Source organism: Capricornis sumatraensis, chromosome 17 (genome assembly GCF_032405125.1).
Source record: "Capricornis sumatraensis isolate serow.1 chromosome 17, serow.2, whole genome shotgun sequence".
In the NCBI taxonomy this organism is placed as follows: Eukaryota; Metazoa; Chordata; class Mammalia; order Artiodactyla; family Bovidae; genus Capricornis; species Capricornis sumatraensis.
In genome coordinates, this window is record NC_091085.1 from 8,013,742 (window position 1) to 8,302,099 (window position 288,358).

The 288,358-nt window shown below is 38.7% G+C and overlaps 1 protein-coding gene and 1 pseudogene across 1 annotated transcript; both read left to right on the plus strand.

Moving 5' to 3' along the window:
• The first annotated feature begins 3,099 nt into the window (after nt 1–3,099).
• CPE (carboxypeptidase E) lies at nt 3,100–153,723 on the plus strand. The gene is made up of 9 exons (XM_068990156.1): nt 3,100–3,403; nt 106,439–106,635; nt 108,306–108,473; nt 120,448–120,565; nt 123,629–123,811; nt 135,949–136,088; nt 146,268–146,367; nt 151,420–151,538; nt 153,625–153,723. The coding sequence occupies exons 1-9, from the start codon at nt 3,100–3,102 to the stop codon at nt 153,721–153,723; spliced, it is 1,428 nt and encodes a 475-aa protein (XP_068846257.1).
• Nucleotides 153,724–175,277: 21,554 nt separating this feature from the next.
• LOC138094033 (zinc finger FYVE domain-containing protein 1-like) lies at nt 175,278–177,597 on the plus strand (annotated as a pseudogene).
• The last annotated feature ends 110,761 nt before the right edge of the window (nt 177,598–288,358 follow it).

Genomic DNA, 288,358 nt, shown 5'->3' on the forward strand with positions numbered 1-288,358 from the left:
GAGACATCATTTTGTCAACAAAGGTCTGTCTAGTCAAGGCTATGGTTTTTCCAGTGGCCATGTATGGATGTGAGAGTTGGACTGTGAAGAAAGCTGAGCACCGAAGAATTGATGCTTTTGAACTGTGGTGTTGGAGGAGACTCTTGAGAGTCCCTTGGACTGCAAGGAGATCCAACCAATCCATTCTGAAGGAGATCAACCCTGGGATTTCTTTGGAAGGAATGATGCTAAAGCTGAAGCTCCAGTACTTTGGCCACCTCATGAGAAGAGTTGACTCATTGGAAAAGACTTTGATGCTGGGAGGGATTGGGGGCAAGAGGAGAAGGGGATGACAGAGGATGAGATGGTTGGATGGCATTGATGACTCGATGGACGTGAGTCTGAGTGAACTCCGGGAGTTGGTGATGGACAGGGAGGCCTGGCGTGCTGCAGTTCATGGGGTCACAAAGAGTTAGACATGACTGAATGACTGAACTGAACTGAATACAAGGTTTGGGATATAGGAAGAGACAGTTTCTGGGTTTGAAAATAATAGAAGTGATACAGGAAGTGAAGCTTCAGGGGGCTTAAATATGCTCATATAGATGTTCAGAAGTGACACAACAAACAGATCTCTTTCTTCCTTGTGTGTGTGTGCATATATATGAATACTTTAAAATGTGCCTTCACACTAGATTTACCTATGAATGCACAAGGTCAAACATATTAAATGTTTAGCATGCAAGATTTTCTATCTAGCAATCAGGATGGGTATATAACCTTTTACATAATTGCCTATGAAACTACAAAAAATAATTACACTCCAGTGAAGCTGACCTACACCTAAAATTGCCCAGAAATTCAAAAACAAAGTTTTAATTCCTGTGAATTGATTTATTGGTTTATGTGGTGTGCCTCCGTGTTCTGGTGAACAGGAACTTTTCTCAAAAAGAAAACTTCCAGAGTTGCAGTATTTGAGATTTTTGAAGCATGTTCATCAATTAAACATCAAAATAAAAAATACCTGGGTTCTTATTAAAACCTGGAACCTTGTTAATTCCTGAATCCCATCTCTGTATTGGTGGGTGTTTAGGAATCTGCGCATTTTACAAATTCTCTAGATGACCCTGCTGCACTTGAATGAATGAAAATATTTCATTTTAATAGATAAAGAAAACAAACTTCTCAGGTTCTTCCAAAAGATCCCTTTCAAGTGCTGGCAGGATCTCACCTGTTTACAAAAAAGCAAAACACAAAACAAAACAAAACAAAAACAAAAACACCATAAAACTGAAATTTGGGAGAAAATAGAAAACACACCCTTTGTTTGAAGAGAAACAAGGGCAACACAGGACTTCACCAAACCATATGCTGTTTACATGTGTTGTCACTAGTATATGACCCATCTTGCCACAGATTAGTGTGGTTACCATAAATTGCTAACCTGAAAATCTTAACCTTCCACTGCTGAAGTGATTGGTTTTAGCTACACTGTTTTCTTTTTCTAGGTTTACAACGTTGTTCTTTTGGGCATGATTTTAGAAATCTAATTATAACTCTGGTTGCAAACTTTTGAACCATGTAATCAAACTGAGATTGGTCACTGAGAAAAATACAGGGTTCTTAGCTTTGCCTAAATTGACAAGGTACATGGCCAGGTCCAAATTCAACTGAGTGGCATGTCTTTACAGTGGCAGTTCATCCCAAAAAATTCAAAAAAGATCCATGCTGCTTTCAGAAAGTTTTGAAACCAGCACCATTTTTTCTTTTTTTTAATGAATCCATTCCCAGGAGAGAGTTTTTATTCAGTGCACTGCACTGTTAGGGGGAAAAGGAATGAGTTAAAACAAACAAATGTCTAACATAAAAAATTACCCAAATGATGTGTATTTTTCCTGCTTGGTTGAAATACCCAGTGGATTACTTACTTAATTTGTGTTATTATTGAATCCAAAAGGCAACCTCTTCAGAATAACATTTGCTCTACTACAAATTCTGTGTAAAGGCTGGGTATCTAAAGCTATAAATGATTTTATATTTTTGCAATAATTATGGGAGGGGAATGGAGATAGTATCTTTCATGATCAGAGTTTTCTTTCTGTAACAGTTCTGATCTTTAACTTTTTTCTTGGAAGAAGATTCTCTAGCCCCAGTCAAGCCTTCAGATGACTGCAGTCCTGGCAGCATCTTAGTTACAACCAGGTAAGAGACTGAGCCTGAACCTCCCGGAAAAGCGGTTTTGGAAAGATTTAACCTTAATACCCAACTAAATCCCTTGACCAGCGCTTGAGCTGTACTCTGCTTTCTCCATAGGAATTACAGAAGGGGGTTGGCACAGGCACTGGAAGATGACATTGTCTTACTCTTTTCCTTCCCCTCGGGAAGAACCCAGGTATGTGCATAAATACAATTAAAGACACTATCTGCAAATCGATAGAACGCATTTTCAGTTTCTTAAACCTCTAAATCCAAGTGCCCAGTGTTCTGTTTTTCAGACAGACCATGCAATCAATTAACAGCCAACTGGTGGGTTTGTGTTTGAACTATCAATACAATTATTAAAGACACATCACGGGCAGAAGGCAAGTGACTGCCTTTGGGTTTCTTTCTCTTTTTTTTCTGGACTATTATCTAGTCTAGGGAGCATCAAGATGAAAACCTGGTCCTCTTGGAACAGCAGGCACGTTTAAAAGACTAACAATCTCAGAGTGTTTTCCCCCACCCCCCAACAGGCACTGTCACAGGTCTCTCAATGATGACAGCAAAGTGCCCACATCCGACCTTAGCTGTCATCTCACCTGGGTCCTAGCGGCGCCATTTGATTCTGACGTGGCTCCAAGTCCGCAAATAGCATAGCGCCCCCCGGTTAGCCGCGAATCCGGCTGGCGGCGCCGCCCTCCCTGCCCCGCCCGTGCGCCTCGCCGGGCTCCGCGCCGCCTCCCTTGCGTCCCACACTCGGCGGCGGTGCGTCCTGCGCTCCTCTCCCGCTTCGCGGTCCCTGCTTAGATCTTCGCTGCCCTCCCCGCTCCAGGCCGCCGGGAGGCGAGTCGAGGGGACCCACAGGCCGTGCACCCCGAGGTTCCGGGCCCAGAGGAGGCCGCACAGAGGACGCGGGACGCGATGGCCCGGAGAGGGGGCTGCGCGCTGCTGGCGCTGTGCGGCTCGCTGGCCGCCTGTGCCTGGCTCCTGGGCGCCGAGGCCCAGGGGGCTGGGGGCCCTGTGGCGGGCGCGAGGCGGCGCCGGCGGCCGCAGGAGGACGGCATCTCCTTTGAGTACCACCGCTACCCAGAGCTTCGTGAGGCGCTCGTGTCCGTGTGGCTGCAGTGCGCCGCGGTCAGCAGGATCTACACGGTGGGGCGCAGCTTCGAGGGCCGCGAGCTGCTGGTGCTCGAGCTGTCCGACAGCCCCGGCGTCCACGAGCCGGGTAAGGGAGCCGCGCTGGGTGGCCCGGCGGTGGGAGAGGGCGAGAGGCACCCGGGGTGGAAAGTGTACGTGGGGGGAGGGCTGGGGCTGGGATTTGCCAAGCCCTGTCGGCTGGCTGTCCTCCCCAGCCTTGCACACCCCTCCCCCTGGGTAAGCCCAGGCCGGAGGGGCTGCCGCTGATGGAGGTGGGAGCGCAGCAAGCAAATCTGCGCCCCCGCAAACCCGCTGTCACCCCCCCACTTCGCTGTACCTAAGACCGTAGGGAATAACTGCGAGGCCTCAGGAAGGAGGTCGTCCTTCCTTGCAAGCTGGAGTAGAACGATAAGGTGCAGAAGGCAGGGTCTGAGGAAATGAGGAAAAGGCATTTATCATTTGTTTCCTAATTTCCAGAGGACCAAATTTATTGGCCTTGGAGGCTCTACGTGTCCATCTCTACCTGTATGTGCGTATTAGGTAACGCGCACTGCTGGGATGTTAAGGATCTTGGTAACGCTGGCGGGCAGAGGGTGATAAAGCCGCTAATGGCAGGCATTCCGATCTCAAAACTGCACACAGTCTTTCTGAGGAAAAAGGAATATTCTTTTTTTTTTTTTTTTTTTCCTGTTCTAGCCCTTGGAGATGAGTAGTTTGCGATCAGGATTTTATTACAACGGATGTTTCCATATGACCATCTTATTCATCTTCCTCTTGAGTGTGTTAGGGCACGTTTTAATTTATGTTAAATGTTACGCAATTGGTATTAATAAAGAGATATCTTGAAAAATGTTTTTGGTTCTTCTTTTTCTTTGCTCTTTGAAAATAACAAGTTTTAAGGCCTGGTCTTCTGACTATAAAGGTTAATCTGGGCTAATTGCATCAGCATGGTATGCTTTTTTTTCTTTTTTAATGACAAAGAAAGCAAGAAAACAGGTAAAAACTCTCAAATGTAGGGCCAGAATAGTTTTATAATGATATTTAAGAACCAAATTGAGATGGGATTAAAATATGTGATCCATGGAGACACTTTGATCTTCAAGTGGAAGGAGTATGGTCTGATCAATAGTAAATTTTTAGTAAAATGGGAAACATTTCTTACCTTCAAATAATGTAAATGGAAAGGTTTGTATAATTTTGCCATCAAAACCCTAAAACTAGATCCTGGAAAACATTTTCAGTAATGCTGTCTGATGCTAGGAACGATTGAAGGTGGGAGAAGAAGGGGAGGACAGAGGATGAGACGGTTGGATGGCATCACTGATGCGATGGACATGAGTTTGAGTAGGTTTCAGGAGTTGGTGATGGACAGGGAGGCCTGGCATGCTGCAGTCCATGGGGTCGCAAAGAGTCGGACACGACTGAGTGACTTAACTGAACTGAATGCTCTCTAGCAGGATTCAGCATGTAGAATCGGAAATTTAGAAAGTTAGTTTCATATTTGTATCTGAAGATAAAGAAAAATTTTATATGTGAAAACTCATCTTCAGTTATTTTAGATAACTGAAGTCAAGACATCTTAGGTTTAAGGACAATCTAAATATTTGTGATTCTCCTGCCTATTTAATTGGAACCTTTAGTTATTCTATCATAGATTGCTCCTCAGATTTTGTTGTTTCTTCAAAGAGATCATATGAAAGCAAATGTTAACTATTTGTTGTCTTCAAGTTTAGAAACAAATTTGTAAAGTGATATTACTGTTAAAATGTGATATGCTTTTGAAAATGAAAACCATAATTCTTTTGCTTAAATATCTGAAATGTATAGTCTGTCAAGATCTGCAGGTCCCTTTCTCCAGCTCTAGGCTCCTTGGGGTAGAGCTGTGTCTCCAGCACCCAGGGGAGGTCTGGCACACAGCAGGCACTCAGGTCACATTAGGGAAAAAGATGAGTCAGTCATTTGCTGAATAGCACAATGCCTTCTATGTTTTGTTCCTTTTAAACACAAAATACAGCAACTTAACTCATTTTAAGAAGGCAAAGAAAGAAATATTTACATTACCTGCTTTACTGCTTGTTAAATGAAGGAAACTAAGTTCATGGTATTACTTAATAAATAGAATACAAAATGTCTACCAACTGTATTTTTAAAGGTTGCAATAAACTGTTATGTGCCAGCATGAAAAACACGGGGTGATTTCCCCCGCTACCATCTTTTTTTTTTTTAATTTTTATTTTTACTTTATTTTACTTTACAATACTGTATTGGTTTCGCCATACATTGACATGAATCCACCACGGGTGTACATGCGATCCCAAACATGAACCCCCCTCCCACCTCCCTCCCCACAACATCCCTCTGGGTCATCCCTTCTACCATCTTTTAAGAAGAGATGAACAGGTTGGAAATCTTCAGGGAACTAATTAAAAAAAAAAATCAACTGAGTAAATTTTAAAGATCGTATTGACTATTTGGTTATTCACGGATTGAACATCATTCAATCTAGCAGATAGAAAGATGCTCCTAAGATTTGTACAAAATGAAAGGCTTATAGGTAGATGGGAGCTGGAACAAGGAAGTTACACTAGGCAAAAAATGGATTGCTTATTGCAAAGTTACTCCCTTTTACAGGACGTTGTACTGATCACAGGATTCCTAATTGATTGGGTTAAGATTTCATTTCTGAAAGAGGCAAAACTGTAATTTAGTCTTGGTTTGGTTTTGTGAGGCTTTAGCATGAGCAACTCCATGTGGCGCCTATTGTCTTTTCTTAAAAAATTATTTATATATTTGGCTGCATCTGGTCTTAGTTGGTCAGGTGTGAGTTTTCGCTTTGGCACACGGACTTTCCAGTTGTCGTGTGTGGGCTCCAGTAGCTGCAGCATGCAAGTTCTTTAGTTGAGGCACGTGAGCTCAGTTGCCCCATGGCATGGGGGATTTTAGTTTCCCGACAAGGGTTTCACCCATGTCCCCTGCATTGCAAGGCAAATTCTTAAAAACTGGGCCACCAGGAAAGCCCTGTCTTTTTTTGTTTGTTTTCAATTATTTAATTGGAGGATAATTACTTTACAATATCATGATAGTTTTTGCCATGCATCAACATAAATTGGCCACAGGTGTACATGTGTCCCCCTATCCTGAGTTCCCCACCCATTTCCCTCCCCACCATGCCCCCTACCACTCTGGGTTGTCCTAGAGCACTGGCTTTGGGTGCGGAGATCTGATCAGTATATGAGCTTAATAGCACTTGTGGGAATTAACTTTTAGGAAGTTTTGAATGAAGGGATGTAGTCACCATTCTTAAACGGCCTTCATATTCCTTTTTAGATTAAAATATTTTAAGGAATGAAAAGGAATTTTCATACTTATTTTGAGATAGAAATGGGTTAATTCAGTGTGTTTTGAACACCATACACTAAGTGAGCAAACTTACATGGGTTGTATAGTAATACACAGGATGGTCCTCGCCCTGTGGGAGATTGAGAGTTGGGAGGTTGCAGGACAGTTTAAAGGTCGTCAGCGCTGCAAGAAGGGAGTGGGAGGCCCAGAGAAAGGAGACTATGGACATTAGGTCAGGGGCATTTGGTTATTGAAGAATGGATGATGAGAAGGCAGGGATATAGTGATTACTGAAATTTACCAATTCCAATGTACCTCAACTCTTTTCATATTATAAGTGTTTTGGGGAGAGATGAAATAATGTTTCTGATGAAGCTACCCAGAAATAATGTTTATCTTAACAAATTTGTTTACTTGACTTAAACATTGATGAAGTTGCCCATATTCATTTTATCTTCCAAAATGAGCAAGGTGTCACATGTCTTCTTAATCTAAATTATTTTTCTGAACTTTAAAAAATTGTAGATCATGACTAAATATTTAGTATCATCATAGAAAAACTCTCCCCAAACAAGACAACATCAAGCCTTTCTTTGTGGTAGAAGTTGACGTGGTTAGATTTGCAGTTATGGACAAAAGGTGTTCCTTGATCCCACCACCTCCCTTCCTAAGTGGAAAAAAATGATCATCAGACTTGTTTGGCACCAGACCATGGGCTGAATTTGAACTGATCTCCTGAAAATGATCTATTCTCTCAGGTATTCTGCATTGGAATTCATCAAAAGGGAAAGAAAATTCTGTTTGGAACTGGTGAGGGAGAAATATCAACACCTATTCTGACCAACTGGATGCTGGATCTCAGTTATCGTTTTCGTTACTTTGGAGGACTGAACAAATCTGCTGGAGGAGGGTGATGGGTCTAGCCATTCTCAGAAGACCTGTGCATGGTCTTGGCCCCAGTCTCATCTCCTCACACATCGTGAATCTGGACTCCAGATCTAGGACTGGGATAGAGGCTCAGCTAAGATTTAGACTCTGCACTCAAATGTGTTCCCTTGAGATATTCATGCCAAACCTGTTCTTGTTTCCCATTTTTCCTTCTGTTTGCTTATATTTTATACATTTAAAATATTTCTCCATATAGGGGTTCATATGCTTGAACCCAAACATATGCTTTCCTAGGCATATATATTCATCATTGCAGTACTTATAAAAGAAACCATTATCAATTTATGTCTAAGCAATGGAATCTGTTTTCCCAGACTACTCCTCTCGGGGCTAAACATGAGTTAAGATTAGTTTGTTTAAAGGTCTTAATTCTTTTACATGTAGTTTAAAATTGCTCTTGGGGAGTAAATCTGATTTATAGCTAAAATGTTATCTTGGAAATGTTCTTTAGGGCATAGACTTTCCCCTCTCAAAGTCTGGAATGATTATTTTGGACTTGTTCCTCCCCAAATCTGTTCAGATTTAAAGTGTATGAATGCCAGTGTGCATTTGCCAAATATTGTGATGGAATATTAAATGCTGGCCAAATTTCTATACAACTCAAAAAAAAAAAAAAAGAAGTGGGGATTTTGGTTATTTTGTATGGCCTCTTTTAATACTAGATTAGTGTGAATTAGTGGGAAATGCTTACAGCTGAGTAACACCTTACAACTAGTGAATATTGATGTTAGATTCTGGAGAGGGATCTAAATGTACTACATGTGGCCAAGAGTTATTTTTAAGACCCAAGTGAGTCAATGTAGCTCTTGTTGGAAATAATGTATTTGATTGATTTGTGATTGGCTAAAGGAAGAGAGGAAATTGAGCTGGCCCCTAACCTTGTATCAGATAAAATAAGTGTCTTTCTGTGAAACTGATTTGAGAGGCAGCAAAGGAATCATCTGCCAGCATCTCCCTCATTGTGTAGCACAGAGGATATTCCAATACTCACCTTTATAGTTCTTTAGAAAAGCTATCTTTGACAAATACAAAACAGCTCCAGAAGAAGAAGTGACACATGACAGGCTTTTCCCAAAGTGTACCTAATGGAATATTAGTTAGCTTGGTTTGAAAAGGATTAGGTAAACAAAGATAAATAGGTTTGGGTGTGGCAAGACTTGAAATATGATAATGTGTGTTTCAAACCTCCAGCTGTATACCCTACAGTATTTTCACCATGGAACTTCTTTTTGTCCCCAAGGAGCTTATCTTGTACCTGGTATTTCACTAGTTTGAAAAGTGTAGCACTCAGTAAGTCAGTCAGTTCAGTCACTCAGTCGTGTCTGACTCTTTGTGACCCCATGAACTGCAGCACGCCAGGCCTCCCCATCCTGGAGTCCACCCAAACTCATGTCCATTGAGTCAGTGATGCCATCCAACCATCTCACCCTCTGTCATTTCCTTCTCCTCCTGCCTTCAATCTTTCCCAACATCAGGGTCTTTTTAAGTGAGTCAGCTCTTCACATCAGGTGGCCAAAATATTGGAGTTACAGCTTCAACATCAGTCCTTTCAGTGAACACCCAGGACTGATTTCCTTTATGATGGACTGGTTGGATCTCCTTGCAGTCCTTATTATTATTCATTTTTGTATTTTGAGGGATTTATTTGGTAATTCTTCAGCAGAGACACTCAAATAAGGAGTTCCTTAGGGATGTGGAGCATATGTTTTCCAATTTTTTTTTTTTTTTTTGCCCATAAATAGCTAACTTAATGACATATAATCTCTTAAGATGTGCTTATTGAATTGAGAACGTGATTTTGAGGACAGATACTTTTTACTGGAAAGATTAAAGTGACAAATGCATTCCAATTCTTTTATTGTTAAGTAGCTTCATGCCTTTAAATTCTGTTTACCTCCTTTTCTTGTCAATAAAATCGTTGTTGTTTATTTGCTAAGTCATGTCTGACTCTTTTGCGATTCCGTGGACTGTAGCCTGCTAGGCTCCCTCTGTCCATGGGATTTCCCAGACAAGAATACTGACATGGGTTGCCATAGAAATACTTTAAGAACTCAAACCTCACAGGGCTGCTGTGAGACCAGAGTAATATAGAAAATAATTTAACGAATTTGCTTTCATGTAGTTATTAAGAACATGGGCTAATTTGTTAAAATGTGTCTTCATGATTGCAAATTGGTCTAGCCTTTGTTCATTGGCTTTCCCCATTGGAAAGGGGCCTCCTTGGCTTGTCATCACAGGAGCCCTTGGATGTTACAGTGGAAGCCCATCTGCATAAGCCCAGCAGGAGACTGAGGGACTTCTTCCCGTTATCTGGGTATCCTTGTTAACAAGTGTTTGTCTTCTCCCAATTTTTAAAATGTAGGCCATTCCTTCTTTGCTTCAGTTTGGCATCTTATTTTGCTTCATTAAGTAGAAACAGTGAAAGTGTTCATCATTATTTGAGAACGTCTTTAGGACTGTATCTTCAGGTAGCTAAATAAACCTAGGGCAACTCGAGGATTTACTTTGGCAAACTAAATTATTTTTCTGAAGAATTTATAATGAAAATGCTCAGGTCCTGATTGCTTTATTCCTTTACTGACTCAGTATAAGTGGAAGATCTTCGAATCCTTTCTCACCCCTGCCTAATTTTCTTACCCGCAACGGGGTCTTTTCTTTGTGTTTCCACAATTCTTTGAAGAGCGATAGCATAAAGATTTGGGGCTTCCCTGGTGGCTCAGTGGTAAAGAATCTGCGTACAATGCAGGAGAACCAGGTTTGATCCATGGCTCAGGAAGATCCCCTGAAGGAGGGCCTGGAAACCCACTCCAGTATTCCTGCCTGGAGAAGCCCATGGACAGAGGAGCCTGGCAGGCTACAGTCCATGTGGCTATAGGTTGCACAGAGTTAGACACGACTGAAGCAACTAAGCATGTTACTTATGAGAATTGCTGCTAATCCTTTGCTCTCTGAATGTTTCTGTTTCTTTTGAAATTCAGGGTGAAGTTTTCCTAGGCCTTCTAGCAGCCAGTTCTTTCTAATACAATATGGCCTTGAAGAAGGGACTGTTTGTGTTGTCAGTGTCTCTTAAGAAGTCAAATGATTTATCTTCGACTTTGTTCACAGTTAGTAAATTTGAGGGTAGCTTTTGTACAGAGTTACAGAGTTGATTCTTAAACAAAACAAAAATAAGTAACTTAATTATGATAGTAAACCCTGAAACAATTTTCTACTACCAGTAAATATTTTGTTTTTTAAATAGAGATCTATTTACCTATGAAATCACTCTGACATCATAGTTCAATAATAATAATGCTGCTGATATTAAAGGTACTTGATTTCAAATAGAAATTTTAATATTTAAAAAGTGGATACAGATTACTTATTTTTTAAATAGGACTTCTATGGATTCTAAAAAAATTCCCTTGCCGTGGTGATTCATATCAAGGTAATTAGGAAAGGCAACAATTATCTCATATATTTGCACATGCAGGCAGCTACTCAAATGTTTAAGTCCTACATGTGATGCTGCCAGAGTGAACTTGCCTGACTTCCCTTCCTCTATAGCCTAAAGTATCGAAAAAAAAAACAAGCCAGAAAATTTCCCTTCATTGCCATGCTGTAATTTTTGTCCCCAAAGAAATGTCTTGTTTCTAGTGCTCAGTTCAGCAAATTGAACAAATCATAAGCTTTGACCATGAGTTCAGAGTAGGATAACTTGAATATACAGGTTGAACCATCACCTCCCTGATCAGTGTCCTAAATACTTCGTATGTTTTCCTTCCTGGCCAAGGGGTAATTTTTAAAACAACCTTTTCTCATAACCATTATAAAAATTTCTATGTAGCATTCTAAGCTGGAATCAACTTTGCAAGATGAAAAGAAACTATAGGCTTTTGTTAATATAGCTTGTACTGTCAATTTAATTTCAGGAATAGTTACTGAATATTCATGATGTACATGCTATTTTCCTTTATCTGCCAGTCACCCTTTCAGGCAGTTCCTTAGTGTACTGAAATGTGTATTTGGGTATTGGTCTTGGATTCACTCTTTCACGAATGTTGAGCTTAATGGACATGTTGTATAGCAGGTGGATGGACTCCCCAGGTGACGGTAGTGGTAAAGAACCCGCCTGCCAATGCAGGAGACGTAAGAGACATGGGTTCAAGCCCTGGGTGGGGAAAATGCCCCCTGGGGGAGGGCATGGCCTGGAGAATCCCATGGATTGAGGAGCCTGGTGGGCTATAGTCCAGAGGGTCGCAAATAATTGGAAACGATTGAAGCGACTTAGTATGCACAGTCAGTCAGTCAGTCAGTCAGTTCACTCGCTCAGTCATGTCTGACTCTTTGTGACCCCATGAATTGCAGCACGCCAGGCCTCCCTGTCCATCACCAACTCCTGGAGTTCACTCAGACTCATGTCCATCGAGTCAGTGATGCCATCCAGCCATCTCATCCTCTGTCGTCCCCTTCTCCTCCTGCCCCCAATCCCTCCCAGCATCAGGGTCTTTTCCAATGAGTCAACTCTTCGCATGAGGTGGCCAAAGTACTGGAGTTTCAGCTTTAGCATCATTCCTTCCAAAGAAATCCCAGGGCTGATCTCCTTCAGAATGGACTGGTTGGATCTCCTTGCAGTCCAAGGGACTCTCAAAAGTCTTCTCCAACACCACAATTCAAAAGCATCAATTCTTTGGCACTCAGCCTTCTTCACAGTCCAACTCTCACATCCATACATGACCACTGGAAAAGCGATAGCCTTGACTAGATGGACCTTTGTTGGCAAAGTAATGTCTCTGCTTTTGAATATACTATCTAGGTTGGTCATAACTTTTCTTCCAAAGAGTAAGCGTCTTTTAATTTCATGGCTGCAGTCACCATCTGCAGTGATTTTGGAGCCCCCCAAAATAAAGTCTGACACTGTTTCCACTGTTTCCCCATCTATTTCCCATGAATTGATGGGACCAGATGCTGCTATGATCTTCATTTTCTGAATGTTGAGCTTTAAGCCAACTTTTCCACTCTCCACTTTCACTTTCATCAAGAGGCTTTTTAGTTCCTCTTCACTTTCTGCCATAAGGGTGGTGTCCTCTGCATATCTGAGGTTATTGATATTTCTCCCAGCAATCTTGATTCCAGCTTGTGCTTCTTCCAGCGCAGTGTTTCTCATGGTGTACTCTGCATATAAGTTAAATAAGCAGGGTGACAATATACAGCCTTGATGTACTCCTTTTCCTATTTGGAACCAGTCTGTTGTTCCATGTCCAGTTCTAACTGTTGCTTCCTGACCTGCATACAGACTCCTCAAGAGGCAGGTCAGGTGGTCTGGTATTCCCATCTCTCTCAGAATTTTCCACAGTTTATTGTGATCCACACAGTCAAAGGCCTTGGCATGTCAATAAAGCAGAAATCAATGTTTTTCTGGAAGTCTCTTGCTTTTTCCATGATCCAGCAGATGTTGGCAATTTGATCTCTGGTTCCTCTGCCTTTTCTAAAACCAGCTTGAACATCCGGAAATTCATGGCTGACGTATTGCTGAAGCCTGGCTTGGAGAATTTTGAGCATTACTTTACTAGCGTGTGAGATGAGTGCAATTGTGTGGTAGTTTGAGCATTCTTTGGCATTGCCTGTCTTTGGGATTGGAATGAAAACTGACCTTTTCCAGTCCTGTGGCCACTGCTGAGTTTTCCACATTTGCTGGCATGTTGAGTACAGCACTTTCACAGCATCATCTTTCAGGATTTGAAATAGCTCAACTGAAATTCCATCACCTCCACTAGCTTTGTTCGTAGTGATGCTTTCTAAGGCCCACTTGACTTCACATTCCAGGATGTCTGGCTCTAGATTAGTGATCACATCATCGTGATTATCCGGATTGTGAAGATCTTTTTTGTACAGTTCTTCTGTGTATTCTCGCCACCTCTTCTTAATATCTTCTGCTTCTGTTAGGTCCAGACCATTTCTGTCCTTTATTGAGCCCATCTTTGCATGAAATGTTCCCTTGGTATCTCTAATTTTCTTGAAGAGATCTCTAGTCTTTCCCATTCTGTTGTTTTCCTCTATTTCTTTGCATTGATTGCTGAGGAAGGCTTTCTTATCTGTTCTTGCTATTCTTTGGAACTCTGCATTCAGATGCTTATATCTTTCCTTTTCTCCTTTGCTTTTCACTTCTATTCTTTCCACAGCTATTTTTAAGGCCTCCCCAGACAGATATTTTGCTTTTTTTGCATTTCTTTTCCATGGGGATGGTCTTGATCCCTGTCTCCTGTACAATGTCACATGTATATAACTAGTGGACACATCCCTTGATTCTGCAAAATGTATTCTGCACATAGATTCAAGGGCCAAATAATTCCTTATACTATTCTTAATGTAGTGGATATAAAGACAGTATCTGCAAGTGAAACTACTGGAAATCTTAGACACTTACAAAATAAAATGGTTTTTTCCCTTTTGTGTTAGGTGTGGCACTGGACATCTGCTTTTAAAGTATGATAGTTCTATTGAAATAGCTCCATTTGTCTCAAGTTGTGATGTTGTTCAGCACAATTTTAAAAATTTTATTAGAGAAAACCAGTCTTATTCACTGTGGATCTCAGTATATTATGTTAGGCCATATTCTGCACATAATCAGTATCATGAAAATTAAGTTAACCTACTTTGGGAAATAGCACTAACTCTACAAAATCAGCAGGACCTATATAATGAAATATATAGAGACAATTCTGCTTGTTAAATATATTCTCTCAAGAGTCAAATTCAGTTTTTGGAAGATGCTAATACAATGCAAAATATGGATATTTCTCATGTAACTATTTTATAGATGTATAGTGACTAATCGGAGAAGGCAATGGCACCCCACTCCAGTACTCTTGCCTGGAAAATCCCATGGACAGAGGACCCCATGGATGGGGTCGCGAAGAGTCAGACACAACTGAACGACTTCACTTTCACTTTTCACTTTCATGGACTGGAACAGGAAATGGCAACCCACTCCAGTGTTCTTGCTTGGAGAACCCCAGGGATGGGGGAGCCTGGTGGGCTGCCGTCTACGGGGTTGCACGGGGTTGCACAGAGTCGGACACAACTGAAGCGACTTAGCAGCAGAATCAGCAGCAGTGACTGATGCTTTATTGACACGTAGACTAAAATATCATATAGACATGTAGGTTTTGTCTAAGTCCTGATGATGGCGGGATAATCATGAGTGTGGCAGTCATTTTGCATTATTTTAAATTTCACTTGCATCTATAGAATGCCTTCATTTTAATTGTTTTTACTTTATCTGTAGCTTTTATCAGAAATTAAAGAATTTTCTCTTTTATCTAAGTGGCTTATATGAAAAATCATTTCTCAAAATTTTTTTTTCGAAAATTTTCTTGGGCTATTATTTTTCTCTTTAAATATGGTCATATATTCCACCAGGATTTTAAATATTTGGCCACATTGTCTGTCCTTTCATGAGGATTCTGTCTAAGTACCCTCTGAGATGAGTTTGGAGACCATAATAGATGGATGTAGCCTTTCCTGTTCTACTCCTCACCCTCTGCTTCCTCCTCTTCTGTGGGTATTAGAATAAGAAAGGGTCATCATCTGGATGTCATCTGAGAGGCTTCCTCTGATAAATGTGGGGCTTCCTTGGTGGCACAGATGGTAAAGAACCTGCCTGCAAATGTGGGAGACCTGGGTTTGATCCCTGGGTCAGGATCCTTCTGGGGGAGGGCCTGAAAACCCACTCCAGTGTTCTTGCCTGGAGAGTCTCAGGGACAGAGGGGCCTGACGGGCTGCAGTCCACAGGGTCACACAGTTGGACACAACTGAAGCGACCTAGCATGCACAAACCCACATTGTCCTGGCTCATTTACTTCATGGCTCCCCATAAATAGTCTCTAGTTTGGTCTTAAATAAACAGCTTTGTCATACCTATCACAAGTGAGGAATTAGATAATATTTATCTTTATGGGGACTTAAAGAGCCATGCCTGTGGGGCAACCCAAGACGGGTGGGTCGTGGTGGAGATGTCTGACAGAATGTGGTCCAGTGGAGAAGGGAATGGCAAGCCACTTCAGTATTCTTGCCTTGAGAACCCCATGAACACTAGGAAAAGGCAAAATGATAGGATACCGAAAGAGGAACTCCACAGGTCATTACGTGCCCAATATGCTACTGGAGATCAGTGGAGAAATAACTCTAGAAAGAATGAAGGGATAGATCCAAAGCAAAAACAATACCTAGTTGCAGATGTGACTGGTGATAGAAGCAAGATCCGATGCTGTAAAGAGCAATATTGCATAGGAACCTGGAATGTCAAGTCCATGAATCAAGGCAAATTGGAAGTGGTCAAACAAGAGATGGCAAGGGTGAACGTCGACATTGTAGGAATCACTGAACTAAAATGGACTGGAATGGGTGAATTTAACTCAGATGACGATTATATCTACCACTGCAGGCAGGAATCCCCCAGAAGAAATGGAGTAGCCATCATGGTCAACAAAAGAGTCCGAAATGCAGCACTTGGATGCAATCTCAGAAATGACAGAATGATCTCTGTTCGTCTCCAAGGCAAACCATTCAATATCACAGTTATCCAAGTCTATGCCCCAACGAGTAATGCTGAAGAAGGTGAAGTTGAACGGTTTTATGAAGACCTACAAGACCTTTTAGAACTAACACTCAAAAAAGATGTCCTTTTCATTATAGGGGACTGGAATGCAAAAGTAGGAAGTCAAGAAACACCTGGAGTAACAGGCAAATTTGGCCTTGGAATGCAGAATGAAGCAGGGCAAAGACTAATAGAGTTTTGCCAAGAAAATGCACTGGTCATAGCAAACACTCTCTTCCAACAACGCAAGAGAAGACTACACATGGACAGCACCAGCTGGTCAACACCGGAAGCAGATTGATTATATTATTTGCAGCCAAAGATGGAGAAGCCCTATACAGTCAACAAAAACAAGACCAGGAGCTGACTGTGGCTCAGATCATGAACTCCTTATTACCAAATTCAGACTCAAATTGAAGAAAATAGGGAAAACCTCTAGACCATTCAGGTATGACCTAAATCAAATCCCTTATGATTACACAGTGGAAGTGAGAAATAGATTTAAGGGCCTAGATCTGATAGATAGAGTGCCTGATGAACTATGGAATGAGGCTCGTGACATTGTACAGGAGACAGGGATCAAGACCATCCCCATGGAAAAGAAATGCAAAAAAGCACAATGGCTGTTTGGGGAGGCCTTACAAATAGCTGTGAAAAGAAGAGAGGTGAAAAGCAAAGGAGAAAAACAAAGATATAAGCATCTGAATGCAGAGTTCTAAAGAATAGCAAGAACAGATAAGAAAGCCTTCTTCAGCGATCAATGCAAAGAAATAGAGGAAAACAACAGAATGGGAAAGACTAGAGATCTCTTCAAGAAAATTAGAGATACCAAGGGAACATTTCATGCAAAGATGGGCTTGATAAAGGATAGAAATGGTCTGGACCTAACAGAAGCAGAAGATATTAAGAAGAGGTGGCATGAATACACAGAAGAACTGTACAAAATGATCTTCACGACCCAGATAATCACGATGATGTGATCACTAATCTAGAGCCAGACATCCTGGAATGTGAAGTCAAGTGGGCCTTAGAAAGCATCACTACGAACAAAGCTAGTGGAGGTGATGGAATTCCAGCTGAGCTATTTCAAATCCTGAAAGATGATGCTGTGAAAGTGCTGTACTCAACATGCCAGCAAATGTGGAAAACTCAGCAGTGGCCACAGGACTGGAAAAGGTCAGTTTTCATTCCAATCCCAAAGACAGGCAATGCCAAAGAATGCTCAAACTACCACACAATTGCACTCATCTCACACACTAGTAAAGTAATGCTCAAAATTCTCCAAGCCAGGCTTCAGCAATACGTCAGCCATGAATTTCCGGATGTTCAAGCTGGTTTTAGAAAAGGCAGAGGAACCAGAGATCAAATTGCCAACATCTGCTGGATCATGGAAAAAGCAAGAGACTTCCAGAAAAACATTGATTTCTGCTTTATTGACTATGCCAAGGCCTTTGACTGTGTGGATCACAATAAACTGTGGAAAATTCTGAGAGAGATGGGAATACCAGACCACCTGACCTGCCTCTTGAGGAGTCTGTATGCAGGTCAGGAAGCAACAGTTAGAACTGGACATGGAACAACAGACTGGTTCCAAATAGGAAAAGGAGTACGTCAAGGCTGTATATTGTCACCCTACTTATTTAACTTATATGCAGAGTACATCATGAGAAACGCTGGACTGGAAGAAACACAAGCTGGAATCAAGATTGCTGGGAGAAATATCAATAACCTCAGATATGCAGAGGACACCACCCTTGTGGCAGAAAATGAAGAGGAACTAAAAAGCCTCTTGATTAAAGTGAAAGTGGAGAGCGAAAAAATTGGCTTAAAGCTCAACATTCAGAAAACGAGGATCATGGCATCCGGTCCCATTACTTCATGGGAAATAGATGGGGAAACAGTGGAAACAATGTCAGACTTTATCTTTCTAGGCTCCAAAATCACTGCAGATGGTGACTGCAACCATGAAATTAAAAGACGCTTACTCCTTGGAAGAAAACTTATGACCAACCTAGATAGTATATTCAAAAGCAGAGATATTACTTTGCCAACTAAGGTCTATCTAGTCAAGGCTATGGTTTTTCCCGTGGTCATGTATGGATGTGAGAGTTGGATTGTGAAGAAGGCTGAGTGCCGAAGAATTGATGCTTTTGAACTGTGGTGTTGGAGAAGACTCTTGAGAGTCCCTTGGACTGCAAGGAGATCCATCCAGTCCATTCTGAAGATCAATCCTGGGATTTCTTTGGAAGGAATTATGCTAAAGCTGAAGCTCCAGTACTTTGGCCACCTCATGTGAAGTGTTGACTCATTGGAAAAACCCTGATGCTGGGAGGGATTGGGGGCAGGCAGAGAAGGGGATGACCAAGGAAGAGATGGCTGGATGGCATCATGGACTCGATGGACGTGAGTCGAGTGAACTCAGGGAGATGGTGATGGAAAGGGAGGCCTGGCGTGCTGCAATTCATGGGGTCGCAAAGAGTCAGACACGACTGAGCGACTGACCTGAACTGAACTGAACTGAAAGATCCAAGGATGGTTTGCCTGTTGTTGAAAAGAGGTATTTAAGAGAAAAATTAGAAATGTGGACTGTCTTGTTTTTAGAGACCTTGTCACAATGATCTTAATTCCCTGTTAAAAGGCACATAAATTGCTGTTACTTTTGAAAAATGTTAGTGAATATATTAAGAGCAGTTACACTGTAAAAAAGACAGGTAACTTCAGGTGTTCAGTTTTTAAGGAAGTTATTTTAAACAGCTGTAGAAGGAACAGTTTGAATCTTAAAATATTGCACATTTTGTTAAGTCCGTGCAGTCATCCTTCAGTATCCATGGGGAATTGGTTCATATGTGTATTTTACACATTCTCACGTACTTTTCAAACCCACCTTAGTGCCTAATTTGTCATTCTTCACTGTTACCTGTGGACGACCTGGAGAAATCTCATTGACAGAATTAATTTCACTCTGGTGTCTACATGAGGTGCTGTATATTGAGGACAGCTCTAGGTCTTGAACTAATGATAAAAGCCATGAAATATATGATAAATGTCTTTAATATTTCTGAGACATCTTTTACATTATTTCTAGATCTTTTGGTGTGCTTTTCATAGTTGATTCAAATGGCTGGATGGCACCTTGTATTATTCTAACAAATATTTTCCCTTCTCTTTGGACTCTGTTTTAGTTTGCAAAAAGTATATTTTTAAAAATGACACATAACTTTCAGGAACATCAAGCATTTTTCCTGAATAGTTTTAAAACTTGTATTGTTGCTGTTGTTTTTCTAACATTGAGGCTGAATCACTGGCTGCAGTAGTTCTATGCCATGTTTGCACAAGGAGAGGGAATGAATGAAAACGTGTTTCTGAAATGAATCTAAAGAGGGTGAGGCTGAATGGTATTTCCCCAAAAATTTATAGAATAAAGATGATGTGTTTATAGCTTCTGTAAAGACAGTAGCATAAGTAAAACATTCATACCCTTACCAGCATTTTGAAGAGGCCAAAAAGGCTTTCTTTTGTAGCTAGTTCATACCAGACTTTCCATGATGTCCTGTTTCCAGAACAAGGTAGTAACACTTTAGTATTTTTATATCATATTAACCTTGCAGGTATCAGTTCAGTTCAGTTCAGTCACTCAGTCATGTCCGACTCTTTGTGACCCCATGAATCGCAGCATGCCAGGCCTCCCTGTCCATCACCAACTCCCGGAGTTCACTCAGACTCACGTCCATCAAGTCAGTGATGCCATCCAGCCATCTCATCCTCTGTCATCCCCTTTTCCTCTTGCCCTCAATCCCTCCCAGCATCAGAGTCTTTTCTAATGAGTCAACTCTTCGCATGAGGTGGCCAAAGTATTGGAGTTTCAGCTTTAACATCAGTCCTTCCAATGAACACCCAGGCCTGATCTCCTTTAGAATGGACTGGTTGGATCTCCTTGTGGTCCACAGGACTCTCAAGAGTCTTCTCCAACACTACAATTCAAAAGCATCAATTCTTCGGCGTTCAGCTTTCTTCACAGTCCAACTCTCACATCCATACATGACCACTGGAAAAACCATAGCCTTGACTAGATGGACATTTGTTGGCAAAGTAATGTCTCTCTGCTTTTGAATATGCTATCTAGTTTGTTCATAACTTTTCTTCCAAGGAGTAAGCGTCTTTTAATTTCATGGCTGCAGTCACCATCTGCAGTGATTTTGGAACCCCCTCAAAATAAAGTCTGACACTGTTTCCACTGTTTCCCCATCTATTTCCCATGAAGTGATGGGACCAGATGCCATGATCTTAGTTTTCTTAATGTTGCAGGTATAAATCACCCTAATTGTACAAATTACCAAGAAAACTGAAGACATTCATTCACTAGACATTTGGAAATACCAGATAGAAATGCTTTTAAACCATCTCACACTTAAAACTCAAACTCTTGAATAGCACAGGGCAGAATGAAGCGCATCTTTCATTACTGTGTGTGCTATTATATTTGTATCTGTAATGTACTTCACAAGAATAGCCAAGTGCCTGCTGTTTTAGTGACATTCTGAACATTGAAGAGATGCTTACAAAAGGAACAGCACATAGCAGTTTTTAACAGGGTACTTAATATGAAGGTATAATTCAATTTCTATGGGAAAGTTGACAGATCATCAAAGGAAGGGGTTCAGAAGGAGGTGGGGATTTGAGCAGGTCTTAAAGGATGAACCACATCTCGAAAGAAGATTAGAGGACTTCATTCTGTGCCAGTATAAGATCATTGATGCATCTTTTGTCTCTTTCTCCACTATCCCAATGATGGTGTCATAGCTATATTCAGTTAGCATTGTGACATATAATTATATTCCATTAATGTGAAATAATGACACATTCCATTAACTTGAAATTTCCTCCTTGTTAGAGATAACATAGTTTTGGGGATGTTGTCCTTTAGAGTTGATTTCTCTCATCATGAGGGTAAAACTATTTGAGATGGAGGTTATGATATATATATGCTTTTGAACTATGGTGTTAGAGAAGACTCTTGAGAGTCCTTTGGACAGATACGTATATATCTTTTTGCCTTTTTATACAGTTCATGGGGTTCTCATGGCAAGTATACTAGAGTGGTTTGTCATTCCCTTCTCCAGTGGATCACATTTTGTCTGAACTATGTCTTATCTGTCTTGGGGAGCCCTGCATGGCATGGCTCACAGCTTCATTGAGTTATGTAACCCTTCACCATGACAAGGCAGTGATTCATGAAAGGGATAAGGGTGAAAGAGGAGAGTGAAACAGTTGGCTTGAAACTCAATATTTAAAAAAACTAAAATCATGGCATCTGGTCCCATTCAGTTCAGTTCAGTTCAGTTGCTCAGTCGCGTCCGACTCTTTGCAACCCCATGAATCACAGCACGCCAGGCCTCCCTGTCCATCACCAACTCCTGGAGTTCACTCAGACTCATGTCCATCGAGTCGGTGATGCCATCCAGCCATCTCATGCTCTGTCGTCCCCTTCTCCTCCTGCCTCCAATCCCTCCCAGCATCAGAGTCTTTTCCAATGAGTCAGCTCTTCGCATGAGGTAGCCAAAGTATTGGAGTTTCAGCTTTAGCATCAGTCCTTCCAGTGAACACCCATGGCAAATAGAAGGGGATAAGGTGGAAACAGTGATGGATTTCCTCTTCTTGAACTCTAAAATCACTACAGATGTTGACTGCAGCCATGAAATTAGAAGATGATTCCTTCTTGGAAAGAAAGCTATGACAAACCTAGACAGTGTATTAAAAAGCAAAGACATCACTTTGCCAAGAAAGGTCATATAGTCAAGGCTATGGTCTTTCTAGTAGTCACGTATGCATGTGAGAGCTAGACCATAAGGAAGGCAGAGCACTGACGAATTGATGCTTTGAACTGTGGTGTTGGAGAAGACTCTTAAGAGTACCTTGGACAGCAAGGAGATCAAGCCAGTCAGTTTTAGAGGAAATCAACCCTGAATACTTGTTGGAACAACTGATGACTGAAGCTTTGCCCACCTGATGTGAAGAGCCAGCTCATTGAAAAAGACTCTAATTCTGGGAAAGATTGAAGGCAGAAGGAGAAGAGGGTAACAGAGGATGAGGTGGTTGGATGACATCACTGATTCAATAGACATGATCTTGGGCAAACTCCAGGAGATGGTGAGGGACAGGGATCCCTTGAAGTCCAAGGGGTCGCAAAGAGTCAGACATGACTTGGTGACTGAACAACAACAACAGATATGTATATATATATGTATAATGATATGGTTATCATGTAAGTGTAATTATATTAAGCATATGATATGTATTACATTGTAGTAGGTAATGATTCCTTTCGCCTCAAGGTAGAGAAAAAATTCCTTTCCCCTCAGGGTTAGTTGCTCAGTTATGTCTGCCTCTTTGCAACCCCACAGACTGTAGCCTGCCAGGCCCCCCTGTCCATGGGATTCTCTAGGCAAGAATACTAGAGAGGGTTGCCATTTCCAGGGGATCTTCCCAACCCAGGGATCAAACCTGGGTCTCCTGCATTGCAGGCAGATTCCTTACCATCTGAGCCACCAGGGAAGCCCCTCAAGGTATCTATTATTTTCCCTCAAGGTAGCTATTACTGAACACTCTCTTAAAGGCACAGAGTAAAAAGATGTCAAGTAATTTTGGTTTTATTAGGCCAGTTTCCAGCAGGTACATACAACCCATTTATGCATTTCACAAACTATTTAACAACAAAATAAGAACCACAACAAGAAAAATGCTATAGTCTGAGTTATTGAAGGAAGATGCAACTCAGTTTTTCTTCATGTACTGCAGCCCCTCTAGAACATTCATCTAGCTACTCTTTTCTAACACTTAAATATGATTGTGTAGTTTGTTGAATGCTTTTGGGGAGAAAATTTCACTATTAAGATTTATTATTTACAATTTATAATTATACATTTTTGATTAGGTTAAATTTATTTTGAATTACTCCTTATGTTAATCCCAATCTTCATTAATGTTACGTAGAATTGTGAAACACTGAATTATAGGTTTTTCCCTTAGCTGAAAGGAATACTCTTATTTTAAAAATGAATAAATTGTTTCAGAGAGATTTTTAAACAATGTGCTCAAGCTTATTATATAGCCTTGAAAGCTAGAACCCATTTCCTGATATAGGAGGTTGGGCATTATTGTCAAAATATTCCCCACAGCAATGTATACAGATGGGGGCTAAATATAACTATTTATTCTGTGGCCAATAAGGGTCATGAATTATTATTATTATTTTTAAATATAAATTTATTTATTTTAATTGGAGGTTAATTACTTTACAATATTGTATTGGTTTTGCCATACATCAACATGAATCCACCACAGGTATACACGTGTTCCCCATCCTGAACCCCCCTCCCTCCTCCCTCCCTGTACCATCCCTCTGGGTCGTCTCAGTGCAGCAGCCCCAAGCATCCAGTATCATGCATCAAACCTGTACTGGTGATTAATTTCATATATGGTATTACACATGTTTCAATGCCAAGAGTCATGAATTATTTATGTGGACTGCAGCCTGTGCTGATGTGTACAGTAATATAACAGTGTATTTTCAATTCTTTAGTGCAGTTTCCTGATCTATAATCTGTAAATGGGTCTGTGTTTCCAGGTAGAATAATAGGACATGGGTGGTGGGAAAGTATGTTGAGAGGCAAGAAATCCAGAAAGGATTGAGGTTAAATCACTTTGGCATACTGTATACTGTCGCCCTGCTTATTTAACTTATATGCAGAGTACATCATGAGAAATGCTGGACTGGAAGAAGCACAAGCTGGAATCAAGATTGCTGGGAGAAATATCAATAACCTCAGATATGCAGATGACACCACCCTCATGGCAGAAAGTAAAGAGGAACTAAAAAGCCTCTTGATGAAAGTGAAAGAAGAGAGTTAAAAAGTTGGCTTAAAGCTCAACATTCAGAAAATGGGAGAAGGCAATGGCACCCCACTCGAGTACTCTTGCCTGGAAAATCCCATGGATGGAGGAGCTTGGTGGGCTGCAGTCCATGGGGTCGCTAGGAGTCGGACACGACTGAGTGACTTTACTTTCACTTTTCACTTTCATGCATTGGAGAAGGAAATGACAACTCACTCCAGTGTTCTTGCCTGGAGGATCCCGGGGACGAGGGAGCCTGGTTGGCTGCCGTCTATGGGGTCGCACAGAGTCGGACACGACTGAAGTGACTTAGCAGCAGCAGCAGCAGCAGCAGCAGCAGCAGCAGCAGCAGCAGCAGCAGCATTCAGAAAATGAAGATCATGGCATTGGGTCCCATCACTTCATGGGAAATAGGTGGGGAAACAGTGGAAACAGTGTCGGACTTTATTTTTTGGGGCTCCAAAATCACTGCAGATGGTGATTGTAGTCATGAAATTAAAAGACACTTACTCCTTGGAAGAAAAGTTATGACCAACCTAGATAGCATATTGAAAAGCAGAGGCATTACTTTGCCAACAAATGTCCGTCTAGTCAAGGCTATGGTTTTTCCAGTGGTCATGTATGGATGTGAGAGTTGAACTGTGAAGAAAGCTGAGTGCCAAAGAATTGATGCTTTTAAATTGTGGCATTGGAGAAGACTCTTGAGAGTTCCTTTATTTCCAGTATTTCAATTTGCCCTGCCTTCTCTTTCCCCCATGGTGCGTATAAGTCTATCCCCTATGTCTGCATCTCCAGTATAATTTTTATAGATTTCATATATATGCGTTAATATGGACTGCAAGGAGATCCAACCAGTCCATCCTAAAGATCAGTCCTGGGTGTTCATTGGAAGGACCGATGCTAAAGCTAAACTCCAATACTTTGGCTACCTCATGTGAAGAGTTGACTCATTGGAAAAGACCCTGATACTGGGAGGGATTGGGGGCAGGAGGAGAAGGGGACACAGAGGATGAGATGGCTGGATGGCATCATTGACTCGATGGATATGAATTTGAGTAAACTCCAGGAGTCGGTGATAGACAGGGAGGCCTGGTGTGCTGCGATTCATGGGGTCGCAAAGAGTCGGACATGACTGAGTGACTAAACTGAACTGAACTCATGATATTTATTTTTCTCTTTTGGACTTACTTCACTCTGTATGACAGACTCTAGGTTCATCCACATCACTACAAATAACCCAATTTTGTTCCTTTTATGGCTGAGTAATAGTCTATTGTATATTTGTACCACATCTTCTTTATTCATTCATCTGTTGATGGACGATTAAGTTGCTTCCATGTCCTGGCTGTTGTAAATAGTGCTGCAGTAAATATTCAGGTACATATGTCTTTTTGCATTGTGCTTTTCTCAGAGTATATGCCCAGTAGTGGGATTTCTGGGTCATATGGTAGTTTTATTTATAGTTTTTTTAAGGAACATCTATTCTGTTCATACTGATTGCATCAATTTACATTCCCACCAACAGTGCAAGAGGGTTTTCTTTTCTTTTTGGCATTAGATAGCTATTGGGAAACTGTTGTATAGCACAGGGATGTAAGCTCAGTTCTCTGTGATGACCTAGATGGGTTGGATGGGGAAGGGTGGAAGGGAGGCCTAACAGAAAGGGGATTTATGTATACATATAGATGATTCACATTGTTGTACAGCAGAAACTAACACAACATTGTAAAGCAATTATACTCCAATTAAAAATAAAAAGAACTTCATATCCATATTTGTGAATCTTTTATAACACATTACAATGGTGTAAGAATTATTGATATTATGTTGCATATCTAATAAATAGCCTATAGTAAAAGAATAAATATATATAAGAACTATGCTTGGAGTAAAGTGCATCCTTAAATTATTATTCAGGGAATAGTGGAATTCATTGTTGCAGGAATTTAAGAATATAAAATATAGTTGAAATTTTTTGTTTTGTTTCTTACCATTTGAGAAACTCTACCAAGATGAGTAGATGATAAAAATTCTGTTGGTAATTTGTAATCAGGACATGGACAAACAAAAATCATGCCTATATCTTCAGGCTGATGTTTGTATGAGAGGTTGTATTTTCATGAGCAGGAAGGGGGCTAATAACACAGTGAAATGACAAGGTAGTTTCAGTTAATTTGGGGTAAATAACTTACCTTTTGATGACCATGTTATTTCAGGTGAAATTGTTTGGTCTGAATGATGCAGTTAATTACTTAAATCTTCTTTTGGTCTGTGTACAGTCATAGCTGTTGGGCATTAGGAGAGTGGGAGCCCAGAGCCTAATCAGGTGCAAGGGCAGGAAGAAGGCTGGGGAGCGAGAGTTCTGTGTGTAGTAGGGGTCAGTAAGTAATGCTGGGATCCTTTGGGCAGTTTTATTAGCAGCCATTTCTTTTTGTCAGACTAATAAACAATGACTTATTACCATCATTTCCAAGTCCTTTTATGTAAATAGATTAGAATAAAGAGAAGACTGTGAATCAGCTTTTGGTTTTTTCTTGCTTTCTGTTAAGTATATATTCAGTTTAGAAGCTAAATAGACACTTAGGATACACCTTGAAATTATAAATGCTGTGCATTCTATGTAGTTCAAAGGTATTAGCTATTGTTTCCCATGTAGGGAATTGTACAGGACTCTTGGGAAATGTTAATTCTAGAAGGTGCTAATCCATTAGGTGCAGGACCCATGGGTGCCTGGAGTACTTCAGAAGCAGGATGTGATGACCCAGTCATGCATGCATGGGCCAGAGGGCCTGGCTAATTCTGAGATGTGGAATTCTGGCCTTCTCTTAAGTATGATAAATAAAAAATTATATTGACCTCTATCCAGTCAGTTGTTCTAAGACCATTGCAACGTTTTTCTCCCCACAAAAAGGAGGCACCTCAAAGATGTTCCATTGACTTTGCTCTTTTCTCCTCCCTTCAAAGGGAAAGTGTGCGTGTGTGTGTGCATGTGTGTGCACATACATATGTGCTCTTATGCAGAAATTTCAAATACAACAGGTTTCATGAAAAAAACTTTTCAGACCATCAGCTGTATTTTTTTGCATGGTGAGGTTTTTGTTTCCTGGGATGAGTTCCTGAAGTCATCTTTAATTAGGGGGAGGTGACAGAGGTGATGTAGGAGCTATCAGTGTCACAACCATGGTTTGTGGCCTGGTGTCAGTCTGTCTGTTGTAACTCCTACAACTTGGCTTTGAGGTATCTCCTAGGAAGTGAGCCATCAAATACAGGAAATCTCAGATAGGAAGTTAAGATAGTAAAAGATGGCTAAAAAGATTAAGACAGACTGAAATATGAGGCAAACATAGAAAAAAAATTAGGAAACAGTAGAAGTAAGAAAAAAAATCAAATTTAAAGATGAAATAGAAAGATTAAACAGAAAATTTAAATGTTGCAAAATGTACAATTGAATATACTTTTCCCCCCTCATAGTTAAGTAATGCTCAGTACATATCAAGTACTATTTAAAAGCTTAACTCATCTAATCCTCAACCCCTGTGGAGTTGGTACTATTATTATCCCTATTCTATAAATTAGGAAGCTAAAGCACAGAGAGATAAGTGATTTATTCCCTTACCTGAGAGATCACAGGCTTATAAGTGGCAAAACAAGATATGAAAAATATATTTATATATAACTACATTGTTAGCTAAATATAAAAATAAGTACATTAGACACCATTTGCTTCTTCCCCTTTCCTTCTTCTGAATTATCTCCTTTCTTCTCGCCTTTCTTTCATTTTGGAGAATTCTTCTTACCATGTGATTTGAGTGGGAGTTGCTGCCATGTTCTAAGATACTCTGTGTCCTTGCTTCCAAAATAAGGCTCCTCTCCACCTCATCATCATATCTTGATTCTACAATATATTTCCAAACATTATTTCAGATTCTCTGCATTTTCATGAGGTAAAATAAGATCATTTTCCTTGGGCAAATTATCATTTCAACTTAAATATGAAGCTGTTTTAAAAATAAGATTTAATTGTTACTTTGAATGTTCATGTTAGTTATCTTAAGTAATAATAAGAATATCATTCTGGTCTTACCACATTATTTATTTCTTTGCTTATTCTCTTTAATCAGATATAATAGACTGATAAGAGTATGTACCAGTGAAAATTTTCTAAGGCAGTAACATTTGTCATTATATTTACAACTATTAGCCTGCAAGTATGTGCACATAAATATATATAAACAAAAACACCTTTAAATGGGATGTGTTTATCTAGGAAGTCAATAAAGTTAGAAACTGAGTGTAAATAAATATTTTTAAGTGAAAGGGCAAATGAGTAGGTCTGATTTGAGATGAGTGAGAAAATCTAGGCAGTTCTTTTAGCTGAAGTATGATCATCATAAGCTTGAAGGATACTGAAATTTTAAGATGGGTGGCCCTTTAAACTTAAAAATCCAGAAGTGGAGGAAGTATTCCACTACAACACTAACCTTTTTGTTACCCATCAATCAAACCGAAGTTCTTGAAAGACTAGTCTTCATCACACTTTCCTTCTGAACGTACAACAGTGTGGCTTGCACTGCTTCTCTCTATTGAAACTGTTTGCATGAAGGGGACTGGTGACCCCTTAACAGGGTGTCCTTATGTCCTGGCTTGCACGGGACAGTATTCCTGAGGTATTTGCTACTGGAGCTCTCTTTCACTTTCAAAACTGTCCAGGTTTGGATGACAAGTTTTGAGTCACCCTAGGTCTTAACTAAAAATTTCAGTGAGCAGTTTTCATTTTTTATCTTACTTGACCTTATTTAATTTTTTTGCTTTATGAGTTGATCATGATCTTTTACTGTGACTTGAAATTTCTTTTCTTTGATTTGTGCTGAGTAACTCTCCTGGTTCTCCTCATATATTCTCAGTCACTTCCCAGGTCCCCCTTTCTTCTCTTCAGCCTTCAAGTGGTAGCATTGCTCAGAGTTCTGTTCTTGTTTTTCCCTTCTTTCTATTATACACTTTCTCTGTGGATATGCTCATTCTTAGAGATAGGTACAGCTAACCTAAGCCAATGACTGCAAAATATTGATCTGACTTCTCTTCTTAAAATTTAAGAATTTATATATTCATCTGCCTAGTGGACACTTTCACTGTAAGTGAAATTCAACACATGGTAGAGAATTTGAGTGTTGGAGTAAGGGAGACATAGGTTGCCAGCTGTCCCATTTAATAGTTTAGAAACCTTGCTGAAGATATTTAAACTCTATGTGACTCAGTGTTCATTCTGTAAAACCAACAAACCTCTCAAGCATGATTTATGTGGGGAGAGAATGAGATAGCACATGTAATATACTAATAATGGCTCATGGCACATGATAATCTTTAATAAGTAATAGGAATCACTATTATTCCTCAAACCTTATTCTCCTCCCATATTTCCCATCTTGATGAGATGCAGAACACCTGCCTAAGTGGAGGCAGGTTCATGTTCAGGGGAACCCAGAGCTGAGCAGAGAACCTTAGAGATGATGGTGGGTAACAGGGGCATCTGTAAGCTTTTTAAGTATAAGCGTGACTCTATGAATAGTGTTGTTTCAGTAAAATTCATTATTTTATTATCAAGCCAGATGTATTAAAAATGAAGGCAGGGAAAATAGCCAAGAAGCCATTGAAATAACAGTGGCATAATTTGATGAGGACTTAGAAGAGGGTGGTGACAGTGGGATAAAGAGGAAAAGATAGGTAGGGCGAGGTGGTAAATCTGTAGATTGTTTTTCATATCTGTTCTTCAGAAGACTATACCTTCATTTTCATTGATAAGATATATTTATTAAAGATTTAGTAAAACTTTATCATGACTATTTTGAGCCATTCTGTATGTGAGAAAGGAGAATGTATAATAATAATGGAAAACATCTTCAGCTTGATTCACCCACTGTTTGCTGCTGCTGCTGCTAAGTCGCTTCAGTTGTGTCCGACTCTGTGCAACCCCATAGACGGCAGCCCACCAGGCTCCCCCGTCCCTGGGATTCTCCAGGCAAGAATACTGGACTGGGTTGCCATTTCCTTCTCCAATGCATGAAAGTGAAAAGTGAAAGTGAAGTCGCTCAGTCGTGTCCGACCCTTTGTGACCAAATGGACTGCAGCCTTCCAGGCTCCTCCGTCCATGGGATTTTCCAGGCAAGAGTACTGGAGTGGGTTGCCATTGCCTTCTCCCACCCACTGTTTACTTAGATATTAATTTACCTCTTCAGATTTTGCATGATTTTTGTAAATGACTGGCCCCAGTTGTGATGCCTTTATTATTCTCATAGTTATGGAGACTTTTGGAAAAGGAAATGGCAACCCACTGCAGTATTCTTGCCTGGAGAATCCCATGAACAGAGGAGCCTGGAGGGCTACATTCCGTGGGGTCGCCAAGAGTCAGACACGACTGAGTGACTAAGCACAGCACATGGAAACTTCTCCTAATACATAATTCACTGTCGAAGGATGTTTGTCCCTCAGGTGATTCTAGCTTGTTATACGATACCACATGGAGTAAGATACAGACTTTCAAAAATATATCACAAAAAGATTTATTTCCACTGAAGAGAAAAGATTTGATATGGAAATATAATAAATTTGGCAAGTTGAAAATGGAAAGGGGAAAACTATCTATGTCTTTAAATACTTGTAAATTTTCAGAATAATTTATACTTTGAACTATGGAATGTAAATTGCAAGACTTCCTCCTTTTTTCAAAATTGGAACAAATATTGGGAAATAGTTGGTCTTGAAGTGTAGACACACCAAATTTGAGCTCAGATTTTAAATGTGAGTTGTTAAAGCTCAGATATTAAATTTTTTAAAAGTCCAGCACGGGGAAAGAACTAAAAATTAACGGCAATTATGAAGAGCTCTTAGATGGCCACTTGATTCTTTTCTAGCTCTGTATAACCACCTAGAAAATGTATTAAAAGGAAAAAAGCTGAAAGGCTTATGATGTATGTATATCACCAAAGGAAACCATCACCACCTACCATTATAGCAAATATTCAAGTGAGCTAAGCTTGAAAAGAAGGTAATATGAAAAATTTAAGACAAAAGAAACTTCAAACTTGAGACCATTGAAACACATGTTCCAGAAGACAGCTTATTAGAACTGCATTAAGTAAAAGCTAATGTTTGTATACTGGTGAGGAGGCAGTGTGGAGTGGTATGAAAAATGTTAGAGAAGTTTATTTTTGTAAAAAGCACAAGTTGAAATAGACAATCACTAGGGCTCCAGCTCTGAAATGTTGTCATTATTATTAATGTGACAATGATTTAATTTTTGAAAATTTAAATTGCATATATACCACAGGGATGTATTTTCTGACTTGCTAATGACATAAAAAGATAAAGTCAATGGCCCCTTGAGCTCACATTTTTAACCTTGTTTACATCTTTTTAAAAATTTCCTTTGATACACTGTAATTAAGAAGAATATAATTGAACTGACATCACAGATTTTGTCCCTGAGATTTCAGTCATACTGTTCTCAAGCTTTATGCTAAAACTTGCTTCTTTTATTTTAATGGCTGAAGCCTTACTGTTATTATTATTTTTACTATAGTATACTTATTACAGTAAGTTTTGTTTATTGAGAAAGATATCACACACCAAACAATTCACACAGTGTATTCACAGTTCTGTGCAGCCATCACCACAGGCAATTTTAGAGCATTTTTATTTCCCTAATGAGGAACCCTGTACCCATTAGCAATCATTCTCCATTTCCTCATTTCCTGTAGCCCTTGGTAATCACTAATCTACTTTTTGTCTCTATGGATTTGCCTTTTCTAAGTATTTCATATATATAGAATCATACAATGTGTGGTCTTTTGTTAATCGGCTTCTTTCATTTAGCATAATATTTTTAAGATTCATCCATGTTGTAGCATGTATTAGTACCTAATTCATTTTTACTGCCAAATAATATTTATCTATGAATATTCCACAGTTTAGCCATTCACCAGCTGATAGACATTTGGATTGCTTTCTACTTTTTGATGATATGAACAATGCTGCTATGAACATTCATGTACAAGTTTTTGTGGGGACATATGTTGTCATTTTTTAAGATACAGTCCTAGCAATGAAATTGCTGGGTCATATTGTAACTTTTAGTTTAACATGTTTAGGAAATGCCTGACTGTTTTCTAAAGTGGCTGCACCATTTTACATTCCTCCCATCAATACATGAAGGTTCTGATTTTCCTATATCAATACCTGGTTATTTTATGTCATTTTGACATAGTCATTCTACTAGGTGTGAAGTAGTATCTCATTGTTACTTGATTTGCATTTCTCTAACAATTAATGATGCTAAGCATCTTTTCATGTGCCTTTTATATGTCTCTTTTTTTCCCTTCATGGATCACAGCCTTGTTGTGGCGAAGGGGCTTGAGCAACTCAATAAAGCTTTGAGCCATGCCAAGCAGGGGCACCCAAATAGGTCTTAGTGAAGAGTTATGACAAAATGTGATCCACTAGACATAGAAATGGCAACCCACTCCAGTATTCTTGCCTAGAGAACCTCGTACAGTATGAAAAGGCATAAGATTCAACACCAGATGATGAGCCCTGCCCAGGTTGGAAGGCGCACAGTATGCTTCTGGGGAAGTGCATGTGCATGCTGTTGCTTCAGTCATGTCTGACTCTGTGAGACGCTATGGACTGTAGCCCACCAGACTCCTCTGTCCATGGAATTTCCCAGGCAAGAATCCTGTAATGGGTTGCCATTTCCTGCTCCAGGGTTTATTTACTATAAAGTTGGACGCAAAGTTTGGGGTTTTCATAACATTTTATGGAAACTCAAATGAACTTTTGGGCCAACCAGTATATTTCCAGGAAGTGACACATGCTGTTCACAAAATGACCTGAACTAGCTGAGAACTTCATCCCTCACTGCCATGGCATCACTTTTCCCAGGAGCTAACTGCATCACATTTAGTACCTCTTTCATACTGTACAGCAGTTTGTAAAAAGTGAGAAAGCCTTACTCTTTTTTTTTCTCAGGAACCTGTCAGGATGCATTAATGACTATCTCCCTCACTGTGATCCTTACCTGAGCACATCTGATTGGCAGGAGAGGATAGCACTTGGCTGAGTCTTCCTAGAGACTGCCATGCAAACCAGCTTCCATTCCACCGTTGAAAGCAACTCTTAATTCACACTTTCATCTTTGCTTCATTCAAATACTGGGAATATTAAAGATGGGAGTAGACTTACTGGAGAGTATATTTCAGGGCAAGCCTTCTGCTGAGTTAATGCTACCTGCTAAAAGGATTCTTATGCTCAAATGAGGGAGCTTCTTATCGCAAAATTCAACCTTAAAGTGAAGAAAGTAGGGAAAACAACTAGACCTTTCAGGTTTAACCTAAATCAAATCTCTTATGATTATACAGTGGAGGTGATGACTAGATTCATGAGATTAGATTTGGTAGAGAGAGTGCCTGAAGAACTATGGACAGAGGTCTAAAACATTATTTAGGAGGCAGTGACCATCCCAAAGAAAAAGAAATGAAAGAAGGCAAAGTGGTTGTCTGAGGAAGTTTTACAAAGAGCTGAGGAAAGAAGAGTGAAAGGCAAGAGAGAAAGGGAAAGATATACTCAACTGAATCAGAGTTTTAGAGAACAGCAAGGAGAGATAAGAAAGCCTTAAATGAACAATGTAAAGAAACAGAGAAAAACAATAGAATGGGAAAGATGAGAGATCTCTTCAAGAAAATTGGAGATATCAAGGGAACATTTCATGCAAGGATGGGCATGATAAAGGACAGAAATGGTAAGGACCTAACAGATATAGAAGAGATTAAGAAGAAGTGGCAAGAATACACAGAAAAACTATACAAAAAAGTATTAATGACCTGGATAACTACGATGGTGTGGTCACAAACCTAGAGCTGGACATCCTGGAGTATGAAGTCAAGTGAGCCTTAGGAAGCATTACTACGAACAAAGCTAGTGAAGGTGGTGGAATTCCAGTTAAACTATTTAAAATCTTAAAAGATGATGCTGTTAACAAGCTGGAGTCAGTATGTCAGCAAATTTGTGGCCACTCAGCAGTGGTCACAGGACTAGAAACAGTCAGTTTGCATTCCAATCCCAAAGAAAGGCAATACCAAAGAAGGTTCAAATTACCATACAATTGTGGTCATTTCACACGCTAGCAAGATAAGATTCAAAATCCTTCAAGCTAGGCTTTAACAGTATGTGAAATGTGAACTTCCAGATATGCAAGCTGGATTTAAATTGTCAATATTCATTGGATTATGTAGAAATCAAGGAAGTTCCAGGAAAAGATCTACTTCTGCTTCACTATCTATGCTAAAGCCTTCGACGGTGTGGATCACAACAAATTGTGGAAAATTCTGGAATATCAGATGGCCTTACCTGTCTCCTGAGAAACCTATGAGGGGCAAGAAGCAACAGTTAGAATGAGACAGGAATTGGTTCAACATTGGGAAAGGAATATGACAAGGGTATATATTGTCACCCTGCTTATTTAACATATGCAGAGTACACCATGTGAAGGCTGGATGAGTCACAATCTGGAATCAAGATTGCCAGATATTTCAAGATTATTGAAATATCAATAATCTCAGATATGCAGATGATACTGCTTTAATGGCAGGAAGTGAAGAGGAACTGTGCTTACCTGATGGGTCATCGGTAAAGAATCTGCTTGCCGTGCAGGAGATGCAGGAAACTTGAGTTCGATTCCTGGGTCGGGAAGATCCCCTGGAGCAGTGCATGGCAATTCACTCCAGTATTCTTCCCTAGAGAATCCCATGAACAGAAAAGCCTGGCGAGCTGCAGTCCATGGGGTCGCAGAGAGTCAGACATGACTGAAGATACTGAGCATGACTGAGCATGCACACATGTGCAAAAAGGAACTAAAGAGCCTCTTGATGAGAGTGAAAAGGCTGAGTTGAAATTCAACATTATGAAAACTAGGATCATGACATTTGTTCCATCACGTCATGGCAAAAAGAAGAGGGAGTAGTAGAAGCAATGACAGATTTTTTTTCATGGGCTCCAGATTTTATTTTATAAACCACTGCACATGGTAAGTGCAGCCGTGAAATTAAGAGACACTTGCTCCTTGGAAGGAAAGCTATGACAAATCTAGATGGTTTGTCTAGGTTTACTAATTAATGTATTAATAATTATTAATAAAAAGCAGAGACATCACTTTGCTGACAAAGATCTGTATAGTCAAAGCTTTGGTTTTTCCAGTAGTCATGAACTGATGTGAAAGTTGGACCATAAAGAAGACTGAGTGCTGAAGAATTGGTACTTTTGAATTGTGGTGCTGGAGAAGACTCTTGAGTGGTCCTTAGATTGCAAGGAGATCAAACCAGTCAATCCTAAGGGAAATCAAGCCTGAATATTCATTGGAAGGACTGATGCTGAAGCTGAAGTTCCAGTACTTTGGCCACCTGATGGGAAGAGCTGACTCATTGGAAAAGACCCTGATGCTGGGAGAGATTGAGGACAGGAGAAGGGGAGGGGGGAACAGACGATGAGATGCTTGGATGGCATCACCGACTTCCCTGGTAGCTCAGACAGTAAAGCGTCTGCCTACAGTGTGGGAGACCCCGGTTCAATTCCTGGGTCGGGAACATCTCCTAGAGAAGGAAATGGCAACCTACTCCTGTGTTCTTGCCTGGAAAATCCCATGGACGGAGGAGCCTGGTAAGCTACAGTCCATGCCATCGCAAAGAGTTGGACACGACTGAGCAACTTCACTTCACTTCGCTGACTCAATGGACATGAGTTTGAGCAAACTCGGGGAGATAGTGAAGGACAAGAAAGCCTGGCATGCTGCAGTCCATGGAGTCAGAAAGAGTTGGACGTGATTTAGTGACTGAACAACGACAACATGGTGTTAGAAAGTGTTCTTATTTCATTCTTTCACACGTAGCTGTCCGGTTTTCTCAGCACCACTTATATTCAGGCAAGCATACTGCAGTGGGTAGCTGTTTCCTTCTCCAGGCGATCTTCCCAACCCTAGGATTGAACCTGGGTCTCCTGCATTGCAGGCTGATTCTTTACTGTCTGAGCCTCCAGGGAAGCCCACTTATTGAAGAGACTCTTTCTCCATTGTATTTTCTTGCCTCCTTGACTCTGCAATTCAATTCTTGGGCACATAATCAGAGATAACTGTAATTAAAAAATATACATGCACCCCAGTGTTAACTGCAACACTGAATGGATAAAAGGATGTGGTGTACAAATACAAGGAAGTATTACTCAGCCATAAAAACAATCAAATAATACCATTTACAGCAACACTGATGGACCTACAGATTATAATAATAAGTGAAGTAAGTTAGGGAAAGACATATCATATGATATGGCCTATATGTGGACTCTAGAAATAATACTGATGAAATTATTTACAAAATAGAAATAGACTCAAGTACATAGAAAACAAACTTATGGTTACATAGGAGTAGGATAAATTAGGAGTTTGGGATTAAAATATACATATGGCAACCCACTCCAGTACCCTGGAAAGTTGCATGGACAGAGGAGCCTGGTGGGCTACAGTCCATGGGGTTGCAAAGAGCAACTGAGTGACTTCACTTCACTGCTATAAATAAAATAGATAACTAAGGAAGTCTACTAAATATCTTATAATAATCTACAATGGCAGAGTATTAAAAAAATATATATATATACGTATGTATAACTGAATCACTTTACTGTACACCTGAAATGGATGCAGCATTGTAAATCAACTATATAGCAATAAATTAAAAAAAAAAAAGTAAAAAAGAAACCTACCTCAAGTCTTTGCTTCCAACTGCTGAAGTCACAGAGCAGAAATGTATTTTCTTACATTTGTTTTGTCACAACTTTTCCTACAGCAGCTGAGCTGCTGAGTGTATAGGCAGTCTCATTGTGGAGTGGGTGGTGGTTCAGGAGCAGTTGGTGGAAGAAGTGTAGAGAGAGCAGCTAGACTGTGAATCTGATTCAGGAAAGTAATGTGAGTGAGGCTGGTTAGAATCTTCTAACCCACAGTCAGTTTCAGTGAATTGATGCCATTTGTATGAGACACTAAAATTAAATAATGGACTTAATTTGATGATTCTCTTTGGCCTTAAGTTCTTCAAAGTACAAATGAAATCTTGATAAAGAAAATATAAAAAAGCTTTTCTAAGAATTTTTTTTTGGGGGGGGTTATTACTTCTTTTTTAAAATTTATTGTTTTTTATTGAAGGATAATTGCTTTATAGAATTTTGTTGTTTTCTGTCAAACCTCAACATGAATCAGCCATAGGTATACATGTATCCCCTCCCTTTTGAACCTCCCTCCCATCTCCCACCCTATCCCACCCCTCTAGATTGATACAGAGCCTCTATTTGAGTTTCCTGAGCCATACAACAAATTCCCATTGGCTATATTTTACAAATGGTAATGCAAGTTTCCATGTTACTCTTTCCACACATCTCACCCTCTCCTCCCCTCTCCCCATGTCCATAAGTCTATTCTCTATGTCTGTTTCTCCACTGCTGCCCTATAGATAAATTCTTCAGTACCATTTTTCTAGATTCCATATATATGCATTAAATACGATATTTATCTTTCTCTTTCTGACTCACTTCACTCTGTATAATAGGTTCTAGATTCATCCACCCCATCAGGACTGACTCAAATGTGTTCCTTTTCTAAGAAACTTTGAAATACTATGATAACCTCATCCTGCAGTAAACATGAATGGACTAGTCTTTATTGTTTTACACTATAGTTTATTTAGATTTTATGCTCACCTAGTAATCTTCATATTGCTGAGTTCTGTAAATTCATTGCAGAAGCAATATTAATGGAATTCATATAATCTCAGGATTGTGTACTGATCGCCTCTGTATCTATCAACCGTACAAGGCTTTTTAAAATTAATTAATTTAAAAAATCAGGGATCTTAGTAGATCAGTCTTGAGCTGTATGAATGATCTACTGAGAAGGACAGTTTGATCAAAAAAATGATCATTGAAGCCAAGAGCTTTGAACTGATTCCTTTTTGATGCAGGGTGATTATTAATGGTCCTATTCACAGTTGTGCCCAAAGAACTCACACCCTTTCTGGGGAGTTAATTAAAGAGACCAGTAACTCTGTCAGCTGCCAAAGACCCAGCTATTAATGGAATTCATTTTTTTAGTATACATTTGAATGGATTTTTGTCATCCCAAAAAGTGCTGAAATAGAATCTCAGTACTAATTGATTTAAGAGGCAGAAGTTTTATAAGTTTGTAGCTATTGAAAGAAAAGAAAAGATAACTAAAGGAAGTGAATCAAATTTGTTTTCACATTTATTCCTTCCCCAGATGAAGGGTGGAATAATTTATTAGCAGATATTTGAAAGGCTTAACTAAAAACCTGGGCTTCCCTAGTAGCTCAGATAGTAAACCATTTACTTGCAATGGTTTGATACCTGGGTTGGGAAGATCCCCTGGAATAGGAAATTGCAGCCCACTCCAGTATTCCTGCCTGGAGAATTCAATGGACAGAGGAGCCTGGTGGGCTACAGTCCATGGGACTGCAAAGAGTTGGACAAGACTGAGCGACTAACACACAAAATTAACCTGGGATTAATTTAGAGAATGAGAAAATCTTGCTCTAAATTTTTTTTCATTCATGGTGCTACCTTGCCTCTTAGGTACATTGTGTGTGTGTGTGTGTGTGTGTGTGTGTGTGTGTTGGCATTCTCTTTCTGTGGGTGCTACTGGATTTGAGGCTAAAGAACAACAGTTCAGCAGGAAGTCTAGTTTGGGGGATGTCAAAGGTAATTTCCTGACTGTACAGGGAGATGAATCCAGGACCAAAGAGTGTGTGAATGGAAGCCATTATAGTCTTTCAGACGTGAAAGATATAGGGAAGTGATTATTTCAGTATTATTGTACAGGATCTTGACCACACTATCACTTAAGATAAAAATCTAACTTATTGTTTCTGAGAATTGGCCTTTTTCTTCTCTGGAGGAAATATTACCCCCCCCCCCCCTTTTTTTTTGTCTTCTGTGACAAAAAACAACTGTTATTAGAAAGGAAGCTTTTTTAGCCACATAAGAGAGGCACTGCCAGTGCTTGTTTATTTAAAAAATGACTTTGCCGACTCTGCTTCTTTTCCTCCATCTTTCCCATCTTCCTCTCCTTTCCCACTTTCTCCCTCCCTTTCCTCCTTTCCCTCTCTCGCTTCCTCCTAACTCCTTGCTACTTTTCCCCCTCAACTTCCTGTGACCTCTTATTTCATTGTTTATCTCATTCTGGAGTTCACAGTCAACCCTCTAGTAGAATCCGCTTGACATTCCATAGAGTTGGCCAGTCAGTACCACAGAAATTGCTAAGTGATTGGGCAACAGTGGCCTCCTTAGTCTCTTTTGAATGAAGATGAACACCAGTGTTCTCCTCTTTTTTAGGTATGGCCACTTGAATTCTAATTCTTTATGGTACACAATGGAAACCTTGTAATGTGCTTGAAGCCACTTTCTCATGGGTAGGGCCTGTCAGGGGATAGGGTACATGGCAAACACATTTTGTTTAATGATCAAATGATTTTTTTCAATAATTGTATTCATAGTGAAGAGTTTGCTCTTATTAGTGTCTTATGAGTTGTTCAGTGGATTCTGGCCCTGCTGGATGAAGCACTACACCTGTTACTGATGATTGGAGGAGAAAACCTTTAGTGGAAGGAGTGCAGAAAGCAAGTGTGCAGAACTGTAGGGTCTGAGTGTCTAACGTCCTCCATGAGAATGAATCCCTCTCTTCAAATATGAAAGTATTTTCTGTCTACGATGGAACCATCTTTTTTGTACTCATTCACAACTTTTGGCACAGCAAGCGGCTGCCATCATCTGAGCTAGTATGTCTCACCCAAGGGACAGCTGTTCTGGTGAAATAATATCTGTCCATGAGCACAGCAGGTGTAGGTAATGCTGGAGGGCATTTGGGTCTGAGCCAGCCTAAAACTGAGGGTTTACAAATACATTCAACAGATGGGGTTTTGTTTGAAAGAATAGAGCACATAATGGAAAAGTTAAGAAAGAAACAAAAGAGAAGGAAACTTTCTTTTTATGTTTAACAGAATAGATGTGCTATTAACAAAAATTGTGGATTTTTTTTTTTTTTTTTAGTATAGTGTTAGTGGGGGAAATTGGAGACATTAAATGCATTTTGTAGTTACAGTGATTCCTCACAATTACATATGAGTGCTCAGTGATTCAGTTGTGTCCGACTCTTTGTGACCCTATGGACTGTAGCCTGCCAGGCTCCTCTGTCCATGGGATTCTCCGGGTAAGAATACTGGAATGGGTTTCCATTTCCTCCTCCAGGGGCTATTCCTGACCAGTGGATCTCACCCGTGTCTCCTGAATTGACAGGCAGATTCTTTACCACTGAGCCACCTGGGAAGCTCTCAGCCAAAATTATCTTGTAAAAGAAGAGGAACTCATTACAATTACATAGTCCTTTATAATTTTCAAATTAATTTTAACATTAATGAGCACTTACTAAGTACCAGGCACAATTATAGATGCTAGAAATAAGGCCATAAATAAAACAGATATTCTTTCATTAAATCCTCTCAACAAACTGAATTAGGCACCAGTATTACCTTTATTTCACATATTAGGAAACTGAGGCACAGAGAGGTGACATAACTTGCCCAAAGTTTCACAGAGGAAGCAGAGAAGACTGTGTTGGCACCCAGAATTTCTTAACCCCAAGTCTGTGCTTCCATGTGCTGCATACCCAGGTCATGCAGTCAGCTCTGGCACTGTGTGCTGTCTTAGCCATAACAATAGCCCATGAAGCAAGCAGGGCAAGTATTTTTCTTCACATTGAAAACATATGAAAAGATAAAAAAATTGAAAAGTGCTGTATTTGAATTGCTACATCAAGGAGAAGTTCTGGGGCCTGCTCATCTATCTCTAGCTTGGTTAATGCCCCAGGCTCCTTGTTGGCTTATCAGCCTCCAATCAGCATGTCCTCCTTCCCCATTCTCCCCACTGTTGAAGAGTGTTTTCTGCCAAACATAGATCTCAACAGCTCCTCTGCTCAAAACCCTCCAGTGATCTGCCTGTACTCTGGTAAGACTCAAACTTCTTAGCAGGCTCTCTATCTCTCAATCTCTCTTTTAATTGAAATTTAATTGACATATAACATATAATGAAGAGTCTGAGGGACTTTGTAATCAGATGTCTCTTAATTGAATCCTGGCTTTATCACTTACTACTTTTGAGACTTTAAGCCAGTTACTTAACCTTTCTGAGCTTGTTTTCTCAAATGAAAAAGCAAGGATGACTAAAATGGCTTGGAAACTTTTCTGTGGGAAACTGACTTGTTAACAGATAATTATGGCACATAATGCATATTATGGGATACTGCCGTGGGAACACAGAGGAGCAGCAACCAGTGCAGCCCAGAGTCCAGGAAGCTGCCACTAAAGTCATCATCTTCCTTAGAGCATCTGGCATAGACATGCCTAGAGATACTAAACATTTATTTTTCTGAAAAGTGCAGTCCAAGGTCTTTCTGAGCATTGGGATAGGGCAAGTGATCTTCCATTCATGCATATTTATGATTCTAAGTTAAATTATTAATAGCACTTGGAGAATACTGTTTCTAATATGGGTAGGAAGAATGCTCAGTTTGAAACATTTTCTGAACTTGCTTATAGCTTACTGGGAAAAAAAGTCTTAGCTTTATTATTTCTTGGAAGATTTGTTTACTTTTCCTAGAATAGAATAGTAAAATAAAATCAATGAAGGATTTAGAATTTTTAAAAGTATGTAATTTTTATTTTAAGCTTTTACTCTTTCATTGGTCCTCCTAAAATAACTTGAGGAATTATTCCTTGAAGAGGCTTTATGTATCAAATTGGTCAGATGAACATATTTTGAAAATAGTTCTTCCTTTTTGGGTAATATATATTTTATTCCAAAGAAAGTTTTTTTTATTATAAATAAAAGCAAAGTTATAAATTTAAAGAGTCTTGTAATGAATAGGATGACCCGCCTTAAAGAAAGGTGAACTTAAATATTAAGTGTAGCTGTACACAACCTAAAGCCAGATGTTCTTATTTGAAAAACAAAATTTGTTAGGCTTCTAAGAATAGCTTTTATGTAAGAAAAATAACAACAGTAATGCAGTCAGGAAGGTAAGAATACTTTTTCTGAATAAATTGTGTGTGTATTAAAGAGCTGAAAAGTGTTCCTTTGAAGGCTGCCTGGCTCCATCGTTACAGGGATGACCCTGTTGTCCCCTTCTCCTCCCACCTTCAATATTTCCCAGCATGAGAGTCTTTTCAAATGAGTCAGTTTTTTTGAATCAGGTGGCCAAAGTATTGGTGTTTCAGCTTCAGCATCAGTCCTTCCAATGAATATTCAGAACTGATTTCCTTTAGGATGGACTGGTTGGGTCTCTTTGCTGTCTAAGGGACTCTCAAGAGTCTTCTCCAACATCTCAGTTTAAAAGCATCATTTCTTCAACTCTCAGCTTTCTTTATAGTCCAAATCTCACACCCATACATGACTACTGGAAAAAACATAGCTTTGACTAGATGGACCTTTGTTGGCAAAGTAATGTCTCTGTTTTTTAATATACTGTAATGTCTCTGTTTTTTAATATGCTGTCTAGTTTGGTGATAAAATTTCTTCCAAGTAGCAAGCGTCTTTTAATTTCATGGCTGCAGTTACCATCTGCAGTGATTTTGGAACCCCAAAATAAAATCTGTCACTGTTTCTACTGTTTCCCCATCTATTTGCCAAAAGTGATGGGACCAGATGCTACGATCTTAGTTTTCTGAATGTTGAGTTTTAAGCCAACTTTTTCACTCTCTTTTTTCACTTTCATCAAGAGGCTCTTTAATTCTTCTTTGCTTTCTGCCATAAGGATGGTGTCATCGGCATATCTGAGGTTATTGATATTTCTCCCAGCAATCTTGATTCCAGCTTGTGCTTCATCCAGTCCAGCATTTCTCATGATGTACTCTGCGTATAAGTTAAATAAGCAGGGTGACAATATACAGCCTTGAGGTACTCCTTTCCCAATTTGGAACCAGTCTATTGTTCCATGTCCAGTTCTAATGTTGCTTCTTGACCTGCATACAGATTTCTCAAGAGGCAGGTCAGGTGGTCTGGTATTCCCATCTTTTTAAGAATTTTCCACACTTTGTGGTGATCCACATAGTCAAAGGCTTTGGCATAATCAGTAAATCAGAAATAGATGTTTTTCTGGAACTCTCTTGCTTTTTCGATGATCCAGTGGATGTTGGCAATTTGATCTCTGGTTCCTCTGCCTTTTCTAAATCCAGCTTGAACATCTGGAAGTTCACGGTTCATGTATTGTTGAAGCCTGGCTTGGAGAATTTTGAGCATTACTTTACTAGTGTGTGAAATGGGTGCAATTGTGTGGTAGTTTGAGCATTCTTTGGCATTGCCCTTCTTGGGGATTGGAATGAAAACTGACCCTTTCCAGTCCTGTGGCCACTGCTGAGTTTTCCAAATTTGCTGACATATTGAGTGCAGCACTTTGACAGCATCATATTTTAGGATTTGAAATAGCTCAACTGGAATTCCATCACTCCACTAGCTTTGTTTGTAGTGATGCTTCCCACTTGACTTTGCATTCCAGGATATCTGGCTCTAGGTGAGTGATCATACCATAGTGATTATCTGGATTGTGAAGGTCTTTTTTGTATAGTTCTTCTGTGTATTCTATCTGGGACCCTCACATTTAGAGGTCAAGAAAATCAAGAAGAGACAATATAAGAAGTTGCGAAGGAATGGAACATGAATCAGGTAGGGGGAAAACCAAAAGAGCATTTTTGCCCTTTTCCAAGCTTATCATGTAATACTATGTCTTGTCAAAAAGTCGAGTAACTACTATATGGTCTTTTTCTCCTATCCTTTTACAAAAGCTTTCAGTACTTAGAGTTGCTAGAACATATCAATACAAAATACAAATCCTTTTGTTTAGCTCTCCAATCTTCAGTCCATGGGGTTGCAAAGAGTAAGTGCCAGATTGGAAGGACAGAAAGCCAATTTTTGTAGCAATGTTAACACTAAGATGAGTTTTCCAGTTATTACCTTTGTGTTATAAGTTAACTCCAAATTAATATGTTTGAAGGAAACATTGGTCTAGAATCTTTGTTACATCCTTAGCCTTACTGATCACAAATCTTTATCAGCTAAAATCAGTGAAAAAGTTAATAGCACCAAACCTGAAAGTTTTTCTGCATCATTGACTTCCTGACTGGGAAAACCTTCGTAGAAAGTTTTTAACAGGTTTCTGTGGTGGTGAGTTAATCTGCTTCTTCTGATGTGGGGGTAACAGATAGGATTGTATAAGTTGTTCTCTGCTGCTGCTGCTGCTAAGTGGCTTCAGTCATGTCTGACTCTGTGCGACCCCATAGACGGCAGCCCACCAGGCTCCCCCGTCCCTGGGATTCTCCAGGAAAGAATACTGGAGTGGGTTGCCATTTCCTTCTCCAGTGCATCAAAGTGAAAAGTGAAAGTGACGTTGCTCAGTCATGTCCAACTCTTAGCGACCTCATGGACTGCAGCCTACAAGGCTCCTCCAGCCATTGGGATTTTCCAGTCAAGAGTACTGGAGTGGCGCCATTGCCTTCTCCAAGTTGTTCTTTAGGGAATGATTATGTACGAACTGACTTGTTCAGTTCAGTTCAGTCGCTTAGTTGTGTCTGACTCTTTGTGACCCCATGAACTGCAGCACACCAGGCCTCCCTGTCCATCACTGGCTTGAGTTGTCTTTTAAAACTACCCTGCTACCCAGAAGGTAATTTTAATAAATTATTTTACCACATGAATTAAATATAGCAAAAGGAAAGCATCATTATTTAGGGTAGCTGTTACCACAGTCTAATATTTTCTCAGCGTTATTTTCCTTGAAGATATGTTTTGAGATAATTAACAATAATAATACTTAAGTTTTCAGAAGTACAAACTTTTGGGTGAACATTTATATTCTGTGTCTGTCTCTGGTCCCCTGCCCTGTGCTGTGTTTACTTGCTCAGTCATATCCAACTCTTTGTGACCCCATGGACTGTAGCCCACCAGGCTCCTCTGTCCATGGAGATTCTCCAGGGAAGAATACTGCAGTGTGTTGCCATGTCTTCCTCCAGGGGATCTTCCCAATCAAGGGATTGAACCCAGGTCTTCTGCATTGCACTGCAGAGTTTTTACCATCTGAGCCTCCAGGGAAGCCTTCTGGTCCCCCAGCATCATCTAATTATTTCATAACTTGAAAGTGCATGATTTCAGTTTTGTAGATAATAATGTTGCATAGATCAAATTGTCATGAATAAGTCCTTTGTCTGGTAAGTAAAATGGGAGAAATGAACTAAATTTCATTAAAAAGTGAAAATGAAAGTGAGAGTTGTTCAGTGGTGTCCAACTCTTTGCAACCCCATAGACTATATAGTCCATGAAATTCTCCAGGCCAGAATACTGGAGTGGGTAGCTGTTCCCTTCACCAGGGGATCTTCTCAACCCGGGGATCGAACCCAGGTCTCCTGCATTGCGGGTGGATTCTTTACCAGCTGAGCTACAAGGGAAGCCCAAGAATACTGGAGTGAATAGGAGTGGGTAGCCTATCCCTTCTCCAGCAGATCTTCCCCACCCAGGAATTGAACCAGGGTCTCCTGCATTGTAGCCGGATTCTTTACCAACTGAGCTATCAGGGAAGACTAGATAAATTTCACCATGCTATTATATATAAGCCCTCAAAGAAGACAGGCTCTTTGGTTGAGTGTGTAGGTTATTTATTTATTTTTTTTTAAGGAGCTAGATCCACTAGATTTAAACAGTAGATATAAAATAGAGAGAATATGAACTTGGCTTGAGTTCTCTAGTTCTATGCATGGCATTCATGCTTTTTTGGAGACTTAGGTGCTGGTCCAGGTAAGCACATTCTCATCTGTATTTCCTTCCAGCTTGGCCACCAGCCATACTCCTGTGTTAGCTCAGCTATAACTTTAATTGAGACCAAGTCAGTGCCTTCCGGTTCAGTGCAGGGAAACTCTGGCCTTTTTAGTACAACTCAGCCTGATCTTCCATGCTGGATGATGGAGGGAGAAGTGTATCCATGGAAGGTGTAACCAAGCCTGGTCCTGACTCTGCCTGCCTCCCTCCACTTTCCTCCCCTGGCGGCTGTCTGCAGTCCAGCTGCCATCACAGGCCTGGTTCCGGGGCTTGCTCTCCTCACGCTCACTTCCACGTGAGGACACAGAATACTTTTTCCAGTTTTCATTAGCACAGCTCATGGCATGGTGAAGCACTCACACATGGGAAGTTAGGGGCTTTGGGGTAACAGATTGGAAACCAGCAAGGGAAGGAAATGCAATAGGCAGTTTAAGCCTTTCCATATAACTTTATCTGCCAGCCCCCAAACACTCCATTTCCAGGCTTTGCCCATGCTATTTCCCTCTTCACAGTCTACTCTTCCAATCTTTGTCTGACTAGCTGCTTCTTACTCTTTAGATTTCAGAGTAGGTAAGATTCCGCCAGTTCCCAAGGTCTGGTTTAGATTGGCCATATAGACTCTAGTAAACCCACAGCTGCCTGTTCATCACCCTGTTTTGCAGTCACACATCATGTTAGGCCTTCTGCTTGCAGAGGTAGGCATTTTGTCTGTCTTTTCCAGTACTGTATCCTCAGCACCCAGAACCATGCTTGATGCACAGTGGACACTTAATAAATAATTTATGGTAGACAGGAAAAGTCAGAACTGTCAATCATTTTCTGTTCATTATTAATGAAGTCTGACTTTTTAAAAAAAGTCTGAGTGAGTCAAAGTGAATGGGAGTTCAGAAAAAAAGAGCTGAAACTCTGCCATCCAGTTTCTTTGACCTTATTGGATGATGCTCTCTTTATTGTAATGTTTCAGGATAGGGATTGGATTTTATTTGGAAAGCTGGTAGGTTTCTTATAAAAGGTGTAACTTGACCACTGAATTCAAGAGGCAGAGAGATAGGGGATTTTCTCAGACTTGAAGATAATATGGAATGGGGTAGCTGGTACAGGCTGAGTGGCAGTTGTGGTGTTGATGATTATGGAAATTGGAAAACTGTCCATTCTGTTTAATTTGAACTTTTTAAAAAATGAGTGAATTTCCTAAAAGGCATATGTAGCCATATGAAAATGTTTGGACTCAGTGAAATATGGTTCTCAATATTATTGGATGATATTTGATTTAGAGACAGCTTTATTATCTTTTTTCTTATTTTTAAAATTTATTTTTAATTGGAGGATAATTGCTTTACAATATTGTGTTGGTTTCTGCTATATATCAACATGAATCAGCTATAGGTATATATGAAAGAAAAGAAAGTGAAGTCGCTCAGTTGTGTCCAACTCTTTGCGATCCCATGGACTGTAGCCTACTAGGTTCCTCCGTCCATGGGATTTTCCAGGCAAGAATACTGGAGTGGGCTGCATTTCCTTCTCCAGGAGATCTTCCCGACCCAGGGACTGAACCCAGGTCTCTCACACTGTAGGCAGATGCTTTACCATCTGAGCCACCAGGGATAGGTATATATAGAACTATGTTATTGAGCAACATTTATGGGCTGGGACTTTATGTGAATTATTACCTTCTTTAACACAGTAATCTATTGAGGTGCGAATTTTACTTTAGAGGTAAAAAGACAAGCTCAGAGGGACTAATTAGCTTTAGAGTTGCAAAACTATGAACAATAGAGCTGGGAGCTATTCACTTATTCAGTCATAAAAAAATATTTGTTGGCAATTAGAGTTTTTCATCACTGGCTTTGTGTTTTTCAATGGCAACAAGTACATTAAATTTAGAACCTCCTAGATTTTATTCCAGAAAGAGCCATGTAGAAAAGAGCACTAAAATAAGTAGATAATGTCAGTATAAGGGAGAAACATCACCATTTAACTCATTCAAAAGTGTCTAGGGCTGTAAGTTCTGTAACTTCTGTTATAACTTTAATGTGTTGTCTCTTTAATAATAACTTTAATATGTTGATTCTTCAGCCCCTAGAATAATGCCTGGAACATGGTGGACACTTAATAAGTAATTTATGGTGGATGAGAAAAGTCAAGTCAGGCCCATAAATTATTTTTTACTCAGTATTAACAAAGTGTGATATTTCCCCCCATGGTTCTGTGTAAGGTATTTCACCGGATGTAAGTTATGAAGGACTTTAAGGATCAAATTCATGATACTGTTACACTTGGGTTTCCCAGGTGGTGTTAGTGGTAAAGAACCCACCTTATCCATAAGACTTGGGTTTGATCCCTGGGTTGGGATGATCTCCCAGAGGAGGGCATGGCAAAACCACTCCATTATTCTTGCCCGAAGAATCCTATGGACAGAGGAGCCTGATAGGCTACAGTCTACAGGTTTGCAATGAGTCAGACATGACTGAAGCGACTTAGCATACACACACGTTGTTATACTCACTGTTGAATAAAATTCTGAGGGGAACTAAGTTTCTTGTTGTCTACATCTTTAAGACAGAAGTTACAGATGCAACAGTTGTTTAGAATAATAGATACAGGAAGTAATAAATATATTGGCTTAAAACACAAGTATCATCAGCTGGCAGCAAGGCAAACACATTTTATGTGAATGAGAACTTAGCCCATTGATTGACATTCAAAATCCACTGGTAAAACCAGGAACACAAGAGTGGGAAGAGCTGAGACTCAATCAGATTGGAGCAGCTCTCCAAAAATACAGAAGGCCAGGAGGTGGTGAGAAAAATGCCAGACAACAGATTGCAGAAAGGAAGCAAGCCAAGAAATGTTCTATTTGGCCTTAACAGAGGCATATGGTGACAGGAAGTATTCAGTGAGGGGTAATTGTGCTAAAAATCACAGACTATAAAATTATTCATCTATATTTTGAGGTTTGGGGAAAAAATTAAAACTTTGGCTAGTGTTTATTAAAAGAAACAGTAATAGTGCTAAAACAGAGGATTAAGTGTGTATTTGTGTCAGGATAACAGAAATGTGATATGGGTTATTCCATTAGAGGTTTTGTTTACTTAGAGACTGTGGCCAAAATTATTTTAAAAGTTTTGTTTTTCACATTTTGATGTAATAAACAATTCCCCTAAGAATGGCAATAGGATGGCAATTTTAATTTTTTAACCAAAAGAAAGTACAAAACATTTTTGGATTTTTTTTCTATATCCCATACCAAAGGCCATTAGAAAGACCTTTGGTATGGTATATAGAAAAGGAGAAATAAAAATGTTGAGGCTTAAGGTACAGAAGTTTAATTAGGAAGTTGAGGGGAAAATATAGCAGGGAGAATGGATCATTTGGCATGGTATTGGGAGAATTTGAAAAAAATTCATTCAATGTTTTAAGATAGATACAGTCAAACACTTAGAATTGGGAATAGGTTTTAAGTAAAGGACTTAATTGTCTGTGCTTAAATTTTTTAAATTGAAATGTAGTTGATGTATAATATTATTTCAGGTATACTACATAATGATTTGACATCTAAGTACATTATGAAATGATCACTATGATAAGTTCATTAACCATCTGTCCTCATACAAATTTATTAAAATGTTACTGACTATTTACTTATGCTCTATATTCCATTTTAGGATTTATTTATTATGTAACTGGAGGTTTATACTCTTAATCCCCTTTATGAATTTCCTCCACCCACTCCCACTGCCTTCCCGTTTGGCAACCACATTTGTTCTCTGGATCTATGAGTCTGTTTTCATGTTGTTTTGTTTCCTAGATTTCACATATAAGTGAGATCATACAGTATCTGACTTTCTCTGACTTATTTCACTTAACATAATACTCTCTAAATCCATCCATGTTGTCACAAATGGCAAATTTAATTTTTTATGACTGATTAATATTTAATTGTATATGTATACCACATCTTTATCTATAGATGGACAATTAGGTTGCTTCTGTATCTTGGCTATTATAAATAATTCTGCGTTCTACATAGGGGTGCATATATCTCTTTGAATTAATTAATGTTTTGCTTTCTTCAGAAAAAGGGCAATTACTAAATTGTGTCATAGTTCTTAATTTTAATTTTTAAATAAAATTTTAATTTAAATAGTTTTTAATTTTTTGAGGAAACGCCATGCTATTTTCCATAGTAAACTGCTGTACCAGTTTACATTCCCACCAGGAGTTATTAGGGTGCCCTCCACCCGCTTTTTTTTTTTTTTTTTTTGCATTTTCACCAGCACTTGTTATTTGTTGTCCTTGAAGATAGATATCAAGTGACATTCTGACAAGTGTGAGATGGTATTTTGTGGTTTTGATTTGTATTTCCTTGTTGGTTAGTGATGTTGAGGTTTTTTTTAAAAATGTGCCTGTTGATGATCTGTATGTCTTCTTTGAAGAGTGTCTATTTGGATCCTCTGCCCATTTTCAAATCAGATTGGTTGTTTTTTGACATTGAGTTGTAAGTTCTTTGTATGTTTTGGATACTAGTCCTTTATCAGGCATATAATTGGCAAATATCTTCTCCCATATACTAGGCTGAGTTTTCATTCTGTTGGTACTTTCCTTCACTGTGTAGAAGTTTTTTAGTTTGTTGTGTTTCCATTTGTTTATTTTTGCTTTTGTTTCCCTTGCCTCAGGAGAAAAATCCAAAAAGAATATTTTAAAACCAGTGTCAAAGGGTGTACTACCTATGTTTTCTTCTAGGATTTTTATCATTTTAGGTCTTACATTTAAGTCTTTAATCCATATTTGAGTTTATTTTTGTACATGGTGTGAGGAAGTAATCCGGTTTGATTCTTTTACAATTAGCTGTCCAGTTTTCCCAGTTCTGTTTATTGAAGAAGCTGTCTTTTCCCTTTTGTACATTCTTGCTTGCTTTTTTACAGATTAATTGACCATATACATGTGGATTTGTTTCTGGGCTATTCTATTCCATTGATCTATGTGTCTGTTTTTGTGCCAGTACCATAATGGCTTGATTACAATACCGCTGTAGTATAGTTTGAAATCAGAAGTTTAATACCTTCAGCCTGTTTTCATTTCCTAAGGTTACTTGGATATTTGGGATCTTTTGTATTTCCATACAAATTTTAGAATTATTTGTTCTAGTTATGTGAAAAATGACTTAGGTATTTAGAAAGGGATTGCATTCAATCTGTAGATTGTGTTGATTAGTATGACCATTTTATTTTAATTCTCCCAATCCACAAACACAGTATATCTTTCAATTTGTTTGTGTTGTCTTAAGTTTCTGTCATTAGTCTTTTAGTTTTCTGACTATGTGTCTCTTACCTCATCAGCTAAATTTATTCCTAGATATTTTATTCTTTTTTATGTAATTGTAAATGTAATTGTTTTCTTAATTTCTCTTTCTGATAGCTCATTCTTAATGTATAAAAATGCAATAGACTTCTATATATGGTATATATATTATTATATTATATATAATACAATACTGTTATTATATTATACACAATATAATACTGTAAATATTATATATAATATAATATATACTGCATAATATATACAGTGTATATATTATATATTACTATATAGTATATATATTATTACTATATAATATATAAAACTATATATATTATAGGAGAAGGCAATGGCACCCCACTCCAGTACTCTTGCCTGGAAAATCCCATGGACGGAGGAGCTGCAGTGGGCTGCAGTCCGTGGGGTCGCTAAGAGTCAGACATGACTAAGCGACTTCATTTTCACTTTTCACTTTCATGCATTGGAGAAGGAAATGGCAACCCACTCTAGTGTTCTTGCCTGGAGAATCCCAGGGACGGGGGGAGCCTGGTGGGCTGCCATCTATGGGGTCGCACAGAGTCGGACACGATTGAAGTGACTTAGCAGAATATATATTATATACAGTATGTATATTATTAGTATATATATTAGTATTAGAAGTATATATACTTCTAATTCTATATCCTGCAACTTTACTGAATTCACTGATGAGTTCTAAGTTTTTTGGTAATGCTTTTAGGATTTTCTATATATAGTATCGGTCATGTGCAAACAGTGACAGTTTTACTTCTTTCCAATTTGGATTGTTTTTATTTCTTTTTCTTCTCTGAATTATGACTTCTAATACTATACTAAATAGAAATGGCAAGAATGGGCATCTGTATTCTTGTACCTTATCTTTGAAGAAGTGCTTTCAGCTTTTTACCATTGACTGTGATGTTGGCTATAGAATCATTTTATCATGTAACAAAAATATCCCCTTTTATACCGACTGAAAATGCATCAAAGAATGAATCTGGGAAAAATGAAAATAATGTATATCTTTCATTTCTCAGAAAATTCTAACAGTTTATTAATATTGGTAATATACTTTTATTATAGTCATTCCTATATAAACAATGCTTTTATTGCTACTGTGGATGAATTGCCTTTCAATAGTATTTTAAAGTTGTTATTGCTGGAGTATAAGAACTGTTCAGTTTTTGTGTATGTGTCTTGTTTTTGGCCATTTTGCCTACCTCTCCAATAACAGTTCAGTTGATCCTTTCATTTTTTTCTGAATATACAATATAATTTGTATATGATCTTTGCATTTTCTTTTTCAGAGTTTACATATCTTAATTTATTCACATGTGTATAGTAAAAGTTAAGAATTTCTAGTATATTGTTACATAACAATACCATTAGGTATCTCTTCCCTCTGACTTTTAAGGGAATGGCTCTGTATCACTACATGATGGTCCATGTGCCTACTTGAGCATGTAAATGACTATATTTTACACTTGCAGATTCAATATGTTAAGCCTTAATTAGCCTTTAATTAGTTTTATCAAATGTTGTTTTGACTTGAAATAATTTTTTATTTAAAAGATACTGCAAAAAACTCTGACTGGGGCAGATTGTTCTATATATTCTGTTTTCTGATGTTTCACTTAGATTTTTATGTCTCTTTTCATAAAGGAGATTGGCCTTGTGAATGAAAAATGTTGCCTGCCATATCAGTCGCAAATGGTGTTGCAATCTTCAAGCCATCACATTACAGCTGCCCTAACAGTGAGCCTTAAGAGAACTCAGGACAGAAACAAGATGCCCCACCATCTAGCAGTCAGACACTGCAGTCACCTTCCTTCTCACTTGTGTACCTGAGGGGATTCAGGATGGAGAAAAGCAGGATACTGACCCTAGAGAGCTAAGATACGTATCAAAGGAATAATTTAATAAACCCTGACTCTTGCATCTTCCCATACATAGAAAAAGGTCTTCCGTGGTGGCTCAGTGGTAAAGAATCCACCTGCCAAGGCAGGAGACACAGGGGACATGAGTTCAATCCTTGTGTAGGGAAGATACCCTGGATAAGGAAATGGCAACCCACTCCAGTATTTTTATCTGGAAATCCCCACCAACAGGGGAGCCAGGTGGCCCACAGTCCATGGGGTTGCAAAGAGAAGGACACGACTTAAGTGACTGAGCATAAGTACGATAACATAGAAAAGTGTTAAATTCATTAACTTGAGATGTCTGGTTATCTTTAATTAACAGTAATCTTTTGATGTTCTGATTACCTGGTCTTGGTTGCAAAAACTCCTATGTATCCTGGCTTCTCCCTTCCCTCTTCAGAGCTGTCTCTCAGAGCTACTGAGAGCCTGTATCCCTGGCTTAAGTACTCATATTGTCCCCAATAATTCTCAGCTTTTAGGTTGTGCATTTTTTTCAGTTGGCTTTTCTATTTTTTATAATTTTTGTCAGATTTGGAATTAGAGTTGTAATTTATTTTCAGAAAATCATTTAAGGAGATCAACATATTTATTAATGTAATAGTAAATATATTTAGGTCTGTATCATAGGAAAATTACATTTCTTAACACTGTGTGATTATCTGCTCTTTTCCTTTAATTGCCTAAGACTGGCTAAATTAAGCATGGCAAACACTTAAGTGTTGTAGTAAAGTAAAAAGTATTTTACCATCTAAATCTGTTTTTTTTCTGCTCCCCTCATAGTTGGATCTGCAGACTTTTCATTGCTGTGCTCTGTAGGCTAATGGTTTCTTTGGGGAAGAAAATAATAGATATATTGAAGGGTTTACTTTCAGGATGTACATTACTGACTTCTTGTCCTCCAGTGTGCAGAGAAGGGACTGAATCTTAATGTTTATGTCCCTTGTGTGACTGATCAGCAAATAACCTCTGCCCCATTCCATTTCCTGGACTTGGCAATTTAAAGTTCCTGTCCCTGTGTCTCACTGAAGTAGGGATCATTCCCAATGGGTGAATTCCCTTTTCTTCTCCAAGTTTGCCCAAAGAATCCCTAACATTTGCATAACAAATCCCCTATCCTTCTCGCTTTTAAAAGAGAAACACTTGAAATTTCTTTGTCTCCCTTCAAACAGCCTATCTTTTCAGCAGGAGAAAGGACAATTTGAATTATAGTTATAGATCCTTACTTAAAATTTGATTTAGGCTAAATATTTTGTGCTTACATTTTCATCCATCTTATAATCCTAATTAATATCACATCCTGATTTAAAACAAAAGTTAAAATGAAAAGGTAGTGTTTTCTCATTGTGTTCTCCCATTTTAATTAATGTGTGACTGTGCATAGCATTCCATTTTAACACATTTTTCTCTATATATTATTTCTATTTTTCTAATTTATTATTTCTGCTTTTTTCATTAGCAGTTTTGCTACAAGTTTGTCTAGTACAGGATTTTGCAAGCTGTCCTCAGAATATTAAAAAAGAGGGCAAATAAGCTTGGTAAATTGTAGTAAATACCCTCCTTGAGGATTCAAAGTACATATTAACATAAGAAAAGATCTAAGAAGTTTTAAAGTAAAAGAGAAAACTCCTGGTCTATTTAATGTTTTAAAGAACTTAAAAATAAAGAACTTATTTGTGTAGAGGAAGAGTTTCTTGGCACAGTTACTGACTTTTTCTTAACACTAGTTTGGAAAGCGTTAGTCTATTTTACCCCTTGAGAAGGGAATGGCGACCTACTACAGTATTCTTGCCTGAAAAATCCCACGGACGGAAGAGCCTGGTGGGCCCCAATCCATGGGGTCACAAAGAGTCAGACACAGCTGAACGACTAACACACACAGTCTATTTTATCAACATTATTATTTCTTCAAAAAAGGGGCTTTAGAATTTGTTTATTCAATTCAGTTTTTCCATCTTATTTGTTTACTTTTACTTATTTTTAAAGAAAATTTCCATCTTTTTAAATTTTTAAATAGGGTTTTCCATTTATTTTAATATGTAAACATGAAAAAATAATGATAATATCTCTGAATACATATACATTTGACCAATCCTAACTCACTAAATCCTGAGTGAAAGTCGCTCTGTCCTGTCAGATTCTTTGCAATCTCATAGATTTTAGCCTGTCAGGCTCCTCTGTCCATGGAATTCTCCAGGCCAGTATACTGGAGTTGGGTAGCTGTTCCCTTCTCCAGGGAATCTTCACAACCAAAGGATTGAACCCAGATTTCCCACATTGCTGGAGGATTTTTTACCATCTGAGCCACCAGGGAAGCCCCAAAATACTGGAGTGGGTAGCCTATCTCTTCTCCAGGGAACTTCTTGGCCCAGGAATCGAACTGGGGGTCTCCTGTATTGCGGGTGGATTCTTTTACCAGCTGAGCTAACAGGGAAGCCCTAAAGGGACCAATCCTAAAGGTTTTGGTAAAGCAAACTCATTATTGCTATTTAATTTTTATTTTTTTCTTTTAAAAAATTGCATATTTTTTTAGGAAAAAAGTTTTAAACTTTCTAATTTTATTTGTTGTTGTTCAGTTGCTCAGTCTTGTCCGACTTTGTGACCCCCATGGACTGCAGCATGCCAGGCTTCCCTGTCCTTCATTATCTCCCAGAGTTTACATAAACTTCTCCACTGAGTTTGTGATGCCATCCAACCATTTCATCCTCTGCGTCCTCCTCTCTTCCTGCCCTCAATCTTTCCCAGCAGGGTCTTTTCCAGTGAATCAGCTCTTTGCATCAGGTGGCCAAAGTATTGGAGTTTCAGCTTCAGCCTTGGTCTTTTCAATGACTATTCAGAGTTGATTTCCTTTAGGATTGACTGGTTTGATATCCTTGCTGTCCAAAGGACTCTCAAGAGTCTTCTCCAGCACCATAATTTGAAAGCATCAGTTCTTTAGCACTCAACCTTCTTTATGGTCCAGCTCTCACATCCATGAATGACTACTGAAAAAAACGTAGCTTTCACTATACAGACCTTTGTCAGCAAAGTGATGTTTCTGTTTATCTTTTTTAAAAAATTGTTATTTATTTTAATTCAAGGCTAATGGCTTTACAATATTGTGGTGGTTTTTGCCATATTGACATGAATCAGTCATAGGAGATGCCTCTGCTTCTTAATACACTGTCTAGGTTTGTCATAGCTTTCCTTCCAAGGTGCAGTGTCTATTAATTTCATGGCTGCAGTCACCATCCGCAGTAATTTTGGAGCTCAAGAAAATAAAGTCTGTCACTGTTTTAATTTTTTTTTTTTTCCTATTTGCCATGAAGTGGCAAGGGGACTGGATGCCATGATCTTAGATTTTTGAATGTTGAATTTTAAGCCAGCTTTTTCACTCTCTTCTTTCACTTTCAGCAAGAGGTTCTTTAGTTCATCTTTGCTTTCTGTCATTAGGATGTTGTCATATGCATATCTGAGGTTATTAATATTTCTCCTGGCAATCTTGATTCCAGCTTGAGCTTCATCCAGCCTATTTCAAGTGATGTATTCTATATATAAGCTAAAAATAAGCAGGTGACAAGCCTCTTTTCAAACTTTTTATTAATTACAAGTTTTGTTGTATGGTTATTAGAGAATGTGATCTATAGTTTTATTTATACAACTTTGCCTTTTATTTATTTATTTTTTAAAATATAAATTTATTTATTTAATTTTATTTTTTTCCTAGTTTTTTTTTTTTTTTTTTTTACTTTGTTTTACTTTAAAATACTGTTTTGGTTTTGCCATACATCAATATGAATCTGCCACAGGTATACATGTGTTCCCAATCCTGAACCCCTCTCCCACCTCATTCCCCATACCATCTCTCTGGGTCATCCCAGTTGCACCAGCCCCAAACATCCTGTATCCTGCATTGAACCTAGACTGGCGATTTGTTTCTTATATGATATTATTCATGTTTCAATGTCATTCTCCCAAATCATCCCACCCTCTCCCTCTCCCACAGAGTCCAAAATACTGTTCTATACATCTGTGTCTCTTTTGCTATCTCACATACAGGGTTATCATTACCATCTTTCTAAATTCCATATATATGTGTTAGTATACTGTATTGGTGTTTTTCTTTCTAGCTTACTTCACTCTATATAATTGGCTCCAGTTTCATCCACTTCATTAGAACTGATTCAAGTGTATTCTTTTTAATGACTGAGTAATACTCCACTGTGTGTATGTACCACAGCTTTCTTATCCATTCATCTGCTGATGGACATCTAGGTTGCTTCCATGTCCTGGCTATTATAAACAGTGCTGTGATGAACATTGGGGTACACGTGTCTCTTTCAATTCTGGTTTCCTTGGTGTGTATGCCCAGCAGTGGGGTTGCTGGGTCATAAGGCAGTTCTATTTCCAGATTTTTAAGGAATCTCCACACTGTTCTCCATAGTGGCTGTACTAGTTTGCATTTCCACCAACAGTGTAAGAGGGTTCCCTTTTCTCCACACCCTGTCCAGCACTTATTGCTTGTACACTTTTGGATTGCAGCCATTCTGACTGGTGTGAAGTGGTACCTCGTGTTTTGATTTGCATTTCTCTGATAATGAGTGATGTTGAGCATATTTTCATGTGTTTGTTAGCCATCTGTATGTCTTTTTTGGAGAAATGTCTATTTAGTTATTTGGCCCATTTTTTTGATTGGGTCATTTTTCTGGAATTGAGCTGCAGGAGTTGCTTATATTTTTTTGAAATTAGTTGTTTGTCAGTGGCTTCATTTGCTATTATTTTCTCCCATTCCGAAGGCTCTTTTCACCTTGCTTATAGTTTCCTTTGTTGTGCAGAAGCTTTTAAGTTTAATTAGGTCCCATTTGTTTATTTTTGCTTTTATTTCCAGTATTCTGGGAGGTGGGTCATAGAGGATCCTGCTGTGATGTATGTCGGAGAGTGTTTTGCCTATGTTCTCCTCTAGGAGTTTATAGTTTCTGGTCTAAATTTAGATCTTTAATCGATTTTGAGTTTATTTTTGTGTATGGTGTTAGAAAGTGTTCTAGTTTCATTCTTTTACAAGTGGTTAACCAGTTTTCCCAGCACCACTTGTTACAGAGACTGTCTTTTCTCCATTGTATATTCTTGCCTCCTTTGTCAAAGATAAGGTGTCCATAGGTGCGTGGATTTCTCTCTGTGCTTTCTATTTGCTTCCATTGATCTATATTTCTGTCTTTGTGCCAGTACCATTCTGTCTTGATGACTGTGGCTTTGTAGTAGAGCCTGATCAGGCAGGTTGATTCCTCCAGTTCCATTCTTCTTTCTCAGGATTGCTTTGGCTATTCGAGGTTTTTTGTATTTCCATACAAATTGTGAAATTATTTGTTCTAGCTCTGTGAAAAATATCGCTGGTAGCTTGATAGGGATTGCATTGAATCTATAGATTGCTTTGGGTAGTATACTCGTTTTCACTATATTGATTCTTCTGATCCATGAACATGGTATATTTCTCCATCTATTAGTGTCCTCTTTGATTTCTTTCATCAGTGTTTTAGTTTTCTATATATAGGTCTTTAGTTTCTTTAGGTAGATATATTCCTAAGTGTTTTATTCTTTTCATTGCAATGGTGAATGGAATTGTTTCCTTAATTTCTCTTTCTATTTTCTCATTATTAGTGTATAGGAATGCAAGGGATTTCTATGTGTTGATTTTATATCCTGCAACTTTACTATATTCATTGATTAGCTTTAGTAATTTTCTGGTGGAGTCTTTAGGGTTTTCTATGTAGAGGATCATGTCATCTGCAAACAGTGAGAGTTTTACTTCTTCTTTTCTAACTTGGATTCTTTTTATTTCTTTTTCTGCTCTGATTGCTGTGGCCAAAACTTCCAAAACTATGTTGAATAGTAGTGGTGAAAGTGGGCACCCTTGTCTTGTTCCTGCTGTGGGTTTGTCATATATATAGGTTTTATTATATTGAGGTATGTTCCTTCTATTCCTGCTTTCTGGAGAGTTTTTATCATTAAATGGATGCTAAGTTTTGTCAAAAGCTTTCTCTGCATCTATTGAGATAATCATATGGTATTTATTTTTCAATTTGTTAATGTGGTGTATTACATTGATTTATTTGCAGATATTGAAGAATGCTTGCATCCCTGTGATAAAATTACTCAGAAATTTGTCTATGACCAGTTATGTAACTAGTCATTATGTTACATTTGTATGCTTAGAAGATGAAGTCCTCATTTCTAGATTATCAAGTTGAATATGTTTTGTTTAATGTTTATCTTTCTTTTTAAAAATCTTTGCTATTCTTCTTTTTGTCTGCTTGACCTACTGAAAATTGATTAAAGTTGGTTGGTCTCTTATGTAATTGTCCTTTGACAGTTTTCTACTTATATCTCCAAAGGTGTTTTTGTATGTACTTTTCTTGATGCATTAATCACACTTATATGTACTCAGTAATATTGTAACTTCAAAATATGTCTTCGTTTTAGAAAAAGTTAAAGGCAACTCTGCAAATTAGCTTACTTTTTTATTTTTTGATTTGTTTTATATGCATCATACATATTCTTTTTTTTTTTTTTCAGAAGGAAGAAAAATGTATTTATTGAACAAAATTACTTTGGTGGAATGCTCTTGTAAAATTCCTGGTGACTCCGAAAACATTTTCTGAATTAGCACATAGTTCTCAGTTGGTGGAGATGAAGCATTGATCTTTGAAAAAAGTATTTCCATGTCATTTTACTTTAGATATATTTATCAGAAGTTGTAGAGTTAGTTATTTCTCATCACATATTAGGCTTTTTATCATTTTGATATTAAAATATAAAAGATTGATATTGATTGCCATAATTATGATGTTTAATCTTGTCATTCTTTTATTTTCTATTACGCTTTGCTTTCTATTCTGCATTTTGCAACAAAGGTCATCTTTTAATTTCTATAATGATTTAAAAAGTAGAAATGTCTTTTAAATTCCACTATTGCTGACTATAAAGATAATATAGATTTATAATCCTTTTATTAATATAAAAATATAAATTCTCTTTTAATATTTATTGGTTCTTTGTATTTAACTTATGTTTTTACTTTGATTTTTCAGCTTCCATACTTTTATCTTGTTAAGAAACTGCTACAGTTCCTTTTTTCTTACTGTATTTTGTGGTTCTTGAGTTAATTTCAAGTCTAAGGTATTTATAAAACTCTGTTCAAGCAATAGTTTGAATTAATACTCCCTTTATATGCCTACAGACAGAGACAGGGTGAAAACTTTGCCTGATTCTTGTTTAGGAAAATTTTTAGTAGAAAATTCAACCTGCCTGTTTCTTGGATAAAGATGAGCCATAAATGAAAGATAATCTGTCAGAGTTGTTAAGATATTGACAATGTACTTAAAATCATGCAAAGATTGCTCAAAGTCAGATACTTTTAAAAGTAAAATATTTTCTTAAAAAGTTACTTAATACCAGTAAGTCCAAATAGATGTTTTAAATTAGTGGTTTTCAAGGGGAGATTGCTCCCCAGGGATCGTTTATGAATGTCTGGAGATATTTTGGTTGTCATAAATCTGGGAGGTTTTACTGGCATCTGTTGTTCAGAGGTCATCAGTTCAGTTCAGTTCAGTCAGTCAGTCGTGTCCGACCCTTTGCAGCCCATGAATTGCAGCACGCCAGGCCTCCCTGTCCACCACCAACTCCCGGAGTTCACCCATCTCATGTCCATCGAGTCGGTGATGCCATTCAGCCATCTCATCCTCTGTCGTCCCCTTCTCCTCCTGCCCCCAATCCCTCCCAGCATCAAAGTCTTTTCCCATGAGTCAACTCTTCGCATGAGGTGGCCAAAGTATTGGAGTTTCAGCTTCAATGTCAGTCCTTCCAAAGAACACCCAGGACTGATCTCCTTTAGGATGGACTGGTTGGATCTCCTTGCAGTCCAAGGGACTCTCAAGGGTCTTCTCCAACACCACAGCTCAAAAGCATCAATTCTTTGGCGCTCAGCTTTCTTCACAGTCCAACTCTCACAACCATACATGACCACTGGAAAAACCATAGTCTTGACTAGACGGACCTTAGTTGGCAAAGTAATGTCTCTGCTTTTAAATATGCTATCTAGGTTGGTCATAACTTTTCTTCCAAGGAATAAGCGTCTTTTAATTTCATGGCTGCAATCATTATTTGGAGTGATTTTGGAGCCCCCCAAAATAAAGTCTGACACTGTTTCCACTGTTTCCCCATCTATTTCCTATGAAGTGATGGGACCAGATGCCATGATCTTCGTTTTCTGAATGTTGAGCATTAAGCCAACTTTTCCACTCTCCTCTTTCACTTTCCTCAAGAGGCTATTTAGTTCCTCTTCAATTTCTGCCATAAGGGTGGTGTCATCTGCATGTCTGCGGTTATTGATATTTCTCCTGGCAATCTTGATTCCAGCCTGTGCTTCTTCCAGCCCAGCGTTTCTCATGATGTACTCTGCATAGAAGTTAAATAAGCAGGGTGACAATATACAGCCTTGATATACTCCTTTTCCTATTTGAACCAGTCTGTTGTTCCATGTCCAGTTCTAACTGTTGCTTCCTGACCTGCATACAGACTTCTCAAGAGGCAGGTCAGGTGGTCTGGTATTCCTATCTCTTTCAGACTTTTCCACAGTTTATTGTGATTCACACAGTCAAAGGCTTTGGCATAGTCAATAAAGCAGAAATCAATGTTTTTCTGGAAGTCTCTTGCTTTTTCCATGATCCAGCAGATGTTGGCAATTTGATCTCTGGTTCCTCTGCCTTTTCTAAAACCAGCTTGAACATCTGGAAGTTCACGGTTCACCAATTGCTGAAGCCTGGCTTGGAGAATTTTGAGCATTACTTTACTAGCATGTGAGATGAGTGCAATTGTGCGGTAGTTTGAGCATTCTTTGGCATTGCCTTTCTTTCGGATTGGAATGAAAACTGACCCTTTCCAGTCCTGTGGCCACTGCTGAGTTGTCCAAATTTGCTGGCATATTGAGTGCAGCACTTTCACAGCATCATCTTTCAGGATTTGAAACAGCTCAACTGGAACTCCATCACCTCCACTAGCTTTGTTTGTAGTGATGCTTTCTAAGGCCCACTTGACTTCACATTCCAGGATGTCTGGCTCTAGGTGAGTGATCACACTATCGTGATTATCTGAGTCGTGAAGATCTTTTTTCTACAGTTCTATGTATTCTTGCCACCTCTTCTTAATATCTTCTGCTTCTGTTAGGTCCCTACCATTTCTGTCCTTTATTGAGCCCGTCTTTGCATGAAATTTTCCCTTGGTTTCTTTAATTTTCTTGAAGAGATCTCTAGTCTTTCCCATTCTGTTGTTTTCCTCTATTTCTTTGCATTGATCGCTGAGGAAGGCTTTCTTATCTCTTCTTGCTATTCTTTGGAACTCTGCATTCAGATGCTTATATCTTTCCTTTTCTCCTTTGCTTTTCACCTCTCTTCTTTTCACAGCTATTTGTAAGGCCTCCGCAGACAGCCCTTTGCTTTTTTTGCATTCCTTTTCCATGGGGATGGTCTTGATCCCTGTCTCCTGTACAATGTCACAAACCTCCGTCCATAGTTCATCAGTCACTGTATCTATCAGATCTAGGCCCTTAAATCTATTTCTCACTTCCACTGTATAATCATAAGCAATTTGATTTAGGTCATACCTGAATGGTCTAGTGGTTTCCCCTACTTTCTTCAATTTAAGTCTAAATTTGGCAATAAGGTATTCATGATCTGAGCCACAATCAGCTCCTGGTCTTGTTTTTGCTGATTGTATAGAGCTTCTCCATCTTTGGCTGCAAAGAAGATAATCAGTCTGATTTTCTTTTTGACCATCTGGTGATGTCCATATGCCAAATTTGCCTGTTACCCCAGGTGCTTCTTGACTTCCTCCTTTTTCATTCCAGTCCCCTATAATGAAGAGGACATCTTATTTGGGTGTTATTTCTAAAAGGTCTTGAAGTTCTGCATAGAACCGTTCCACTTCAGCTTCTTCAGCATTACTGGTTGGTGCATAGACTTAGTTTACTACGATATTGAATGGTTTGCTTTGGAAACGAAGAGAAATCATTCTGTCATTTTTGAGATTGCATCCAAGTACTGCACTTTGGCCCCTTTTGTTGACCATGATGGCTACTCCATTTCTTCTAAGGGATTCCTGCCTACAGTAGTAGATATAATGGTCATGCAAGTTAAATTCATCCATTCCAGTCCATTTTAGTTCGCTGATTTCTAGAATGTCGACGTTCAGTCTTGCCATCTCCTGTTTGACTACTTCCAATTTGCATTCCTATCATTCCAGGTTCCTATGCAGTATTGCTCTTTACAGCATCAGACCTTGCTTCTATCACCAGTCACATCCACAACTGGTATTGGTTTTTTCTGGCTCCATCCCTTCATTCTTTTTGGAGTTATTTCTCCACTGATCTCCAGTAGCATATTGGGCACCTACTGACCTGGGAAGTTCCGCTTTTAGTATCCTATCATTTTGCCTTTTCATACTGTTCATGGGGTTCTCAAGGCAAGAATACTGAAATGGTTTGCCATTCCCTTCTCCAGTGGACCACATTCTGTCAGACCTCTCCACCATGACCTGCCCGTCTTGGATGACCCCACACAGCATGGCTTAGTTTCACTGAGTTAGACAAGGCTGTGGTCCATGTGATTAGATTGAGCTGTTTTCTGTGATTATGGTTTCAGTGTGTCTGCCCTCTGATGCCCTCTCACAACACCTGCCGTCTTACCTTGGATGTGGGGTATCTCTTCACGCCTACTCCAGCAAAGCGTAGCCACTGCTCCTTACCTTGGATGAGGGGTATCTCCTCACCGACACCCCTCCTGACCTTGAACGTGGAGTAGCTCCTTTTGGCCCTCCTGCGCCCGCCTTGTAAATCTATAAATACTGTTTTTTCAATAATTGTGTGCAGCAAACCTGTATTTTTTTTTTTTTTTAATTTAAGGCCAGGTTTTGGAGAAATTCTTTTTACTAAACTACAGTTTCCAAAGTTAGCCTTTGTTATGTATGGTGATTCATTCTGTTTAAACAAGTAGGAAAAATGCTAAATCCAGCATTCTGTTATACTGAGTATGTCATCTCAGGTGCTCTATGCCACCTGCTCCCTGTTTCTTTCCTTGCTCTCTGGAGTGTGGTGCCCATCCCGCCCTTTCTACCAGCAGCATTGGCAACACCTGCTTTAGAAGTTCAGTCTCTCAGGTTCCAGACAGACTCACTGGATCAACGTCTCTGAGTTAACAAAGTCCCAGGTGATTTCTATGCACGGTAAAGTTTGAGACACCTCTTTTGTTGGTTTTGTTTCTATTTTCAATTTCAGTTGTCTAGTTTATGTCAGAGGCTTTCCTGGTGGCTTGGTGGTAAAGAATCTGCCTGCAAATGTAGAGGATGAGGGTTTGATCCCTGGGTAAGCAAGATCCCCTGGAGAAGGAAATGGCAATCACTCTGCCTGGGAAATCCCATGGACACAGGAGCCTGGTGGCCTGCAGTCCATGGAGTAGCAGAAGAGTCAGGCATGACTTAACTAAACAAAAACAACAACAGTTTATGTAATGTTAAATTGTGTAAAGTGAAAATGTTAGTCGCTTAGTCATGTCTGACTCTGCGACCCCATGGACTGTAGCCCACCAGGCTCCTTTGTCCATGGAATTCTTCCGACAAGAATACTGGAGTGGAGAAGATTCCCTTCTCTGGAGATCTTCCCGACCCAGGGATTGAATCCAGGTCTCCTGCATTGCAGGTGGATCCTTTACTGTCTGAGCCACCATGGAAGCCTCTTAATTTCTGTAAGCTGCCTCAAATACTTTTAGACATAGGAAGAAGTAAAAATCTGTGTCCATTTTAGGTTGACCATTTCTGGTTTATAAAAGAAAGACATGCACACAGTTGGGAAAATGAAAAACATAAATAACCACAGCAGTGCTTTGGCATTACTCCTTTTTTGCCCTCTTTCCATGCATATGTGTATATAGATATTATAGTTTTGTCTTGCTTTTTTAAAGCATTTTACCAGAAACATCTCCTTAACCATTTCCTACAGGGATTTGGAAGATGTATTAATGGTTGCATAATATTTCATTTTGTGGATGTAGAATAATTTATTTGTTTTGTGGAGAATACTTTCTGAATTAAAAAAAATTATATGGACATTGGGTAAGAACCTACAAAATTTTTTGATTCTTTGTTTCTGAATATTAGATCCTCTGAAGTAGACCCTGCCTTCTACAATGTGGACAGAACTCCCTACTGATGATGCTTCATCTCTCTAAAACTCTGTCAGGAGTGTCCATTGTCCCTGTCATGTGAATGCACGTGAATATAGCTCATCTTGGTATTGTTCATGAAATTTCCTCTAGCAGTAGGGAATAGTGATTTAGAATCTCCAACAGTCTCAGGGTGCACTCTTAAGCACCCATATCTTGATATAAATATCAATAAATTTGATATTTATTTTAGGTTTAATTTTCTTCAAAAAATCATATGAATTTATATTGCATTCTATAAATAAAAATAGTGTTTTTATTGCCTACTAGTGAAATGAACTCTTTCCTTAAGATTTTATGCTTTATGCTGTACTTTCTTACTCGTTGGTTAGTTTGAAGTATTCCAGTGTGAAAACACTCAAAGAATGACCTACTGCTCAAAGAAAAAAGATCTGTCTGTAATGGGAGATAATATTTTCTGTGACATCACACATAAAGACAGCTGGTTTCCCATATACATTCATTACTCATTGTATTAGTTTCCTGTGGGTTATGTAACAAATTTGGTGGTTTAAAACAACAGAAATTTATTCTCTACAGTTTTGGAGGCTATAATTTTGAGATTAGTATTATTGAGCTGTAATAAAGGTGTTGGCAGGGCCAGTGCTCCCTCCGGAAGCTCTAGGGGTGAGCCCCTTCCTTTTCTGTTCCAGCATGTGGTTGCTGCCAGCATTCCTTGGCTGTGGCCACCTCACTGTAGTATCTGCCTCTGTAGTCACATTGCTTTCTTCTCTTTTGTATGTGGTATCTCTTCTTATAGCATATGGAATCACTTATGCTGAGCCCCACATCACCAAACCAGACTTAATTATAGTTTCAGGTCTCTTGGAATCTCTTGTTTTTATTCTCTTTTTTAAAAATAATTTTTAATTGAAGGATAATTGCTTTACAGTATTGTGTTGGTTTCTGCCAAACATCAACATGAATCAGCCATAGGTATACATATGTAACCTCCTTCTTGAACCTCCTTCTCACCCCTCTAGGTTGTTTCAGAGCTCTGGTTTGAGTACTCTGGGTCATACAGCAAATTTGGAAATGAAATCTTCACCAGTCAATTAGGAAGCACCTGTCAGCCCTAGTAGGTAATCTGCCTGATAGATCTCTGCCATTCACTGAAGGAAAGTAATTTTGCAATAAGCGACCTGCATTTTTTTTTTTTTTTTGCCTTGTATAACTTCCTTTTTGTGCTCCCTTCTGCCTGTAGAAGTTTGCCATTTTGTACACTTCATGAAGCTCCTTTCTATTTGCTAGATTGGATACTACCTGATTTTAATCAAATTTTGCTGAAATAAATTCTAAAAAATTTTAGTATATTTCGGTTTATCTTTTAATAACATCAGTCTTCTTTGTTTCTCTTAACCAGTCCTGTCACTCTTCTCTCCTGTATTAGTTTGTTATCTATTGCTACATAACAAACCACCCTCAAAACTTAGTGGCTTTAAAACAGTCATCTGATTTTCTTCATAAATCTGTGGGTCAGCAATTTGGGCTAGGTTCAGCTGGGCAGTTCTTCTCAGTTTGCCTGATTTCATATAGAAGCTGGTGGATTCATAACTACACTTATATCTGCCTGTGTAGGCTGTGGGTTAACAGCAGGCCAGAGGGGACGACAGAGGATGTGAACTCAGAGTTGTGATTTTTTAAAGGTCACTGATTTAACAGTTTTTAGTAATACCCTGAATCTCCCCTATTTGAAATGTTTAGAAATCCAAACCTGTAAGAAAGCATTCCCAAAGTAAGCATATTGAGAAGATTCTTTGTTCTTTTACACACACTTTAAAAATTATTAAGCTTCTGTCACATTACCAACACTTAAAATTTATAAGAATGGTTAAATATACATACATATAATATTAGAAAAATAAAACCACCAAGACAAACTGTAAGGGATTATGAATTCTTGTTTATGCTGGACTTATGTTTTTAGATTATTTTTCATGCTGTATATATGACTGCTGCTGCTGCTACTGCTGCTAAGTCGCTTCAGTCGTGTCCGACTCTGTGCGACCCCATAGACGGCAGCCTACCAGGCTCCTCCATCCATGGGATTTTCCAGGCAAGAGTACTTTAGTGGGGTGCTATCGAGAGAGTACTGGAGTATAGTGGCTGATAAAAAAGATAATGCTTAGCTTTTAATCCCTGGGGAAGTCATAACCTCAGTTAGCATGAGTTCATCCAGGATTCTCTTGGGAATGATTCTTCTGTTTGCAAGCTGATTGCAAATATCAAAGAAAAATAGAAATAGTATCCTTTATTGATACCATGCTTTTTAAAAATGGATTTATTTTAGTCTTTTTATTTATTTTTGTATCAGGTCACAAAAGAGTCGGATATGACTTAGCAACTAAACAGGGACAACAACAGTTTATATAATGTTAAATTCTGTAAGCTGCCTCAAATTCTTCTAGAAGTAAGAGGAAGTAAAAATCTCCTTTGTCTGTCTGAAATGGACTATTTCTGGTTTATAAAAGAAAGACATGGACATAGCTGGGAAAATTAAAAATATAAATAATCACAGTGGTGCTTTTGGCATTAGTCTTTTTTTGCCCTCTTTCCATGTATATGTGTATGTAAATATATATGAGGGATAGTTTTTATTTAAAAAATTAACTGCTTAATAAGTTAATTTTTAACTTATTTTGGGAATTTTTAAACTTATTTTGGAAAATTTAACTTAAATTTTGAGAAGAAGTAATCTTAGTTTTATTTGCTACAAGACTTCTTCTGTTGAGAAAATGTCACACTGCTAAGTCTGCACAAAATTGTTTAAAGCAGTGCAAAACAATGTTTGACAAAATAACATAAAAAATATTATGGGGGCCTGGTTTTAAACCTAAGTGCTTGTGCGGGATTTCAGAATGATGTTTATAGATATATTCTGCAGGATCCCATTGCAATGACACTTTGAAGGTAACAGACTAAAATTGTTGTCAACTAATATTAAGTATCATTTTTAGCACAAGTCCCAAAAGGAGGGTGACAAGGGCTCTCTGGAACTCAAATTATGATTGATAATTGAAACTGTGTGCTAGTAAAATATATAGTTTTCATTTCATGTTGGAGTTTGAAAAAAATGTAGATCTATGTGAAAATGATAGATCTATATGCTTTATAAAAGAAATGTAAAAATAAATTTAAGGATATAAACTTCTTAGGGTTATTAAGGGAGAGTGAAATTTAGAGTGAGCAAGTTGTACTTCAGAAGTGAAAAGAACAATCAGAAAATGATTTATGTTGAATATTTGGATTTATGTTGAAGGATGCTGGCACAGTCTGGAGGAGGCTAAGGATTGAATGGGACTCTGGGCATGTCCGAGCCATAGTCTCCTGTTACTGATGCAGAGCCTGCCCTACCAGAGGAAACTTTGGATTTGATGGTTGCTCATGAGCAGCCCTGTGCTCTGGCCTTTTCCAGTAAACTTACCTCCAAAGACAGCCATCCCTTCAGCTCTTGGCCTCAGCCCGCTACTGCAGCTGCTCACTCTGGAAAGATGGAGCTCCAGCCCCATTTCCTAGTGAGTTTGCATTTCCTGCCTTTCCCCAGCCTCCCAGTTTTTTATTTTCTTTTTGCCTTAGATATTCTTATATTGATATATGGGCCATATTTCCTGTGAGCTCAGGAGCTTTGATGTTGAGTGGGCTCCATACCCATCAGATCCTTCTCTGGTAGGGCTCTCTTAGCCTGAAGGGACACTGCTGTTGCTCACTGTCCATGCCTACAGTATGTCACCCAGGTTAGTATTAGCATTTGTTTTTGTATCAACTCCATACCACTCTGGCTGTGGTTTAGGCATATTGATACTACAAAATTACCCTTGTTAAAAAGGGCAAAGGACTAACAGAACTGATTCTTTCTGGGTAAGAGAAGGAAGGGAAAGGGGAGAAGGGAAAGATAACTTGGGGGTGCTTTCTATATGGAATCTTTGTGTTTAATTCCCTTAGATCTCTATGAAGTAGGTGTTCATAGCCCCATTACATCAGGACACATAGTTGATAATAAGGGCAAAAAAACATACTTTTCCCACCACAACATGCTGCTGCCTTACAAGTTTGAAACATTTAAAATGAAAACCTTCTGCTTTTTCTGTATAACATACAATGGTGATAACTGAAATTAAGTACCTGAAGGACTTGGAGTTTTGGACATAGACTTGGGAAAGCTGATTTTTAGATTATTTGAATATGAAGGCATTAAAGTGTGGTAAAGGATAATAAAGATCCCAGAGAGTAATAAGCATGGTTAAATATATGAGAAAAGATCTAAAGGGAAGGGCACATATTGAGGATTTCACAGAATAGATATTCCCATCAATTGCAGGGCCAATAGAGAACCTAAGTAAAAAAGGCAAGAGAGAAGAATGTGGTAGATAGAAAAACAGAACAAAACATATACTCGATCTCTCCTACTCACCATCCACTCCCCCAAACAAAACAAAAACAACCGTTGTAAAACAATGTAAGACTATCAAAGGGAAAAGAGGGTCTGGATACTCAAAAAATGAGAATGTGATTGGTTTGGGAAGATGTTTGCCCTGCCTTCCTTCACCTGATGTTCTGTGAGTACAGCTATATTCTAGCCATGGTGTTGGGTGCAGATGATAGATTCACCAGTGACTGTCATTCACCAGTGACTCCATCATCCAGATGTGAAATGAACTGAAAGTCACTCATTTGTGTCCGACTCTTTGCGACCCAATGGACTATACAGTCCTTGGAATTCTCCAGGCCAGAAGAATTCTCCAGCCTTTCCCTTCTCCAGGGGATCTTCCCAACCCAGGGATCTAACCCAGGTCTCCAGCATTGTAGGCAGATTCTTTACCAACTGAGCTATCAGGGAAGCCAGATGGATTACTCTTGTTTGTCTTGGAAGTTCAGGAACAGTTCCTAATCTGCCCTCTTGAACCCATTTATTCTTTGTTTCCTAATTGCATAAGTGATACCACCACCCCCAGCTGCCTCTCTGCCCTCCCAAGCCCATAAGCTATCCCTGTTGGTTCTTTCTCAAGTCTGTCCACTGCTGTTCATGACTTCCACCGCCGTCTAGTTCCAGTCCTGCTTGGGCCAGTACAGTGCTTCCTAACTTCTTTCCTTTTACATTATTGGCTCCTCCAATTCATTCCCCACATCAGGAGTCAATAAACTTTTCTGTAAAGGTCCAATAATAGATACAATTTCCAGCTTTTCAGCCATACCATCTCTGTCTCAGCTATTTAATCTGTCATTGAAGGGATAAACAAAATGGTATTGGTATTCTAATAAAAATTTATTTACAGAGAGATAGCAACAGGGTTTCAGAGAAGGCAATAGCAACCCACTCCAGTACTCTTGCCTGGAAAATCCCATGGGTGCAGGAGCCTGGTGGGCTGCCATGGCGTCACGAAGAGTTGGACACGACTGAGCAACTTCACTTTGACTTTTCACTTTCATGCATTGGAGAAGGCAATGGCAACCCACTCCAGTGTTCTTGCCTGGAGAATCCCAGGGACAGGGGACACTGGTGGGCTGCCATCTATGGTGTCGCACAAAGTCAGACACGACTGAAATGACTTGGCAGCAGCAGCAGCAACAGGGTTTCGTGTCCTAGCTATAGTTTGCTGAGAATCCACCTCAATTAGAAAATCCTCCTCAATCCTCTTCTGGCTTATGATGCTTAAATGCTGAGTGAATGGTATCTGACTCCTGCCTAATGCTTTCACAGCTCACGGGAGTAAACTGGAAATGCCTGTGTCTTTGATCTGCTTGTGACCCCTTCTTTCTTGATCATTTTAAGCCAGTCCTTTTGGCCTTATGTCAGTGAGATCTTTGAAAGCTCCAAGCTCCTTCCTGACTTGTGATCTTTACAATTTGATTTACAGTCTTTACAAGTTGTTTTCCTTTCCATGGAAAACTTCACTTTCTTAACTCCCACTCAACCTTCTGCTCTCAGCTTAAATATCACTTTCCAAGGGAAATTGTCCCTATCCCCCCAGACTAATGTAGGTTCTTTATGCTATTCCATACTTTTAAAAAATGGTTTTTAGTTGTAGTTTTAATGAAACAAACACTTGTGTCATTGTTTGTCTAACATTTAGCCTCTTACTAAACAGTGAAAACTGAGGGTCAGAAAACATGTCTGGAGTTTCAGCTATGAATTCTCAGCATCAAATCTTGTGCCTTTAGATTAGGCAGTTAGCAAATATTTGTAAATGTGAAAATTGATATTAGAAAAACTGTTTCTAGTTTCTAGTAGGAAGATGAAACTTGATATGTAGCCATGAGGACACACAGATTTTTACAACAAAAACATTTTTTTGCAGAGGCTGAACTGTATGAAACTGCCTACACTTGACTATTCTTGACCTACAAAAAAGGCAGTTTCTTGTGTCTCAACCTAATGTGCCCTCTTTCTTATAGTTCTCTACTTTCAGCACCTATAGATCTCATTGGAACCAACAAACACCAGCGTGGGATCACAGTGCCCACCTGGACTATGTTGCCATGAACATTGGGTTTAATGAGCTCCTGATGGAGATGAAGCTCTGGAAGTAAGAATGAGGGAATCTGCTAGTAGGGGGTGAGCAGGTAGAAGAGCTGTAGCAACACTTGGTGATTGATGTGTGCTAACAAAAGATCTTTGTAGCTAGTTAGTCAAAACTGTAGGAAAACATATGGAAAAGTTATAGTCTCAAATTATCTATCTATATAGCCTCTGTGAAATGAAAAGGACCATGATTTTGCACATTATGACTTTCTGGGTGTTGTGCTGAAAGTTTTACTTCCATTTTAGGTTTGAAGAATTTGTTAACAGAGCAGAAGAAACCACTTGTTACACACATAAACAGTTTCAATTTTTTATAGAAGATTTTTTTGACCTAATTTCAATATACAATCATTAAAAGAAAAGAAACAATAGAGAGAAGTAACAGTGTACATATCATCAAATTGGGCTTATCTTCAGACTTAAAAACAGTGTTGAGAAGTCCCTTCCTTAACCACAATCTGGAGTCCCACTTGGGAAAGGGTCCCAGGTAGTGCATCCACCCCCTGGGTGAGACTTCAAATTGCAGTTTCGGGGACTCCTGATTATAATCCCAAGCCTCAAACTGATATTATCATCAGTTTGCACACAGAAGTTTCAGCTCTGGGTTTACTTTAACCTTTTTAAGAGGCTGTTTGTTTCACCTGGTGAGTCATAGGATTTTGTTAGACTTTGGGTATTGGTCAGAACTTCAGGAGATTAAGAATTCCAGGACTCACTCTCTTCTTATCTAAAGTGCCACCTGACTTGCTGTGCTTGCAGGCAGACATGGAATCCAGGCAGTGTCCAGGCAGGTCAGAGGCCTGCTCTTCTGCATCTGAAACCTGAAAAAAGCCCCCATTTTAATTTCCCAACCTCTGGGAGAATTGAAATGCTAATGCTTTTGGGGCTGTAGAAGAGAATACAACTTGGAAAATAATTCAGAGATACAAAGGAAGAAAGGATGAAAGCTTGAACTTGGGTTTTTACAAAGACATATATAGTTAATTCATTAGTGGAATAGGTCATGGGTTGTTTAGTCATAGAAAATGATTATACCTATGATGCAAAATATTAAAAATTACCTAAAGTTTTGGAAATATGAGTACTGTTACCTCTTGTGTGCCCTCTTAGCTTTATGATTCATAAAATGTATAGAAGGGGAGAGAAAAATAATATATATAATAATACATTTGAACACATTTTATATGCCATTATCGATACCATGTGTACTGACATTTTTTCCCTTCATTGGTGTCATGCCCCTCACATATTTTGGATATCAATCTGTGCTATTTTACTGGAAGACCTTTGTGTTGGAGTCTTCACTTTCCTTCCTGTTGAATAAATTACAGTTAAGTTTTTTCTCCTTCAACCCCACTGAAGTTTACTATCTCTGTGACTGTGAGACTGTCAGGACCCACGTTGCTGATACAGTAGTAATTGGATTAGTAGCCACTCTTGCTGGTCATTTCTTCCTTCTTAAAACAAATACTTTTTGACTTGGTTTCTTAGTTCTCCTCTTTTCTCATTGGCTGATTCTTCTCTATTTGCTTTATAGTTACTTCAACTACCCAAACTCAAATATTTAGAGTATCTGGGACTTTGTCCTTGAGCCTTTCCTCTCTCTGTATACATTTCTTTGTTCAGTGACTTTGAAACTCATTTTGATTCATATGTAGTAAAAAAAAGTTACATTTCATGATATTCCTGAGCATGCACGCTCACACACACAAACACACACACTCCTCGTCAACGTCCTCCAAACACAATGCACTTTGATGTATTCTTTTCTCTTCACTAATTCATTAAACATTGTCTTCACATCCACTAAATTCATTGCAGTACACATTTATGAGTCACAACTTGCAGTTGATAAAACATTTTTTTAAGTATGTCTCTCACAGTGTCACAGCTTTAGATGCCACTTTTGTGCTAATGATACCTAAGTACATAGGCAGTTTTCACTTTGCATAGCAAAGTAGGATCATAAAAATGACTGACCATAAAGAGCAGTCTTAATGAATAATGGGAAAAGTTACAATCTTTAAAAATTTTTGTTAAAACTTTAAAAACTCTTACTCCTGAAATATATAAGGAAATGAAAAAATAGTAAGCTTACTACTATTTTAGTGCAAAGACTGGACAGAGGCAGAGATGCTTGGACTGACTTCCAGTGTGAAGACTAGTCCCTTTCACAATGGGTGATTTGGCACAAAGCAGTTCTGACTAATGTGTCCTGGTATTTTAAAAGAGTAAGTGTATTTTTCAAAGGTGTCTGATTTGCAGCCAGGAACAGACTTAAACCTTCAGAGAATCTGGCTCTTATAATTCTGACACAGAAAAAAAGAATATTGAGAAAGCATTTCATTTGCTTATTTCACTAAAGATGTTTTTGGGTCTAGTTTCACATTTCTAAAAAAACCAACCAAGAAACCAACCCAATTAAAAACCACCACCAAAAATACCCCACCTCCAAATAACAAAACGTAAAAACTGGCTGTCTAGTAATTGCCATTGGATCATTGAAAAAGGAAGAGAGTTCCAGAAAAACATCTACTTCTGCTTTATTGACTATACCAAAGCCTTTGACTGTGTGGATAGCAAGAAACTGGAGAATTCTTCAAGAGATGGGAATACCAGACTACCTGATGTGCCTCTTGAGAAACCTGTGTGCAGGTCAGGAAGCAACAGTTAGAACCGGACATGGAACAACAGACTGGTTCCAAATAGGAAAAGGAGTACGTCAAGGCTGTATATTGTCACCCTGCTTATTTAACTTATATGCAGAGTACATCATGAGAAATGCTGGGCTGGATGAAGCACAAGCTGGAATCAAGATTGCTGGGAGAAATATCAATAACCTCAGATATGCAGATGATGCCACCCTTATGGCAGAAAGTGAAGAAGAACTAAAGAGGCTCTTGATGAAAGTAAAAGAGGATAGCAAAAAAGTTTTCATAAAGCTCAACGTTCAGAAAACTAAGATCATGGCATCTGATCCCATCAGGCAAATAGATGGGGAAGCAGTGGAAACAGTGAGAGACTTTATTTTGGAGGGCTCCAAAATCACTGCAGATGGTGAATTAAAAGATGCTTCCTGCTTGGAAGAAATGTTATGACCAACCTAGACAGCATATTAAAAAGCAGACATGTTAACTTTGCTAACAAAGGTCTGTCTAGTCAAAGCTATGGTTTTTCCAGCAGTCATATATGGATGGATGTGAGAGTTGGACTATAAGGTAAGCTGAGTACCAAAGAATTGATGCTTTTGAACTGTGGTGTTGGAGAAGACTTTTGAGAATCCCTTGGACTGCAAGGAGATCCAACCAGTCCATCCTAGAGGAAATCAGTCCCGAATATTCATTGAAAGGACTGATGTTGAAGCTGAAACTCCAATACTTTGGCCACTTGATGCGAAGAGCTGACTCATTTGAAAAGACCCTGATGTTGGGAAAGATTGAAGGCAGGAGGTGAAGGGGACGGCAGAGGTTGAGATGGGTGGATGGCATCACTGACTCAATGGACATGAGTTTGAGTAAATTCTGGGAGTTGGTGATGGACAGGGAGGCCTGGCATGCTGCAGTCCATGGGATCGCAGAGAATCAGACTGACTGAGTGACTGGACTGAAATGAGTAATTGTGAAGAGTGGCCTTGGGTTGAGCCAACCTTAAAATTTGTCAAGGCAACAAAAAGATCATCTGAAAAGGGAAATAGATAAGGTAGAAGAGAAGAAAAACCATAGACTTAACTGGGGAAGGACAGTAGACCATGTCCTTGTTTTTCATTTTGATTTATAAATTAAGAGGAATTCATTTCCTACTTAAATTGTTAAAAGTAAGTTATTCATGTAAGAGTCATCTGTGTTCTCTATTGCTGATTTATCCACATGGGTAAAACTATATGTTGTGGCAGAACTGGCTGCAGCAATTTTTTATGTCTTTTTGAAGATTTTACCTCAGTTTTAAACTTATTTCTTATGTGATGAAAAGTTTATGCTGCATTTCCTACTCATAAAAAATTCAGAGAGACTAACAATAAAAGGATGCTGTTACTAATGAGAATATAAATTTGCAGTTCTTGCTAGAATTTTCTGTGTACCAGAAGCTTGGGGCAGCCATCTGATTAGAAAAGGAGAGCAGATTTCTTTTTCTTTTTTTTTTTTGTTTTGAGAGCAAATTTCTTAAACTGAGAAAATGTCAATATTCTAAAGAAAAGAATGTTGAGGTGATGGAGAGCTGATGGACTTACAAGACAGCTAACCTTCCCCAGATCAACTCATTAACCCGATGAATGAACAAAATACAGTTTTCCTGTTTGAAGATTTACTTCTATGCTTTCTAGAATTTTTTAGATTTGAATACCTTAGCTGAATGGCTATTGTTTTCATACTGTATTTATGGTGTTATGTTGCTTTACATAAGACCTCCACACCAGCCTTTCTTTCTTGTTCAGTTTTTCCTGCAAAAGCACAGTGTGTTTACGTGTGTTTTCTGTTTTATTTTCCATATATCATTCCCAAGTTTTCAAAATACTTCTCATGCAGTGATGTCTTTAACCACAAAGGCCCATAATGATTTTTCAGTGCTGAATCAGTGGGAGACAGGAAGATTGGTGGCTTTAGAGTTAATCTCCACCATCACAGAAAATAACTTTGTTTACTTATTCAGACTTCAGATCATCTAAGTCCCTCTTATAACATGCATGTTAGCAAATGAAAGTATTACCAACATATTCAATTTGCAGCAGAAATGAACCAAGCATAAGTTTCATAATTCCCTCAGCTACTGCCATACCCTCTCCCAAACTGGTTTCTGGAATATAGGTATTACTTTCAAGGTTTTGGGAAATGTCACTGATTTTATGATTCATAGAAACACCATGGGAATGAACAAGAGTAAATTTTAATAATTTCTATGTAATCCTTTAAGACTTATCCACTTTATAGGATATGTTCTTCATATCCTCCCAACTGAGCTATGTTATACTGTCACTATGACCTATTCAGTTCTGTTCAGTCCCTCAGTTGTGTCTGACTCTTTGCAACCCCATGAACCACAGCACGCCAGGCCTCCTTGTCCATCACCAACTCCTGGAGTTAAGCCAAACTTATGTCCATCGAGTTGGTGATGCCATCTAACCATCCCATCCTCTGTTGTCCCCTTCTCCTCCTGCCTTCAATATTTCCCAACATCAGGGTCTTTTCCAATGAGTCAGCTCTTCACATCATGTGGCCAAAGTATTGGAGTTTCAGCTTCAACATCAGTCCTTCCAATGAATATTCGGGAATGGTTTCCTCTAGGATGGACTGGTTGGATTTCCTGGCAGTCCAAGGGATTCTTAAAAGTCTTCTCCAACACCACAGTTCAAAAGCATCAATTCTTTCTTTATAGTCCAACTCTCACATCAATACATGGCCACTGGAAAAACTATAGCCCTGCCTAGATGGACCTTTGTTGACAAAGCAATGTCTCTGCTTTTTAATATGCTATCTAGGTTGGTCATAACTTTCCTTCCAAAAAGTAAGTGTCTTTTAATTTCATGGCTGCAATCACCATCTGCAGTGATTTTGGAGTCCCCAAAAATAAAGTCAGCCACCCTTTCCACTGTTTCCCCATCTATTTGCCATGAAGTGATGGGACCGCATGCCATGATCTTAATTTTCTGAACGTTTAGCTTTAAGCCAACTTTTTCACTCTCCTCTTTCACTTTCATCCAGAAGCTCTTTAGTGTTTCTTCGCTTTCTGCCATAAGGGTGGTGTCATCTGCATATCTGAGGCTATTGATATTTCTCCCGGCAATCTTGATTCCAGCTTGTGCTTCATCCAGCCCAGCGTTTCTCATGATGTACTCTGCATAGAAGTTAAATAAGCAGGGTGACAATATGCAGCCTTGACGTACTCCTTTTCCTATTTGGAACCAGTCTGTTGTTCCATGTCCAGTTCTAACTGTTGCTTCCTGACCTGCACACAGGTTTCTCAAGAGGCACATCAGGTGGGCTGGTATTCCCATCTCTTGAAGAATTTTCAACAGTTTATTGTGATCCACACAGTCAATGGTTTGGCATAGTCAATAAAGCAGAAGTAGATGTTTTTCTGGAACTCTCTTGCTTTTTTAATGATCTAGAGGATGTTGGCAACTTGATTTCTGGTTCTTCTGCCTTTTCTAAAACCAGCTTGAACATCTGCAAGTTCACAGTTCATGTATTACTGAAGCATGGCTTGGAGAATTTTGAGCATTACTTTACTAGCATGTGAGATGAGTGCAATTGTGGGGTACTTTGAGCATTCTAACCTTTAGTAAATGCTAACATCAGTGTTGGGGGAATTCCAAGGACTGAGCAAGAAAGTATGGCCACATCTGTCTCTCTATCTCCAACTGGGAAATACTTGCCTTGAGGCACTTTCCCTGAGACCTGTGAATTCTTGATCAGCCCTGGCTACTGAATGTCTGATAGCCCCCTTTGAGTTGGAGACTTGGTTTCCAGTGTGGCTTCTATGCTCCTTATTGCAGGGACAGCATCAAAAAATATCAGTATGACATAAATCTTAAAAATCTACCCCCTACAATCTAATCTCATCAGTAAAAGAATATAAAATGCTGTACCTTAAAGAAAGTGCAGGATGTCACTGGATGGAAAATTTCATCAGTACAAAGACCATCCAAAGGGAGACAAAGCAAGGGAGATGCAGGTGCTAAAACATCCCCACCATTCTCTCACTGCTGTGCCAGGCTGCGAATGCCGATGTGTTCAAATTGACATTAGTAAATTGTTCTAATCATTGATCATCTCTCTTGCTAAGAGAAGGGAAAAAATTCTTTTTCTGGGGGGTTGGTGAGGTGAGTAAATTCTTATTATTCAAGTAGCATTTCTTGTTTGGCAGAACCTTTTAAAATTTCCCTACTAAGGAACGTTTCTTTCTATGCAAAACAGTGAAGTTTTATTCCAAAATACAACTACAGCTTGTGCTTGTTTGTCCACAGTACTATTTCTGAACTTCCTTCCAATATTCCTCAAACCTTTTTTTTTTTTTTTGCAATGTAAAAAAACTCAGCATACAAGGAATTAATAATAATAATAATAAAGCCAAATTCAGTTTCCAGATTGTTATAAACAAACAAAAATATTCTTCCATATGTGTTCAATATTGTGTTCTTCAATATGGTAGCCACATACAGCTATTAAAATTAAGTATAACTAAAAATTCAGTTCTCAGTTGCACTAGCCACATTTTGGGTGCCCTCATGTTACTATAGCGGACAACAGAGATATAGGAAATTATCACCAGTATAGAAAGTTCTACTGGACTGAGATAACAGAGGAATAGGCAGATTTTGTATAAACACTCCTTTTATTCTCCAGTGAAAATTTAGTTGAGTCAACCTACAGTTGTGTATTCAGATCTGATTTTGTGCTAGTGAGTCAGAGCTCTAGGAGAAGCCTTTATGTTACTTTGAGGAAGAGCAATGAAGCCTAAGAGTGATCCCAGAATTTCAAACCCAAGGTTTAAGAGACTTGAAGTTTCATGAAGGCAAGGTTTACATCTGCTTTGTTTTCCGCTGTGACCCCAGGGCCTGGCTCATAGCAGAAAATCAAAGGGCTTAGCAAAGACCAATTAAAAGGGTTCTAAGTACAAAGATTTGGGCATCTCTTGAGGTTTGGATCATTTTGAAGTTTCTCTAGGAATTCTGAGGAGGAGCATGTTAAGAGTCATTGGAAGTGCCTTCCACATAGAAGTCAGGATAAAGAATTTAGCAAGCAGCATTTTTCTGAGTGCTTTCTCCTCTTCCTCTCGCTTCTCCTACTCCCCTCTCTCCTCCCTCCTCTCCACCATCATCACCATTATCAAATAGTTTATATTCTGAGGCATTTATTACATGCAAGCCACTATCCTAGGTTCTTTTAATAGATTTTAAAATTTAATCCTCCCAATAACGCTATGAAGTAGGTTTTATTGTTATTTCAGTGTCTGAGTTGAGGAAACGGAGGTACAAAGGATAAATACCTTACCCAAAGTCTGTTGCTGCTGCTGCTGCTAAGTCGCTTCAGTTGTGTCTGACTCTGTGCGACCCCACAGATGCCAGCCCACTAGGTTCCTCTGTCCCTGGGATTCTCCAGGCAAGAACACTGGACTGGGTTGCCATTTCCTTCTCCAATGCATGAAAGTGAAAAGTGAAAGTGAAGTCGCTCATTCGTGCCCGACTCTTAGTGACCCCATGGACTGCAGCCTACCAGGCTTCTCCATCCATGGAATTTTCCAGGCAAGGTACTGGAGTGGGTTGACATTGCCTTCTCCTACCCAAAGTCTCCCAGCTGGTAAATGAAGAAACACAGAAATCTAGCCTGTTTACCTCCAGAACTTGCATTTTGACATAATCTTCTTAAGTTGACAGTCCATTTGGGTTTGAAACGTATTAGGCAAAGAAATAGCTTTAAATTGAGGTGGAGGCTTGGGAATGATGATGGCCAAGTAGGGAAAAGAGTTCACAGGTTTGATGTAATCCCACTTGTTTCCTTTCTCTTTTGTTGCTTTTATTTTATTTTTTTACTAGTAAGAATAAAAGTGATTTTAACTTTGTCTACATTTATGTTATTTTTTCCCTTTCTTTTAATAGTATGTAAATTTATTTTACTTTTTCCCCCCTCTTTTCAGGCTCAACAAAACTTATTTAATTAATATTTCCTATTGTATTGGTTAATTTTTGCTTATAGCTTTGAAAATTTCCCACCTTCTTTTGCTGATTTTAGTATTTTCTTTGCATTTGAAAAAATAAAGAGAATAACAAAAAGGCAACAGTTTTTTAAAAATAGCAGCAATAATAAGTTAGATAGAATAGTGGAAAATATACTCCTTTCATCATTATATATCCAGGAATATATTTAACAAGAAGGGTGCAGCTTCTATGTGAGGAAGGATGTACAACATTATTGATAAGAGTTCAATAAATGAAAACTGAATTCACAGGAAGACTTAAAATCATGAAAATAGTAATTCTTCCAAATGAATGTGCATTTTTAATGAAATTCCAACCACAGTCTTATGTTTCCAAAATGAAGGAAATTATTTTCACTTTTATATGAAAGAATGAATGTATCACAGTTCTAGAGAATGTCTTAGAAAATGAAAATTATACTGTATTACCAGCTGTTAAAATATACTTTTAATATTATATGATCAAATCAGCATTATATGAAATCCAGAAACTAGTAGAAAAGAAAAACATCCAGAAATAGATTTAAATTATATATGGAAATCGAATTTGTGATAAATGTCTAATTTAAATGCAGAGGGAAAATGTTATAGGCCTCCAATTATGGTCTCCATCTGGAATAAGATAAAGTTAAAAGCTATTTCACATCATATATATATATATTTATATATATATATATTTTTATATATATATATATATTTGAAGTAGAATAAAGATCTAAATTCAAAGATTAAAATGATAAACAGAAGACACTTTAGAATTACATTTATTTAATTTTCCTTAAAAGAGAGGAAAAATCCAGATGCCACTTAAAAAGAGTTGAAAATTTTTTGACTAACAAAATTAGGAATTTCTGTGTGGGAAATATATGACAAAAAGTAAAAAAAGATAAGTCTAAACTGAGAAAATATTTGCAAGACTGCATGATAAACAAGCAACTTGTACTTAATGTGCAATGAGCTCCTATAAAACAATAAGAAAAATAGAAATATGATTTAAAAAATGGCAAAGCCTGCAATTAAACAAGGTATTTAAGGTGGAAGGCAGATGGCCAGTACAAATGTATGAAATATATAAAAGAGGTTCAACTTCTATAATAAAAGAAATTAAAATTTAATCAAAAGTATTATTAAAATTAAAAATAGACAATAAGCTCCATTGCTGGCAATGGTATGGGTAAACAAATACTGTCATATATTGCTGATGGGTGTGTGAATTACTGTAACTCTTTCGAAGAAGCTATTGAAGTATACATATCTATCTATGTGAATAGAGCTGTACAAGTTTTTGGTTGTTTTTGATTTCGTGCAGTTTCATGAGCATTTTTTCTGTTTGTTTTTAGTTATTTAATTCTGTTCCCAGAAAAGACATTCTCTTCTCTTGTTGGGCTTGGGATGTAATTATTTTTCTTTTTCTGAGCTGTTAAGCAGTTAGAAAATCTTTTTAGATAGAAACTTTTGATACACATGATGATTCTTATCATTAAACTTGAAAACAGACAACTGTTTATTTTGTTCACTAAGAAATGTTCCCATAAGAATGTTTTGACAAGATATCTCAAACCATCCAAATATGCAATCTTAAATAGCTTTAAAAGAATCATGAACAAAACCAATGATAGCAAAAGTAATGACGAGGTTCAATATAAAATTTTATGTTGATATTTTGGGATTCTTGATATGGTTTATTTGTGATCACATGAAATTAAAAGTAATTAGCTAATACTTAAGACATTATTTCTTCATTATCTTTTAACTGAAGCCAGGTAACTCATAAAAAACATTTCAATATATATATATTTTTTACTTCTGAATGCTTGTAGAACAATTATTTAAACTAACATTAAAGAATCCCTAAGGGAAGGAAAAGTATTGTTGTACTAATACAAACATATAATATGAAGTATTATATAAGATCAGAAATCTCTAGTCTTTGGGGGGGCCATGTGAATTTGTTTAGTTGTCTACTTGTCCTTATATGATTTTGTCCTTTATTTTACTAACCTTTTTTCTTCATTGCAAAAAAAATGTTTTTCTATAGGTCTTAGTCTCTGAGGAAATACAAAGAGTAACAGAAAATGGGTGAGATAGAATGGGAAGTAAAATTAGAATAGTTTCAATCAGTGAAAATCATGAAAATACTTAATGAGAAAACTATAAACAAAATAAAATATGATAGCACATGTCCTGAAGACTCTACTCACAATTTATTCACAACTTTATTAAAAATGTATCTCTGTACATAATTATTTCATGTATATTTAAAAGTTAAACATTGAATTTAGAATTGAGAAGAGCCGTCTGCTTTCCTATGATCTGAATAGTTTCAGAGTGTTTAGGGTTATTTCAGGAAACCCTGTAATAGTCTACCATCTTTCTGCATCTAACTTGGGTTCAGAATACACCAGCAGATAGTTTTTTAGTCACACAGTTTAGCATTTATAGTGAATCTTAGACCCAAGGCTGCGTCATGGCCTCCAGAATTATGCTGCATGCCTTTGGGGTGGTAGGCACTCAGGTTGATTGGAGTAAGCCAACAATAAGAGAAAGCACTCAAGTTTCTAAAGAGTTATTATTATTTAAAAATCAATCTCTCTTATTATCTTCTTCTCTCCCCTATTCTTGATTTTAGAGGTTTCAGATAGTCTTTCCTCATTGAAAGAGTGGTCCACAGACTAACAGCATGGTATCAACAGGGAGATTATTAGAGCTTCAGGCTCTCATGCTCCACTGCAGAAGTACTGAATTGGAATCTACATTTTAACATGATCTTCAGGCCATTCACATGCATATCCAGGCTCAAAGAGCCTGCTATATGGGATAGGTTGACGTAGGCTGAAATTATTATCTACATTCCTGGAAGGATTGGTTAGTTTTCCAAATCCACTTTGGTTCCATAGTTCTTTGAAAGATCCAAGCACAACCTCATATTCCTATTGGAAGCTTCTAGCCTCTATATGTCTTGGGTAGGGAAGATTACTCATATCATAGCAATGTTTGTTATGGGTAATGTTACTTCCATTTATTAGTTACCTATTATTCATTTGGGATGGTGCAAAATATCTATATATTTTCTTATTTAACCCTCTCAATGAGTCAATGAAAGAGGTTTTAATACAATTTACAGAAAAGAACACTAGGGCTCAGAGAAGGTGCAGAAGTTTAGATATGTTAGAGCTGAAATTCAAACCCAAATTTGTCTTACCCAAGTGCATGCTCCCCACTTTCCCAACTTTTTAAATTTTATTTTACTTTACAATACTGTATTGGTTTTGCCATACATCAACATGAATCCGCCACGGGTGTACACGTGTTCTGTGTTCTATTTGCAGGAAGGAAGTACACATAATAGTCTCCTGTTTGTTTAGAAGGGAAAACAAGCCAATGTAAGAGATTAATATTTATGGTGGCTATGCATTTCCCTCTTTCCTGACATGTAATTCCCTCTTTGCATACATTGTTTAGTATACAATTCCTTACATTTGTAAGATCTTTACATAGTTTTGTGGATTGCTTTCTTGCAAATGTGAGGAAAAAGAATTCATAGTGTTGTTTTAAATCAACTTCTCAAAAAAAGCTTATGACCCATAAAGTGTTAAGAACTATCATCCTCAGTTCAGTTCAGTTCAGTCGCTCAGCCGTGTCTGACTCTTTGCGACCCCATGAATCGCAGCATGCCAGGCCTCCCTGTCCATCACCATCTCCTGGAGTTCACTCAGACTCATGTCCATCGAGTCCGTGATGCCATCCAGCCATCTCATCCTCGGTCGTCCCCTTCTCCTCCTGCCCCCAGTCCCTCCCAGCATCAGAGTCTTTTCCAATGAGTCAACTCTTCTCATGAGGTGTCCAAAGTACTGGAGCTTCAGCTTTAGCATCATTCCTTCCAAAGAAATCCCAGGGTTGATCTCCTTCAGAATGGACTGGTTGGATCTCCTTGCAGTCCAAGGGACCTTCAAAAGTCTTCTCCAACACCACAGTTCAAACGCATCAATTCTTCGGAGCTCAGCCTTCTTCACAGTCCAACTCTCACATCCATACATGACCACAGGAAAAACCATAGCCTTGATTAGGCGGACCTTAGTCGGCGAAGTAATGTCTCTGCTTTTGAATATGCTATCTAGGTTGGTCATAACTTTTCTTCCAAGGAGTAAGCGTCTTTTAATTTCATGGCTGCAGTCACCATCTGCAGTGATTTTGGAGCCCCCAAAAATAAAGTCTGACACTGCTTCTACTGTTTCCCCATCTATTTCCCATGAAGTGATGGGACCAGATGCCATGATCTCCGTTTTCTGAATGCTGAGCTTTAAGCCAACTTTTTCACTCTCCTCTTTCACTTTCATCAAGAGGCTTTTTAGTTCCTCTTCACTTTCTGCCACAAGGGTGGTGTCATCTGCATATCTGAGGTTATTGATATTTCTCCCGGCAATCTTGATTCCAGCTTGTGTTTCTTCCAGTCCAGCATGTCTCATGATGTACTCTGCATATAAGTTAAATAAGTAGGGTGAAAATATACGGCCTTGACGTACTCCTTTTCCTACTCGGGTTATATTCTGATGGAATTAGTTGTTGGAAATCCCACCTGTTTGGTGTCATTATTGACCTCCTCCCACCTGTAGACTTTCCCTATACCTGCCTCCTTAACCAATCCTTCTAAATCCTGGAAGTGCAGCAGAGTCGCCTCTAGGTCCTTTGAAAAATACATGTATTCAGCCTCTTCCTCAGATATTTTGAAGTATGATCTATGGTAATGGAGCTCAGAAATTTGTATGTATAGGAAGCCCACAAGTGATTCTAACCTACAGAGCTGTTATGTCAGCATGCTTTTCTTTCAAGACTTTGAAAAAAAAGAAGATACTTCATGCATGCCCTGATATGGAATAATCTGGAGGGAGACCTGGAGTAGACCCAGCCCTCCCACAGGTGAGCCATAACTGGCTAGGTGCTGGCTGCAGTGCTGAGGCAGCAGAGAGACCCAGGCTCCATTTGATCCTTTACTCATCTTTAAAGATTCTACTGTGTTGTTCGTTTCTTCTGAGACTAGTATATGTTTAGCATTGCAAGTCTTTAGTTATGATGTTGAAAAAAACAACATCTTAAAGATGTTTTGACAATTAAATTTGACTTTTGAGGGTTTTTTCCCTGAGAGAATTGAAAAGAAATTTCCAAGGAGTTTCTGGTGAGGGACTGATCAACTAAGATTTTATGTTGCTGATTTTGTTTTAGGTAGTGCACATGCTTGTGCTACCACTTTATCTGCTTATTAGCAAATTGAGGGTTTTCTTCATCATTCATCCATGTCTGCTAGAAATGCTTGGCATTTTCCACCCACACAGATTTTATTCACCCTCTAAAATATTCATTTTTGAAATAAGATGAACTCTTTATTCATGGGCATTGGTGGAAATAGACTCATGTTTTTTCATTACATTTTATGACCATGTTTTAGTTTACTATGATGATTCATCATTTTCTCTTTCAGAGAACTATCAAAATTGTCAACTATCATGTATTGAGGGCTTAGATTTGTATAGTACAAGTTTAGATGCTTGAATACCAATAGCTTGTCAAAGGTCCTATGTCAATGGAATCATAGGATGATGTTTCAGAGACCATCCAGTCCAACCTCTATACCATGTCTTTGAGATAGCTTTGTGCCTTCCAGAGGAATGAATGACTTCATCCTAGCCATTCTATCTTCCAACAGCTCTAGCTGAAAGATTTGTTCTTCACCTGTGTTAATGCTCCCTGTTGGAACCTTCTAATTTCAATTCTATTTTTGTCCTCTGGACTTTTGCAGGATCAATTAAATCCTTCCCTGCATAACAACTTTAGGAAACTTAAATTTCAATCTTCAGAAACTTGATGCTACATCTAATCTTCTCAAGATACAAAGTGAATTCTTCATGAGCATTGTTTTTCAAATAGACATACCAATCACAGCCAAATATGTTAGAGAGAGAGTAGGCAAAGACTGAATCATAATCACTTGTCTGAAACTAGGTCCTTTCCTGTTTCTTTTCTTCTCTTCTAGTGCCAGTTCTTTTAATTCTATTCTGTTCCTGGCCTGTTAGAGAAATTTTTCTTATAGTTTATTTTATTTGATAAGAATACTGGTGAGACAGCAGAATCTTCTGAGTTATCTAAAATAACTAGAAATTGATACTTTTAAAGGATGCTTTAAGGTCCAAAAGCCATTTTTAGTAAATGAATGCACAAACACATCCTACCAAGCTTTTGAGTAGATCCATAATTGTTGTGGTGCTTTAAAGCAATTCTCTGATTATAGAAAGATTATCTATCATGAGACTACATCATTAAAACAATATCTGCCTTATCTCATTTCTGTATTAAAAGTCTCTTTGTTCACTTCAAGATGTTTTTAAGTCAAAGATTTTTCTGAATATAAAGGTTTTTGTGGGCAGTCTCTCCTCAGTAATTATAAAATGTTTCACATTACTAATTTTAAATACTGATTTCTGTGAGTGGGCACAGAAATTATATTGCCTTTTCCATCGTAAAGATAGCCTTGTAGTTCAAGACTGTAAGAAGAACAGAGGAACTTTGAAGATATGAAATTGCTGATAAATATCTAGGTTAAAGTTAAATTTTTTTCATTGATTTATTTTGGCCAAATTTAGAGCAAAGGATCCAGTGAATTAGTAACTGCTAGGATAATTAACTCAGCCCCAAAATATTCCCCACTTCTCTCTACCTTTCCTTCCTCCTAGAATAAATGAACAATGGTGCAATGCTTTGGAAAACAGGTCTATTTCAATATAAGAAAAAAATCTGAACCTCTCTCAATTCTTCCTGTATAAAATGAAACATAAAGACAGTAGAGTAGAAGCTAATCTGATTATATTTCTTATCATGTGTTTGAAAAGCCTTCAGATTTTCTAGGCCTCAGATTCCCCTCTGGAAAACTTATGAAGAAACTGAGAGTCATACATCCCAAATAATTGCTCTCCATATGCAGTGGTATGCTGGAATATGTTTGTACTGGTTCATGAGAGCTATTTTTTACTATTCAGTAGATTTGTGGGCAAATTGATCTTAGATATATAGCTTCAAATTGGCTGTGGTGGGAGTATTTACAGCATGGAAGTTAGCAAATGCTACAGATAAGAGCTGGCTATGAAATATTTACCAGCTTCTCATTGTAATCTAGCATTCTCATGTGAAAACAAATATTTTAATTAAAATATTTCTTTTTCTCTTCCTTCCTTCCTTCTTTGCTTCTCATCACTTCTGTAGAAGAGGAATCTAATTTTATAACCATAGTCACTCTCTTCCATTGTTTATTTGCATTTCTTTTAGGAATTTGCTCAGCATTTTAGGTTGCTAAGATGTGCTAACACAGGAGACAATTAATGACTATTATTTGTCCACAAGTTCTAGGAAACTTGCAGGGTTCATTCTGTAAGAATGATTTACAGGCTATAATATGTTAGGATGTCAAACAATTGGAAATCATTACTAACACTAATGTCTTAATCTTAGGTTTACCACTGAGGGAGGAAAGTCATTGATTAAAAGGCCATCTGTTCCAAAGGTGTGTCTGACTTGCTTACGCAGTGAATCAAGTCAGTTCAGTGACTGTGCTGCTTGTGTAACTGTTTATCTGTTTCTCAAAATCATTGATTATGTTCTCATTTTAATATGATATCTTTGAGAAATGGGGTTTTATTTTTGGATGCTATAGGTATTCAGCAGTGTGTTTAATATATTACATGTACCAGGCAGCATGTATTTGGAATTGTCCCTAGCTCTAAGAACTGTGTAATCAGTGAGTTAAGTATATGGAGGTATTTGAGTGTTTCCCTGGTGGGGGCTTCCTTGCTGACTCAGATGGTAAAGAATCTTCATGCAGTGTAGGAGACCTGAGATTGATCCCTGGGTCAGGAAGATCCCCTGGAGAAGGGAATGGCTATCTACTCCAATGTTCTTGCCCAGAGAATTTATTTGGAGTAGAACATGGCAACTCACTCCAATATTCTTGCCTGAAAAATCCCATGGACATAGGAGCCTCGTGGGGCTACAGTCCATGGGGTCCCAAAGAGTCAGACACAACTGAACACGTATATTTACTTAAAATGAGTTAGTGAAATTATATTTTGGTAATAATTTGATGTTGGAGGATTAATCTTGGTATGAGTTCCATTTCTATTTTCAGGATGAAAGAGAAGGGTTTGTTACTATCATCAAGTTCTTTCTTAAAGTATCCTTAGTCTGCATATTTTTTCTATATAGTGATGCTGCTGCTGCTGCTAAGTCGCCTCAGTTGTGTCTGACTGTGCGACCCCATAGATGGCAGCCCACCAGGCTCCCCTGTCCCTGGGATTCTCCAGGCAAGAACACTGGACTGGGTTGCCATTTCCTTCTCCAATGCATGAAAGTGAAAATTGAAAGTGAATTTGCTCAGTCGTGTCCGACTGTTAGCGACCCCATGGACTGCAGCCTACCAGGCTCCTCCATCCATGGGATTTTCCAGGCAAGAGTACTGGAGTGGGGTGCCATTGCCCTATGCCTCTTAAATAGAACTTCACAATTTACCACCCACTTTCACATTTATCTCATTTTCCACTAGATATTTTCCCTCTGCAGGTTTCTTCCCATAAAGTCATTAAATAACTAACTGTAAGATTTAAAGGGGAAATATTTGATCAATTATTCTACCCAGTAGTTGGCCTGTCTGTCAGTTATTTCCAGGAGGAAAACATATTAGAGGGACTAATTGGGTCAAAAAGGAAGTGAAAGTTTTTTTTTTTTTTTTTTTTTTGTGGGAAAGGCAGGCAGTATTATTTTTTACTTTTACCTATTTGTTTGGTCATTTTGTTTCAGGCTTAGTTGATTGAATATGGATTCTGCTTCATGGTCTCTCTGGTCATTAATTACTCTGATTTGGGGATTTGACATTCTGCTGTCAGCTGCAAACTTCACTCAAATGCTGAGCCTAAAGATGTGGGGTTCTGGGGTAGAAAATACTTACATTTTATTTTTAAAACAATAGAAATTCCTTCCTCCCTTTCCCCTCTCCTTTCTTCCTGATTTAGTTATTCAAATCATATCAATACATGTGGGAAAATTAAGAGTTTAAACTCATTTGTTTGCTCCAGTTTAGTATTTATTATCTCTGACTTCAATAAAAGTTTGACTCTTAGGTTTAAACATTCTTGTAAGTTATTCTTATCTTGTTCTGATGAAAATACAGATCCACTCAGGTGCATTCTGAAACACAAATGAGAAAGACAGAAACAGCTGACACAGACTGAATGTGGTTTGTGAGTTGACTGTCTTTTAATGCTGGCCTAATTGAGGATTGTGTGCCTGGAAAACTGGAAAACTGATAGTACACAAAATTGAGGAAAAATTGATGCCACAGGGAAACTGTACTTCCTGAGCCAGTGTGATGCAGCCTGTGCAAGTGTGATTCCTCACCTGCAGAATCACTTAACAGGGTAACTACTTCATAAAAAGATATTGAGTAAAGTAAGACGAAAGTAAAAACAATCATCTCCAAGTGTACTGGGAAGCGTGGCTGCTGCCTTTTCTTCTTGTTGCCAGGAGAGAGAGAAGCCCGCGCCCAGGTACACATGCATCACCAGTTATATCCACGAGGAATGACGTCCATGTTAAACCTTGGATCTGGTAAACAGGAATGCATATGTCATCCTGTTGTAAACTCCATCTGTATAGCAACAGAAAACAAAACTGCTGAGGAAAAGCTGTCACTCTTTTGTTAAACAAATTGAAAGTAAATTGACACAGAGAAGCTTATTCCGAGTCTAAATTCTTCCATTTTATCACTATTTCTGGATTAAAGATTATGAAGGCAAAGTCTCTTCAGAATCCTTTGTTTGGACTTTATAGCAAAAACATCCTTAGGGAGCTGCTTGCCTGGAGAGTTTTTGTGTTTCTCTGTGATCATGGAGATTAATCTTCTTCCTAGGAGATCAGCTGTTCACAACACTGTTGCCTTCATTCCCAAAGAATTTCCATTCCTGCCTGAGAATGTGAGATAGGGCAACAAGTGCTGAGGCCTCAGGTTTGACTTCCCTGACACTGCCTCAGTCCCCCTTCAGTTATTCAGTTATTCCTTTCACTATTCCAGAAAGGAACATCTCAAGGGCAAGTTTAGAAGGAAATGGCAACCCACTCCAGTGTTCTTGCCTGGAGAATCCCAGGGATGGGGAAGCCCGGTGGGCTACCACCTCTGGGGCCGCACAGAGTCGGACATGACTGAAGCAACTTAGCAGCAGCAGCATGTTGCTGGGATCATAGGATTTAGAAGAACACTATTCCTTTATTTACTTAATAATGAATTGTTCTCTCACTGTGTCTCAGACTCAATGCCAGGCACAGGTGATCAACATGTAAGCTGACATGGACACCATCCCACTACATACAGTATGGGGTGGGGATTAAACATATAATCACTCTGACTAATGTACAATTTCAACTGAGGTACTAGAGATAACAAAGGAACTGAACTGTGACAAAAATGCTCTAAGGAAATCATAGTTACCATGATCATAGAGATGAGAGAGCAAAATGAGTGTGAGGAGTAAAGAGCATCATAGGAAGAGCCCTGTGCTGAAGAAAGTATGGCTGGAAGATGGGAGAGGAGATGGTGCTCGGGAGACACCAGAGTCCTCAGACCAGACCCCTCATTCAGAAATGAGACAGGGAAATCAAGAAAGTAAAGTGAGGATTTATTTAAGTAAGAATATGCTCTCAGAGGGAGAGCTGGCAGACAAGTGAGTAGCTGGGTTCCTTTGGCAAGCTGGTTGTGGGTGGAATGAATGAATGGGTGGAATATTCATTAGGGAAGAAGTTGGAGGGTCTTCTTCCTTGATTTTCATCCCACCTCCACCTTCCCAAGGGGAGGAGGGATTTTTGTCCTTATTTAGCTTAGATTAGAATTGTTATGGCATCAGTGCATGATGGGTACTTCTTAGCTTCGAGGCTAATTTTATTGTAATGACAACATAATGAGCAACAGGTTACATTTGCACATTGGAGATTCTTGCCTCTTCCTACCTTTCTTTGTCTGCCTCAAAATGTATGGTTTCCTATCAGTCTGAAGGGTCCTCCTTTTCTTTATCTGCCCATGGATGTACACTGTTTACAAGATGCATGGTGTCCTGCCACCTGGCTCATGCTCCCCTTTTTCTGCTCATATCCAGCTACCTGCCTACTGTAACACTATGGAGAACTTTGGTGTTTATGGTATAGTCCAGTGGGAAGTTAGCTGATGGATTTTCATGTAGAGGGAACCAGATAAGGACTGTATTTTAAAAAGTGTCAACTTAAAAATGCTCACAACTTAAAGTTGAGAGTTATATTTAATTCAGTGGGAATTTTTAGAACTCCAAGCCCAGAAGACAGCATCTTAAGTAACCCTGAGTGAACTGCCCCAAGGAGGCACAGGGAGGAACCAGGTTATTTAGAAGTTTTGCAACAAAGGACAGGTAGTCTGAACATCAAAAGATTATAGTTAATTAAAGAAAACCATGGACGGATCTTCTGACATTGTACAGGAGACGGGGAGCAAGACCATCCCCAAGGAAAAAATGCAAAAAAGCTATCTGAAGAGGCCTTACAAATAGCTGAGAAAAGAAGAGAAGTGAAAAGCAAAGGAGAAAAGAAAAGATGTACCCATTTGAATGCAGAGTTCCAAAGAATAGAAAGCAGAGATAAGAAAGGCTTCCTCAGTGATCAGTGCAAAGAAATAGAGGAAAACAATAGAATGGGAAATACTAGAGATGTCTTCAAGAAAATTAGAGATACCAAGGGAATATTTCATGCAAAGATGGGCACAATAAAGAACAGAAATGGTATGCACCTAACAGAGAAAGAATATATTACGAAGGTGGCAAGAACACACAGAACTATATAAAAAAGATGTTCATGACCCAGATAACCACAATGGTATGATCACTCACCTAGAGCCAGACATCCTGGAATGTGAAGTCAAGTGGGCCTTAGGAAGCATCACTATGAACAAAGCTAGTGGAAGTGATGGAATTCCAGTTGAGCTACTTGAAATCTTGGAAGATGATGCTGTGAAAGCGCTGCACTCAATATAACAACAAATTTGGAAAACTCAGCAGTAGTCACAGGACTGGAAAAGGTCAGTTTTTGTTGCAGTCCCAAAGAAAGGCAATGCCAAACAATGCTCAAGCTACTGCAAATTGTATTCTACTCACACGCTAGCAAAGTAATGCTCAAAATTCTCCAAGCCAGGCTTCAACAAGCTCAACAAGTTCATATGTGAACTATGAAATTCCAGATGTTCAACCTGGTTTTAGAAAAGGCAGAGGAACCAGAGATGAAATTGCCAACATTTAGAGGATCACCAAAAAAGCAAGAGAGTTCCAGAAAAACATCTATTTCTGCTTTATTGACTATGCCAAAGCCTTTGACTGTGTGGATCACAATAAACTGTGGAAAATTCTGAAAGAAATGGGAATACCAGACCACCTGACCTGCCTCCTGAGAAATCTGTATGCAGGCCAGGAAGCAACAGTTAGAACTCGACATGGAACAACAGACTTGTTCCAAATTGGGAAAGGAGTACGTCAAAGCTGTATATTGTCACCCTGTTTATTTAACTTATATACAGAGTACATCATGAGAAATGCTGGGCTGGATGAAGCACAAGCTGGAATCAAGATAGCCAGGAGAAATATCAATAACCTCAGATATGCAGATAATACCACCCTTATGGCAGAAAGTGAAGTGAAACTAAAGAGCCTCTTGATGAAAGTGAAAGAGGAGAGTGAAAAAGTTGGCATAAAGCTTAACATTCAGAAAACAAAGATCATGGCATGCAGTCCCATTACTTCATGGGACATAGATGGGGAAACAGTGGAAACAGTGTCAGACTTTATTTTTTTGGGCTCCAAAATCACTGCAGATGGTGACTGCAGCCATGAAATTAAAAGACATTTACTCCTTGGAAGAAAACCTAGACAGCATGTTAAAAAGCAGAGACATTACTTTGCCAACAAAGGTCTGTCTAGTCAAGGCTATGGTTTTTCTAGGAGTCATGTATGGATGTAAGAGTTGGACTATAAAGAAAGATGAGTGCAGAAGAATTGATACTTTTGAACTGTGGTGTTGGAGAAGACTGTTGAAAGTCCCTTGGACTGCAAGGAGATCCAACCAGTCCATCCTAAAGGAAATCAGTCCTGAATGTTCATTGAAAGGACTGATGTTGAAGCTGAAACTCCAATACTTTGGCCACCTGATGATAAGAGCTGACTCATTGGAAAAGACCCTGATGCTGGGAAAGATTGAAGAAAAGAGGAGAAGGGAATGACAGAGGATGAGATGGTTGGATGGCGTCATCGATTCATAGGACATGAGTTTGAGTAAACTCCAGAAATTGGTGATGAACAGGGAGGCCTGGCATGCTGCAGTCCATGGGGTCGCTAAGAGTTGGACACAACTGAGTGAGTGAACTGAACTGAACTGAAAGAAAACCAGGCTTTCCCAATTAAAGAATTTAGCACTTCTCTATATATGGGAAGGTGCAAGAGTCTGGGCTCTGAAATCATTCCTTTCAAATGTACTTCACCTATCTGGGGCCAGTATATTATGTTTTTCACATCCTGAGCTCCCTTGGGGTTCATTGTATGGGGTGGCTGCAGTCTGAGGAGTGGTAGATCACAAGTATTTTTCTTCTTCCTGAGTGCCCTTAGGGCTCACCAGCTGACATTGGAGGGTTGTAACCACTGCTGACTGCGACATCTTTGTTTACCGATATGGTGAAAAATATTTCATTTCTCAAAAAATAGATCTGGCCTTGGGAGGGAAAAGGGCTAGAGAGAGGCCAGAGTGGTGGTGGCATCATTTCATCTTGGGGACTTGAAGCTGGTTGATTATGGATACAACATTTCTTTCCTCTTCATGGTTGCCTCCTCCCTCCTGACTGCTGTCTGCATGTCTGCACCCTCCTCCAGACCCTGCATTCCTTGAGCTTAAGAGCGCTGCTTTACTTGCTTTGGGTGCCCCTTACTGTCTGATACTGGGATTTGCATATTTGCATACATTCAACAAATGCTGTATTTGAACTGCGACTCTTCCTTGTCTCATACGGCAGTAGACTTAAAAGATCATGTGCCGTGCTGTGCTGTGCTTACTCGCTCAGTTGTGTCTGACTCTTTGTGACCACATGGAGTGTAGTCCGGCTCCTCTGTCCATGCGGATTCTCCAGGCAAGAATACTAGAGTGGCTTGCCATGCCCTTCTCCAGGGGATCTTTCCAACCTAGGGATTGAACCCGGGTCTCCCACATCGTGGGCAAATTCTTTACTGTCTGAGCCACAAGAGAAGTGCTAAAAGATCATAGCCCTTCTATATTTTGGTGGTAGCATTATCTAGCAATCAACTTTATTCCTGAAGACCAAAGAAGTATATAAAAATACACTTTATTTTCTTTGCTAACTCATATATGCCTTGTACTTTATTTCCATATATGAATATCTTCTATAAAATGACCTTTACAATCCTACCTTTATGTCAGCCTAAAGCATTGCTGTTGTCATTACTACCTTCTTAAAAATATAATAAGCATATTGGGAGAGATTTGTTTCTGAGATTTTCTCCATAGTTAAAGAAGCAAAACCACACTGGAAATTTTTTGACTCTGGAAGCAAATAAAGCAGTGATATGGTATGGCACCACCTGTAGCAGACTGGAAACTGCACGCTCCATGCCAGAGCATTCAAATTCAAACACAAGTTTAGGCTCTGGCAGCCAAATTTGGCTAAGTGACTGAGTTTGCTATTTCTCCTTCAAGTCATTAAAGAATTTTTGTTTTTTAATCCAGAAGAGTAATAGAAAATTTCAGTGTGTTCATTATGGGTTGTGGGCCAAGCTCTTTTGAGTGACTGAAGCTTCAATCTGTACTGGGGTAAAGCAACGTGACCAGAAAGCCTCCGACATTGCAATCTCCTCAAATACTCTAGGGAGGCAGGTTTCTAAGACCCCCTGGCATCCTGGTCTCTGTTTTCTCTTGGTCCAGTCTCAGTGGACTGTGGCAGCTTCCCCTGCACCTCAGTCCCACCAACACACACACTGAGAAGGTGAGCTTGACGGAAAGGTACAAGATTATTATGATTTGAATATTATGACTATGAAATATTATGATTTTACTAGTCATAATATTATGACTATGAAATCAGAAGGAAAGAAAACTTGCTTCCCACATACATACCTTCTGGACGAGTCCCTGAGTGTAGTTTTATGGAGACTATAAATATACCTCTGACTGCTCCCTTCTGATCCTTAGGTTAGGATTAGCTTCAGCTCAGGCTGAGAAGTCACAAGGGACAGGGTTTCTAAAGTTAGTGGTCACTCAAATCACACAGAAAATATTTAGATAATGTATTTCTGAGAGAAGAATAATTCCAACTTCTTCTTTTTTTTTTTTTTAATGGGAAGATCTTTTCCATTGCAGAAATTGGGTCTGTTGGATGGGTGAAGCAGAAAGTATCAGAACAACAGATTAATTCAGATTATTTTGCAGCCATGCTCTGCAGTTTTATTACTCCTTATAAAATGCAAGGGAATGGGCAGCATGATTTATGTTTGAATTCTGGGCCCTTCAACAAAACTTATCTTCTTTTCCCACATTTCTACGATAATGATAATAAGTGTTGTCAGTATTTTATTGAGCTTTTGCAGAGAGAAAACTAGATTATGTGAGGTAAATCTCACAATGAAAAGATAATGTGATATGATAATGATATTTAAAAAATTATAGCAAACACATGGCACTTGTTTGTTTGTTTGTTTTGGCACTCATTATTTCACTTAGTTCTTACAGTAACATTTTGAGGTAGAATCTAGTATATCATGTATAAGTGGAGAAATAGAGCCACAGAGAGCTAAAATAACTACTTGAGGCCAGGCAGTAAGAATTGCTGCCAGGATTTGAACACACACAGTCTGATTCTAGAAGTTAGTGCTTTCAGTCAGGATGGTTTAAAAAAAAAAGAAATGTAGATTCTTAACTAAATGAAGAGACCAACATTTTTGAGTCCTGGGTCTATAGGCTTTGCTTACCTTAAAATAGAGGTGGGTAATAATACCTATTTTAAGATGTTTGATAGGGGCTAAGTAAGGAAACATGGAAATTCAGTGTTTAAGGGTAGGAGGCACAGAATGTACTATTGTTAGTTACTGGGGGTAGAGTGGTATATGTGTCCACTCTGGCTGCTGTAACAAAATGCCACAATGGACACTTGTTTTCTCACAGCTCTAGAAGGTGGGATTCCAAGGTCAAGGTATATGCAGTGTTGGTTCCTAGTGAGGCCCCTCTTCCTGGCTTTTAGGTAGCTGCCTGTCCACAGTGTCCTCACACTGCCTTTTCTTCATGCATCTGAAGAGAGAGGGTGGGTAGGGAGGATTCTTTGGTGTCTCTTCCTCTTCTTCTTCTTTTTTTTAAGCTTTTAATTTTATATTGGAGTATAGCCAATTAGCAAAGTTGTGGTAGTTTCATGTGGACAGTAAAAGGAACTCAGTCATATATATATGTATATCCAGTCTCCCCAAACTCCCTTCCCATCCAGGCTGGCACACAATTTTGAGTAGAGTTCCCTGTGCCATACTTAGGTCCTTATTTTGTTATCCATGATATATATAGCAGTGTGTACATGTTGATCCCAAACTATCTAACAATCCCTTCCCCATCTTTCCTCCCCAACCACTGTAACCATAATTTTGTTCTCTATGTATGTGAGCCTGTTTCTATTTTGTAGATAAGTTCATTTGTTTCATTTCTTTTTAGATTCTGCATATAAGGGATATCATGATGTTTCTCTTTATCTGTCTGACTTACTTCACTCAGTATGACAATATCTGCGTCCATCATGTTGCTGCAAATAGCATTATTTCATTCTTTTTCTTGGCTATTGTAAATAGTGCTGTGATGATGCTTGGGGAGCTTGTATCCTTTATAACCATGTTTTTCTCTGGATATATTCCAGGAGGAGAGTTGCAGGGTCATAGTGTAGCTCTATTTTTAGTTTGTTAAGAAACCTCCATACTGTTCTCCATAGTGGCTGTACCAACTTCCATGCCCACCAAGAGTTTAGGAAGGTTCCTTTCTCTCCACACCTCTCCAGCATTTATTGTTTATGGATTTTTTAATGATAGCCATTCTGACTTGTGTGATATTTCATTGTAGTTTTGCATTTCTCTAATAATTAGTGAGGTTGAAACTCTTTTCATGTGGCTATTGGTCATAATATGTCTTTGGAGAAATGTCTATTTAGGTCTTCTGCCCAGTTTTTGATTGGTTGTTTGTTTTGATGATATAAAGCTTTATGAGCTATTTGTAAATTTTGGAGACTAATGCATTGTGGGTCACATCATTTGCCAATATTTTCTCCCAATCCATTGGTGGTCTTTTTATTTTGCTTATTGTTTTCTTGTTGTGCAAAAGCTTTTGAGTTTAAGTAGGTCCCATTTGTTTATTTTTACTTTCATTTTCATTATTCTGGGAGGTAGACTGAAAAAGATATTGCTGTGATTTATGTTAGAGAGTGTTCTGCCTATGTTTTCCTCTAGGAGTTTAATAGTGTCTAGACTCTGATGCTGTGAGGGATTGGGGGCAGGAGGAAAAGGGGACAACAGAGGATGAGATGGCTGCATGGCATCACGGACTCGATGGACATGAGTTTGAGTGAACTCCGGGAGTTGGTGATGGACAAGGAGGCCTGGTGTGCTGCAATTCATGGGGTTGCAAAGAGTCGGACATGACTGAGCGACTTAACTGAACTGAACTGAAGTCTCACATTTAGGTCTTTTATCCATTTTGAACTTATTTTTTTTGTGTGTGGCTTAAAAGAATGATCTAGTTTCATTTTCTTACTTGTAGCTGTCCATTTTTCCCAGCACCATTTATTAAAGAGACTGTCTGTCCACTATTTAGTTTTGCCTCCTTTGTCATAGATTTATTGACCACAGGTGCATGGGTTTATCTCTGGGCTTTCTATCCTATTCCATGATACCTTATTGCTTTGATGGCTATAGCTTTTATAGTCTGAAGTCAGGGAGCTTGATTCTTCCAGCTCCATTTTTCTTTCTCAAAATTGCTTTGGCTATTAGAGGTCTTTTATGTCTCCATACAAATTTTAAGATGTTTTAGTTCTGTGAAAAAATGCAATTAGTGATTAAAAGAATTGCATTGAATCTTGTAGATTGCCTTGGGTATGACAGTCATTTTTATGATATTGATTCTTCCAGTCCACAAACATGGTATATCTTTCATTTGCTTGTGTATTCTTCAATTTCTTTCATCAGCATCTTATAGTTTTCAGAGTACAGTCTTTTTCTCATTAGATAGGTGTATCTTATTCTTTTTGGTGCAGTGGTAAATGGGATTGTTTCTTGAATTTTCCTTCTGAACTTTCATTGTTAGTGTATAGAAATGCAAAAGATTTCTGTGTATGAATTTTGTAATCTGTAATTTTACCAGGTTCCTGGATGAGCTTTAGTAGTTTCCTGGTAGCATTTTTAGGATTTTCTATGTATAGTATTATGTTATCTGCAGACAATGACAGTTTAACTTCTTTTCCAACTTGTATTCCTTTATTTCTTTTTCTTCTCTGATTGTTGTACCCAGGACTTCCAAAACTATGTTGAATAAAGGTTGTGAGAGTGGATATCCTTATCTTGCCCCTGATCTTAGAGGATATGCTTTCATCTTTTCACAATTGAGTATGATGTTAGCTGCAGGTTTATTATATACGAGCTTTATTATGTTGAGGTATGTTCCTTGTATGACAACGTTCTGGAGAGATTTTATAAATAGCTGTTGAGTTTTATAAAAAGCTTTCCCCACATCTATTGAGATGATCATATGGTTTTTATTCTTCAATTTGTTGATGTGGTATATCATACTGAATGATTTGCTGATATTGAAAAATCCTTGTATCTCGGATAAATTCTACTTAATCATGGTACATGATCCTTTTTAAATGATTGTGGATTCAGAATTCTAATATTTGTTAAGGCTTTTTGCATCTATGTTCACCAGTGATATGCATGTGTGCTTAGATGCTCAGTTGCTCAGTTGTGTCTGACCCTTTGCAACCCCATGGACTCTAGCTTGTCATGCTCCTCTGTCCTTGGGGATTCTCCAGGTGAGAATACTGGAGTGGATTGCCATGCCCTCCTTCAAGTGATATCCCCAACCCAGGGATCAAACCCAGGTCTCCTACCTTGTAGGCAGATTCTTTACAGTGATATTGGCCTGTAATTTTCTTTTTTGTGATATCTTTATCTGGTTTTGGTGTCAGGGTGATGGTGGCCTCACAGAATGAGTTTGGGAATTGTTCTGCCTTTGCAGTTGTTCTGGAACATTTTTAGAAGTGAAAGGCTCTGGCTGCAAGCTGTGAATGAAACCAGGATTCATGGCCTCTGGAGGAGAGGATTTTGATCCACAGGCAGTGATGAGGCTTGATCACTCAGAACTTTTGTGTAGCAAAATTTTATTAAGGTATAAAAGAGATAGAGAAAGCTTCTGACATAGACATCAGAAGGGGACAGAAAGAGTGCCCCCTTGCGAGCTCTTCAGTTCAGTCGCTCAGTCGCGTCTGACTCTTTGTGACCCCGTGAATTGCAGCACACCAGGCCTCTCTGTCCATCACCAACTCCTGGAGTTCACTGAAACTCACGTACATCGAGTCTGTGATGCCCTCCAGCCATCTCATCCTCTGTCATCCCCTTTTCCTCCTGCCCCCAATCCCTCCCAGCATCAGAGTCTTTTCCAATGAGTCAACTCGTCGGATGAGCTCTTAGCAAAGCGTTATATACCTGTTAGCATTAAGCGTTAGTTGCTCAGTCGTGTCCTACTCTTTGTGACCCCATGGACTGCAGCTCACCAGGTTCCTCTGTCCGTGAGATTTTCCAGGCAAGGATACTGGAGTGGGTTGCCATTTCTTTCTCCAGGGGATCATCCCAACCCAGGGATTGAACCCAGGTCTCCTACACTGCAGCTGCTAATCAGATAAAAGAAATATCTCAAGACTGAGAGAGTTGCACATGGCCCCCTCACCTACAACATTCATTTTGAGATAGCACTGGCACAAAGGGAGTAGTCCTGGGCCATAAAACAGTTGACACGAATCTTGAAGAAAGGCAGATTTCCAAGCAAATACATAGTTCATTAACATCATTAAAACATTTCCATGAGAAAAACGCATGGGTTAGCTCAAGGTTTGAGAAAAGTTAAGTTCAGGCAGAACCAGATGACATCATGACAGCACAGAATTAGAAGAGAAAAAAATGTCTGCCACTTGCAGTTTATTTCCTCCTGCTTCTTGGGGAACCCTGGCCTTCCTACATGACTGTTAATCCTCTTAGAAGGATACATAGTAAGTCTTCTCTAAATGTTTGATAGAGTTCAACTATGAAGCCAGCTGGTCCTGGACTTTTGTTTATTGGAAAATTTTAAAACACAGTTTCAATTTCAGTATTGTGATTAGTCTGTTTCTTCCTGATTCAGTCTTGGGAGACTTTATCTTTCTAAGAATTTGTCCATTTTTCTTTCAGGTTATCCATTTAATTGGCATACAGTTGCTGGTAGTAGTTTCTTGTGATCCTTTGTATTTCTATGGTGTCAATTGTACCTTCTTTTTCTTGTCTAACTTTATTGATATGAGCCCTCTCCCTTTTTTCTTGAAGAGTCTGGCTAAAGGTTTATCAATCTTTTTTATCTTTTCAAAGAACCAGCTTCAAGTTTCATCGATCTTTGTTGTTTTTTTGGTCTCTGTTTCATCTATTTCTGCTCTGATCTTTATGATTTATTTGGTTCTACTAACTTAAAGTTTTACTTATTCTTCTTTCTCTAGTTGTTTTAGATGTACATTAAGTTGTTTCCTTGAGACTTTTCTTGTTTCCTGAGGTAAGATAGTATTGCAGTAAACTTCCCTCTTATGACTGCTTTTGCTGCATTCCATAGGTTTTGAATCAGTGTGCTTTCACCTTCATTTGTCTTTAGGTATTTTTTGATTTATTCAGTGATCCATTGGTTGTTTAGTAGAATATTGTTGAGCCCCGATTGTTTGTGTTTTTTTTTTTAATATTTTTTTTTCCTATAGTTTATTTCTAATCTCATAGTGTTGTGATCAGAAAAGATGCTTGATATGATTGCAATTTTCTTAAATTTTAAGGCTTGCTTTGTGGTCTAGCATGTGGTCAATCCTGGAGAATGTTCCATGTGCACTTGAAAATAATGTGTAATCTGCTGGTTTTGGATGGAATGCTCTATAAATATCAATTAGGTCCATCTGGTCTAATTTGTCATTTAAAGCCTGTGTTTTCTTATTGATTTTCTGTTTGGATGATCTGTCCATTGTTGAAAATTGGGTGCTGACTTCCCTCACTATTACTGTGTTACTGTTAGTTTCTCCTTTTATGGTTGTTCTTATTTGCCTTATATATCGAGGTGCTCCTATGATGTGTGCATGTATACGTACAATTGTTAAATCTTCTTAGATTGATCCCTTGATCATTATGTAGTGTCCCTTTTTGTCTCTTGTAACAGTTTTGTTTTAAAGTCTATTTTCTCTGCTATGAATATTTATTTTCCAGCTTTCATTTGATATCCATTTACATGGAATACCTTCTTCCATCCCCTCATGTTCAGTCTGTATGTGTCCCTAGGTCTGAGGTAGGTCTTTTTTAGAAAGCATATATAAAGACATTGTTTTTGAAATCCACACAACCAGTCTATGTCTTCTGGTTGGTGCATTTAGTATATTTATATTTAGGGTAATTATTGAGATGTGTATTCTTATTGCCATTTGCTTAATATTTTGGATTTGTTTTTGTTGGTCTTTTTTTTCTTCTCTTCTTTTGTTCTCATCTCTTGTGGTTTTATTACCATCTTTATTTTGTGTTTGCATTGCTTTTTCTTTTGTGTGTGTATATCTTTTGTAGCTTTGGGGTTTCCTATTCCCATGAGGTTTTGATATAATAGTTTGAATGTGTAGAACCTCTGTCCATAGTTCTTCAGGAACTCTGTATATCAAATATAATCCCTTCAATCTATTTGTTACTTCCACTGTATAATCGTAAGGGATTTGATTTAGGTCATACCTGAATGATCTAATGGTTTTCCCCACTTTCTTCAATTTAAGTTTGAATTTTGCAATAAGGAGTTCATGATCTGAGCCACAGTCAGCATCCAGTCTTGTTTTTGCTGACTGTATAGAGCTTCTCCATCTTTGGCTCCAAAGAATATAATCAATCTGATTTCAGTATTGACCGTCTGGTGAAGTCCAATGATAAAGTCATCTCTTGCTATGACCAGTGCTTTCTCTTGGCAAAATTATGTTAGCCTTTTCCCTGCTTCATTTTGTACTCCAAGGCCAAACTTGCCTGTTACTCCAGGTATTTCTTGATTTCTTACTTTTGTATTCTAGTCCCCTATGATGAAAAGGACATCTTTTTTTCTTTGGTGTTAGTTCTAGAAGGTCTTATAGGTAATCATAGAACTGTTCAACATGGAAACAGCCAGATTTCCAAAGAATAGCAAGGAGAGATAAGAAAGCCTTCCTCAGTGGTCCATGCAAAGAAATAGAGGAAAATAATAGAATGGGAAAGACTAGAGATCTCTTCAAGAAAATTAGAGATACCAAGGGAATATTTCATGTACAGATGGGCACAATAAAGGACAGAAACTATATGGACCTAATAGAAGCAGAAGATATTAAGAACAGGTGGCAAGAATACACCGAAGAACTATACAAAAAAGATCTTCATGACCCAGGTAACTATGATGGTGTGATTACTCATCTAGAGCCAGACATCCTGGAATGCAAGCAAGTGGGCCTTAGGAAGCATCACTACAAACAAAGCTACTGGAGGTGATGGAATTCCAGTTGAACTATTTAAAACCCTCAAAGATGATGCTGGGAAAGTGCCACACTCAATATGCCAGCAAATTTGGAAAACTCAGCAGTGGTCACAGGACTGGAAAAGGTCAATTTTCCTTCCAATCCTAAAGAAAGGTAATGCCAAAGAATGTTTCAACTACCATACAAATGTACTCTTCTCACACACTAGCAAAGTAATGCTCAAAATTCTCCAAGCTAGGGTTCAACAGTATGTGAGCTGAGAACTTCCAGATGTTGAAGCTGGATTTAGAAAAGACAGAGGAACCAGAGATCAAATTGCCAACATCATTTGGACCATAGACAAAGCAAGAGAGTTCCAGAAAAACATCTACTTCTGCTTTATTGATTATATGAAAGCCTTTGACTGTGTGGATCGTGACAAACTGTAGAAAATTCTTCAAGAGGTGGGAATACAGACCATTTTACCTGCCTCCTGAGAAATTTGTATGCCAGTCAAGAAGCAACAGTTAAAATGAGACATGGAACAACAGACTGGTTCCAAATTGAGAAAGGAGTATTTTGAGGCTGTATATTATCATCCTGCTTACTTAACTTGTATGTAGAGTGTATCCTGCGAAATACTGGGCTGGATGAAGCACACCTTGGAATTAAAATTGCTGGGAGAAATATCAATAACCTCAGATATGCAGATGACACCAATCTCATGGTAGAAAGCAAGAGGAACTAAAGAGCCTCTTGATGAAAATGAAAGAGGAGCATGAAAAAAGCTGGCTTAAAACTCAACATTCAAAAACAAACATCATGTCATCTGGTCCTATCACTTTATGGCAAATAGGGAAACAATGGAAACAGTGAGAGGCTTTATTTTCTTGGGCTCCAAAATCACTGCAGATGGTGACTGCAGCGATGAAATTGAAAGATGCTTGCTCCTTTGAAGAAAAGCTATGACAAACCTAGACAGCATATTAAAAAGCAAAGACATTACTTCCAACAAAGGTCCATCTAGTCAAAGCTATGGTTTTTCCATTAGTCATATATGGATGTGAGAGTTGGACCATAAAGAAAGCATGAGTGCCAAAAAATTGATGCTTTTGAGCTGTGGCACTGTAGAAGACTCTTGAGAGTCCCTTGGACTACAAGAAGATCAAACCAGTCATATGTAAAGGGAATCAGCCCTGAATATTCATCAGAAAGACTGATGCTGAAGCTGAAGCGCCAATACTTTGACCACTTGATGAGAAGAGGCGACTCAATGGAAAAGACCTTGATCCTGGAAAAGATTGAAGACAGGAAGAGGAGGGGACAACAGAGGATGAGATGGTTGGATGGCATCATCAACTCGATGGACATGAGTTTGAGCATGTTCTGGGAGGTGCTGAAGGACAAGGAAGCCTGGTGTGCTGTAGTCTGTGGAGTCACAAAGAATTGGACATGACAGAGTGAACTGTGCTGAACTGATGTGTAGAATTGTTTTTCCTTAGAATTGCTATTCTCTTTTCTGCCTAGAGGAGTCCTTTAGCATTTGTTGTAAAATTGGTCTGGTGATGCTGAGTTCTCTTAGCTTTTAGTTATGTGTAAAGCTTTTTATGTCTCCGTCAAATCTGAATGAAATTCTCACTGGGTCGAGTTTTCTTGGTTATATATTCTTCCCTTTCACACCTTTACATGTATCACGACACTCCTTTCAGCTTGCATTGTTTCTGCTGAGAAATTATCTGATGGCCTTCTGGGAGTTTTCTTGTGAGTTATTTTTCATTTTCCCTTGTTACTTTTAATATTTTTTTTTGGTCTTAGTTTCTGTCAATTTGATTGGTATGTGTCAATATGTTTCTCCTTTTGTTTATCCTGTGTGGGATTCTCTGTGCTTGCTGGACTTGGTTGACTGCTTCCTTTTCCATATTAGGGAAGTTTTCAGCTATCATGACTTCAAATATTTTCTCATGTCCTCTCTCTTTCTCCTTCTGGGACCCCTATAATGTGAATGTTGGTGCATTTAATGTTGTCCCAGAGGTCTCTTAAGCTATCTTCATTTCTTTTCATTCTTTTTTCTTTATTCTGGTCTTCAGTGTGATTTCCACCATTCTTTCTTCCAGGTCACTTATCTGCTCATTTGTCTCAGTTATTCTGCTATTGATTCCTTCTAGTATATGTTTCATTTCAGTTATTGTATTGTTCATCTCTGTTTGTTCTTTAGTTCTTCTAGGTCTCTGTTACCCTTTTCTTGCATCTTCTCAGTCTTTGCCTCCATTCTTTTTCTGAGATCCTGGATCATGTTCACTATAATTCTGAAAAAAAAAATTTTTTTTTTACAAGTTTGCCTATCTCCACTTCATTTAGTTGTTTTTTTTCTGGGGATTTTATCTTGTTCCTTCATCTAGGACATAATCCTCTGCATTTGCATTTTGTCTAACTTTCTGTGATTGTTGCTTTAATTTTGCAGGCTCTAGGATTGTAGCTCTTTTTGCTTCTGCTATCTCTCTCTTCATTTTCTTATAAGGGCAGTAGTCCTTCTGGGTTATGACCTCATTTAACCTTAATTACCTCATTAAGGGTCATATCTCCAGATACAATTACATTCAAACTTAGGATTTAGGCTTATGATTTTGGGGGTCAAAATTCAGGGTACAATAAGTGGGAGACTTGGAAGACAGAACTCAAAAGATGGAAGGGAAATGTTAAGTATTTTATGCTTACATTAGATTTCTTAGACATCAACTGTGGAGGGCAAAGAAGTTATAATCTTTGTGTAATAAGTTAGTAACTGTACACCTTTTTTTACACTGTGTGTTATTTGCCTTCTCTTTGGTATGATAGAAAAAGTCTCTATACTATTTATTTTTGGGCTTTTAGGTGAGCCTGAATTTAAATACATTGGGAATATGCATGGCAATGAAGCTGTCGGACGGGAGCTGCTCATTTTTCTGGCCCAGTACCTGTGCAATGAGTACCAAAAAGGGAATGAGACAATTGTCCAGCTGATCCATAACACCAGAATCCACATCATGCCTTCCCTGAACCCTGATGGCTTTGAAAAGGCAGCATCTCAGGTGGGTGTGGGTCAGATCACAGCAGAGCATGAATTTTTTTTTTAAGGTTTGTACATATATACTTATAAACAAGGAATATATGCTCACATGAAGCTTACAGAGAGTGCAGGGCTGAGTATAAGTGAAATGGTATTCAGTTTCTGGGTAATAAAAAAGTTCAGAAGGTAAGGAATGATGGGTGAGGGTTTTGTCCACAGAAATTCCAAATGAGAAAATTTATAAGTCAATATTTAATTGTTTGGTTATTGTTGTTAAATGAATCATATTTATTCATTCATGTTTGTCACTAGGTTACTTTCTTTCTAAAAATCCAGAAGACTGACAGCTATCTACTCCCATGTATTGAAGAGTGAGGACATTGATGTTTCTAAATGAGATGATATCATATTGCCATCTACTGAAATCAAGAAATAAGGATATTTGGCTAGATAATATTTTATGGATGCTTAATCCTATTCTTATCTATTGATATACATGATCCATAAAGTAAAAAAGAAACAAATAAACAGAACAAAGCCTTCCTAACATAAATAAAAAACTAATTTAGTAAATTTTAACTGTTAGGGAAAATGAGTAGTAATTACATTTTCATAATTAAGTGTTTGGACAGGGATGCAGGACATTTTATTTATTGTTTCCTATAGTTTGAAATAATTTTTGTGTTTAATGGGAACGTATTGAAGCATATATTTAGTATGTTGATCTATAGCTAAGAATTTGTTTTGTACATTAAAAATAAAAGATCCAATTACCGTTTGACCTTGTAAAAAACCCAAACAGTAAATTTCTGTAAGTACAATGTTGATATAATTTCTAAAGTTATGAAGATAAAAATTCTAGTATATTCTAGTACATAGAGAATTAAATTATTGACTGTTTTAAAGTGATATTCAGGAATATCAGGATGGACAAAAAACTGTCATTGCTATTTTTTGTCTCACAGATTTCAATTCCTCACAGTCTAAGCTATCTGAACTTACAAGACTTTAAGAATATGGACATTATCTCTGTATTAGAGATTTAGTATTAATAGTAAAACAAAAAATGGAATATAAATAAATATTCTAGAAATTTATTAAGTTTCTGGATTATATCATTAGTGAAATGAAGTGTTTAGAATTAAGCAGAAAATTTTCAATTTACAAAGTTGTAACAGAAGTTACAGAGCTCACACTTTTTCATTAAGACTATAAGAGAGAGGTAATATGTAAATAATTCACATTAAACTCATTTTAAGTGCCCAACCTTCTTTAGTAATTTATTCTTTCAAATATTTGTAATTAGATTGCTGTGGTTTTCCGAGACAGTGAGTATTTTACTTAAACCAAGTAAAGAGTAGTATGCTGTGAGACATGCCATCTACATTAATAGCTAACATATATGCAGTTTGTGAGATGTGCCATCTACATTAGTAGCTAACATATATGCAGTTTGATGTTGAATATCTTGTATATATAATTAACATTTAAAATATTGTTCATTGAGAATGTTTTGAAAATATCCATAAAAAATGCTTTAAACCTGATACTTTCATGTGTGTATCAGTTAGATAATGAAGTGCCACTGTAGGAGGATACTGTTGAAATGAATAGTCTTAAAAATTATTTTAAAAGCCATTAATGAAGACTTTGAATAAATAACTGATGATTTTCCTCTGATTTTTTTTTCAGCTTGGTGAGCTGAAGGACTGGTTCGTGGGTCGAAGCAATGCCCAGGGAATAGATCTGAACCGGAACTTTCCAGACCTGGACAGAATAGTTTATGTTAATGAGAAAGAAGGTGGTCCAAATAATCATCTATTGAAAAATCTGAAGAAAATTGTGGATCAAAACACAAAGGTAGAGAACATGTATGATTTTCTTGGGTTCTGTTCCTCCAGTCTGAGGAAATACATCTATTATCTTCATAACAATGAAGGATGCAGAAGTGTCATGAATGCTTCTATGGGATACTTCCCTGTGGCTGTGAAAGTCAAGGCTGGGAGCCTGGGGCCTGGAAACTAGTCCTGCGACTAGAATTGGTCATGAATTTATGACATTGAATGTAACAGTAGGGGCAGGAGGGAGGAACCCAGTTGTTTAGAAAGCATTTTTGGCCTATTTAGGGGCCCTTTATCAGCACATTTGATTTGCTTCTCCTACAGGATTTTACACTGTTGACATTTTCTTCTTTTCCAGAACTTTCTCCTGCTTTGCACAACTCTACTTTCTTCTACCTCTTCTAGTACCTTTTAAATCACTTCTGAGTTTCTTTCCCTGCTTCTTCTGCCTTGGCTTAAACACTGGCCTTTAGGGTCCCATCTGCTACCCTTATTTCTCTCCCTGGGTTTCTATCCTCTTCTGTACCTTCAGTATGTTGTTGATTATACAGATTCTCCCAGATCTCTTTACTTACTCACTCAGTCCCTGTATGTGGTAACATCTAGGGCTTCAAACTTAGCATGGCCAGAAATAAATCTTTTCCTAAGAAAACACTATTCTCTCATTTACTCGACCATTAAGACCTTGAATTTTCTGTCTGTCACTACTCCCCACACATGTTACCAGATCTTGATGACACTCTCAGCCTCTCTCTCCTCTGAAAACTCAGGCCCTATGGTCTTCTGTCCTCATGAGGAAGGTAGCCGCCATCCTTGTTTTGGGTTCAGCCTCTTCCAACTCCTTTTAGTCTTCTCAAATTCCTCTGGAGTGATCTTCATACAGAAATAAATGCTCTATTGCTTAAAATCTCTAAACTTGTCAGGTCTCCATTGCTCCAAAGAATAAAGTAAAAACTCAAAATGTGAAACCACGGTAATAGTTTAGTGTGAAGATTCTGGAGGCAGCCACATTGGTTCAAATGTTGGTTCTGTTCTTGCTGTATGAGTTTTGCAAAGTTATTTAACAACTGTGTGTTTCTTTATCTTCATTTGAAATATGGAGATGATTGTAGTATCTATTACATAGAGTGGTTGTGAGGATTAAGTGAGTTAGTACATATAAAGTGCTTGAGGCCAGGATCTAGAATTCTTACTACTGTGTTGGCATTGTTTCTCAGTGCTTTATTATGGACCACAGGGTCAAATGGACACACACACACCCACTAAACATTGAGTTTGAAGCTTATACTGTTTGAACGCTGTTTTTAGTTCCATGTAGGGGAGGTGAGCCCATTATGGAGGAATGGTGAGGACTGCTGGTCCCTCTGCCTCTTGTGTCTTTCCTGGCATTTCCACTCTTACTTATCAACTTCTTCTACTACCTTTCTAAGTGAGAGATTGGAAAGGACAGTGTCTCCATTTTATTATAGCTCCAGGACCATTCAAATTTCCCTTGGCCCCTAGCAGCTGCCAGCTCAGCCACTCCTTAATCTGGCTTTGATATGCCATGTACTTCTTAAGTGTACCATCTTCTAATAACTTTATATCTTTATATGTGTGCTTATTCCAGCTGTTCACAGTGCTTTTCACTTTCCTTCCATATCACCTCCTCTGTGAAGCCTTTCTCTGCTCTTCCAGACATTCTGTTAAGCCTGCCTTTATGTACTTTATATATACTTCCAGCCTGGTGCTTATAGTTACGTAGAACTTTGTATATGTCATATTACTCTTTGTTTATACAGCTGTTTTTCTTTTTGATTTTAGATTTCAGTCCCTTGATTACAGGAATTAGAATTCCTATTTGAATCTAACATATAGTAGGCTTGAAGCCTATTATGAATGAGTTCAATCCAGCCTGCCAAGAAGATCACAACATCTGAAAACCAGGTGCTGGAGCTCCAGACATGCACTCAGCACATGGCTGAGACACTTCTTAGAAGATCCAGGAGAAAGGGAATCTCAGATTATTGGTCTAAAATTCTTAAAATTTTCCTGTCTATATTTAGAATTCATCCCAGAAACCTGGGCTGAGTCTATAAATGGGGATCAGTCTGTGAAAGGGCTGTCTGGGGCCAAGGATTTTGGCAGAACTTGATAAACGGGTGACTTAAACACACTTGCTTCTGAGTCACAGATCTTCATTTTTTCTGCTCCTAAACCACCTTTCCTGGGAGAAGGGAGGGCTAGAAAAGAAAAGGGCAGGGGTAATCAGAAGGGAAAAGAGGATAGTCCTTATGTGGCATAAGACAGAAATGAAAAATTGTTCTGAAAGCTTAGTGTGGCTATCTTTCCAAATTTTCCCCATTGCCCATGCTGTCTGTTATAACTAAGAAATGAGAGCATCTCCTTCTGTGAGAGCACCAAAATCACAACTAGCTGTTGAATGACCATCAATAGGAGGACACTGGAACCCACCAAAAAAAGATACTTCACATCTAAAGACAAAGAAGAGACCACAGAGAAATGATAGGAGGGGTGCAATCATGATAAAATCAAATTCCATACTTGCTGGTGGGTGACCTGCAAACTGGAGAACAATAATACCAAAGAAGTTCTCTCACTGTTGTGAAGATTCTGAACCCCACATCAGGCTTCCCTGCCTGGGGATCCAAGAAAGGGACTAGGAATTCCCAAGGAACTTGACCTTGAGGGCCAGTATGATTTGACTATAGGACTTCTACAGGACTGGGGGAAACAGAGAATCCAGTCTTGGAGGGCACAAACAAAAATCTTGTGTACACCAAGACCCAGAGGAAAGGAACAGTGACTCCACAGAAGACTGAACCAAAACGAAGGGTTTCCTGTTGAGGCGTGAGTCAGCAGGGGCTCACCACAGGGACTGGGACACTGGAAGCAGTAGTCTGGGATGGTCATCCTTGATGAAAGCCCTCTTGGAGGTCACCATTAACTCTACCATAGAGCCCATAGACCCCAGGGCTGGGTTGCTCAGGCCAAACAACTACCAGGGAGGGAGTGCAACCACATCTATAAGCAGATAATTGGATTAAAGCTTTACTGAGCCTGCCCACAAGAGTAAGGTCCAGTTTTTCCCACTAGCAGTTCCTCCCATCAGGAAGCATACAGAAGCCTTTTAGCCTCTTACATCAGAGGGCATACATAAGAAGCAAGAAGAACCACAGTCCCATAGCAGCTAAAACAAAAACCACATTACAGAAAGCTAATAGGATAGAAAAGGAAGAGGAACGAGAGATCAAATTGCCAACATCCTCTGGATCATCAAAAAACCAAGAGAGGTCCAGAAAAACATCTATTTCTGCTTTATTGACTATGCCAAAGCCTTTGACTGTGTGGATCACAATAAACTGTGGAAAATTCTGAAAGAGATGGGAATACCAGATCACTTGACCTGCCTCTTGAGAAACCTATATGCAGGTCAGGAAGCAACAGTTAGAACTGGACATGGAACAACAGACTGGTTCCAAATAGGAAAAGGAGTACATCAAGGCTGTATATTGTCACCCTGCTTATTTAACTTATATGCAGAGAACATCATGAGAAATGTTGGGCTGGAAGAAGCACAGGCTGGAATCAAGATTGCCAGGAGAAATATCAATAACCTCAGATATGCAGATGACACCACCCTTATGGCAGAAAGTGAAGAGGAACCAAAAAGCCTCTTGATGAAAGTGAAAGAGGAGAGTGAAAAAGTTGGCTTAAAGCTCAACATTCAGAAAACGAAGATCATGGCATCTGGTCCCATCACTTCATGGGAAATAGATGGGGAAACAGGGGAAACAGTGTCAGACTGTTTTTTTGGCTCCAAAATCACTGCAGATGGTGACTGCAGCCATGAAATTAAAAGACGCTTACTCCTTGGAAGGAAAGGTATGACCAACCTAGATAGCGTATTGAAAAGCAGAGACATTACTTTGCCAACAAAGGTCTGTCTAGTCAAGGCTATGGTTTTCCCAGTGGTGTATGGATGTGAGAGTTGGACTTTGAAGAAAGCTAAGCACCGAATAATTGATGCTTTTGAAGTATGGTGTTGGAGAAGACTCTTGAGAGTCCCTTGGACGGCAAGGAGATCCAACCAGTCCATTCTGAAGGAGATCAGCCCTGGGATTTCTTTGGAAGGAATGATGCTAAAGCTGAAACTCCAGTACTTAGGCCATGCGAAGAGTTGACTCATTGGAAAAGACTCTGATGCTGGGAGGGACTGGGGGCAGGAGGAGAAGAGGACAAGAGAGGATAAGATGGCTGGATGGCATCACTGAGTCGATGGATGTGAGTCTGAGTGAACTCTGGGAGTTGGTGATGGACAGGGAGGCCTGGCGTGCTGCGATTCATGGGGTCACAAGAGTCGGACATGGCTGATCAACTGAACTGAACTGAACTGAACTGAATCATGATGAAAAAGCGGAAAGTTATGTCCCAGATGAAGGGACAAGATAAAACCCCAGAAAAACAACTAAATGAAGTGGGGACAGGCAACCTTCCAGAAAAACAATTCAGAGTAATGAATAGTGAAGATGATCTAGGATCTTGAGAAAACAATGGAGAAGATGTGAAGGAATGAATAGCAGAATAACTGAGGCAGAAAGATAAATGACCTGGAGGACAGAGTGGTGGAAATCACTGCCACAGAACAGAATATAGAAAGAAGAATGAAAAGAAATCAAGACAGCCTGAGAGACCTCTGGGACAATATTAAATGCAGCAATATTTGCATTATAGAAGTCCCAGAAGGAGAAGAGAGAGAGAAAGGTCCTGAGAAGATATTTGAAGACAATAATAACTGAAAACTTCCCTACCGTAGGAAAGAAATTAGTTAACCAAGTCCAGGAAACACAGAGAGTCCCAGGCAGGATAAACCCATGGAGGAACACATCAAAGCACATAGTGATCAAATTGACAAAAATTAAAGACAAAGATAAAATATTGAAAGCAACAAAGGAAAAACAACAAATAACATAAAGGAACTCACATCAGGCTGATTTCTCAACAGAAACTCTACAAGCCAGAGGGAATGGCATGATACATTTAAAGTGATGAAAGGGAAGCTCCTACAACCAAGAATACTCTACCCAGCAAAACTCTGCTTCAGAGTTGATGGAGAAATCAAAAGCTTTCCAGACAAGCAAAGGTTAAGAGAATTAGGCACCACCAGACCAGCTTGAAAACAAATGCTAAAGGAACTTCTTTAGGCAGGAAACACAAGAGAAGGAAAAGACCTACAGAGAATAAACCCCAAACAATTAGTAAAATGGTAAAAGTATCATGCATATTAATAATTACTTTAAATGTAAATGGGTTAAATGCACCAATCAAAAAACATAGATTGACTGGGTGGATGAAAACATGTGCATGTATGCACTTCCACTTACCACATCACTCTACTTGACCCCCAACTTGTATGTAATTATTTCACATTGTTCAGTTAATCATGTTACTATTATGGGCTGCAATTGTAATTATCTTTTACTCTTTGTCTATTACTTATGAAAACTGATAAACATCTTATAGTATTGTGTAGGAAAAAAGAAACTAAGCAACGAGAAAAAGAATTCTTGTTACCAATCATGGAACAAGCGTGAAATAAACTCATGTTGACAGGCTATTAGATTAACAGTTTTAGTGAAAATACTGTCATTTTCAGCCAACACTACTATCCTTTTCCCCAATGGAACCTATATAATATTTCTATAAGCTTTATATTAGATATTTTCATATATCTAGTTTAAGCAATATTTTAAAAAAGATGCATGTCATGAAACTTAAAAAAAATTAGAGCTTTTATTTTAAAAAGTCTCAATGCCAATACTTTTCCTGGGTATTATAAAGGTAATAAAAAGAGAAATATATGAAAGTTAAGTTTTGAACTCTTTTCAGGAAGAGAAGCAAGATTTGTTTACATTTTACTAAATCTTCAGTAAATCTGCTTAAATCATGGATGATATTGCCCATGTCTGCCTCATCTCCTTTTTCCATCCTTGTCAGCATTTTCACAGCATCATCTTTTAGGATTTGAAATAGCTCAAATGTAGGTATGTAGGTACTGTGTTTATATATATCTATAGATAAAGGTAGGTATAGACATACATACCTATAGATATAATTAATTTATAATGTTATTTAGTTTGAAGCATACAACACATTGATTTGATATTTGTATATATTGTGAGATGATTGGATAATGTCTAGTTAACATTTATCAGCATACATAGTTACATTTTTTTTCTTGTTTGTGATGAGAACTTTTAAGATATTTTCTCTTAGCAACTTTCAAGTATACAATACAGTATTGTTATTATTTTTTAAATATAATTTATTTATTTTAATTGGATGTTAATTACTTTACAATATTGTATTGATTTTGCCATACATCAACATGAATCTGCCACAGGTATACACGTGTTCCCCATCCTGAATCCCCCTCCCTCCTCCCTCCCCGTACCATCCCTCTGGGTCGTCCCAGTGCACCAGCCCCAAGCATCCAGTATCATGCATCAAACCTGGACTGGCGATTCGTTTCATATATATTATATATGTTTCAGTGCCATTCTCCCAAATCTATTAACTATATTAACTATAGTCTCCATGCTATACATTACATGTCTAGGATTTATTGTATAATCCAAAGTTTGTAATTTGCCTCTGGCAACCATCAATCTCTTCTCTGTATCATTAGAAAGTGAAAGTTGCTTACTTGTATCTCACTATTTGCAACCCCATGGACTATACACGCCATGGAATTCTCCAGGTCAGAATACTGGAGTGGGTAGACTTTCCTTTCTCCAGGGGATTGTCTCAACCCAGGGATTGAATCCAGATCTCCTACATTGCAGACAGATTCTTTACCAGCTGAACCACAAAGGAGGCCCAAGAATACTGCGGTTGGTAGCCTATCCCTTCTCCAGCAAATCTTCCCTACCCAGGAATTGAACCATGGTCTCCTGCCTTGCAGGCGGATTCTTTGCCATCTGAGCTATGAGGGAAGATGCTGTATCATTAGTGTGGTTTAAAATCTATAGAGTTATAGGAATGAAGGATTAAAAAGGCAGATTCCTTATTTACAATAGGCAAGATATGGAAGCAACAGATGACTAGATAAAGAAGCACACACACATACACACATAATGGAAAGCTACTCAGCCATAAAAAAGAGTAAAATGTTGCCATTTACAACAACATGGATGGATATGGAGGGTATTAAGTGGACTAAATCAGACATAGATAGATAAATACTGTATGGTATCACCTATATGTGAAATCTAAAATATAAAACAGAGTAGTCAATATAACAAAAAAGAAGCAGACTCACAGATATAGAGAACTAGTGGTTACAGTGGGGAGGGGGAAGGGAAGATCTAGATGGGGGTTGGGGATTAAGTGGGTCAAGCTACCATGAATAAAATAAATAAGCTGCAAGGACATATTGTACATCGCAGGGAATATAGCCAGTATTTTGTAATAACTATAAGTGGAATATAACCTTTAAAAATTGAAAATCACTATGCTGTATACCTGAAACTCCTGTAATGTACATCAGTTCAGTTCAGTTCAGTTCAGTTCAGTTCAGTTGATCAGTCGTGTCCGAATCTTTGCGACCCCATGAATCACAGCACACCAGGCCTCCTTGTCCATAAACAACTCCTGGAGTTCACTCAGACTCACGTCCATCGAGTCAGTGATGCCATCCAGCCATCTCATCCTCGGTCGTCCCCTTCTCCTCCTGCCCCCAATCCCTCCCAGCATCAGAGTCTTTTCCAATGAGTCAACTCTTCCCATGAGGTGGTCAAAGTACTGGCGTTTCCGCTTTAGCATCATTCCTTCCAAAGAAATCCCAGGGTTGATCTCCTTCAGAATGGACTGGTTGGATCTCCTTGCTGTCCTAGGGACTCTCAAAAGTCTTATCCCATTTGTTTATTTTTGCTTTTATTTCCAGAATTCTGGGAGGTGGATCATAGAGGATCCTGCTGTGATTTATGTCTGAGAGTGTTTTGCCTATATTCTCCTCTAGGAGTTTTATAGTTTCTGGTCTTACATTTAGATCTTTAATCCATTTTGAGTTTATTTTTGTGTGCGGTGTTAGAAAGTGATCTAGTTTCATTCTTTTACAAGTGGTTGACCAGTTTTCCCAGCACCACTTGTTAAAGAGATTGTCTTTACTCCATTGTATATTCTTGCCTCCTTTGTCAAAGATAAGGTGTCCATATGTGTGTGGATTTATCTCTGGGCTTTCTATTTTGTTCCATTGATCTATATGTCTGTCTTTGTGCCAGTACCATACTGTTTTGATGACTGTGGCTTTGTAGTAGAGCCTGAAGTCAGGCAAGTTGATTCCTCCAGTTCCATTCTTCTTTCTCAAGATTGCTTTGGCTATTCGAGGTTTTTTGTATTTCCATACAAATCTTGAAATTATTTGTTCTAGCTCTGTGAAAAATATGGCTGGTAGCTTGATAGGGATTGCGTTGAATTTGTAAATTGCTTTGGGTAGTATACTCATTTTCACTATATTGATTCTTCCAACCCATGAACATGGTATATTTCTCCATATATTAGTGTCCTCTTTGATTTCTTTCATCAGTGTTTTATAGTTTTCTATATATAGGTCTTTAGTTTCTTTGGGTAGATATATTCCTAAGTATTTTATTCTTTTTGTTGCAATGGTGAATGGAATTGTTTCCTTAATTTCTTTTTCTACTTTCTCATTATTAGTGTATAGGAATGCAAGGGATTTCTGTGTGTTGACTTTATATCCTGCAACTTTACTATATTCATTGCTTAGCTCTAGTAATTTTCTGGTGGAGTCTTTAGCTTCTGCACAACAAAGGAAAATATACGCAAGGTGAAAAGACAGCCTTCTGAATGGGAGAAAATAATAGCAAATGAAGCAACTGACAAACAACTAATCTCAAAAATATACAAGCAACTTATGCAGCTCAATTCCAGAAAAATAAACGACCCAATCAAAAAATGGGCCAAAGAACTAAATAGACATTTCTCCAAAGAAGACATACTGATGGCTAACAAACACATGAAAAGATGCTCAACATCACTCATTATCAGAGAAATGCAAATCAAAACCACAATGAGGTACCACTTCACACCAGTCAGAATGGCTGCGATCCAAAAATCTGCAAGCAATAAATGCTGGAGAGGGTGTGGAGAAAAGGGAACCCTCCTACACTGTTGGTGGGAATGCAAACTAGTACAGCCACTATGGAGAACAGTGTGGAGATTCCTTAAAAAATTGCAAATAGAACTACCTTATGACCCAGCAATCACACTGCTGGGTATACACACCGAGGAAACCAGAATTGAAAGAGACACATGTACCCCAATGTTCATCGCAGCACTGTTTATAATAGCCAGGACATGGAAACAACCTAGATGTCCATCAGCAGATGAATGGATAAGAAAGCTTTGGTACATGTACACAATGGAGTATTACTCAGCCGTTAAAAAGAATTCATTTGAATCAGTTCTGATGAGATGGATGAAACTGGAGCCGATTATACAGAGTGAAGTAAGCCAGAAAGAAAAACACCAATACAGTATACTAACACATATATATGGAATTTAGAAAGATGGCAATGACGACCCTGTATGCAAGACAGGAAAAAAGACACAGCTGTGTATAACGGACTTTTGGACTCAGAGAGAGAGGGAGAGGGCGGGATGATTTGGGAGAATGGCATTCTATCATGTATACTATCATGTAAGAATTGAATCGCCAGTCTATGTCTGACGCAGGATACAGCATGCTTGGGGCTGGTGCATGGGGATGACCCACAGAGATGTTATGGGGAGGGAGGTGGGAGGGGGTTTCATGTTTGGGAACACATGTAAGAATTAAAGATTTTAAAATTTAATAAAAAAAAAAAAGGAAAAAAAAAAAAGTCTTATCCAACACCACAGTTCAAATGCATCAGTTCTTTGGCCCTCAGCCTTCTTCACAGTCCAACTCTCACATCCATACATGACCACAGGAAAAACCACAGCCTTGACTAGACGGACCTTAGTTGGCAAAGTAATATCTCTGCTTTTGAATATGCTATCTAGGTTGGTCATAACTTTCATTCCAAGGAGTAAGCGTCTTTTAATTTCATGGTTGCAGTCACCATCTGCAGTGATTTTGGAGCCCCCCAAAATAAAGTCTGACACTGTTTCCACTGTTTCCCCATCTATTTCCCATGAAGTGATGGGACCGGATGCCATGATCTTCATTTTCTGAATGTTGAGCTTTAAATCAACTTTTTCACTCTCCTCTTTTACTTTCATCAAGAGGCTTTTTAGTTCCTCTCCAGTCTAGCGTTTCTCATGAGTTGTACATCAACTATATGTCAATTAAAAAAATTCAGATTCCTGTGAATGCTGAATCAGGAAGTCTGGGGTGTATATGCAATGGGGTTGAGTGATGGAAAGGAACATACATTTTTACCAAGTCCTCCAGATGATCTCTTTGCTCTTCTGAACCTCTCTGAGCACAGGATCATTCTGTTCCCTGGAGTTCTTCCTGCTGAATCATTTCTCATCTGCTCTCGAGGTCTTCAGTCTGGTTATGTCCACCATTGTCTGGGCTCAGTATATGGGCCTTGGCTTGAATCCAAACAATGATTACATGAAATAATTATATTAAATACTTGTCTTTAGTGGCTAGAGTTGTGAAGAATATAGAATAAACATGGCTTTGATATATTTAAGAGCCAAGCTATATAATTATAGAGCATAACATTTGAACTATACTTATAATCTCTCAATGAAAGTTTAAAAAATAGGTTATATTTGGCTCTAGATTCTGTTAAGGACTGGCTTAACCAGCCCCATTTAGGGGTGCTCCAAAGCCACCTCTATGGGTTAGTTAAATATGTGATTACAGTACTGAGGATATTTCAGCATTTAGTCAGCCTAAAAGACTCTATAATAGTCAAAGAGAAATTAAGTTTAACTGATAAAATTGTGGAGTTTGTTTGTTTTTGAACATTTAGTAACATGAACAGTGTATGCAATATATGTAAGAAATAGTCTCTGTATAGGAACTAACAGTAGGCAAAAATCCCTAATAGTCAAATACTACTTTGTGTACTCAGGACTGTATTATTTTTTCTTTTCCTCTTTTTAAAAAGCAGGTTTATTAATATATGATTTACATACCATAGAACTCACCCATGTGAAGTATACAATCCAGTGGTTTTTAGATATTCTGTCCCTAAGAACAATGTGAACCACATCTCCAGTGGGGGTGGGGTAGAGTGAGGAATTCAAATCAAAAGGTAGTTGGGATTTTGAGAGTCTTCCTAGTTGCTGTTAAAAACACATCACATGAAAGTGTCAAGCTTTTGGCTCAGATTAATTCTTTGGTATAGATTTCTTTCCTCCTTTTTTTGCTTCCAAGGTAAGAGGGGCTGTGAATCTTTCAAAAGACCACAGGAATTCCTAAAACTTTTGCTGTTGTTTTAAAATTTGAGATGATCACCCCAAAGTACATTATTTGGTGGTAAAATCTGAAAAAGAGCAGATTTAATTTTTTTATAGGAAAAATGTCGAAGTGGTTGAAGGGAATTGGAGAAATAGTATACAAAACTTGGAAAGAAAATCTACCACTTTTCTTGAGTTGAACCGCCATAACGAAGAACCATGTTCAGCTTAGCTATTTTCTTTTCTCCTTGTCTTATCATTATTATTAACAAGTTCAGATGGAGATGTACCCATATTTGTAAATGATTTGTATGCTGTCATACAAAGAAAGAAAACTGGTAGCTTTTAAATAGAACTTTTAAGGAAATAGAAATATTTTTTTATTATAAGTCTGAGAAAGATAGAGATGGGGAATGCTCCTCTTTTCTTTTTTTCTATGAAAACAATCAGAGTGCTTGGAATATGACAAGATTTCAGTTGTTATTGTTCTTACCTTTTATGTCTTTTCTGTCAAGTGACCCACCAATGAATGCCACATTTAGAATCCTTTTAACCTCTAATCTTTAATACAGCTTGCTCCTGAGACGAAGGCTGTCATTCATTGGATTATGGATATTCCTTTTGTGCTCTCTGCCAATCTTCATGGAGGAGACCTTGTGGCCAATTATCCATATGATGAGACGCGGAGTGGTAGGTGTTCTTCCTGTTTCTCTAATTAATTCAAGGTTTACCATTACTTTACAAGGGTTTATTGAATGATTTCTGTGATATTCTTTTTTTTAATAGATTTTTTTTATTTTTTATTTATTTTATTTATTTTTTTATATTTTATTTTATTTTATTTTTTTATTTTAATTTTAAAATCTTTAATTCTTACATGTGTTTATATTCTTTTAAGGAACTGATTGTTCAGTGATTTTGCCTATATAAATACATCTGTTGAACTGGAATATCCTCTGTTTCATGTGGCACTGCCATATATCTGGCAAAAAAAGACTGTAATTAAAAAAAATTTAAATGAAGAGAAACGTAATCACTTAGGTAAGAGAAAGGGAAAAAACAGAAGTTGTGAACTTGGGTAACTCTTGGATTCTGGTAAATGGAGGAATAATGATCTATGTAGCTTTATGTACAAGACAGCTTAAAACTGAAGGCAAACTTTTAGAACTCCATCAGGGGCCCATGAATATCTCTGCATGTGTCTTATTATGCATTCACACTTCTACAATTGGAAGTGTTTCTTGGTGGTGTCAGGGAGAAGAAGTGATGCTTTGATTTTATTTAACTAGTTTTAGCTGCACTCAATATGCCAGCAAATTTGGAAAACTCAGCAGTGGCCACAAAACTGGAAAAGGTCAGCTTTCATTGCAATCCCAAAGAAAGGCAATGACAAAGAATGCTCAAACTACTGCACAGTTGCACTCATCTCACATTCTAGTAAAGTAATGCTCAAAATTCTCCAACTCAGGCTTCAGCACTATGTGAACCATGAACTTCCAGATGTTCAAGCTGGTTTTAGAAAAGGCAGAGGAACTAGAGATCAAATTACCATCATCCGCTGGATCATGGGAAAAGCAAGAGAATTCCAGAAAAACATCTATTTCTGCTTTATTGACTATGCAAAAGCCTTTGACTGTGTGGATCACAATAAACTGTGGAAAATTCTGAAAGAAATGGGAATACCAGACCACCTGACCTGCCTCTTGAGAAATCTGTATGCAGGTCAGGAAGCAACAGTTAGAACTGGACATGGAACAACAGACTGGTTCCAAATAGGAAAAGGGGTACGTCAAGGCTGTATATTGTCACCCTGCTTATTTAACTTCTATGCAGAGCACATCATGAGAAACGCTGGACTGGAAGAAACACAAGCTGGAATCAAGATTGCCAGGAGAAATATCAATAACCTCAGATATGCAGGTGACACCAGTCTTATGGCAGAAAGTGAGGAGGAACTAAAAAGCCTCTTGATGAAAGTGAAAGAGGAGAGTGGAAAAGTTGGCTTAAAGCTCAACATTCAGAAAATGAAGATCATGGCATCCAGTCCCATCACTTCATGGAAAATAGATGGGGAAACAGGGGAAACAGTGTCAGACTTTATTTTGTTGGGCTCCCAAATCACTGCAGATGGTGACTGCAGCCATGAAATTAAAAGACGCTTACTCCTTGGAATGAAAGTTATGACCAACCTAGATAGCATATTCAAAAGCAGAGATATTACTTTGCCGACTAAGGTCTGTCTATTCAAGGCTATGGTTTTTCCAGTAGTCATGTATGGATGTGAGAGTTGGACTGTGAAGAAGGCTGAACACCGAAGATTTGATGTGTTTGAACTGTGGTGTTGGAGAAGACTCTTGAGAGTCCTTTGGACTGCAAGGAGAGCCAACCAGTCCATTCTGAAGGAGATCAACCCTGGGATTTCTTTGGAAGGAATGATGCTAAAGCTGAAACTCCAGTACTTTGGCCACCTCATGCGAAGAGTTGACTCATTGGAAAAGACTCTGATACTGGGAGGGATTGGGGGCAGGAGGAGAAGGGGACAACAGAGGATGAGATGGCTGCATGGCATCACTGACTCGATGAATGTGAATCTGAGTCAACTCCAGGAGTTGGTGATGGACAGGGAGGCCTGGTGTGCTGCGATTCATGGGGTCGCAAAGAGTCGGACACTACTGAGCGACTGGACTGAACTGAACTAGTTATAGCTAATCTTTAGACACAGCAAACTTTAGCCAGATAGATATTCTCGGCTTAATTTTTGTTGTTTCAAGAAATTACCTACTTTGAATCAATTTTCAGGAGACTTTGAAGAGTTAGGTCTTTGTAATACAGGATATTGTTGTTGTTTAGCCTCTAAGTCATGTCTGATTCTTTGTGACCCTGTGGACTGCACCATGCCAGGCTTCCCTGTCCTTCACTGTTTCCAGGGAGTTTGCTCAAATTCATATCCATTGAGTTGGAGATACCATCCAACCATCATCCTGTGTCATCCCCTACTCCTCCTGGCCTCAGTCTTTCTTAGCACCAGAGTCTTTTCTAGTGAGTCAGCTCTTCGCATCAGGTAGCCAAAGTATTGGAGCTTCAGCTTCAGCATCAGTGTTTCCAATGAATATTTAGTGTTGATTTCCTTTAGGATTCACTGGGTTGACCTTCTTGCTGTCCAAGGAACTCTTGAGAGTCTTCTCCAGCACCACAATTTGAAAGCACCAACACAGGAAACTTGAAATTTAGACTTAATGGTTTGTCAATAGCTGGGAAATTTAAAGACTGGCATATTTGATAATACAGAATAAGAATACTGTGTACCAAAATAGATGTTATTTATTTCAGTAGTAGGAGGTTTTTAAAAACTGTAAATTCAGATACTGAAAAATATGTGTGACAGTGGTTCACAGTGCCTAGTGGATTTGTACAGGTGCAATTTATAAAATAAAAATTTTAATAATGAAAATCTCCTTACTGTCTTCCCAAGTCCAATTTACTATGTGCTTATCTCTTTTCTTGTGAAGCTTTCAATTCACTAGAAGAAAGTACATTCTACTCAATTTTTACTTTGCAGTGTCAGCAGTGGACCTTATGAAACCTGAAAGAAAACTAAGTGTAATTGTTGAGTACTTAAGCCTTCACTCCTTTCCCATAGTGATGTAGCTAAAAATGCATCAGCAGGAGATCAACACTAAATCAATCTTCAGAAAACATGCAGTACTAGTTGGTTTGTGTCAGTTTCTTTAGTGTTGTGGCTTTATTTTCCAGGTAGTGCTCACGAATACAGCTTCTGCCCAGATGACGACATCTTCCAAAGCTTAGCTCGGGCATACTCATCCTTCAACCCCCCGATGTCGGACCCAGATCGGCCCCCATGTCGCAAGAATGATGATGACAGCAGCTTTGTAGAAGGAACGACCAATGGCGCTGCATGGTACAGCGTGCCTGGAGGTGAGTTTCCCTTTCACTCTTCATGTGAATAGTGACTTAAAAAAAAATTACCATTTATATTTAGCTTTTGAACTGTGGTGTGGGAGAAGACTCTTGAGAGTCTCTTGGATTCCAAGGAGATCCAACCAGTCAACCCTAAAGGAAATCAGTCTTGAATACTTATTAGAAGGACTGATGCTGAAGCTGAAACTCCAATAATTTGGCCACGTGATGAGACGAACCGACTCATTGGAAAAGACCCCGATACTGGGAAAGATTGAAGGCAGGAGGAGAAGGGAACGACAGAGGATGAGATGGTTGAATTTGAGATGTAGAAGAGATGTAGGAAAGGAACTGAAGATATCCACTGGGAAAATTCAAGTTGAACACTTAATTACCCTAGTTTTCAAATTCTGGCCTTAGGGAACAACATACCATCATGATTATATGTTAGTCACGCTTTGCCATATGTAAAAGTATATTTTAGAGGGCTGGCTTTGGCCTTTAGCATATCTTGGTTCATATACCTTTTGTTTTTATTTAATAAGTTCCACTTCATATAGGATGTTTATTTTGTATTCATTAATGCAGTAAGTACTATTATCAGTTCAGGAAGCACTACACATTTTATTGAGTCTGGACATGGAAAAACTCACCTCAGCACAGCTGGATGAAGCAGTTCTAGACATCAAGGCAGCTCTTATGGCTCTCTGTTCGAATATAAACTTTGAAGAGCTCTCACTTTTCTGGCTACCTAGATCACTCACAGTTGTGTAGTATCACCTTTACTAAGGATAAAGAGTGAAATGTAAAGATACCGTTTTTTTCCTCAGCCTAAGAACAATTTTCCGTGGCCCACCTGAAAAGAAAAGTGAAAAGAGAATTAGGACAGTAGCAGTAGTGGCTAATTATAGGACTTGGTTTGTTTAATATGCTTTTTTTTTTTTTTTGGTTGAATTATGTCCTGATAAATATATTCTTTCAGATATTTTTCTTTCTTATATGTGTTTATCTTGTTTTATTTAGAATTGAGGTAGTTGATGTAAAATATTATGTAAGTTACAGGTGTACAACATAGTGATTCAGATTTTTTAAAGGTTGTCCTCAATTTCTTTGTGTTCAATTGCTCAGTTATATCTAACTATGTGTGACACCATGGACTGTAGCCCACCAGGCTCTTCTATCCATATGATTTTTTCAGGGAGGGATATTGGAGTGGGTCGCCATATAAAATATTGGCTATCTCCCCTATGCTATATATCCTTGTAGCTTATTTATTTTATATGTAATAATTTGTACCTCTGCTGCACTCAATAAGTTAAATAATGACAGTGACAATATACAGCCTTGATGTACTCCCTTTCCTATTTGGAACCAGTCTGTCGTCCCATGTCCAGTTCTAATTGTTGCTTCCTGACCAGCATATAGGTTTCTCAAAAGGCAGGTCAGGGGGTCTGATATTCCCATCTCTCTCAGAATTTTCCACAGTTTATTGTGATCCACACAGTCAAAGGCTTTTGCATAGTCAATAAAGCAGAAATAGATGTTTTTCTAGAACTCTCTTGGTTTTTTGATGATCCAGTGGATGTTGGCAATTTGATCTCTGGTTCCTCTGCAATTTCAAAAATCAGCTTGAACATCTGGAAGTTCATGGTTCATATATTACTGAAGCCTGGGTTGGAGAATTCTGAGCAATGATGCAGAGCACATCATGAGACATGCTGGACTGGAATCAAGATTGCCAGGAGAAATATCAATAACCTCATATATGCAGATAATACCACCCTTATGGCAGAAAGTGAAGAGGGACTAAAAAGCCTCTTGATGAAAGTGAAAGAGGAGAGTGAAAAAGTTGGCTTAAAGCTCAACATTCAGAAAATGAAGATCATGGCATCTGGTCACATCACTTCATGGGAAATAGATGGGGAAAGAGTGGAAGCAGAGTCAAACTTTATTTTGGGGGGCTCCAAAATCACTGCAGATGGTGACTGCAGCCATGAAATTAGAAAACACTTGGAAGAAAAATTATAGCATATTGAAACTAGATAGCATATTGAAAAGCAGAGACATTACTTTGCCAACAAAGGTCCATCTAGTCAAGGCTATGGTTTTTCCAGTGGTCATGTATGGATGTGAGTTGAACTGTGAAGAAAGCTGAGTGCTGAAGAATTGATGCTTTTGAACTGTGGTGTTGGAGAAGACTCTTGAGAGTCCCTTGGACTGCAAGGAGATCCAACCAGTCCATTCTGAAGGAGATCAGCCCTGGGATTTCTTAGGAGGGAATGATGCTAAAGCTGAAACTCCAGTACTTTGGCCACCTCATGCGAAGAGTTGACTCATTGGAAAATCTCTGATGCTGGGAGGGATTGGGGGCAGGAGGAGAAGGGGATGACAGAGGATGAGATGGCTGGATGACATCATGGACTCGATGGACGTGAGTCTGAGTGAACTCCAGGAGTTGTTTATGGACAGGGAGGCCTGGCGTGCTGCGATTCATGGGGTCACAAAGAGTCAGACACGACTGCGAGACTGAACTGAACTGAACTGAACTGCACTTAATATGCCACCAAATTTGGAAAACTCAGCAGTGGCCACAGGACTGGAAAAGGTCAGTTTTCATTGCAATCCCAAGGAAAGGCAATCAAAGAATGCTCAAACTACCACACAATTGCACTCATCTCACATGCTAGTAAAGTAATTCTCAAAATTCTCCAAGCCAGGCTTCAGCAATACGTGAACCATGAACTTCCAGATGTTCAAGCTGGTTTTTGAAAAGGCAGAGGAACCAGAGATGAAATTGCCAACATCCACTGGATCCTGGAAAAAGCAAGAGAGTTCCAGAAAAACATCTATTTCTGCTTTATTGACTATGCCAAAGCCATTGACTGTGTGGATCACAATAAACTGTGGAAAATTCTGAAAGAGATGGGAATACCAAACCATCTGACCTGCCTCTTGAGAAACCTATATGCAGGTCAGGAAGCAACAGTTAGAACTGGACATGGAACAACAGACTGGATCCAAATTGGGAAAGGAGTACGTCAGGCTGTGTATTGTCACCCTGCTTATTTGACTTATATGCAGAGTACACCATGAGAAACTCTGGGCTGGAAGAAGCACAAGCAGGAATCAAGATTGCTGGGAGAAATATCAATTACCTCAGATATGCAGATGGCACCACCCTTATGGCAGAAAGTGAAGAGGAACTAAAAAGCCTCTTGATGAAAGTGAAAGAGGAGAGTGAAAAAGTTGGCTTAAAGCTCAACATTCAGAAAACGAAGATCATGGCATCCGGTCCCATCACTTCATGGGAAATAGATGAGGAGACAGTGAAAACTGTGTCAGACTTTTTTTTTTTTTGAGGCTCCAATATCACTGCAGATGGTGATTGCAGTATGAAATTAAAAGACGTTTACTCCTTGGAAGAAAAGTTATGACCAACCTAGATAGCATATTCAAAAGCAGAGACATTACTTTGCCAACAAAGGTCCATCTAGTCAAGGCTATGGTTTTTCCTGTGGTCATGTATGGATGTGAGAGTTGGACTGTGAAGAAAGCTGAGCACTGAAGAATTGATGCTTTTGAACTGTGGTGTTGGAGAAGACTCTTGAGAGTCCCTTGGACTGCAAGGAGAACCAACCAGTCCATTCTAAAGGAGATCAGCCCTGAGATTTCTTTGGAAAGAATGATGCTAAAGCTGAAACTTCAGTACTTTGACCACCTCATGCAAAGTGTTGACTCATTGGAAAAGACTGACGCTGGGAGGGATTGGGGGCTGGAGGAAAAGGGGATGACAAAGGATGAGATGGCTAGATGGCATTACCAACTTGATGGACATGAGTTTGAGCAAACTCCGGGAGTTGGTGATGGACAGGGAGGCCTGGCGTGCTGTGTTTCTTGAGGTCGCGAAGAGTCAGACACGACTGAGCAACTGAACTGAACTGAATTTCCTACCCCTATCTTTCCCCTCCCCTCCCTGCTCTCCCCACTGGTAACCACTAGTTAGTTCTCTATATCTGTGAATTTTTTTTTCTTTTTCTTGTTGTTGTTATATTCACTGCTTTATTTTTTAGATCCCATGTATAAGGGATATACAGTATTTATCTTTCTCTGTATGACTTATTTCACTGGGCATAATACCCTCCAAGTCCATCCACGTTGTTGCAAATGGCAAAATTTCATTCTTTTTTATGGCTGAGTGGTGTTCCATTGTGTGTATATACCACATCTTCATGCACTCATCTGTTAATGGACACTTAGGTTGCCTTCATATCCTGTCAAGTGTAAATAATGCTCCTTGAATGTTGGGGTGTATGTATATTTTTGAATTAGTGTTTTTTTCTCTTTTTGGATGTATGTCAGGCTATATGGTATTTCTATTCTTAGTTTGTTCAGAAAGCTTTATGCTGTTTTCTGTAGTATCTGTACCCATTTGCATTTCCTACAACAATGTTGGAGGGTTCTTCTCTTCATTCTTGTCCACTGATGTTATTTGTGTTCTTTTTGAAGATAGCCATTCTGACAGGTGTGAGGTGATATCTCATTGTGGTTTTCATTTGCATTTTTCTAATGACTAATGATGTTGAACATCTTTTCATGTGCCTGTAGGCCATCTGTGTGTCTTCTTTGGAAAAATGACTATTTAGGTCTTTGGCCCATTATTTAATCAAGTTTTTTTTTTTTTTAATTTATCTTGAGTTGTATGAATTCGTTACATATTTTAAATATTAGCTCCTTATCCAATATATGATTTGGAAGTACTTTCTCTCATTCCTTAAGCTGCCTTTTCATTTTGTTGACTGTATCTTTTGCTGTGCAGAAGCTTTCAGTTTGATGCAGTCCCACTTATTAATTTTTGCTTTTGTTAATTGTATTAAGTTGGTGCAAACAAAACTGTTTCAGACTGTGAATTTTAAATTATTATAATTAGGCTCGAATACATGTTTATAAGTCAAAATAGGAACCTTTACAATCAACACGTTTTTGCCAACAAGAAATGTTTGTTTATTCCTATAACATAAAAATCCATGCTTTGGTATTCAGCAAACTCTAGGAAAGCTTTTTCTGTCTTTTGCTGGTTGTGGAAGCATTTTCTTTGTAAAACGTTATTGAGATTGATAGTTTACGGTGTTTGGTGCCAAGTTTGTGGTCTCCGAAGGAGAAGATTTAACTCTGGGACTAACACAGTCTCAGTCACTCAGAGCTTTGTGCAGCAACATTTTATATACAGTGATAGGACAGAGAAAGCTTCTGACATAGAAGCTTCTGACATCAGAAAGGGGTAGAAAGAGTATCCAACTCACTAGTTGAAGCAGAGCATTATACACTTTTCAACTGGCTGCTGAGACTAGATAAAAAGAATACCTCAAGGTTGTAAAAAGTTCTGTCAGACCCTCTCCCAAGGCATGCATCCTGAGATAACTTCAGTACAAGATTAGCCAGAAGGAATAAGTTCCTGGCAACATATTTATGGATGATATATATTGTTACTGAGAAACAGTTTCCCAGACAAGATTTGTTACAATTATAATCATTAACATAGAGCCTAAGAAAAGCATAATGGGTGTCTAAGAAAAGCATTTTCTCCGAGTAAAATGTATGGCTGCTATATATTCATTAGCTCCAGATCTAAAGAAAAGCCAGTTCTTTTGGGCAAGAAACATTGTTGCACAAGGCTAAAGGAAAGCTCCAGTGAAAATGTTCACCTTCTCCTTAAAGGGCCCTGGACTGCCTATCAACCTGCCTAAGTTAACTCAAGATGCTTGAAGAAGTGGTAGATGGTTGGGAAAAAGTCAGATGAATATGGTGGTGGAGGCCAAACTTCATAGCCCAATTCATTCAACTTTTGAAGCATTTGTTGTATGATGTGTGGTTGGGTGTTGTCATATAGAAGTATTGGGCCCTTTCCATTGACCAATGGCAGATGTAGGAATTGCAGTTTTTGGTGCATCTCATTGATTTGCTGAGCATACGTCTCAGATGTAATGGTTTTGCCAGGATTCAGAAAGCTGTGGTGGATCGGATGGCAGCAGACCACTAAACAGTGACCATGATCTTTTTTTTTGATGGAAGTTTGACTTTAGGAAGTGCTTTGGAGCTTCTTCTTGGTCCAACCACTGAGCTGGTTATTGCCAGTTATTGTCGTGTAAAATCCACTTTTTGTTGCACATCACAATCTGATTGACAAATGGTTCATTGTTGTTATGTAAAATAAGAGAAGATGTCGCTTATAAAATGATTTTTTTTATTTTCAATCAACTCACTTACTGAACTTTTTCACCTTTTCAGTTTGCTTCAAGTGCCTCATGACTGTAAATGATTGATGTTGAGTCTTCATCAATTTCTCATGTAGTTGTAAGAGGATCAGTTTTGATGATCTTCTCAGTTGGTCATTGTCAACTTCCAAAGGCCAGCCACTGTGCTTCTCATCTTCAAGGCTCTTGTCTCCATTGTCAAACTTCTTGAACAACTGCTGCATTGTATGTTCATTGTGAAGAAAGCTGAGTGCCAAAGAACTGATGCTTTTGAACTGTGGTGTTGGAGAAGACTCTTGAGAGTCCCTTGGATGGCAAGGAGATCCAACCAGTCCATTCTAAAGGAGATCAGCCCTGGGTGTTCTTTGGAAGGAATGATGCTAAAGCTGAAACTCCAGTACTTTGGCCACCTCATGCGAAGAGTTGACTCATTGGAAAAGACTCTTGATGCTGGGAGGGATTGGGGGCAGAAGGAGAAGGGGATGACAGAGGATGAGATGGCTGGATGGCATCACCGACTCGATGGGCATGAATTTGAGTGAACTCCGGGAGATGGTGATGGACAGGGAGGCCTGGCATGCTGCGATTCATGGGGTCACAAAGAGTTGGACACGACTGAGTGACTGAACTGAACTGAACTGAACTAGCAGTTCCTGTGCTAAATGCATTGTTGTTGCAAGTTGTCTCCACTGCTTTATGACCCATTTTGAACTCAAATCAGAAAATCACTCGAATTTGCTTTTTGTCTAACATCATTTCTATAGTCTAAAATAAATATAAAATAAACAGCAAGTAATGTCATTAGCAAAAAACATAAAGCTAGATATTGTGCAGTAAAATGATGTATAACATAACCACATTTATTTAAGAATGTATTCCAGTATCAAATGACAAAGTTCAACAATGCAAAACCACACTTTTGCACTAATCTAATACTTTTGGTATCATGGCCCCCAAATTTAGTTAAGAACAATGTTGGGAGCTTTTTTCTCTGTTTCCTTCTAGGAGCTTTACAGTTCAAAGTCTTGAATTTAATCCTTTAACCTATTTTAAATTAATTTTTGTGTAAGATAAAAGTCCCATTTGTTGCTTTTACAGGTATGTATCAAGTTTTCCCAAAACTTTTTATTAAAGAGACTATCTTATTTCCATTGAGCATTCTTGGCTCTGTTGTCAAATATTCATTTCATTTCAGTTCAGTCGCTCAGTCATGTCCAACTGTTTGCAACCCCATGAATCGCAGCACGTCAAGCCTCCCTGTCAATCACCAGCTCCCAGAGTTCACCCAAACTCATGTACATCGAGTCGGTGATGCCATCCAGCCATCTCATCCTCTGTCATCCCCTTCTCCTCCTGCCCCCAATCCCTCCCAGCATCAGTCTTTTCCAATGAGTCAACTCTTCTCATGAGGTGGCCAAAGTATTGGAGTTTCAGCTTTAGCATCATTCCTTCCAAAGAACACCCAGGACTGATCTCCTTAGTTGGCTGTATACATCAGGGTTTATTTCTGGGCTCAGTCTTGATTTTGTTTAGTATATGTGTTTGTTTTTATGCTGATACCAAACTGTTTTGATTATTATAGTTTGGTAGTATGTTTTGCAATGCAGGAGGCCTGGGTTCGATCACCTAGTTGGGAAGATCCCCTGGAGTAGGAAATGGCTACCCACTCCAGTATTCTTGCCTGGAGAATTCCATGGACAGAGGAACCTGATTGGCTACAGTCCATGGGGTTGCAGAGTTGGACATGACTGAGTGACTAACACTTTCACTTGTCACTTGAAATAAGGAAGTTCTTATTTTTCCTTTGTTCTTTTTTTTTTTTGTTCAAGGTTGTTTTGGCTATTCAGTATCTTTTGTGTTTCTATATGCATTTTAGGATTTTTTCCCACTAGCTTTGTGAAAAACGTCATTGGGATTTTGATAGGAATTGTATTCAATAAATAGATAGTTTGAGTGCTATGGATATTTTAACAGTATTAAATTTATGAACATGGGATATCTTTCCATTATCATTGTACCTTCTTTCTTTTCTTTCTTTCTTTTTTTTTTTTTAATCATTGTCTTATAGTTTTCTTTGTTTAGCTCTTTCATCTCCTTGGTTAAATTTGTTCCTAAGTATTTTATTGTTTTTGTTGCTATTGTAAGTGAGATTGATTTCTTTATATGTTTGTTGGATAGTTTTTTGTTAGCAGATAGAAATGTAACTTATCTTTATATGTTGATTTGGTATCCTGAGACTTTAATGAATTATTTTATTAGTCCAAATAGTTGTGTGTGTCTGTGTGTGTGTCTGTGTGTGTGTGCTTGGTAGTCTCTAGGGTTTTCTATATATAAAGTCATATCATTACAGACAGATAAGTTTACTTCTTCCTTTCTAACGTGTGTCTTTTATTTATTATTCTTGCCTCATTTCTCTGGATAGGACTTCTAACACTATATTGAATAGGAATGGTGAGAGTAGGCTTCCTTGTCTTGTTCTTGATCTTAAAGGAGAAGCTTTAAATCTTTCAACATTGACTATGTTAGTTGTGGAATTGTCATATATGGACTTTATTATGTTAAGGTATGTTCCTTGTCTACCCAACCTGTTGAGAGTTTTTATCATTAAAACATGCTGAATTTTTTCAGGTGATTTTTCTTCATATTTTGAAATGATCATTTAATTTTTATCTTTCATTCTATTAATGCAGTATATTATATTTGTTGATTAGTCTTTGTTGAACCATCCTTGCATCCTAGGGATAAATTTCACTTGGTCATGGTGTATGATGTTTTTTATGTGCTGTTGAATTCAATTTGCTAATTTTTATTGAGAATTTTTGCATCTTTATTCATCATGATAATTAGCCAGCCTGTAATTTCTTTTTCTGTAGTATCCTTATCTAGCTTTGAAATCAGCATTATGCTGGACTTGTAAAAAAAAGTTTGAGAGTGTCCCCTTCTCTTCAGTTTTTTGGGAAGATTTTGATGAGGATTGATGTGAATTCTTCTTTAAATGTTTGGTAGAATTCACCAGTGAAACCTTCTGGTTCTGGGCTTTTCTTTTTAGAAAGTTTTTGATTAATGATTCAATTTCCCTACTAGTAATTGATTTGTTTTGATTTTCTGTTTCTTCCTGGTTCAGTCTGGTAAGTTGTATGATTCTGGGAATGTATCCATTTCTTCTAGGTTGTCCAGTTGTTGGCTTATAATTGTTCACAGTGTTTTATGATCCTTTGTGTTTCTATGGTATTAGTTGAAATTTTTCCCCTTTCTTTTATTCTTGGTAAATCTAACTAAAGCTTTGTCTGTTTTATCTTTTCAAAAACCAGTCATGTGTACCCATGGCTGATTCATGTCGATGTGTGGCAAAAAATATCACAATATTGTAAAGTAATTATTCTCCAATTAAAATAAATAAATAAATTTAAAAATAAATAAAACCATAAAGAAAACAGTCCTTAGATTTATATTTTCTATTGTTATCCCTGCCTCTATTTCGTTTATTTATGCTTTGATCCTTATTATTCCCATCCTTCTGCAACTTTGTGCTTGATTTGTTCATTTTCTAGTTTTTTGAAGTGTAAGATTAAATAATTTATTTTACATATTTCTTTTTTCTTTAAATGTGAGCATTTGTCATAATGAGCTTCTTTCTTAGGATTGCTTTCGCTACATCTCATAAGTTTTGGTAGGTTGTGTTACTGTTTTCATCTGTTCAAGATATTTTGGTTTCCCTTTGGCTTGTTCAAGAGTGTGTTGTTTACTTTTCTACATGTTTGTGAATTTTCTAGTTTTTCTCTTGTTATGATTTCTAGTTCTGTACCATTGTGATTGGAAAAGATAGTTGGCATGATTTCAGCCTACTTTAGTCTGCTGAGATTTGTTTTGTGACCTATGATATGATCTCTCCTAGAGAATGTTCCATGTATGCTTGAGAAGAATGTTTATTCTGCAGCTGTTGAATGGCTTGTTCTGTATGGCTATTCAGTTCAGTTCAGTTCAGTTCAGTCGCTCAGTCGTGTCCGACTCTTTGCGACCCCATGAGTCGCAGCATGCCAGGCCTCCCTGTCCATCACCATCTCCCGGAGTTCACTCAGACTCACGTCCATCGAGTCCGTGATGCCATCCAGCCATCTCATCCTCGGTTGTCCCCTTCTCCTCCTACCCCCAATCCCTCTCAGCATCAGAGTCTTTTCCAATGAGTCAACTCTTCGCATGAGGTGGCCAAAGTACTGGAGCTTCAGCTTTAGCATCATTCCTTCCAAAGAAATCCCAGGGTTGATCTCCTTCAGAATGGACTGGTTGAATCTCCTTGCAGTCCAAGGGACTCTCAAGAGTCTTCTCCAACATCACAGTTCAAAAGCATTAATTCTTTGGTGCTCAGCCTTCTTCACAGTAATATAAAGTATAGTTCAAGGCCAGTTTTTCCTTGCTGAGACTGTATGGATGATCTAGTTATCCATTACTGGAAGTAAGATACTGAAGTCCCCTACTGTTATAGTACTGTAATCATTCCTCTCTTCAGGCCTATTAATATTTGCTTAATATATTTAGATACTCCAATGTTGAGTGTTTGTGTATTTTTGATAGTTGTATCATCCTTTGATGAATTGACCCATCTATCAAAATATAATGGTATTTGTCTCTTATTACAGTTTTTGGCTTAAACTGTATTTTGTCTGAGAAAAGTACTGCTACCTCTTCTCTCTTCTGGTTTTCATAAGCACTGAATATCTTTTGTCATCTCTTCACTTTGAGCTTATGTGTGTTCTTAAACCTGAAGTGAGTTTCTTGTAGGCACCACATAGTTGGGTCTTGTTTTTTTTAAATCTATTCAGCTACTCTAGGTCTTTTGATTAAAGAATTTAATCTGTTTACATTTAAAATAATTATTGATAGAGAAGGCCTTGCCATATTGTTTTTCTGTTTTGAAGTTACCTTGTTCCTTTCTTCTTCTCTTGCTCTCTTTCTTTGTGAATTGATGATTTTCTACAATCGTATGCTTTGATTATTTTCTCTTTACTGTTTCTGAATAGGTTTTTGCTTTGTGGTTACCATGTGGCTTACACAAAACATCTTATAGTGTAATAGTCCATTTTAGGCTGTCAACAACTTAACTTTGATTGCAAGCAAAAACTTTATCCCACATTTTATGTTTTGATGTCACAATTTACATCTTTCCATTTTGTGTATCTATGAACAGATTATTGTAGCTATACTTATTTTTAATATTTAAAAACTTTATAGTAAAGTGAATAATACGCTTTCATATTACAGTACTAGAATATTCTCAATCTGACTATATACTTACCTTTACCAATGTGTTGTATGTTTTTATATGTTTTCATATTACTAATTAAGTCTCTTTGGCACTAAGCTATGCCACCTTAGGGAAGGAGGTAATACAGGTAAAGTGAAACTGCTCCTCTTCCTCACTTCAACGTGTCCAGTCTTGAATTTTTTTCTCCAATAGTGTGCTTTAACTTTTTTTTCCATTAGATTCCTGAACTTCCACAAACACATTCTATTCATGGGTAATTGTTAAAATTTGTATTTTTGGGGAGAGGGAAGATAGTAGAAAATTCCTGCTTCACCTTTTTGATGATGTCACTCTCCTGTTGTCTTTGAAGTTGATTCCAGCACTGTGGAATGTGGCTGATACTTGCTTTAGGACTATACAACAGCAATGTATTACACTAAATGACTGTTTAAGAACCTGAGAGAATTTGTGCTTGTGAAGTGGTAACTATCCCCCAAGTATGTTTTTCCTCCTCATATAGTAGATGATTTCATTGGCAATTTTCCACAGTCTCCTCAAGATGCATGGATTGGTACAGTTTTTACCTAGCTGTCAGCAGAACAGTTGGTGTGGGTTCTAGTCACCACATTCATATTTTAACTTTTCATTTGGTGTTTTGGCAGGAATGCAAGATTTCAATTACCTCAGCAGCAACTGCTTTGAGATTACTGTGGAGCTTAGCTGTGAAAAGTTTCCACCTGAAGAGACTTTGAAGAACTACTGGGAGGATAACAAAAACTCCCTCATTAGCTACATTCATCAGGTAAACCCAGTCTCCAGCATAAAATGGGAGATCTAAGTGCACAATAGTAACCTGGTGCACAATAGTCTCCTAAGAGGATCCCAGACTATATGAATCCACCTGACCCAGAGTGAGAATGCTACATTTGGAAAATGCATCAGTCGTGATTCAAATAGTCTTTCATTTGTAATTGTTTTTTTAGTTCATGAATATTCGCTGAGAACTGATTAAACTGGAGTTATGGAAAGGTAGAGTGACACCCTCTTTTCTTTCATATTGCATTAATCAAGGGCAATCCTGGGATACTCCTCTACCCTGATCACCTTGGGTTTGTCAGACATTCCAGGCAGGACCAAAACTAGAATGAGGTAAATGAGGCACCCAGGATACAAAATTTAATGAGCCATTCACTCCCAGGGTTATGCAGGTGTAGGATCAGCACCTAGGAGTGAAAGTCTCCTTATGCCTCACTCGTCACAGCCCACACTCAACTGGAGATGAGGTAATGGCAATGATGGGTAAGTTAAATATACTGGGCATTAACTCTTTCCCAGGCATTATTCTAAATGCCTTACATGTAGTAATTGATTAATTTAATTGTCACAACTCCATGAGGAAAGTTATATCATCAACATCATCTTCTTTTATTCCACCACCATTATCACCCATGAACTAAAAATAAGAAATGAGAGGCACAGAGAAGTTAAACAACTTGTCTGAAGTTATTCGGCCAGAATCCAGGCTGTCTAGTTCCAGAATCACCATGCTGTGTTGCCTCTTATGACATAAATTTAGATCTTTAGCAGAGAGTCACTGTACAGAATTTTGGAGAATCTCACCACGGGTCAGAATAAAATACCTACCTGTTCAGACTTGATCCAGGCCAGTTCCCTGTTAACCCCATCCCTCTGTACTAGGTAGAGACCGACACCAGGGGCAGTACTGTTGGGAAAGACCTAAGGACTCTGTTCTTTGCTTGCAGTGCCTTGACAGTTTCACTTTCCATTCTGTATGTGGCCATTTACATCCAAAGTCAGGGAGAGTAATGTTAGTTTCATATATTGGCAGGTAGTATAGACTGATTTTTAAACTAATTTGATATAAACAAATGCTATTGTATAGATAAGTAGCTATTTGCACATACATGTACATATAAAAGGGCTTCCCAGGTGGCATTAGTGGTAAAGAACCTGCTTGCCAATGCAGGAGACATAAGAGATGCAAGTTTGATCCCTGGATCAGGAAGATTCTCTGGAGAAGGGAATGGTAACCCACTCCAGTGTTCTTGCTTGGGAAATTCCAAGGACAGAGGAACCTGGTGGGCTACAGTCCATAGGGTTGCAAAGAATAGGACACTACTGAAGTGACTTAGCTCACACCCACAGGTACATAGAAACATATACACATGAACCCAATGCATTAAAAATGTGAAATCAGCTTAAGAATTCTTTTACACTTGTCAAGTATCCATGCTGCTGCTGTTAAGTCGCTTCAGTTGTGTCCGACTCTGTGCAACCCCATAGATGGCAGCCCTCCAGGCTCCCGCGTCACTGGGATTCTCCAGGCAAGAACAATAGAGTGGGTTGCCATTTCCTTCTCCAATGCATGAAAATGAAAAGTCAAAGTGAAGTCGCTCAGTTGTGTCCGACTCTTGGCGACCCCATGGACTGCAGCCTACCAGGCGTCTCTGTCCATGGGATTTTCCAGGCAAGAGTACTGGAGTGGGTTGCCATTGCCTTCTCCACAAGTATACATGTACCTTACCAAAAGGTATTATCATGGAATAGATACAGTGATGACAGTGATTAAAAAACATCCATTATACAGGATTTGTATCAGTCAGTAGAATTAACATAAAATTGCATGTTAACACAAAAAGATATTTTCAACAATAAAGCTAAAGATAATTAGCTATGTTGATTCTGAAAAAAATCTTAGTGGGCACCCTTGTAGAATGTCGTTTGAGGAGAGCTATATTTGGATGGATATTTTAAGAGCAAAATTTAAAAGTAAAGTTGTAGGCTGAGTAAGTAAGATGGGGCTATTTGGTGTGTTCTTTGCTTAGATATCAAAGAATGCTTCCTTAATTCTATACTTTTCATTTTATTTATTTATTTTTACAGCAAAAATTTATTAAGCTACTTTTATGTCCTAGGCACCCTCTCTCTCTGGAGAGAGTGTGTTTCATCTTAAGTTCAGATATCAATACCTAACTACAAGAGAGGATGATAAATGTTAAAATAAAGAGCAATAGCAGTACACAGAAGGGTCCTTAAGCCAGTGCTGCCAGTTCAGAAAAGGCTTCTTGGAGCTATGGTCTAGGATTCCCTACAGTTGATGTCAGTAAAATTATTATCCAGTCAAGAATTAAAAGAAAAAATTCAGCTGCTATTTAAGTTCTCAGTTCTAATTTATTTATTGTTGACTGTGCTGAATCTTCATTGCTGCACATGAACCTTCATTGCCTCACATGAACTTATTCTAGTTGCAGTGAGTGGGGGCTACTCTTTAGTTGTGGTGTGCAAACTTCTTATTGTGGTGTCTTCTCTGGTTGCAGAGCATGGGTTCTAGAGTGTGCAAGCTCAGTTGTTGTGGCTCATGGGCTCTAGAGCGCAGGCTTAGTAGTTGTGGTGCCCAGGCTCAGTTGCTGTGGTGCATGGTTATGGCATGTGGAATCTTCCTGGACCAGGGGTTGAACCTATGTTCCCTGGATTGGCAGGTGGATTCTTAACCACTAAACTACCAAGGAAGTCCTATCTTAGTGCTTGAGAAAAAATGCACTATAAAACAAAACCCAAATGTGTGCCATCAGAAAGAGTAGAGTGATTGGCATATTTATGGTGGCAGGTGCATTAATTAATCTAAAAGCTGTATCAGTTTACATAAGAATCAGCTGAAAAGAAGAGGGATCAGATGATACAGTCCTGTTTTATGCCTCTTGAAATGAAAATTTGATCTGTCGACAGATCCCTGTGACCCATCCTGGTGTAACATCACTATTATTGTACAGAATGTATGGAAGCAGTAAGATTGGTATTTGCAGTGAACACACACCAGCTTGCCTCAAAGGACACTCCAGATTAGGGAATCAAAGGCTGGTGGAATATCAGTGAAAGCTTCCAGAAGTTCTGTGTTGAAATTGTTTCACGACAGTGGAACAATATGGTGGTGATTAATAATTGAACACTTGGGCCTAAAATCTAATCATTGACTAGTTTTATAACAGATGAAAAATAGGTGATTCCATTCATTTCGTTCAGTCACTCAGTCGTGTCTGACTCTTTGTGACCCCAGGGACCGCAGCATGCCAGGCCTCCCTGTCCATCACCAACTCCTGAGGGCTACCCAAACTCATGTCCATTGAATTGGTGATGCCATCCAAACATCTCATCCTCTGTCATCCCCTTCTCCTCCTGCCGTCAATCTTTTCCAGCATCAGGGTCTTTTCAAACGAGTCAGCTCTTTGCATCAGGTGGCCAAAATATCGGAGTTTCAGCTTCAGCATCAGTCCTTCCAATGAATACTCAGGATTGATCTCCTTTAGGGTGGACTGGTTGGATCTCCTTGCAGTCCAAGGGACTTTTAAAAGTCTTCTCCAACACCACAGTTCAAAAGCATCAATTCTTCAGTGCTCAGCTTTCTTTATAGTCCAACTCTCACATCCATACTTGACTACTGAAAAAACCATACCCTTGACTAGATGGACATTTGTTGGCAAAGTAATGTCTCTGCTTTTTAATATGCTGTCTAGGTTGATCATAACTTTCCTTCCAAGGAGCAAGCATCTTTTAATTTCATGGCTGCAATCACCATCTGCATGATTTTGGAGCTAAAATAAAATAAAATAAAATAAATAAAGTCAGCCACTCTTTCTCCATCTATTTCACATGAAGTGATGGGACCGGATGCCATGATCTTTCTTTTCTGAATGTTGAGCTTTAAGCCAACTTTTTCACTATCTTCTTTCACTTTCATCAAGAAGCACTTTACTTCTTCTTCACTTTCTGCCATAAGGGTGGCGTCATCTGCATATCAGGTTATTGGTATTTCTCCCCGCAATCTTGGTTACAGCCTGTGCTTCATCCAGCCCAGTGTTTCTCATGATGTACTCTTCATATAAGTTAAATAAGCAGGGTGACCATATACAGCCTTGAGGTACTCCTTTACCTATTTGGAACCAATCTGTTTTTCCATGTCCAGTTCTAACTGTTGCTTCCTGACCTGCATACAAGTTTCTCAAGAGGCACATCAGGTAGTCTGGTATTCCCACAGAATTTTCCACTGTTTATTGTGATCCACACAGTCAAAGGCTTTGGCATAGTCAAGAAAGCAGAAATAGATGTTTTTCTGGAACTCTCTTGCTTTTTCCATGATCCAATGGATGTTGGCAATTTGATCTCTGGTTCTTCTGCCTTTTCTAAAACCAGCTTGAACATATGAAAGTTCACGGTTCATGTATTGCTGAAGCCTGGCTTGGAGAATTTTGAGCATTACTTTACCAGCATCTAAGATGAGTGCAGTTGTGTAGTAGTTTGAGCATTCTTTGGCATTGCCTTTCTTTGGGATTGGGATGAAAACTGACCTTTTTCCAGTCCTGTGGCCACTGCTGAGTTTTCCACATTTGCTGGCATATTGAGTGCAGTGCTTTCACAGCATCATCTTTTAGGACTTGAAATAGCTAAACTGGAATTCCATCACCTCCACTAGCTTAGTGATGCTTTCTAAGGCCCACTTGACTTCACATTCCAGGATGTCTGGCTCTAGGTGAGTGATCATACCATCGTGATCATTTGAGTCATGAAAATCTCTTTTGTACAGTTCTTCTGTGTATTCTTGCCACCTCTTCTTAATATCTTCTGCTTCTTTTAGGTCCATACCATTTCTGTCCTTTTTCGAGCCCATCTTTGCATGAAACGTTCCCTTGTTATCTCTAATTTTCTTGAAGACATCTCTAGTCTTTCCCATTCTGTTATTTTCCTCTATTTCTTTGCATTGATCACTGAGGAAGGCTTTCTTATCTCTCCTTGCTCTTCTTTGGAACTCTGCATTCAAATGGGTATATCTTTACTTTTCCCCTTTGCTTTTTGCTTCTCTTCATTTCACAGCTATTTATAAGGCCTCCTCAGGCAGCCATTTTGTTTTTTTGCATTTCTTTTCCATGGGGATGGTCTTGATCCCTGTCTCCTGTACAATGTCACAAACCTCCATCTATAGTTCATCAGCACTCTGTCTATCAGATCTAGTCCCTCAAATCTATTTCTAACATCCACTGTATAATCATAAGGGATTTGATTTAGGTCATACCTGAATGGTCTAGTGGTTTTCCCTACTTTCTCCTATTTAAGTTTGAATACAGCATAAGGAGTTCATGATCTGAACCACAGTCACCTCTGGTCTTGTTTTTGCTGACTGTATAGAGCTTCTCAATCTTTGGCTGCAAAGAATATAATCAATCTGATTTCGGTGTTGGCTATCTGGTGATGTCCATATGTAGAGTCTTCTTTTCTTGTTGGAAGAGGGTATTTGCTATGACCAGTGCGTTCTCTTGGCAAAACTCTATTGGTAATTAGGAGATCCAATTCAATGATTGGTTGAGAAGAAGTCTCTTGCCGAACCTTAAAAGGATGTTTCTAGGACCTGGAGTTGTCAAGTTAATCAACATAAATAGTTTGCTAAAAAGAGCTCCTATGAAATAGCCATGGAACTGTCTAGTTCTCAAAATTTCCAAAGAATTTTTCAAAGAATGGTTCATGAGCACTTGCCTCAGACTCATCTAGATTATTGTTAAAAAATGAGTTTTCAGTCCCAACACTGAATCACACTCCTTGAAGGGCAGGAGTATTTGAAGATTTAAGTGTTATTGACATTAAACAATTCTAGCAACAATGAAGATTTAATTTTTTTTTTTGTTTTTTAGCCTTGCTTGACTGAAATGTTTGGAATCTGGGGAGGGAGAATTATAGGAATAACAGTGTAGTAAAATAACTTCCCCAGATATGAGTGAAATTTATTAACAAACTTCTGGGATTTCTTTTGCAAACACCATAAAATAACTGGGTTTTCCAGTCTGCATTCCTGTTGAGTCCTGGTAGCCCATAACATTTCCATTGAGATTTACTCCTATAGTGGAAAATTTCAAACAGAAAAATAATGCTCCATAATTGGTATATCAGACATTTATTTATTTACCCATTATCTCTTTAAGAAAATTTGAGATACCAAGGGAACATTTCATGCAAAAATGGGCTCGATAAAGGACAGAAATGGTGTGGACCTAACAGAAGCAGAAGATATTAAGAAGAGGTGGCAAGAATACACAGAAGAACTGTATGAAGAAGATCTTGACGACCCGGATAATCACGATGGTGTGATCACTTATCTAGAGCCAGACATCCTGGAATGTGAAGTCAAGTGGGCCTTAGAAAGCATCACTACGAACAAAGCTAGTGGAGGTGATGGAATTCCAGCTGAGCTATTTCAAATCCTGAAAGAGGATGCTATGAAAGTGCAATATGCCAGCAAATGTGGAAAACTCAGTAGTGGCCACAAGAGTGGAAAAGGTCAGTTTTCATTGCAATCCCAAAGAAAGGGAATGCCAAAGAATGCTCAAACTACTACACAACTGCACTCATCTTACATGCTGGTAAAGTAATGCTCAAAATTCTCCAAGCCAGGCTTCAGCAATATGTGAACCGTGAACATCCTGATGTTCAAGCTGGTTTTAGAAAAGGCAGAGGAACCAGAGATCAAATTGCCAACATCTACTAGATCATGGAAAAAGCAAGAGAGTTCCAGAAAAACATCTATTTCTGCTTTCTTGACTATGCCAAAGCCTTTGACTGTGTGGATCACAATAAACTGTGGAAAAGTCTGAAAGAGATGGGAATACCAGACTACCTGATGTGCCTCTTGAGAAATCTGTATGCAGGTCAGGAAGTAACAGTTAGAACTGGACATGGAACAACAGACTGGTTCCAAATAGGAAAAGGAGTACGTCAAGGCTGTATACTGTCACCCTGCTTATTCAACTTCTATGCAGAGTACATCATGAGAAACGCTGGGCTGGAAGAAACACAAACTGGAATCAAGATTGCCAGGAGAAATATCAATAACCTCAGATATGCAGATGACACCACCCTTATGGCAGAAAGTGAAGAGGAGCTAAAAAGCCTCTTGATGAAAGTGAAAGAGGAGAGTGAAATAGTTGGCTTAAAGCTCAACATTCAGAAAACGAAGATCATGGCATCTGGTCCCATCACTTCATGGGAAATAGATGGGGAAACAGTGGAAACAGTGTCAGACTTTATTTTTTTGGGCTCCCAAATCACTGCAGATGGTGACTGCAGCCGTGAAATTAAAAGACGCTTGCTCCTTGGAAGAAAACTTATGACCAACATAGATAGCATATTCAAAAGCAGAGACATTACTTTGCAAACTAAGGTCCGTCTAGTCAAGGCTATGGTTTTCCCAGTAGTCATGTATGGATGTGAGCATTGGACTGTGAAGAAGGCTGAGCACCACAGAATTGATGCTTTTGAAGTGTGGTGTTGGAGAAGACTCTTGAGAGTCCCTTGGACTGCAAGGAGATCCAACCAGTCCATTCTGAAGGAGGTCAGCCCTGGGATTTCTTTGGAAGGAGTGATGCTAAAGCTGAAACTCCAATATTTTGGCCACCTCATGTGAAGAGTTAACTCATTGGAAAAGACTCTGATGCTGGGAGGGATTGGGGGCAGGAGGAGACGGGGACGACCGAGGATGAGAGGGCTGGATGGCAACACTGACTCGATGGACGTGAGTCTGAGTGAACTCCGGGAGTTGGTGATGGACAGGGAGGCCTGGCGTGCTGCAATTAATGGGGTCGCAGACTGAGCGACTGAACTGAACTGAAGAAGTTGGTTTATTTGTCACCCTCGATTCTTGTCTCATAGCAACAAAGATTTAGAATGATGGACTAAAGAGTTTGAAACAACAGACAAGTTACAGTCCAGTTATAGCTCAAGCAGACAGAACTTTTATTAAAGAGACGTGGCAGTAGGCCAATCCCAAAGGAGTCATAACAATCCCTCTTGGCTTATCCTGTTATACTTCCTGTCTCTTCCTCTTGGTTCTGTTCTGTGCAAAATAGGGCCTGTACTCACCACCTATCAGGAAAGGGCATACACTCAAGGCCAATTGACACTTGCAAGTTACACAACAACAGTCTCTGTTGTGCATGTCTTTCCCATCATTCAGTTTGTATAATCAAATATATGTATATATGAACACATACATATTTATGACTATGTAAGAATCCATAAATCCATACATATTATGAGTATTTATGAGTCCTTAATGGGCTCCTAGCTGTTTAAGATTACTTGAAGAAGCCCCTGTGGTTAGTTTGTATTCACTGTGTGCCTAGGGTTCATGTGCAGAAGTTGGAAAAATCACTGTGGTTATTTTTTTAGCATATCTGTGAGCTCTCCTGCATGTGTTTAGGATGGGGTTTGGAGATCAGCTTGTGTGCTTTTCAGCTAGGCCACCGCTTGTTGTTCATGCCTAATTTCCTACCTAACATAACTATTTGTTAATCACATACTGTAATTTAAGTGTTGGGTTGCAGAGGCAGAAAAAAGTACAATTATGAATATTAATGGGTATATTTATACCTAATGTAGGTGAATTATATGTTTTTGAAGTGATTGATTTATTTTTGCAATGACAAGGAAATTTTAAACTTATATATCAGGATTATAATGCCCCAAGATGAATAAATTGATCTTTACAATTTTTCTAATACTTTTACCATGTGAATTTCATTCAGAAAGCTAACTTCTCTTGTTTCCAGTAGCTAAATTTCAGTCTCATTCAATTTTGGCTGGCTAATCCATAGGTGAGTCTTGGGGAAAAGATTAAAAATATCTTTTTGTTTTAAAAATGTGTTTACTCTCTTCTCACTTTACTGGTTGCCATTAAAATTATTATTATTACTGCAAATGTATCACTTAAAAAATGTTTATTTATTTGGCTGCATTGGATCTTAGTTTTAGCACATAGGATTTTCAATCTTCGGCATGCAGGATTTTTTAGTTGTGGCATGTGGGATCTAGTTCTCTGACCAGGGATCAAACTCAGGCCTCCTGCATTGAAAGCACACAGTCTTAGCCACTGAACCACCCAGAAAGTCCCTGTATCACTTTTTTATCACGAGTAAATTGCGTTTGGAGAAAAGAATTATGTGTTATAAAGAGTTTTATTTTTATTTTTTTAAATAACAAATTCAAAAACTTTTATTAGTATACAAAGGGTATCTCTTTGATAAAACATTGTACCACTGCCATATTTACTCTCCAATGAGAAAGGGACACATGAGATTTATTCTACTTTCTGTAGGAAAATATGTAAATATCATCAATAGCAAAAGAAAATTCATTTTCTGGGGTCATATGAGTGAAGAGCAACTGGGGTAGCATGGATGGTGTTTTGCTAAATTATCAAGATTGATAGATTATCATTTGATATTCCAGAAGCAGTACTTTCTCAAAGACCTTAAGTGACCCTCCTTTACTTCAAATATATGTTGACTTAGTTGAATTATCATTTAGAAATAAAGTTGTTTTGATGACAGCAACTTAATTCAATAGCTTGTTCTCGACATAAAATCTTTTTTATTAATAAACCCAGTTTTCAGTTAGTAAGTTCACTGACTTTTCATGCAGTGATTTTTCAACCAAAATAATATTATTAGTGGGTTTAATGCAAAAATATTCACAGTATATATATCCTTTTATCTATAAGGAACAAGTATTGAAGGGCTATAATGTGATATCTTGTTAAATGATACATGACATATAAAGTATACATAATTAACCAAATTTAAAATAGAAAGCAATGGAATATGTTCAGACCAGAACTGTTTTACACATTGACAGGTTTTTGTTTGTTTGTTTGTTTTGGTGGTTTGGAAGGTACTTCAAAGTCTTATTTGACTCAGAATAAGATATCAATTTTCCAGGGGTTACTTCTCATTTGTCTACTTGAGAAAAAGCAGAGTAAAGAATGTACACAAAATTCAGTGACTTTTTGAGCTTGTTTTGATTCCTAAACAATAGGAATCTGCAGTATTTTGCTAGAAAATAAGGAGATGTTTGATATGAAGCATGTTTTTAGGTTGTTTCTAATACAAATTTTTGTTGTTGTTGTTATTCTTGACCATCACAGATACACCGAGGAGTTAAAGGATTTGTCCGAGATCTTCAGGGTAACCCAATTGCTAATGCCACCATCTCTGTGGAAGGAATAGACCATGATGTCACATCTGGTGGGTGTTCTTTGCTGTGATCAGAGGCTCTAGTATTGCATATGAGACCGTGGCTACTTCTTAGCCTACTTACATTCTTATACTGTTCTATGCAAAGCAATTAAATACCTCGTGTCTCTTTACATTGTCTCTCTCCAGCTTTGATCTAGTTAAATTTTTATCTGGGGAACAAGTCAGGCAGTTACTTAGGAGGGCTGTGAGGCAGGGCTGTCTGTGAGACTCTTTGCAGTTGTCAAGGCAAAGGAAGATGAACCAGCTGGAATTAAAATGCTGTCTCTTAATGATCTCTCCTAAGAAGAGATTCTAAAGAGCTGTTAATTGGTGAAACTCAGGAAGGAGCAGAAGAGTAGAAAGGAGGGTAACTGCCTGTGTTTTGTTGTCCAGGATGTCCCATCCATTTCTTCATTTAATCTGTATCATAAAGCCAGATATATCCAAGGCTGAAAAGGACCTTACAGGATTGAAGTTGATGTTAGTTATTTCTAGGTTTAAAACCTTCTTTCCATTTTCCTAGTTTGGGGGAAATGATGTGTTTTTCTGGCAAACCTATCTACTCCTGTTAATAAACACCTCTCCAACTCATTTTAGTGTAATTCTCATTTGTTTGTATCTTATCAAAAACAACACTATCTTTTTAGCTATAAACTCTACATGTTTCAAGACCTTAGCATTAGTTAACCTTTAAATTAGTTCCCAAACATCCTATGTCCTTAACTCTTATTTAACCTCACATTTATAATTTGTATTTTTTAATCTTGAATATTTGTTTTCTAAAAATCCATTTATTTATTCAAACAGCAATGCTTATCAACACCTGGTGAAGTGCCAGCCTACCTTCTGGACCAATATGCCAGAACCTGTGCCAAATTTTTGCTCCTTTCACCCCCGGGGCGGGACTTCTTGAAGGACCTAGGCCATGCACCCTATGGCCACAAGCAACTGCTTTTGTTAACCTTAGTAACATATAAACATTATTTTCTCTGCATTCCAGATGTGAAAATTTTAGGAAAATCTCACGTTGGCAGTATAAATAAGTAGAAAGGAATGAAATCTGAGGAGCAGGTTCTGGGACTGTAGCTTTTTTAAAAAAATTAATTTATTTTTTTATTGAAGGATAATTGCTTTACAGAATTTTGCTGTTTTCTGTCAAACCTCAACATGAATCAGCCATAGGAATACATATATCCCCTCCCTTTTGAAACTCCCTCCTACCTCCCTCCCCATCCCACCCTGCGAGGATGATACAGAGCCCCTGTTTGAGTTTCCTGAGCCATACAGCAAATTCCCATTGACTATTTTACATATGGTAATGTAAGTTCTATGTTACTCTTAACATACATCTCATCCTCTTCTCCCCTGTCCCCACGTCCATAAGTCTATTCTCTATGTCTGTTTCTCCACTGTTGCCCTGTAAATAAATTCTTCAGTACCATTTTTCTAGATTCCATATATATGCATTAATATAAGGTATTCATCTTTCTTTTTCTAACTCACTTCATTCTGTATATGTTCTAGGTTCATCCACCTCATTAAAACTGACTCAAATGCATTCCTTTTTATGACTGAGTAATATTCCATTGTGTATATGTACCACAACTTCTTTATCCATTCATCTGTCGATGGACATCTAGGTTGCTTCCATGTTCTAGCTATTGTAAATAGTGCTGCAATGAATGATGAGATACATGTTTCTCTTTCAATTTTGGTTTCCTCGGGGCATATGCCTAGAAGTGGGATTGCTGGGTCATATGGTGGTTTTACTCCTAGTTTATTTTAAGGCATCTCCATACCGTCTTCCATAGTGGCTGTATCAATTTACATTCCCAGCAAAAGTACAAGAGCGTTCCCTTTTCTCCACACTCTCTCCAGCATTTATTGTTTGTAGGCTTTTTGTGAGGTGATATCTCATTGTAGTTTTGATTTGCATTTCTCTAATAATAAGCAATATTGAGCATCTTTTCATGCGTTTGTTAGCCATCTGTATGTCTTCTTTGGAGAAATGTCTGTTTAGGTCTTTTTCCCACTTTTTGATTGGGTTGTTTGTTTTTCTGGCATTGAGTTGTATGAGCTGCTTGTATATTTTGGAAATTAATCCTTTGTCAGTTGTTTCACTTGCTATTGTTTTCTCCCATTCTGAGTGTTGTCTTTTCACCTTGCTTATAGTTTCCTTTGCTGTATAAAAGCTTTTAAGTTTAATCAGGTCCCACTTGTTTACTTTTGTTTTTATTTCTGTTACTCTAGGAAGTGGGTCATAGAGGATCTTGCTTTGATTTATGTCATTGAGTATTCTGCCTATGTTTTCCTCTAAGAGTTCTATAGTTTCTGGTCTTACATTTAGGTCTTTAACCCATTTTGAGTTTATCTTTGTGTATGGTGTTTGGAAGTGTTCTAATTTCATTCTTTTACATGAAGCTGTCCAGTTTTCCCAGCACCATTTATTGAAGAGGCTGTCTTTGCCCCATTGTATATTCTTGCTTCCTTTGTCAAAAATAAGGTACCCATAGGTGCATAGGTTTTTTTCTGGGCTCTCTATTTTGACCACAGTCTACAGGGTCACAAAGAGTCGGACACGACCGAAGTGACCCTGCGCGCATAAATGCAAGACTATTTTTTTGCCTGTGGCATCTCTTCCCCTGTGAGAATTGAGCATGAACATGGTGCAGTTGCTTGGGTTTCGGGGACCCCGGCGGCGCCAAGTGTGCAGGAACACAGACTGCTTCCGCTGCAGGAGATATGGCCCTATCAGAGTCTTTTTCGAGCCTCTTGTAGCTGGTGATCGGAAGGCCTCTTTGGACAGTCTTTCTTCACAGGTCCACCCATTCGAGCACTTAGAGGGCTCCTTTGCCTGGGGTCCTTCTCTGTTGTTTGGCGTGTCAAGCACATAGAAGGGCCCCCCTGACCGGCACATGGGACACTTAAAGGGGCACCTGAGTGGGCTCCTACTCTGTAGTTTGGCGCATCAGTCACTGAAAGGAGTACCCTGTGTGGGGTCCTACTCTGTAGTTCAGTGCAGTCAGGCATTTGATGGGCCAGCCACTCTGTTGTTCAGCTGCCAATCCTGGCATGCAGGGAGAGAGAGGGTATGATGATGGCTCCACTCCGTACATGTGACTCAGCAGTATCGCCTTGCTTCCATGGCTGCTTGGCTTTCTTCTACTGGCATTTCCCACCACTATCTCCTCCTTCACATCCCCTCAATCTATCTCTTTGCAGTCAACAGCAGCCTTTACCCTGGGATTGCTCCACAATCCCTAAACTCCAGCTCCCAGCAGCTGCCCCTTCCAGGAGACCAGCATTCCTGCCCGGGGTATGAATGGCTGTGGCAAGGACTGTCTGATTCTCATTCCATTTAGGCTGTCACAGATCAGCGGTTTCACTCTCAGCCTTAAATGTTTCTCCTCTGACTCAGACAATTGCCCCAATGTGGGGATTGGACCCCTGCTTCAGTTCCCCCACCCACCAAAGGCAGGTCCAGTCCTACTAACATTCCTGTTTTCTCCCCTAGTTCCTTCATCCTACCGAGTTTTGTGGTTCTTTATATTCTTTTCCACTGGTCGGGTACTCCTGTCCACTCTCAGCTGGTGTTCTAGATGCATTTCTGTGTCTGAAGGTGTATTCCTGATGTATCCGTGAAGAGAGATGTACTCCACCTCCATCTACTCCTCTGCCGTCTTGTTTCTCCCTTGACACTGCAGTTTTTCAAGGGCAGCATAGGGTAGTAAGGAGAAACAAGCAATGGGGCAGTGGAGTCAAAGCTGGAGAAAAAATGTAGTGCCTCGTCTGGGAAACCTGAAAGTATTTCAGGAGAGATGAAATGTGAAGTGTCAGGAAAGATGCACATTTGAATGAGGCAGTGTGGAGTCTTGATGAGTCTATTTCAGTGGACTGTGGAGAAGGAGGAAAGAGCCTGAAATGGAGAGTATTGACAAGTCTTTCTAGAACTTTTGCTGTAAAGTGAAGAAGAGAAATGCGACACTAGGTTAAAGGAAATGTAGAGTTCATAAAGGAGAAGAGATGGTGATGGGAGTTTATTTTTTTTCTGATGGTTTCCATATTCACAGTGAAATATTAATATAATGTGAAGCATCAACTAAGAGTGAGGATGAAGAAGATGCAGTACAGGTGTTAGGAAAAGGGAAAATTCCGCTTGGACCTTGCTATTCAGTGTGGCCCCTACCAAGACTGAATTCAGCAATCACCTGGAACTAGCTAGAAATGCAGAATCTCAGGCCTTATCCCAGATCTAGGGAATTAGAATTTGCTCCTTACTGTCTCTCAGGTGATTGATGTGCACTAATCTAAGAAACAGGAAAGTGAAAGGACTTGGGAGGAAAACAGGGCAGGACCAGGGCCTTGTGTTTGTAGACAGGGGACAGCTCATCATCGGTGTGTGTTTTCCCCAGCCCCTTGCAGCCACAGAGGCAGGCAGAGTGTAGAGGGGTGGGTGTTTTCCAGTGCTGATGGCTTGCCAAGCATATAAGCAGGCGGGGAACAGCACATCAGTTGAAGGAGACATGTGAGTGGATGACTAGGGGATCTGGGAACCTAAGCTGCTCAAAAAGAGGATGGAGGTACAGGAACACAACTCTGCTTAGAAATCCTCTGGAAAGCTGGTTGAAAATGCAATCCTAGAAAGCATGCCAGCTGTTTTGTCTTTTGAAATCTAAATTCTAACATGTCCCTCAGGATTTCCAAAGAGGTGCCATCAGGTCACACTTCGTGAGATACTGACCTAGACTCTCAGATCTTCAGATCTTCACAGCAAGAATCAAATTATGGTGCCAGCAGCTTGGGGACTTGAGAATATCCATTAATCTGTGTTATTTCTGATGTGAATATGATGATTCATTATATTAGAAGATTCATTAAATAACATTATTATCTGTAAAACTGCTACAAGAAATGATGCCTTCTAGAGAGTGTCATACTCTTTTTAATGGAATTTCATTAAATTCTATAAATATCTAAAGACAGAGAATAAAAAATGAATTTAGGTGGCATAACTATGAATTTCTCATATGTGCCTGTGACTTGATATTCTGTTCCCCACAGCAAAGGATGGTGATTACTGGAGATTGCTCGTTCCTGGAAACTATAAACTTACAGCCTCAGCGCCAGGCTATCTGGCAATAGCAAAGAAAGTGGCAGTTCCTTATAGCCCTGCTGTCAGGGTAAGTGATCATGATAATAGCTAAAATTTATTAAACACTTACCATGGGTCAAGCATATTTAAATCATTATATTTAGCTTTCATAATAACTCTATGAAGTAGAGTTATTATTACCCTGTTTTCCATCTGTTAAAAGATGAGAAAACTGAGGCCTTGAAAAGTTAAGTGACTTGCCCAAAGGCTCAGTGTTTAATTTAATACCACTCAATGTGAAACTCTGTTACCATTTCTCAATTTCTGAAGAGATGCACAAAAAATTAAATAAAACTTAAAAAAATTAGTTTTATTTGCTGATCATGATTTATATGTAAATAATGTTCTGTTTGATTTATCTTTTTATCCCTAACAGCTAGTATCATACCTTACTCTATAAGTATTTTGAAAAATAAATTAGGCCTGCAATGTAATTTTAGGTACTAACTAAACATGTATTAAGCACATACTATTAGCAAAGTCAGGTCCTCTATGATAAGAACTATAAAAAATGATACTTATTTAAGTAGATGACATTTATTGATACTTTACTACTAAGGGTAATGGTGATGAGACCAAAAATCTCATAGAGCATGATTTTACTATTATCCTTGTAAAATATTACTATGGAATGGCCTACAGGATTTCCAATTAAAAGCCTTACTTGAAAAGAATCTATTGTATTTTTGGTTATATACCCAAAGTTTGGAGTATAAATGCTTGGTTTTGCAAGCTAAATATCTTGGGTTTTCAAGTGATCCTTTGGTTTTGATTGTATGTGTTTATTAGGCTGGATATGTATTAAAATCAGGAGGTAAATTTGAACAAATAAATCCTGGAAAAATGTGCCTTCAGAGTCAGGTTATAAAAGATTTCAACTATTTTGACCCTTGGCCTTTCTGCTGTGTGTTAATTCAAAGAGGTTTTGAGTAGTCACATTCTTAAATAACCATGGGCTTGAGTAGCAGAATCAAAGAGCTCTTAGCTCCATGTGGAATGGAGCATGGCTATCTCATGGGCCCAAATAGCTTGCATATTTTAAATAGTCCTTTGTGGAAAAATGTATGAATTCTCCATAGACCTGATGAGGATGCCCAGTCTATAGGCGAATTGAGTTCCTGGGTTACTGATCTTCATGGTGGTTTGGAGGTGTATGTATTTCCATCAGTTCTTTCACAGATGCAAGATTCTGGAAAACAGAACCCTGTAAAAGCTATGTTTTTTTTTTTTTTTAATTTTTTATTTTTAATTAGAGGATAATTACTTTACAATATTGTGATGGTTTCTGCCATACATCAGTATTAATCAGCCATAGACAGAGTGAAGTAAGTTAAAAAGAGAAAGACAATATATACTAATGCACATATATGAAATCTAGAACAGAGAAGGCAATAGCACCCCACTCCACTACTCTTGCCTGGAAAATCCTATGGACGGAGGAGCCTGGTGGACTGCAGTCCATGGAGTCACTAAGAGTCGGACACGACTGAGTGACTTCACTCGCACTTTTCACTTTCATGCATTGGAGAAGGAAATGGCAACCCACTCCAGTGTTCTTGCCTGGAGAATCCCAGGGACGGCAGAGCCTGGTGGGCTGCCGTCTATGGGGTCGCACAGAGTCGGACACTACCGAAGCGACTTAGCAGTAGCAGCGTGGAATCTAGAAAGATAGAACTGATGATCCTACTTGCAGGGCAGCAAAGGAGACAGGCATAAAGAACTGACTTTTGGACACGGTGAGGGAGGAGAGGGTGGGTTGATCTGAAAGAAGTTACATCTTTTTATGGGGGAAAGACTGCCTTTAAAAAAATCTGCCTATAAATAATCTGCTTTCCAATAATACTGGGCATGCGCATGTGCTAAATTGCTTCAGTCATGTCTTAATCTTTGAGACCTTATTAAATCAAAGCACATTTCAAACATAATGACTTTTGATATTCTTTTTCCCTAAAAGTATCTTTTTGGTTATCATGAGAGATTTTTTAGGGTTTACTTTAATTCAGATGGCTAGATTGAGATTATTCTAATAAACTTTAAACCTGTTCATTTTAAATTTTAGTTTTTAAAAGTACATAATCAATTTGATAATAATATATTCTTATTTTCTCCTTTAGGTTGATTTTGAACTGGAGTCATTTTCTGAAAGGAAAGAAGAAGAGAAGGAAGAATTAATGGAATGGTGGAAGATGATGTCAGAAACTTTAAACTTTTAAGAAAGCTTCTAATTAATTGCTTTTAATCTATATAATGTATGTAGTATGATGTAATGTGGCCATTTTCTTTTAGATTTTGTGCAGTTAATATTTAACATTGATTTATTTTTGATCATTTAAATATTAATAGATATTACTTAAAATAGACTCTTAGGTTAAAATATAAGAACTTGATCTATGGCATTCATTTTCCTATATATGTGATACAGAGGACTGTAGAAGAGATTTGAGTGATTTTGCCATTTTAGGCTTAGATAGAATATTCCATATGTTATTTACAATATAGAACTTTTTGAGTAATTCTAGGTTTTAAAAATTAGTGAATCCACTTATGGTTGCCATAGGGGAAGAAGAGATAGGGAGTCTGGGATCAGCATGTACACACTGCTATATTTAAAATGGATAACCAACTAGGTCCTACTGTATAGTACAGAGAACTCTGCTTAGTGTTATCTGGCAGCCTGGAGGGGAGGGATATTTGGGAGAGAATGGATATATATATATATATATATATATATATATATATATATATATATATATACGATTGAGTCCCTTTGCCATACACCCGAAACTATCACAAGATTGTTGATCAGCTATACTCTAATATAAAGTAAAAATTTTTTAAAATCCTTAAAAAAGAAAGGAAAATGTATTTGAAAAAGCATCTGTGCAATGGATAGAAGGGGAGAGTAAACAAGGGGTACTTTGACAGTATAAAAGCTAAAAGCTAAAAAAAAAAAAAAGAAAAAATAGGGAATCCTTTTAATTAATGTAACTGGTGACAGTGTCACATAATGAAGCCATTGGAAAAGTCAACAGCTACAGGTTGAGTTGTCAGCACTATACTGCAAAACTTAAACAGTCCTGTATTAATCATCATTGTGTAGTGTGCTGTCTAGCTATAGAAGTATGATCTTGTTAACACATTCTTGCTGGGAAAGTGAAAGTGAAGTCGTTCAGTTGTGTCCAACTCTTTGCGACCCCATGGACTGTAGCCTACCAGGCTCCTCTGTCCATGGGATTCTCCAGGCAGGAGTACTGGAGTGGGTCGCCATTTCCTTCTCCAGGAGATCTTCCCAACCCAGGGATTGAACTCGGGTCTTCTGCACTGTAGGCAGACGCTTTGCCCTCTGAGCCACCAGGGTAAGTCTACTTGATGGGAGTAAAATGTAAATGTTTAGTGAGAAGTTTTATGAAAAGAGTGGAAATTGATTTCTTGCTTGTATACATTGGCACAATAGTGTTATATTATTCAGTGTGCTAACACTACTTCAAAATGTAGGGTTTTTCTTGGTTGTAGATTGTCCCAGAATTGCATTCTAAATGAATAAAAATTTTAAAAAATCCCTATGATATGTATTTAATTCTCTATTATTTTTGGTTTACAGTTTTGATCACGTGATAAAAAATGTATTCCCTTGAGAGCAGCCTCTCATTGATTCATCTTCTATAATTTTAAATTTGTTAAGTGACTGCTGTATGCCAAGCACAGTGCAAGCACTGCATGTACTGTGTATATTATTTTGGTGGTCAAAATGTGATTCCATGGATCAGGTGTGGAGATAAACTTTAAATACATATACACGAAAATGAACATGTAATTAAGCATTGTGATGAGTAAAGTGATAGGAAGGACTAGTGTGTGGATAAAGAGAAATGTCAGAGCAACTTGCTTTAGACTAGATTCGGGGATGGCCTCTTAATGCAAGTTAAACCCATACTTAGACTATGAGTTCAGTTCAGTCAGTTCACTCTCTCAGTCGTGTCTGACTCTTTGCAACCCCATGGACTGTAGCATACCAGGCCTCCCTGTCCATCACCAACTCCCAGAGTTTACTCAAACTCAGTCCAGTGAGTCAGTGATGCCATCCAATCATCTCATCCTCTGTCATCCCCTTTACCTCCCACACTCAAACTTTCCCAGCATCAGGATCTTTTCAAATGAGTCAGCTGTTCACATCAGGTGGCCGAAGTAATGGAGTTTCAGCTCCAGCATTAGTCCTTCCAATGAATATTCAGGACTGATTTCCTGAATGGATGGACTGGTTGGATCTCTTTGCAGACCAAGGGAGTCTCAAGAATCCTCTCCAACACCACAATTCAAAAGCATCAGTTCTTTGGCACTCAGCTTTCTTTATAGTCCAACTCTCACATCCATACATAACTACAGGAAAAACCATAGCTTTGACTAGATGGACCTTTGTTGGCAAAGTAATGACTCTGCTTTTTAATATGCTGTCTAGGTTGGTCATAACTTTTCTTCCAAAGAGCAAGTGTCTTTTAATTTCATGACTGCAGTCACCATCTGCAGTGATTTTGGAGCCCCCCCCCAATAAAGTCCATCACTGTTTCCACTGTTTCCCCATCTATTTGCCATGAAGTGATGGGACCAGATGTCATGATCTTAGTTTTCTGAATGTTGAGTTTTAACCCAGCTTTTTCACTCTCCTCTTTCACTTTCATCAAGAGGGTCTTTAGTTCTTCACTTTCTATCACAACAGTGGTGTCATCAGCATATCTGGAGAAGGCAATAGCAACCCACTCCAGTACTCTTGCCTGGCAAATCCCATGGACAGAAGAGCCTGGTAGGCTGTAGTCCATGGTGTTGCTAGGATTTGGACATGACTGAGCAAATTCACTTTCACTTTTCACCTTCATGCATTGGAGAAGGAAATGGCAACCCATTCCAGTATTTTTGCCTGGAGGATCCCAGGGACAGGGGGGCCTGGTGGGCTGCTGTCTATGGGGTCTCACAGAGTAGGACACGACTGAAGGAACTTAGCAGCAGCAGCATCTGCATATCTGAGGTTATTGATATTTCTCCCAGCAATCTTGATTCATCCAGTCCAGCATTTCTCATGATGTACTCTGCACATAAGTTAAATAAGCAGGGTGATAACATACAGCATTGACGTATTTCTTTTCCTATTTGGAACCAGTCTGTTGTTCCATGTCCAGTTCTAACTGTTTCTTCCTGACCTGCATACAGATTTCTCAAGAGGCAGGTCAGGTGGTCTGGTATTCCCATCTCTTTAAGAATGTTCCACAGTTTATTGTTATCCAAGTAATCAAAGGCTTTGGTGTAGTCAATAAAGAAGGAGTAGATGTTTTTCTGGAAATTTCTTTTTTTGACGATCCAATAGATGTCAATTTGATCTCTGGTTCCTCTACCTTTTCTAAATCCAGCTTGAACATGTGGAAATTCACAGTTCATGTATTGCTGAAGCCTGGCTTGGAGAATTTTGAGCATTACTTTGCTAGCATGTGCTGCTGCTGCTGCTAAGTCACTTCAGTCGTGTCTGACTCTGTGCGACCCCAGAGATGGCAGCCCACCAGGCTCCCTCGTCCCTGGGATTCTCCAGGCAAGAACACTGGAGTGGGTTACCATTCCCTTCTCCAATGCAGGAAAGTGAAAAGTGAAAGAGAAGTCACTCAGTCATGTCCGGCTCTTAGCGACCCCATAGACTGCAGCCTACCAGGCTCCTTTGTCCATGGGATTTTCCAGGAAAGAGTACTGGAGTGGGTTGCCATTGCCTTCTCCTGCTAGCATGTGAGATGAGGTAAGTGATCACACCATCATGATCATCTGGGTCATGAAGATCTTTTTGTGTAGTTCTGCGTATTCTTGCCACCTTTTCTCAATATTTTCTGCTTCTGTTAAGTCCATACCATTTCTGTCCTTTATTGTGCCTATCTTTGCTTGAAAATTTCCGTTGGTATCTCTAATTTTCTTGAAGAGATCTCTAGTCTTTCCCATTCTATTGTTTTCCTCTGTTGCTTTGCATTGATAACCGAGGAAGGCTTTCTTATCTCTCCTTACTCTCCTTTGGAACTCCACATTCAAATGGGTATATCTTTCCTTTTTTCCTTTGCCTTTCACTTCTCTTCTTTTCATATCAGTTTGTAAGACCTCCTCAGACAACCATTTTGCCTTTTGCATTTCTTTTTGTTGGGGATGTTCTTGATTCCTGCCTCCTGTACAACGTCATGAACCTCTGTCCAGAGTTCTTCAGGCACTCTGTCTATCAGATCTAATACCTTGAATCTATTTGTCACTTTCACTGTATAGTCATAAGGAATTTGATTTAGGTCGTACCTGAATGGTCTAGTGGTTTCCCCTACTTTCTTCTATTTAAGTCTGAATTTTACAATAAGGAGTTCATGATCTGAGCCACAGTCAGGTCGAAATCTTGTTTTTGCTGAGTTTATAGAGCTTCTCCATCTTTGGCTGCAAAGAATATAATCAGTCTGATTTCAGTGTTGACCATCTGGTGATGTCCATGTGTAGAGTCTTCTCTTGTGTTGTTGGAAGAGGGTGTTTGCTATGACCAGTGCATTTTCTTGGCAAAACTCTGTTAGTCTTTGTCCTGCTTCATTCTGCATTCCAAGGCCAAATTTGCCTGTTACTCCAGGTTTTTCTTGACTTCCTACTTTTGCATTCCAGTCCCTTATAATGAAAAGGACATCTTTTTTGGGTGTTAGTTCTAAAAGGTCTTCTAGGTCTTCATGGAACCGTTCAACTTCAGCTTCTTCAGCGTTACTGGTTGGGGCATAGACTTGGATTATCATGATATTGAATGGTTTGCCTTGGAGACGAACAGATCATTCTGTCGTTTTTGAGATTGCATCCAAGTACTGCATTTCGGACTCTTTTGTTGACCATGATGGCTACTCCATTTCTTCTGAGGGATTCCTGCCCACAGTAGTAGATATAATGGTCATCTGAGTTAAATCCACCCATTCCAGTCCATTTTAGTTCGCTCATTCCTAGAATGTTGACGTTCACTCTTGCCATCTCTTGTTTGACCACTTCCAATTTGCCTTGATTCATGGACCTGACATTCCAGGTTTCTATGCAATATTGCTCTTTACAGCATCGGACCTTGCTTCTATCACCAGTCACATCCACAGCTGGGTATTGTTTTTGCTTTGGCTCTATCCCTTCATTCTTTCTGGAGTTATTTCTCCACTGATCTCCAGTAGCATATTGGGCACAAAGGAAAAAAAAAAAAAATCTGACACTTGTAGTTTGTTTTTTCCTGCCACTTAAGAGAGAGGGAAAAAAAGTTTGACACTTGCAGCCTATTTTCTCCACCTGGGGACCCCTAGCCTTCCTGCCTGTTACCTTCTCATCTGCCCTTGCAATGAAACAGTCTGCAAGGAACTGGCCACAGTCATTTGCCCATAGCTATCCTTCACGCCAGAAACATACCTGCAGCTTTTCCTCTGTGTTTATTTTAAACTTTAAATTTGAAGAGCAAGATGGTGAGGGAAAACGTTGAGCCTGACCAGGAGGGCTCTGTGCAGTTGCTGCCCTGGCTCATCTGATGACGTGAAATGTGGCTGTGGAATTTGGGGTCTGGTCCCTGGAGAAAGGCATGGCAACTTACTCTAGTATTCTTGCCTGGAGAATTCCATGGACAGAGGAGCCTGGCAGGTTGCAGTCCACAGGGTTGCAAAGAGTCAGATATGACTGAAGCGACTTAGCATGCTGGCATGCATGCAGAGAAGATTAGAGCAGCGGTGGTGCAGCATTCTTCACTTTAAACCTGAAAGGTTGTTGCTGACCCACGAAAAGATGCCAGGATTCTTGGCCTCTGGAGAAGAAGAATTCAATCAGGTCCAGAGACAAGGCTTGATCACTCAGAGCTTTTGTGGAATAAAGTTTTATTAAAGTATAAAGGAGATAGAGAAAGCTTCTGACATAGGCATCAGAAGGGGGCAGAAAGAGTACCCCCCTACTAGTCTTCAGCTGTAAGTTATATAGTCATTAGCAGTCTGTTAATGAAAGAAAGGGATGTCTTAAAACTCAGAATGGCACCAGGCCCCTCATCCATAAGATGTATTTTGGGATAATCTTGGCACCAGGTGATTCATCCTGGGCCATAAAACGAGTGACTTGGATCTTGTAGAAGAGCAGGTTACCATACAAATAGTTTTGATTACATAGATTAGGGGAACAATATCTGAGTATAACATAATGGTTTGTCAAGTAGGTTCTGAGTCATTAGGGGGAACCTACTTGAAGACAGAGTCTGGGGTAAATGCATAGTACATTAACATAGCTTAAGACAAACATTTCCATAAGAAGAATACATAGGTTAACTCAAGGTTTGAGAATAGTTAACTTCAGGTGGAACTAGGTGTTATTATGGCAACACAGTATTTTAAGAGAAACCTCCTTTTAAATTTGTAGAAGGGGAAAAAGAGGAAAAGTTGAGAAGGGGGAAAAATATATCACTAGTTTGTTTCCTCCTGCCTCTTAAGAGAGAGATAAAAATGTCTGACACTTGCAGCCTATTTCCTCCGTTTGGAGACCCCTGGCCTTCTTGCCTGTTACCCTCTCATACCTAAAATATATTTCCCTGTTCACTAAATATACGGAGGTATTTTAAAGCCAAGTACATATGTGTGTACTTGATATGTTCAAAGTAGCCAAGATGGTGTGTTCAGGCTCTCTCGCCCCACGGTTTGTAAATAATGACTATGTAACAGCTGAGATCACATAGTACTGCACATGATGCCATGAGGTACTTGCTTGGTCATGAGCTGCTTTGTGCTGTAGGGATATATGAACTTCACCCAAGAAAGAGGCGGCATTTTTTTTTTTTTGCTGTGTCATGGCTGTGTCTGTTGGGTCAGCCATGAGAGGAGAGAATATAGTGTATTTACTGCTAAGGCTGCTGCATCAACCAGGAGAGAATACTGTTGTGGCTGCCGTGTCAGCCAGGAGAGAGGTTGTGTGCGGTTAGGTTGTGTTATGTTATGTCTGCTGCTGTTGCTGCTATGCCAGCCAGAAGAGAATAAATGTGACTGAGTTCCTACAGCTCCTTGTATCTTCTTCCGGGCTCTTAGCTCACACCTTGCCTAACCTGGGTTCAGTGAACGGTGCGGACAGTGTGAACAGCAAGACAATTGGCACTGTGAACAGGATGAAGAATGATACGGTATGTAAATAAAGTAAGAAAGCACCAGCTGTGTGTGTCCACCTCAAGATCCAGCCACCAGGATCCAGTCAAGATCCTGTGCAGCAAACAGGCAGAACTGACAGGAAGATGTGAAAAAGGATTAGGTGCTAGAGTTTGGTTGAGTCCTTTGTAAGTGAAAGGTCTACTTGGTCATATTACCTCTTCTGCCTTTTACTATACACACAAAAATTTAAGAATATGACCCTTCACCCATCAGAGAATGAGATAACGTAGACTCTAGCTTTTTGTGTCTGGGTAAACTGCGATCCTCCTTAAGCTATGTGGCCGACACTGACAAATTCTTTGAGGGTGTATCTAAACGAAGAAATGGAAAAGCAGAAAGTCATTTTTTCCCCACTTTGGAGTCACTTTCAAACCTGATATTATTTTTGAGTTTTCACAACAGAAAACATTTACCCATTTCTCTTGCATTTCTTTTCTACTTTTCTGTTTTCCTGATCACCTCTGTCTCAGGCATATTTTATCTGTCAGGACTTTCCATAACTTTCCTTCTCCCATGTCTTTCCATCTCTTTTGCCTCCCCTATCCCCTGGCATTTGCTGTGCCACATTCCCCCTACCCCCCCCCCCCCCCCCCCCGTCCCTCTGACCCTCTCTGCATCATGACTGCATTTAGTCAGGAAAGAGGCTGAGGTCAAGCAGCCTAGGCACTCCTTCCCCCTCATTACTGTGGACCTTCCATCTGGAAGGGGCCTCCCTCAGCCTCAGTTTTCTTTCTGGAAATTTGCCATCAAGAGGATCCCCTGGGCCTTCTCCACTACCTCTAGCCATACCCTAGCCCAACTCTGACCTTGGAAGTGCAGATCCTAATTTTGGAATGTGTCTGGCTTATCTGAAATCTTCTCTTTCCCTCTCATCTTCTCCTGTGAGAACTCCAAAATTACAACTCACTGCTGAACAATCATTGGCAGGAGAATCTTGGATCCCCACCCCCCAACACACAAAAAAATACCCCACATCCAAGGGCAAAGGAGAAGCCCCAGCAAGATGGCAGGAGGGGTGACATCACATTTAGAATTAAACCCCATATCCACTGGAGACACTCAGAGGACTTAAACCAAACCTGTGAGCACCAGGACTCAGAGACCACACAGAGATTGAGCCAGATATGTGTTTGAGTCTCCAGTGGAGGTATGGGTCAGCAATAGTCTGCTTCAGGGGCAGGGGCTCAGGGTGCAGCTACCTGGGTCACACAGCATAAGCCTTGGAGGAAGTCGTCACTAACCCCACCACAGAGCTGCTGAGCAGATGACCCACAAACTCCAGAACAATTATACAATAGAATTTCTTGCAATGTTAAGAAAATTCTATGGCTTACAACAGATTTCCCAACCTGAGGATCTGGCAAAAGGACTGAGAACCCCCAGGGAATTTGACTTTAGAGGCAAGTGGGATTTGATTACAGAACTTCCACAGGACTGGGGAAACAGACTCTTGGAGGGCACAAACAAAACCTTGTGTGCACCAGGATCCAGGAGAAAGGAGCAGTGGCACCACAAGAGACTGAGCCAGATTTGTCTGTGAGAGTATAGGAGTCTCTGGTAGAGTGATGGGTAAGCAGTGGCCTGCTGAGAGCTTGGGGACATGGAGTGTGGCATGCCTGTAGGGGACATTTTGAAGGAGATTGCCATTCTCTTCATTGCCTCCACCATAGTTTGGTCTCAGGTCAAACAACAGGGAGAGAAGAAAGTCCCGCCTATCAACAGAAAATCGGATTAAAGATTTACTGAACAAGGCCCCACACATCAGAAAAAAAATCCGTTTTCCCCACAGTCAGTCTCTCCCATCAGGAAGCTTACATAAGCTTCTTATTTTATCTGTCAGAGGGCAGAGAGATGAAAACCACAATCACAGAAAACTAATCAAGCTGATTACATGGACCACAGCCTTGTCTAACTCAATGAAACTATGAGCCATGCTGTGTAGGGCCACCCAAGATGGACAGGTCATGGTGGAGCATTCTGATAAAACATGGTCCACTGGAGAAGGGAATGGCAAACCACTTCAGTATTCTTGCCTTGAGAACCCCATGAAAAGCCAAAAGGATATGACACCAAAAGATGAAATCCCCAGGTTGGTAGGTGCCCAATATGCTACTGGAGAAGAGTGAGTGGAGAAATAACTCCAGAAAAAAATGAAGAGATAGAGCCAAAGCAAAAACAATGACCAGCTGTGGATGCGACTGGTGATGGAAGTATAGTCCGATGCTGTTAAGAGCAAAATTGCATAGGAACCTGGAATGTTAGGTCCATGAATCAAGGCAAATTGGAAGTGGTCAAGCAGGAGTTAGCAAGAGTGAATATCAATATTTTAGGAAGCAATGAACAAAAGTGGACTGGAATGGGCAAATTTAATTCAGATGACCATTACATCTCCTACTGTGGGCAAGAATTCCATAGAAGAAATGGAATAGCCCTCTTAATCAAAAAGAGTCTGAAATGCAGTACTTGGATGCGATCTAAAAAATGACAGAATGGTCTCTGTTCAATTCCAAGGCAAACCATTCAATATCACAGTAATTCAAGTTTACCAGTAATGCTCAAGAAGCTAAAGCTGAATGGTTTTATGGAGACCTACAAGACGTTTTAGAACTAACACCCCCAAAAGAAGTCATTTTCATAATAATGGACCGGAATGCAAAAGTAGAAAGTCAAAGGATACCTTGAGAAACAGGCAAAATTGGCCCTGGAGTACAAAATGAAGCAAGGTAAAAGCTAGCAGAATTCTGTCAAGAGAATGCCCTGGTCATAGCAAACACCCTCTTCCAAAAACACAAGTGAAGACTCTACACATGGACATCACCAGATGGCCAACACCAAAATCAGATTGATTATATTCTCTGCTGCCAAAGAAGGAGAAGCTCTACACAGTCAGCAAAACCAATACCAGGAGTTGACTGTGGCTCAGATCATGAACTCCTTATTGCAAAATTCAGACTTAAATTGAAGAAAGTAAGGGAAACCACTAGACCATTCCAGTATGACTGAAATAAAATCTCTTATGATTATACAGTGGAAGTGAGAAATAGATTCAAGGTATTAGACCTGATAGACAGAGTACCTGAAAAACTCTGGACAGAGGTTTGTGACATTGTACAGGAGGCAGGGATCAAGACCACCCTGAAGAAAAATAAATACAAAAAGGCAAAAAGGTTGTCTGAGGAGGCCTTACAAATAGCTGAGAAAAGAAGAGAAGCTAAAGGAAAAGGAGAAGAGGAAAGATATACTCATTTGAATTCAGAGTTCCAAAGAATAGCAAGGATAGGTAAGAAAGCCTTCCTCAGTAATCAGTGCAGAGAAAGAGGAAAACAATAGAATAGGAAAGACTAGAGATCTCTTCAAGAAAATTAGAGATACTAAGGGAACACTTCATGCATAGATGGGCACAATAAAGGACAGAAATGTTATGGACCTAACAGAGGCAGAAGATATTAAGAAAAGGTGGTAAGAATACACAGAAGAACTATACAAAAAAGATCTTCATAACCCAGGTAACCACGATGGTGTGATCACTCTGAGCCAGATCCTAGAGGCAGACATCTTGGAATGCGAAGTCAAGTGGGTCTTAGGTAGCATCACTGCAAACAAAGCTAGTGGAGGTGATGGAATTCCAGTTACGCTATTAGAAATTCTCAAATATGATGCTGTTAAAGTGCTGCAGTCAATATGCTAGCAAATTTGGACAACTCAACAGTGGTGACAGGACTGGAAAAGGTCAGTTTTCCTTCCAATCCCAAGGAAGGGCAATGCCAAAGAATGTTCAAATTACCGCACAATTGTAGTCATCTCACATGCTAGCAAAGTAATGGTCAAAATTCTCCAATGCAGGCTTCAACAGCACATGTACCATGAAACATTGTGATGTTCAAGATGGATTTATAAAACACAGAGGAACTGAAAATCAAATTGCCAACATCCATTGCATCATAGGAAAAGCAAGAGAGTTCCAGAAAAATATCTACTTCTGCTTTATTGATTATGCCAAAGCATTTGACTGTATAGATAACAAGCTGTGGAAAATTCTTAGAGAGAAGGGAATACCAGACCACCTTACTTGCCTCCTGAGAAATCTGTATGCAGGTCAAGAATCAGTAGTTAGAACTGGATATGGAACAATGGACTGGTTCCAAATTGGGAAAGGAGCACGTGAAGTCTGTATCTTGTCACCCTGCTTATTTAAATTGCATGTAGAGTACATCATGTGAAATGTGGGGCTGGATGAAGAAAAAACTAGAATCAAGATTGTTGAGAGAAATATCAATAGCTTCAAATATGCAGATGACACTACCCTATCGGCAGAAAGTGAAGAGAAACTAAAGAGCCTCTTGATGAAAGAGAGAGAGGAGAGTGAAAAAGTTGGCTTAAAACTCAACAGTCAGAAAACTAAGATCATGGCATCTGGCCCCATCACTTCATGGCAAATAGACTGGAAATAATGGAAACATTGACAGACTTTATTTTTTTGGGCTCCAAAATCACTACAGATGGTAACTGCAGCCACGAAATTAAAAGATACTTGTTCCTTGGAAGAAAAGCTTTGACCAACCTAGAGAGCATACTAAAAAGCAGAGACTTTTCCAAAAAAGTTCCATCTAGTCAAACTATGGTTTTTCCAGTTGTCATTAATGAATGAGACTCGGACTATAAAGAAAGCTGTGTGCAGATTAATTGATTCTTTTGAATTGTGATGTTGGAGAAGACTCTTCAGAGTCCTTTAGACTGCAAGGAGATGAAGCCAGTCCATCGTAAAGGAAATCAGTCCTGAATATTCATTGGAAGGACTGATGCTGAAGCTGAAACTCCAATACTATGGCCACCTGATGAGAAGAACTGACTCACCAGAAAAGACCCTGATGCTGGGAAAAATTGAAGGTAGGAGGAGAAGGGATTGACAGAGGATGAGATTGTTGAATGGCATCATCGACTTGATTGATATGGGTTTGAGCAAGCTCTGCGTTTGGTCATGGACAGGGAAGCCTGGCATGCTGCAGTCCATGGGGTTGCAAAGAGTTGGACATGTGAGTGACTGAACTGACTGACCAGCTATCTTAAGTAAAGTCCCTGAGTAAAACAGAAATTTATTAAAGAATTAAGTTTCTTTTCATATTGTCAAATATTAGAAACTGTAGCAAAACTAATTTAACATTAGGGAAAATGAGCTTGAAAGATCAGGCATCATGGCTTTGCAGAGAAAGCCCTGGGCCCTGCTCAGAAGACTTTGCTGAGTGATAGTTGCAGTGGACTTGGCACCTTCCAGAAGCTCAGTCTTCTCTTATTAACTAGGAGAAAGGATGGTTATTATTAAGATATTTATTAAAGTTCTTTATTTGATAATCCCATATGCCTACAAATAGGAAATCCTCTATAGAAAGTAAGGGAAGATCAAAATGGAAGGCTTACTAAAATCTTTACATTTTGGTGTTGAGTATGTTTTAGTTAAATTGTACCATGGGTCAGAAAAAGCTTTGTGCAATCTTGAGAAAGGAGAATGGAGCTGGAGAAATCAACCTGCCTGACTTGAGACTATACTACAAAGCTGCAGCCATCAAGACAGTATGGTACTGGTCCAGAAATAGAAATATAGAACAATGGAACAAGATAGAAAGCCCTGAGATAAACTGAAACATGTATGGGCACCTTTTCTTTGACAAAGGAGGCAATAATATATGATGGAGAAAAGACAGTCTTTTCAATAAGTGGTGCTGGGAAAACTGGACAGCTATGTGTAAAATAATGAAATTAGAACACTTTCTAACACTGTACACAAAAATAAGGTCAAAATGGATTAAAGACCTAAATGTAAGACCAGAAACTACAAAACTCTTAGAGGGAAACATACTCTATGACCCACCTCCTAGAGTAATGGAAATAAAAACAAAAATAAACAAATGGGGCCCAAGTAAATGAAATGCTTTTACACACGAAAGGAAACTCTAAATAAAGTGAAAAGACAGTCCTCCAAATAGGAGAAAATAATGAAAAAATGAAACAACTAGCAAAGGATTAATCTCCAAAATATACAAGCAGCTCATGCAGCTCAATATTAGAAAAATAAAAAACCCAATCAAAGAGTGGACAGAATACCTAAACAGACATTTCTTTAAAGAAGACATATGGGTTACCAATAAACATGTGAAAAAATGTTTACTGCTCATTACTGTTCATTGCTCATTACTAGAGAAATACAAATCAAAACTACCATGAGGTATCATCTCACACCTGTCAGAATGGCCAACACCAAAAAACTACAAACAGAAATACTGGAGAGGGTGTGGAGGAAAGGGAACCCTCTTGAATTATTGGTGAGAATGCAAATTGATATGGCCACTATAAGAATAGCATGGAGATTCCTTTAAAAATTAGGAATAAAACTATGATTTAGCAGTCTCACTACTGGGCATATACTCTGAGAAAACCATAACTGAAAAAGACATGTTCCCCAATGTTCACTGCAGCACTATTTACAAGAGCTAGGATATGGAAGCAACCTAAATGTCCATCAACAGATGAATGGATAAACAAATTGTGGTACATATACAAAATGGAGTATTACTTAGCCATAAAAAGGAATGCATTTGACTCAGTTCTAATGAAGCAGATAAACCTAGAGACTGATATATACAGTGAAGTAAGTCAAAAAGAGAAAAACACATTATTGCATTAATATACTATGCACATATATGGAATATATATGCATATATTAATGCATATATATGGAATCTAGAAAGATGGTCCTGATGGACCTAAGTCCAGGGCAGACATTGAGAACAGACTTGTGGACACGATTGGGGTGCTGCGGGGGTGAGGCTGGAGAGGAGAGGCAGCGGAATGAAGTGAGAGAGCGGTATTGAAACATACATAAGCACAAACCACATGTAAAATTAGATAGCCAGTGGAAGGTGGCTGTATGATGCAGAGAGCTCAAATCCAGTGCTCCGTGACAACCTAGAGAGGTCAGATGGGGTGGGAGGTGGGAGGGAGGTTCAAGAAGGAGGGAACATATGGAGTTCTAGTATCTGAGAGCTTGACCATACTTTTGATAAAGTTTGCTAAAAACAATTTCACATATATATGAAATCTACCTGTGAGGTAGACTTTGCAGGCATGATATCTTCATTTTTCAGATGAGAAACCTGAGGCTTACAGAAGTTAAATGACTTGCCCTAGATCATACAGCTGATGAGGGCTGGAGCCAGCTCTTCTACCAGTGCTTGACCCAGTGGGCTTTCTACTGTGGTGGACTAGTTCTCCTGACAATAAAGACTGTCTGCTCTTGAGGATGTTGTACAATGAGAATTATCAAAGAACTCTTTGGAATGTAGGGTTTGGAGGCAGGAACTACTTAAAATATTTGAGCCAGACACAGAAACTACTCTAATTAAGCAGAAATCTCAAAGGATTCTCTAAAGTGGGACTTTTTGAATCCAGAAAATTGTTTCATGTTTTATGAATTAAGGCCCAAAAATCATAAGGTCAACATGATTATTCTCATTTAGATGAGAAAACTGAGTCTCAGAGATATTAAGTAATGTGTAGTAAAGATATTAGACTTGCCCAGAGAGAGTACTGACCTTTGCCCCTGATTTCTGGGAGTTGCCTCTATATTACACTGGTAGAATGTCTTTGTTTATGGTGGTGGCTGAACACACCTGACGGTCTTAACATGGGAGTTGCCAATACCACAGGGACAAACCATGTGATTTAGGGTGGGGAGCAAAGTATTAGTTGACCTGGATGCTGAGTTCAGCCACAAAGGCAATCAATCAATCAATCAATCCTGGCTAACTAATAGAGTCCCAGTAACAACTCTGAAGTGGAGACTTGCCGGAGCCTCCCTGATTGGCAATACTCTGTGTATATCATCACACATGGATACTGAGAGGAGAGCAATGCCATGAGGGTGATAGAAACTTCACTTTTGTAATACTTCCAGACTCTGCCCTTTGCATCAATTCACTTTCTGATTTTAATATGCATCCTTGTCTTGTAATAAACCATAATCATGAATATAACAGCTTTCATTTCTGAGTCCTTCTCCTGACTATCATACTTGAGGGTGGTTTGGGAATTCTCTGAACTTGCAGTTGCTGTCAAAAGTAAGGGTGGTTTTCTGTGGACTTTCCCCTCTAACTTTGCAGATGGTGTCAGAGGTCTTGGGAGCCTAGAGGAATATGTCCTTGAACTTTGCAGTTTTACTAACTCCAGGTAAGTGACCTGTTCAAAGTCACCAGAGCCAGAAATGGATCTCAGATACTTATAATACAAGTATGCTCCTACCTCCATGAGATTCTCCAGGCAAGAGTACTGGAGTGGGTTGCCATTTCCTTCTCCAGGGGATATTCCTGACCCAGGGATTGAACCCGGGTCTCCCACATTTCAGGCAGACGCTTTAACCTCTGAGCCATCAGGGAAGCCCCACAAGTACATATAACTACATATGTAAGCCAAAATGCTGCTAATCACTTACTATATTGTATCCTACCAGGAATATCCCCAATAGGGCAGAAATTGCAAAAGCATCTTGCAATCAGAGTATCTAGAAAGTGGAGGAATACAGAAAAATCAGTCCATCAGGGCATGAAACAACAAGACTCAAAGGGAGTAGTTTGGGAGATCTTGGAGTTGGATCAAATGGCACATGGCGGCAGGTACAGTGAACAAGTTGACCGCTTCATAGGTTTTCTGGCAAACTCCTAGCTGTACTTATGTAGTGCTTCCTTCCATCAAAGGCAGAGGTTGCTAAGCCTCTATAGCATTTTATCACAAGAGTTGATGGGCCCAGATATGGTAGTCAGAGACTTTGGTTTTAGATTTTAAGTCTGATTGCTATAGGCTTCTAGGCTATACTAAGCCCTTGCAGTGAGTTATGAGATGAAATTATCACACATACATTTTCCTCCATGGATCCTAAATTATTGCTGTTTCCTGAAATTTCAAAATTTCCAGAGAAGTACATCTGTAATAACAGAGTTCTCACCTTGTAGTTAATGTTGGCTGTACTATAGCACAGCAAAGCAGTCCCCTCAACAAGTCTCCTACTGAAAAGTGTCCAGTAGCACCAGAGATTGAGGGTGTCAGTCACCCACTCTTTCTCTTCAAAGAGAAAGTGGAAACAGTCATAATCCTCCAAAAAGTCTGTTGTAATACTTGCCTTAACTTTAAGGCCTTTTTTTTTTCCCCCCAGAAAGCAACCAGTTTAACATTTTGACTAGATGAGACAGTTCAGTCCAATGGTCTGGTTCTATTAAAAGCAAAGTTTATAGTTTAATTAATTTTACTGAGGTTAACAGTGATTTATAACATTATATAAGTTTACATGTACAACACTGTATTTCTACTTCTGTGTACTTTACATCATCATCAAAACATTTACTTTTCATGCAGTTAATGTCCTCCACCCATTTTGCCCTAATTCCCGTCTCTCCTTGCTCTGGTAACCACTACTTTCTTCTCTGGACCTACATGTTTCTCATTTTGAAGACTGAAGAATAGTTGATTTACAATATTGTATTATTTTCAGGTATATAATACGTTATGGTTATAGATTATACAATAGGGTTATTACAAAACAATGTATTTCCCTATGCTATACAATATATGCATACATGTATGCTAACATGCTAAGTCACTTCAGTTGTGTCTGATGCTTTGCGATCCTATGGACTGTATATCACCAGGCTCCTCTGTCCATGGGATTCTCCAGGCAAGAACACTGGAGTGAGTTGCCGTGCCCTCCTCCAGGGATACAATATATACTTATAGCTTATTTATTTTTACACAGTTGGTTGTTCCTATTAATCACCTACCTTCTCTCCCCCTCTCCACTTCTTTATCCCCATTGGTAACCACTAGTTCATTCTCTATATCTCTGAGTCTGTTTCTGTTATATTTTTATTCACTTGTTCTATTTTTTAGATTCACATAAAATATTCATCTTCCTTTGTCTGACTTATGTCACCAGACATATTGCCTCTATGTCCATCTATGTCATTGTAAATGGCATACTTTCATTTTTTATGGCTAAATCATATTCCACTTTATACATGCATATTGTCCACATCTTTATTCATCTGTTGATGGACAGACACTTAGGTTGTTTCCATATCTTGCCACTAAGTCACTTCAGTCGTGTCCGACTCTGTGCGACCCCATAGACAGCAGCCCACCAGGCTCCCCTGTCCCTGGGATTCTCCAGTCAAGAACACTGGAGTGGGTTGCCATGTCCTTCTCCAATGCATGGAAGTGAAAAGTGAAAGGGAAGTCGCTCAGTCATGTCCGACCCTTAGCATGGACTGCAGCCTACCAGGCTCCTCCATCCATGAGATTTTCCAGGCAAGAGTACTGGAGTGGTGTACCATTGCCTTCTCCGTTCCATATCTTAGCTATTGTAAATAATGGGCTGTGAACTTTGGTGTGAGTGCATCTTTTCATTTTCTTAAGTTATATAGCCAGGAGTGAAGTTGCTGAATCATATAATAATTCAATTTCAGTTATTTTTATTTTTTAATTGGAGGAAAATTGCTTTACAATGTTGTGTTGGTGTTTGCCATACAACAATGCAGATCAGCAGGTACATCTTTCACCCTTCAACTCATCCTATCCCTCTGCAGTGGGAAGCTTCTACAGGTAATTACAGAGTGCCAAGCTGTGCTCCCCAAGTAGTACAGTAGCTTCTCATCAACTATTTGTTTTCCATATGGTGGTGTATATACGTCAATGCTGCTTTTTCCATTTGTCCCAATCTTTCCTTCCCTCACTGTGTCCACAAGGCTGTTCTCTATATCTACATCTCCATTCCATCCCTGCAAATAGATTAATCAATATCACTTTTCTGGTTTCCATATATATACATTAATATGCAATGATTGTGTTTCTTTTTCTGATTCACTTCACTCTGTGTAACAGACTCTAGGTTCATCCACCTCACTAGAATGGAGAAAAATTTGTTCTTTTTTATGGTTGAGTAATGTCCCATGGTATATATGCACCATGACTTTTTTTTTTTTTTTTATCATTTGTTGATGGACATCTAGGTTGCTTCTATGTCCTAGGTATTGTAAATAGTGTTGCAATGAACTTTGGGGTACAAATGTCTTTTTCAGTCATGGTTTTCTCAGGGTATATGCCCAGTAGTGAAATTGTTGGGTCGTATAGCAGCACTCTTACCTGGAAAATCCCATGGACGGAGGAGCCTGGTGGGCCGCAGTCCATGGGGTCGGTAAGAGTCGGACACGACTGAGCGACTGTACTTTCACTTTTCACTTTCATACATTGGAGAAGGAAATGGCAACCCAATCCAGTGTTCTTGCCTGGAGAACCCCAGGGACGGGGGAGCCTCATGGGTTGCCGTCTATGGGGTCGCACAGAGTTGGACACGATTGAAGTGACTTAGCAGCAGCATGGTAGTATTACTCATAGTTTTATAGGAATCCCAATGCTGCTCTCCATACTGGCTGTACCAGTTTGCATTCCCACCAACAGTTCAAGAGGGCTCCCCTTTCTTCACATCCTCTCCAGCATTTATTTTTTGTAGATTTTTTTTGTGAAGGCCATTCTTATAAGTGTGAGGTGATACCTCATTATCGTTTTGATTTGCATTTCTCTAATGAGTGATAGTGAGCATCTTTTCAGGTATTTATTGGCCACCTGTAGGTCTTCTTCAAAGAAGTGTCTGTTTAGGTCTTCTGCCCATTTTCTGATTGGACTTTGTTTTTCTAATATTGAGCTGTAAGAACTGCTTATATACTTTAGAGATTAATCCTTTGCCAATTGATTCATTTGCAATTATTATCTCCCATTCTAAGGGTTGCCTTTTAATTATTTATTGTTTCCTTTGTTGTGAAAAAGCTTTTAAGTTTAATTAGGTATCATTTGTTTATTTTTCTTTTTATTTCCATTCCTTTAGGAGATGGGTCAAAGAGAATCTTGCCGTGATTTATGTCAAAGAATGTACTGCCTATGTTTTGCTATAAGAAATTTAAATTTCTGGCCTCCCATTTAAGTCTTTAATCCATTTTGAGTTTATTTTTGTGTATGGTGGGTATGGTGTTAGAAAGTGTTCTAATTTCATTCTTTTACTTATAGCTATCCAGTTTTCCAACACCAGTGATTGAAGAGGTTGTCTTTTCTCCATTGTGTATTCTTGCCTCCTTTGTCAAAGATAAGGTGCCCATAGGTGCGTGGGTTTATCTCTGGGCTTTCTATCCTATTCCATTGATCTATATTTCCATTTTTTTTGTGCCAGCATCATGCGTCTTGATGACTATAGCTTTGTAGAGTAGTCTGAAGGTAGGGAGGTTGATTTCTCCAGTGTGATTCTTCTTTCTCAAGATTGCTTTGGCTATTTGGGGTCTTTTGTGTTTCTTTTTGTGAAATTTTTGTTCTAGTTCTGTGAAAAACACTGCTAGTATTTTGAAAGGAATTGCATTAAATCTATACTTTGGATAGTATAGTTATTTTCACCATATTGATTCTTCTAATCCAAGAACAGGTATATCTCTCCATCTTTTTGTGTTGCCTTTGACTTCTTTCATTAGTGATTTAGTTTTCTGCAGTCTCTTTAGGTAGGTTTATTATTAGATATTTTATTTGGTTGCTGCAGTGGTGAATAGGATTGTTTCCATAATTTCTCTGTCTGAATTTTAACTGCTAGTGTATAGAATGTAAGGGATTTCTGAATATTAATTTTATATCCTTCCACTTTGCTAAATTCACTGATTAGCTTTAAGTAATTTTCTGATATCATCTTCAGGATTTTCCATGTATGTTATTATGTCATCTGCAAACAGTGAGAGTTAGTTTTTTTTTTTCAATCTGTATTCTTTTATTTCTTTTTCTTTTCTGATTTGCTGTGGCTGGGACTTTCAAAACTATGTTGAATAATTGTGATGAGAGTGGGCACCCTTGTCTTGTTCCTGATCTTAGGAAATGTTTTCAGCTTTTGACCACTGAGAATAATGTTTGCTGTGGATTTTTGGTATATGGTCTGTATTATGCTTCCCCTGTGGCTCAGCTGGTAAAGAATCCACCTACAATGTGGAAGACTTGGATTCAATTCCTGGGTTGGGAAGATCCCCAGGAGAAGGGAAAGTCTACCCACTCCAGTATTCTGGCCTGGAAAATTCCACAGAGTTGTCCATGGGGTCACAAAGAGTCAGACACAACTGAGCAACTTTCACTTTCACTTTTATAATGTTGAAGTATGTTCCTTCTATGCTTACTTTCTGGGGAGTTTTCTTTTTTTTTCTTTTATAATAAATGGGTATCAAATTTTGTCAAAACCTTTCTCTGCATCTATTGAGGACTGTATGGTTTTTATCTCTCAACTTGTTAATATGATTTTTTTGCAGGGATTGATTTGCATATATCAAAGAATCCTTGCATCCCAGGGATAAAGCCCACTTGATCATGGATTCTGTTTGCTAGAATTTTGTTGAAGATTTTTGCATCTATGTTCATCAGTGACATTGGCCTGTAATTTTGTGTTTTTTTTGTGTGATATCTTTGTCTGATTTCTGTGTCAGGGTGATGTTGGCATCACATAATGAGTTTGGAAGTATTCCTTCCTCTGCAATTTTCTGGAAGAGTTCGAGAAAGATAAGTATTAGCTCTTTTGCTAGAATTCATCTGTGAAGTCATCTGGCTGTGGGCTTTTGTTTGTTGGAAGGTTTTTGATCACAGGTTTGATCAGGTTTGATGTCCATGCTTGTGATTGGTCTGTTCAAATTTTCAATTTCTTTCTCATTCAGTTTTAAAAGGTTATACTTTCCTAAGAATTTTTCCAATTCTTCCAGGTCATCTATTTTATTGGCATACTTGCTCTTAGTAGTCTCTTATGCTGCTGCTGCTGCTGCTAAGTTGCTTCAGTCGTGTCCAACTCTGTGAGATCCCATAAACAGTAGCCCACCAGGCTCCCCCTTCCCTGGGATTCTCAAGGCAAGAACATTGGAGTGGATTGCCATTTCCTTCTTCAATGCATGAAAGTGTAAAGTGGAGGGGGGTGGAAATGGAGATGGGGATGGATCCACCGGTGCCCTGAAGAACAGCCCCCACCTCCACCGGTGCCCTGTAGTTCCCAGATGCTGCCTCGCCATGACAGAACTGCTTACTGGTCTCCCCAGAAATATTGACTTGAGGTTGGATAATATTGAAAGGCTCCTGACCACTCTTTCATTACCAAAACCTTGTGGCTGAGGCCCCACCCATGAGCCCACCTCAGTAAATCCATCAGATCTCCCTGATAGCCATAAAAGACCCTTTTGAGTTGATTTTGACCACATATTTGCCTGCACTTTATGGAAGATGAAAATATCAAACCAAATCAACACTGCTGCTGATTCAAGAATCTTAGAGGCAGAAAATTAAACATTGGAACATTTGTGAGTGTATGAAGAATTCCAATAGGACATCGATTTTTTTTTTTTTTAAACAAAACACTTTTTTTTTTAGGGTATTCAGAACCCTGTGGAAGTTGTTTGCAGTCTTCAGACTCAACATCTCTGTCTTCACTTCCCCTGGGGAAAGCCCAGGTACCGTTGCATGGTAGGCGGTTTCCTTCCAGTTTGAATATGAGTGCCCAGACTTCCCCAGCAGAGAAGGGCCTGAATCCAGGGCTGCTGTGCCAGGAAAGTTACGCCTGCAATGGGACTGACAAAGCTGTCTTCAAGTGTGATGAGTATTGTAGCCTGTAGTGTTTCCGTTGTGAGGAGGAACTCCATCGTCAGGAGCACCTGAGAGACCATGAGCAGTTCAGACTCAAAGCTGGCCATGTCCCTTACTGTGACCCCTGAAAGGGCCCCAATGGGCACTCTCCAGGTGTGAAGCAGAGGGCAGTGGTGAGGGGCCAGACCTGTAAAATCAGTTTGTGCCTGGAGTGCCAGAAGAGGACTCATTCTGGGGGTAACAAAAGGAGGCACCCCGTTACTGTGTACCATGTCACTAAGGTCCAGGAGTTGCTGAAAGAAGAAGGGATGGATGAGGAGACCAAGAGGAAGAAGATGACTGAGAAGGTTGTGAGTTTCCTGCTAGTAGAAGAAAATGAAGAAATTCAGGTAATGAATGAAGAGGACTTCATTAGGAAACTGGACTGCAAACCTGATCAGTATCTGAAAGTGGTTTCCATCTTTGGAAATACTGGGGATGGGGAGTCTCATACCCTCAACCACACTTTCTTTTATGGCCAAGAAGTCTTCAAAACCTCCCCTACCCAGGAGTCCTGCACTGTGGGAGTGTGGGCAGCATATGACCCAACCACAGAGTAGCTGTTATAGACATCGAAGGGTTCTTGGGAGCTACAGTGAATCTAAGCCAGAGAACAGGGCTGCTGCTTAAGGTCCTGGCCATCTCAGACCTCGTTATCTATTGAATTCATGTAGACCGACTGCACAAAGACCTCTTCAAGTTCCTTGGAAATGCCTCAGAATCTTATTTGAAACATTTCACTAAGGAGCTCAAGGCTACCACTGCCCGCTGTGGCCTGGACGTCCCCTTGTCCACCTTGGGCCCTGCTGTTATCATTTTCCATGAGACTGTGCACATCCAGCTGCTGGGCTCTGATCACCCCTCTGAGGTGCCAGAGAAGCTCATCCAGGACCGGTTCTGAAAGCTGGGATGCTTCCCAGAAGCTTTCAGTTCTATTCACTACAAGGGGATGAGGGCCTACAACCTTCCCACTGACTTTTCTGGGCTTGGGCGTGCTCTGGAGGAGCAACCGGAGAACAATACCACCCGTTCTCCCCGGCACCTGGGCATCATCTCCAAAGACCTGAAGGCTCTGAGTGACTGCTTCAGTGGTGAGATCCCCAATGACCAGATGGCACACAGCTCCTTTTTTCCAGACGAGTACTCCACCTGCTCCTCCCTGTGTCTCAGCTGCGGGGCTGGATGTAAGAATAGCATGAATCATGGGAAAGAAGGGGTACCTCATGAAGCCAAGAGCCACTGCAGATATTCCCACCAGTATGACAACCGGGTTTTCACCTGCAAGGCCTGCTACAAGAGAGGCAATGAAGTTAGTGTGGTGCCCAAGACGGCTGCTTCCACTGACTCCCCCTGGATGGGTCTTGCAAAATATGCCTGGTCTGGGTACTTGTTCGAATGTCCCAACTGCAGTGTGGTCTATCATAGCTGGCAGTACTGGTTTGGGAACCAAGATCCTGTGGATACGGTGGTGGGGACAGAGATTGTGCACATGTGGCCTGGAACCAACGGATTTCTGAAAGACAATAACAACGCTGCCCAGCACCTCTTGGACAGAATGAACTTCATGGCTCAGTCGGTGTCTGAGCTTAGCCTTGGGCCCACCAAGGCTGTGACATCCTGGCTGACAGACCAGATTGCCCCTGCCTACTGGAAGCCCAACTCCCAGATCCTGAGCTGCAGCAAATGTGCTACATCCTTTAAAGATAACGACACCAAGCATCACTGCTGGGCCTGTGGGGAGGGCTTCTGTGACAGCTGTTCATCCAAGACCTGGCCGGTGCCTGAGTGGGGCTGTGCCCCTGAGCCCATGCAGGTGTGTGACAACTGCTATGAAGACAGGAATTCCCAGTTAGATGTCACTGAGGCACAGGGGGACAACAAAAGTGGAACGCTGATCGCTCGGAAGGTGGGCGAGGCCGTGCAGAACACTTTAGGAGCCGTAGTGACAGCCATTGATACACCACTAGGTCTGGTGAAGGATGCGGCCAGGCCAGCGTACTGGGTCCTGGACATGAGATCCTGCACTGCCACAGCTGCTGGAAGGAGTTCAGCGTCAAGCTCTCGAAGCACCACTGCCAGGCCTGTGGACAGGGCTTCTGCGATGAGTGTTCCCACGACCACAGGGCTGTCCCCTTGTGAGGCTGGGACCATCCTGTCCGAGTCTGCTTTAAAGCTAGTGACTTTTAACTGCTCCCCGCCCCCCCAACCCAGAAAAAAAAAAGGAAAGTGTAAAGTGAAAGTGAAGTCGCCCAGTCATGTCCGACTCTTAGCGACCCCATGGACTGCAGCCTACCAGGCTCCTCTGCCCATGGGGTTTTCCAAGCAAGAGTACTGGAGTGGGTTGCCATTGCCCTCTCCAAGTCTTTTATGATCCTTTGCATTTCTGAATTGTCTGTTGTCATTTCTCCTTTTTGTTTTCTAATTTTGTTGATTTGAGTCTTCTCAGTTTTTTTCTGGATGAGTCTGGCTAAATGTTTGTCAAATTTGTTTATTTTCTCAAAGAACAAGCTTTTAGTTTTATTGATCTTTGCTATTGTCTTCATTTCATTTACTTCTGCTCTGATCTTTAGGATTTCTTTCCTTCTACTAATTTTGGAATTTTGGGTTCTTCTTTTTCTACTTGCTTTTATTTGATATTTCTTTTGTTTCTTGAAGTTGGCTTGTATTGCTATAAACTTCCCTCTTACCACTAATTTTATTACATCCTATAGGTTTTTACTTGTGTTTTCATTGTCAATTTTTTATAGGTATTTTTTTTAAAATTTCTTTGATTTCTTCAGTGACCCTTTGGATATTCAGAGCATATTGTTTAGCCTCCATGTGTTTGTGTTTTTTACAGGCATTTTCCTGTATTTGACATCTAATTCTATAGCAATGTGGTCAGAAAAGATGATTGAAATAATTTCAATAAAAAAAAATTACCAAGACTTTATTTGTGACCCAAAATGTGATCAATCCTGGAGGATGTTCCATGTGTACTTGGAAAAAAGTGAAATGAACTCTTTGGATGAAATACTCTGAAGATATCAATTAGGTACAACTATTCTTGCATATCTTTTAAGGTTGTGTTTCTTATTAATTTGTCTGTCTGTCTGGATGATCTGTCCATTGATGTGAGTGGAGTGTTAAATCCCTCACCATTATTGTGCTACTTCTGAGTTACCTTTAAGAACTGTTGACATTTGCTTATGTATTGAGATGCTCCTATGTTGGGCGCATATATATTTATAATTGTTATATCTTCTTCTTGGATTGATCCCTTCATTGTTATGTAGTGTCCTTCACTGTGTCTTGTAATGGTCTTTATTTTAGAGTCTATTTTATCTGATATGAGTATTGCTACCCCTGCTTTCTTTTGATTTCAATTTGCATGGAATATCTTTATCCATCCCCTCACCTTCAATCTGTATATATTTATAGTTATGAAGTAGGTCTCTTGTAGACAGCAAATATAGGGGTCTTGTTTTCATGTCCTTTCACCCAATCTACTTTTGGTTGGATCTTTTAATCCATTTACATTTATGTAAATGATATATATTGATATGTATGATTGTATTATCATTTACTTTATTGTTTTGGGTTTGTTTCTATAGGCCTTTTCTTTCTCTTGTTTCCTTTTTTAGAGAAGTTTCTTTAGTATTTGTTATAAAGCTGGTTTGATTGTGCTGAATTCTCCTGACTTTTGTTTATCTGTAAAATTTTTTATTTCTCCTTTGAATCTGAATGAGATCCTTACTGGATAGAGCAATCTTGGTTGCAGGTTTTTCCCCTTTTATCACTTAAAGTATACCCTGTTACCCCTTCTGGCCTGACAAATTTCTGTTGAAAGATCAGCTGTTAGTCTTATGTGGATCTCCCTGAATGTTATTTGTTTCTTTTTCTTTGCTCTTTTTAATATTTTTCTTTGTGTTTAATCTTTGTTAGTTTGATTAATATGTTCCTGAATAATATGTTTCAATTAATACGTTTGATTGGCTTATTTGTCATTGGGTTTATTTTCTATGGGTCTCTTTGTCTGTCTGGACTTGGGTGGCTATTTCCTTTCCCATGTTAGGGAATTTTTTGACTATAATCTCAACAAGTATTTTCTCAAGCCCTTTCTTTTTCCCTTCTTCTGGAACCCTTTCACTCTTTGTAAGTGTGTAAGTTTCTTTGGCTAATCTTAGCTGCTAAGTGTTGCTTTTACCATTAGTCTTGGAGTCTTGTCTTCTGTGCTGTGTAGCCTGTGAAATGTTGGTGCTACAGTAAGGAGTTGGCCTGAACTTCCAAAGAGGGAGACCTGAGTCCAGGACTTTGTACCACCAGAGACCAGATGTTGGTGCACTTAATGTAGTCCCAAGAGCCTCTGAGGTTGTCCTCATTTTTTTTTTTTTTCATCCTTTTTCTTTATTCTGCTTTGCTTCAGCTATTTCCACCCCAGCTCATGTATCTGTTTTTCTGCTTCAGTTATTATGTTACTGGTTTCCTCCAGTGTATCCTTTGTCTCATTCTGTTGTTTATTGCTCATTGTCTGTTCTTTGTTTATTCTAGGTCCTTGTTAAATATTTCTGTATCTTCTTGATCCACGCCTTCATTCCCTTTGTGTCTCTCTTTTACTTCCAAGATTTTAGATCATCTTTCCTACTTTTACTCTGAATTATTTTTAAGGTGGGCTGCCTGCTTCTTCTTCATTTGTTTATCTTGTGGGTGTTACCATGTTCCTTCATCTATTGCATGTTTCTTTGTCTTTTTATTTTGTTTAATTTACTATGTTTGTCATCTCCTTTCTGCTGGCTGAAAGACTGTAGTTCCTCTTATTTGTGGTGTCTTCCCCCCATGAGTGGGGTTGGACCTTGCTAAGCTTTCCTGGTTGGGGGGACTTGTGCCTGTGTTCTTGTGGATGGAGCTATATCTTGTCTTACTGAAGGGCAGTGCCATGGCTGGTAGTGTGTTTGGGGGTTTCTGGGGGCTTGGTATGCTTTTGGGTAGACTGTCTAACAGGATTTTGTGCTTGTTTCACTGAAAGTTTGACATGAGGCATCTAGCACTGGAGCTTGCTGTTCTTTGGGTTGAACTTGGTCTTAGAATTGTGATGGAAGCCTTTGTGAAAGCTCTCACTGATTAATGCTCCATGGGGCAGGAGGTCTCTGGTGGTACAGAGACCTCGACTCAGGTCTCCCTCTTTGGAAGTTCAGGCCCAACTCCTTACTGTAGCACCAACATTTCATAGGCTACACAGCACAGAAGACAAGACTCCAAGACTAATGGTAAAAGCAACACTTAACAGCCAAGATTAGCCAAAGAAACTTACATACTTACAAAGCATGAAAAGAGAAAAAGAATTAAGAACAAGAATCAAAAAAGAGAGCAATCAAGTCAATAAACTAACCAATAAGTGAAAACGAATACTAAAAACTAGATTAGCAAAAATACAAAATCAAAAACATGGAAAAAATGCATTATAACAAAAGAGTACTTAAAAAAATTAGGGTGAGTTCTTTCTTTTTTTAATATAAATTTATTTATTTTAATTGGAGGTTAATTGAAAGTCTGGGTTTCATTCAGCATTCAGAAGGTGTTCTGTAGGAGTTGTTCCACATGCAGATATATTTCTGATGTATTTGTGGGGAGGAAGTTTATCTCCCCATCTTGTTCCTCTGCCATCTTCCCATCGATTCTATTTTTAGCTTTTTGAGGAACATCCATACTATTTTCCAAAGCAGCCTCATCAATTTACATTTCCACTAATAGTGTACGAGTGTTCCTTTTTCTCCACCTCTTCATTAACATTTGCTATTTTTTATCTTTTTGATGACAGCTATTCTGACAAGTGTAAGGTGATATCTCATTGTGGTTTTAATTTGCATTTTCCTAATAATTAGTGATGTGAGAACACTTTTTCATGTGCCAGTTGGCCATCTTCATGTCTTCTTTGGAAAGTTGTCTATCAGATCTTCTGATGACTTTTGTTCTTTGGTTGTATGAATTCTTTATGTATTTTCTATATAAATTTTTATAGTAATATATATTATATGTATAAATATATATTTTATATACTCACATCAAATATATCACTTGCAAATATCTTCTCCCATTTGGTAGGCTGTCTTTTTTTTAATTGATGGTTTCCTTTGCTGTGCAAAAGCTTTTTAGCTTGATGGAGTCCCATTAGTTTATTTTGGTTTTATTTCCCTTGCCTATTTCTCCTATAGGAGTGCTCTTAGTATCATTCAAGATATTTCTCCTATAGGCAAAAGATGCTAAAAGTACCCGTGGTGGATTCATGTTGATGTATGGCAAAACCAATACAATATTGTAAAGTAATTAGCCTCCAATTAAAATAAATAAATTTAAATTAAAAAAGAAAGTGAAAAAAAGTAAAAGTAAATATTTGAATGAGTTATTTGCTTGTATTATCAAGTAGAGAGCATCTTAAACTTATCAAAAGGTCTGAGTATGGAGTCATGGGAATTAAGGAAATGATGGAGAAAAATATATTGCTGGGTATCCACTACTCACTGGCCACTTTCCCTACTTTTCCAGAGTTTGTCATGATCCACACAGTCAAAGGCTTTGGCATAGTTAATAAAGAAGAAGTAGATGTTTTTCTGGAACTCTCTTGCTTTTTCCATGATCCAGTGGATGTTGGCAATTTGGTCTCTTGTTCCTCTGCCTTTTCTAAATCCAGCTTGAACATCTGGAAGTTCTCTGTTCACGTACTGTTGAAGCTTCATTAGAGAATTTTAAGCATTACTTTGCTAGCGTGTGAGATGATTGCAATTGTGCAGTAGTATGAACATTCTTTGGCATTGCCTTTCGTTGGGGTTGGAATGAAGACTGACCTTTTTCAGTCCTGTGACAAGTGCTGAGTACCAGAACACCTTACCTGCCTCCTGAGAAATATGTATGCAGGTCAAGAAGCAACAGTTAGAACCGGACATGGAACAACAGACTGGTTCCAAATTGGGAAAGGAGTATGACAAGGCTGTATATTGTCACCCTGCTTATTTAGCTTATATGCAGAGTACTTCATGAGAAATGTTAGGCTAGATGAAGCACAAGCTGGAATCAAGATTGCTAGGAGAAATATCAATAACCTCAAATATGCAGATGACACCACCCGTATGGCAGAAAGTGAAGAGGGACTAAAGAACCTCTTGATGAAAGTGAAAGAGGAGAGTGAAAGTGGCTTAAAACTCAACTTTCAAAAAACTAAGATCATGGCATCTGGTCCCATCACTTTATGGCAAACAGATGAGGAAACAATGGAAACAGTGAGAGACTTTCTTTTCTTGGGTTCCAAAATCACTGCCGATGGTGACTGCAGCTGTGAAATTAAAAGACACTTGCTCCTTGAAAGCAAAGCTATGCCCAACCTAGACAGCATATTAAAAAGCAGAGACATTACTTTGCTGACAAATTTCCATCTAGTCAAAGCTATGGTTTTTTGAGTAGTCATATATGGATATGAGAGTTGGACCATAAAGAAAGCTGAGTGCTGAAGAATTGATGCTTTGGTACTGTGATGTTGGAGAAGACTCTTGAGAGAAGACTCCTGACCCTTGGACTGCAAGAAGATCAAACCAGTCCATCATAAAGGAAATCAGTCTTGAATATTCATTGGAAGGGCTGATGCTGAAGGTGAAACTCCAATACTTCAGCCACCTTATGCAAAGAACTGACTCACTGGAAAAGACCCTGATGTTGGGAAAGATTGAAGGCAGGAGGAGAAGAGGACAACAGAGGATGAGATGATTGGATGGCATCACCAACTCTATGGACATGAGTTTGAGCCATCTCCAGGAGTTGGTGATGGACAGGGAAGACTGGCATGCTGCAGTGCATGAGATCGCAAAGAGTGGGACATGACTGAGGTCTGAACTGACCTGAAGTTCCCTACTTTATCCTCACAGTGACGTGCTGAAACTTGTAAATTTCCCTGTTTTACAAAGGACAAACTAAGGCTCAGTAACTTGCCAAAGGTTAGAAAAAATGGCAGAGATAGCACTGAAACATAATCCTTTACTACCAAGTCTCGATCTTCCCATTACTTCACACTATCTACTTGTTACAAACACAAATGTAATTTAGAAATATATTGCACTGATGGGTCATCCCAGGGGACAATTCTTTGAGGATTTTAAGTAAGAAATTCTGAGGTACGAACTGAATTATTTTCCTGATTCGTGATTTGTTTGTGTGTATGTATCTCCATGTCCCAATGTTGCCCAAATGTTAAAATTCGAATAAGATCAACACATATCTATTAAATATTAATTTGTCCAACTGTATTTTCTTCTTTTCATAGGAATGAGTAGTTTCAATTTATAAATAGCAGTAACAGGTTAGTTCACTTATATTTTCTTCGTTATATGGTTTATACCCAGAATTGTGTTGGTACTATTTCTTGAATATAAATATATTATACTTTATTTTAAAATGATTTACATTTTACGATGTATGTGTTAAGTATTAATAATAGGTAGCCTGGAGAGGCATGATAGATTTTGTTACTTTAAAATAAAAAAAAATAATTGATTTAATGTTTTTCCTCACTCCTATGGCTGGAGGGACATGCCTAATGAAATCTTAATTCCTTTACAATCTCTCATTTTTTGTTCCTTCAAACCTCCTGTGAACAAGCGGATGGCAGGGAGCACAATTGAGGGACTCTGGAGAGGCTACTCCTCAGCATGTCCCAAAGGTGCTATCTGCGGAGCCCCAGTAGCTGTTACACAAGCCGGTGGGGGTTCTTCTGTTCTTTCTCTTCTCTGTGCTAAGGATTAGACCAATGAAATTGTGAGCACCTGTCAGATATTTAGCAAATTTTCTGGCGGGCTATGAAGCGGATTCCTTGGTACGTTTCTCCCACTGCTTTTTCCTCCTGTCCTTCAGCTCTCTCCTGGGACTCAAGCTTGGCCAAAACTAATGAAACTCAGGCCCTGATGTCTCATTGCAAAAATTCACTGAAGGACAAAGCAATGAGAGGTGGATTTGTTAGGATCCAGAGAGAAGCCACTCTTCAGGGTGTGAACCATTGCCAAGGGCAAGGGCTGGAGCCACGGAATTAGGCCTGGCTAGGTTTTGGAGAAGGCAATGGCAACCCACTCCAGTACTATTGCTTGGAAAATCCCATGGACGGAGGAGTCTGGTGGGCTGCAGTTCATGGGGTCGCTAAGAGTCGGACATGACTGAGCGATTTCACTTTAACTTTTCACTTTCATGCACTGAAGAAGGAAATGGTAACCCACTACAGTGTTCTTGCCTGGAGAATCCCAGGGACGGCGGAGCCTGGTGGGCTACCATCTATGGGGTCGCACAGAGTCGGACACGACTGAAGTGACTTAGCAGTAGCAGTAGTTTTCAAGTTAGATTTGTAGGCTAGGATGAAGTTGGAAAGAAGTTTTTTGTTTTTTTTTTTTTTCCCTAAGTATAGTGCTCAGTTATTCTGAGGTAGTAAGGTGAAAAAATTCGGTGTATCTTAGCAGGGCAATGGCAGCTTTTTATGGCTAGGATGACATAAGAAAACTGCTTTTACCACATGATCAGATGGATTTGATGCCGACAAACTCACACCTGCATATTTCTGGGGCATTCATGATTAAGATTTTAAGATTGCTTAAAATTTTTGGCCTGATCTCTTAAAAGACTAACTTCTGGTCTATCGTTTATCTCTTGTGGGTTATGGTTTTTTTCATGAATGATACAAAGGTGTGTTCTGTTTTTCTTTCTAGGGAGGAAGTTTCACCAAGGGTCTACAACTTGGAGAAAGAATGAAATAACTGTGTATCTTTTCAAGTACATCTCAGTATGTATGGTTTTTGTAATAAGATCTATAGCACTGTTTTTCTGTGAGAAATAAGTATACATCAGTCTGAAGAAATAATAAATAGAGAATCCCTTGTATCTGTTTATAAAGTTGAAATATCTTCATAACTCATCATCCTTGCTTCTGTGTCATGCCTACTTTGTTCAGGGGAGTCTATTGTCCTGCCCATGGTGTAAGTTCATATGCAAAATTTCAAAGTCAGTATTTTTATCATATTTTAAGCTATATTCATTACCTTTTTGTTAATTCACTTAATAAAATATGGCATATAAATGATAAGAAAAAGCATACTTTTTAGAAAGTAAAATAAATGTGTTCTAAAACTTTTGAGTTTCAATTCTCACTGATTTTGGATTCACCGTGGCACCCCCTTGGCTTCCAAAATAACTGCAGGCCAAACTGGCCTTGCAAGTTGGCACCAAGAGGTCTCTGAAAGGCTAACAACACATTTACATTGAGCTGTTCTTTCTCTTAAATGCATGCATTTTTCATGTGTGGAAACACGTGTTAGTGTCCACAGTCTTGAAATTCTGTGAGGCCAGCCCTACTTTTTTCCTCCTTACTTCCTGAATTACTCAACATTTTTGTGCTCTCACAATCTTGTAACTCTTTCATTGAATGTATCACACTTCATTAAATTTTTGTTTATTTTGTTATGCCCAGTGTAAGCTTGATACAGACACCATGCCCTCATTTTTTAATTGAAAAAATGTAGCATAATAGTTTCTCAAGAAATATTTGATTAACTGATGTGCATGGTATATTATTTACTGGAGGCAGTAGTGCAGTAGTTAGAAGTCACAAGTCTTTGGGACTTCAGTGTCGGTTCTGGATCTTTATTCACTAGCTGGTCTTGCATTTTTTTTTTTTTAAACTATATATAAAATATGAGTTTGCCACTTGCTGAGACAGTTTGCTATATCAGTGTATTCTCTTGGCAAAACTCGGTTAGTCTTTGCCTGCCTCATTTTGTATTGGAAGGCCAAATCTGCCTGTTACTCCAGATATCTCTTGACTTCCTACTTTCGCATTCCAGTCCCCTACTATCTTCACTTTCTCTTTCTTTTCACTTTTGCCCTAAAGAAAAGGAAAGTGAAGTCGCTCAGTGGTGTCTGACTCTTTGCGACCCCATGGACTGTAGCCTACCACACTCCTCTCTCCATGGGATTTTCCAGGCAAGAGTACTGGGTTGTGTTGCCATTTCCTTCTCCAGAGGATCTTCCTGACCCAAGGATCAAACCCGCGTCTCCCGCACTGTAGGCAGGCGCTTTATCGTCTGAGCCACTTTGTCTCTATCAGTTCAAATATATAGCACAACTTCAGTTAGTGAGTCACTATTATTTGTAAAATGTTTATGGTATCAGTTCAGTTCAGTTGCTCAGTCATATCCGACTTTTTGCAACCCCGTGGACTGCAGTACACCAGGCTTCACTGTAGATCCCCAGTTCCTGGAGTTTTCTCAAACTCATGTGCGTCGAGTTGGTGATGCCATTTATCCATCTCATCCTCTGTCATCCCCTTCTTCTCTTGCCTTCAATCTTACCCAGCATCAGAATCTTTTCCAATGAATCAGTTTTTTAATCAGGTGGCCAAAGTATTGGACCTTCAGCTTCAGCATCAGTCCTTCCCATGAATATTCAGGACCGATTTCCTTTACGATGGACTGGTTTGATCTTCTTGCAGTCCCAGGGACTCTCAAGAGTCTTCTCCAACACCACAGTTCAAAAGCATCAATTCTTTGGCATTCAACTTTCTTTATGGTCCAACTCTCACGTTTATACATGACTACTAGACAAACCAGAGCTTTGACTAGAAGGGCCTTTGTTGGCAAAGTATTGTCTCTGCTTTTTAATATGCTGTCTTGGTTGAGCATAGCTTTTCTTCCATGGAGCAAGCGTCTTTTAATTTCAGGGCTGCAGTCATGATCTGCAGTGATTTTGGAGCCCAAGAAAAAAAAAAGTCTCTCACTGTTTCCTTTGTTTCCCCATCTATTTGCCATGAAGTGATGGGACCAGATGCCATGATCTTAGTTTTCTGAATGTTGAGCTTTAAGCCAACTTTTTCACTCTCCCACTTTTATCAAGAGGTGCTTTAGTTCTTCTTCACTTTCTGCCATAAGGGTTATGTCATCTGAAGTTATTGATATTTCTCCTTTACAGTTTTGATTCCAGCTTGTGCTTCATCCAGCCCAGTGTTTCTCATGATGTACTCTGTATAGAAGCTAAATAAGCAGGGTGACAATATGCAGCCTTGTCGTACTCCTTTCACAATTTAGAACCGGTTTGTACCATGTCTGGTTCTAATTGTTGCTTTTTGGCCTACATTCAAATTTCTCAGGAGGCCAGTAAGGTGGTCTGGCATTTCCATCTCTTGAAGAGTTTTCTACAGTTTGATGTGATGCACACAGTCAAAGACTTTGTCATAATGAATAAAGCAGAAGTAGATATTTTTCTGTGATGCAACAGATGTTACCAATTTGATCTCTGGTTCTTTTGCCTTTTCTACATCCAGTTTGAACATCTGAAAGTTCTTGATTCACATACTGCTGAAACCTGGCTTGGAGAATTATGAGCATTACTTTGCTAGCATGTGAGATGAGTGCAGTTGTATTTGAGCATCCTTTGGCAGTGCCTTTCTTTGGTATTTAAATGAAAACTGACCTTTTCCAATCCTGTGACCACGGATGAGTTTTCCAAATTTGCTGGTATATTGAGTACAGCACTTTCACAGCATCATTTTTAAGGATTTGTAATAGCTCAATTTGAATTTGATCACCTCCACTAGTTTTGTTTGTAGTGATGCTTCCTAAGGCTCACTTGACTTCAAATACCAGGATGCCTGACTCTAGGTCAGTGAACACACCATCGTGATTATCTGGGTCGTGAAGATCTTTTTTGTATAGTTCTTCTGTGTATTCTTGCCACCTCTTCTTAACATCTCCTGCTTCTGTTAGGTCCATACCATTTCTTTCCTTTATCGTGCCCATCCTTGCATGAAATATTCCCTTGAGATCTCTAATATTCTTGAAGAGATCTCTAGGCTTTCCCATTCTACTGCTTTTCTCTATTGCTTTGCATTGATCACTGAGGAAGGCTTTTTTTTTTTTTTAAATCTCTCCTTGCTATTCTTTGGAACTCTGCATTCAAATGTGTATATCTTTCCTTTTCTCCTTTGCCTTTAGCATCTCTTCTTTTCTTAGCCATTTTAAGGCCTCCTCAGACAACTATTTTGCCTTTTAGCATTTCTTTTTTTTGGGGGGATGGTTTTGATCCCTGCCTCTGGTACAGTGGCACAAACCTCTGTCCATAGTTCTTCAGACACTCTGTCTATCAGATCTAAACCCTTGAATCCATTTTTCACTTCCACTGTATAATCATAAGGGATTTGATTTTGGTCGTACCTGTATGGTCCAGTGGTTTCCCTACTTTCTTCAATTCATGTCTGAATTTTGCTATAAAGAGTTCATGTTCTGAGCCACAGTCAGCTCATGGTCTTGTTTTAATTGACTGTATAGACCTTCTCCATCTTTGGCTGGAAAAATAATAATTAATCTGATTCAGTATTGGTCATTGGTGATGTTCATGTGTAGAGTTTTCTGTTGTGTTGTTGGAAGAGGGTGTTTGCTATGACCAGTGCATTCTCTTGGCAAAATTCTGGTAGCCTTTGCTCTGATTCATTTTGTACTCCAAGGCCAAATTTGCCTGTTTATCCATGTAACTCTTAACTTCCTCCTTTTGCATTTCAGTCCCCTATGATGAAAAGGACATCTTTTTTTTGGTGTTAGTTCTAGAAAATCTTGCAGGTCTTCATAGAACCATTCAACTTCAGCTTCTTCAGCATTACTGGTTGGGACATGGACTTGGATTACTGTGATATTGAATGGTTTGCCTTGGAAATGAACAGAGATCATTCTCTCATTTTTGAGACTGCACCCAAGTACTGCATTTTGGACTCCTTTGTTGACTATGATGGCTATTTCATTTCTTATAAGGAATTCTTGCCCACAGTAGTAGTTGTACCTCCCCAGGAGACACTCAAACTCTTACAGGCAGGTCTGGCTCAGTCTCTGTAGGATGTCTGGGTCCTCGTGTGCACTAGGTTTTGTTTGAAACCTCTGAGGCTCTCTGGTGGATATGGGGTTTGATTCTAAATGTGATTTCTTTTCTCCAGAGGTGGGAGGGGGGTTCATGTTTGGGAACGCATGTACACTCGTGGTGGATTCATGTCAATGTATGGCAAAACCAATACAGTATTGTAACGTAAAATAAAGTAAAAATAAAAATTAAAAAAAATAAAATAAATGTGATTTCACCCCTCCTCCATTCAGTCATCTGAATTAAATTCATCCATTCCAGTCCATTTTAGTTCACTGATTCCTAAAATGTTGATGTTCACTCTTGCCATCTCATGTTTGGCCACTTCTAGTTTACCTTGATTTGTGGACCTAACATTCCAGGTTCCTATGCAATATTGTTATTACAGCATCAGACTTTAATTCAATCTCCAGTCATATCTACACCTGGGCATTGTTTTTACTTTAGCTCCATCTCTTCATTCTTTCTGGAATTACCTACCAATCTGGGGAGTTCTTCTTTCAGTGTCATGTATTTTTACATTTTTGTGCTGTTCATGGGGTTCTCAAGGCAAGAAGATTGAAGTGGTTTGCCATTTCCTTCTCCAGTGGACCACGTTTTGTCAGAACTCTCCACCATAGCCTGTCTGTCTTTGTTGACCATACATGGCATGGCTCACAGTTTCACTGAGTTAGACAAGGCCATGGTCAGTGTGATTAGTTTGGTTAGTTTTCTGTGATTGTAGTTTTCATTCTGTTTGCCCTCTGATGGATAAGGATAAGAGGCTTATGTAAGCTTCCTGTTGGGAGAGACTGACTGTGGGGGAAACTGGATCCTGCTCTGTTGGGCAGGGCCATGCAATGGCACCCCACTCCAGTATTCTTGCCTGGAAAATCCCATGGACAGAGGAGCCTGGTAGGCTGCAGTCCATGGGGTCACTGAGAGTTGGACACGACTCAGTGACTTCACTTTCACTTTTCACTTTCATGCATTGGAGAAGGAAATGGCAACCCACTCCATTGTTCTTGCCTGGAGAATCCCAGGGATGGCGGAGCCTGGTGGGCTGCCGTCTATGGGGTCGCAGAGTCGGACACTACCGAAGAGACTTAGCAGTAGCAGCAGCATGCTCAGTAAATCTTTAATTCAATTTTCTGCTGATGGGCAGGGCTGTTTTCCCTCCCTGTTGTTTGACCTGATACCAAACTGTGGTGGAGGCAATGAAGATAATGGGATCTCCTTCCAAAGGTCCCATGCACTCACTGCTGCTTTCAGTGCCCCCAACCCTGCAGCAGGCCATGGCAGACCCATGCCTCTGCCGGAGACTCCTGGACACTCGCAGGCAAATCTGGGTCAGTTTCTTGTAGGGTCACTGCTCCTTTCTCCTGGATCCTAGTGCACACAAGGTTTTGTTTGTGCCCTGCAAGAGCCTGTTTCCCCAGTCCTGTGGAAGTTCTGTAATCAAATCCCACTTGCCTCCAAAGTCAGTTTCCCTGGGAGTTCTCAGTACCTTTTCCAGATCCCCCTGTTGGAAAATCTGTTGTTGTTCCTAGAACTTTCTTAACAGTGTAAGAATTTATTTGGTATAATTTTCCTGCAGTTTGTTGGTTGTCTGCTTGGTGGTTCTATGGTGGGGTTAATGGCAACCTCTTCCAAAAGGGCTTATGCCATATGCTGTGTGGCCCAGGTCTGTTGCACCCAGAGTCCCTGAACCTCTCGCAGGCCACTGCTGACCCGTACCTCCTCAGGAGACACTCAAACTCTCACAGGCAGGTCTGGCTCAGTCTCTGTAGGGTGTCTGGGTCCTCGTGTGCACTAGGTTTTGTTTGAACCCTCTGAGGCTCTCTGGTGGATATGGGGTTTGATTCTAAATGTGATTTTACCCCTCCTACCATCTTGCTGGGGCTTCTCCTTTGCCCTTAGATGTGGGGTATCTTATTTTGGTGGGATTCAACATTCTCCTGTCAATGGTTGTTCAGCAGTGAGTTGTAATTTTGGAGTTCTTGCAGCAGATAAGAACATGTCCTTCTACTTAGCCATCTTGTATGTAGCTTGTCTGTAGTTTATGGTATATCAGACACCTTTCTTAGCTTTATTTTAAAATTTTGCTACCAAGACAAGGCAAAATAAAATCAGTTAATTACTCATTATCTACTAATGAGCTATTTAAGTAGATAATATTCAGTTTCTGCTTTTGGAGTTTCAATAAACCCCTTAACTTACTGTCCTTTCTTATAAGAATATGTTGTTTACATGAGCTATAGACCTAACGTTTGTGTCCCTACCCACAAAATTCATATGTTAAATCCCAATGCCCATTGTAATGGTATTTGGAGGTGGGACCTTTGTGGGGTGATGAGGTCACAAGGATGTAGCAGTTATGAATGGATTGGTGCCCTTATAAAGAGACCCCAGATAGCTCCCTATCTCTTCTGCATTGTGAGAACACAGCAAGAAAAAAGCCATGTATGAACCAGAAAGTGGGCAAGAGCCCAGATGCTGAACCTGCTTGTGTCTTGACCTCCAGCTCCCAGAACTTTGAGAAATAAATGTCTGTTGTTTATAAATGCAAGTTTATGATATTTTGTTATAGTAACTGAGTGGATTGAGGTAGCACGCAGTATCCATAACTGTAACAATCTTTCCCATGAGAAACACATTGAACTCCCTTGAATAAAAATGAAGGATGTCCTTGTTTTTCACAGTGGCAATAAATCAATAGATTACAAGGCCTGTACCACCACCTCTGTTTCATTTTGTAAACATGCTTCCATCTCTCTGGAGACCTCCTTGTACTCTAAATATATCCATACCAGATGTTAACCAGACAAGATGATCTTATAAGTGTATATCAATCCATTTTTGTTCATATAAGAGCAACTAAGTGAATGTATTCTACTTTCTGCATCACATTTTTCTTTATATGTTATGTTTAGAAATGTAGACATTATTAAGAAAAAGATAAGCCAACTAAAATATTATTATAAAATTATTAAATGCATTTGTTATATAAAGTAAGTGTGGTGAGAGATGAAAGGTAAATAAACTAGCAGTTTGGGCTTATTAGCCAGAAAAAAATATTCATAAAAGCTGGTAATTTCCAGGGGCTTAAGTGTCAGTTGAGTGCAATTATGTAAATTTATTAGAAGATGAATAAATTTAAGTAATATAAGTATTTTGTAATTATCATTGATCCCCCAAATATGCATAAATATTTGTGTTCACATATATCTAAATGGAACTACACTGGTCTCAAAAGTTTCTCTGCTTTGAAGTGGGTAGAAAAGTGTTTCAGGTCCCTGACCAAAGCATCCCTTGATTGCCATGAAGCCAGAAGAGACATTAATGAATTACATCTCCCAAATAGGGTGTTTTCTTCATGAGTACCATTAAAGTGATTTATGAATCATGCAAAAGCTGTCAACTTGGTACAGAAAAAAGTGAAAGTGAAAATCACGTCTGATTCTTTCAGACCCCATGGACTATACAGTCCATGGGATTCTCCAGGCCAGAATACTGGAGTAGCTAGCTGTTCCCTTCTCCAGGGGATCTTCCCAACTCATGGATCGAACCCAGGTCTCCTCCATTGCAGGCAGATTCTTTACCAGCTTAGCCACCATGGAAGCCCAAGAATACTGGAGTGGGTAAAGCCTATCCCTGCTCTAGAGGATCTTCCCAGTCCAGGAATTGAACCAGGGTCTTCTGTATTGCAGGTGGATTCTTTACCAGCTGAGCTACCAGGGAAGCCTTTTTTATTTGATACAGGGAAGTTATCAAATACAGAAATCATTTTCCATGCTTGGACATTTCAGGGGCAAGCTTTAGTCAGGAAGAGGTTCTAACTCAGCAGATTGTCTGGAAGGGATGTCCAAGGCAAAGCTTGATGAGCTGGATGTGTAGTTTTTTTTAAAATTAATTTTTATTGAAGTATAGTTGATTTACAATGTTGTATTAGTTTGTGCTGTACAGTTAAGTTACTCAGTTATATGTATACCCTCTCCTTTTTAGATTCCTTTCCCATACAGATCATTATGGAGTTTTGATACCATACAGATCATTATAGACCTACTGTGCTATAGAGTAGGTCCTTATTATTGATAGCTATCTATTTTATATATAGTAGTGAGAGAGTTAATTCTTAGGTAGTCTGTGGTCTCTGAGGAGAAGGGGTCTGGGGCTCTGGAGGGGAAAATGACAAACCTTTTTTGTTTAATTCCAGAATCAGTGACACACAAAACAACTCCTCTTACTCAAGGGTGATTTTCCTTAAGCTCTGAGAAGGAAATGACAACCCACTCCAGTATTCTTGCCTGGAGAATCCCATAGACAAAGGAGCCTGGTGGGCTACAGTCCACGGGGGCTCAAAGACATGACTGAGCGACTAACACACATACTGTACCAATGATTATATAACAACGATGTATTCTGCTTGAGGACATGTTTCTCCTTAAGAAACTTTTGACTAATCCTGTCATTTTAAAGTGTACTTTGTGGGAGTGGGTCTGGTAAGATCTTTCTATTGTTAATTCTAATCCCGTTATCTTAAAATGTAAGTTGTGGGAGTGCGTCTGGTAAGAAGTGTACAACCTAGAGATATTCTTTTGATTTACAGTAATAACCAATTGAAAAAGCATATACTTCCCTTGCTAAGACTAGTGAGTGGGCACTCTCTGTCCTTCTGATGTCTATGTCAGAATCTCTGTCTGTCCTTTTTCACTGTAATAAAACTTCCGCCACCCAAAAGTTCTGAGTGATCAAGCCTGGTTCTGAGTGATCCTGAAGCTAAATCTTCTTTGGAGACCAGGTTTCTGACATTGTTCTATCACTAGTGTGTATACATCAATTGCAGTCTCCTAATTTATCCCTCCCTGCTTTGTCCCTCAGTAACCATAGATTTGTTTTCTACATCTCTGACTATTTCTGTCTTGTAAGTAAGTCCATTTGTATCCTTTTCTACATTCCACATAGCTTTTTGAACTTATTTACATTCCCACAAGCGGTGTAAGAGGGTTCCCTTTTCTCCACACCCTCCCCAGCATTTATTGTTTGTAGATTTTTCGATGACGGCCATTCTGACCAGTGTGAGTGTTGGTTCTATATGCATTTCTCTAATAAGTAGTAATGTCGAGAATCTTTTCATGAGCTTTTTTGGTCGTTTGTATATCTTCTTTGGAGAAATAGCTATTTAGAACTTTTGTCTATTTTGATTTTTTTTTTTTCTTCTTTTGATAGTGAGCTGCATGTGCTGCTTATTTTGAGATTAAGCCCTTGTCAGTCACTTCATTTGCAAACATTTTCTCCCATTCTGTGATTGTCTTTTTGTTTTGTTTATGGTTTCCTTTGCCGTGCAAATCTTTAAGTTTAATTAGGTACCATTTGTATATATTAGCTTTAGAACTACCATATGATCCAGCAATCCCACTCTTGACCATATGTCTGGAAAAAAACATAATTTGAAAAGATGCATATACCCCAATATTCGTTGCAATACTATTTACAATAGCCAGGACATGGAAGGAGCCTAAATGTCCATCAACAGAGGAATGGATAAAGTACAATGGGATATTACTCAGCCATAAAGAAGAATGAAGTAATGCCATTTGCAGTGACATGGATGAGCCTAGAGATTGAAGTAAAGTCAGTGAAGCAAGTCAGACAAAGAAAAATATACAATATCACTTATGTGCAGTGCAATGGTTTCAGACTTAGTCCACTGGGGTCCTCTGTCCATGGAATTCTCCAGGTAAGAATACTGAAGTGAGTTGCCAGCCCTCCTCCAGGAGATCTTCCCAACCCAGGGGTCAAAGTTGTGTCTCTTAAGTCTCCTGCACTGGCAGGTGGGTTCTTTGCCACCAGCACCACCTGGAAGCCCTATATGTGCACTTATATGCGGGATCTAATAAAAGGGGACAAATGAACTTATTTATAAAATAGAATCACAGATGTAGAAAACACTTATGGATACCAGGAGATATGGGAGAGGGAATGATATGTACACAATACCATATGTAAAATAGATAACTATTAAGAACCTACTGTATAGCACAGGAAACCCTACTTAACACTCTATAATGACCTATATGGGAAAAGAATCTAAAAATGAATGGATATATGTATATGTATAGCTAATTCATTTTTTCTGTACATATAAAACTAACATAACATTGTAAATCAGCCACACTCTAGTAAAATTTTATTTTATTTAATTAATTAATTAATTTATTTTTTACTTTATAATACTGTATTGGTTTTGCCATACATTGACATGAATCCACCACAGGTGTACATGAGTTCCCAACCCTGAACCTCCCTCCCACCATCCTCCCCATATCATCTCTCTGGGTCATCCCAGTCAGTGCACCAGCCCCAAGCATCCTGTATCCTGTATCGAACATAGACTAGCGATTCATTTCTTACGTGATAGTATATATGTTTCAATGTCATTCTCCCAAATCATCCCACCCTCTCCCTCTCCCACAGAGTCCAAGAGTCTGTTCTCTACATCTGTGTCTCTTTTGCTGTCTCGCATATAGGGTTATCATTACCATCTTTATATAGAGTAAAGTAAGCCAGAAAGAAAAAATCCATTAAAATTTTAGAGAGTAAAGGAAAGGAAAAGCCGTGTGGAGATTTTACTTTGCCTTTTAGCTGCGTGCTAGTCATATAGTTTTTCATCACTAGATGGCAATATAACACCAGTAAAAAGCTAACAAAATTTATTTTCCCCAATTTCAAAGCAAGTTTAACATCTACTATCACAGTTTAAAGACGAAGCAACTGACAAACAACTAATCTCAAAAATATACAAGCAACTTATGCAGCTCAATTCCAGAAAAATAAACGACCCAATCAAAAAATGGGCCAAAGAACTAAATAGACATTTCTCCAAAGAAGATATACGGATGGCTAACAAACACATGAAAAAATGCTCAGCATCACTCATTATTAGAGAAATGCAAATCAAAACCACAATGAGGTACCACTTCACACCAGTCAGAATGTCTGCGATCCAAAAGTCTACAAGCAATAAATGCTGGAGAGGGTGTGGAGAAAAGGGAACCCTCCTACACTGTTGGTGGGAATGCAAACTGTACAGCCACTATGGAGAAAAGTGTGGAGATTCCTTTAAAAATTGCAAATAGAACTGCCTTATGACCCAGCAATCCCACTGCTGGGCATACACACCGAGGAAACCAGAATTGAAGGAGACACATGTACTCCAATGTTCATCACAGCACTGTTTATAATAGCCAGGACATGGAAACAACCTAGATGTCCATCAGCAGACGAATGGATAAGAAAGCTGTGGTACATATACACAATGGAGTATTACTCAGCCATTAAAAAGAATACATTTGAATCAGTTCCGAAGAGATGGATGAAACTGGAGCCGATTATAAAGAGTGAAGTAAGCCAGAAAGAAAAACACCAGTACAGTATACTAACACATATATATGGAATTTAGAAAGATGGCAATGATGACCCTGTATGCGAGACAGCAAAAGAGACACAGATGTGTAGAGTGGACTTTTGGACTCAGAGGGAGAGGGAGAGGGTGGGATGATTTGGGAGAATGGCATTGAAACATGTATACTATCATGTAAAAAATGAATCACCAGTCTATGTCTGATGCAGGATACAGGATGCTTGGGGCTGGTGCACGGGGATGACCCAGAGAGATGTTATGGGGAGGGAGGTGGGAGGGGGTTCATGTTTGGGAACGCATGTACACCCGTGGTGGATTCATGCCAATGTATGGCAAAACCAATACAGTATTGTAAAGTAAAATAAAGTAAAAATAAAAATTAAAAAAAAAATAAAGACAACTAAAGAGGGGTAATTGTGTACTAGGAGTAAAAAGAAAACAAAAACACAAAAACATATCAAAAGCACATTGATTTTTTTTTTTTTTAAGTGCAAAGTCAGCTTGCTCTTAGGAGTAAAAAATTTTCTAATCTCTTTTCTTTCAGGCTTCAGATAATTCAGGCTTGTAACTTGATTTTTCTGTTTAGAATATGCTGAAATAATCCTATAACATTCTTCTTTCTTATCCTCGGAAAAAATTTCTTATTCTTGGAAGATACGTCCCAGATTCAAGCAAGCTTTTGAAGAAAGATTTCCATATTGAATTATTTTGATTTATTTCTTTAGTGATACAGACAAACGAAAGAAGCTAATTTTGTAGTATATTGCTTCCAATATAAGTGCTATGGAGAAGTATAAAACTGTGAAAGGAGAAAAACAGCACAGAGCCAGAATCTGCAATTTTTAATGGTGCAGTGAGAAAGGGCTTTTTGAGAGGGCGAAGTGTGCCTGAAAACTTGAAAGAAATGAGGGAAAGAGCTGTGGTCAGAGAGGAGCAAGTTCAAACCCCTGGAGCAAGCAGGAACACATCTGGTGAGTTCAAGGAGCTGCGTGGAAGCCAATGTGGCTGAAAGGAATAGAGAGATTTAGGGGACTTGTCAGAGAGGCAGTGAGTGGCAGACCACGTAGGGCCTTGTAGGCCTTTGCAACACTATTTTAGTCAGAGCCAGGAGCTATGAATGTTCTGAATAGAGACATCATCTTACTTATAAGAGGATCACTCTGGCTGTTGTGATGAAAGTTTTAAAGGATCAAAGAGGGAAGCCAAGATACCCAAAATTCAGAGAAATATTATAGTAGTATGGATGTTGATGGTATTGAGAAGTGGTAAAATTCAGGCTAGTCTTTGAAGGTACAGCTAATAGAACTTCCTGAAGGATTGGACGGAAATTTAAAAAAAAATTATTTTTTTAATTGGTGGAAAATTGCTTTACAATTTTGTGTTGGTTTCTGCCATACAGCAATGTGATCCAGTCATAATGATAAGTATATCCCTTCCTTCCTGAGCCTCCATTCCTTCCCCTTATCCCATCCCTCTAAGTCATCACAGAGCACCAGACTGGGCTCCCTGTGCTATTTAGCAACTTCCCACTAACTATTTCTAAGTGATAGAGCATATATGTAAATACTATTTTCTCAATTCACCCCATCCTCATCTTACCCTGCTGTGTCCATAAGTCCATTCTCTGCTAGGTTCATCAAGTACCATTTTTTCTAGTTTTGGATGGAACATTTTTAAAGAGAGGAGGAGATAAAGAGAGGAGGCACAATCATTTGTCTGTTGGACAGACATTTGGTTTGACCAACATAAAAGTAGAGGAGCCACTGATTGAGATGAGAGAGACTGAGGATGGGGCAGGTTTTGAGGTTAAGGACCAGGAATTCAGTTTAGGACATGTCAAGATTGAAGTGTGTGTTGATCATGCAGAGGTCAATACCTTGTCTTAGTTGGAGGTATAAATTTAGGAATTGACATCATTACCATTTCATGGTATTGAAAGTTACAAGCTGGATGAATGAGCAGCTTAAGTCCGTGAAGGGGAATGGAAGTTTTCTCTGAAGAAGTGACATTCCAGAGAGCATCTGAAGGATGAAGAAATTAGCTGGTGGACAGTGATAGGAATAACTCTCCCCTCAATGGCATCACTAATCTACTAATCCACCAATGAAGTGAAAAATGGAGAAACAGACTAATGATAGGCTTTCCTTGTTAGATATCAGACAAGATTCTGGTGAAGGAAATGGCAACGCACTCCAGTATTCTTGCTTGGAGAATTCCATGGACAGAGGAGCCTGGTGGGCTAAAGTCCATGGGGTTGCAAAAAGTTGGATATGCTAACACAACACAGAGACCAGAATCTTGGAGTCAGAAGGTAGCTTTCCTTTAATAGGCATATAAACTTTCAATGCAGTATTGAAGTAGGTGAAATCCTAGCACTTTTCCTGATAGTGCTTAAAGAATTTCATAAGAAAATGAGATGTGAGCTTTATCATTGAAAATGACTTTGTGCATGTGTGTGTGATAGCAGGAGAGGTCTGAGGGCAGTTGATATCAAGTGATGGCAGCACACACTGTCTCTCTCACTGGGAACAAAAGTATTCTGGGAACTGAATGTGTATTCATCATTGTAGGTAATAGTTTCTGAGAGTAAGGGCCCTTCAGTCAGACTACTTGGGGTTGAGTTTCAGGGCTGCCACTTATAAGCTGTGTAACTGTAAGCAGATTGTTTAAGTTTTTGTGCTTTATTGCCTACTTTAGCAAAAAGAGACATAAAGCTAGTTTTACCATGAGAATCAGATGAGGATATGAAAAGTTACTCAAAGGACTTGCATGATAAAGTTAAGGCTTCAATGGTAGGGCTTCCCAGGTGGCTCAGTGGTAAAGAACAAGCGTGCCAATTTCGAAACATGACATATGGGTTTGATCTGTGGTTGGGAAGATTACCTGGAGGAGGGCATTGCAACCACTCCAGTATTCGTGCCTGGAGAAGAGCCTGGTGGGCTACACTCCATGGGTTCACAAACAGCAATTGAAGTGACTCAGCACACACAAAACTTTGATGGTCATAATCACACAGTGATTTTATTGCTTTGCATCACCAGGAAATTAAATTTTATGATGAAGAATATGGAAGCAGTCAAACGCATTTCTGCTTGAGAAAAATAGACTGTATTAGATACTAAAATATGTATTTACTATCTATCATTACATACTATCAATCCCATAGCTGGCATGTGGCAGTCCATGGGATTGCAAAGAGTTGGTCTCGACTGAGTGACTGGACAACAACATGGTTTTACCTAGACTCTCAAATAAAAAGACTGAAAAATAAAGTCAGACTTACTACAAGTAAAGCACTGTACATGCATTATCTTATTTTATCTTTACAATACTGTATGGTAGGTATAATTTATCCCATTTTTTAGATTAGGAAACTGAAGTTTGGAGTCTTAACTAAAGTTACAACCTAGTGAGTGGCCAATCCATGATATGAAAGAAGTCATCTTTCAAGCTCTTCAGACCATTATTCCAGCTTTCTCCTTCTACAGAAACCATTTGCTTCAGTAGATCACATCTGAAGTATATTGCTCATAACTGAAGGCTTTAAGATTGCAATTCACATTTCAGGAGTAGGAAGAAGAAAACCACATGAGAACATACTTGTTATTTCAAAGATAATATAGACAAATACATCCCCTGACATCCCCCACCCCCGCTTTTTGAAAGACCCAAGGTAATTATGTTTTAAAATTTGCTTCCATGAAGATTTTTAAACTTGGCAACTCTTTCATATCCACTTAAAATTTCCAAACAGAGTCAAACCTCTAAGTCATGGTTAGCCCAGTGATGCCTGGAAAAGCTAGAGAGTCAGATTCTTCCTTCTTTGCTTCACTTATTATTAGTTCAGTCGTTTGAGCACCATAATACCTTTGAACAATAACAAGATGACCCTTTCACTGCCTTTATGTTTCCAGAGAAACTGATTTGTGGTTTAATCTATATATAAGTCCATAGAATTTTCATGTTTTTATTTTCTACAAATGCCTTTAGCCCCCTTCTGAAAATAGCCAAAATCTGTACCACTCAACCCTCCTTGGCCTGGCTTAAAATAAGCTCTGGTAATGTCACTACTATATGGGAGTGAAATGTTGTCTGTACACCATTTAGTTGTTTCCTTTTGCTTTGGAATCACTCCCAGTGCTTAAAGCTTACAGAATTTACAGCAGCAATTTTTGGTAGGGCATTTTGTTTCCAATGTAAAGGTTCTCATATAAAATATCAAATTGCTTATTGCCTGAGGCATTAGAAATTCTAGGTAGATATTTATTGGTTAACTCCACGAGTTCTCCAGACATTACTCTCCTTATGCTGTCTTCTAGAATTACATGATTTGGGGTCCAAGAAGGCCACTTTTTGGACTATATTCAAATCCCATGCACATGTTCCTTTTTTGATCAAAATTTCTCCAACACAAATCAAACTTAGAAGCTTCCTATAGGGAAGTTCTAAAACAATTCATTGGATGTGTATCATTCATTCTTTTCCTAAAGGAAATCAACCCTGAATATTTATTGGAAGAACTGATGCTGGAGCTGAAGCTCCAATGCTTTGACCACCGTATATGAAGAACTGACTCATTGGAAAAGACCATAATGCTGGGAAAGACTCAGGGTAGGAGGAAAAGAGGACCACAGAGGATGAGATGGTTGGATGGCATCACCAGCTCAATGGACATGAGTTTGAGCAGACTCCAAGAGACAGTGAAGGACAGGGAGGACGGCAGGCATGTTGCAGTCCATGGAGTTGCAAAGAGTCAAACATGACTGAGCAAATGAACAAAAACAATATTTCCAGATGATCAGAATCTGAACATATTAAATTACCATTTCCCACTGGATTTCATGTCAATGGGGTATGCTGCCCAAATAACATTTACTTTCTCCTTAGTAAGTTTTGGTTTCTGCACGTTGCCTATTGCCATTACTAAAGGGAAATCAAAATGTTCAGTTTGTTTACAGAGTTCATTTCTTCAGTTAGTTTATAGCATTCAAATGGAGAAGCAGAAAAAGTTCTTTATCTTTAAAAATTAGCACAGAAAGCACTGCACAGAAATTTGACTTACAATAATGTGTTAGTTTCAGGTGTATCGAAAAGTTATATATATATATACATATACACACACACACACATAATTTATATACATCCATTGTAGGTTATCACAAAATATTGACTATAATTCCCTGCATGATATAGTAAATCTTGTTGCTTATCTATTTTATGTATAGTTGTTAGCATCTGTTTTAAGCCAAATTTTTCACTCTCCTCTTTCACTTTCATCAAGAGGCTCTTTAATTCTTCGTTTCTGCCAGAAAGGTGGTGTCATCTGCATATTTGAGGTTATTGATATTTCTCCTGGCAAGCTTGCTTCCAGCTTGTGCTTGATTCCAACTCATCTAGCCCAGCATTTTGCATGATTTGCTCTGCAAATAAGTTAAATAAGCAGAGTGACAATATAGAGCCCTAAGGTACTCTTTTCCCAATTTTGAACCAGTACATTGTTCCAGTCTGGTTCTAGCTGTTGCTTCTTGACCTTCATACAGATTTCTCAGGAGGCAGGTAAAGTGGTCTGGTATTCCCATCTCTTGAAGAATTTTCCACAGTTTGATGTGATGCACACAGTGAGTAAAGAAGAAGTAAATGTTTTTCTGGAATTCTCTTGCTTTGTCTATGACCCAATGGATGTTGGCAATTTAGTCTCTGTTTCCTCTACCTTTTCTAAATCCAGGTTGAACATCTGGAAGTTCTTGCTTCATGCACTGTTGAAGCCTGCCCTGGAGAATTTTGAGCATTATTTTCCTTGTGTGTGATGAGTGCAATTGTGTGGTAGTTTGAACATTATTTGGCTTTGCCTTTTTTTGGGATTGGAATGAAAACTGATTTTTTCCAGTCTTGTGACCATTGCTGAGTTTTCAAATTTGCTGGCATATTGATTGAGCATTTTAACAGCATCATCTTTAAGGATTTGTAATAGCTCAACTGGAATTCCATCACTTCTACTAGCTTTGTTTGTAGTGATGCCTCCTAAGGCCCACTTGACTTCACATTCCAGGATGTCTGGCTCTAGGTGAGTGATCTCACCATCGTGGTTATCTGAGTCATGAAGATCTTTTTTGTATAGTTCTTCTTTGTGTTCTTGCCACCTCTTCTTAATATCTTCTGTTTCTGTTAGGTCCATACCATTTCAGTCCTGTATTGTGCCCATCTTTGCATGAAATATTCCCTTGGTATCTCTAATTTTTTGAAAGAGATCTCCAGTCTTTTTCATTCTATTGTTTTCCTCTACTTTTTTTGCATTGACCACTGAGTAAAGTTTTCCTATCTCTCCTTGATATTCTTTGGAACTCTGCATTCAAATGGGTATAGCTTTCCTTTTCTCCTTTGCCTTTCACTTTCTTCTTTTCTCAGCTATTTGTAAGGCCTCCTCAGACAACCATTTTGCCTTTTAACATCCCACCCCCTTGGGGATGGTCTTGATCACTGCCTCCTGTACAGTGTCACAAACCTCTGCCCATAGTTCTTCAGGCAATCTGTCTATTGGATCTAACCCCTAATCTGTCAATTCCACTTTATAATCATAAGAGAGTTGATTTCAGTCATACCTGAATGGTCTAGTGGTTTTCCCTGCTTTCTTCAATTTAAGTCTGAATTTTGCAACAAAGAGCTCATGATCTGATCCACTAAAAGAAACTAAGATCATGGCATCTGATCCCATCACTTCATGGCAAATAGATGGGGAAACAGTGGAAACATTGACAGACTTTATTTTCTTGGGCTCCAAAATCACTGCAGATGGTGACTGCAGCCATGAAATTAAAAGACGCTTGCTCCTTGGAGGAAAAGCTATGACCCAATCTAGACAGCATATTAAAAAGCAGAGACATTACTTTGCCAACAAATGTCAGTCTAGTCAAAGCTTGGTTTTTCCAGTAGTCATGTATAAATGTAAGAGTTGGACCATAAAGATAGCCGAGCACTGAAAAATTGATGCTTTTGAACAGTGGTGTTGGAGAAGACTGTTGTGAGTCCTCTAGACTGCAAGGAGATCAAACCAGTCCACCTAAAGGAAATCAGTCCTGAATATTCATTGAAAAGACTGATGCTGAAACTCCAATAATTTTGCCACCTAATGTGAAGAACTGACTCATTGGAAAAGACCCTGATGCTGGGAAAGATTGAAGGCAGGAGGAGAAGGGGACAACAGAGGATGAAATGATTGAATGGCATCACTGAATAGATAGACATGAGTTTGAGCAAGCTCCAGGATTTGGTAATGGATAGGGAAGCTTGGCAAGCTGCAATCCATGGGTTGGAAAGAGTTGGAAAGGACTGAGCAACTGAACTGAACTAGTATCTATTAATCCCATACTCCTAATTTATCCTCCTCCCACCCTTTTCCTCTTTGGTAGCCATAAGTTTGTTTTCTGCCTGTGATTCTATTTCTGTTTTCTTTATAGATTCATATTTATTACTTTTTAGATTCCACATATAAATGATATAATACCTGAGTTTCTCTGTCTGACTTACTTCACTTAGTATGGTTTTCTCTAGGTCCATAGATTTGCTGCAAAAGGCAATCTCCATTATATACAGCTTCTTATATTAATTGTCCAGTGATGGACAGTTAGGTTGTCTCCATGTCTTGGCTATTGTAAATAGTTCTTTTATGAACACTGGGGTACATATATCTTTATCAAATTAGAATTTCACCTTTTCTGGATATATGCCCAAGAGCCGAATTGCTGGACCATTTGTTAGCTCTATTTTAGTTTTTAAGGAGTCTTTATACTGTTTTCCATAGTGTCTGTACCACTTTACATGCCTATAAAGAGTGTCAGAGCCTACACCCTCTCTAGCATTTATTATTTGAAGACTTTTTGAGGATAACCTTTATGACTGGTGTGAACTTTCTTTTTAAAAACTACAAATGAACTATTAGAATTGATAAATAAATTAAGCAAGGTATCAGGATACAAGATTTGCATACAGAAATCTGTTGCATTTTTTTACACTACCATGAAATATGAGAAAGAGAGAGTAAAATAAAATCTCATTTAAAATTGCATCAAAAAATATCTGGGAATAAACTTAACCAAGGAAGTGAAAGACATATATGTTAAAAACTATAAAACACTGATAAAGGAAACTGAAGATGATTCAAAGAAATGGAAAGATAGCCCATGTTCTTGGGTTAGGAAGAATTAATATTGTTAAAATGGCCATATTACCTAAAGCAATCTACAGATTGTAATCTCTGTCAAAATACCCATGTTAGTTCAGTCATGTCTGTCTCTTTGTGGAGATTACCTATGATATTTTCATAAAATATGCAAGGAAAATACCCATGATGTTTTCATAAAACTAGAACAAATAATCCTAAATTTTATACAGAACCACAAAATATCCAGAATTACCAAAGCAATTCTGAGTAAACTTTTAGTTTGATTTGTTTATTTTTGCTTTTGTTGCACTTGTGTGAAGAGATAGATTGAAAAAAAATACTGCTAGGACAGATGTCAAAATCCTTTACTACCTATGTATTAATTCAGGAGTTTTATGGTTTTAGATATGACATTTACAGCTTTAATCAATTTTGAGTTTATTTATTTATTTTTGTATGGTGTGTGAAAGTAATCCACTGCACATAATCTCTTGCACATAGCTGTCCAGTTTTCCCACCATTGTTTATTGAAGAAGCTGTCTTTCCCCCATTGTATAGTTTTGTCTCTATTGACTATATACGTGTATATTTCTTTCTAGGTTGTTTATTCTATTGATCTATATATATCTATCTTTGTTCCAGTACCATACTGTTTGTTTTTTCATTTTTTGGTAAATATAATTAAATTTATTTATTTTTAATTGAAAGATAATTTCTCTACTATGTTGTGTTGGTTTCTGCCAAACTTAACATGAATCAGCCATAGGTATACATATGTCCCCTCCTGTACTATTTTGATTACTGTAGATTTGCACATTTCAAACTGAAGTTTGAAATCTGAAAGCATAATACCTCTTCCTTTGTTCTTCTTTCTCAATATTATTTTAACTTTTTTTAAAAATTTCCATACACATTTTAGCATTTTTTGTTCTAGCTCTGTGATAAATGCCGGTGGAATTTTGACAGAGGTTGCATTGAATATATAGATTATGTTACCACCTAGTCTACTTTTTATTCTTTCCAGTGTATTTTGAATTTTCAGTTATTGTAATCCTCAACTCTGTTTGGTTCTTCTTTGTATTTTCCAACACTTTGTTCTCTCTGTGTTCATCTACTGTTCTCCTGAGTTTATTGAGCAACTTGATGATCATTACCTTGAATTCTTTACTAGGTAGATTGCTTATCTCCACTTTGTTTAGTTTTTCCTGTAAAGTGTTGCTTTGTTTCTTTATTTAGAACGTACTTCTTTGTCTCCCTATTTTGCCTAATCATCTGTATTTATTTATATGTGTTAGGCAGGTCAGGCAAATTCGCAGATCTTGGAGGAATGGTCTTATGTATATGATCCCATATGTGGCCCAGTAGCACTTTCTCTTATCACCAGAGCTATATGCTCGAGGTGCAGCCCTGTGTGCTGTGTTGGCCCTTCTGTTGTGGTGGGGTTATTATGAGAATGATAATGGGGCGCTTACCTTTGGCTTGGTTTGCTACTAGCCCACTAGTGGGTGGGGCTTGGATTCAGCACAGCTGGCTGTGTGGGCAGGAGCCTAGCTCTTCAGTGTGTGGGACTGGGTCCCTGTATGGCTGGCAGTTTGGCCCAGGGTGTCCCAGGACTGGTGTTAACTTACTTGTGTGTGAATACGCCTCTGACACTAATAAGTTAGAAGGACACCAAGATGGTGCTTGCCAGCACTAGTGGCCTCATTGTAGAATGAGATTCTCAAAATACCTGCCACAAGTGTTTCTGTCACCAGAGAGAGTTTCAGTTGTCTCTCCAGGAAGCTCTAAAAGATCAGCAAGCAAGTGGGTCTGACAGACTCCTAATTACTGCCTCTGCACTGGGAGACTTGGAGTGTGTGAGATTTTGAGTGTGCCCATTAAGGGCAAAGTCTCTGCTTACTATAGCCCTACATCCTTCCCCCATGTAAGCCCCACTGGCCTTAAAAACCAGACAACCTGGGGCCTTGTCGTTCTGGTGCACAACCTCTAGGTTGCAGTCCTGATGTGGGGCTTGGATCCATCACTCCTTGGTGAGAACCTCTGCAATTGTGATTGATTATCTTCCTCTTTGTGAGTCATGGACCAGGGATATGGGTCTAGACTAGACTGGGACTCTGCCACTCCAACTTATCTCAGTGTAGTTCCTTCTTCATATATTTTGTTGCAGAGAATCCTTTCTACTATTAGTTTTCAGGCCATTCTGATTGGTAGTTGCTCTACAAATAGTTGTAATTTTTTTTAGTGTGACAGAAGGAAGATGCGAGGTCAGGGTCTTCTTACTTTGCCATTTTGCCCACCTCTCCAAAATAGCTATTATTTTAAAAGTTATTCTTTCTCTTCTTTCTTTTATTCTGAGTCAAAGTGTGTGAGCACAGATTTTGATAGTCAATAATGTTCCACATATTTATGTAGCATATAGAGTATTTATTGAAAAGACCTTGATGCTGGGGAATATAGAAGGCAGGAGTAGAAGGGGATGACAGAGAATGAGATGGTTGGATGGCATCACTGACTCAATGGACATGAGTTTGAGCAAGCTCCAGGAGTTGATGATGAATAGGGAAGCCTGGCTGGCTACAGCCCATAGAATAACAAGGAGTCAGACACAACTGAGAGACTGAATTGAACTGATTGAACTCTGTCAGGTATTATGAGAGATGTAGAAAATGACCAGATTCTATTTGACCTCTAGCAATGTATAGCTTTGTATGGATGCAGACATGTTCAGTTCAGAATATACTACTACCAGTGTGTGTCACAAATAATTAAAAAATTGTTTGAAGGAAAAGATTAAAATGAGTGTGAACAAATGTTTTCCTCTATATCTTGAATGTGCTTCTAACACAGTTACAGATAATTCCAATACAATTTTTCATAAAAATAAAAGTAAAAACCCATAATATATAATAAAATATCATTTATTTTCATAGAATTTTATAGAATTTTGAACAAAATACTCAGGTTTCTCTGGTGGCTCAGTGGTAGAGTATTCACCTGCCAATGTAAGAGATGTGGGTTCTATCCATGGGTTAGGGAGATCCCCTGGAGAAGGAAATGGCAACCAACTCTAATATTCTTGTCTGGGAAATCCCATGAACAGAGGAGCCTGGAAGGCTACAGTCCCTGGGGTTGTAGAAGGGTTGAAAATAGCTTCTTAACTAAACAACAACAAACAAAATATGCAGTTGGAGTAAGGATAGAAAATTAATTTTGGGTGGTCTTTGTAAAGGCAACTCGACTTGAGCGGGTTTTGATGGGTGGAGATGGGAGAAAAATTTCCACAGGCAGACAGGAAAGCACTCTTGGAGAAATGAATGGCACACTGGGATGTGGCAGGGTTGAAGTTTGGCTGAAGAACAAAGTAAGTGAAAGCAGAAGACTGAGAGGCTGACAGGTGGGTACAGCTTTGTCCTGGAAGCCCTTCAAAATCAAGGGAAGGAACTGAGATTTTATTTCCTATTTCAGCAGTTCCCTAAGTCACATCTGCAATGTACTTGTCCAAGGAGATGCACTGAATGTGAGATTCACATATCTGAAGATTCATTATTGACACTAAAATATTTAATTGTAATTAGAATTCATACAGTCAAGATTCTCACTTTACTTAATTTAATCTGGCATTTTCTAAAGGCTTGGGAAGTGGGAGGGGGGTTCAGGATTGGGAACAGGTATACACCCGTGGTGGATTCATGTTGATGTGTGACAAAACCAATACAATACTGTAAAGTAAAATAATAATAATTAAAAAATAATATTATGAAAGAAAGTAACTTAAACCTGCATAAAACTACCAGTGATACATAACTATGTGCTGGGCACACAGTCTTTTGCGAGCTACATGCATTTGCCCATTTAATCCTTATGACACTTTGTGTGGTAGGTACTGTTATTATTTATCTTCTTTTCATATATTGGAGAAGGAAATGGCAACCCACTCCAGTATTCTTGCTTGAAAAATTCCATGGATGGAGGAGCCTGGTAAGCTACACTCCATGAGGTCGCAAAGAATCAGACATGACTGAGTGACTTCACTTTTCTTTTCACATATGTGGAATTTGAGGCACAGAGAGGTTAAGAAATGTGTCCATTTCACAAGATAACAAGTAGTAACTCTAGGGCTTGAACCTAAGCGGTCTGACCACAGGGCCCATGTATATCATTGGTGTTATTAATAAACAGTGTCTCCAATGCTACAAGGTGATTTTGGAGTTCCTGAAGTTTTCTAAGCAAGAGAGTGACATTATCATTAGTTTTAAAGAAGACAATTATAGTTGCTTTGCAAAAACTTAGAGGATGAGTAGGTTGAATCCATTAAGGAGTTATTTTTCCTTATTTTGCTATAAAATTTTCAAACACAGAAAAGCTGAAAGATAAGCACATTGAAAACCTCTAGGTTCAATTCTTAACATTTTACTGTATTTGCTTTCTGTAGTTTTTCCTCCTGATCTATTTGAAGGTATGTTTCAGGCATCTTATACATGTTTCAAAGCCATTCTCCCAAATCATCCCACCCTCTCCCTCTGGGTCTGAAAGTCCACTCTACACATCTGTGTCTCTTTTGCTGTCTTGCATACAGGGTCATCATTGCCATCTTTCTAAATTCCAACACGTGAATTCTAGAAATAAGGACATCCTATCATGTTGAAGTCCAAGTGAGAGGAACTAAACACCTAAGCTAGGGCAGTACAAAGACAAAGAAAGGCTGAAGTAAGTGTGACTTACACATACTTCATAATTATAAAAAGTAAGTGTGACTTACAGTTACTTTTACATTTGAAAATTACATTCAGAAGATAATTCACTTAAGAGCTGGTACATTTTGCCTCATATATGTCAATCTAAACTCCAAGAAGACAAGTTAATTTCTTAATGAGCTTAAGTAAAATACAATTTGAACAATAAAGTTAGTGTCAAAATACAATTCACATAATCTGTGTCAATATTTGATAAAATTTACCTTGATTAATGGACATAACATTCCAGGTTCCAATGCGGTATTGTTCTTTACAGCATTGGACTTTACTTCCATCACCAGTCACATCCACAACTGGGCATTGTGGAGACTCAGATATGCAGATGACACCACCCTTATGGCAGACAGTGAAGAAGAACTAACGAGCTTCTTGATGAAAGTGAAAGAGGAGAGTGAAAAAGTTGGCTCAAAACCTTAACATTCAGAAAACTAAGATCATGGTATCCGATCCCATCACTTCATGGCAAATAGATGGGAAACAATGGAAACATTGAGAGACTTTGTTTTGGGGGGCTCCAAAATCACTGCAGATGGTGACTGCAGCCATGAAATTAAAAGATGCTTGCTCCTCAGAGAAAAGCTATGACCAACCTAGACAGCATATTAAAAAGCAGTGACATTACTTTGCCAACAAGTGTCCATCTAGTGAAAGCTATGATTTTTCCAATAGTCATGTATGGATGTGAGAGTTGGACTATAAAGAAAGCTGAGCACTGAAGAATTGATGCTTTTGAACTATGGTGTTGGAGAAGACTCTTTTTTTAAAAAAATTTTATTTTTACTTTATTTTACTTTGCAATACTGTATTGGTTTTGCCATACGTTGACATGAATCCACCACGGGTGTACATGCGTTCCCAAACATGAACCCCCCTCCCACCTCCCTCCCCATAACATCTCTCTGGGTCATCCCTGTGCACCAGCCCCAAGCATCCTGTATCCTGCATCGGACATAGACTGGTGATTCATTTCTTACATGATAGTATACATGTTTCAATGCCATTCTCCCAAATCATCACACCCTCTCCCTCTCCCACAGAGTCCAAAAGTCCACTCTACACATCTGTGTCTCTTTTGCTGTCTTGCATACAGGGTCATCATTGCCATCTTTCTAAATTCCATATATATGTGTTAGTATACTGTACTGGTGTTTTTCTTTCTGGCTTACTTCACTCTGTATAATCGGCTCCAGTTTCATCCATCTCATTAGAACTGATTCAAATGTATTCTTTTTAATGGCTGAGTAATACTCCATTGTGTATATGTACCACAGCTTTCTTATCCATTCGTCTGCTGATGGACATCTAGGTTGCGTCCATGTCCTGGCTATTATAAACAGTGCTGCGATGAACCTTGAGGTACATGTATCTCTTTCAATTCTGGTTTCCTCGGTGTGTATGCCCAGCAGTGGGATTGCTGGGTCATAAGGCAATTCTATTTGCAATTTTTAAAGGAATCTCCACACTGTTCTCCATAGTGGCTGTACTAGTTTGCATTCCCACCAACAGTGCAAGAGGGTTCCCTTTTCTCCACACCCTCTCCAGCATTTATTGCTTGTAGACTTTTGGATCACAAACATCTTGAGAGTCCCTTGGACTGCAAGGAGATCAAACTAGTCAATCTTAGCAAATCAGTCCTGAGTATTAATTTGAAAAACTGATGCTAAAGCTGAAACTCCAATACTTTGGTTACCTGATGTGAAGAACTGACTCATTGGAAAAGACCCTCATGCTGGGAAAGATTGAAGGCAGGAGGAGAAGGGGATGACAGAGAATGAGATGGTTGGATGGCATCCCTGAATCAATGGACATGAGTTTGAGCAAGCTCTGGGAGTTTGTGATGAACAGGGAAGCCTGGTGTCCTGCAGTCCATGGGGTTGCAAGGAGTCGGACATGATTGAGCGACTGAACTGACTGATCTGGTACAAATTCACTGATTCACATTATTATTAAGGCATAAGTGACTTCTAGCACTATATTAGATCTAGGTAGATGACACAACGACTCCACCCTTGTATGTATTGTAAAATGATCACCAAGTTCTTTGGTCAATTTCTTGATTGGGTCATTTATTTTTCTGGTGTTGAGCTGCATGTGTTGCTTGTATATTTTGGTGATTCTTTGTCAGTTGCTTCATTCACTATGACTTTCTCCCATTCCAAAGGCTACCTTTTCATCTTGCTTATAGTTTTCTTCATTGTGCAAAAGCTTTAAGTTTAATTAAGTACAATTTGTTTATTTTTCTTTTTATTTCCTTTACTCTGGGAGGTGAATCATAGAGGATTGTGCTGTAATTTATGTCAGAAAGTGTTCTGCCTATGTTTTCCTTTAAAAGTTTTACAGTTTCTAGTCTTACATCTAGATCTTTAATCCATTTTGAATTTATTTTTGTGAATGGTGTTAGAAAGTGCTCTAGTTTCATTCTTTTACAGGTGGTTGACCAGTTTACCCAGCACCACTTGTTAAAGAGATTGTCTATTCTCCATTGTATATTTCTGCCTCCTTTGTCAAAGATGAGGTATCCATAGATGTGCGGATTTATCTCTGGGCTTTCTATTTTGTTCCTTTGATCTATATTCCTGTCTTTGTGCCAGTACCATACTGTCTTGATGACTGTAGCTTTGTAGTATAGTCTGACGTCAGGCAGGTTGATTCTTCCAGTTTCATTCTTCTTTCTCAAGATCATTTGGCTGTTTGAGGTTTTTTTGTATTTCCATACAAATTGTGAAATTATTTGTTCTAGTTCTGTGAAAAATACCATTGGTAACTTGATAGGGATTGCTTTGAATCTATAGGTTGCTTTGGGTAGTAGACTCATTTTCATTATATTGATTCTTACAATCAAAGAACATGGTATATTTCTCCATCTATTTGTGTCAATTTGATTTCATTAGTGTTTTATAGTTTTCTGTATAAGGGTCTTTTGTTTCTATGGGTATATTTATTCCTAAGTGTTTTATTCTTTTCATTTTAATGCTGAATAGGATAGTTTCCTTCTTCTGTTTTCTCAGTTAGTGGGTAGGAATCAAGTTATATCTGTGTATTAATTTTACATCCTGCAAATTTATTATATTCATTGATAAGCTCTAGTAATTTTCTCATGGAGTCTTTCAGGTTTTCTGTGTAGAGGATGACAAAGTCAATTCCTAGGCAGGTTGATAAGAAGTCTGGGGTCCCTGGGGAGGAGAAAGGGGTCTGGGGCTCCCGAGGAGGAGAGAGGGGTCTGGGGTTCCTGAAGAGGAGATAGGGGTCTGCAATTCTCAAGGAGGAGGGAAGCACAAATGTCTTTTGCTTCCCCCTTACATTCCTTAGTGTTAGTCACATAAAACTTTTTTTCTTTTTTTTTAGTCAACTGATGATTACACAACAAACAACTTAGTTTAAACTCTGTTCTAAGGATTATATAAAACAATGTATCCTGTTTGAGGACAATTTCTCCTTCCTTTTCATTATAGGGGACTGGAATGTAAAAGTAGGAAGTCAAGAAACACCTGGAGTAACAGGCAAATTGGGCCTTGGAATACGGAATGAAGCAGGGCAAAGGCTAATAGAGTTTTGCCAAGAGAATGCACTGGTCATAGCAAACACCCTCTTCCAACAACACAACAGAAGACTCTACACATGGACATCACTATATAGTCAACACCAAAATCAGATTGATTATATTCTTTGCAGCCAAAGATGGAGAAGCTCTATACAGTAAGCAAAAACAAGACCAGGAGCTGACTGTGATTCAGATCATGAACTCCTTATTGCCAAATTCAGACTTAAATTGAAGAAAGTAGGGAAAACCACTAGACCATTCAGGTATGACCTAATTCAAATCCCTTATGATTATACAGTGGAAGTGAGGAATAGATTTAAGGGACTAGATCTGATAGAGTGCCTGATGAACTATGGAATGAGGTTGGTGACATTGTACAGGAGACAGGGATCAAGACCATCCCCATGGAAAAGAAATGCAAAAAAGCAAAATGGCTGTCTGGGAAGGCCTTACAAATAGCTATGAAAAGAAGATAAGCAAAAAGCAAAGGAGAACAGGAAAGATATAAGCATCTGAATGCAGAGTTCCAAAGAATAGCAAGAAAAGATAAGAAAGCCTTCCTAAGCAATCAATGCAAAGAAACAGAGGGAAACAACAGAATGGGAAAGACTAGAGATCTCTTCAAGAAAATTAGAGATACCAAGGGAACATTTCATGCAAATCTGGTCCCATCACTTCATGGGAAATAGATGGAGAAACAGTGGAAACAGTGTCAGACTTTATTTGTTTTGGGCCTCAAAATCACTGCAGATGGTGATTGCAGCCATAAAATTAAAAGACACTTACTCCTTGGAAGGAAAGTTATGACCAACCTAGATAGCATATTCAAAAGCAGAGACATTACTTTGTCAACAAAGGTCCATCTAGTCAAGGCTATGGTTTTTCCAGTGGTCATGTATGGATGTGAGAGTTGGACTGTGAAGAAAGCTGAGCACCAAAGAATTGATGCTCTTGAACTGTGGTGTTGGAGAAGACTCTTGAGAATCCCTCAGACTGCAAGGAGATCCAACTAGTCCATTCTAAAGGAGATCAGTCTTGGGTGTTCTTTGGAAGGAATGATGCTAAAGCTGAAACTCCAGTACTTAGGCCCCCTCATGCGAAGAGTTGACTTATTGGAAAAGACTCTGATGCTGGGAGGGATTGGGGGCAGGAGGAGAAGGGGACGATAGAGGATGAGATGGCTGGATGGCATCACCAACACGATGGACATGAGTTTGAGCAAACTTCAGGAGTTGGTGATGGACAGGGAGGCCTGGCGTGCTGTGATTCATGGGGTCGCAAAGAGTCGGACATGACTGAGTGACTGAACTGAGGACTTTTGTTCTCTGAGTTGATTATGTTTAGTACTCTTAAAATATATGAGCTGAGTGTGAATGCTGGCACAAACCTCAATGGGCTGCATTTCTGGTAGTGCATGACCGATCTGTCAAAACCGGCACAATGCAATTATACTGTCATCAGGTAAACCGACCTGATATATCTGTTTTCCCCTAATTCCTACAGCTTATTTTAAAACATAGGCTTTAAAAAAGTATCAGTTGTCCTTGGTATGTCATCTATGATGTGCCTGCAGGATTTCATGTCTAAGAATCCATAAAAGTGAAAGTGAAAGTTGCCCAGTCATGCCCGACTCTGCAACGCCTTGGACTATACAGTCCATGGAATTCTCTAGGCCAGAATACTGGAGTAGGTAGCTTTTCCCTTCTGCAGGAAATCTTCCCAACCCAGGGATTGAATCCAGGTCTCCTGATTTGCAGGCGGATTCTTTACTAGCTGAGCCACAAGGGAAGCCCAAGAACCCATAAATGTCTGGCTTTAGTTTTCTTGCAGCAAGAAGCAAACTCAGTCAGTGATTTATCCAGGAGTGTTATTAGCTGGTTGACTACTGCTTTTTGTAGAAGAGTCTGGCATCCATGTTGTAAAAAGGCCCTAATTAAAAACAAGTTTTGGTGGAAAATGCTCATGATGCTTTGTTTAAAAACTGGAATGACTCAAAGCTGATTTTTTTTGTGTGGATAAAATCAGAGACATTGTCCTAGTGCATACTAACCCAGTAGGACTCACAGCCATGGGTTTATCAAGCTGTTAGGAATTAAAGTCTGGAATCAATGACAGCAGCATGATCTATGATTAGCTTCAAGAGGACATGTTTCACAGGTTCATATACCAATACAGAGTGACATTATTTATGGGTATTTATAATAGTGAGATTTTAAGAGCACTGGAAAAATTATCAATTGCTATTGTCTAAGTTCATGAAATGCAAACCCCGATTCATATACAACTAGCATTGGCAAGCATGTACTGCTCACAGGTAATAAAGGCAGTGACAGCTACGCGTGCTGAGGCAGAGGATTCTGTTCTTCCTTATTGGGGTACTAAAGGCAATAAATGATCATAAATACACTGTCAAAACACAATTATTGACTGTTATAAATTAATGTAGTTTTTCAGAATTTTTTTTGCTGTATCAGAATGTAGTTGAAAAATTGTCATTGATATTTATTATTTGAAGCATACAGGGGAATAAACTACTGAGAGAGCTGGTCTGTATCACATAATTTGATTCTCCAAAGTATATTGTAAAGTCAATATAGTACCATTTACTGTTTTGTGCCTTTCTACTCTATTCACTTTTCTATCTTTTGTATTTACCATAAAGTGTGGTATATTACTTTATATTGCATTTTGCCTGTTAATTTCTTTAACAAGCAATCGTTGAACACTTACTGTGTGCAACACGATGATTGATATGTTGTTGTGATTCACTAATCAATAGACAGGGTGCCTGCCTTAAATAAGATTGGAAGGACATGTAGACAAAATAGGCAGCCACAGTGGTGTGCACCGAAGGTTCAGGAGTGGGGATGAGAGAATTACAGTGGGTATGCAAGAGGTTAGTAAAGACTCTTTGAAGGAAATTATATCCAACTTGAGGTCATAGAGTCAAGAAGACATGAAATGAAGAAGATTTGGGGGAAAGGGAGCAGCATGTAATGCCTAAAGGCTTGAGAGACTGAATTTTGAGCCCAATGAGTTCTATGTTGAGAATAGTATGACATGAGACATGAGAGGTTCTTTGTTGGATTTTTCTTCACTGAAAACACCGACGTTAACATTGATGTGACATAAAGGAAAGTATAATTCAACATGCTCATTTGATTTGAGAATTGTTATCTTTAAAATATTACAGTTTGAATGTATATTTGAAGTACTCATGGATTTTTACTCATATTTGGTAGGATGGAATTTTTGATGATGGTAAAATTAAATTTTATCTTGACTGCACACTTTATTTTTGTGCTTAAGCCTACAAGTTAAGTCGTGTGAATAAATCTAAGTATTTTCAAAAGGGTACAATATGACCAAGTTATAGGGCATATGATTACAAGAGGTTAATCATGAGGAATCAGGCTGGAGAGTTAGATAGGGGACAAATAATGCAAGCCTTTAACTTGAAGAGTTCAAACCTTATTCAGGAAGATTGTTACACTGATTTCTTTTGCTGTTGTTTTAGAAAGATCACCCTAGCAGCAGTTGGAAAATGGAGAAGAGAGGGAAAGATTAGTGGCAGGCAAAGTGCAGGGTATTGTTATATATGAGTCATGAGGAAAGTCCAAATTAAGGGTGTCAGGGTGGGAAATGAGGACAAGAAAAGCATGAGATCTATCAGGCAGATAGAATTGAACATGTAAGGTGAGCAACAGAGAGGGGTCAGTTAAAACTCGAGAGTTTCACTTGGGAGACAAGTGACTAACAAAGACATTAAAGCTGGAATAAGGAGGAGGAAGACGGAATGGCAAACCACCCCAGTCTATTTGTTGTGAGAACTCCATGAATAAAAAGTCTTCATGTATAAAAAGACACAAAGATATGACCCTGAAAGATGAGCCCCCTCCTCCTACCATGTTGGTAGGTGTACAACATGCTACTGGGAAAGAGTGAAGGACAACTACTAACAGCTCCAGAAAGAATGAAGCAGCTGGGCCAAAGTAGAATTGATGGTCAATTGTGGATGTGTCTAGTGATAAAAGTAAAATCTGATGCTGCAAAAACAGTATTGCATAGGAACATGGAATATTAGGTGCATGAATCAAGGTGAATTAGATGTGTTCAAGCAGGAGATGGTAAGACTAAACTTTGACATTTTAGGAATCAATGAACTAAAATGTATGGGAATGGGTGAATTTAATTCAGATAACCATTATATCTATTACTGTGGGCAAGAATCCCTTAGAAGAAATGGAGTAGCCCTCATAATCAACAAAAGAATCTGAAATGCAGCACTTGAATGCATCCCAAATGCAGCACTTGTCAAAAATGAAAGAATGATCTCCGTTCATTTCCAAGGCAAGCCGTTCAACATCATAGGAATTCAAATCTATGCCCCTACCACCAATGCTGAAGAAGCTGATCAGTTCTATGGAGACCTAGAAGACCACCTAGAACTAACACCAAAAGAGGTGTTCTATTCATCACTGGGAATTGAAATGCAAAGTAGGAAGTCAAGAGATACTTGGAATAACAAGCAAGTTTGGCCTTGGAGTACAAAACAAAGCAGGGAAAAGGCTAACTGAACTCTGCCAAGAGAATGCAGTGGTCATAGAAAATACCCCCTTTTAACAACACAAGAGATGACTTTACACGTGGACATCACCAAATGATCAATACCAAAATCAAATTGATTATATTCTTTGTAGCCAAAGATGGAGTCAGCAAAAACAAGACCTAGAACTGACTGTCTCAGATCATCAGCTTCTTATAGCAAAATTCAGACTTAACCTAAAGAAAGCAGGTAAAACTACTAGGCCAGCCAGGTACAACTTAAATCCCTTATGAATTACGGTGAATTTGGTGGAGGTGATGAATAAATTCAAGAGATTAGACATAGGAAACAGTAGACAGAAGTCTATAATATTGTACAGAAGGCAGCAAATAAAACCATCCCAAAGAAAAAGAAAAGCAAGAAGGCAAAGTGGTTATCTGAGGAGGCTTTACAAATAGCTGAAGAAAGAAGAGAAACAAAGAGCAAGGGAGAAGGGAAAGGTACACCCAACTAAATTCAGAGTTCCAAAGAATAAGAAGGAGATACAAGAAGGCCTTCTGCAATGAACAATGCTTAAAAATAGAGGAAAACAACAGAAGGGAAAAGACTAGAGATCTCTTCAGGAAAACTGGAAATATCAAGGGAACATTTCATCCAAAGAAGGACAGACTAAGGGACAGAAATGGTGGAGACCTAGTAGAAGCAGAAGAGATCAAGAAGAGACGGAAAGAAGAAACAGAAGAACTGTACAAAAAAGATCTTAATGAACTAGATAACCTTGATGGTGTGATCAGTCACCCAGAGCCAGACATTCTGGAGTGTGAAGTCAGGTGGGTCTTAGGAAGGGCTGCTGTCAATAAAGCTAGTGAATATGATGGAATTCTAGTAGAGCAATTCAAAACCCTAAAAGATGATGCTATCAAAGTGTTGCACTCAATATGTCAAAAATTCTGAAGAACCAGCAATGCCACATGACTGGAAAAGGTCAATCCTCATCCCAATTCCCGAGAAGGGCAGTACTAAAGAATGTTCAAACAATCAGACAATTGCACTCATCTCCTGCGCTAGTAAGGTCATGCTTAATATCTTGCATGCTAGGCTTAAGAATTACACAAACCAAGAACTTCCAAACATTCAAGCTGGGTTTAGAGGAGGCAGAGGAACCAGAGATCAAATTGGCAACATTTGCTGGGTCGTAGAGAATGAAAAGGAATTCCAGAAAAAACAGCTACCTCTGTTTCATTGATTATGCTACAGCCTTTGACTGTGGGGATCATAACAAACTGTGGAAAGTTCTTTAGGGATGGGAATACCAGGCCATCTTACTTGTGTCCTGAGAAACCTGTATTTGGGTCAAGAAGTAGCAGAACCCTGTATGGAACAACTGATTGGTTCAGGATTGAGAAAGGAGTATGACAGGGCTGTCTGTGGTCACTCTATTTATTTAAATTATATACTGAACACATCATGAGAAATGCTGGGCCAGATGAGTTACAAGCTGGAATTAAGATAGGCAGGAGAATATCAACACACTCAGATATGTGGATCATATCATTCTAATGGCAGAAAGCAAAGAAGAACTAAAGAACCTCTTGATGAGGTTAAAAGAGGAGGATGGAAACGCCAACTTAATTATAAATATTAAACTAAAATTATGGCATCTGACCCCATTACTTTATGGCAAATAGAAGGGGACTAAGTGGAAGCAATGACACGCTTTCTTTTCTTGAGTTCTAAGATCCCTGAAGATGTTGATCATAAAATCAGAATATGATTGCTTCTTGGCAGGAAAGCTATGACAAACCTGGACAGTGTGTTGAAAAGCAGACACATCACTTTGCTGACAAGGTCCACAGAGTCAAGTTTATGGTCTTCCCAGTGGTTATGTACAGTTGTGAGAGTGAACTGTAGAGAAGGCAGAATGCCAAAGAATTGATGCTTTTGAACTGTGGTGCTAGAGAAGACTCTTGAGAGTCCTCTGGACATTGAGATCAAACCCATCAAACTTAAAGGAAATCAGCCCTGAATACTCATTGGAAAGACTGATGTTGAAGCTAAAACTCCAGTATTTTGGCCATCTGATGCAAATAGCAAGCTCATTGGAAAAGTCCCTGATGCTGGGAAAGACTGAGTACAGAAGCAGAAGAGGGTGTCAGAGGATGAGATGGCTGAATGGCATCACCAGTGCAATGGACATGAATTTGGGCAAATTTTGGGAGATGATGAGGGAGAGGGAGGCCTGGTGTGCTGCAGTCTATGGGGTCACAAATAGTAGGACACACTGAGTGACTGAACAACAGCAACAATAAGAAAGATCATGGCCAGGGTATAGATATGAACTCCATTTTGGACAGTGCTTGGGCAGAGCTATCCCAGAAATGTGTCTGCAGTTGTGTCATTAGATGAGAGATGGAATTAAAAGGAGTGGATTGAGAATGCAGGACAAGGACTAGAATTTGGGTGCAGGTTAATGCTGGGACTTTAGCCAGCGAATAGGTTACATTCCTTTTCCTTTGCTGTTTGAAACAAACAAACAAACAAACAAACAAACATGAGCTAGACACAAAAAGCAGACAGTTAACAATGGAAACATTACCCCAATTACAGACAAAAATTGATTAGAGAACATTTCTGAGGTGAAAAAGTATTGCTAGAATTTCACCTAATAGACATCTTTACTTGTCCTTGGCTTTGGAAAGGAGAGTTAATCAGAAAACACGTGTCTGCATGAAAGCAGACTAAAAAAAAATGAGCGTTCCTTTCTGAAACTCAGCAATCTGATAAGCTACTCCTTCTTCATTGAGAAGCACAAGAAAGAAACTGGAAGGGTTGTTATAGATGAAGTTCCTTCATGTGACTTGAGGTCAGAATAAATGGTCTCCTGCTGCTGCTAAGTCACTTCAGTCGTGTCTGACTCTGTGCGACCCCATAGACGGCAGCCCACCAGGCTCCCCCGTCCCTGGAATTCTCCAGGCAAGGACAATGGAGTGACCTTCATTTAACAGGAGGTCAGAGAAACAGAATATAAAAGAATAATATGATGATGATGTTGACTAAAATGGCTAACATATATTGAGTACTTCCTATGTGCCTGGCACCCTTCCAGGTTCTTTATAATCATTAACCTTTTTTTTTAAAAAATGGAATTTTCTTACTTTATCAAGCATTTCAAATGATATTTAATTAGAGGTATTTAAATTAGAGGTATTTAATTTAGAGGTAGTTTAAAAATTCTTCCAGTTTTATTGAAATATAACTAATGTACTGACTCAATGGACATGAATTTGAGCAAACTCCAGGAGACAGTGAACAGAGGAGCCTGCTGTGCTACAGTCCATGGAGTTCTAAAGAGTCAGACATAACTTAGTGACTGAAAAACAACAACAAAACGAACTTACAACACTGTAATAAGTTTAAGGTGTATACTATGATTTGACTTACATACATGATGAAATAATTACCCCAATAAATTTAGTGACCATTCACCATCTCATATAGATGATGAGAAAAAATAGAGAAAAAAGAAAAAAAAACTATTAATTTTCTTTCTCATGATGAGGACTCTTAAAATTTACTCTCTTAATAACTTCATAAATAATATATAGAAGTTAATATATTTATCATGTTTAAATTATATCTTTAATAGTTATTTCTTATAACTAGAAAATTTTACATTTTGACCATTTTGATCCAATTCACCTTTCTCCATTGCACCTGCGTCTGGTAACCACAAATCTAATCTCTTTTTCTATGAGGAATTTCTTTGTTTTTTTGAAGTATAATTGTCCTACACAGCGTTAGTTACTGGTGTATAACATGAAGATTTGATATTTCTATGCATTGCAAAATTATCACCAGTATAAGTCTCTTACCCTCTATTCTCATAGAAAGATATTACATTTTTTCTTGACTATATTCCCCATATTACACACCTTATACCCATGACTTTTTTATTTTGTAACTGGAAGCTTATACCTCACCTATTTCACTCATCCACCTATCTTGTTCTCTTTTGGAAACCACTTGTTTGTTCTCTGTTCTGTGACCCTGTTTCTGTTTTTATGTTTGCTCATTTGTTTTATTTTAAAATTTCCACATAAAAGCCAAATCATATAGCATTTGTCTTTCTCTGTCTGACATTTCATTTATCATAGTACCCTCTATGCCCATCTATGTTGTAAAAAATGCCAAGGTTTCGTTCTTTCTTATGGTGACGTAACCTCTCATTATATATTAGTTGCTGCTATTTAGTCACTAAGTCGTGTCCAACTCTTTTGCAATCCCATCGACTGTAGCCCACCAGGCTCCTCTGTCCATGCAATTTCCCAGCCAATAATACTAGAGTGGGTTGCCATTTCCTTCTCTAAGGTATGTTCCCAATTCCAAGATCGAGCCCACATCTCCTACATTGACAGTGGATTCTTTATCACCGAGCTACCAGGGAAACCTCACTCAATATATACCCATATACATACATACATGTATATACATACACGTATGCTGCATCTTTAGCCATTTATTATCAGTGAGCACTGAGGTTGCTCCCATATCTTACCTATTGTGGGGTATGTTAAAAAGAACATAGAGTTATAATACCTTTTGAAATTAGTGCTTTTGTTTTATTTAGAAAAATACCCGGAAGTTGAATTGCTGGATTTTGGATAAATTTATTATTAACTTTTTGAGGAACCTCCAGATTTTTCTACATAGTGACTGCATCAATTTACATTCCCACAAAAAGTGACTGAGTGTTCTCATCTCTCCACATCCTAGCCAACCCTTGCTATTTATTCTCTTTTTGACAATTATTCTGACAGGTGTAAAGTGATATCTCATTGCAATTATAAATGGGATTGTATTCTTAATATCTCTTTCTGATAGTTCATTGTTAATGCAGAGAAAAAAATGTCTGTATATTAATTTTGTATCCTGAAACTTTATTGAATTAATTTATTAAATTTTATAGTTTTGATGGTATCTTTAAGATTATATGAAAAGCAGAGACATTACTTTGCCAACAAAGATCCATCTAGTCAAGGCTATGGCTTTCCCAGTGGTCATGTACAGATGTGAGAGTTGGACTGTGAAGAAGGCTGAAAGCTGAAGAAATCATGCTTTTGAACTGTGGTGTTGGAGAAGACTCTTGAGAGTCCCTTGGACTGCAAGGAGATCCAACCAGTCCATTCTGAAGGAGATCAGCCCTGGGATTTCTTTGGAGGGAATGATGCTGAAGCTGAAACTCCAGTACTTTGGCCACTTCATGCGAAGAGTTGACTCATTGGAAAATACTCTGATGCTGGGAGGGATTGGGGGTAGGAGGAGAAGGAGACGACAGAGGATGAAGATGGCTGGATGGCATCACTGACTCGATGGATGTGAGCTTGAGTGAACTCCAGGAGTTGGTGATGGACAGGGAGGCCTGGCGTGCTGCAATTCATGGGATCGCAAAGAGTTGGACATGCCTGAGCGACTGAACTGACTGACTGACAAATATATATATTTGTCCCATTCTTTTCTCCCCACTGTGTCCACAAGGCTTTTCTGTATGTCTAAGTGTCCATTGCTACCCTAAAATAAGTTCATCAGTATCATCTTTCTAGATTCCATATATGCATGTGTGCAAGCTGTCATTTCAGTTGTGTTAGACTCTTTGCAATGCAATGCACTGTAGCCTGCCAGACTTTTCTGTCCATGGGATTCTCGAGGCAAGAATACTAGAGTGGGTTGCTGTGCCCTCCTCCAGATGATCTTCTCCACCCAGGGATGGAACCTGCATCTCTTATGTTTCCTTCATTGGCAGGCAGCCTTTTACCACCAGCAACACTGGGGAAGCCCCAGATTACACATATATATATTAATATACAACATTTGTTTTTGTTTTTCTGACTCTAGCCTCTAGGTTCATCCACCTCATTAGAACTGACTCAAATACGTTCCTTTTCTGTGGCTGAGTAACATTCCACTGCATATATGTACCATAAATTTTTATCCATTCATCTGTTGAAGGACATTTAGGTTGCTTACAAGTCCTAGTTATTATAAATAATGCTGCGATGAAACATTGGGTCACATGTGTCTTTTTCAATTATGGTTTTCTCAGAGTATATGCCTGGTAGTGGGATTGTTAGATCATATGATAATTTTATTTCTAATTTTTAAAGGAATCTCTATACTGTGTTTCATGTTGTCTGTATCACTTTACATTCCATCAACACTGCAAGAGGGTTCCTCTTTCTCTACACCCTCTCCAAAGTTTTTATTTGTATATTTTTTTGATGGTGGCCATTCTGATTAGATGGGCATCAACAACTCGATGGATGAGTTTGACCAAGCTCTGGGAGTTGGTGATGGGTAGGGAAAACTGGCCTGCTGCAGTCTATGGGGTCACAAAGAGTCGGACACGACTGAAACTGAATTGAACTGATTCTAATCAGTGGTGATAGTTCATTGAAGTTTTGATTTGCATTTCTCTAATAATGAGCTTTGTTGAGCATTTTTTCTTGTGTTTATTAGCCATCTGTAAGTCTTCTTTGAAAAAAATGTCTATTTTGGTCTTCTTTGTCCCAATTTTTGATTGTGTTGTTTGTTTTTCTCACAATGAGCTGCAGGAACTGCTTGTATATTATGGAGTTTAACCCATTGTCAGTTGTTTCATTTGCTCTTATATTCTCCCATTCTGAAAGATGTCTTTTCAAGTTGTTTATAGTTTCCTTAAAGCTGTGCAAAAGCTTTTAGGTTTAACTAGGTTCCATTTGTTTATATTTGATTTTATTTCCATTATTCTAAGAGGTAAGTTAGACATGGAACAACAGACTGGATCCAAACAAGAAAAAGAGTACGTCAAGGCTGTATATTGTCACCCTGCTTATTTAACTTCTATGCAGAGTACATCATGAGAAATGCTGGGCTGGAAGAAGCACAAGCTGGAATCAAGATTGCTGGGAGAAATATCAATCACCTCAGATATGCAGGTGACACCACCCTTATGGCAGAAAGTGAAGAGGAACTAAACAGTCTCTTAATGAAAGTGAAAGTGGAGAGTGAAAAAGTTGGCTTAAAGCTCAACATTCAGAAAACGAAGATCATAGCATCTGGTCCCATTACTTCATGGGAAATAGATGGGAAAACAGTGGAAACAGTGTCAGACTTTATTCCTTTGGGCTCCAAAATCACTGCAGATGGGGACGGCAGCTATGAAATTAAAAGACACTTACTCCTTGGAAGGAAAGTTATGACCAACCTAGACAGCATATTCAAAAGCAGAGACATTACTTTGCCAACAAAGGTCGATTTAGTCAAGGCTATCGTTTTTCCAGTGTTCATGTATGGATGTGAGAGTTGGACTGTGAAGAAAGCTGAGCACTGAAGAACTGATGCTTTTGAACTGTGGTGTTGGAGAAGACTCTTGAGAGTCCCTTGGACTGCAAGGAGATCCAACCAGTCCATTCTGAAGGAGATCAGCCCTGGGATTTCTTTGGAGGGAATGATGCTGAAGCTGAAACTCCAGTACTTTGGCCACCTCATGTGAAGAGTTGACTCATTGGAAAAGGCTTTGATGCTGGGTGGGATTAGGGGTAGGAGGAGAAGGAGACGACAGAGGATGAGATGGCTGGATGGCATCACTGACTCGATGGATGTGAGTCTGATTGAACCCTGTGAGTTGGTGATGGACAGGGAGGCCTGGCATGCTGCAATTCATGGGGTCGCAAAGAGTCAGACACGACTGAGAGACTGAACTGAACTGAAGAGGTAAGTCACAGAGGATCTTGCTGTGATTTATGTCAGCGTTCTGCCTATGTTTTTCCCTAAGATGTTATAGTTTCTGGTCTCACATTTAGGTCTTTGATCCATTTTGAGTTGCCCTTTCAGCATGGTGTTAGGAAATCTTTAATTTAATTCTTTTACATATACTGGTTCAGTTTTCCCAACACCACTTATTGAAGAGACTACCTTTTGTCCAGTCTATATTCTTGCCTTCTTTGTCAGGATAAGATGTCCATATGTGCTTGGGTTTATCTCTGGACTTTCTATCTTGTTTCATTAGTCTATATTTCTCTTTTTGTGCCAGTACATTACTGTTTTGATGACTGTAGCTTTGTAGTATAGTCTGAAGTCAGGAAGGTAGATTCCTTCCAGCACCATACTTCTTTCTCAAGATTGCTTTAGCTATTTGGGGTCTTTGTGTATCCATATGAATTGTGAGGTTTTTTTTTTTTTTTTAATGTTCTAGTTCTATGGAAAATGCCATTGATAATTTGATAGGGATCACATTGAATCTGTAGATTGCATTTGGTAGTATACTCATTTTTGCAATATTGACCTTTCCAACTCAAGAACATTGAAGAACGTTGTCTTTGATTTCTTTTATCTGTGTTTTATAGTTCTATGTATATTGCTCTTTTGTGTTATTAGGTAAAGTTTATTCTTTTCTTACAATGGTAGATGCGATTGAGTCCTTAATTTCTATTTCTGGTTTTTCATTGTTAATGAATAAGAATGCAAGTGATTTCTGTGTATTGATTTTATGTCCTGTGACTTTAATAAATTCACTGATTAGCTCTAGTAATTTTCTGATAGAATCTTTAGAGTTTTCTATGTATGACATCATATTTGGAGGAGAATGGATACATGTATATGTAAGGTGAGTCTCCTTGCCCTTCACTTGAAACTACCACAACATTGTTAATCAGCTATACTGCAATACAAAAATGTTTTTGGCATTAAAAATAACAATAGATTAGAAAATAAACAAGTAAAATCACAAATAAATAACCTAACTTAACACCTAAAGTTACTAGAGGAAGAAGGGGAAACAAAACCCAGATTTGTAGAATGGAAGACATTGTAAGGATCAGAGGAGAAATGAAATTGACATGAAGAAAAACAACAAAGATCAGTGAAACTAAAAGCTGGTTCTTCGAGAAGTTAAACAAAATTGATAAACCTTTTGCCAGATTCACCAAGAAAGAAAGGGAGAAGTTTCAAATTAGTAAAATTAGAGGTGAAAAAGAAGTTAGAACTGACAGCAGGATCATAAGAAACTACTAAAAGCAACTACATGTCAATAAAGGACAACCTGGAAGAAATGGACTAATTCTAATAAATATACTGTTTTCCAAGACTGAACCAGGAAGAAATGGAAAATATGAAATGACCAATCACAAGTAATGAAATTGAAGCAGTGTTTAAAAATCTTCTAAAGACAAAAGTACAGAACTACATGGCTTCACAGGTTGTTGTTAAGTTGCTCAGTTGTGTCCAACTCTTTGTGACCCCACGGATTGCAGCACACCAAGCCTCCCTGTCTTTCATTATCTCCGAGTTTGCCCAAGTTCATGTCCATTGAATTAGTGATGTCATCCAAATATTTCATCCTCTGTCACTCTTTTATCCTTCTGCCTTCAATCTTTCCCAACATCAGCGTCTTTTCCAATGAGTCAGTTGTTCACAACAGGGAGCCAGTATTGGAGCTCCCAGTATTGAAGCTTTAGCTTCAGCATCAGTCCTTCCAATGAATATTCAGGGTTGATTTCCTTTAAGATTGATTGTTTGACCTCCTTGCTATCCAAGGGACTCAAGAGTTTTCTCCAGCACCACAGCCATCTTTATGGTCCAACTCTCACATCCGTATGTGGCTACTGGAAAAACCATAGCTCTGACTATATGATCTTTGTCTGACAATATGATCTTTGTCTCTGCTTTGAAAACAGGGCATGGAAACAGTGACAGACTTTATTTTTTGGGGCTCCAAAATCACTGAGGACAGTGACTGAAGCCATAAATTAAAAGATGCTTACTCCTTAGAGGAAAAGTTATGACAATCCTAGACACTATATTAAAAAGCAGAGACATCACTTTGCTGACAAAAGCTTCACAGGTGAATTCCACCTAACTTTTAGAAAAGAGCTAACATCTATTCTTTGCAAACCATTTAAAAAAATTGCATAGGAAGGAACACCCCCAAGGTAATTCTATGTGGCCACAATCACCCTGATACCAAAATCAGACAAAAATATCACGCAAAAAAGAAAATTTCAGGTCAACATCACTGATGAACATAGATGCAAAAATCCTCAACAAAATACTAGCAAACAGAACCTACCAACACATTAAAAGGGTCAAACACCACGAACAAGAGAGATTTATCCAAGGGATGCAAATATTCATCAACATATGCAAATCACTCAATATAATATACCACAGTAACAAACCAAAGAGAAAAAAAAAAAAAAAGAAACATATGACCATCTTATTAGATGGAGAACAAGTTTTTGACAAAGTTCAACACCTATTTATTATAGAAACTGTCCAAAAATTGGGCACTGAGGAAACATCTCAAGATAATTAAGGCCATATATGATACATCCATAGCTAAGATCATTCTTGATGGAGAAAGCTGAAAGTGTTTCCTTTAAGATCAGGAATAAAAAAAAGGATGTCCACTCTCACCGCTATCATTCAACATAGTTTTGAAAGTCCTAAACACAACAATTAGAAAAGGAAATGAAATAAAATGAGCTCAAATTGGAAAAGCACAAGTGAAACTTCCACTGTTTGCAGATGACATGATACTATACATTAAAAGTCCCTAACATGCTACGAGAAAACCACTGGAGTTAAACAGTAAATTTGTTAAAGCTGCACGATACAAAATTAACACATATAAATTTCCTGTATGCTAACAATGAAAGATCAGAAAGAAACAGTCCCATTTAGTATCACAACAAAAATAATAAAATCCTAGGTATACAACTCCCTAAGAAGGTAAAAACATGTATTCAGAAAAATATAAGATACTGATGAAGGAAATCAAAGTTGATAGAAATAGGTGTAGAGATATACCAAGTTATCAGTATTGTGAAAATAATCATATTATCCAAAGTAATCTACAGATTGAAAGCATTCCTTATCAAATTACCAATTGCATTTTCCCACACTATTAGAACAAATATTTTGCAATTTATATGGAAGCAAAAAAAAAAAAAAAAAAAGACAATCTTGAGAAAGAAGAGGAGAGCTAGAGGGATCAGGTTCCCTGAATTCAGACTATACTACAAAGATACAGTAATCAAGTAATCAAGACAGTATGGCATTGGCGCAATAGTAGAAATATAGATCAGTGGAGCAGGATAGACAACCCAGAAGTAAAGGTCATCTAATCTATGGCAAAGGAGGCAAGGATGCACAAGAGAGAAAAGACAACCTTTTCCATAAGTGAGCTGGAAAAACTGGGCAGCTACATGTAAAAGAATAAAATTAGACCACTCCATAATAGCATACACAAATATAAACTCAGAATGGATTAAAGATGTAAGGGTAAAGCCTGATACTGTAAATCTCTTAGAAGAAAACATAAGTAGAACACTCTTTGACATAAATCACAGCAAGATCTTTTTTATCCACCTCCTAGAGTAATGAAAATAAAAACAAAAGTAAACGGAACCTAAGTAAGCATAAAAACTTTTGCACAGCAAAAGAAATCATAAACAAAACAAAACAAAACAAAAACCCCAACCCTGATATTGAGAGAAAATATTAGCAAGGAAGTGACCAACAGAGGATTAATCTCCAATATATACAAATAGCTTATGCAGCTCAATAAAAACAACAACAACAACAACAAAACAAAAATAAAACCAATAAAAAAATAGAGGGGAGGATATAAATAAGCATTATGGGAATACCAGACCACCTGACCTGCCTCTTGAGAAACCTATATGCAGGTCAGGAAGAAACAGTTAGAACTGGACATGGAACAATAGACTGGTTCCAAATAGGAAAAGGAGTACATCAAGGCTGTATACTGTCACCCTGCTTATTTAACTTCTATGCAGAGTACATCATGAGAAACGCTGGGCTGGAAGAAGCACAAGCTGGAATCAAATTTGCCGAGAGAAATATCAATAACCTCAGATATGCAGATGACACCACCCTTATGGCAGAAAGTGAAGAGGAACTAAAAAGCCTCTTGATGAAAGTGAAAGAGGAGAGTGAAAAAGTTGGCTTAAAGCTCAACATTCAGAAAACGAAGATCATGGCATCTGGTCCCATTACTTCATGGGAAATAAATGGGGAAACAGTGGAAACAGTGTCAGACTTTATCTTTTTGGGCTCCAAAATCACTGGAGATGATGACTGCAGCCATGAAATTAAAAGATGCTTACTCCTTGGAAGGAAAGTTATGACCAACCTAGACAGCATATTCAAAAGCAGAGACATTACTTTGCCAACAAAGGTCGGTTTAGTCAAGGCTATCGTTTTTCCAGTGTTCATGTATGGATGTGAGAGTTGAACTGTGAAGAAAGCTGAGTGCCAAAGAATTGATGTTTTTGAACTGTGGTGTTGTAAAAGACTCTTGAGAGTCCCTTGGACTGCAAGGACATCCAACCAGTCCATTCTAAAGGATATCAGCCCTGGGATTTCTTTGGAAGGAATGATGCTAAAGCTGAAACTCCAGTACTTTGGCCACCTCATGCAAAGAATTGACTCATTGGAAAAGACTCTGATGCCAGGAGGGATTAGGGGCAGGAGTAGACGACAGAGGATGAGATGGCTGGATGGCATCACTGACTCGATGGACATGAGTTTGAGTGAACTCTGGGAGATGGTGATGGACAGGGAGGCCTAGAGTGTTGCAATTCATGGGGTCGCAGAGTTGAATACGACTGAGCAACTGAACTGAACTGAACTGAACTCCAAATAAGGCAGCAAAAGAAAAAAAAAAACATGAAAAGATGCTCAACATCAATAATTATTAGAGAAATGTAAATAAAAACTACAATGAGCTATCACCTAACACTGTTGAGCATGGCCATCATCAAAAATCTATCAATAGGGCATACACACTGAGGAAACCAGAATTGAAAGAGACACATGTACCCCAACGTTCATCGCAGCACTGTTTATAATAGCCAGGACATGGAAACAACCTAGATGTCCATCAGCAGATGAATGGATAAGAAAGCTGTGGTACATATACACAATGGAGTATTACTCAGCCATTAAAAAGAATACATTTGAATCAGTTCCGAAGAGATGGATGAAACTGAAGCCGATTATACAGAGAGAAGTAAGCCAGAAAGAAAAACACCAATACAGTATACTAACACATATATATGGAATTTAGAAAGATGGCAATGACGACCCTGTATGCAAGACAGCAAAAGAGACACAGATGTGTATAATGGACTTTTGGACTCAGAGGGAGAGGGAGAGGGTGGGATGATTTGGGAGAATGGCATTGAAACATGTATACTATCATGTAAGAATCGAATCACCAGTCTACGTCCGACGCAGGATACAGCATGCTTGGGGCTGGTGCATGGTGATGACCCAGAGAGATGTTATGGGGAGGGAGGTGGGAGGGGGGTTCATGTTTGGGAATGCATGTACACCCGTGGTGGATTCATGTCAATGTACGGCAAAACCAATACAGTATTGTAAAGTAAAATAAAGTAAAAATAAAAAATAAAAAAATAAAAATAAAGCAGCAATAACAATTAAAAAAAAAATCTATCAATAATACATCCTGGAGAAGGTATGGAAAAAAGAATCCTCTTACTCTTTAAATGGAAATGTAGACCGGTACAATCACTGTGGAGAGCAGTATGGAGGTTCCTTAAAACCAAAAATAGAACTACTATATGACCTAGCAATCCCACTCTTGGGCATTTATCTGGAGAAAACCATAATGTAAAGACATACATGCGCCCCCAATGTTCATTGCAGCACAATTTATAATAGCCAAGACATGGAAGCAGTTAAATGTTCATTAACAGAGGAATGGATAAGTAAGATATGGTACATAAATACAATGGAACACTATTCGGCAATAAAAAGTACAATATAATGTATATGCAGTGACATGGGTGGACCTAGAGATTGTCATACTTAGTGAAGTAAGTCAGATAAACGCAAATATCATGTGATATGTTATACCACATGATATTAAAAAATGAAACAACTGAACCTGTTTACTGAACAGAAATTGAGTAATGGATGTAGCCTACAAACTTATGGATACCAGGGGGGATAAATTAGGGATTGGAGCTGACACATGCACACTGCTATATATAAGCTATATAATTAATAATAACCTACTTATCACACAGGGAATTGTATTCAATACTCTGTAGTGCCCTATATGGAAATGAAATCCAAAAAAAAAAAAAAAAAGAGTGGATATATGCATATGTATAAGTGACTCACTTTGCTGTACAGCAGAAACTAACATTATAAATGAACTATACTTTAATGAAAAAGAAATAAATTAAGAATTCATTAAGCTACTCTGTTTTGATTGAGTGTTTCAGTCTATCACCACTTAATTATTTATTGGTGTGTACTTATTGCCATTTTGATGATTGTTTTCTGGTTGTTTTATAGCTGTGTTTTTCTTCTTACTTCTTCTTTTGTTCTCTTTCCTTGTGATTTGATCATTGTCTTTACTCTTATGTTTGTATTACTTTCTTTTTAAAATATGTATATCAATTAGAGATTTCTGCCCCATACTTGTCATTTGTGGGTGTCTACCTGGGTTGTGGATTTGAATATACTGTGTCTCTGCCTCTTTTACCTTTCTTGTTGAGGTTCCTTCTTGATATCTTTAGAAGTGGAAAATCTCTTCTGATAATCTTTATTTCTTTCTCATTGGTAGTTGCTGTACAAATGGCTGTAATGCAGGTGAGTTCAAGTTCTTCCTACTCTGTTATCTTGGCCTCTATGGTCTATAGTCATTGATGTATTTAATCCTTGCAATAAGCATGAGGTGCATGTAAGGAAACAGAGACACATGTAGGCTTTCAATCTAGGATTTGAATCCAGGCAATTTGGTTCAGAAATCTCCTGAATAATATTCAGAGATAGCACAGGAGGAGAATAACTAGTAGAAGAGCATGGTGGCGTGAGATGGAAACAGGAGGGGGTTTGTGGTCAGCATAAACTGCAGCAAGAATCTAACTATATATATTCAGCTCCAAGCTGTGATTTGTATATTGTTGACACTATAAGATTCAAAATATAAAGAAAAAAACAAAGCTAATAAAAGTTGTTCATCCTAAGATTTCAACATGAAGAACAAGCTAACTGGAGTATTACAGTTAACACCTTGAAATCTCAAATCATTCAATTTCTTATATTTTAGGTTTTTATTATTAAAGTCCAAGTATAGTGTATTCATCTGTGCAGACCTAACATTTAACACTTAATTTTTCCTGGATGATATTAAGACATTTAAGTAAACAAATCTAATTTGTTGTCCACAAAGATCAAATTAGCTGTATAACCCATATTTCCACTGTACTTTGTATAATCAATTTAATAGTGTGAATTGAGACTTAGATTTCAAAAGGTTGAGCTTTGTGTGCTGTCTTTGCCTTAAAGAATTAAATAACATTCCTAACCCCTAGTTCTATAATGGGGCAGATTATATATACTTTTCACATGATGCCTGCAGTGATATGAATTCACTGCTGTGAATCAAGAACCTTTGAACCACATTTGGAAGATCTCTGAATCTCTTTATTATCATTGTCAGCTGGGGATGCCAGTGAAAACACCATCTCATGAACTAGGCTTCTTGGATATTTCTGCTGTCAGAAACTGGGAAATCAATCAGATGTTTTATCCCTTATGTGAAATATCTGTTTTGAAGATCCTTGATGCTTAAATTACAGGCTTCAAGGGAAGAATAAGATATGTTTGCTCTGACCTGTGTGCCACACACACAGTTGAAACACAACATGTTTCAACTAAACAAGATGAAATCTTTGACTTATTGAAAACACAGCTTCAAATTATACTCAGTGAAGTAATGATTTCCTTCCTAGAGATGCAGTGTGTGCTGCTTTTTAGGGTGTTGTACCTGGACCATCTATCTGCAGTTTCCTCAGCTACACTCACTTGGAAATTTCAAAATGGTATGCATCTCCTTAATTTTCCATTGACAAATTGAAATATAGTAGGCTCTAATCTCTCGGACTAATCAAAAACAGTTTTGCGGGTATTTACAATTTACAGCATCCCATGTCTTTGAAAATCTTTGATACAAATATCTGTAAATTTTGAAACTTTTGCAATTTCTTTCATCTGCCAGGTTTTAATTCAAAGATAATAGATGCTTCTGACTCTATAGAAATCTAGCAGCAGTATACAATTTAACTTTTATAATGCTAGTAAAAGTACTGATGGCTGTGGTAAGAAAATCAGAATGAAAAATTCCTTACTTACTTGTTTCATCTGGTTTCTAACATTCTGTGTTCCCAAGAAAGCACAATAGAGTACTTAGCTTTTATTTTATATATTTCATTTGTCATTAAAATATAATATCATTGAGCGTTCATCCATGAGTCAATATAATCCAAATGCAATAGCTTTCATGCACAAGCAATAGTACTCAATCACACGTATATTTACAAACACAGATTGTTTCTGAATATGAAGATTCCTTAAGAAAGTACAATTTCAAGTTTTAATAGACCCAATGTAAGAAAAAAATCATTGTGATAGCATGTGATAATGATGGGCCTGCTTCTGGCTCCCAAGTCCAGAAGGACATTTGCATCTTACATATAAATCCTTCACCTTCCACCCCACATAGTTGTTTAATCTGACCCAGAGGGAGACTCTCTGGATAGACAGGTCAGAGGTCACAGAGCTTTGTCCCTCTCCCAAGCTCAGCAATAAAATAAGTTGTGCTTCTTGCTTTCAGGAGTTATGAGAGGGGCTGAAGATAAACCAGAAGTGTCCCTCTAGGTGAAATTCCCTCACAAGGAAACATGAGGCCTGAACAAGGGTCCCTTTCAACAACCAACACTTAAGAGCAGAGCAGAGGAAGCACAGGTAGAGTAGATACTATGACCATATACACTGTAGAGCGCTTGTTCAAACAGAGGAACAGTCAAGGGTTTACCTAGTTCCTCTGTTCTCCCCTTTCTGAGCCTACCCTCTGCTTGGTGAAGTCATCAGAGTAGTCTTCTCACAGACTTTCAGGCATCAGAATCATAAACATTATCTTGGTGTCTCCATCATCCTTTGGAAACTTTAATCCAAAATTGGAAGAAGGGAGAAGACCCTGTACTAATGTCTTAACCCTTTCTAGCTGTTCTATAGCATCTTTACCTGATCCAAGAAGGGCTTCTTCTCCTTCCATGGCGGGGTAGGGGGGGCAGTAAAATGCAATTTTACATTACCCAGCACCCTTCCATGTGCGCTGATTAACTTTTATATACATTCTGGTCCTTTATCTTGGCTCCTTGTATTACACAAATTCTTTTCTTTTGGAACATAGCTTATTTCTCCCAAGTGAAATCCTTGTCTCCAAATTGGACTTTTAGAGCTTGTTTTGTAAGTGTAAAAATGAACATTTCTCCTTTGGTTCTGAGTTCTGCTTTCCTCAGATGATGGACATCACATTCCTATTAAGGGGAGGGCTGTCTATTAGCAAGAATTACCACATATGATATCATTAGTGTATACCTGAAAAACTATATGGAAAACATTCTCTCCTTCCTACTCTTTATATAGGAATTACTAGTTCTATTATTTCCTAGATCACATTCCTGCATTGTTACTTCCTCCCAGCTCTAATGATCACTCTAGTCCCTATTAAGCAGTGTATGCTCAAATGATCTCAAACTCTGCAGCTCCAGGGAGAAAAGTGTTCTTTGTCTTATACACTAAACTAAAGGAAGCTCAGAAGCTTCATGCTCTGTGTTAATTTCTGTTCTGGTTCCTCTGTCTCAATCATGTCATGTATTCAAGGCTCTTGACACATCTTCAGAAGAATAAAGGATCATTTCTTCTTATTTAGGCCCATCTTCTCCAGTACCTATAGTACTGAAGAGAGTATGCCCAAGACCAGCCACTTAGCAAAGCCCAAAGGCTTACTTATGAAATTATTAAAGATGAAATTCTCCAATTCAAAGAGGGCTTTATAGAATGTCCGATTTTCAGAAGCTTCTGATATCACTTCCTGGTTCTATGACCAGCACTTATGAATATAATGAATTCTTCTGGCAAGGAATTAGCAGAAGTGTTTTTACAGCCAAAATCTACCTCAGGGAAAGGGATTTAGGAATGAAACACATGAAATGTCCTGCAGAACAGGCTTTCCCTTTGCCCTTCTGGACACACACCTGTCAGCTGTAAACCTGGGCTATGTGCCAGTTTAAAATTCTGGATCACAGATCTACTGGGCCCAGACAGGGACCTTCCAAACCCAAAGGCATTCCCCCATTTTCTGTTCATCTTTTCTGAGAAGCTGGGGAGGCAAAACCATTTTTGTTTAGTTGTTAGCAAAACTTTGATCTTTACAGACTGCATTTCTAATGTACCTATTTGTCTTTGGCCTGCCCATTCCCTTATAATTGTCCCCCAGAACTCCAGAATGGTGCCCTAGCTGTATACTCTGATATTATCTTATATGTGTCTTCATGGATTTTAGTTGTTTATAAGTGTTTGTCTCATTCTCTCCCTCAGCTCATGAACTCCGTGGAGGAGTCACCTTAATATCCCTAGTCCCTAGTCCAGTTCCTGGCATCATATGCATTTGTGGCTGAGAAGATAATGGGCTTTTCCTTTTCTTAACACTCTTGGAAATGGCTCTTTATCACAGCTCACGGAAACTGGATATTAAACTAGGTGAAAGTTTAATATCCAGTTCTGTCTAGATGGATATGACTTTGGGTGTCATTTAGCTTTAGTTTCTTAACTCATAAGAACATTTAAGATATCTTTTGACTTATTGCTTAACATTCTAAACATCTAACATGTCCTTCCATATATTCCAATATTAGCATTGGAACTTGTTCCCCAGTGAATTTAATAGGACAAAACACATTTACTTTATAGTGCTTTATTATTATTTATTATTTTTTATTTTACTTTACAATACTGTATTGGTTTTGCTATACATCAACATGAATCTGCCATGGGTGTACACGTGTTCTCAATCCTGAACCCCCTCCCACCTCCCACCCCATACCATCTCTCTGGGTCATCCCAGTGCACCAGCCCCAAGCATCCTCTATCCTGCATTGAACCTAGACTGGCGATTTATTTCTTATGTGATATTATACATGTTTCAATGCCATTCTCCCAAATCATCCCACCCTCTTCCTCTCCCACAGAGTCCAAAAGACTGTTCTATACATCTGTGTCACTTTTGCTGTCTCGCATACAGGGTTATCATTACCATCTTTCTAAATTCCATATATGTGTGTTAGTATATTGTATTGGTGTTTTTCTTTCTGGCTTACTTCACTCTGTATAATCAGCTCCAGTTTCATCCACCTCATTAGAACTGATTCAAATGTATTCTTTTTAGTGGCTGAGTAATAATCCATTGTGTTTATGTACCACAGCTTTCTTATCCATTCATCTGCTGATGGGCATCTAGGTTGCATCCATGTCCTGGCTATTATAAACAGTGCTGTGATGAACATTGGGGTACACGTGTCTCTTTCAATTCTGGTTTCCTTGGTGTGTATGCCCAGCATTGGGATTGCTGGGTCATAAGGCAGTTCTATTTCCAGTTTTTTAAGGAATCTCCACACTGTTCTCCATAGTGGCTGTACTAGTTTGGATTCCCACCAACAGTGTAAGAGGGTTCCCTTTTCTCCACACCCACTCCAGCATTTATTGCTTGTAGACTTTCGGATCACAGCCATTCTGACTGGTGTGAAATGGTATCTCATTGTGGTTTTGATTTGATTTATAGTGCTTTAGGAGGAAATAAATTAACATCTTTTGTAGTACTTACGTTTTTAGGAAATGAAGTGATAATTTTACTTCATGGGCTCAGCAGTTTATAATTATCAATAAAGTTAATGACTATAGCAAAAACCAGGGTCTTCCCAGGTGGTGCTAGTGGTAAAGAACCTGCTTGCCAATGCAGGAGACATAAGAGATGTGGGTACAATTCCTGGATTGAGAAGATCCCCTGGAAGAGGGCATGACAAACCACTCCAGTATTTCTGCCTGGAGAATCCCCATGGGCAGAGGAGCCTGGTGGGCTACAGTCCATAGGGTAGCAAAGAGTTGGACAGGACTGAAGCGACTTAGGGTGCATGCACATAGCAAGAACACTCTCAAACGTTCTTTAGTAAAGGGTTTTCTTACATAATTCTCTCCATTGGCATCTCAGAGAATTATCCACTCAGTCCTACAGCAAGGATCTTATTTTGCTGAATCTGTTCCTGGGTAGTTCTTTTCTTTTCTTCCCTTCATCTTCTCCTTTCTCTTCCCTTTCTCATTTTCCTTCTTCTGTAGTCATTAAGTCAAAGGCCTTTTTTTTTTTCTTTCACTCATTGCAAAGTCACACTTTAGTTACTTTTTGGCACACCTGTTTACCACACTCTGGGCTGTTAGCAGCCTTGCTAATATTTCTCTCTTTTCATTTGTAAGCATATTATCCTTTGTCCTTTACAGAAGGCTTCTTTGCCTGCAGAAACCTCATATCCATAATTTTAGGAGCCTTTTACTTCCCTGGGTATTTCTGACCTGAATTTTGGCCAGTTGTGTCTTACAAAGTCAGCAAGTTTCCTCCAAATATTATCATTAAGTGTTTCCTGTGTGAAATCCTGTCCTTTCCAGTGTACTTGGAAGAAGGAAGTAGAAAAAACAATGTGGGTATTTTTATAGGCTTTTTTATCCTTGTAACCAACTGCTTGCAAATCCTTAGATAATTTTAGTGAGAGTAGAGTAAACTGCTGATAGGGACTAGGCAAATAGAGGTTAAGATGGTTGAAGTATTTTCCAATGTTCTGTAGGGGATAATCAGGCTTGTGTGATTTTAGCAGAGCTGTTTGAGTTAACTCCCTTTATGTCAGGGAATCTGAGTATTTCTCTAGAATTGAAGGTATTACTGTACCGTTTGTAGAGTGGAGAAGTACGAAGCACACAGATTAATCCTAGATCTAAGAAATTCTGTAGAGTAGTTTAGTCCTAGGAAGGATGAACACTAATGACTGATTTTTACTTTTCAGATATTAGGTATCTGAAATGGGAGGGTGGGGTAGTTCTGGAGCATAAGCAATAATATTTAAGTGTGTATAATTGGTAAGGAAATGATGAAGAAAATCTTGAATAGAAACTTTGGATTAAAATTATTTTTAGAGAATATAAATATTGAATGTGAGTTATAAAAGTAATGTTGAACCTTGTTGAAACTTAACTCTTAGAAGACTTAAGAAAAAAAATCTTTGTGTTTATTGTATTTCTATGAAAATATTACATAATTTTCTTTTGCTCCTTGTTCCTTCCTTTTTCCTCCCATCAACCACTTATGGGGCCTTGGAAAAGCACCAGGTTTATACTATGCATTACTGATTTCCCTTTTCTGGGCCAGCACTTCCACCTTTTTTTAAGTCATAAATCTAATACTGCTTCTATGACTTCTGTTCTAAGAAAACATCTGATAAACTAGTCAGCAGTAAAGTGATACTAACAATATTTTACTTCTTTCAGAAATATTTATATTTAAAATAAATCCAGAAAAGGTCTAATGCTAAAATCAAAGAATGGAAGCTAGTAGGAAACTTTCAGCCTTCTTGAGTTGATTGAATGAAGAATTTAGACACTGATTTTTCTCTCGAGGCTCAGCATATATGAACTTACTAAGATGGACCATGAAGTACCTACAAAATGACTATTGTCTACTCTAAATCCCAGGAATTCCCATTAATTCAACAGTTTTCCATAAAATGGAAGGTATTTGGCCATTTGTACTCAGGAGTAGCTCAGTTTTAGCCAGCTGACCAGGAACAGGTGCCAAATGTGAAGAAGGGGAATGAAAAGATTTGCTCAGAAGGCAGAACTAGCTTTGGTCTTTATCACAGAGGTCTGCAGTGCATTTCATAGAAGGTATTGGAAAGGCTGTCTATTGCTGCCTCCTTGCAGAGAAGCTGAAATCAAAGTCATCAATCTACCAGTGAGTGAAGGGAGGTGAGTGGGTTGGGATGTTTTGGGGATATATCATTAGATATCTTTAGCTGTTTCCTAAATAAAGCCTAGAGAAATTTCTGGCAGTGTGAATCACATTTCATTTTCACAAAGTGCAAGTCTATGTTTGTTGTTTGGCCTAGGTTGACTGTGAAAAATGAATCTCAGCCTCAATTATGGCAATTATGAGTATAGTGAGCAAAGTAGAAAGAATAAAGCAGATTGTTAAAATAAATATTTGTGGTACTGAAGGTGTAAGCAGGTGTTTTATTTAGAATGAATGGAATTTGCAGTTTATAATTACAAAGAATTAACGTATTATGGAAAAAGGACAAAGAAGTCATAGCTTGTATTATAACATTCATAGGCAAAATAACTATTAAGCAGATAGTATATTGCAAAAGAAAGTACATTCTTTTCATGAAAGTTATATATTACATAATTAGCACTGCTTTAGGACAGTGTGGCCTAGAAAAGTGATTTTGTGCATGAACTTTGGGGTCAAAAAGTCCTGGATTTAGATTATGTTTCAAGTTGTTACTGGCTGAGCGACCTTAGGCAGTCATTTAAAGTCTTTCTGAGACCCTCTTATCTGCAAAAATGGGGGTAAAAATGATTATTATGAAGTATCACTTAGACTCAGATTTTAATTATACCATTGACGGGGGAATCATGAGACATTCAGAAGAAAATCTTCCACGCCATTCTGTTTGCATTCAGATTAGAGGGCTGGGTCCAATATGGTGTGTTCCCTTATCACACACACACAGGCATGCATACGTCATGGATTAAAGAAGTTAAAGAATTTCCAGAGAAGTGAATTCATAAATGAATAATATTGATAAGTGGTACAGAGGAAAATAGTGCAGTAAAGAGGAATAGGAAGTATTGTAGAAAAAGAGAGGTTATCATTTTAAATAGTGGCATTTAAAAAATTCCTGAAGAAGATAAAAGAGATAAGCTGTGTTAATCATTGGGGAAAAGGAATTGCAAGTAAAAGGCTTCTGCTGGCTTGTTTCAGCAACAATGAGGAGACCAGTAAGTTGGAATGAAGTGAACAGTGTAGACTGAGGACATAGGAAGATGTGAAATCAGAGTGGTAGAAAGGGTCATGTCACTTAAATCCCTATAGGCTATTCTAAGGATTGTGGTTTTTCCCTATACTGAAATTGGATGCTATTAGAGGGTTTTGATGGGATCAGTTATGTTTTAACAGGGTTACTCTGGCTGCTGCATTGAGAAAAACCTGTAATGTGGCAAACATAAGGGCAAGGAGACCTGTTATGTGGCTACTGCAGTAATCTACACAGGTAATTTGTAGAGAAACAGGAAGCCTAGTTGTTTGTACTCAGGTGGTACCTGCATAGTGTACTGATAGATTGGATGTGCAGTATGAGAGAAAGAAAGATTTCAGGCTATGGTCCTGGAAAAATGGAGTTAAAATGGGGAAGACTTTAGAGGTGAAAGCTTGAGAAGGAAGATCAAGAGCTCAAATTTGGACATTTTAAGTTTTAAATAGCTTTTAGACATTTAGATGTTATTTAAGGTTATTGAGAAGGTGCTTGGGTTTGTGAATCTGGAGTTAAGGGTTATAAATTAGGGAATTATTAGTATATGCATGATATATGTGGTAAAGAAATTGCCTTAAATGCAGGAGACATGGGTTGGATCCCTGGGTTGGGAAGATCCCCTGAAGAAGGAAATGGAAGCCCACTCCAGTATTCTTGTCTGTAGAATTCCATGACAGAGGAGCCTGGCGGGATACAGTCTATAGGGTGATGGCAGGCTATAGTCTATAGGGTGATCTGGACATGACTTAGTGACTAAACCACCACCACATTGTATATAAAGCCATGTATCTGGGTGAGATCATCAAAGGAAGAAGACTGGAAAGAGAGGAGAAATGGTCTGAGGACTCAACCTTAGAGTACATCACAGTAATAGATTGGGGAAAAGACAAAAAGCCAGCAATGTAGACTGAGAAAGAACGGTTAATGAGATAGAAGGTAAAGCAAGTGAGTATGGGATGCCAGACATTATTGAATGAAGTGTTAACAAGGCAGGGGGAGTAAAGTAAAGAACAGTAAAGAACTGCTTCAAATACTGTTGCAAGTCACATAAAAGATAGCTTGGAAACATAGCGCATTGGGTTTCAACAACTTTGAGGTGAAGTAGGTAAAAGAAGTTTTGTGGGAGTGGTAGTTGTGAAATAACAGAAACTGTATCTATTGGTCTCTGTCTACAGTTCCTCAGAGAAGACAATGGCAACCTACTCCAGTACTCTTGCCTGGAAAATCCCATGGATGGAGGAGCCTGGTAGGATGCAGTCCATGGGGTCGCAAAGAGCCAGAGGACTGAGCGACTTCACTTTCACTTTCATTCATTGGAGAAGGAAATGGCAACCCACTTCAGTGTTCTTGCTTGGAGAATGCCAGCGATGGCGGAGCCTGGTGGGCTGTGGTCTATGAGGGCGCACAGAGTTGGATATGACTGAAGTGACTTAGCAGCAGCAGCAGCAGCTACAGTTCCTGGTACAGGGGTCCTGAAAGTTCTGTAATTTCATGAATGATAAGAGCACTAGGAGCATCCTTTGTTCTAATACTTGTTCTTTGATTCTGGTTCCTGACACAAGCCCCCAAATCTCTTGGACTTTCCTAGGTGATAGGAGAGACTTTGTTCTAATGATGTGACTTTGGGTGAGCTCCTTGACAGTTTCTGGATGGGGCCCTGTTCTCTGAAAGACCAAGCTATGAGGTGAAGCTTGAAACTTTCAGTACTGCCACTGCCCACCTCCTCTAGAGAGGGGAGAGGAGCTAGAAGTGGAGTTAATAGCTCATCATGCCTATATGATGAAGTGCCCATATAAATCCCCCAAATACAGGGTTCAGAGAGCTTCTGAGTTGGTGAAAACATCTAAATGCTGGGAATTGGTGCACTCCAACTACATGGGGACAGAGCTTCTGCATTTGAGGTCCTTCTAGACCTCCCCCCTCAGTATTGCTTTATCTGGCTGTTTGTTGTTGTTTAGTTGCTAAGTCATGTCTGACTCTTTTGTGATCCCACAGATTCCTCTGTTCATGGGATTTCCCAGTCAAGAATACTGGTGTGGGTTGCCGTTTCCTTCTCCAAGGAATCTTCCTAACCCAGGGATCGAATTTGCATCTCCTTCAGTTGCAGGTGTATTCTTTACCATAGAGCCACCAAGAAAGCCCTCTCTGACTGTTCATCTGTATTTTGTTTTTATTATATCCTTTAATAAACTAGTAAACATAAATAGGTGTTTCCTTGAGTTCTGTGAGCCCTTCTACAAAATGGTCCAATCCAGAGAGAGGGCTATGGAAAAGTTGACTTATAGCTGGTTGGCAGAATTAGGGGTGAAGACTAATTGACATCTATAATGAGGAGGGGGATTATTGTGGGACTGAGTCCTATGGGATCTGATGCCATCTCCAGATAGATAGTGTCAGAAGTGAGTTAAATTTTGGGACACTCAGCTGGTATCAGAGTATTGCTTGATTGGGGAAAACCCTCACATATCTGGCATCAGAAGTGTTGTGAATGTGGTACAATGTGAAAGCAAAGGAGACCCACAGGAGGAGTGTATGTTTCCAACTCAGTAGTTAAAAGGAAAGTTAGAGTGGGCCCAAGGAAACGGAAGAGGAATACTGATAACAATGAACTCTGCTGAGTTGTTTTAATGTAGAAAGAAAAAGTAGAAATAGAGCAGAAATAGAGGAGCATATGAAAAAAAGCAAAACTTTTAACATGGGAGAAAGTATACTGTTATGTGCTTTTGGATAAGATTTAGTGCAGAAGGAAAATTTTAAGATATTGGAAAGAAATGTGAAAGGTATGAGGCAATGTGTTCACGTGGATGAGAAGAAATAATATATTAAGCATAAATGGAGTGTTTGGGCTTTGCTAGGACAACAGAAGATTATATGTAAAAAACTGGTTATAATTATTGATCAATTGTGCAATTTTTCAAAGAAGTGGATGAGAAGATGACGAAAGTGAAGGACTGTGAAAGATGGTAGGATCTTTGGCTTTGTAGACTATGGCGGGTCAAAAATTTGCAGAGTTGGAAACTAGAAGGCATCAGCAAGAATTAGAGAGTAACAGTGACTTAAATACTTGATATGGATATCAGGTTAAGGATTCTGGACTTTGTTATTAATTAGAAGAGGAATGGCAAGATCTGATTCCATCTTCTCCTCTTCCTTTCCTCTTTCTCCTAGCTGTTCTGTGAAGAATGGCTGGGTTATAGTTGGGACTGGAGAATATGAGAAACAGTATTGAAAGCTGGAGACATTTAAATTGTATTTTTTTTAATTTAAATTATGAAAGGATGATAAAAATTTATAGGAGACTTTAAAATATAGAACAAAGTTACATATAGTTCCACTATATATTATAGCTATATTCTTAAGTAGATAAATTAAATTTTCTAGTTAGAATTTCAACATCAAATTCTCAAAAATTAATAGAATGGCTAGACAGAAAAATAGAAGGATATAGTAGACATGAAAATCACTATGAACAAATTCAATGTAATTAAGATTTATGCATTTTTCACACAGTAGCAGGGTACAAATACTATTCAAGTTCTCATAGACTATAAACCAGGAGATACTGGAACATAACCATGGACATATACAAAGCCATATAACTTTACAGTCTAAAGGTATTGAAATCACACAAATTTTTTTCTCTTATTGCTGTGGAATTGTGTTAGAAATCATTATCAAAAGATATTTGAAAATAACCACATATTTTCAAATGCAGTGCAATATTTACCAAAAGAGACAATTGACTTAGCAATTGAAAGCCTCAAGAAGGTTAAAAGACTAAAACAAAACAAAACAAAACAAAACACAAAGGGTGATTTCAGAGAAGAAAGTATTTAAATTGAAAAAAGTATTTATTTTAGTTGGAGGCTAATTGCTTTATAATATTGTAGTGGTTTTTGCCATACATTGATATGAATCAGCCGTGGGTGTACATGTGTCCCCATCCTGAACCCCCCTCCCACACCCCTCCCTATCCCATTCCTTTGGGTCATCCCAGTGTACCAGCCCTGAACACCCTGTCTCATGCATCAAACCTGGACTGGCTATCTGTTTTATATATGATAATATACATGTTTCAATGCTATTCTCTCTAAATTTAAATGAGAAATTAATATCAATGATACTTATAAAAGGCTCCCCAGGTGGCTCTGTGGGTAAAGAATTCACCTTCATTGCAGGAGTCTCAGGGGTCACAGGTTCGATTCCTGGGTTGGAAAGAGCCCCTGGTGGAGGGCAAGGCAACTCACTCTGGTATTCTTTCCTGGAGAATCCCAAGGACAGAGGATCCTGGTAGTTCATGGGATTGCAGAACCAGGCCTGACTAAAGTAACTGAGCACACATGCATGCATGCATACTTAAAAACAAAACAAAACAAAATATGTATTTGGAAATTAAATTTCCATTTTCAAATGATGCTTACATCTAAGAAGCCATAAACAAGAAAAATTAGAAATATTTGTAACAGAATAAAAATATTTATAACAATTTATCAGAATTTGTTGTATGCAGCTGAAGCTGCTCAAAGCAACTAAATACAATGTGGAATTTTGAGAAAGGTATGAAAAAAAAAAAACCCTGTACTTTAGTTACTAATACTGTGAGGCTTAGTCATTCAGTTGTGTCTGACTCTTTGCACCCCATGGACTGTAGCCCCCCAGGCTCCTCTGTCCACGAGGTTTTCCAGGCAAGAATACTGGAGTGGGTTGCCATTTCTTCTCCAGGAGATCTTCCTGACCCAGGGATCAAAACCTGGGTCTTCTGCATTGCAGGCGGATTCTTTATACTTATCACATGTTAATTTTCTGTTATTATTTTTTTTTGCAACAAGTATTTCTTTATATTTTCAAAATTGGATTAGAAGCTTTAAGTCTCATTCAAAAAAAATTTTTTTTTTACTTTACAATACTGTATTTGTTTTGCCCTGCTTCAACATGAATCTGCCACGGGTGCACAAGTGTTCCCAATCCTGAACCCTCCTCCCACCTCCCTCCCCATACCATCCCTCTGGGTCATCCCAGTGCACCAGCCCCAAGCATCCTGTATTTTGCATCAAACCTAGACTGGCGATTCATTTCTTATATGGTATTATAAAATTTTTTAAAGTCACTAAAATAAACTTTCTAGACTTTTAGCAGTAATACTAGATGCAAGAATAAATGGAACTATATCAAAGTTTTGAATGAATATAAATTAGGAAATTAACATTCTGTTTATATTTAGTCAAGAAAGTAGAAACAAAAGCTAAGCAAAAATTCACGTTTTAAACAATATATATAATATACTTATTATACATACATATGAATGTATAAAAACTTTTCTACTGCACTTGATAAAGGCTTGATAAAGAACAATAAAAAAGGAGATGAAGAAATTGGAAAACACAAATTAATGAAGTGGAAGCCCTGAATATGAAATAGAAAATGTGGAACAAACTAGATAAAGTCAAAGATCATCATATATTCAAGTTTTTAAAAACATGGCTGCTTACTAGAATCACATCTGCAGCTTTGGAGGAAAAAAAAAATTGGGGCATCTGTATTTCTCAAAAAATTTCAAGATAATTCCAATGCGCATCTGGATTTTAAAAGGTGATTACAGGTTTCTCTATTAAGTGGTAGTTTTAGTGATATAGCGTTCTAATTTTTCTGTTGACCAATCATGGTACAGTGGTATTAAAATGAATACTATTTGCATAATCACAATAGTAAAATATGTTTATCCTTTTTCACAATTAATAGCCAGAAAAAAGATTAAAGGTAATTACAATTGTAAGCCATAATGGAAACATGATTAACCTAACAGTATTAAATAATTACATACAATTTGGGGGTTTAAGTAGAGTGATGTGATAAGTGGAAATGTATACATGCACATGTCTTCATCCACCCAGCCAGTCTATGTCTTTTTGTTGGTGCATTTAATCCGTTTACATTTAAAGTAGTTATCCATAGATATGATTGTATTACCTTTTTCTTAATTGTTTAGGGTTTAATTTTTGTAGATTTCTTCCTTCTCTTGTATTTTCTGCATAGTGTGGATGTTCTGTGGTAGGCGTAATGCTGTCCTCCAAGAGGGCTCACTTGCCAAGGAGCACCTCTCAGGACTTCTGCTGCCAGTGTCCCTGTCCACACAGTGAGCCACTGCTGACACGTACCTCCACAGGAGACCCTCCAAAACTAACAGTTAGGTCTGATTCAATCTTCTGTAGGGTCACTACTCCTTTCCCCTGAGTCCTGGTGCATATAATATTTTGTTTGTGCCCTCCAAGAATGGAAACTGCTTCCCCCAGTCTAATGGAAGTCCAATAATCAAATCTCACTGAACTTCAAAGTCAGATACCTCAGGAATTCCTGGTCCCTTTGGTGGATTCCCAGGCTAGGGAGACTGAGATAGGACTCAGAACCTTCAGAACAGTGGGAGAACTTCTTTGGTATTATTCTTCTCCAGTTCGTAGGTCACTCATCCAGTATGGGATTTCATTTTAAAGTGATTATGCCTCTTCTACCATCTCATTGTGGCTTCTCCTTTGTCTTCAGACTTGGGGTATCTTTTTAGTGTGTTCCAGAGTCTTTCAGCTGGTTGTTCGACAGCTAGTTGTGGTTTTGGTGCTCGCACTGGGAGAGATGAGGGTACATCCTTCTACTCTGCCATGCTGATTTGATCTTCCCTGGAGTGTATTTTAAAATGAAGTTGATAGAACTTGCTAATGAATTTGGTGTGGGTATAAGCAAAAGAGAGAATTAACTATTATTCCTAATTTTTAGATGAACTTACAACTGGTGCTGTAATGCTGAGGTTAAAAAGGAGCATATCCTGTAGGAGGGAAGCAGGAGCACTCTTTTGAAGATATTCAGTTTGAGATAGGAGTACCCAAGAAGAAATATCAAACAGCATGAATACAATTCTAAAGCAAGAATAGAGGTCAGGATTGCAGTCTGAGGGTGAGCAAGAGGATGGCGTTAAAATTGGTGAGTGTGTGGGAGCTGATTCAGGGAGTGACACTAGGGAGAGAGTACACACTATGTATTTATCAGTGAGCACAGAGACAAACATAAAGAAGAGTGAGTATGTTCAAGCAAATAAAATAAAGGTTAATAAGAAATGAATTTGGCTTTCAAGGAAGACATAAGGTCTCTTCTTTAATTCCTCTAGGAAGAGAAAGCAAAACCACCTTCCAGGATGTTGGGCAGCTGTAAAAAAACTACCTTTGCTCCTCCACAGGTTCCTCTACACCTCTACACAACATTTGCTTTAACCAGGTCAGACCATCACCAGAATCACTAAGGAACATATTTTCCTTCTACAGTTTTGGTAATAGAACAGTCATTGAATGCTCCCAACATATTCTAATATCTGATGAGTCAGCTGACACTTCTTTTCATATTTATGTGTTTAGTGCCAGGCTGACCTTGTAGAACCATGAAGACAAATGCTAAAGTCTTAGATCTTTAAAATAATAATTTATAAGTAGTGATATTAGGATAGTAAGGCAATTTTAACTTTTTTACTTATGATTGAAGAACACCTTCATTAATGAATACTATTTCACATGGAAACTGAGAAATCTTTAGCTTGTCTAGAATTGTTTACTGACTGAGAGGTTTTTCATATAAATGCATTGCTCCTTTCCGCATGGAAAATTCACAGTTTCAGATTTTTGATTGTTCCTGTGGTAACAGCCCACAAGTACACCAATCAAATGTTCTTTTGTGGTTTGATAATAATTTTACCCCAAAGAGCTGTAATTATTTTAGGAATACAAATATCTGATCCCCATTTGGTGCAAAACAAGAATAGGGGTCCTGAGAGATAGGATGAATTTTGTAATGTTCCAAAATGAATTAAAGGCTAAAAAAAAAAAAAAAAATCTCAGAATCTAAGGAGCCATGGCTAAAAATGTGTATTCGTTTTGAGGGATCATTTTCCCTTCCTTTCCTGTCTTCCTCTTCTCCCTCTTGCCATACCTTCCTTTTATTTTTGCCTTAACTTTTCCTAATCAGACACATCTATGGGTGGAATCAGTAATGATCATTTCCTCTGTTCTTTGAAGAGAGACTTCCTTTTGTTTCATGGTTTTAGCTACACAGAGAATTCAATTCAGTAAGTATCCACTGTGCACTTAGAATTAGGTATTGTGCATGTTCTACTATGGAGGAAAGCATATGACCTTGTATGGTAATTTTTTAACTGAAGAATAAGGGATTTATATTATAAAGTTTAAGGGTGTGAAATTTGGAGCAAGACTGCATGGTACTAATGTAGGATATTGGGCAAGTTACTTAACCTCTGTGTGCCTTAGTTTCCTACTTAATAAAACAGGAATGTTAGTAGTACTTATGTCATAGATATATACTTGGACTGTACCCAGCATGTAGTAAGCATTTTATAAGTGTAACTTTTATTTATAATTAAATATATATGAAAATTTTCAAAATTATAGTGTTTCATAAGTTGCTTCCCGTTCCCCTTATATTACCAACATATTGGAAATAGTAAGTCATAAAAATTCCTCCTTCCCTAGTTTCTTAGGCTTTTTTCTTTTCTTTTGTCATCTACTTGACAATCCCTTTCCTTTCTTCTATGCCTCTACATGTTCTCGGTGTCTAACTGTCATTCTTCTGTCGTCATTTTTTTTTTCATTCTAAACATTGTTTATGAGCAATCTTGCCATTCTCAAGCCTTGTATAATAAGCCATATACAACTGATCCCAGTTTGATTTCTAATGTCTAGGCTTATGTTCTTATCACTAACCTCCATCTCTAACCATCTACTGAACTATGGAAAATATTGGGTAGACTATGGCACTCTTGGAGAAGGCAATGGCACCCTACTCCAGTACTCTTGCCTGGAAAATCCCATGGACAGGGGAGCCTGGTAGGCTGCAGTCCATGGGGTCGCTAAGAGTCGGACACGACTGAGCATCTTCACTTTCTCTTTTCACTTTTATCATTGGAGAAGGAAATGGCAACCCACTCCAGTGTTCTTGCCTGGAGAATCCCAGGGACGGGGGAGCCTGGTGGGCTGCCATCTATGGGGTCGCACAGAGTCGGACATGACTGAAGGGACTTAGCAGCAGCAGCAGCAGCAGCAGCATAGCAGTGTCACATTACCACTTTTCACCAACCCTCCAAAGCTGCTCCCTGCCTTGGATTTCCATTCTAATTAATGGTACAACCATTACCCAGTAACCCAACTTCAAAGCCTGGAAGTCAGCCATGACTACATTCAATCAGTTACTTCAGCTCTGCCAATTCTACCTTTCAAGGAAACCCCAGCTTTATCTACCTTTCCTTCTGTTGTATAACTCACATTCTCCCCTCAGTTATTAGATCTACCATAATCTGCCCCTATCTGGTTCTTTTACCTCCAGAGTCACCCTACCTCCCTTCAGATCAGCCTTCACATTGTCACTAGATACATTCTACAATGAAAATCAACTCATATTTTCCTGAAGATTTTCTGAAGGAAAAAATAGAGAAGCCCTCATCCCTTCATTAAAATCACCTAGGATTTCTTTTGGAAGTGAAAATTGCTTGACCTTGATTAGAAAACTGGAGGTTGAGCACAAGTTTAGGAATTTATACTTTTGAAAGCTCTTCAGGGTTTATTTTACTCAAACTAAAGCTTGAAAATCATTGTCCTAGTGTGAATTCTAGACACCGAAGCCATTCCTGATTCGGTTTCACCCTTACTATTCCTTCTTTGCACTTTTTTTTTAGATCTACAGAATTTTTAGATTTTCCAAGCACAAAACAAAATGTTCTACCTAGGTAGTATGTCTTACCTTCCAATTCTTTTCCTACATCCAATTTTTCATGAGTGATCTTTTTCTCCTTTGTATAACTATTAATAATATAATTGATCACAAATGAATCCCCCCTTTTTTATCACCTTCTTAAGATTTACCACACAAAATATCACTAAATCACTAAAAGAGTGTAGGTTTACCTTCTCCTTGATCCTTCATACTCCTTGCTTCACCATCATTCTTCAATCAAGTTAAAAATAAAGACCAGAGTCCCAAATATGGCCCAGGATTGCATGGGCTGCCTCCTGCTCCTGCTGTACCTCCTCCTATTTTACCTCCCCTCCCTGTAGTGTTTCATAATCGGCCTTTTTCCAGTTCTCACATGTGCCATTTTTCTTGCTAACTCAAGGCATTCATATCTGCTGTTATCTCTGCCTATAATTCCATTTCTACTCTGCTCTTTCAGTAAATTAGTATAAATTCTTCAGAGGTCAGTTTAAAGGACATTTCCATGATCCTGTAGATGGGGTCAGGGTTTCCTAACAGTGTCACTATGACATTGTGGAAAAGATAATTGTTGAGGGAGAGCTGCCTTGTGCATTGTAGGGTGTTTAGCAGCATCTGCTGGTAGTTCTCCCAAGTTGCAACAATAAAACATGTCTTCAGATGTTGTCACATGTCCCCTGGGAGGCAAAATTACTTCCATTTGCACTAGATTTATTGTCCTAACTCTATGCTGTCATACTTTTTATTCTCCAAGTTGTGCCTGTAATTAAAGAATCATGTTTAATTGCTATTTTCCTACTAAAATGAAAGTGCTATGAGAAAAGGGACCATTCTTATTAAATTTTCATCCCCAGAATTGAGCACAGTGCCAATTACTAAGTGTTATGGGCTAATTTGTGTCCTTTCAAGATGCATATGTTGAAGTCCTAATCCCCAGTATCTCATAAAGTGACTCTACTTGGACACAGGGCCTTTAAAGAGGCAATTAAGGTAAACGGCAATCATATGGGTGGGCTCTAATCCAATATGACAGATGTCTTGGTAAGAAGAGGAAACTTTGGCACAGACATGTATGCACATAGGAGGAAGACCATGTGGACGGACACACTAGAAGGAGATGACATCTACAGGCCAAGGAGAGAGACCTTGAAAGAAAACATCTTACTCATAGATTTCTAGCCTCCAGAACTGTGAGAAAATAAATTTCTGTTTTAAATCACCCAATATGTGGTATTTGTTATGGTAGCCTGTGGTGGGATTCTTTTTTCATGTCACACTTTAATATGCCATGCAGTTAATATCCTGAGTAAATCAATCTGGCTATATGTAAGCAAATCAGCTCAATGACCAACTGTTGGGAGATAGGTATTTCTAGGTTTGATTAATTCACTGGTCCAACAAGTCATCAAGCATTCACTTTGTTTTCTAGCTTTCCACTGTGTTAGGTTCGAGTTAGTTGGGACCTTAGGCTTCTCCCAACAAGGGTCTTAAGATATCCCTTTCTAGTCAATGCAACAGACAGAGCAAGTTGAACAGAGGAGGCAATGTTGCTTTCTTGTGTGTTAGTTGAAAACTTTTAAAAACTTCTCTCCTGATTCCTTTTAAGTCTGTTTCATTATTCCAAACTGGATTACATATCTGTCTATAAACCTGCCATTCGTGAAATAATGGGATAACTACAGTTGGTTTGGGCTAACCAGAATTTACCTGTGGTTTGGGGATAAGAATACCTTTCTCAGGGGTGGAAATGTGAGTAAAATAGCTGTTCTGTTTTAAAGGAAGGAGGGGACAACAGGTGTTGAGTGTACAATCAAAATATCTGCTGTACCATGGAATAAACATGAGTAATCTCATGTAGAAGATTAAATGATCAGTTTCCAGTTTCTGAATTCCAATTTGTCTTCAGTTCCTTTTCAAGGATTAAAAATGTCTTTGAATATAAGTTCACTTTGTGTATACAATCAGGAATCTACTTCTATTTTAGAGGAATATGTGTCTCTCTTAATTCCTACTGTTAAGTCTACTCCACTCTAATCATAACAGCTTTGCATGTTGTTCAGTTTGGATATTTCACCCTCCCACTTGTCTTTGTTTCAGATTCAAGCACTAGTCTTTCAGGCAACAGTCTTTCTTGTGTGTGTTCTGTGTGCTTACTTGCTCAGTCATGTCCAACCCTTTGTCATCCCATGGACTGTCATCCACCAGGCTCCTCTGCCCTTGGGGATCCTCCAGGGAAGAATAATGGAGTGGGTTGCCATCCCCTCCTCCAGGTGATCTTCCCAACCCAGGAATCAAACCCAGGTCTCCTGCATTGCAGGCGGATTCTTTACTGTCTGAGCTACCAGGGAAGCAAAGTAAAAGCCGCTCAGTCGTGTCCAACTCCTTGCGAACCCATGGACTATAGCCTGCCAGGCTCTTCTGTCCATGGAATTCTCCAGGCAAGAATACTGTACTGCATAGCCATTCCCTTCCTCCAGGGGATCTTCCCAATCCAGAGATCAAACCCACCTCTCCCATATTGTAGGTGGATTCTTTACCATCTGAGCCACCAGGGAAGACCTTCTTGTAATCAAATTCAAATATTGCTGACTAAATCTTCCCCTAATTATATCTTTCTATTGATATTCTTCCACCATACCATTTCCTCTGTGTCCATTAAAATCCATGTTCCTTGACACTTTGATGCTTTGCACAACACTCTAAGTTCATTTCATAAGTGATGTCTACCTTTGATTTCCGTAAGAAGTCTTCTTGATAGAGTCTTTGCCTGTCCCTAATTTCAACGTGTAATGAATCAGGAAGTGGGAGCAGCCATTTTCTTAGTTGCCTAGTGCTGTTTCTAAGACATTACACTTAACTCTTGTTCTAAATTACTCCTTTGTAGGATTTGAGTATTCCAAATAGATAAACTTCTATTTTTCCTTCCAATAAATGAGTCATTGAATAATTTATCAAGAACATTAAGCATCCACATCATGTTCTTCCTTTCCGTTCCTTATTCTGACCATGTATGATTGTTCTGGCCTCATAGTTTCTTTATTCCATCCTCTCTGCCCCCCTCCCTGCATGTCTCTCTCTCTTCCTTTACTTACCCCTCTCTATTATCCTCTCCTTCTCCCTCACTAGTTTCCTCTCCCTCTCCCTCACTTTCCCCTTATTGCTCTTTTTCTTCCTCTTCCCTCCTTCCTTTATCTTTTTTCTTTCTTTTCAGCTTTATTGAGGTTTAACTGATAGGCAGTTTAATAACTGCACATATGTTTAAAAGGTACAAACTGATAAGTGTATGAGTTATCTATTACTTTATGATAAATTACCTTAAAACTTAGTGATTTAAAACAACAAAAATTCCTTATTTCCTCATTTTTGTGGACTGGGAATCTGGAAACTGCTGAGTTGAGTACTCTGGCTGAAATGAAAGTGTTGGCCAGAGTTAGTCATCTCAGTGTGGAACACAGTGTGAATCTTCTTTGAAACTCACTCCCATGACTATTGGCAGGCCTCAGAGATCCATTTCCAAGTTCACTCATGTGGCTTGTTGGCTGGATATATCAACCCTTGCTATTGTGAACCTCTTCAGGGCAGCTTGTTCCCCTCAGAGCAAAGTATATATACATCTTGAGAGAGAGAGAGAGAGAGAGAGAGAAAGTGTCCCAGGCTGAAGCCATAGTTGTTTCTTTCTAATCTTGAAGTGACAACGCATCACTTCTATCACATTTTTTTCACTAAAAGTGAGTTGTGCATTTGTGCTAAGTCACTTCAGTCATGTCTGACTCTTTGAGATCCTAGGGACTGTAGGCCACGAGGCTCCTCTGTCCATGGGGATTCTCCAGGCAAGAATACTGGAGTGGGTTGCCATGTCCTCTGCCAGGGGGTCTTTCCAATCCAGGGATCAAACCTCATCTCTTACATCTCCTACATTGTCAGGCTGACTCTTTATCACTCAGTTCAGTCAGTTCAGTCTCTCAGTCTTGTCCGACTCTTTGTGACCCCATGAATTGCAGCCCGCCAGGCCTCCCTGTCCATCACCAACTCCCGGAGTTTACTCATATTCATGTCCATTAAGTCAGTGATACCATCCAGCCACCTCATCCTATGTTGTCCCCTCCTCCTCCTGCCTCCAACCCCTCCCAGAATGAGAGTCTTTTCCAATGAGTCAACTCTTCACATGAGGTGGCCAAAGTATTGGATTTTCAGCTTTAGCATCAGTCCTTCCAATGAACACCCAGGACCGATCTCCTTTAGAATGGACTTCTCCAACATCATAGTTCAAAGCATTAATTCTTCAGCACTCAGCTTTCTTCACAGGCACCAACTAAATAATATGTTATGTGTCAACTATGCCTAGATTACAAAGAAGTGAGCTACTAAATGAAACTTACTCTTAATCAAAGGGGATTCCACAAGGGCATGACTCCCAGGAAGTGGGAATTGTTGGGGCCTTCTTAGGAGTGTCTACCATATGAATGATGACATATGTACACAATGAAACTATTGCCACATGAAAAATAAAGCCATTTCCATCACTCCTACCCCCCAAACTTTTCTCACCTCTCTTTGTAATTCATTCCTCCTCCCATCTTCTTTTCATGGCACATACACCTCTTTTTTTTTTTTTTCCTTTTCTGTAACTATAGATTGAATTTTCTGGAATTTGATTAAATGGAATCATACAATGTGTATTCTGGTTTGGTTTTTCATTCAGCATAATGATTTTGAGAGTCATTCATGTTGCTTACATTTTATTAGGGAGTGATATTTCATTGAATGGACATATTATAATTTGTCTGTCTGTTAATCTGATGATGGACATTTTGAATTGTTTCTAGGTTGGAATCCTTATGAATAAAGCTGATACGAACATTTGTGTACAAATCTTTATGTAGAGGCGATGGTTAATTTTTTGTGTGCCCTTGGCTATGGTGCCCAGTTATTTAGTCAAATACCAGTTTAGATGTAGCTGTGAAAATATTTTTTAGATGTAATTAACATTTAAATCAGTAGCTTTTAAGTGAACTGGATTACATTCCCCAATGTGCTGGGCCTCATCCATTCAGTTGAAGGCCTCAAGAGCAAAGACAGGTTTCTAGAAGAAGGAATTCTCAAATTTGCAACATAGAAACCTTGCCTGATTTTCCAGGCCTTTGCTCCATGAAATTCATACCCTAGACTACAACATCAACTATTACATGAATTTCTAGCCTGATATCCTGCCATACAGATCTCAAACTTTCTGGCTCCTACAATTGTATAAAACAATTCCTTAAAATCTCTCCCTTTCTTGATACTGAAAGAGGTTATAGAGGTGTGGAATCTTAAGGATGAGTTTTCTGAATTGGTTCTCAGACTTCTGGAATTGATTCTCTAACCTTATTAGATGTAAAGGCATTGATGACTGTATCTATAGTAGTAAAAGGAGCACTGCCAATATAGGTCATGATCTAGTAATGGAGATAGATAAAAATCACCATTAGATACTATTAACCAAATAATTACACATAATACATAAGGTTCTGGGTGACCATGTATCTGATAGTTATCTTAATCAGCTAGGGCTGCCATAACAAAATACCATAAACTGGGTTGTTTAAAGAACAGGAATTTATTTTTCACAGTACTGAAGATTGGAGGTCAAAGTTCAAACTGCCAGCAGGATTTGTGTCTGGTGAGAACTCTTTCCTTGAGTTGCTGTATCCTCACACAGCCTTTCCTCAGTGCATGTAAGTGAAAATAAAAAGAGAAAGCACTCTCTCTATAAGAACACTAACTCCATCGGACCAGGACCCTCCCTCATGATCTCAGATCACCCTGATTATTTCCCAAAGACCCCATCTCCAAATACTATTTATGGAGAGAGAGCAAATTAGCCAAGATGGCATGTCCAGGCTCTCTTGCCCCCACATTTCCTAAATAATGACTAGGTAACAGCTGAGATCAAATACAGTACTGCATGTGCACATCATGAGATATCCATTTGATCATGGCTTACTTTGTGTGGTACGCCTGTATGAGCTTCACCTGGAAAAGTCCTGAAGGGCTGTGTGCGGTTATGTTGTGATGTTATGTTTGCTGCTATGGCTGCTGCACCAGCCAGGAGAGAATCAATGTGTCTACAGTTTCTATGGATCCTCACATCTTCTTCCAGCCTCTTAGCTCACGCCTTGGCTACACTGGGTTCAATGGAGTGTGCACAGTGTGAATGGCAAGACAGTTGGCACTGTGAGCAGGATTAGCAATGCTATTACCTTAGGGTTAAGGTTTCAGAACAAATGTTGGGAAGGACACAGACTTTCAGTCCATAACAGTATGTTAAAACACCTTTGTCAAACCAATGTGCAAAATGAGTTTGGATGGTTGCTTCTAATTATGCTGGGCAAAATCTTTAAAAAATAATTATTTTATTTTAATTGGAGGTGACCATTTACACTATTGTAGTAGTTTTGCCATACATTGACATAAATAAGCCATGGTGTACATGTTTCCCCCAATCCTGAACCCCCTTCTCACCTCCCTCCCCAACCTATCCCTCTGGGGTGTTCCAGAGCACCAGCTTTGAGTGCCCTGCTTCATGCATCAAACTTGCACTGGTCATCTATTTTACATATGGTAATATACATGTTTCAATGCTATTCTCTCATATCAGCCCACCCTTGCCTTCTCCTGCATAGTCCAAAAGTCTGTTCTTTACCTCTGTGTCTTTTTTGTTTTCTTGCATATAAGTTGTTGTTACCGCCTTTCTAAGTTCCATTTATATATGTTAACATACTGTATTGGTGTTTCTTTTTCTGGTTTACTTCACTCTGTATAATAGGCTCTAGTTTCATCCACCTCATTAGAACTGACTTAAATGTGTTCTTTTTTTATAGCTGAGTAATATTCCATTGTGTATATGTAGCACAACTTTCTTATCCATTTGTTTGCTGATGGACATCTAAGTTGCTTCCATGTCCTAGCTATTGCAAACAGTGCTCCAATGAACATTGGGATACATGTATCTCTTTCATTTTTGGTTTCCTTGGTGTGTTTGCCCAGCAGTGGAATTTCTGGGTAGTATGGCAGTTCTATTTTCAATTTTTAAGGAATCTCCACACTCTTCTCCATAGTGGCTGTACTAGTTTGCATCCCACCAGCAGTGTGAGAGGGTTATCTTTTCTCCACACCCTATCCAGCATTTATTGGTTGTAGGCCTTTTGATAACAGCCATTCTGGCCGGTGTGAGATGGTGTTTCATTGTGGTTTTGATTTGCATTTCTTTGATAATGAGTGATGTTAAACATCTTTTCATGTATTTATTAGCCATCTGTATGTCTTCTTTGGAGAAATGTCTGTTTAGCTCTTTGTCCCACTTTTAGATTGGGTTGTTTATTTTTCTAGTACTGAACTGTATAAACTGCTTGTATATTTTGGAGATTAATTCTTTGTTAGTAGCTTTCCCCATTCTAAAAGCTGCCTTTATATCTTGCTTATAGTTTCTTTTGTTGTGCAAAAGCTTTTAAGTTTAATTAGGTCCCATTTGTTTATTTTTATTTCCATTATTCTGGGAGGTGGGTCATAGAGGATCTTGCTGTGATTTAAGTCAGAGAGTGTTCTGCCTATGTTTTCCTCTAAGAGTTTTATAGTTTCGGGTCTCACATTACATCTTTAATTCATTTTGAGTTTATTTTTGTGTATGGTGTTAGAAAGTGTTCTAGTTTCATTCTTTTACATGTTGTTGACCAGTTTTTCCAGCACCACTTGTAAAAGAGTTTGTCTATTCTCCACTGTATATTTTTGCCTGCCTTTGTCAAAGATAAGGCATCCATAGATTTATCTCTGGGCTTTCTATTTTGTTTCACTGATCTATATTTCATCTTTGTGCCAGTACCATACTGTCTTGATGACTTTAACTTTATAGTATAGTCTGATATCAGGAAAATTGATTCCTCCAGGTCCATTCTTTTTTCTCAAGATTGGTTTGGCTATTTGAGTTTTTTTTTGTATTTCCATACAAATTGTGAAATTATTTGTTCTAGATCTGTGAAAAATACCATTGGTAGCTTGATAGGGGTTGTGTTGAATCTATAGATTCCTTTATGTAGAATACTCACTTTCACTATATTGATTCTTCCAATCCATGCACATAGTATATTTCTCAGGATTTATTTGTGTCACCTTTGATTTCTTTCATCAGTGTTTTATAGATTTCTGTATAGGTCTTTTGTCTCTTTAGGTAAATTTATTCTTAAGTACTTTATCTTTTTCATTGAAATGCTGAATGGGATTTTTTCCTTAATGTCTCTTTCTGTTTTTCATTGTTAGTGTGTAGGAATGCAAGGGATTTCTGTATTAATTTTTAATATAAATTTATTTATTTTAACTGGAGGTTAATTATTTACAATATTGTATTGATTTTGCCATACATCAACATGAATCTGCCACAGGTATACATGTGTTCCCCATCCTGAACCCCCCTCCCTCCTCCCTCCCCGTACCATCCCTCTGGGTCATCTCAGTGCACCAGCCCCGAGCATCCAGTATCATGCATCAAACCTGGACTGGTGATTCATTTCGTATATGATATTATACATGTTTCAATGCCATTAGTAATAGTGAATGAAGGCACTGACAAACAATTAATCTCAAAAATATATAAGCAACTCCTGTATTAATTTTGTATCCTGCAAATTTGCTATATTCATTGATTAGTTCTAGTAAGTTTTTTTTTTTTGTCTTTACGGTTTTCCATGCAGAGGATCATGTCATCTGCAAACAGTGAGTTTTACTTCTTTTCCAATCTGGATTCCATTTATTTCTTTTTCTTCTCTGATTGTAGTGGCTCAGTTCAGTTCAGTTCGGTCACTCAGTCGTGTATGACTCTTTGCGACCCCATGAATTGCAGCACGCCAGGACTCCCCGTCCATCATCAATACACAGAAGAACTGTACCAAAAAAAAAAAAAAAAAAAAGATTGTAGTGGCTAGGACTTCCATAACTATGTTAACAATAGTGGTGAGAGTGGGCACCCTTGCCTTGTTCCTGACTTTAGAGGAAAGGCTTTTAATTTTTCTCCATTGGGGATAATGTTTGCTATGTGTTTGATGTATATGGCTTTTATTTAGTTAAGGTATGTTGCTTCTATGCTTGCTTTCTGGAGAGTTTTTATAATAAATGGGTGTTGAATTTTGCCTAAGGATTTCTCTACATCTATTGAGATAATCATATGGTTTTCATCCTTCAGTTTGTTAATATGGTGTATCACATTGACTGATTTGTGAATACTGAAAAATCCTTGCATCCCTGGGATATCCCACTTGGTCATGATGTATAAACTTTTTAATGTTATTGGATTCTGTTTGCTAGGATTTTGTTGAGGATTTTTGCATCCATATTTATCAGTGATATTTGCTGGTAGCTTTCTTTATTTGTTGCATTTTTGTCTGGTTTTGGTTTTAGGGTGATGGTGGCCTCATAGAGTGAATTTGGGAGTTGACCTTCCCCTGCAATTTTCTGGAAGAGTTTGAGTAGGATAGCTGTTAGCTCTTCTCTAAGAGCTAATTCTTTTGGGTAGAATTCACCTGTGAAGCCATCTGGTCCTGGGCTTTTGTTTGTTGGAATTTTTAATTACAGTTTCAATTTCCGTGCTTGTGATGGGTCTGTTAGAACTTTCTATTTCTTCTTGGTTAACTTTTGAAAGGTTATACTTTCTAAGAATTTTATACTTTTCTAAGAATTTTTCCATTTCTTCCAAGTTGTCCATTTTATTAGCCATGTGATTACTTTAGTAGTCTCTTATAATCTTTTGCATTTCTATGCTGTTTATTGTAATTTTTGCATTTTTGTTTGTAATTTTATTGATTTGCTTCTTCTCTCCTTTTTTTCTTGATGAGTCTGGCTAACAGTTTGCCTATTTTATCTGTCTTCTCAAAGAAGACAGATAAAATGGATGTGGATAAAGTCTTAAGGGTCTTAAAATATATTAGGAATTTTTACTTTTTTATTGTCTTTATTTTCCTCTTTGCTTGGTTTTTATTCCTCATGGTTGACTTCATTATCAGGCTGGCTTTTCTCTTTTTTGTTATCTTTATTTTCCTCTTTGCTTGGATTTTATTCCTCATGGTTGACTTCATTATCAGGCTGGCTTTTCTCTTCTGCAGAGAGAACCCTTATGCTCAAAGCTTGCTTGATTCTGTTATGTACCATTTTAAAAAGAGAAAATGGCTCTGTCTTGATACTTAATAGTTAAATAACATTCTGTGAAGGATTTTGGCTTAGACTGGGTCACATGTCCATCCCCTAGTCACTGAAGGATAGGTTATTCTGATTGGCTGGCCCAGGGCTGTATATTCATCCTGCAGCTGGAAATCTTGATCAGTCTTTTCAAACCATGTGGACTTTGCTGAGTGAGAAGATTCTGCAAAAGCATGAGAAGAGTTCATTTAATGAGAAGAGATTAAATGGATGTACAGCATCTTCTATAACTCTCCCAGGAAACCTTTGCTTCCTCTCCTATTTTTATTACAATTGGTACATGCCTTAATTAAAGTCATTACTGCATAATAATTTTCTGTTAGTCCTAGATGATTCTCCTTGTGAATATAGATTCTGTGGGGACAGAAACAGTGTATTTTTATTTTCATATCTCCATCGCTTAGCATAGTTTTCAGTTCATAATAGTGCTAAACAAATATTAATGACTGGATTTTATGTTTAATTTTATATATAATTGATCTCTTGCTGGAGGTCTCATGGTTCCTGAACACTAGGCTTTGTCTCATCAAGTGTATTTTTCTGAGGTAGCTTTTAATTCATTATTCACCTTTCACCAAACAGTCTCTCTTTTAAAATTTCCCTTTCAATTTTCTTGAAATAGGAGTTGACTCTCTGCCTTCTGTTTTCTGCCACCCACTGATTAAGCCCTTATTTTTCTCTTCATTGTCACGTTGCCCTATGTAAAAGCTATCAGTCATTTAGTCCTTCTTAACCATGCCACAGCCTCTGGAATTGATTTTTCTTTGGTTTTCACTGTTCTGTGTATGTTCCTAACTTACTTCTAAATCTTTGCTTATTAGCAAAGCATTTTCTTGTCTTTATACAGTATAAGGTGCTGGGTACCTTGAATATAAATAGTAATTATGATGCCATCAGAGCTTTTAAACCACTTGTTCACTTCCCATTTCAAACAAAGCTTATACCTATATTGTTAGCATATTCTATTAACTGAATTTTGTATCTGCAGTTATCTTCACTAGTCAATTCAAAACACTTGAAAATTTATCATATTAAATTTGCTCCTTTGCTTAGGAGCTTTCCCTTGCCTTGATTAATGATTCAACTACCTTGGAGAGTTGACCTTCTTTGTTCAGTTCAGTTCAGTTCAGTTGCTCAGTCATGTCCGACTCTTTGCGACCCCATGAATCACAGCACGCCAGGCCTCCCTGTCCATCACCATCTCCCGGAGTTCACTCAGACTCACGTCCATCGAGTCCGTGATAACATCCAGCCATCTCATTCTCGGTCGTCCCCTTCTCCTGCTGCCCTCAATCCCTCCCAGCATCAGAGTCTTTTCCAATGAGTCAACTCTTCGCATGAGGTGGCCAAAGTACTGGAGTTTCGGCTTTAGCATCATTCCTTCCAAAGAAATCCCAGGGTTGATCTCCTTTAAAATGGACGGGTTTGATCTCCTTGCAGTCCAAGGGACTCTCAAGAGTCTTCTCCAACACCACAGTTTAAAAGCATCAATTCTTCGGTGCTCAGCCTTCTTCACAGTCCAACTCTCACATCCATACATGACCACTGGAAAAACAATAGCCTTGACTAGACAGACCTTAGTCGGCAAAGTAATGTCTCTGCTTTTGAATATGCTATCTAGGTTGGTCATAACTTTTCTTCCAAGGAGTAAGCGTCTTTTAATTTCGTGGCTGCATTCACCATCTGCAGTGATTTTGCAGCCCAAAAAAATAAAGTCTGACACTGTTTCCACTGTTTTCCCATCTATTTCCCATGAAGTGATGGGACCGGATGCCATGATCTTCGTTTTCTGAACGTGATAGCTTTAAGCCAACTTTTTCACTCTCCTCTTTCACTTTCATCAAGAGGCTTTTTAGTTTGTCTTCACTTTCTGCCATAAGGGTAGTGTCATCTGCATATCTGAAGTTATTGATATTTCTCCCGGCAATCTTGATTCCAGCTTGTGTTTCTTCCAGTCCAGCGTTTCTCATGATGTACTCTACATATAAGTTAAATAAGCAGGGTGACAATATACAGCCTAGGCCCTGCCTATTTTCACAGTGGAATGTCTTCTGCTTTCCTTGCAGTATACAGCTTTCTAGGCAACGTTGAATGGCTCCTACCTACTCACTTACTTTCTGTAACATTACACTTAAGATTTTTGCCTTCATTCTGCCTGTAATATGCAGGAATTAATTTCCTTCACAACTTTGCCTTTTGAGGCACTTCCAATCAATTCCAACCAAGTTCTTCCACGATGCCTTCCTGGACTTTCCATTTAGAAGTGGTTACTCCTGCCTCTAAATGTCAGTAGGATTTAGGTTATGCTAATCTTTAGTTTTCAGAGGAGTTGCATTTAGGATTTTTTTAAAATATAAACTTATTTATTTTAATTGGAGGTTAATTGCTTTACAATATTATATTGGTTTTGCCATACATCAACATGAATCCACCACAGGTATACACATGTTTCCCTTCCTGAACCCTCCACCTTCCTCCCTCCCTGTACCATCCCTCTGGGTCATCTCAGGGCACCAGCCCCAAGTATCCAGTATCATGCATCGAACATGGACTGGCTATTCATTTCATATATGATATTATACATGTTTCCATGCCATTATCCAAAATCATATCACCCTCTCCCTCTCCCACAGAGTCCAAAAGACTGTTCTATACATCTGTGTCTATTTTGCTGTCTCACATACAGGGTTATCATTACCATCTTTCTAAATTCCATATATATGCAAGATGGCAGGATGGCATCACTGACTCAATGGATGTGAGTTTGAGTGAACTCCGGAAGTTGGTGATAGACAGGGAGGCCTAAAGTGCTGCAATGCATGGGGTCGCAAAGAGTCGGACACGACTGAGCTACTGAACTGAAGTGAACTGAATTGATACTGTATTGGTGTTTTTCTTTTTGGCTTACTTCACTCTGTATAATAGGTTCCAGTTTCATCCACCTCATTAGAACTGATTCAAATGAATTCTTTTTAATGGCTGAGTAATACTCCATTGTGTATATGTACCACAGCTTTCTTATCCATTCATCTGCTGATGGACATCTAGGTTGCGTCCATGTCCTGGCTACTATAAACAGTGCTGTAATGAACATTGGGGTACACGTGCCTCTTTCAATTCTGATTTCCTCGGTGTGTATGCCCAACAGTGGGGTTGCTGGGTCATAAGGCAGTTCTAATTCCAGTTTTTAAAGGAATCACCACATTGTTCTCCATAGTGGCTGTACTAGTTTGCATTCCCACCAACAGTGTAAGAGGGTTCCCTTTTCTCCACACCCTCTCCAGCATTTATTGCTTGTAGACTTTTGGATTGCAGCCATTCTGACAGGTGTGAAATGGTACCTCATTGTGGTTTTGATTTGCATTTCTCTGAGAATGAATGATGTTGAGCATCTTTTCATGTGTTTGTTAGCCATCTGTATGTCTTCTTTGGAGAAATGTCTATTTAGTTCTTTGGCTCATTTTTTGATTGGGTCATTTATTTTTCTGGAATTGAGCTGCATAAGTTGCTTGTATATTTTTGAGATTAGTTGTTTGTCAGTGGCTTCATTTGCTATTATTTTCTCCCATTCCAAAGACTGTCTATTCACCTTGCTTATAGTTTCCTTTGTTGTGCAGAGGCTTTCAAGTTCAATTAAGTCCCATTTGTTTATTTCTGCTTTTATTTCCAGTATTCTGGGAGGTGGGTCATAGAGGATCCTGCTGTGATGTATGTCAGAGTGTTTTGCCTATGTTCTCCTCTAGGAGTTTTATAGTTTCTGGTCTTACATTTAGATCTTTAATCCATTTTGAGTTTATATTTGTGTATGGTGTTAGAAAGTGTTCTAGTTTCATTCTTTTACAAGTGACTGACTGGTTTTTCCAGCACCACTTATTAAAGAGATTGTCTTTAATCCATTGTATATTCTTGCCTCCTTTGTCAAAGATAAGGTGTTCATAGGTGTGTGGATTTATCTCTGGGCTTTCTATTTGGTTCCATTGATCTATATTTCTGTCTTTGTGCCAGTACCATACTGTCTTGATGACTGTGGCTTTGTAGTAGAGCCTGAAGTCAGGCAAGTTGATTCCTCCAGTTCCATTCTTATTTCTCAAGATTGCTTTGGCTATTCGAGGCTTTTTGTATTTCCATACAAATTGTGAAATTATTTGTTCTAGCTCTGTGAAAAATACCACTGGTAGCTTGATAGGGATTGCATTGAATCTATAGATTGCTTTGGGTAGTAGACTCATTTTCACTATATTGATTCTCCTGATCCATGAACATGGTATATTTCTCCATTTATTAGTGTCCTCTTTGATTTCTTTCACCAGTGTTTTAAGTTTTCTATATATAGGTCTTTAGTTTCTTTAGGTAGATATATTCCTAAGTATTTTATTCTTTCCATTGCAATGGTGAATGGAATTGTTTACTTAATTTCTCTTTCTATTTTCTAATTATTAGTGTATAGGAATGCAAGGGATTTCTGTGTGTTGATTTTATATCCTGCAACTTTACTATATTCATTGATTAGCTCTAGTAATTTTCTGGTGGAGTCTTTAGGGTTTTCTAGGTAGAGGATCATGCCATCTGCAAAGAGTGAGAGTTTTTCTTCTTCTTTTCCAATTTGGATTCCTTTTGTTTCTTTTACTGCTCTGATTTCTGTGGCCAAAACTTTTAGAACTATATTGAATAGTAGTGGTGAAAGTGGGCACCCTTGTCTTGTTCCTGGCTTTAGGGGAAATGCTTTCAATTTTTCACCATTGAGTTAGTGTTTGCTGTGGGTTTGTCATATATAGGTTTTATTATATTGAGGTGTGTTTCTTCTATTCCTGCTTTCTGGAGAGTTTTCATCATAAATGGATGTTGAAGTTTGTCAAAGGCTTTCTCTGCATCTATTGAGATAATCATATGGTATTTTTTTTCAATTTGTTAATGTGGTGTATTACATTGATTGATTTGCGGATATTGACGAATACTTGCATCCCTGAGATAGAGCCCACTTGGTCATGGTGTATGATCTTTTTAATGTGTTGTTAGATTCTGATTGCTAGAATTTTGTTAAGGATTTTTCCATCTATGTTCATCAGTGATATTGGCCTGTAGTTTTCTTTCTTTGTGGCATCTTTCTCAGGTTTTGGTATTAGGGTGATGGTGGTTTCATAGAATGAGTCTGGAAGTTTACCTTCCTCTGCAATTTTCTGGAAGAGGTTGAGTAGGATAGGTGTTAGCTCTTCTCTAAATTTTTGGTAGAATTCAGCTGTGAAGCCGTCTGGACCTGGCCTTTTTTTTTTTTGCTGGAAGATTTCTGATTACAGTTTCAATTTCCGTGCTTGTGATGGGTCTGTTAAGATTTTCTATATCTTCCTAAATGGGAAGAAATCAGTTCTTTCTAAACTGGTTCAGTTTTGGAAAGTTGTACTTTTCTAAGTATTTGTCCATATCTTCCACGTTGTCCATTTTATTGGCATATAATTGCTGATAGTAGTCTCTTATGATCTTTTGTATTTCTGTTTTTTTTTCTTGTGATCTCTCCATTTTCATTTCTAATTTTATTGATTTGATTTTTCTCCCTTTGTTTCCTGATGAGTCTGGCTAATGGTTTGTCTATTTTCTTTATCCTTTCAAAGTACCAGCTTTTGGCTTTGTTAATTTTTGCTATGGTCTCTTTTGTTTCTTTTGCATTTATTTCTGCCCTAATTTTTGAGATGTCTTTCTTTCTACTAACCCTGGGGTTCTTCATTTCTTCCTTTCCTAGTTGCTTTAGGTGTAGAGTTATTTATTTGACTTTTTTCTTGTTTCTTGAAGTATGCCTGTATTGCTATGAACTTTCCCCTTAGCTCTGCTTTTACAGTGTCTCACAGGTTTTGGCTTATTGTGTTTTCATTTTCATTCGTTTCTATGCATATTTTGATTTCTTTTTTGATTTCTCCTGTGATTTGTTGGTTATTCAGCAGCGTGTTGTTCAGCCTCCATATGTTGGAATTTTTAATAGTTTTTCTCCTGTAATTGAGATCTAATCTTACTGCATTGTGGTCAGAAAAGATGATTGGAATGATTTCTTTCTTTTTTTTTTTTTTTTGAATTTACCAAAGCTAGATTTATGGCCCAGGATTTGACCTATACTGCAGAAGGTTCCATGTGCACTTGAGAAAAAGTTGAAATTCGTTGTTTTGGGGTGAAATGTTCTATAGATATCAATTCGGTCTAACTGGTCTATTGTATCATTTCAAGTTTGTGTTTCCTTGTTAATTTTCTGTTTAGTTGATCTATCCATAGGTGTGAGTGGGGTATTAAAGTCTTAATTAAAGTATTATTGTGTTATTGTTAATTTCCCCTTCATACTTGCTAGCATTTGTCTTACATATTGCCGTGCTCCAATGTTGGGTGCATTTATATTTATAATTGTTATATCTTCTTCTTGGATTGATCCTTTGATCATTATGTAGTGTCCTTTTTGTCTCTTTTCACAGCCTTTGTTTTAAAGGCTATTTTATCTGATATGAGTATTGCTACTGCTGCTTTCCTTTGGTCTCTTCTTGCATGGAAAATCTTTTTCCAGTCCTTCACTTTCAGTCTGTATGTGTCCCTTGTTTTGAGGTGGGTCTCTTGTTAGACAACATATATAGAGATCTTGTTTTTGTATCCATTCAGCCAGTCTTTGTCTTTTGGTTGGGGCATTCAACCCATTTACATTTAAGGTAATTGTTGATAAGGATGATCCCATTGCCATTTACTTTATTGTTTTGGGTTCGAGTTTATACACCCTTTTTGTGTTTCCTGTCTAGAGAATATACTTTAGCATTTGTTGGAGAGCTGGTTTGGTGGTGCCGAATTCTCTCAGCTTTTGCTTGTCTGTAAAGCTTTTGATTTCTCCTTCATATTTGAATGAGATCCTTGCTGGGTACAGTAATCTGGGCTGTAGATTATTTTCTTTCATCACTTTTAGTATGTCTTGCCATTCCCTCCTGGCTTAAAGAGTTTCTATTGAAAGATCTGCTGTTATCCTTACGGGAATCCCCTTGTGTGTTATTTGTTGTTTTTCCTTTGCTGCTTTTAATATTTGTTCTTTGTGTTTAATCTTTGTTAATTTGATTAATACATGTCTTGGAGTGTTTCGCCTTGGGTTTATCTCGTTTGGGACTCTGGGTTTCTTGGACTTGGGTGATTATTTCCTTCCCCATTTTAAGGAGGTTTTCAACTATTATCTCCTCAAGTATTTTCTCATGGTCTTTCTTTTTGTCTTCTTCTTCTGGGACTATGATTCGAATGTTGGGGCATTTAACACTGTCCTGAAGGTCTCTGAGATTGTCCTCATTTCTTTTAATTCGTTTTTCTTTTTTGCTCTCTGATTCATTTATTTCTACCATTCTATCTTCTACTCCACTAATCCTATCTTTTGCCTCTGTTATTCTACTATTTGTTGCCTGCAGAGTGTTTTTTATCTCATTTATTGCATTATTCATTATATATTGACTCTTTTTTATTTCTTCTAAGTCCTTGTTAAACCTTTCTTGCATCTTCTTAATCCTTGTCTCTGGGCTATTTATCTGTGATTCCATTATGATTTCAAGATTTTGGATCATTTTCACCATCATTATTCGGAATTCTTTCTCAGGTAGATTCCCTATCTCTTCCTCTTTTGTTTTGTTTGGTGGGTATTTCTCCTGTTCCTTTACCTGCTGGGTATTCCTCTATCTCTTCATCTTGTTTATATTGCTGCATATGGGGTGGCCTTTCTGTATTCTGGCAGTTTGTGGAGTTCTCTTTATTGTGGAGTTTCCTTGCTGTGGGTGGGGTTCTACAGGTAGCTTGTCAATCTTTCTTGGTGAGGGAAGCTTATGTCAGTGTTCTGGTGGGTGGAGCTGGATTTCTTCTCTCTGGAGGGCAATGAAGTGTCCAGTAATGAGTTATGAGATTTCAATGGTTTTGGAGTAACTTTGTGCAGCCTGTGTATTGGAGCTCAGGGCTGTGTTCCTGTGTTACTGGAGAAATTGTGTGGTATGTCTTGCTCTGGATCTTGTTGGCCCTTGGGTGGTGCTTGGTTTCAGTGTAGGTATGGAGGCGTTTGATGAGCTCCTGTCAATTTATATTCCCTGGAGCCAGGAGTTCTCTGGTGTTCTCAGGGTTTGGACTTAAGCCTCCTGCTTCTGGTTTTCAGTCTTATTTTTCCAGTAGTCTCAAAACTTCTCCTCCTATACAGCACCATTGATAAAACATCACTTAGGCTGCTGCTGGACCTCAGGCTCCTTCCACAGAGACAATGCAGCATATCCACTCCTTTCTACAAAGAAAGCTTCAGAATCTTCTGCATTTAGAATTTAATCCAGATCCCAGATGGGCAGGGAAAACTGCTTAGTATCTGCCAGATTACAGGTTTTAACTAGTAAATTTGAGATGATAGAATGAATAAATAACTGCTGTGAAAGAAGCCCTGCAGGAGTATAAAATATTAGCCCAAGAATGCTTCCATTGGCTGTGTAGAACCCAGTATGGAATTTCCCCACTGGGTTCTGAGCATTATGCCAGAAATAATAAATAATTTGTCAGCTACTGCTGAATAATTCCTGACCATGTAAAACAGAGTACATGAGGGAGATCTGGTGCAGAGTGAACTAGGAATAACCAAATGAGTTCCACCTCTCTGAGTGTTTGAGAATTCATTACCTTCCACAGAAGGGAGGTTATCAAATGAAAAAAAAAATACTGTCAGGAAACCATCCATTCTGGGTTACTGGTTATATCGTATCTGTTCTTTTATCTCTAATTATTAGGAAAGGAAATAATTGAATTAATTGAAGTGGTGTTGTTACCTGCTGGCATCATTTTCATCAACAATCTACTTAAGGACTTTTATTTCAAATGCTAGATTGATTAGAGATTTTTTGTGATAGTTTGATTAAAAGCGATCATTTGACAATCAAACTGACAATAAATTTTATAAAGTATAAGAATAAATTAGAAGCAAATATAGAAGTGTTAGTTTAGTTTTAATTCACAAATCCCTTCTCATAAGGGTATTTATCATGGTTCTCTACCTCCTATTATTAGAATAATAAACCCCAATGGCTATATCAGTATTTCAAAATTGCCTTTGTGATCTGTGCATCTTTATTTATTGTTACTTCCATGTCAGAGAGTGCTTTCAGGCTCTTTTGGAGGTTTGTTCAATTTCTATTCAACATCAGTTCCTTTAATAAGTTTTCATTGTCTTTACTAACTCCTCATACATTCATGACCCCTTTGTTTTGTATTCTTTATTTGTGGTTGACTTTTTTTTTCTTCTTTAGAATTCACTCTTTTTTACAGTCATGCTCTGTTTCCTGCATTACAATAAAATCTCTGCACATTTCCTTCCCTAGAGACTCCCCTTCCTAAGCTTTGCACTACACACTGTTGCCTTTTTATTTTCTCAAAACTCTGTCTTTCTGATATTGTTATTATTATTATTATTATGGTGTTACTAACGACACAATTTATGCTGACAGCATTCACATGGAAGCTTATACTCCACACAGCTCTATTATCCTTCAGTTTATTCCTGACTCTTTGCTGTTGAAAAGATTTGCATCTTTTCTCCAAGGAAACCCTGTTTTTTGGGAAGCAAGAGTGGTATTTGACAGAAGCCTCAAGGATTTAATGCTCCCAGGAGACAAATGAATAAATAAACAACAAGCACATACAAACATTTAAAGTTTCTTCTTTTCCTTTAATTGCAGCACTCCAGGCTTTCAGCAAAAGCTTTATCAACATATACAACAAAAAGGTGTGGAGCTCCTGCCTCTGGAGGTTGCAAGCTTCCTTTTAAGCTCTTCTCTTTAAGTTCCCTTTAAGACTTATAATATTCTCCCAATAGCATAATACTTAAGTGAAAATGTGACATAAGGTTGTAAGATCATTTACACTCAATTTTGTTGTATACAATATAGGTAATACTTATTCCTTGATAATGTTTTAAAATGCACACAACTTTTGTTTTCAGCAAACCATTCACCTGTGCAGTTTTATAGTTGCTGCTGCTAAGTCACTTCAGTTGTGTCCACCTCTCTGTGACCCCATAGACAGCAGCCCATCAGGCTCCACTGTCCCTGGGATTTTCCAGGCAAGAACACTGGAGTGTGTTGTCATTTCCTTCTCCAATGCATGAAAGGGAAAAGTGAGAGTGAAGTCGCTCAGCCGAGTCCGACTCTTAGTGACCCCATGGGCTGCAGACTACCAGGTTCCTATGTCCATTGGATTTTCCAGGCAAGAGTACTGGAGTTGGCCATCATTGCCTTCTCCATTTTGTATTTAGACCTATCAATTTAGAGTTATTGTGAATCAAGTAATGGCTTTAAACATTTATGTAGGAAAAAAATGGTACCTTTTTATCAGGAACATGAAATACTCAGATTCTTCCTGGTCAAAGGCCATTTGAAACTCTTCTCTGATATGGTGAATAAATGAATAAATGCTAATACACACGGAATAAAGCTGTCAGTGTGTTTCATTCTGATCATTGGAGTAATTTAGAATCTATTTTTTTTCTTTTAATAAAAAATGTACCTCAAATTCAACTAGTTCAGTTCAGTTCAGTTCAGTCGCTCAGTCCTGTCCGACTCTTGGCAACCCCATGAATCGCAGCACGCCAGGCCTCCCTGTTCATCACCATCTCCCGGAGTTCACTCAGACTGACATCCATCGAGTCCGTGATGCCATCCAGCCATCTCATCCTCGGTCGTCCCCTTCTTCTCCTGCCCCCAATCCCTCCAAGCATCAGAGTCTTTTCCAATGAGTTCAAAGAGTCTTTTCAACTCTTCGCATGAGGTGGCCAAAGTACTGGAGTTTCAGCTTTAGAATCATTCCTTCCAAAGAAATCCCAGGGTTGATCTCCTTCAGAATAGACTGGTTGGATCTCCTTGCAATCCAAAGGACTCTCAAGAGTCTTCTCCAACACCACAGTTCAAAAGCATCTATTCTTCGGTGCTCAGCCTTCTTCACAGTCCAACTCTCACATCCATACATGACCACAGGAAAAACCATAGCCTTGACTAGACGGACCTTAGTCGACAAAGTAATGTCTCTGCTTTTGAATATGCTGTCTAGGTTGGTCATACTTTTCTTCTAAGGAGTAAGCATCTTTTAATTTCATGGCTACAATCACCATCTGCAGTGATTTTGGAGCCCACCCCCCCACACCCCCCCCAAAAAAAAAAAGTCTGACACTGTTTCCACTGTTTCCCCATCTATTTCCCATGAAGTGTCATTAGGTGTCCAATATGCTACTGGAGATCAGTGGAGAAATAACTCCAGAAAGAATGTAGGGTTGGAGCCAAAGCAAAAACAATACCCAGTTGTTTATGTGACTGATGATAGAAGCAATATCTGATGCTGTAAAGAGCAATATTGCATAGGAACCTGGAATGTCAGGTCCATGAATCAAGGCAAATTGGAAGTGGTCAAGCAAGTGATGGCTAGGGTGAACGTTGACATTCTAGGAATCAGCGAACTAAAATGGACTGGAATGGGTGAATTTAACTCAGATGGCCATTATATATACTACTGTGGGCAGTAATCCCTCAGAAGAAATGGAGTAGCCATCATGGTCAACAAAAGATTCCGAAATGCAGTACTTGGACACAGTCTCAAAAATGACAGAATGATCTCTGTTTGTCTCCAAGGCAAACCATTCAGTATCACAGTTATCCAATCTATGCCCCAACCAGTAACTCTGAAGAAGCTGAAGTTGAACAGTTTTATGAAGACCTACAAGACCTTTTAGAATTAACATCCAAAAAAGATGTCCTTTTCATTATAGGGGACTGGAATGCAAAAGTAGGAAGTCAAGAAACACCTGGAGTAACGGGCAAATTTGGCCTTGTAATGCAGAATGAAGTAGGGCAAAGACTAACAGAATTTCGCCAAGAAAATGCACTGGTCATAGCAAATACCCTGTTCCAACAACACAAGAGAAGACTCTACACATGAACATCACCAGACGGTCAACACAGTAATCAGATTGATTATATTCTATGCAGCCAAAGATGGAGAAGCTCTATACAGTCAACAAAAACAAGACCAGGAGCTGACTGTGTCTCAGATCATGAACTCCTATTGCCAAATTCAGACTTAAATTGAAGAAAGCAGGGAAAACCACTAGACCATTCAGGTATGACCTAAATCAAATCCCTTATGATTATACAGTGCAAGTGAGAAATAGATTTAAGGGCCTAGATCTGATAGATAGAGTGCCTGATGAACTCTGGAATGAGGTTCGTGAAATTGTACAGGAGACAGGGATCAAGACCATCCTATGGAAAAGAAATGCAAAAAAGCAAAATGGCTGTCTTGGAGGCCTTATAAATAGCTGTGAAAAGAAGAGAGCCCAAAAGCAAAGGAGAAAAGGAAAGATATAAGCATCTGAATGCAGAGTTCCAAAGAATAGCAAGAAGAGATAAGAAAGCCTTCTTCAGCGATCAATGCAAAAAAAAGAGGAAAACAACAGAATGGGAAAGACTAGAGATCTCTTCAAGAAAATTAGAGATACCAAGGGAACATGTCATGCAAAGATGGGCTCGATAAAAGACAGAAATGGTATGGACTTAACAGAAGCAGAAGATATTAAGAAGAGGTGGCAAGAATACACAGAAGAACTGTACAAAAAAGATCTTCACGACCCAGATAATCATGATGATGTGATCACTAATCTAGAGCCAGACATCTTGGAATGTGAAGTCAAGTGGACCTTAGAAAGCATCACTACAAACAAAACTAGTGGAGGTGATGGAATTCCAATTGAGCTGTTTCAAATCCTGAAAGATGATGCTGTGAAAGTGCTGCACTCAATATGCCAGCAAGTTTGGAAAACTCAGCAGTGGCCACAGGACTGGAAAAGGTCAGTTTTCATTCCAATTCCAAAGAAAGGCATTGCCAAAGAATGCTCAAACTACCACACAATTGCACTCATCTCACATGCTAGTAAAGTAATGCTCAAAATTCTGGAAGCAAATTCAAATAAACAATAGGTAAAGTATATAAAAGACCTTCAGACATTTATGTGAAACTACAAGACATCTTTTCATTAGCTATCTCAATTTGAGGTTTGAATTCAGACTCATCAAAGGAAAAAATCTATTAACACATTACACATTCTCTAAAGAAAAAATCAGAAATTCATACAGTTAAAAGGGTTTTAATCCTTTTGCGGACCAGGAAGGGAGACATACTGTACCAAAAAGATTGTGTAGACCATTATAATTGAAACCACAGAGTACGTAGCCTCAGTTCCATCAGATCAGAATCTAGTAGCAGCTTGTCTGTTACTTTCCTTTCAGTCTGGATTATTTCTCATACATTTTACAGAAACAGGGACTCTAAACCCATTTCTGAGCAGGTGCATTCTTGAGACGTGCCATTTTATTAGAGATTTAGTCGGTATATGGAAAGAGTGATGTATTGCTTTAAGCAGATTGAAAAATGGAAAAAGAATAATGAACCTTACATTAGTTAGTTAAACAAAGTGGCCGTAAGCAGATGGGCATGATGCTTACAGAAGAGCCACTTTTTTTGTGTATGGTGTGCTACATTGCACTTGATGTTTATAATACTAAGCAAATATATGTTTTAATAAATATCCTTTCATGTTCACATGAAATGTAGAAAGCATTCAACTATTTGTTGAATGAAAATAACAATATATTATGTATAAAGAAAACTTCAGTCTAAAACGTAAGAAACAGAATTTGTCAACTAGTAGTTTTGACCTTTTGGACCAGATGGATCTTATTGTGAAGGGCTGCCTGTGTACTGTACGGTGTTTAGCAGCATCCTTTGCTTCCAGACACACTAGATGCCAGCAGCTGTGACAAAATTTTTCCCAGTGTCTCCAAATGTCCCCTAGATGTCTTATCTCCTCCAATTAAGAACTATTGATCGGAAGGGAAGTTACAATTAGCATGATTGATTGAATTTTATTTACATAGCTTTCTATGCTTTCTATTTTCAAGGGTAGTTTATGATTGAGTAGGGAGGACGAGTTCACTTTCCTTTTAACTACTAGTAAATTAATAGTACATATTTGTTTGGTAAAGCCGCTGTAACAAAGTTCTACAAATTGGGTGGCTTAAACAGCAGAAATGTACTATCTCAAAATCCTGGAAGCTAGAAGACTGAAATCAGGGTGTTGGCAGGGTTGATTCCTTCTGAGGGAGGGCTGTGGGATAAAATCTGCTCAAGATATCTTCTCCAGTTTCTGGTGGCCTCAGGCATCCTTTGGCTTGTAGATAGCAATCTCCTGGTGTCTTCATATGCTCTTCTGTTTGTCCACCTCAGTCAAATCAGTGTGAAAATTTCTTCTTTTTATGAAGACACAAGAAATATAGGATTAGGATCCACACTAATGAACTCATTTTAATTTCATTACTCTGTAAAGAACCTATCTCCAAATAAGAGAACATTCTGAGATACTGGGGCTTGAAAATCAAACATATATATATATATATATATATATATATATATATATATAATGTATACATATATAACGTATATATATATAGAAACATATTGTACATATATTAAACTTTTACATTTTGTATTGGGGTCTAGCCAATTAACAATGTTGGGATAATTTCTGGTGAATAGCAAAAGGATTAAGTCATACACATACATGAATCCATTCTGTACTCATAATACATCCAGGCTGCAACATAACATTGAGCAGAGTTCCATGTGCTATACAGCAAATCCTTGTTGGTTATTCATTTTAAATATAGCAATGTGTACATGCCCATCCCAAACTCCCTAACTGTTCCTTACCCCATCCTTCCACCTGGTAACCTTAAGCTCCTTCTCAAAGGCTGTGTCTGTTTCTGTTTTGTAACTAAGTTCATTTGTATCATTTCTTTTTAGATCCCACATACAATGTGTGTCATGATATTTCTCCTGCTTTGTTTGACTTACTTCACTCAGTATGACATGCTCTAGTTCCATAAATGTTGCTGCAAATGGCATTATTTAATTCCTTTTAGTGGCTGTATATATGCATATTCCATTATATATGTGTACCACATCTTTATCCATTCCTCAACCTAAATCCTGCAGATTTAGGTTGCTTCCATGTCTTGGCCATTATAAACAGTGCTATAATGAATATTGGGATGCATGCATCTTTTCAGACCATGTTCTGCTCAAATATATGCCCAGGAATGGGATTACAGGGTCATATGGTAACTCTTGGAGAAGTAAATGAGACTCCTCTAGTATTCTTACCTGGAAAATCCCATGGACAATCCCATGGAAGAGCCTGGCAAGCTACAAAGTGGATAGCAAAGAGTCAGACATGACTGATTGACTGAGCATTCATGTACATGCATGGTAGCTCTATTTTTAGTCTTTTAAGGAATCTCCATAACATGCTCCATAGTGGCTGTACCAGTTTAATTCCCATCAACAGTGTAGGAGGGTTCCCTTCTTTCCACACTCTCTCCAGGATTTACTATTTGTGGATTGTTTGATGATAACCATCTGGTGTAATGCCATTCTGACTGGGTTAAGGTAATATTTCATTGTAGTTTTGACTTGAATTTCTGACCAACCTAGATAGCATATTGAAAAGCAGAGACATTATTTTGTTAACAAAGGTCTGTCTAGTCAAGGCTATGGTTTTTCCAGTAGTCATGTATGGATATGAGAGTTGGACTATGAAGAAGGCTGAGCACTGAAGAATTGGTGCTTTTGAACTGTGGTGTTGGAGAAGACTCTTGAGAGTCCTTTAGACTGCAAGGAGATCCAACCAGTCCATTATGAAGGAGATCAGCCCTGGGATTTCTTTGGAAGCAATGATTCTAAAGCTGAAACTCCAGTACTTTGGCCACCTCACGCGAAGAGTTGACTCATTGGAAAAGACTCTGATGCTTGGAGGGATAGGGGGCAGGAGGAAAAGCGGATGACAGAGGATGAGATGGCTGGATGGCATCACTGACTCGAGGGACATGAGTCTGAGTGGACTCTGGGAGTTGGTGATGGACAGGGAGGCCTGGCATGCTGCGATTCATGGGGTTGCAAAGAGTCGGACACGATTGAGTGACTGAACTGAACTGAACTGAACTGAACTGAACATCTTTTCACGTGCCTATTGGCCATCTGTATGTCTCCTTTGGCGAATTGCCTATTTAGGTCTTCTGCTCACTTTTTGAGAGGTCTGTTTGTTTTGATCTGTTAAGTGTCATGAAAGAAAGTGAAAGTGAAAGTCACTCAGTCGTGTCCGACTCTTTGCAACCCCATGGACTATACAGTCCATGGAATTACCCAGGCCAAAATACTGGAGTGGGTATTCTTTCTTGTCTAGGGGATTTTCCCAACCCAGGGATCAAACCCAGACCTCCCACATTGCAGATGGATTCTTTATCAGCTGAGCCACAAGGGAAGCCCTAAGTGTCATGAGCTGTTGGTAAATTTTTAGACTGCTCTTTTATCAGTCACATCACTTGCAAATATTTTCTCCTAATCTGTGGAATTTTTTGTTGGGCTTATTGTATTCTTTTCTGTGCAAAAGATTTTGAGTTTAAACAGGTCCCATTTACTTATTTTTGATTATGTTTCCATTATTCTGTAGATGGATTTAAAAAGATATTGCTGTGATTTATGTCAGAGAATATTCTGCCTATGTTCTCCTCTAAGGTTTTTATAGTGTCTGTTCTCACTTTGAGGTCTTTAACCCATTTGGAGCTTAATTTTTTATATGGAGTTAAATAAGGATCTAATTTTATTTTTTAACATGTAGCTGGCCAGGTTTCCCAGCACCATTTGTTGAGGAGATGATCTCTCCAACATTATGTAGACTTGCCTCCTTTGTCATATATTAATTGTCCATAGGCTTATTATGTTCCATTGATCTATATTTCTTTTTTTTTTGGTCAATACCATACTATTTTTGAGGAAGCCTTATTCCTCCAGTCCTGCTTTTCTTTTTTAAGGTTGCTTTGACTATTCAGGGTCTTTTGTGTCACCATATACATTTTGAGATTTTTTGATTCTAGTTCCATGAAAATACCATTGGTAATTTAATAGGGATTATATTGAATCTGTAGATTGCCTTGGGTAATGTAGTCATTTTAACAATACTGATTCTTCCAATCTAGGAACATAGTATATCTTTCCATCAGTTTATGTGTTCTTTGATTCATTTCATCAGGATCTTATAGTTTTTGGAATATAGGTCTTTCATCTCCATAAGTATGTTTATTCCTTGGTATCTTATTCTTTTTGATGCAATAATAATGGAATTCTTTCTTGAATTTTTCTTTTTGATTTTTTTTTTTTTAGTTTGTAGATATGCAACAAATTTCTGTGTATTAATTCTGTAAACTGCGACTTTACCAAATTCATTGATGAGGTTCAGTATTTTTCTGGTAGCATCTTTAGAATCTTCTATGTATAGTATCATGTCATCTGGAAACGGTGGTAGATTAATTTTTTCTTTTCTAATTAGGATTCCTTTTACTTATTTTTCTTCCCTAATTGCTGTAGCTAAGACTTCCAAAACTATGTTGAATAAAAGTGGTGACAGTGGACATCCTAGTCTTGTTCCTGATTTTATTGTGTTTCTGTAAACTTCCCCTTTTATGAGTGTTAGTATGAGGTACTCTATGTTGGATGGATACATATTTATAATCGTCATATCTTCTTCTTGAATTGAATCCTAGGTCATGTAGTGTCCTTATTTGTAGAGACAAAACAAGCTTATTAACAATCTTTATTTTTAAAATCTATTTTGTATGATATAAGTATTGCTTCTCCAGCTTTGTTTTGGTTTCCATTTGTGTGAAATAATTCTCCAATCCCCTTTCTTTCAGTCTGTAAGTATTCCTAGGTCTGGGGTGGGTCTCATATAGAGTGGATAAAAACAGTCTTGTTTTTGTATTCACCCAGCCAGTCTATGTCTTTTGGTTGGTGCATTTAACCCGTTTACCTTTAAGGTAATTATTGATATGTATAATCCTACTACCATTTTCCTAATTTTTTGAGGTTTATTTTTTGTATGTCTCTTCCAAGAGAAGTCCTTCAGTACTTGTAAAGCTGGTTTGGTGGTGCTGAATTCTCTTAACTTATGCTTCTCTGGAAAACTTTTGATTTCCTTGTCAAATCTGAATAAGAGTCTTGCTGGGTAGGGTATTTTTGGTTGCAAGTTTTTCCATTTAATCACTTTGAATATATCTTGCTATTCTTTTCTGGCTTGTAGAGTTTATGTTGAAAAATTAGATGATAACCTTATAGGAGTTCCCCTATATATTGTTTGTCATTTTTCCTTTGCTGGTTTTAATATTTTATCTTTGTCGTTAATTTTTGTCAATTTGATTAGTTTGTGTGTTGGGGTGTTCCTCCTTGGGTTTATCCTACTTGGAACTCTAAGTTCCTGGACTATGTTGACTATTTCCTTTTCCACAGTAGACAAATTGTTAGCTATCATTTCTTCAAATATTTTCTTACATCCTTTCTCTCTTCTCCTTCTGGGACTACTATAATGAGAATGTTGGTGCATTTAATGTTATCCCAGAGGTCTCTTATGCTGTCATTCTTTCTTTTCATTCTTTTTTTCTATTTTTTTTTTTTTTTTGCTTTGCAGAAGTTATTTCCACCATTCTGTATTCCAAATCATTTGTCCATTTCTAGCCTCAGTAACTCTGCTATCAATTTCCTCTAGTGTGTTGTTCATCTCTGTTCATTTCTTCTTTAGTTCTTCTAGGTCTTTGGTAAACGTTTTTCACCTCTTCTCCATTCATATTCCAAATTCCTGGATCATCTTCATTTTCATTATTCTGGATTCTTCTTCTGAAATGTTGGCTATCTTGACTTCATTTAGTTATTTTTCTGGAGATTTATCTTGTACCTTCATCTGGGCCATAAGTCTATGCCTTTTCATTGTGATTAGCTTTCTGTGACTGTGGCTTTCATTCTGGAGACTGCAGGATTATATCCCTTTTTGCTTTTATGTCTACCATCTAGTTCACTTCAGTTCAGTTCAGTCACTCAGTGGTGTCCGACTCTTTGTGACCCCATGAAGTGCAGCAGGCAAGGCCTCTCTGTCCATCACCAACTCCCAGAGTTCACCCAAACTCATGTCCATCAGCCGGTGATGCCATCCAGCAATCCCATCCTCTGTCATCCCCTTCTCGTCCTGCCCCCAATTCCTCCCAGCATCAGAGTCTTTTCCAATGAGTCAACTCTTCTCATGAGATAGCCAAAGTATTGGAGTTTCAGCTTTAGCACCATTCCTTCCAATGTACACCCAGGACTGATCTCCTTTCGGATGGACTGGTCGGATCTCCTTGCAGTCCAAGAGATTCTAAAGAGCCCTCCAACACCATAGTTCAAATGCATCATTTCTTCAGCGCTCAGCCTTCTTCACAGTCCAACTCTCACATCCATACATGACTACTGGAAAAACCATAGCCTTGACTAGACGGACATTTGTTAACAAAGTAATGTCTCTATTTTTGAATATGCTGTCTAGATTGGTCAGAACATTCCTTTCAAGGAGTAAGCGTCTTTTAATTTCATGGCTGCAATTACAATCTACAGTGATTTGGAGCCCCCCCCCAAAATAAAGTCTTACACTGTTTCCACCGTTTCCCCATCCATTTCCCATGAAGTGATGGGACTGGATTCCATGATCTTCATTTTCTGAATGTTGAGCTTTAAGCCAACTATTTCACTCTCCTCTTTCACTTTCATCAAGAGGCTCTTTAGTTCCTCTTCACTGTCTGCCATAAGGGTGGTGTCATCTGCATATCTGAGGTTATTGATATTTCTCCCAGAAATCTTGATTCCAGCTTGTGCTTCTTCCAGCCCAGTATTTCTCATGATGTACTTTGCACAGAAGTTAAATTAGCAGGGTGACAATATACAGCTTGACGTACTCCTTTTCCTATTTGGAAGCAGTCTGTTGTTCCATGTCCAGTTCTAACTGTTGCTTCCTGACCTGTATATAGGTTTCTCAAGGGATAGGTCAGGTGGTCTGGTATTCCCATCTCTTTTGGAATTTTCCAAAGTTTATTATGATCCACACAGTCAACGGCTTTGGCATAGTCAATAAAGCAGAAATAGATGTTTTGCTGGAACTCTCTTACTTTTTCGATGATCCAGAGGATGTTGGCAATTTGATCTCTGGTTCCTCTGCCTTTTGTAAAACCAGCTTGAACACCTGGAAGTTCACGGTTCATGTATTGCTGAGACCTGGCTTGGAGAATTTTGAGCATTACTTTACTAGCTTGTGAGATGAGTGCAGTTGTGCAGTAGTTTGAGCATTCTTTGGCATTGCCTTTCTTTGGGATTGGTATGAAAACTGACTTTTCCAGTCCTGAGGCCACTGCTGAGTTTTCCAAATTTGCTGGCATATTAAGTGCAGCATTTTCACAGCATCATCTTTTAGGATTTGAAATAGCTCAACTGGGATTCCATCACCTCCATTAGCTTTGTTTGTAGTGATGCTTTCGAAGGCCCACTTGACTTCACATTCCAGGATGTCTGGCTCTAGGTTAGTGATCACAGCATCGTGATTATCTGGGTCGTGAAGATCCTTTTTGTACAGTTCTTCTGTTTATTCTTGCCACCTCTTCTTAATACCTTGTGCTTCTGTTAGATCCATACCATTTTTTCCTTTATCGAGCCCATCATTGCATGACATGTTCCCTTGGTATCTCTAATTTTCTTGAAGAGATCTCTAGTCTTTCCCATTCTGTTGTTTTCCTCAATTTTCTTGCATTGGTCACTGAGGAAGGCTTTCTTATCTCTCCTTGGTATTCTTTGGAACTCTGTATTCAGATGCTTATATCTTTCCTTTTCTCCTTTGCTTTTTGCTTCTCTTCATTTCACAGCTATTTATAAGGCCTCCTCAGACAGCCATTTTGCCTTTTGCATTTCTTTTTCTTGGAGATGGTTTTGATCCCTGTTTCCTGCACAATGTCATGAACCTATGTCCATAATTCATCAGGCACTCTGTCTATTAGATCTATTAATCTATTTATCTATAAATCTATTTCACACTGCCACTGTATAATCATAAGGGATTTGATTTAAGTCATATCTGAATGGTCTAGTGGTTTTACCTACTGTCTTCAATTTAAGTCTAAATTTGGCAATAAGGAGTTCATGATCTGAGCCACAGTCAGCTCCCTGTCTGTTTTTGCTGACGGCATAGAGCTTCTCCATCTTTGGATGCAAATAATATGATCAATCTGATTTCGGTTTTAACCATATGATGATGTCCAAGTGTAGAGTCTTCTCTTGTGTTGTTGGAAGAGGGTGTTTGCTACAACCAGTAGTTCTATTGACAAAACTCTACTAGCCTTTGCCCTGCTTCATTCTGTACTCGAAGGGCAAATTTGCCTGTTACTCCAGGTGTTTCTTAACTTCCTACTTTTGCATGCCAGCCCTCTATAATGAAAAGGACATCTTTTGGGGATTTTAGTTCTAAAAGGTCTTGTATGCCTTCATAGAACAGTTTAACTTTAGCTTCTTCAGAGTTACTGGTTGGGGCATAGACTTGGATTACCGTGATATTGAATGGTTTGCTTTGGAAACGAAGAGAGATAATTCTGTCGTTTTTGAGATTGCATTCTGTCGTTTTTGAGATTGCATCCAAGTACTGTATTTTGGACTCTTTTGTTGACCATGATGGCTATTCCATTTCTTCTAAGGGATTCCTGCCCACAGTAGTAGATATAATGGTCATCTGAGTTAAATTCACCCTTTCCAGTCCATTTTAGTTCATGGATCACTCTTGCCATCTCCCGTTTGACCACTTCCAATTTTCCTTGATTCACGGACCTAACATTCCAGGTCCTATGCAATATTGGTCTTTACAGCATCGGATCTTGCTTCTATAACCAGTCACGTCCACAACTGGGTATTGTTTTTCCTTTGGCTCAATCTCTTCATTCTTTCTGGAGTTATTTCTCCACTGATCTCCAGTAGCATATTGAGCACTTACTGACCTGGGGAGTTTCTCTTTTAGTATCCTATCATTTTGCGTTTTCATGCTGTTCGTGGGGTTCTCAAGGCAAGAAGAGTGAAATGATTTGCCATTCCCTTCTCCAGTGGACCACATTCTGTCACATATTACCATTTAGTAGGTGAGATTAAAAGGCTTATGAAGACTTCTTGATAGGAAGAGCTGGCATCCTCTCATGGAAAACTGTCTCACTCTGTTGGGCAAGATCAGGTCCAGTAAAACTTTAATCCAATTATCTGCTGATGGGTGGGGCTAGGTTCCTTCCCTGTTAGTTATTTGACCTGAGGCACACAAACCTGGGAGTCTGCAGCCTATATGGTGGTGCTAATAGCAACACCTTAGAACTAACACTCAAAAAAGATGTCCTTTTCATTATAGGGGACTGGAATGAAAAAATAGGAAGTCAAGAAACACATGGAGTAAGAGGCAAATTTGGCCTTGGAATGTTGAATGAAGCCGGGCAAAACTAATACAGTTTTGCCAAGAAAATGCACTGGTCAGAGCAAATACCCTGTTCCAACAACACAAGAGAAGACTCTACACATGAACATCACCAGATGGTTAACACCAAAATCAGATTGTTTATATTCTTTGCAGCCAAAGGTGGAGAAGCTCTATACAGTCAACAAAAACAAGACCAGGAGCTGACTGTAGCTCAGATCATATGAACTCCTTATTACTAAATTCAGACTTAAATTGAAGAGAGTAGGGAAAACTGCTAGACCATTCAGGTATGACCTAAATCAACTCCCTTATGATTATACAGTAGAAGTGAGAAATAGATTTATGGGCCTAGATCTGATGAACTATGGAATGATGTTTGTGACATTGTACAGGAGACAGGGATCAAGACCATCCCCATGGAAAAGAAATGCAAAAAAGCAAAATGGCTGTCTGGGAGGCCTTATAAATAGCTGTGAAAAGAAGAGAGGTGAAAAGCAAAGGAGAAAAGGAAAGATATAAGCATCTGAATGCAGAGTCCCAGAGAATAGCAAGAAGAGATAAGAAAGCCTTCTTCAGTGATCAATGCAAAGAAATAGAGGAAAATAACAGAATGGGAAAGACTAGAGACCTCTTCAAGAAAATTAGAGATACCAAGGGAACATGTCATGCAAAGATGGGCTCGATAAAGGACAAAAATGGTATGGACCTAACAGAAGCAGAAGATATTAAGAAGAGGTGGCAAGAATACACAGAAGAACTGTACAGAAAAGATATTCATGATCCAGATAATCACGATGGTGTGATCACTCATCTAGAGCCAGACATCCTGGAATGTGAAGTCAAGTGGGCCTTCAAAAGCATCACTACAAACAAAGCTAATGGAAGTGATGGAATCCCAGTTGAGCTATTTCAAATCCTAAAAGATGATGCTGTGAAAGTGCTGTACTCAATATGCCAGCAAATTTGGAAAGCTCAGCAGAGGCCGCAGGAGTGTAAAATGTCAGTTTTCATCCAATTTGAAAGAAAGGCAATGCCAAAGAATGCTCAAACTACCTCACAATTGCATTTATCTCACATGCTAGTAAAGTAATGCTCAAAATTCTCCAAGCCAGGCTTCAGTAATATGTGAACTATGAACTCCCTGATGCTCAAGTTGGTTTTAGAAAAGGCAGAGAAACCAGAGATCAAACTGTCAACATCCGCTGGATCATGGAAAAAGCAAGAGAGATCCAGCAAAACATCTATTTCTGCTTTATTGACTATGCCAAAGCCTTTGACTGTGTGGGTCACAATAAACTGTGGAAATTCTGAGAAAGATGGGAATACCAGACCATCTGACCTGCCTCTTGAGAAATCTGTATGCAGGTGAGGAAGCAATGGTTAGAACTAGAAATGGAATAACAGACTGGTTCCAAATAGGAAAAGGAGTACGTCAAGGCTGTATATCATCACCCTGCTTATTTAACTTCTGTGCAGAGAACATCATGAGAAATACTGGGCTGGAAGAAGCACAAGCTGGAATCAAGATAGCCGGGAGAAATATCAATAACTTCAGATATGCAGATGACACCACCCTTATGGCAGACAGTGAAGAGGAACTAAAGAGCCTCTTGATGAAAGTGAAAGAGGAGAGTGAAATAGTTGGCTTAAAGCTCAACATTCAGAAAACGAAGATCATGGCATCTGGTCCCATCACTTCATGGGAAATAGATTGGGAAACGTGGAAGCAGTGTCAGACTTTATTTTTTTGGGCTCCCAAATCACTGCAGATGGTGACTGCAGCCATGAAATTAAAAGACGCTTACTCTTTGGAGGAAAAGTTATGACCAACCTAGACAGCATATTCAAAAGCAGAGACATTACGTTGCCAACTAATGTACGACTAGTCAAGGCTATGGTTTTTCCTGTGGTCATGAATGGATGTGAGAGTTGGACTGTGAAGAAGGCTGAGCACTGCAGAATTGATGCTTTTGAACTGTGATGTTGGAGAAGACTCTTGAGAGTTCCTTGGACTGCAAGGAGATCCAACCAGTCCATTCTGAAAGAGATCAGCCCTGGGATTTCTTTGGAAGGAATGATACTAAAACTGAAACTCCAGTACTTTGGCCACCTCCTGTGAAGAGTTGACTCATTGGAAAAGACTCTGATGCTGGGAGGGATTGGGGGCAGGAGGGGAAGGGGACGACAGAGGATGAGGTGGCTGGATGGAATCACCGACTCAATGGCCGTGAGTCTGAGTGATCTCCAGGAGTTGGTGATGGACAGGGAGGCCTGGCATGCTGCGATTGATGGGGTCGCAAAGAGTCGGACACGACTAAGCAACTGAACTGAATAGCAATCTCCAAGAGGGCTTACACCAAAGTGCCGCTCTAGGGATTTCTGCTGCCATTGCCTCTATTCCATGATGAGCCATCCCTCCAGAGGAGACCCCCCCCCCCCGCCCCCTGCCCCGCAACACTTGCACGTAGGTCTGGCTCAGTCACCTGTGGGGTTACTGCTCCTTTTCTGTAGGTCCTGGTGCACACAAGATTTTGTTGTTGTTGTTGTTATTTTGTTCCAATAGTGGAGTATTTGTGTCCTCCAGTCCTGTGGAAGTCCTGTGATCCAATCCCAGTAGTCTTAAAAGTGAGATTCCCTGGGATCACTTTGCTGGACCTTCAGAGTGGGAAGCTTGATGTGGGGCTCAGAAGTTTCCAACAGTGTGAGAATTTCTGTAATTTTCGTTCTCCAGTTTGTGGCTTGCCCACCTAGTAGATATGTGATTTGATTTCATCATGATTATTGCTCTTCCTTGGTAGCTCAGATGGTAAAGCATCTGCCTGCAATGTGGAAGACGTGGGTTTGATCCCCAGGTCAGGAAAATCCCTGAGGTGGGAAGATACTCTGAAGAAAGAACTGGCAACCCATTCCAATATTCTTGCCTGGAAAATCCCATGGATGGTGGAGGCTGGTGGGCTAAATTCAATGGCGTTGCAAAGAGATTGACACAACTAAGTGACTAACACTTTATGCCCTATCATTTCATTATAGCTTTTCCTTTGTTGTTGGATGTGGTTATCATTTTTTGGTGGGTTCCAGCATTCTACTGTTAATGATTGTTCAAGAGCTAGTTGCAATTTAGATGCTTTCGCAGGAGAAGATGACTACACATCCTTCTAGTCTGCCATCTCGAAACCACCTTCTGCAATATATATTTTTTTGACAAGGGGAAATCTAAGACACCTCTTCTTCTCCTTAAAATGTGTAAAACATTTATTTTTTTATTTTAAATTAATTTATCTGAATTGGAGGATAGTTGTTTTACAATATTGTGGTGGATTTTGTCATACATCAACATGAATCAGCCAGGTGCACATGTGTTCCCCTATCCTGAACCCCTCTCCCACCATCCTACCCTATCCCTCTGGGTTGTCCCAGAGCACCGGCTTTGAGTTCCCTGCTTCATGCATTGAACTTGCACTGGTCATCTATTTTAATATGGCAATATACATGTTTCAATGTTATTCTCTCATATCATCTCACCCTCGCCTTCTCCCATGTAGCCCAAACGTCTGTTCTTTACCTCTGTGTCTCTTTTGTTGCCTTGCATATAAGATCATCATTACCGTCTTTCTAAATTCCTTATATATACATTAATATATTGTATTGGGGTTTCTCTTTCAGGCTTACTTCACTCTATAATAAGCTCCAGTTTCATCCACCTCATTAGAACTGACTCAAATGCTATACTTTTTATAGCTGAGTAATATTCCATTCCTTATCCATTGTCTGCCGATGGACATCTGTGTTGTTTCCATGTTCTAGTTATTGTAAACATTGCTGCAATGAACATTGGGATACGTGTTTCTCTTTCAGTTCTGGTGTCCTTGGAGTGTATGCCCTACAGTGGGATTGCTGGGTCATAGGGCAGTTCTATTTCCAGTTTTTTAAGGTATCTCCATATTGTTCTCCATAGTGGCTGTACTAGTTTGCTTTCCCACCAGCAGTGTAAGAGGGTTCTCTTTTCTCCACGCCCTCTTCAGCATTTATTGTTTGTAGACATTTTGATGGCAGCCATTCTGACTGGTGTGAGATGATATCACATTGTGGTTTTGATTTGCATTTCTTTGATAATGAGTGATGTTGAGCATTTTTTTCATGTGTTTATTAGCCACCTGTATGTCTTCTTTGGAGAAATGTCTGTTTAGTTCTTTGGCCCACTTTTTGATTGTGTTGCTTGTTTTCCTGGTATTGAGCTCCTTGAGCCACTGTATATTTTGGAGATTAATTCTTTGACAGTTGTTTGGTTTGCTAATGTTTTCTCCCTTCTGAAGGCTGCCTTTTCACCTTGCTTATAGTTTCCTTCATTCTGCAAAAGCTTTCAATTTAATTAGGTCCCATTTGTTTTTGTTTTTTTTTTTCCCTTACTCTTGGAGATGTATCATAGGGGATCTTGCTGTGATTTATATCATAGAGTGTTCTGCTCATGTTTTTCTCTAAGACTTTTATAGTTTCTGGCCTTACATTTAGATCTTTAATCCATTTTGAGTTTATTTCTGTGTAAGGTGTCAGAAAGTGTTCTAGTTTCACTCTTTTACATGTGTTGGACAGTTTCCCCAGCATCATTTGTAAAAAAGATTTTCTTTTCTCCATTTTATATTTTGCCCCCTTTGTCAAAGATAAAGTGTCCACAGGTGCATCGATCTACCTCTGGGCTTTCTATTTTGTTTCATTGATCTATATTTCTGTCTTCGTACCAGTACCATATTGTCTTGATTACTGTAGTTTTAGTGTAGTTTGAAGTCAGAAAGGTTGATTTCTCAGTTCCATTCTTCCTTCTCAAGACTGCTTTGGCTATTTGAGTTTTTTTGTGTTTCCATACAAATTGTGAAATATTTTGTTTTAGTTCTGTGAAAAATACCACTGATAGTTTGACAGAAATTGCACTGAATCTATTGATTGATTTGTGTAGTATACTCATTTTCACTGTATTGATTCTTCCAATCCATGGACATGGTATATTTCTCCATTTATTTGTGTCATCTTTGATTTCTTTCATCAGTCTCTTATAGTTTTCTATCTTAGGTTTTGTTTCTTTAGGTAGATTTATTCCTATGTAATTTATTCTTTTCATTACAATGGTGAATGACATTGTTTTCTTAATTAATTTTTCTATTTTTTCATTGTTCTTGTATAGGAATGCAAGGGATATCTGTGTATTAATTTTACATCCAGCAAATTTACTATATTCATTGGTTAGTTCTAGTAA

Bases quoted from the DNA above. Each gene is read 5' to 3' on its own strand.
- CPE (XM_068990156.1), top strand. From the start codon at position 3,100: ATGGCCCGGAGAGGGGGCTGCGCGCTGCTGGCGCTGTGCGGCTCGCTG. The intron at 123,812-135,948 runs GTGAGTTTCCCT...GTGTTTTGGCAG, and splicing joins ATGGTACAGCGTGCCTGGAG to GAATGCAAGATTTCAATTAC. The intron at 151,539-153,624 runs GTAAGTGATCAT...TTTCTCCTTTAG, and splicing joins CTTATAGCCCTGCTGTCAGG to GTTGATTTTGAACTGGAGTC.